At 41.8% G+C, this 248639-nt stretch overlaps 1 protein-coding gene and 1 pseudogene across 5 annotated transcripts; both read right to left on the reverse strand.

Annotated features, from left to right (window-relative positions):
- Positions 1 to 73580: 73580 nt before the first annotated feature.
- LOC138853134 (tigger transposable element-derived protein 1-like) lies at positions 73581 to 75729 on the reverse strand (annotated as a pseudogene).
- Positions 75730 to 83785: 8056 nt separating this feature from the next.
- AspRS-m (aspartyl-tRNA synthetase, mitochondrial) lies at positions 83786 to 204485 on the reverse strand. 5 transcript variants are annotated; one of them, XM_070088094.1, is made up of 14 exons: positions 204259 to 204485; positions 185556 to 185725; positions 178246 to 178344; positions 176765 to 176863; positions 171616 to 171690; positions 171354 to 171437; positions 169743 to 169829; positions 126244 to 126420; positions 122934 to 123113; positions 99227 to 99334; positions 98301 to 98519; positions 96027 to 96239; positions 95616 to 95802; positions 83786 to 84031 (listed from the first exon to the last, which is right to left on the reverse strand). In XM_070088094.1, exons 1-14 carry the CDS (start codon positions 204413 to 204415, stop codon positions 83844 to 83846), a joined length of 2043 nt encoding a protein of 680 aa, XP_069944195.1. In that variant the 5' UTR covers positions 204416 to 204485; the 3' UTR covers positions 83786 to 83843. The 5 variants fall into 5 exon arrangements, with proteins under 5 accessions (XP_069944195.1, XP_069944199.1, XP_069944197.1 ...); XM_070088098.1 differs by lacking the exon at positions 185556 to 185725; XM_070088096.1 differs by lacking the exon at positions 169743 to 169829.
- Positions 204486 to 248639: the final 44154 nt, after the last annotated feature.

The raw sequence follows: 248639 nt of genomic DNA on the forward strand, positions 1-248639 counted from the left end.
TTACTGTCTCCCAGGACATCACCTCCAGCCTTACAGTTTGTGACTACATGGCCAGTATCAAGGGCAGTACCATTCAGCCCAGACTTTTTATGTTCCCATCTGTTGTAGAAAGCTTCCAGGTTTTCTATGAAAGCAGCTTTGATGTTGTCCTCTTTTAATACCCTTGTGATTTTAGTCCACAGATTTTCCTCATTTGGGCATACCCAGAAACACTTCTCTGTTTTAATACTGCTTGTAGCTAGTTCTGGGATATCTGCACAAGGGGCGTGACACCAATTTCCACAAAAATGACAATTTATCCATGTGGAGGCCCGTTTGTTTGACTGACCACAGACTACACACAGCTTCATAATGATTTGAATGGTTGATTTACTGCAATTCTACTAGCAACCTCTTGAATATTATATTAATAACCTTAAATGAAGCTCTAGCTATTTGTATTTCTGTTTCTAACTCTTTTTGTATATTGGACAGCTTACCGTCACGTTCCTGATTTTTAATGTTTGTGTTTATAAGGGCGCCTACAACCCCATCCGTTTACAGTCTGCTTTATTGTCCAACGAAACTGTTTGAAACCAGTCCCGGGTTCGGACCAGTCAAGGGTTCGGACCAGTCAAGGGTTCGGACCAGTCAAGGGTTTGGACCAGTCGATCTGCTCTGATCAGTGGGTCACTTATTTAAAACATACTGGTCGGTGATTTGAGCTAACACATGAAGGATCTACTGGAAATTATCTACCCGAGTAATATGTGATTTGACTGATACAAAAGTATAACTTGCGTGTTGAAGAGCCGGTGATATCTGGCAGCTCCTACAATGACGAACGGTCACCTCCTTGTTTATCAATCGCTGTATCTGGCTTTTCTATTTTTTTTTTTTTTTCCGTCTCCACCGCAATAAATGCTATATTATCACTATAGTTGACTGGTGCAAATTTTGGAGGAAGGACGCTTTTTCTGTAGTAATAATTGCTTCTCGTTGTGTATAATGCGACCGCTGGTAACTACAGGTTATATGAAATTCACAGTAACGTCTCGTATTTCAAGAAAAGAAACTAATGAAAGTCACTCCACTCCACTAAGTACCATTATAATACTGGTTAGTTGCTACTACAACACTGTATTCTGCTATTCACTGGTATCACTAGATTATATGCGAGTACACTAGCAGGCCAGGAAGATTATTAAAAACAGCTGACCTGTGGTAAGTTTCTGGCGACTTCTGGCACCTTCCTCTATAGGCTTATCCCTTCATTTACAAATTCACCTGTTTTCAAATGACACTTACAGAGGTACATAATGGGTCCATGGACCTGGCCGCAAAGTGTTGATAGCTGAACAAGTTACAAAGGTAATGAACCATTCACATATCTATATCTGGTCACAATCATGAACAAGTTACAAGTAATAATAATAATAATAATAATAATAATAATAATAATAATAATAATAATAATAATAATAATAATAATAACAATAATATCTTTATTTACTACAAGAACGTGTACAAGGCATATAGGCCTAGCTGACATCAATGACATACTACTATATAGAAAGCCGCTGCACCCAACATCTTGCTCCTGGGGGATTTCAACTTAAGGCACCTAAAATGGAGGAATATAGCAAATAATATTGTTGCAGTAATAACACCAGGAGGCAGCTCTGATGAAAACTCACACTCACGCGAGCTTTTAAATCTCTGCACAAAATTCAATTTAAACCAGCAAATAATAGAGCCTACTAGACTGGAGAATACACTAGACCTCATCTTCACTAACAATGATGATCTGATAAGAAATATCACCATATCAAAAACAATATACTCAGATCACAACATAATTGAGGTTCAGTCATGTATGCGCGGAGCCCCAGACCGACATAATGAGATTAGTCACGAGGGAGCATTCACCAAATTCAACTTCAATAACAAAAACATAAAGTGGGACCAAGTAAACCAAGTCCTAACCGATATAAGCTGGGAAGATATACTAAGCAACACAGACCCAAACTTATGCCTAGAACAGATTAACTCGGTAGCACTCGATGTATGCACAAGGCTTATTCCTCTAAGAAAAAGGAGGAGTAGATGTAAAACAGAAAGAGACAGGCGCTCCCTTTACAGGCGACGGAAAAGAATAACAGAGCGGCTAAAAGAGGTCAATATATCTGAAATGCGTAGGGAGACACTGGTCAGAGAAATAGCAAGCATCGAACTTAAGCTAAAAGAATCCTTTAGGAGTCAGGAATCGCGGGAAGAACTAAAAGCCATAAATGAAATCGAAAGAAACCCAAAGTATTTCTTCTCCTATGCCAAATCAAAATCGAGAACAACGTCCAGTATTGGGCCCCTACTTAAACAAGATGGGTCCTACACAGATGACAACAAGGAAATGAGTGAGCTACTCAAGTCCCAATATGACTCAGTTTTTAGCAAGCCGCTAACCAGACTGAGAGTCGAAGATCAAAATGAATTTTTTATGAGAGAGCCACAAAATTTGATTAACACAAGCCTATCCGATGTTATCCTGACGCCAAATGACTTCGAACAGGCGATAAATGACATGCCCATGCACTCTGCCCCAGGGCCAGACTCATGGAACTCTGTGTTCATCAAGAACTGCAAGAAGCCCCTATCACGAGCCTTTTCCATCCTATGGAGAGGGAGCATGGACACGGGGGTCGTCCCACAGTTACTAAAAACAACAGACATAGCCCCACTCCACAAAGGGGGCAGTAAAGCAACAGCAAAGAACTACAGACCAATAGCACTAACATCCCATATCATAAAAATCTTTGAAAGGGTCCTAAGAAGCAAGATCACCACGCATCTAGAAACCCATCAGTTACACAACCCAGGGCAACATGGGTTTAGAACAGGTCGCTCCTGTCTGTCTCAACTATTGGACCACTACGACAAGGGCCTAAATGCACTAGAAGACAAAAAGAATGCAGATGTAATATATACAGACTTTGCAAAAGCCTTCGACAAGTGTGACCATGGCGTAATAGCGCACAAAATGCGTGCTAAAGGAATAACAGGAAAAGTCGGTCGATGGATCTATAATTTCCTCACTAACAGAACACAGAGAGTAGTCGTCAACAGAGTAAAGTCCGAGGCAGCTACGGTGAAAAGCTCTGTTCCACAAGGCACAGTACTCGCTCCCATCTTGTTCCTCATCCTTATATCCGACATAGACAAGGATGTCAGCCACAGCACCGTGTCTTCCTTTGCAGATGACACCCGAATCTGCATGACAGTGTCTTCCATTGCAGACACTGCAAAGCTCCAGGCAGACATCAACCAAATCTTTCAGTGGGCTGCAGAAAACAATATGAAGTTCAACGATGAGAAATTTCAATTACTCAGATATGGTAAACATGAGGAAATTAAATCTTCATCAGAGTACAAAACAAATTCTGGCCACAAAATAGAGCGAAACACCAACGTCAAAGACCTGGGAGTGATCATGTCGGAGGATCTCACCTTCAAGGACCATAACACTGTATCAATCGCATCTGCTAGAAAAATGACAGGATGGATAATGAGAACCTTCAAAACTAGGGAGGCCAAGCCCATGATGACACTCTTCAGGTCACTTGTTCTATCTAGGCTGGAATATTGCTGCACACTAACAGCACCTTTCAAGGCAGGTGAAATTGCCGACCTAGAAAATGTACAGAGAACTTTCACGGCGCGCATAACGGAGATAAAACACCTCAATTATTGGGAGCGCTTGAGGTTCCTAAACCTGTATTCCCTGGAACGCAGGAGGGAGAGATACATGATTATATACACCTGGAAAATCCTAGAGGGACTAGTACCGAACTTGCACACGAAAATCACCCACTACGAAAGCAAAAGACTTGGCAGACGATGCACCATCCCCCCAATGAAAAGCAGGGGTGTCACTAGCACGTTAAGAGACCATACAATAAGTGTCAGGGGCCCGAGACTGTTCAACTGCCTCCCAGCACACATAAGGGGGATTACCAACAGACCCCTGGCAGTCTTCAAGCTGGCACTGGACAAGCACCTAAAGTCAGTTCCGGATCAGCCGGGCTGTGGCTCGTATGTTGGTTTGCGTGCAGCCAGCAGCAACAGCCTGGTTGATCAGGCTCTGATCCACCAGGAGGCCTGGTCTCAGACCGGGCCGCGGGGGCGTTGACCCCCGGAACTCTCTCCAGGTAAACTCCAGGTTATGCTCCGCATGTCGGGCAAATTAGGTCAGTTTTGTTCCAGGATGCGACCCACACCAGTCGACTAACTCCCAGGTACCCATTTTACTGATGGATGAACAGGGACAACAGGTGGCTGATGGAAACACGTCCCTAATGTTTTCCAGCCGTACCGGAGGAGATTCTAACTCCGGACCTCAGTGCGTGAGCTGAGTGCACAAGTGATCAAGCTACGGGCCACCGTCAAAGGCAATGAACTATCCACACTTTCACATCTGGTCACAACTGTAATGAGTTATTAATGCAAATATTAAGTAGGTCACTTACACACACACACAAAAGGATCTTAGGGTGAGTATGATAACTGCTGCAGCATATGGGCGCCTGGCAAACTGAAGAATAGCATTCTGATACCTCAGTAAGGAATCGCTCAAGACCGTGTACGTCAGGCCCATACTGGAGCATGCAGCACCAGTTTGGAACCCACACCTGGTCAAACATGTCAAGAAATTAGAGAAAGTGCAAAGGTTTGCAACAAGATTAGTCTCAGAGTTTAGGGGAATGTCCTATGAAGAGAGGTTAAGGGAAATCGGCCTGATGACACTGGAGGATAGGAGGGTTAGGGGAGACATGATAACGACATATAAAGTACTATGAGGAATTGACAAGGTGGACAAAGACAGGTTGTACCAGAGATGGAACACAGAAACAAGGGGTGACAATTGGAAGCTGAAGACTCAGATGAGTCAAAGGGATGTTAGGAAGTATTTCTTTAGTCATAGAGTTGTCAGGAAGTGGAATAGTCTGGAAAGCGATGTAGTGGAGGCAGGAACCATCTATAGTTTTAAGACAAAGTTTGATGAAGCTCATGGAGCAGGGAGAGAGAGAACCTAGTAGCGACCAGTGAAGAGGCGAGGCCAGGAGCTGTGAATCGACCCCTGCAACCACAATTAGTTCAGTACAGACACACACACACACACAGTGGGTGCAGACGTGGGTGACAAGGCTTCGGGAACCTTAGTGTTTTTAAGGAGTGCAGTAACTGCTAGCAGTAATCAGTGATAGTAACAACGTCAGTGGACAATCCTACAAGTGATAACTAAAGTTATTAGTTAAAAAAAAGTCAAGAGGAAGCCTGAAATCATTAATATTTCAAAGTGCCAAACTGTTGTGGGTCTACTAGGCACTGTTGCCACACAGATTCAAACATACAAAGATCAAAGTGAGTGTGGAAGTGGGTGTTCAAGAATTGTCAGCGTTTGGTTAACAAGTGAAATGTGGGGCACCATATAGTGAGAGTGAAAAAGTTAATAAGCAAAAGGAGAAAGGTAAAATAAAATATACAACAAGGCAAGGTGGCAGTAGTAGGCCTGCTGAGGCAGTGACGTCACAACAAGTTGTGTGCCATTATACATATAAAGTGAAGTGTATATAATGTGAAGTGTATACTATCATAAGTGAAAAGTGAAATCGCGTGAGGAATGCGGGATGTATGAGCATATATGGTTATAAACATCACGGGTGAAGGATCTCCAAAATAGTGATTTAAGGCCTATGTACGATGACTACGTCATCAGCATCTGGCAACTTGTCACCGCACCGCTGCCAGTGCAAGTATTACTCATCTATTGTGGTTGCATGTTGCAGGCTCTGGATTCTGGTCTAGCATCACTGTTAGATGCTGGTCACTCACTCCTGCAAGCTATTACCAGAATTAGAGTAGAAATAGCATAGATAAAGTGAAGATAGTGTTGACGAGAGTGTGAGGTCAGCAGACTAGCAAGGGGTAGTGTAGTATTACTAGTGGTAATTATTAGCAGTATGAATACTTAGGAAGCTAGGAAGTCCTCTCTCAATGTGAACAAGGAATAGGATAATAACCAGCAGTAATTGATACTTAAATCCAGAAAGGGCAATAAGTGGAGAGAGTAGCATTACTAGGAAAGACAGCTGGGACTAAATTTGAGCCTACACGACAGAGAGGTATAACGGATCTTTCAACCACAACAACCCTACCCCCCCTAACCATCTCTCCCTCACACACACACACACACACACACACACACAAGGGTAGACACTCATAGAAGCTTTAGACCCTAGTAGCAATTTCCACTTTTTATAACTCAGAATTAATGGTATGTATTAGTAGTATCTCCCCCTCACACCTCCCCCATACACACAAACACACACATATACACACACACCTGCACTAGGCGAATACACACACACACACACACACACACACACACACACACACACACACACACCCGTAAGGACCCCGTTATCAAGCGGCCACTCTACCCTCAGCCGTCTTTCCCCTCCCTCCCCGTCTAATCCCATCACACACACCCACACCTCCCCGGCGTCTAAGGGTCACGCCTCCTTCTCTCCCCCTCCCCACCTCCCCCCTTTAATCTCATCCCTCTCTCTCCCACACATGCACACACACATACACAAGCACACATACACAAGCACATATACACTTGACACAAACATGTACTCCCCCTTCCCCTAACCACCTCTCCCTCTCCCCCTAGCCACCTACCCCTCCCCCAAACCATCTAACCCCTCCCCCAAACCATCTAACCCCATCCCCCAACTACCCCTCCCCCTCCAATAACCATCCATCCCCACTCCCCCTAACCATCTATTTCCCCTCCCCCTAACCATCTCTCCCCCTTCCTTCTGTGGAGCAATGGGCAACCTAGAACCAGGATGAGAACAAGGGGCCCGAAGGATGAATCTGGGAGGGAGGACTGGGAAGCAGAGCTCAAAAAAAGGGAAGAAGACTGGGGAAGAAGGCTAGATGAGCTTGCAAGGAAGATGGAGGAGAGGTTAGCAGCAGAATGCAGAAGGTGGAAGCAACATGCCACAGTAGCAGAAACCAAGATACAGAGATTAGAAGAGGAGCTGAGACATCTGAAACAGCATAGAGACAAAGATATTACAGAAGTAGCATCAGCAATGGCTACATCAGACACAGACAAAGGGTCTGAAGGAAGCATGGAAGCTAAACTGTATGCAGAGGTCCTGTTAAACCCATATGGGGCCAAAACACAGACAGGGAGCACACTAGGACAGAATGAGAGGTTGGAAGACAATGAAGGAACTAGGACATGTGCAGGGACCTTACCAGACACTTGTGGGGGCCAGGAACAGGTGAGCAGGAAGGACAAACCAATGAGCATAGGGGCCATAGCTAGGGAAGGGACTGAAGGAAGGAACACTCCACGGGAAGGAACTAAAACACCTCAGAGGATGCAATGGGAGTCACAGTGGGAGGTGGAAAGGGAGAGATCAGTTTTTGTCTATGGGCTAGACAAAGCTAAAGGGGAAACTTATGATGAAAGAAAGCAGGAGGAGAAAAAAGCGATTGAAGGTCTCATGAAGGTTATAGGCGAGGGAGACATGACCCAGGTGGCAAATTTTCGGAGAATCGGGTGGTTCACAAAGAAAAGGAATTGGCCTCTCAAAGTAATTTTCAAGGCAGAATCAACCCAAACAATGATCCTGCAGGAGAAAGCACGGCTGAGAGGCAAACAGGAGTTCATGAGTGTGTACCTCGATCGAGACAGAACACAGGAGGAAAGGATGATATTGAAAGAGAGAGTGCAAAAACGAAAGGAGGAAAGGGAGGAAATGAAAAAGGAGAGCAGAATAACCCAGGAACAAGTGGAAGGACGAACACACCCCTCAGAAACACCTGCAGAAGGACTCCAGCCACGACACCCCCAAGGCAACTGAACAATCAAAGCCAACCATCACACACCGATCCCTCTGTTCCCACCCCCTGCACCACGAACCCTACCCCTACAGCAACCCCCTATGGGAGCTCTTCCCCACCTCCACTGCAACCCCCACCAGGGCTCCTGCTCTCCCAACCCCAGTATTCCCCAGGACCACAGTTACAGTATTAGAACAGAAGTTGAAGGTTTGGTACACAAATGCGGATGGATTAACAAATAAACATGAGGAATGGCAAGAAAGAATCAATGAGAAGTCCCCAGACATCATAGCAGTTACAGAAACAAAACTCATGGAGACAACAGATGCAATCTTCCCACCAGGATACCAGATCATGAGGAAAGATAGAAGGGGCAGAGGAGGAGGAGGGATTGCTCTGCTCATAAAAAACGATGGAAATTCGAGAAAATGGGAGGCATAGATGAGACGGGAGAAAGAGACTACATAGTAGGTACACTTCAGTCTGGGGAGCACAAGGTGGTCATTGCAGTGATGTATAATCCACCACAGAACTGCAGGAGGCCAAGAGAGGAATATGAAGAGAGCAACAGAGCAATTGTGGACACACTTGCTGAGGTGGCAAGAAGAGCTCACTCCAGCAGAGCAAAGTTGCTGGTTGTGGGTGATTTCAACCACAGGGAGATTGACTGGGAAAACCTGGAGCCACATGGGGGTCCCTAAACATGAAGAGCCAAGATGTTGGATATGGTGCTGGAAAACCTCATGCACCAACATGTTAAGGACACTACCAGAGTGAGAGGGGAGGATGAACCAGCAAGATTGAACCTTGTGTTCACCCTGGGCAGTTCAGACATTGAGGACATCACATATGAGAGTCCCCTAGGACCTAGTGACCACGTGGTTCTGTGCTTTGAATACATAGTAGAGTTGCAAGTGGAGAGAGTAACAGGAGTTGAATGGGAAAAGCCTGACTATAAAAGAGGGGACTACATAGGGTTGAGGAACTTCCTGCAGGAGGCTCCATGGGACAGAGAACTGGCAGTAAAGCCAGTAAATGAAATGATGGAATATGTAACAAGAAAATGCAAGGAGGCAGTGGAAAGGTTTATTCCCAAGGGCAACAGAAACAATGGGAAGACCAGAACGAGCCCCTGGTTTACCCGATGGTGTAAGGAGGCAAAAACAAAGTGCAATAGAGAATGGAAAAGTACAGAAGGCAGAGAACACATGAAAATAGGGAGATCAGTTGCAGAGCCAGGAACGAGTATGCACAGGTAAGGAGGGAGGCCCAACAACAGTATGAAAATAACATAGCATCGAAAATCAAGACTGACCCGAAACTGTTGTATAGCCACATCAGGAGGAAGACAACAGTCAAAGACCAGGTGATCAGATTGAGGACAAGGTGGAGAACTCACAAGAAATGATCAGGAGGTATGTGAGAAGCTAAACAGGAGATTAAAGGAAGTTTTTACAGTAGAGACAGGAAGGGCTTTGGGAAGACAGCACAGAAGGGAACATCAAGAGGGACTATACCAACAAGTGTTGGATGACATAAGAACAACCGAGGAGGAGGTGCAGAAGCTGCTAAGTGACCTTGATACCTCAAAGGCGATGGGACCGGACAACATCTCCCCATGGGTCCTTAGAGAAGGAGCAGAGATGCTGTGTGTGCCCTTAACCACAATCTTCAACACATCCCTTGAAACTGGGCAACTACCTGAGAAATGGAAGACAGCAAATGTAGTCCCCATATTTAAGAAAGGAAACAGAAATGAGGCACTAAACTACAGACCTGTGTCTCTGACGTGTATTGTGTGCAAAGTCATGGAGAAGATTATCAGGAGGAGAGTGGTGGAACACCTGGAACAGAACAAGATTGTAAATGAAAACCACCATGGGTTCATGGAAGGCAAATCCTGTGCCACAAACCTTCTGGAGTTTTATGACAAGGTAACAGAAGTAAGACACGAGAGAGAAAGGTGGGTTGATTGCGTTTTCCTAGACTGCAGGAAGGCCTTTGACACAGTACCCCACAAGAGATTAGTGCAGAAGCTTGAGGATCAGGCGCATATAACAGGGAGGGCACTGCAATGGATCAGGGAATACCTGACAGGGAGGCAACAACGAGTCATGGTACGTGAAGAGGTATCACAGTGGGTGTCTGTGACGAGCGGGGTCCCACAGGGGTCAGTGCTAGGACCAGTGCTATTTTTGATATATGCGAACGACATGATGGAAGGAATAGACTCTGAAGTGTCCCTATTCGCAGATGATGTGAAGTTGATGAGAAGAATTAAATCGGATGAGGATGAGGAAGGACTGCAAAGAGACCTGGATAGGCTGGACATGTGGTCCAGTGTGGTATAGTGTGAGAAGGGCATTTTGCGGTACGTAGTATCGTATCTTGGAGAGGATCCCCACCGTTTTGGATACTTTTTTTTGTTATGTGTTGGATATGGGTGCTGAAATTTAGGCTGTTGTCGAGGTATAGGCCAAGGAATTTGCCCTCATTATGTCTGGCAATTAGAGTGTTGTCTATCTTAATGTTAAGTTGCGCAACACCTGCTCTGCTACCAGACATAATATAGTAGGTTTTGCCAGTGTTAAGTGTAAGTTTATTGGCTGTCATCCAAGTCGATATTTTGAGCAGCTCCTCGTTAACAATGGTGTTGAGGGTGGCAAGATTAGGGTGGGAGATGACATAAGTCGTGTCGTCAGCAAAGAGAATGGGTTTCAGGTGTTGGGATATGTTTGGAAGATCATTGATGTAAATTAGGAAGAGCAGGGGTCCAAGGACACTTCCATGGGGAACTCCAGTATCAAGTGGCCGTATTGATGAGGCTGTGTCTTTAATGGTGACATACTGATACCTATTAGAAAGGTAGGATTTAAAATATGCAACCGCATGGCTTCCTATATCATAGTGGTCAAGTTTGTAGAGTAGGATGCCATGGTCTACTGTGTCAAACGCTTTTCTTAGGTCAATAAAATTCCTAGCGGATATTCCTTATTTTCCAATGCTGTGTAAAGAAGGTCTAGCATTTTTATAATTGCATCATTAGTGCTTTTATTTTTCCTGAATCCAAATTGGCAGGGGTTGAGTATGTTTTGTGACATTATAAATGAATATAGTCTCCTGTGCACGAGTATCTCGAAGATTTTGGATAGCAATGGTAAGTTTGATATTGGCCTATAGTTGTTTACGTCTGTAGGGTCACCACCTTTACGTATTGGTGTAACCCTTGCTGTCTTGAGTAGTGTCGGGAAAGTGCTAGTTCCTAGTGACTTGTTAAAAAGTAATGTAATAGCATGCGAAAGGACATGGGCCGCTCGCTTGTACAGTAATGGTGGGACGCGAGACAGATTCCCTAAGTTATTTTTAAGTGACTTTATGATCGCGGTGACTTCTGTGGGCTCAGTTGGTGCAAGATAGAAGGAATTTGGGAAATTCCCATCTAGGTAGTCCCCGGCACGGGCATTGGTACATGGGATTTTAATGGCGAGATTAGATCCTATGTTTGAAAAGAAGTCATTTATCTTGTTAGCTGTATCAGTGGGATGCAGTGGTGTTTCATGAGGTTTAGCTAGAACAATATTCTTGGTTTTTTTTCAGTTTGTGGGTCCCCAGAATCTGGGAAAGTGTTTTCCAGGTCTTTTTTTTATATCTCCTCTTTTGTTATTGCTTTTCATATTGGTTTTTCTTATCAATGGATTTCAGAATGCTGCTGGTTAGCCATGGGCAACCAAACCGTTTATTCGTGATCTGTTTCGTTTTTATAGGACAATGTTTGTTGTATAGTCTAAGTATTTTGTTAAGAAAAATGTCTGTCCAATCGTCAATACCATTGGCACTGGAGAATTCTGTAGGCCAGTCAACAGTCTCTAGGTCTGCTGTGAAATTCCTTATTGAGGCCTCGTCATGGAGCCTAAATGAAACTTTGTTGTATTCGAGTGGTGGCTTACTAATGTTTGTTAAGAGGAAGGTTGGGTAGTGGTCAGTAGTGCTGTCTGTGATTATCCCTGATTTAAAGGGGGCTAGTATATTGGTCCATATGTGGTCTATTATGGTTGCACTTGTCTCAGTCAGCCTAGTTGGTTTAGTTATTGTTGGTATGAGAAGTGTGTTGTTCATATTGTTGATGAAATCAGTTACAGTCTGATCATCTGGTAGGCCAAGGTTGATATTGAAGTCTCCAGCTAAGAGAAGGTGGTGTTTGTTCATTTGTCTGTTTGTTATTAGTGACTTTAAATTCTCTCTGAAGTTTGGGATGTTTGTGTGAGGTATCCGGTATATGGCACCGATTGTTATAGGCGTCTTGAGATTTTTACAGTAAAATTAGCAAAAATGTATTCCCCATATTCATCACTAAAGCAATTAGTGCTAATACAAGATAGTTGGTTAGAGTAATAGACTGCAGTACCACCCCCAACTTGGTATGGTCTGCAGTTGTAGATTGCTGTGTATCCTGGTAGTTTACCTGGAGTTTACCTGGAGAGAGTTTCGGGGGTCAACGCCCCCGCGGCCCGGTCTGTGACCAGGCCTCCTGGTGGATCAGCGCCTGATCAAGCAGGCTGTTGCTGCTGGCTGCACGCAAACCAACGTATGAGCCACAGCCCGGCTGATCAGGAACTGACTTTAGGTGCTTGTCCAGTGCTAGCTTGAAGACTGCCAGAGGTCTGTTGGTAATCCCCCTTATGTGTGCTGGGAGGCAGTTGAACAGTCTCGGGCCCCTGACACTTATTGTATGGTCTCTTAACGTGCTAGTGACACCCCTGCTTTTCATTGGGGGGATGGTGCATCGTCTGCCAAGTCTTTTGCTTTCGTAGTGGGTGATTTTCGTGTGCAAGTTCGGTACTAGTCCCTCTAGGATTTTCCAGGTGTATATAATCATGTATCTCTCCCTCCTGCGTTCCAGGGAATACAGGTTTAGAAACCTCAAGCGCTCCCAGTAATTGAGGTGTTTTATCTCCATTATGCGCGCCGTGAAAGTTCTCTGTACATTTTCTAGGTCGGCAATTTCACCTGCCTTGAAAGGTGCTGTTAGAGTGCAGCAATATTCCAGCCTAGACAGAACAAGTGACCTGAAGAGTGTCATCATGGGCTTGGCCTCCCTAGTTTTGAAGGTTCTCATTATCCATCCTGTCATTTTTCTAGCAGATGCGACTGATACAATGTTATGGTCCTTGAAGGTGAGATCCTCCGACATAATCACTCCCAGGTCTTTGACGTTGGTGTTTCGCTCTATTTCGTGGCCAGAATTTGTTTTGTACTCTGATGAAGATTTAATTTCCTCATGTTTACCATATCTGAGTAATTGAAATTTCTCATCGTTGAACTTCATATTGTTTTCTGCAGCCCACTGAAAGATTTGGTTGATGTCCGCCTGGAGCCTTGCAGTGTCTGCAATGGAAGACACTGTCATGCAGATTCGGGTGTCATCTGCAAAGGAAGACACGGTGCTGTGGCTGACATCCTTGTCTATGTCGGATATGAGGATGAGGAACAAGATGGGAGCTAGTACTGTGCCTTGTGGAACAGAGCTTTTCACCGTAGCTGCCTCGGACTTTACTCTGTTGACGACTACTCTCTGTGTTCTGTTAGTGAGGAAATTATAGATCCATCGACCAACTTTTCCTGTTATTCCTTTAGCGCGCATTTTGTGCGCTATTACGCCATGGTCACACTTGTCGAAGGCTTTTGCAAAGTCTGTATATATTACATCTGCATTCTTTTTGTCTTCTAGTGCATTTAGGACCTTGTCGTAGTGATCCAGTAGCTGAGACAGACAGGAGCGACCTGTTCTAAACCCATGTTGCCCTGGGTTGTGTAACTGATGGGTTTCTAGATGGGTGGTGATCTTGCTTCTTAGGACCCTTTCAAAGATTTTTATGATATGGGATGTTAGTGCTATTGGTCTGTAGTTCTTTGCTGTTGCTTTACTGCCCCCTTTGTGGAGTGGGGCTATGTCTGTTGTTTTTAGTAACTGAGGGACGACCCCCGTGTCCATGCTCCCTCTCCATAGGATGGAAAAGGCTCGTGATAGGGGCTTCTTGCAGTTCTTGATGAACACAGAGTTCCATGAGTCTGGCCCTGGGGCAGAGTGCATGGGCATGTCATTTATCGCCTGTTCGAAGTCATTTGGCGTCAGGATAACATCGGATAGGCTTGTGTTAATCAAATTTTGTGGCTCTCTCATAAAAAATTCATTTTGATCTTCGACTCTCAGTCTGGTTAGCGGCTTGCTAAAAACTGAGTCATATTGGGACTTGAGTAGCTCACTCATTTCCTTGCTGTCATCTGTGTAGGACCCATCTTGTTTAAGTAGGGGCCCAATACTGCGCGTTGTTCTCGATTTTGATTTGGCATAGGAGAAGAAATACTTTGGGTTTCTTTCGATTTCATTTATAGCATTTAGTTCTTCCCGCGATTCCTGACTCCTAAAGGATTCTTTTAGCTTAAGTTCGATGCTTGCTATTTCTCTGACCAGTGTCTCCCTGCGCATTTCAGATATATTGACCTCTTTTAGCCGCTCTGTTATTCTTTTCCGTCGCCTGTAAAGGGAGCGCCTGTCTCTTTCTATTTTACATCTACTCCTCCTTTTTCTTAGAGGAATAAGCCTTGTGCATACATCGACTGCCACCGAGTTAATCTGTTCTAGGCATAAGTTTGGGTCTGTGTTGCTTAGTATATCTTCCCAGCTTATATCGGTTAGGACTTGGTTTACTTGGTCCCACTTTATGTTTTTGTTATTGAAGTTGAATTTGGTGAATGCTCCCTCGTGACTAGTCTCATTTTGTCGGTCTGGGGCTCCTCGCATACATGTCTGAACCTCAATTATGTTGTGATCTGAGTATATTGTTTTTGATATGGTGACATTTCTTATCAGATCATCATTGTTAGTGAATATGAGGTCTAGTGTATTCTCCAGTCTAGTAGGCTCTATTATTTGCTGGTTTAAATTGAATTTTGTGCAGAGATTTAAAAGCTCGTGTGAGTGTGAGTTTTCATCAGAGCTGCCTCCTGGTGTTATTACTGCAACAATATTATTTGCTATATTCCTCCATTTTAGGTGCCTTAAGTTGAAATCCCCCAGGAGCAAGATGTTGGGTGCAGGAGCTGGAAGATTTTCCAGACACTGGTCAATTTTTAACAGCTGTTCCTGGAATTGCTGGGATGTTGCATCCGGAGGCTTGTAGACTACCACAATGACTAGGTTTTGGTTCTCGACCTTTACTGCTAAAACTTCCACTACGTCATTTGAGGCATTAAGCAGTTCTGTGCAAACAAGTGACTCTGCAATGTACAGGCCAACCCCCCCCCCTTTTGCCTGTTCACTCTGTCACATCTGTATAGGTTGTAACCTGGGATCCATATTTCATTGTCCAAGTGATCCTTTATGTGGGTCTCAGTGAAAGCCGCGAACATTGCCTTTGCCTCTGCAAGCAGTCCACGGATGAAAGGTATTTTGTTGTTTGTTGCTGGCTTTAGACCCTGTATATTTGCAAAGAAGAATGTTATCGGACTGGTGGTATTGTTGGTACTGGGGGGGGATTTTTTTTCCGGCATTAGTATCTGTATCTGTTGGTTTGGAGTGGAGGCCATCGACTGTGGTTCCACTCCAGGAATGACTGGATTTGGTGTACGATTTCTGCCATTTCCTGCCAGTTTTTTTTCCTTCCTGGCACTAAAAAACCTCTCCCTCTTGAGTGGCTGTGGCTACCCAGGTTTTCCCATGGCCTGGATGTTTTGTATCTTTTTGTCCCCTTTAGATGGTATGCCTGGCAATTTAAGTTATAGCACAGTCTTTCCTGTACTGAAGACGTACACATTTCAGGGTGAAAAAGCTTACAGGAAGGGAGTTTGCATTTTCCTGTTGTCATATGGGCATGGCATTTTCTAGGGTGGTCATAGTTGCACGTCCCATCTGTTTTTCCAGATTTCCCATGCCAGCAGATACCAAGTGCATAGTATGTGCACAGACTTGGTTTCCGCTTGCCTTGGGTTTCTGTGACTGTATTCCCTGTTGGTGCATGTTTCCCTGTCTTACTTCTATCCTCCCTAGCACCAACAATGGAGCTCCCACCAGTTGTATTTGGTAATTTATCCTCACTATTGCTATTGGAGTCCTCTTGTTTGCTATTTCCTGTGGTATTTCTAGTTTGCAATATTGGTTTTATCTTATCTTTGACTACACTTGTTTCCCTACTATGGCTCCTGTCCCCTATGAGGTCATTTATATGTATTCCTTCCTGCGTATAATTCCCGACTACCTGGACAAAATCTCCAGCTTCACCATTACTGTCTCCCAGGACAGTATCTCCAGCTTCACCATTTCTGTCTCCCAGGACAGCACCTCCAGCTTCACCATTACTGTCTCCCAGGACAGCACCTCCAGCTTCACCATTACTGTCTCCCAGGACAGCACCTCCAGCTTTACTATTACTGTCTCCCAGGACATCACCTCCAGCCTTACAGTTTGTGACTACATGGCCAGTATCAAGGGCAGTACCATTCAGCCCAGACTTTTTATGTTCCCATCTGTTGTAGAAAGCTTCCAGGTTTTCTATGAAAGCAGCTTTGATGTTGTCCTCTTTTAATACCCTTGTGATTTTAGTCCACAGATTTTCCTCATTTGGGCATACCCAGAAACACTTCTCTGTTTTAATACTGCTTGTAGCTAGTTCTGGGATATCTGCACAAGGGGCGTGACACCAATTTCCACAAAAATGACAATTTATCCATGTGGAGGCCCGTTTGTTTGACTGACCACAGACTACACACAGCTTCATAATGATTTGAATGGTTGATTTACTGCAATTCTACTAGCAACCTCTTGAATATTATATTAATAACCTTAAATGAAGCTCTAGCTATTTGTATTTCTGTTTCTAACTCTTTTTGTATATTGGACAGCTTACCGTCACGTTCCTGATTTTTAATGTTTGTGTTTATAAGGGCGCCTACAACCCCATCCGTTTACAGTCTGCTTTATTGTCCAACGAAACTGTTTGAAACCAGTCCCGGGTTCGGACCAGTCAAGGGTTCGGACCAGTCAAGGGTTCGGACCAGTCAAGGGTTTGGACCAGTCGATCTGCTCTGATCAGTGGGTCACTTATTTAAAACATACTGGTCGGTGATTTGAGCTAACACATGAAGGATCTACTGGAAATTATCTACCCGAGTAATATGTGATTTGACTGATACAAAAGTATAACTTGCGTGTTGAAGAGCCGGTGATATCTGGCAGCTCCTACAATGACGAACGGTCACCTCCTTGTTTATCAATCGCTGTATCTGGCTTTTCTATTTTTTTTTTTCCGTCTCCACCGCAATAAATGCTATATTATCACTATAGTTGACTGGTGCAAATTTTGGAGGAAGGACGCTTTTTCTGTAGTAATAATTGCTTCTCGTTGTGTATAATGCGACCGCTGGTAACTACAGGTTATATGAAATTCACAGTAACGTCTCGTATTTCAAGAAAAGAGACTAATGAAAGTCACTCCACTCCACTAAGTACCATTATAATACTGGTTAGTTGCTACTACAACACTGTATTCTGCTATTCACTGGTATCACTAGATTATATGCGAGTACACTAGCAGGCCAGGAAGATTATTAAAAACAGCTGACCTGTGGTAAGTTTCTGGCGACTTCTGGCACCTTCCTCTATAGGCTTATCCCTTCATTTACAAATTCACCTGTTTTCAAATGACACTTTAGCCTTTATCATCAATATACTAGGGAGCCACTGTAGTATACACTATACACTATGTATACTCAATGATATCAGGGAGACTTTCTTTCCTCTGACATGAAAAGTTCAATTATTATTATTTTTTTCCACACGGGACATAGGCCTATGATTCCCCTCTGGCAGTAAACTCTGCTACGCAGTGCACACTAATTCTCCTTTTTTGACTCAGTATATAATCTTTTCCGCCCAAGATTGGTTCCAGGCGCTAGAGGGATGTGGGTAGATATCAATTGTGTCCTGCTTAAGCCAGGTCTCAGTAAGAATAATGCAGGAGAAGGGTGTCTTTAGTGACTCAAGGAGTGCCAGGAGGTCATCATAGTGTTTGCTTAAGGACCTGATGTTGTCGTTAAGAACTGATAGACTTTGAGCAGTGTTCAGGATAGTGCTGGCTTGTGATGCTGTGTAATAAAGGCAGTTACTTTCCAATAAGTTTTGATTGTGTGTTAGATTATGAAGGTTTAGATCAGGGTCAACGTGATCATTCATCGTTTAGGTTTAAATAGTGGTTGTTTATATCCTGTATTATGTGGTGAGTTCTAATACTGATTTCTGTAGTGGTGGGAGGTTTGGATAAGTATATCACTAAAGCACTTTGGTCATATAGAGTATAGTCGCTAATAAACATAATGAAATTGATATTGTCTATGTGTTGTGCTAGAATGAGCTAAAGTACAACTAGGTATAAACTAATACTATAAACAAAAAATTACAAGTGGCACCAGACTCACTCTTGTAATTGCACTAAGGTCTAACATAATGAATTTAGTGTTGTCTATGTATTGAGCTAGAATGAGCTAAAGTTAGTTTAGGTGTTGTCTATGTATTGAGTTAGAATGAGCTAAAGTTAGTTTAGGTGTTGTCTATGTATTGAGCTAGAATGAGCTAAAGTACAACTAGGTATAAACTTATAATATAAAAATACAAATTAAAATGGTACTTGCAATTGCACTAGTGTCTGGTATAGGTTGTTGACAAGATCAAGAGTATAACTAGATTTAAATTGACAAAATAAAATTCACAAATTAAAGTACCAAAAGAATAATAAGTAAAAAATAACAATGGCAATGACTTGGTTATAATATGATAGTAAGATGGTAGACAGGTAGACAGGTACACAGGTACACAGGTACACGGGTACACAGGTACACAGGTACACAGGTACAAAGGATAATATAAAGGTTGGAGTTGAATATACAAACTTGAAAATTTGGCAACAAAATGTTATGAAAAGTATAAAATAATGATTAATGTACAAAAGTAAAATTGACTGGTAGTAAATATGGTGTTTAATAAAATTTTAGTAAGTAATAATGATTACAAAAAAAGATTAATGAGCAAAAAAAATGAAAAAGTAATGTTTATTTCAAGTATTAAATTTTAAGAACAGTTATTTGGATTCAATATTGCACTGGTAGTTATACTAGAGGTTATTTGGCAGTACAAGGTAATTAAGAGTACTCTAAGATAGTAAATGTGGTATTAAAACAGGTTATGGTAATTAGACAAGTAATGGTTATTAAATGATGTCAAAAATGTTAAGAGTAAATTGTACTGATAGCAAAAATAGTAATTAATTATTAATTTTAGTAACTAATATCAATTAATAGTATTTAAAAAAAATATGAGGTAGTAATATGGACAGAGAAAGTATCAATTCAGCTAATATTTAAGCAAACAATAGTAAATAAAATTACGTAAGGTGACTTATGCTTACTAGTAAAATCACATAATGAGGTAGTTGATTATTTAATTACTAAGAGATTGTACTATGAAATTTGAACAATAATGGAGCAAAACATACACCACACTAACAGCAGTTTAACTTACCACAGAGTTGTACATGCAGTGTTCGTGGTGGTGAGCAACGACCACAGATGGTGCAAGACACACCTCAACGAGAAAGATGTTGTGCTGGCTGGTGAGTAATTGAAACATATGTGAATGTTTGAATATGATGGTATTCAATACCGACAAGTTGGTAGGTAAGACACATGTGCAACAATTAGGTACCTCAAGAGGCACGTAAGTTCCTCCGTCTTTTAATAACATGTTCATTTTTCCACTATAATCTACCTTGTCCATAATTACTATCACATTTACTTTGCTTTCGTAAGGTGAAGTCCAGAGGCAACAGAAGCAGTAAAGATGTAAGGACGATGTTAGCAGTCCATCACCCTAGAAGATGTAGTTTTGAGGTGGTTAGTCCCTCAGCCTTGCGAAGAGTTCTGCATCATAGTCTAGTGAAGCTGAAGCAACAGAACGGAGGTTGTATAGTCATGGTGAGGCGGAGAAAATCTTGAGAAAAGCGGCGGGGCCCACTAGTAGAAAGTAATCACTGAGAGTGCATCAAACCTACGAGTAGGTCTCTTTTAAATGAAACCTTCTCACTCGTAACTAGTGTCAGGCAGTGAAGTTGTCGAAAATGTCCTGTGTACCAATAAACCGTTGTGTTTTTAGCTGCAGTTCAATATTCAAAGTTTATTCTCTGTAAGGATTAAAATGCTGAGTTTACAGAATTTGGTTATTGTGTGGTTTACATGTAGTAAAATAATAATTACAGAGTGTACCACTAGAACACCTAGCATGGCTAGGCATTTCGGGCAGACTTAAATTAAATCTTAAGTTTAAAATATTACAAAATTATGAGGTAAGTTGGTATTATGGCTAAGTGACTAAATACTAGTTTGTGAGTTTAGCAATGTGAATGCTTTTGTTTTGGCACTATACATAGTTTCAGTATTGGAGTATCACAGGCCAACTACCTGAGAGTTGATACCTGGAGAGAGTTTCGGGGACAAGGTCAAGATAAGCCCCCCAGCGGAATTTTTGTAAAGGTTTAGTCCACGGGGAATCTGTGACCAGGCCTCCCCCGCGGCCCGGTGGTGGATCAGCGCCTGATCAACCAGGCTGTTGCTGCTGGCTGCACGCAAACCAACGTACGAGCCACAGCCCGGCTGATCAGGAACTGACTTTAGGTGCTTGTCCAGTGCCAGCTTGAAGACTGCCAGGGGTCTGTTGGTAATCCCCCTTATGTGTGCTGGGAGGCAGTTGAACAGTCTCGGGCCCCTGACACTTATTGTATGGTCTCTTAACGTGCTAGTGACACCCCTGCTTTTCATTGGGGGGATGGTGCATCGTCTGCCAAGTCTTTTGCTTTCGTAGTGAGTGATTTCCGTGTGCAAGTTCGGTACTAGTCCCTCTAGGATTTTCCAGGTGTATATAATCATGTATCTCTCCCTCCTGCGTTCCAGGGAATACAGGTTTAGAAACCTCAAGCGCTCCCAGTAATTGAGGTGTTTTATCTCCGTTATGCGCGCCGTGAAAGTTCTCTGTACATTTTCTAGGTCGGCAATTTCACCTGCCTTGAAAGGTGCTGTTAGAGTGCAGCAATATTCCAGCCTAGATAGAACAAGTGACCTGAAGAGTGTCATCATGGGCTTGGCCTCCCTAGTTTTGAAGGTTCTCATTATCCATCCTGTCATTTTTCTAGCAGATGCGATTGATACAATGTTATGGTCCTTGAAGGTGAGATCCTCCGACATAATCACTCCCAGGTCTTTGACGTTGGTGTTTCGCTCTATTTTGTGGCCAGAATTTGTTTTGTACTCTGATGAAGATTTAATTTCCTCATGTTTACCATATCTGAGTAATTGAAATTTCTCATCGTTGAACTTCATATTGTTTTCTGCAGCCCACTGAAAGATTTGGTTGATGTCCGCCTGGAGCCTTGCAGTGTCTGCAATGGAAGACACTGTCATGCAGATTCGGGTGTCATCTGCAAAGGAAGACACGGTGCTGTGGCTGACATCCTTGTCTATGTCGGATATGAGGATGAGGAACAAGATGGGAGCTAGTACTGTGCCTTGTGGAACAGAGCTTTTCACCGTAGCTGCCTCGGACTTTACTCTGTTGACGACTACTCTCTGTGTTCTGTTTGAGGAAATTATAGATCCATCGACCGACTTTTCCTGTTATTCCTTTAGCGCGCATTTTGTGCGCTATTACGCCATGGTCACACTTGTCGAAGGCTTTTGCAAAGTCTGTATATATTACATCTGCATTCTTTTTGTCTTCTAGTGCATTTAGGACCTTGTCGTAGTGATCCAGTAGTTGAGACAGACAGGAGCGACCTGTTCTAAACCCATGTTGCCCTGGGTTGTGTAACTGATGGGTTTCTAGATGGGTGGTGATCTTGCTTCTTAGGACCCTTTCAAAGATTTTTATGATATGGGATGTTAGTGCTATTGGTCTGTAGTTCTTTGCTGTTGCTTTACTGCCCCCTTTGTGGAGTGGGGCTATGTCTGTTGTTTTTAGTAACTGAGGGACGACCCCCGTGTCCATGCTCCCTCTCCATAGGATGGAAAAGGCTCGTGATAGGGGCTTCTTGCAGTTCTTGATGAACACAGAGTTCCATGAGTCTGGCCCTGGGGCAGAGTGCATGGGCATGTCATTTATCGCCTGTTCGAAGTCATTTGGCGTCAGGATAACATCGGATAGGCTTGTGTTAATCAAATTTTGTGGCTCTCTCATAAAAAATTCATTTTGATCTTCGACTCTCAGTCTGGTTAGCGGCTTGCTAAAAACTGAGTCATATTGGGACTTGAGTAGCTCACTCATTTCCTTGCTGTCATCTGTGTAGGACCCATCTTGTTTAAGTAGGGGCCCAATACAGGGCGTTGTTCTCGATTTTGATTTGGCATAGGAGAAGAAATACTTTGGGTTTCTTTCGATTTCATTTATAGCTTTTAGTTCTTCCCGCGATTCCTGACTCCTAAAGGATTCTTTTAGCTTAAGTTCGATGCTTGCTATTTCTCTGACCAGTGTCTCCCTGCGCATTTCAGATATATTGACCTCTTTTAGCCGCTCTGTTATTCTTTTCCGTCGCCTGTAAAGGGAGCGCCTGTCTCTTTCTATTTTACATCTACTCCTCCTTTTTCTTAGAGGAATAAGCCTTGTGCATACATCGAGTGCCACCGAGTTAATCTGTTCTAGGCATAAGTTTGGGTCTGTGTTGCTTAGTATATCTTCTCAGCTTATATCGGTTAGGACTTGGTTTACTTGGTCCCACTTTATGTTTTTGTTATTGAAGTTGAATTTGGTGAATGCTCCCTCGTGACTAGTCTCATTTTGTCGGTCTGGGGCTCCTCGCATACATGTCTGAACCTCAATTATGTTGTGATCTGAGTATATTGTTTTTGATATGGTGACATTTCTTATCAGATCATCATTGTTAGTGAATATGAGGTCTAGTGTATTCTCCAGTCTAGTAGGCTCTATTATTTGCTGGTTTAAATTGAATTTTGTGCAGAGATTTAAAAGCTCGTGTGAGTGTGAGTTTTCATCAGCGCTGCCTCCTGGTGTTATTACTGCAACAATATTATTTGCTATATTCCTCCATTTTAGGTGCCTTAAGTTGAAATCCCCCAGGAGCAAGATGTTGGGTGCAGGAGCTGGAAGATTTTCCAGACAGTGGTCAATTTTTAACAGCTGTTCCTGGAATTGCTGGGATGTTGCATCCGGAGGCTTGTAGACTACCACAATGACTAGGTTTTGGTTCTCGACCTTTACTGCTAAAACTTCCACTACGTCATTTGAGGCATTAAGCAGTTCTGTGCAAACAAGTGACTCTGCAATGTACAGGCCAACCCCCCCCTTTTGCCTGTTCACTCTGTCACATCTGTATAGGTTGTAACCTGGGATCCATATTTCATTGTCCAAGTGATCCTTTATGTGGGTCTCAGTGAAAGCCGCGAACATTGCCTTTGCCTCTGCAAGCAGTCCACGGATGAAAGGTATTTTGTTGTTTGTTGCTGGCTTTAGACCCTGTATATTTGCAAAGAAGAATGTTATCGGACTGGTGGTATTGTTGGTACTGGGGGGGGATTTTTTTTCCGGCATTAGTATCTGTATCTGTTGGTTTGGAGTGGAGGCCATCGACTGTGGTTCCACTCCAGGAATGACTGGATTTGGTGTACGATTTCTGCCATTTCCTGCCAGTTTTTTTTCCTTCCTGGCACTAAAAAACCTCTCCCTCTTGAGTGGCTGTGGCTACCCAGGTTTTCCCATGGCCTGGATGTTTTGTATCTTTTTGTCCCCTTTAGATGGTATGCCTGGCAATTTAAGTTATAGCACAGTCTTTCCTGTACTGAAGAGGTACACATTTCAGGGTGAAAAAGCTTACAGGAAGGGAGTTTGCATTTTCCTGTTGTCATATGGGCATGGCATTTTCTAGGGTGGTCATAGTTGCACGTCCCATCTGTTTTTCCAGATTTCCCATGCCAGCAGATACCAAGTGCATAGTATGTGCACAGGCTTGGTTTCCGTTTGCCTTGGGTTTCTGTGACTGTATTCCCTGTTGGTGCATGTTTCCCTGTCTTACTTCTATCCTCCCTAGCACCAACAATGGAGCTCCCACCAGTTGTTTTTGGTAATTTATCCTCACTATTGCTATTGGAGTCCTCTTGTTTGCTATTTCCTGCGGAATTTCTAGTTTGCAATATTGGTTTTATCTTATCTTTGACTACACTTGTTTCCCTACTATGGCTCCTGTCCCCTATGAGGTCATTTATATGTATTCCTTCCTGCGTATAATTCCCGACTACCTGGACAAAATCTCCAGCTTCACCATTACTGTCTCCCAGGACAGTATCTCCAGCTTCACCATTTCTGTCTCCCAGGACAGCACCTCCAGCTTCACCATTACTGTCTCCCAGGACAGCACCTCCAGCTTTACTATTACTGTCTCCCAGGACATCACCTCCAGCCTTACAGTTTGTGACTACATGGCCAGTATCAAGGGCAGTACCATTCAGCCCAGACTTTTTATGTTCCCATCTGTTGTAGAAAGCTTCCAGGTTTTCTATGAAAGCAGCTTTGATGTTGTCCTCTTTTAATACCCTTGTGATTTTAGTCCACAGATTTTCCTCATTTGGGCATACCCAGAAACACTTCTCTGTTTTAATACTGCTTGTAGCTAGTTCTGGGATATCTGCACAAGGGGCGTGACACCAATTTCCACAAAAATGACAATTTATGCATGTGGAAGCCCGTTTGTTTGACTGACCACAGACTACACACAGCTTCATAATGATTTGAATGGTTGATTTACTGCAATTCTACTGGCAACCTCTTGAATATTATATTAATAACCTTAAATGAAGCTCTAGCTATTTGTATTTCTGTTTTTAACTCTTTTTGTATATTGGACAGCTTACCGTCACGTTCCTGATTTTTAATGTTTGTGTTTATAAGGGCGCCTACAACCCCATCCGTTTACAGTCTGCTTTATTGTCCAACGAAACTGTTTGAAACCAGTCCCGGGTTTGGACCAGTCAAGGGTTCGGACCAGTCAAGGGTCCGGACCAGTCGATCTGCTCTGATCAGTGGGTCACTTATTTAAAACATACTGGTCGGTGATTTGAGCTAACACATGAAGGATCTACTGGAAATTATCTACCCGAGTAATATGTGATTTGACTGATACAAAAGTATAACTTGCGTGTTGAAGAGCCGGTGATATCTGGCAGCTCCTACAATGACGAACGGTCACCTCCTTGTTTATCAATCGCTGTATCTGGCTTTTCTATTTTTTTTTTTTTTTCCGTCTCCACCGCAATAAATGCTATATTTTTTTGACTGGTGCAAATTTTGTTTTTCTGTAGTAATAATTGCTTCTCGTTGTGTATATTGCGACACACAGGTTATATGAAATGCGTATTTCATAATATCACTATACCTGGAGTTTACCTGGAGAGAGTTTCGGGGGTCAACGCCCCCGCGGCCCGGTCTGTGACCAGTCCTCCTGGTGGATCAGCGCCTGATCAACCAGGCTGTTGCTGCTGGCTGCACGCAAACCAACGTACGAGCCACAGCCCGGCTGATCAGGAACTGACTTTAGGTGCTTGTCCAGTGCCAGCTTGAAGACTGCCAGGGGTCTGTTGGTAATCCCCCTTATGTGTGCTGGGAGGCAGTTGAACAGTCTCGGGCCCCTGACACTTATTGTATGGTCTCTTAACGTGCTAGTGACACCCCTGCTTTTCATTGGGGGGATGGTGCATCGTCTGCCAAGTCTTTTGCTTTCGTAGTGAGTGATTTTCGTGTGCAAGTTCGGTACTAGTCCCTCTAGGATTTTCCAGGTGTATATAATCATGTATCTCTCCCTCCTGCGTTCCAGGGAATACAGGTTTAGAAACCTCAAGCGCTCCCAGTAATTGAGGTGTTTTATCTCCGTTATGCGCGCCGTGAAGTTCTCTGTACATTTTCTAGGTCGGCAATTTCACCTGCCTTGAAAGGTGCTGTTAGAGTGCAGCAATATTCCAGCCTAGATAGAACAAGTGACCTGAAGAGTGTCATCATGGGCTTGGCCTCCCTAGTTTTGAAGGTTCTCATTATCCATCCTGTCATTTTTCTAGCAGATGCGATTGATACAATGTTATGGTCCTTGAAGGTGAGATCCTCCGACATAATCACTCCCAGGTCTTTGACGTTGGTGTTTCGCTCTATTTTGTGGCCAGAATTTGTTTTGTACTCTGATGAAGATTTAATTTCCTCATGTTTACCATATCTGAGTAATTGAAATTTCTCATCGTTGAACTTCATATTGTTTTCTGCAGCCCACTGAAAGATTTGGTTGATGTCCGCCTGGAGCCTTGCAGTGTCTGCAATGGAAGACACTGTCATGCAGATTCGGGTGTCATCTGCAAAGGAAGACACGGTGCTGTGGCTGACATCCTTGTCTATGTCGGATATGAGGATGAGGAACAAGATGGGAGCTAGTACTGTGCCTTGTGGAACAGAGCTTTTCACCGTAGCTGCCTCGGACTTTACTCTGTTGACGACTACTCTCTGTGTTCTGTTAGTGAGGAAATTATAGATCCATCGACCGACTTTTCCTGTTATTCCTTTAGCGCGCATTTTGTGCGCTATTACGCCATGGTCACACTTGTCGAAGGCTTTTGCAAAGTCTGTATATATTACATCTGCATTCTTTTTGTCTTCTAGTGCATTTAGGACCTTGTCGTAGTGATCCAGTAGTTGAGACAGACAGGAGCGACCTGTTCTAAACCCATGTTGCCCTGGGTTGTGTAACTGATGGGTTTCTAGATGGGTGGTGATCTTGCTTCTTAGGACCCTTTCAAAGATTTTTATGATATGGGATGTTAGTGCTATTGGTCTGTAGTTCTTTGCTGTTGCTTTACTGCCCCCTTTGTGGAGTGGGGCTATGTCTGTTGTTTTTAGTAACTGAGGGACGACCCCCGTGTCCATGCTCCCTCTCCATAGGATGGAAAAGGCTCGTGATAGGGGCTTCTTGCAGTTCTTGATGAACACAGAGTTCCATGAGTCTGGCCCTGGGGCAGAGTGCATGGGCATGTCATTTATCGCCTGTTCGAAGTCATTTGGCGTCAGGATAACATCGGATAGGCTTGTGTTAATCAAATTTTGTGGCTCTCTCATAAAAAATTCATTTTGATCTTCGACTCTCAGTCTGGTTAGCGGCTTGCTAAAAACTGAGTCATATTGGGACTTGAGTAGCTCACTCATTTCCTTGTTGTCATCTGTGTAGGACCCATCTTGTTTAAGTAGGGGCCCAATACTGGACGTTGTTCTCGATTTTGATTTGGCATAGGAGAAGAAATACTTTGGGTTTCTTTCGATTTCATTTATGGCTTTTAGTTCTTCCCGCGATTCCTGACTCCTAAAGGATTCTTTTAGCTTAAGTTCGATGCTTGCTATTTCTCTGACCAGTGTCTCCCTGCGCATTTCAGATATATTGACCTCTTTTAGCCGCTCTGTTATTCTTTTCCGTCGCCTGTAAAGGGAGTGCCTGTCTCTTTCTATTTTACATCTACTCCTCCTTTTTCTTAGAGGAATAAGCCTTGTGCATACATCGAGTGCCACCGAGTTAATCTGTTCTAGGCATAAGTTTGGGTCTGTGTTGCTTAGTATATCTTCCCAGCTTATATCGGTTAGGACTTGGTTTACTTGGTCCCACTTTATGTTTTTGTTATTGAAGTTGAATTTGGTGAATGCTCCCTCGTGACTAGTCTCATTTTGTCGGTCTGGGGCTCCACGCATACATGTCTGAACCTCAATTATGTTGTGATCTGAGTATATTGTTTTTGATATGGTGACATTTCTTATCAGATCATCATTGTTAGTGAAGATGAGGTCTAGTGTATTCTCCAGTCTAGTAGGCTCTATTATTTGCTGGTTTAAATTGAATTTTGTGCAGAGATTTAAAAGCTCATGTGAGTGTGAGTTTTCATCAGAGCTGCCTCCTGGTGTTATTACTGCAACAATATTATTTGCTATATTCCTCCATTTTAGGTGCCTTAAGTTGAAATCCCCCAGGAGCAAGATGTTGGGTGCAGGAGCTGGAAGATTTTCCAGACAGTGGTCAATTTTTAACAGCTGTTCCTGGAATTGCTGGGATGTTGCATCCGGAGGCTTGTAGACTACCACAATGACTAGGTTTTGGTTCTCGACCTTTACTGCTAAAACTTCCACTACGTCATTTGAGGCATTAAGCAGTTCTGTGCAAACAAGTGACTCTGCAATGTACAGGCCAACCCCCCCCTTTTGCCTGTTCACTCTGTCACATCTGTATAGGTTGTAACCTGGGATCCATATTTCGTTGTCCAAGTGATCCTTTATGTGGGTCTCAGTGAAAGCCGCGAACATTGCCTTTGCCTCTGCAAGCAGTCCACGGATGAAAGGTATTTTGTTGTTTGTTGCTGGCTTTAGACCCTGTATATTTGCAAAGAAGAATGTTATCGGACTGGTGGTATTGTTGGTACTGGGGGGGGATTTTTTTTCCGGCATTAGTATCTGTATCTGTTGGTTTGGAGTGGAGGCCATCGACTGTGGTTCCACTCCAGGAATGACTGGATTTGGTGTACGATTTCTGCCATTTCCTGCCAGTTTTTTTTCCTTCCTGGCACTAAAAAACCTCTCCCTCTTGAGTGGCTGTGGCTACCCAGGTTTTCCCATGGCCTGGATGTTTTGTATCTTTTTGTCCCCTTTAGATGGTATGCCTGGCAATTTAAGTTATAGCACAGTCTTTCCTGTACTGAAGAGGTACACATTTCAGGGTGATAAAGCTTACAGGAAGGGAGTTTGCATTTTCCTGTTGTCATATGGGCATGACATTTTCTAGGGTGGTCATAGTTGCATGTCCCATCTGTTTTTCCAGATTTCCCATGCCAGCAGATACCAAGTGCATAGTATGTGCACAGGCTTGGTTTCCGTTTGCCTTGGGTTTCTGTGACTGTATTCCCTGTTGGTGCATGTTTCCCTGTCTTACTCCTATCCTCCCTAGCACCAACAATGGAGCTCCCACCAGTTGTTTTTGGTAATTTATCCTCACTATTGCTATTGGAGTCCTCTTGTTTGCTATTTCCTGCGGTATTTCTAGTTTGCAATATTGGTTTTATCTTATCTTTGACTACACTTGTTTCCCTACTATGGCTCCTGTCCTCTATGAGGTCATTTATATGTATTCCTTCCTGCGTATAATTCCCGACTACCTGGACAAAATCTCCAGCTTCACCATTACTGTCTCCCAGGACAGTATCTCCAGCTTCACCATTTCTGTCTCCCAGGACAGCACCTCCAGCTTCACCATTACTGTCTCCCAGGACAGCCCTATCAGCCCCACATTTACTGACTACCAGGACATCACCTCCAGCCTTACAGTTTGTGACTACATGGCCAGTATCAAGGGCAGTACCATTCAGCCCAGACTTTTTATGTTCCCATCTGTTGTAGAAAGCTTCCAGGTTTTCTATGAAAGCAGCTTTGATGTTATCCTCTTTTAATACCCTTGTGATTTTAGTCCACAGATTTTCCTCATTTGGGCATACCCAAAAACACTTCTCTGTTTTAATACTGCTTGTAGCTAGTTCTGGGATATCTGCACAAGGAGCGTGACACCAATTTCCACAAAAATGACAATTTATCCATGTGGAAGCCCGTTTGTTTGACTGACCACAGACTACACACAGCTTCATAATGATTTGAATGGTTGATTTACTGCAATTCTACTAGCAACCTCTTGAATATTATATTAATAACCTTAAATGAAGCTCTAGCTATTTGTATTTCTGTTTCTAACTCTATTTGTATATTGGACAGCTTACCGTCACGTTCCTGATTTTTAATGTTTGTGTTTATAAGGGCGCCTACAAACCCATCCGTTTACAGTCTGCTTTATTGTCCAACGAAACTGTTTGAAACCAGTCCCGGGTTCGGACCAGTCAAGGGTTCGGACCAGTCAAGGGTTCGGACCAGTCGATCTGCTCTGATCAGTGGGTCACTTATTTAAAACATACTGGTCGGTGATTTGAGCTAACACATGAAGGATCTACTGGAAATTATCTACCCGAGTAATATGTGATTTGACTGATACAAAAGTATAACTTGCGTGTTGAAGAGCCGGTGATATCTGGCAGCTCCTACAATGACGTACAGTCGACCTCTTTGTTTATCAATCGCTGTATCTGGCTTTTCTATTTGTGTTTTTTTCCGTCTCCACCACAATAATTGCTATATTATCACTATAGTTGACTGGTGCAAATTTTGGAGGAAGGACGCTTTTTCTGTAGTAATAATTGCTTCTCGTTGTGTATATTGCGACCGCTGGTAACTACAGGTTATATGAAATTCACAGTAACGTCTCGTATTTCAAGAAAAGAAACTAATGAAAGTCACTCCACTCCACTAAGTACCATTATAATACTGGTTAGTTGCTACTACAACACTGTATTCTGCTATTCACTGGTATCACTAGATTATATGCGAGTACACTAGCAGGCCAGTAAGATTATTAAAAACAGCTGACCTGTGGTAAGTTTCTGGCGACTTCTGGCACCTTCCTCTATAGGCTTATCACTTCATTTACAATTTCACCTGTTTTCGCAACTATCAAGAAAGCGTTTTAGGTCAAGGTTAATATTGGAATTTAAGGTCCTGTAGATGTAGATTGCACAGTAGTAAGTGTGGATGTACTGAACAGGGAGTAAGTTTAGATCTATGAAGAGTGGGGGGGGGGCGTTGCCAGGGATGGGATTTAGTGATTATTCTTACTGTGGCTTTTTGTTGGGTTATTAATGGCTTTAGGTGTGTTGCTGCAGTTGAACCCCAAGCACAGATAGCATAGGTGAGGTATGGATTTATAAGTGAATGGTATAATGTGAGAAGGGCAGTTTGCGGCACGTAGTATCGTATCTTAGAGAGGATCCCAACCGTTTTGGATACTTTTTTGGTTATGTGTTGGATATGGGTGCTGAAGTTCAGGTTGTTGTCGAGGTACAGGCCTAGGAATTTGCCCTCATTATGCCTGGCAATTAGAGTGTTGTCGATCTTAATGTTAATTTGCGCATCTCCTGCTCTGCTACCAAACATAATGTAGTAGGTTTTGTCAGTGTTAAGCGTAAAGGACCCCAATGGAAATAAGTCACTCTGTCTGACTTTTTTGGGTTATCCTAGGTTCTCTACACATATGCTGCTATATATGATAATTCTATGTAACTGTATTTGTGTATACCTGAATAAACTTACTTACTTACTTACTTACTTACTTAAGTTTATTGGCTGTCATCCAAGTCGATATTTTGATCAGCTCCTCATTAACAATGGTGTTGAGGGTGGCAAGATTAGGGTGAGAGATGACATAAGTCGTGTCGTCAGCAAAGAGAATGGGGTTCAGGTGTTGAGATACGTTTGGAAGATCATTGATGTACATGAGGAAGAGCAGGGAACCAAGGACACTTCCCTGTGGAACTCCAGTATCAAGTGGCTGTGTTGTTGATGCTGTGTCTTTAATGGTGACATACCGATACCTATTAGTAAGGTAAGATTTGAAATATGCAAGCGCATGGCCTCTTATACCATAATGGTCAAGTTTGTGGAGTAGGATGCCGTGGTCTACTGTGTCAAAAGCTTTTCTTAGGTCAATAAAAATTCCTAGTGGATATTCTTTATTTTCCAATGCTGTGTAAAGCAGATCTAGCATTTTTATGATTGCATCGTTAGTGCTTTTATTTTTCCTGAATCCAAATTGGCAGGGGTTGAGTATGTTTTGTGCCGTTATAAATGAATATAGTCTCCTGTGCACGAGTTTCTCAAAGATTTTGGATAGCAATGGTAAGTTTGATATTGGCCTATAGTTGTTTAAATCTGTAGGGTCACCACCTTTATGTATTGGTGTAACCCTTGCCGTCTTGAGTAGTTTCGGGAAGGTGCTAGTTTCTAGTGACTTGTTAAAAAGTAATGAGATAGCATGCGAGAGGACATGGGCCGCTCGCTTGTACAATAATGGTGGGACATGAGACAGATTCCCCGAGTTATTTTTAAGTGACTTTATAATCTCGGTGACTTCCATGGGCTCAGTTGGAGCAAGATGGAAGGAATTTGAGAAATTCCCATCTAGGTAGTCCCCAGCATGGGCATTGGTACGTGGGATTTTATTGGCGAGATTAGAACCTATGGTTGAGAAGAAGTCGTTTATCTTGTTAGCTGTGTCAGTGGGATGCAGTGGTGTTTCAATAGGTTTAGTTAGGGCAATATTCTTGTTTTTTTCAGTTTGTGGGTCCCTAGAATCTGAGAGTGTTTTCCAGGTCTTTTTTATATCTCCTCTTGTGTCAGTGAATCTACTGGAGTAGTATAGTTGTTTGGCTTTCTTTATTACTTTGGTGAGAACTGATGAATAGTGTTTAAGAATATCTTTGTGTATTAAGCCCTGTCTATATTGCTTTTCATATTGGTGTTTCTTATCAATGGATTTCAGAATGGTGCTGGTTAGCCATGGGCAACCAAGCCGTTTGTTTGTGATCTGTTTCGTTTTTATAGGACAATGTTTGTTGTATAGTCTAAGTAATTTGTTAAGAAAAATGTCTGTCCAGTCATCAATACCATTGGCCTTGGAGAATTCTGTAGGCCAGTCAACAGTCTCTAGGTCAGCTGTGAACTTCCTTATTGAGGCCTCATCATGGAGTCTAAATGAAACTTTGTTGTATTCAAGTGGTGGTTTACTAATGTTTGTCAAGAGGAAGGTAGGGTAGTGGTCTGTAGTGCTATCTGTGATTATCCCTGATTTAAGGTGGGCTAGTATATTGGTCCATATGTGGTCTATTATGGTTGCACTTGTTTCAGTGAGCCTGGTTGGTTTAGTTATTGTTGGTATGAGAAGTGTGTTATTCATATTGTTGATGAAATCAGTTACAGGCTGATCATCTAGTAGGCCAAGGTTGACGTTGAAGTCTCCAGCTAAGAGAAGGTGGTGCTTATTCATTTGTCTGTTTGTTATTAGTGCCTTTAATTTCTCTCTGAAATTTGGGATGTTTGTGTGGGGTATCCGGTAAATGGCACCGATTGTTATAGGCGTCTTAAGGTTTTTTACAGTAAAATTAGCAAAAATGTATTCTCCATATTCATCACTAAAGCAAGTGATGCTAATACAAGATAATTGGTTAGAGTAATAGATTGCAATACCACCCCCAACTTGGTATGGTCTGCAGTTGTGGATTGCTGTGTTTCCTGGTAGAGGGTAGATATCTATTGTGTCCTGCTTAAGCCAGGTCTCAGTAAGAATAATGCAGGAGAAGGGTGTCTTTAGTGATTCAAGGATTGCCAGGAGGTCATCATAGTGTTTGCTTAAGGACCTAATGTTGTAGTTAAGTACTGATAGACTTTTAGCATTGTTTAAGATAGTACTGGCTTGTGATGCTGTGTAGTAAAGGCAGTTACTTTCCAATAGGTTTTGATTGTGTGTCAGATTATGGAGGTTTAGATCAGGGTCAACGTGATCAATCATCTTCTAGGTTTAAATTATGGTTATTTATATCTTGAGTTGTGTGTTGAGTTTTAGTACTGATATCTGTAGTGGTGGGAAGTTTGGACAAGTGTATAGCTATAGCATTTTGGTCATGTAGAGTATAGTCACTAATACACATAATGGAGTTGGTGTTGTCTATGTGTTGTGCTGGAATGAGCCAAAGTACAACTAGGTATAAACTAATAATATAAAAATACAAATTAAAAATAGCACCAGACTCTCACTAGTAATTACACTATGGTCTAATATAATGAATTTGGTATTGACTATGTATTGAGCTAGAATGAGCTTAATCTAATGATATAAAAAAGGCACAAGACTCTCAATTGTAATTGCACTAATGTGTTATATAAGTTGTTTACAAGAATTAGAGTATAACTAGATTTAAATTGACAAGATAAAATATGCAAGTTAAGGTAGCAAAATAATAAAAAAAAAGTAGAAAAAAAAATATATGAGGTAGTTGGTACTAGTTAGCAAAAGATAGTTAAGGGCCTTGAACAATAATATAATTGAAATAGATATGAAAACAATGTTAGAATAGGACTTATAATATAAACTTATAATATAAAAATACAAATTGAAATGGTACTTGCAATTGCACTAGGGTCTGGTATAGGTTGTTGACAAGATCAAAAGTATAACTAGATTTAAATTGACAAAATAAAATTCACAAATTAAAGTACCAAAAGAATAATAAGTAAAAAATAACAATGGCAATGTCTTGGTTATAATATGATAGTAAGTTGGTAGACAGGTACACAGGTACAAAGGATAATATAAAGGTTGGAGTTGAATATACAAACTTGAAAATTTGGCAACAAAATGTTATGGGAAGTATAAAATAATGTTTAATGTACACAAGTAAAATTGACTGGTAGTAAATATGGTGTTTAATAAAATTTTAGTAAGTAATAATGATTACAAAATAAATGAAAAGTAATGTTTATTTCTTTCAATATTGCTGGTAGTTATACTAGAGGTTATATGGCAGTACAAGGTAATTAAGAGTACTCTAAGATAGTAAATGTGGTATAAAACAGGTAAAGGTAATTAGACAAGTAATGGTTATTAAATGATGTCAAAAATGTTAAGAGTAAATTGTACTGATAGTAAAAATGGTAATTATTAATTTTAGTAAGTAATATCAATTGATAGTATTTAAAAAAATAGGTTGTAATATGGACAGAGAAAGTATCGATTCAGCTAATGTTTAAGCAAACAATAGTAAATAAGAAAATTAGATAAGGTGACTTATGCTTACTAGTAAAATCACAAAATGAGGTAGTTATTATTTAATAACTAGTGTCAGGCAGTGAAGTTGTCGAAAATGTCCTGTGTACCAATAAACCGTTGTGTTTTAGCTGCAGTGTTACGCATGGGTCTTACTTATCATATATAAATGTTTTAGCAAGTCATTTCCCGCATGATTATCTTCACGGTTATATTATATTCATTCATATTATATTCACAGTTATATTATATTCACAGTATATTATATTCACGGTATATTATATTTCACGGTTATTCCAGGCACCGTAACCTATAAAGGTTACTGTGAGAAATTACTTGAATGAGGTTTACAGGGTATTACCTGAATTTTTACATTTAAGTAATTTGGGTGAGGTAAGTGGGACTTAGTCACGGTAGTCACAGGACTGTCACTTCTTCGATGCCCACTCCTTCACCACTCTCAAAAAAAGCTTAGCCTGACATTAAATTAATAATTACAATATTAAGCATTAATACCAATAATGGTAAATTATAAAATAATGTGGACTGTATGAAAATTAAAGGAAACGATCTCCAGAAAGATTAATGGGAACACTAATAAACAGAGAGACAGGGTAATAATTTTCTAATTGACTCCAGGTAAACTCCAGGCACATACGTTCCAAAAGTTAGATAATTATGAAATTTTTATTACCACTTACCATTTATATTGTAGTTGGATCGCCCCACAACGCCTAATAGAATCCTACTGGCCAGTGAGAAATCTAAATGAAAGGACTAATGGTGTACATATTGGATGTGTTGCGTGATGTTGCCTCATTATTTCCACTATCACCACTTAATTCTGGAGGCCCCGCAAATTCACTGTTACTATTCTTCAGCAGGGGACATTCCAGTACTTATTATAGTTTGAGGCCAATCCACTCAATTATGGCCTCGATGATGTAGGATTTTAGACGATTTCACCACAACCAGTGCTCACACATTAATTCACTATGGCGTCCCCCTCCCCCTGTATCGCTCTGCGGCTGCTGAACACTCTCCTTCACAAAATTTTTTGAAGGGTCAAATGAGCGTCACATTTTAATACACAATTATTATATTATTCATATTTACTCATGCTGAATATAGGAAAATTAAAAATTTTCCACAGTTACAGTGCCTGGGGGATGGAAGACATTCAAGTTTGATCTGAGAAGATTAGATTCTGCCACCGAAGTGGCTAATTTATTGTGCACCCCATATCTATCCTGTGGACGGTAGCGCAAGAGCATATGGATACACAAAAGGCCTAGGAACTAGGCCCCAAAAGGGTTAACGGATGTACATGTGGATTTATATCTAGTTCACTTATCTGTTACAAGCAAATTTAAGAAATTTGCATAGTATATCTGGTATGGAAAATTTTCTAGGGTGCTTACCTGTATGTACCTCAACATTATATACATACCAGTAAACTCATTGGGAGACAATCATATTGTTTACCGTAGTCACCCCGTGTAGACATGTGAGAAAACTTAACCACCCCTGGTCGCGGCAAGTAGTCCCTTCGACCTCACAATCTTATCCATATCTATCTGAGACCAGTATGGATTGGATAACACCCACAAGTACGGTGCTACTAATTAATTGTGGACTGTATAGATTATATTAGTTTAGCTGAATGAAGGGGGGGGGGGTAGGATACACCTGGATACATCCATCAAGGAAAACATTTGTACATAATCCCACCACTTACCAGATGTTCTCTGGTGGTCACTTGATGTAGCTGGATCACTCATAACCTATCTAATTACAACATAACACAACTGGCCAGAATAAGTCTGTTATAACTAGAAGGGTTACTTAACTGTGGGTGATTCATACTCCTTATTTCCTCCATTCACCATCTCATTTCGATGTCCTGCTACACCGACACGGTTCTCATTCCAGCAGGACGAGGTATCCGTTGGTTTGTCCCGCTTTAAAGGTCGTGACTCAAGGAGCTTCACTTTCCTCGTCTCGGGAACAGCGAGGTCTAACGTGTTCACTCGGAGCAAAACGACTTATTTCACTTCATGCATTCTCTTAACTTAGCGTTATTATCATTAATTACATTACAATTCACAAGACGATTTAATGGCTCATAATTATTATACACATCAGAGATCACTCCATTAAGATCTGAGACCGATGAGTGATGATTAAACCAAGGGTAATTTTCCCCGGGACACAGTCCATGACGACGCGCTAGTCACCATCGGTCCTACCCTTATTCACTCATTTTACCACTCTATTACCGAGGTCCCGTAAATCACGTTCCCTCACTCTCCACTAGGAACAGTTACGACACTTCCTATTACGAATTGAGGCCTATATTAATCCTTAGGCCGCCGTGAATGCCAATTTCGTGGTTCCATGCTTTCCCCGCTTCCTCTCCACCTTCAAAACAAACCCGCCACTTCCCCCCGCACATCCGCGCATGCGTAAAGGGAAATCTTGGTTCTACTCTATTTTCAAATACATTTTTGACTCATATCAGCACATAAAACACCTATTAGGCGCTATAGTTTCGGAAAATTAAAAATTTTCCACACTGCGGCCGGGCGGAAGTCGTTGTTAGACGACTTAAATTGCGTCTTCCTCCAGGAGACGATTCCAGCCCTCTCTAGATTGCGCTGCTGTTTTCCTAGTGGGTCTTACAGTTTCTTCTTGCATTACCCGGTCAGTGTCTTCAATATCACTCGTGTCACTTTCCCTTAGGTTTCCATCTGCACTGGATAGAACACCATTTAATTCTAAGGGAATTAATTTATTAATGGTACGCAAACTTTCCTGACCACGACACAACACTTTGACGTTTCTGACAACACCTTGTGCATCTGGGTATAATGTAACTACCTTGCCCAGAGGCCACAATGTTTGATGTTGTTCAGTATCAATTAACACAATGTCACCTGGTTGAATGTTCTGTCGGTTTACTGCCTCTGGCGCACCATAAAAGTGTTCACGTAGTGTAAGAAGATATTCTTTACGCCACACATCAGACCAATGAATAATTACCTTATTTAACATCTTGAACTTGTCACTCAACACAGTCACGTTATTGTAATCCTCATCACTTCCCTCGGGATTATCTTTATAGATAGGTGCAGCTTCTAACCTTTGTCCACATATTAGGTGAGAGGGAGTCAGTATCTCCGCGTCAGGAGTGTCGCTCATGTATGACAGAGGGCGATTGTTCACTCGATTCTCTGCCTCCACCAACACTGCCCGGAATTCCTCCAAATCAATTCTCTTCCTGTGTAGCACCTTACGAAGACATCTTTTCACTGTACCTATCATTCTTTCGTACAGTCCTCCCTGCCAAGGGGCTCTGGGAGTAATAAATTTCCAGACACACCCTCGCTGGGTCAACAAAGACTGTACATCATCACTCTTATTTAATTTCATCAAGTGTTGAGCACCCGCTACAAAATTGGTGGCATTATCTGAGATCATCAATCTTGGACAGGATCGTCTAGCTGCAAATTTCCAGAACAGCCGTATGAACTGTTCTGCAGACAAGTCCTGAGCCACTTCTAGATGAACAGCCCTAGTAGCTGTACAAGTAAATAGACATACATACACCTTCAAGGGGACACCATCTGAAGTACCTGTTAAAATGATTGGCCCACTATAGTCCACTCCGGTCACATCAAATGGTTTTACCAACTGCACGCGTTCCTTGGGCAATGGTGGAGGACCTGGGTACATGTAGGTTCTGGCATCCACCCGGCGACATATTACACACGACTTGATAACCCTTTTTACACTTTGCCGTCCTTGTGGAATCCAGAAGGTTTCCCGAATACAGTTTAAGGTATCCTGTACCCCACCGTGCATCACGTTATTATGGGCATTAACGACGATCAAGGTTGTCAGGTGATGAGTTTTGGGCAGCAAGATAGGGTGCTTAGCATATTCCCCCAATTCAGCATTTTGTAACCTGCCTCTGCACCTAATTACATCATCCTCTAAATACAGCCCCAGCTTTTCTATTATTGAGCCTTTCACAATTTTTCCGTCCATCATGAATTTAATCTCATCCCTGTAGGTTTCTTCTTGTACCCTCTGTAGCCAGTATTTCAGGGGATGGGGAAAATTATGTGAGATATTCATCTTACTTATAAATTTAAACACTAACCTGGTCACACTAATCAGGTTAGGTAAGGAAGAATACCTGTTCATATCAATGGCTAAGGAGGGACTACTGACCGGAGCGGTGCTCACCGTAATTTCGACAGGAGCAATATGTGCCTTTTGCACCGGCCAGTTAATTTTGTCCACCAGCCAACTTGGCCCTTTAAACCACGACAAAGCACTCACAAATTTTTCATAAGTCAAGCCTCGAGACAAGAAGTCAGCTGGGTTCTCGTCACCAGGAATGTGATTAAAGGTTAACATATGCTGACCCAAACTGTTATATTTCTCCTGCATTTGATTGATTTCAGCGACTCTGTTTTGTACATACACAATCTTACTGTTACCATTACGAATCCATTGTAAGGATACCTCGTTATCAGACCAAATTACGGTGTCGCTGATATTTATCTCTCGCAATTTATTTCTTATATAATTGGCTAATTTGACACCTACATAAATGGCCGTTAATTCCAACTGAGGTAAGGTGCGTGATTTGATTGGAGCCACCTTAGCCTTAGACATAACAAGAGAAATGGCACTATTACATTGAAGGTAAGCGACTGCTCCATATGCTAATTTCGAAGCATCGCAAAAAATGTGGAGTACATTTTCTCCATCTTGACTGGCCACATTACGGGGGAACTTCAACATTGGTAATTTTACATATTCCCCTATTAGTTCTTCCCACCTTTCAACAAATTCCTCAGGTAGGGTTTCATCCCAAGCACACTTAAGCTTCCATGCTTCTTGTATCAACAATTTTCCTCTTATGGTAAGTGGGGACACTAAGCCTAGTGGATCGAAGCATTTTGAAACTTCTGCAAGCAAGTCTCTCTTGGTTAATTTATTGGGCATGCTGTAGTCATTAGACTTTAACGATAACAAGTCTCCCTCTGTGTCCCAAGTCAGTCCCAGCACATTACTATATTTGGACACTTCAACTCCAGGGTTGTCTTTATTTATTTGAACTCTTAAACTGGACGAATTACTGTTCCATTCCCTCAGGGGCATATTTGCACCTTGCATTATTTCATTAGCCCCTGCGTATATGCTCATTAGTTCCTCTTCAGTAGACGTCACCCCCAGGAAATTGTCCACATAAAATTGTTTACCCATTACTCCACTCAGGCCAAGCCCATGATGACACTCTTCAGGTCACTTGTTCTATCTAGGCTGGAATATTGCTGCACTCTAACAGCACCTTTCAAGGCAGGTGAAATTGCCGACCTAGAAAATGTACAGAGAACTTTCACGGCACGCATAACGGAGATAAAACACCTCAATTACTGGGAGCGCTTGAGGTTTCTAAACCTGTATTCCCTGGAACGCAGGAGGGAGAGATACATGATTATATACACCTGGAAAATCCTAGAGGGACTAGTACCGAACTTGCACAGGAAAATCACTCACTACGAAAGCAAAAGACTTGGCAGACGATGCACCATCCCCCCAATGAAAAGCAGGGGTGTCACTAGCACGTTAAGAGACCATACAATAAGTGTCAGGGGCCCGAGACTGTTCAACTGCCTCCCAGCACACATAAGGGGGATTACCAACAGACCCCTGGCAGTCTTCAAGCTGGCACTGGACAAGCACCTAAAGTCAGTTCCTGATCAGCCGGGCTGTGGCTCGTACGTTGGTTTGCGTGCAGCCAGCAGCAACAGCCTGGTTGATCAGGCGCTGATCCACCAGGAGGCCTGGTCACAGACCGGGCCGCGGGGGCGTTGACCCCCGAAACTCTCTCCAGGTAAACTCCAGGTAAACTCAGTGGACCACCTGTACGCTTAAGGTGTGCATTTATCGTTGCCTGGAGTAGGAACGGACTGGAGGTAGCACCAAACAATACACTCCTGAAGCGAAAAGTCTTCAGGGGACTAAGTGGGTCACTAGGATTCTCGGGCCATAAGAACCTAGTGCAATCCCGGTCAGCCTCCTGCAGACCCACTCTCAGGAAAGCTTTACTTATGTCTGCCGTAAAGGCATAATTCTTAACCCTGAAGTTTAATAGTATGTCTCCCAGTTTTTCCGTCAATGAAGGACCTGTCATCAAACAGTCATTCAAACTAGGTACACTTTTATTACTCCTGGCACTACAATTAAACACAATCCTCAGAGGAGTGGTCTTAGAATCCTTCTTCACTCCGTGGTGTGGCAAATACTGACCATAAATTTGGGTTTGCTCGGGAGGTACCTCCTCTATGAATTTATTATTTAACTGCTCATTAATTATATCATCGTAAGCAGTCAACAGTTCTGGTGTCTTGCTCAATTCGTGGAGCTGAGCCTTTAATTGTCCATACGCCATCCGGTAATTAGTTGGTAGGTCTGGATGGTTCAGCTTCCACGGAAGTCTCACCCAGTATTGTCCAGATTCAAATTTAACATCCTTCTGGTATTGTTCTTGAGTAAAGGAATCATCTGGACTTTCTTCATTTACATTGATCCCTATGCTGTCCAATTCCCATAATTTGTACACAGGTTCAACTTCATCCTCTATTGAAGTATATTTATACTGGGGTGATACTTCATGAGTAAGACACACCGTAACTGTATTTATGGCTTCCTCCAGTCATTCATCATCAGTACGAGGAAGCCTGCCATACATCATGTGACCTCCTGCGGTCCTTAGAAGGGTGACTCCGCATTTCTTTGTCATACCCTTTACAAAGGTGGCATAATGGTCACTACCTATCAAAATATCTATTGGCCCCACAGAATCATTATTTATACCAGAAGGTGCCAAATTTACCTTACTCGAAAGCCTTTCAGTAGCGTCACCAAGCCCTATTGTAGATATTTTCTCTGGGAGCCTATCCACAATTACGGCATTAATACGTTTTCTCTCATTGCCCAGCCGGACAGTTACATAAACAGTGTTGTTTGACTGGGCCTTCTTATTCGAGAGAAAGCCAGATAGCTTGAGTATAGCAGGATCTCCCATTTGTACCTTCATCCCATTAAGGCAGTTACGTTTTATGAAGGTACGTTGTGATCCCTGATCCAGTAATGCTGTTACAGTTTTGGATTTACGCCGTTTATCATTAATCACCACATCCAACACAGGCAAAGCTACCTCAGCTAGGCCATCATTACCGACGTTACTGTTGTGTCCGGGTTATTATCACTATCAGTACTATTGTTACCATCATTACGATTAGATCTGCCCTTACACATAGCTATGTGGTGTCTTCCCTTGTTACACTGATAACAATAGTGCAAGTTAGCACGGCAATCCCTTACATTATGATTTCCTAGACACCTGATACATCTAGCAAGCTCTTCCAATCTTTCCACTTTAACATCCCATGAATTATAGGCATTACAGTTCTTAGAGAAATGAGTACCGTTGCAGAAGATACAATCTCTCCTTTCTTTGCCTGACCTCTTATCAAATGGGCTACCCTTATTGTGGTACTTCCTCCTCTTGCTTGGAGGTGGAGAACCACTATAACTGGCACCTGTCACTTGATACGTGCCTACGTAACCCCGTGTAGTAGGTGGCTTAGGATTATTGATATTAGGATAAGGTTTCCCTTTGTGGAACTTGGCAGGTGCACTGGGGTCTGTAGACGTGGTATTCCTAGAGGTAATGGGTTGGCTGGTCTGCAGTTGGACAATTAGCTCTTGCAGTCCCACTCTTATTTCTTCCAACCTGAAGTAACCCTTGTGATATCTGTTAGATAACCACTCTATGGTCTTGTGGTTCAATTTATTCTGAATCAAGGCACTCAACAACCACTCTGCTCCCTCCAGATCATATTTATTACTCAAGGTCTTAAGAGTGCTTTCTAGTTTGATCCTAAATTGCTGTAAGCTGTTGCGGTTGTGATCTGGAGTCTTCAAACTAGCCAAATTAGCTACTAGGTCCAGCCTACTTTGCTCCAAGTTACCGTAAGTGACCTCCAACAAGTCAACTGCCTCACTATAGGAGTCATCTACATTTGGGAATGCTTATATGAGAACACGCGCATCTCCCCTTACTTGTCCCTTTAAATAGCATAATTTGGTAACACTTGCAAGATCACTCCTATCATGTACGACTGCTTTAAAGATAGACCAAAACTCCTCCCAGTGTTCTCCCGGATTAAACACAGGCATACATAATTCTGGGAGTTTTGGTAGACGCCTCTGACTTTCCTTACTAGGTTGACCAACAACATTGTTTACACCCTTTACCTTCTCCAAAGCCTTAGTTTTGCAGGACACAATGTTGTCCTCCACTTCATAATGTTGATCCAGCAGCCGCTCCCTTTCAGCATCATCTGCACAATTCTCTAGCAGCTCTTTTTCATAGTCTTTAAACCACAATCTATATGACTCATGTCTATTTCCTAAGGCATCTAGGTGTAGCTTTAATTCATCAGGGTTTACCGTGTCTTGTCTCATTAACTCCATACACTTCTTGTATGATTTAGTAACATGACCCTTCCAAGCTTGTAGTGACGCTTTCTTTGCTTTGGCATCCATGGACTTGCCAGCCGCACTAACTTCCTCAGACCCAGCCATGGTTAGGGAATTAATAATCACCCATTATACTACTTAAGTAGACGCCTTATAAGAGTAATTCTTGCACTTTACTCTTGTATAAATCCTAGCCACCCATGTGCTAGCAATTTATTGGGCTAATTATCATCCATCACACGATCGATTAAACTCGTGCACCCTACACCCACTTCCTTCAATCAGTCACTTAATTATTAAGTAATTAATTCAATTAATTTTTTCACTGATTGCATCCGGTTCACGAAGGACCAACGGGCAGATATGGAAAATTTTCTAGGGTGCTTACCTGTATGTACCTCAACATTATATACATACCAGTAAACTCATTGGGAGACAATCATATTGTTTACCGTAGTCACCCCGTGTAGACATGTGAGAAAACTTAACCACCCCTGGTCGCGGCAAGTAGTCCCTTCGACCTCACAATCTTATCCATATCTATCCGAGACCAGTATGGATTGGATAACACCCACAAGTACGGTGCTACTAATTAATTGTGGACTGTATAGATTATATTAGTTTAGCTGAATGAAGGGGGGGGGGTAGGATACACCTGGATACATCCATCAAGGAAAACATTTGTACATAATCCCACCACTTACCAGATGTTCTCTGGTGGTCACTTGATGTAGCTGGATCACTCATAACCTATCTAATTACAACATAACACAACTGGCCAGCATAAGTCTGTTATAACTAGAAGGGTTACTTAACTGTGGGTGATTGATACTCCTTATTTCCTCCATTCACCATCTCATTTCGATGTCCTGCTACACCGACACGGTTCTCATTCCAGCAGGACGAGGTATCCGTTGGTTTGTCCCGCTTTAAAGGTCGTGACTCAAGGAGCTTCACTTTCCTCGTCTCGGGAACAGCGAGGTCTAACGTGTTCACTCGGAGCAAAACGACTTATTTCACTTCACGCATTCTCTTAACTTAGCGTTATTATCATTAATTACATTACAATTCACAAGACGATTTAATGGCTCATAATTATTATACACATCAGAGATCACTCCATTAAGATCTGAGACCGATGAGTGATGATTAAACCAAGGGTAATTTTCCCCGGGACACAGTCCATGACGACGCGCTAGTCACCATCGGTCCTACCCTTATTCACTCATTTTACCACTCTATTACCGAGGTCCCGTAAATCACGTTCCCTCACTCTCCACTAGGAACAGTTACGACACTTCCTATTACGAATTGAGGCCTATATTAATCCTTAGGCCGCTGTGAATGCCAATTTCGTGGTTCCATGCTTTCCCCGCTTCCTCTCCACCTTCAAAACAAACCCGCCACTTCCCCCCGCACATCCGCGCATGCATAAAGGGAAATCTTGGTTCTACTCTATTTTCAAATACATTTTTGACTCATATCGGCACATAAAACACCTATTAGGCGCTATAGTTTCGGAAAATTAAAAATTTTCCACATCTGGTATCTTATTTTCATTAATAAGATATCTTGACATGTCACATAGGTTATTATACTGTCTGTCTCTGTATTCCTCAATAAGAGGACAATTAAGCACATAGTGTTCAAGACAGTGACCATATGCTTGACCACATAATTTGCATTTAGTTTGATCATCATCTGTGTGTCTCCCAAACTGCCAGAAGTACTTGTAACCAAGCCTAAACCTGGCCACTACAACATCAGTCAGGAAGGGTGGGGTAGCTGCATTTCTTGGGATCTTGCTACATACTTCTTCGCCCTCACTTTTTCAGGTAACAGGAAAGACCCAGTGCTCGACATGGCAATACTGGCTCAGGGTGACCATACTGTCACCAGCTATGGTACCTTCAGCTTCTTGGGGGCTGTATTAGCTCGAGGCAACCTGACACACCCGTTCACAAGGAATGAGAAGTATTATGCCTACCACTGTGCTCACTCTCCTTATATTCACTATATACCCAGAAACCATCACTATTATATTCATCGCAACATCAGCAACCACCTGACAACGTAAAGAGGATAAAAGAAGTGAGTAAGAGAGTGTGAGTGAGTCGAGTGTGCTCACCTAGCTCTGGTTGCAGGGGTCGATACACAGCTCTTGGACTTACCTCTTCACTGGTAGCTACTAGGTCACTCTCCGTGCTCCATGAGCTTATCATACCTCTACTTAAAGCTACATATGGATCTTGCCCTCACTACATCACTTCCCAGAGTATTCTATTTCCTGACAACTCTGTGACTGAAGAAATACTTCCTAACATCCCTGTGATTCATCTGAATCTTCAACTTCCAACAGTGACCCCTTGTTTCTGTATCCCATCTTTGTAACATCCTATCTCGGTCCACCTTGTCGATTCCTCTCAGAATTTTATACATCGTTATCATATCTCTCATCTCTCCTGTCTTCCAGTCATCAGGTCGATTTCCCTTAACCTCTCCTCGCAGGACATGCCTGTTGGAACTTATTCAGTCCGAGAAATCCCAACGGGGAAAAACACACCGTTTGAGGGCCCTTACACCCACCCAAAACACAAACACACTCACCCGGGTTGGTGAAGGTGGTTGGAGGGTACTTCTTAATTGATAGATTTACCCTTCAGGGAAGAAGTAGGTAGTTTATACTGTTAGTACGCTAATATTAGGATTATTAAGGCAACTGTATATAATAATAATGTAGACCTAAGACCTTAACATAGGTAGTAATAGGCCGAATGTAGGCAAACACTAGGTTATGTTAGCTAGGGAGAACTGGCAGCCCCAGTTTGAACGACGAGGCACGGGTCTCAAAGACGCCAGAGCTTCCTTCTAAGACTAGACACCATCTGAACAACACGTGCAGTGATCAGCAGGCGGTGCCCCCCAAGTGTCTTCACATATTAGACCTGGGGAAATCTGGTGGAGGCACCTCGATGTACCGTAGATGACCTCCTCCATCAGGCCCATACAGTAAGACAAGACCTCCACTTTTTCTTAGGATTCTGGCCAGTGTCTGGGGAAAGTTGCGAGTGAGTTGAGCTGTAGGCCTTTGTGCAGCTGGCAGTGCATGCCCAGTACGTACCAGTGTCTCTAGTCAGCCTAGAAGCTAGTGTCACTTTCTGCATAGTATTCTAGGGGTTTCACCACCCTTGGAAATAGGAATTTCTGAGGTGCAGGCAGGTCACTAATAACGATTGAATACTGCAGGAACTAAGGCTCCCGGTTGCACGTGGTTTCTGAGGGGAAGTCCAAAGTGGCTAAGCTTAGGGAGGTTGAAGGCCAAATAGAATCTACATCGCCAAGTAAGTTAGTCCTTTAAACGTGCATGCAGGTGAGATTTCTTCCAACATCAGTCATTTATGAAAATCTGTCCTATAAGCCACTTGTGATAGCTAGGCCACAGTTAGGAACCAGTTTAACAGGTTAAGTTAGTACACCTAGGCCCAGAGTTACACAGAGGCTAGGCCAAGCTGACTATACACAGAAGTTGTTATTTGCAGTAATTTACAGGCAGGCCAGGTAGGCTAGAGAAGCTTGTGAATTTAATTATTTACAGTGATTACAAGTAATCCAGAGTAGGAGACCTGTGCGTTAATTACTTACAGTGGATTTGCAAGGTAGCCATAGTTAGGCTAGGCTTTTGCAATATTTACAACAGTTATAGTAGCTAGGACAGATTTAACCTAGTTATTATTTACAGGGAGTTCTAAAGCCAGGTTTAAGCTATGACACACTAATTAGGTTAGGATTTATCTTATCCAACCATCCACGCTAGACTGAGTAAGCTGGGCACAGGCCAAGCTGTTTACAAACATTATTCATTTACTGTTTCACAAGTTGAATTGTTGAATTTATTTGTGCTAACCAAGTGATTTTTAATTTGTGTACTGCATTTTTATTGTGTGATTTTCATTGTCTTTGATTCATTTTTAATGTGGGATTTGTGACTTGTACCACAGACTAGGTTAAGTCCTGTAATTATTTGCTGACATTGTACAGGAAATTGCTAGGTTAAGCTTTCACATCGATACACATTTTGAAGGAGGGGTGTTAATGTTGCAGTTTAAAAACTGTAGTGTAAAGCACCCTTCTGGCAAGACAGTGATGGAGTGAATGATGGTGAAAGTTTTTCTTTTTCGGGCCACCCTGCCTTGGTGGGAATCGGCCGGTGTGATAATAAAAAAAAAAATAACACATTTTGATTGGGATTTGAGAGCTAACAGTGTACATTTTAAGTCAGAGTAGAGTCAATATAACAAAGGGAATCGTTAACTTGTTGAGGAGCCTTGAGACTCGTTCATTCTTGCCTAACACCGTGACGTGCTGTGGGGTGGACTGGGTAAAGTACAATTAGTGTCACACTCCTAATTAAACCTCGACAATGGCAGATGGGAGTTCAAAAGAGTATGATTCAGTGTTAGCAAAATTAAAACGATCAGTGGCGGTATACAAAGGGCATCTGAACAGAACGCACATCAGGTGCAAGGCTACTTGCCAACGCCTGTATAGTCCTTGTGGCTTAGCGCTTCTTTTTGATTATAATAATAATACTTGCCAAAGCAGTAAAGTAGACTGCGATGATTTGCAAGACTGCTTGAAGCGTTTGGGGGAAAAATGGGAAGCCTACGAACAAGCATTCTCAGCATATGAGCTACAGGCTATTGAGGATGGTGAATCCTAGGATAGTCTTCGGCAGGCTCAGGACGAATTCACTAAGGATGATGTAGATTGTCAACAGGAGATGAATACGTACAAAGATAAGTTAAGTACATTAAAGGCTAGTATTCTAAGCGTGGTGTCGAACACCGCAGGTACCACAAACAGCCACACACCTGTCAATATGTTGCCCAGGTTGCCCCAGTTGAATTTACCGACATTTGACGGAACCCTGAGTACATTGCTTTCTGGGATCAGTTTAAAGCCCAGATAGATGACAGGAACGATTTGTCAGATGCCGTCAAATTGCAGTATTTGCAGTCACAGCTCAATAAAGCCTTAGACTTGGTCCGGCACTACCAGATTGTTGTGATAGAAACACAGGCCTTATCTCTAGGCTTTATTGAACATAGAATCTTCATAGTACTTCTGCAACAACAAAATATAATGACTAGTACATCTAATAATGGCTTCTACAGGGATGGTGATGTCTTGCATATGTCAAGAGAAAAGTTATAACTACAGGCCACATATTTAAACTCACCATGTAATCTGCATCACTAATATAGGGATAGTAGAAGAGAAGAGAATCACACACCAAGTGTTGGCGCCCATGACACAAACCAAACTGTTGTTGTTGTTAAGGGCCCCGAGAGGTGGTGCAGTATTATCCTGCTGCTGCTCCCCACAGGAGCAGTTTCACTACAATCTCCCCCTTCTAAAATATCAGAGACAGTAATCTCCCAAACTGTTAGGTGGGCGACGTACACGTCCCGACCTTCGTAGCCCTTGAGCCTCTTCACCAGGTTCAATATTTTCCAGCGGGGTTTGACTAACTGCTGGAGCAGAATCCTCTATTTCCGTAGGGGTAGTCTCAAGGGGCTTTCCAGGAGAAAACGAAGCATCTTTCACATCTATTGGTGTATCTTGAGATTCCACACTAATGGGGATTTCAACTGGGGCTAAATGTCTTGTAGATACTGTAGTCTCTTCACCATTTTGGTAGCGAATGTGGGCATAATGTGGATTAGCTTGCAGGAGCTCTACCTCTTCCACTAAAGGATCCGTCTTGTTCATCCTACGGTGACTCTTCAGGAGAACGGGTCCAGGATGACATAACCAAGTGGGCACGGAGGCTCCCGTAGAAGAACAACGTGAATAGTTGAGGAGTCTTTCATGAGGGGTTGCATTAGTAGCTGTGCACAGCAATGATCTAATAGAGTGAAGAGCATCAGGTAGGACAGTTTGCCAGTGTTGAACAGGTAGATTGCGCGACTTCAATGTCATTGTAACTGCCTTCCATATAGTACCATTGAACCGCTCCACTTGACCATTGCCTTGAGGGTTGTAGCTTGTTGTTCTGCTGCAGGCAATACCTTTGCTAGACAAAAACTCCTGAACTTCGTTACTCATGAACGAGGATCCCCTGTCTGAATGGATATAAGCTGGCATACCAAAAATAGAGAACAACTGTGAAAGACAACTAATAACAGTTGAAGCAGTCATATTTGCACAGGGGAATACAAAGGGAAACCTTGAATATTCATCTACTATGTTAAGGAAATACCTATTCTGATTTGTGCTTGGTAGAGGTCCTTTGAAATCTATATTCAGTCTCTCGAAAGGCTGGGTGGATTTTATGAGATGAGTCTTCTCTGGCTGATGAAAGTTTGGCTTGCACTCTGCACATACTCTGCATGCTCTGATCACTTGTCGCACATCTTCCACTGAGTAGGGCATGTTCTTTGATTTGACAAAATGGTACAGGCGTGTAACTCCTGGGTGACACAAAGCCTTGTGGAGAGCTGAGAGTGATTGTAAATCATGACATGCTGCTCCACAGTGGGACCTAGAGAATGCATCAGGTGAGATGTTCTCTTGACCCGGTCGGTACAGAATATCAAAGTCATAACACGATAGTTCCATCCTCCAGCGTAATATTTTGTCATTCTTTATCCTACTTTTGTGCTTCTTGTCGAACATGTACATCACGGACCGTTGGTCAGTCCTTATGGTGAAATGTCTACCAGTTAAATAATGCCTCCAGTGGCGAACTGCTTCTATGATGGCCTGTATCATCAATTCGAGGTAGAGGGTACCCATCAAGAAGTGTAAATTTGTTGATTGTCTCAGAGTAATCGATAGCCAGTCTCCGTTTCCTATAATCATCTTTAACAACAACAACCTGTGCACGCCAAGGGGAATTACTCGGTTCTATAATACCCTCCTTCAGCAGCCTCTGAGTTTCTTTCTCAATGAACATCCGATCCTCATAAGAATAGCGGCGTGACTTAGCTGATATAGGATGGCAATCCGCGGTAAGATTTGCAAACAGCTTTGGTGGGTCTACCCTTAAAGTGCTAAGTCCACAGACAACAAGAGGAGGCAGTTCACCTCCATATGTTAAGGTGACACTACCATGCAGCTTCTGAAAGTCCTGACCAAGGATAACATCAGAGCACAGTTGTGGCAGAATAGCTAAATGTACATCTTGATAATCCTTTCCATTAACTCTGAGATTTACCTTACAAAACCCTAAGGTCTGAATAGAGAGAGATGTTGATGCCATGGAAACGGTACCTGATGAGTGATGTACAGTCAAGGAGTGGCGTTTAACTAAGTCAAGATTGATGAAACTCTCTGAGCTGCCACTATCAATAAGACCATCTACTTCTGTTCCTTTGATGAATACTTTCACAACTGCCTTTGACAGTGAATTTGGAGTAGCCGCAGAAGTCACTGTTGCTAGTGTCGCATGATCACTGGAATGTGTGGAGGCACTAGCTCTTGTTGATGCATTAGCACGACATACTTTAGCAAAGTGACCTTTCTTGTGGCATTTACGGCACATTGCTTCACGAGCAGGACACTTTGGACGTGGATGTCTTGAAAAACCACAAAAGAAACACACCGTACCTGCTGCTGCTGTCACTGAGGCAGGTTCCACAGTAACTTCATTGTAAGAGTCTTGGTCAGGAATTGCAGCACTTACCACTCGAGAAGGCTGAGTGGTACTGTATACTTCAGAATTCTTCTGGGCTGAATCTAGAGCTCTTGCCTGGTCAAAGGCAGCGGCTAAGTCGAGAGTTTTATTCTCCAATAAACGCTGCCTTATTATTGGTGATTGCAGGCCACTGATAAAAGCATCCCTGATGGACTCTTCACAATACTGAGCAGCTGTCACTGCTTGGAAGTGACAGTCCTTACCTAAAATTTTCAGTGCTTGAAAGTATTCCTCTAAGGATTCATCAATCTGCTGGCGGCGAGTTGCAAGGCGATAGCGTGCAAAGATTTCATTTGTAGGTTTAATATACTGAGACTTGAGGGTTTTGATAGCATCTTCGTAGGTATTACACTCAGAAATAGCCTCATATATCTTAGGTGACACAAAATTGATGAGCAGACTTAGTTTATCTAGATCTGTTTTAGGAAGGGCTCCCAAGAAGTTTTCGAAAGTCTTAAACCAGTGTTTCCATTCCTGAGCAGCCGTTGATAAGCTGGGGTCACAGTCTAGCCTCTCAGGTTTCAGTAAACGCTCCATGTTGTGATGTAGTCTAGCGCAGGATCACCACCAGGTAGCCCAGGATTCTATGTTCAATAAATTGTTGTGATAGAAACACAGGCCTTATCTCTAGGCTTTATTGAACATAGAATCTTCATAGTACTTCTGCAACAACAAAATATAATGACTAGTACATCTAATAATGGCTTCTACAGGGATGGTGATGTCTTGCATATGTCAAGAGAAAAGTTATAACTACAGGCCACATATTTAAACTCACCATGTAATCTGCATCACTAATATAGGGATAGTAGAAGAGAAGAGAATCACACACCAAGTGTTGGCGCCCATGACACAAACCAAACTGTTGTTGTTGTTAAGGGCCCCGAGAGGTGGTGCAGTATTATCCTGCTGCTGCTCCCCACAGGAGCAGTATCACTACACAGATTACTGACACTAATTACCAACATGCCAAAGACCAATTAGAAGACATGTTTGGCAACACTGAAGAGATAAAAGTGGCCATACTTTATCGGTTGTTGGATCTAGAGGCTTGCCGACATGACCGTCAAAGCCTAGAGAAGTTCCGTATTGAAATTATGAGCTTGACAAATAGTTTCAGAGATTTGCATGATGAGGATGATTCAGAATGGGTCCTTAGCCAGGTGATTCAGAGGAAACTGGCTAGCACTACAGTGCATGAGTTACACTTAAAATATCGGACGAATAGGTTCACGATACAACAAATTGTTGAAGGGTTGGGGGATCTCATATCTCACCTGAGCGTAGGTCATGGGGAGAAATTACCTACCAAGGAGAAGTCGGCCAACTTCCCCAGACATTTGAGAGATAGACCTAAACCACCTCTTACTAGGGTCGACACGTATTATGCCCAGGGCGAGTCCTCCACCCACAGGGCCAAGGGAGAAGCCACTAAAACAGCCAGAATGAAACAGTGCTTGTTTTGTGAAGAACACGCTAGTTCAGGGTGCTCGAGCTTCACCACCTATAACAAAAGGGTTCAACGACTAAGGGGAGTTGAGACTTTGTTTCAAGTGTTGTGGAGAACATTTTGCCAGGGACTGTAGCGCCCAACTCAATGAGTGTCGGGGCTGCCAGAAAGGTAAGCACCACAGTGCACTGTGTCCTAATGACACCAGATCAGCACAAGCTAAGGAGAGCAAACCGCAAGAAAGGGCGGAGAGCAAGGACAAGTCTGAAGTAGTGATGAGTGTGGTGAGTGCGGCACCGGGAATTTGTTCTGGCGAGCAGTTTCAAGGTTCGGTGGCCTTGCCCACAATAATGGCGGTGGTTACGAATGGGAAGAAGTATGAAATGACCCGTTTGTTCTTCGACAGTGGGGCACAGAGATCCTTCTGTAGTGATACTGGTCCTGTGGGGAGCAGCAGCAGGATAATACTGCACCACCTCTAGGGGCCCTTAACAACAACAACAGTTTGGTGTGTGTCATGGGCACCAACACATGGTGTGTGATTCTCTCCTACTTTATCCATTTATCAGCGATGCAGATTACATGGTGAGTTTAAATATGTGGCCTGTAGTTATAACTTTTCTCTTGACATATGCAAGACATCACCATCCCTGTAGAAGCTATTATTAGATGTACTAGTCATTATATTTTGTTGTTGCAGAAGTACTATGAAGATTCTATGTTCAATAAAGCCTAGAGATAAGGCCTGTGTTTCTATCACAACACCTTCATAACAGAGAGTCTAGCAACTCGGTTGAAGCTGAAGACAGGTGGTAAAGTTGACATGAAGGTGGAAGGGTTTGGTGGGCAAATCCCACGCAGGTCTTATCCAGTAGTCAATGTGACGGTCAGGTTAGACGGGCATCGATGGGAAATTTCAGCCTTGATAGTGAAGAGGCTGCCCAATATCATTACCACTAAGGGACTGGCCGCAGTAGTCAAACGTTTGAGGGAGTTGGGTGTGAAGCTAGCGGAACCAGACATTACTACAACGTTATTAATGTAGGAATCTTGGTAGGAGGAAATTACATAGGCGAGTTCGTGTCCACGAGAAGGGTTATCAAGGAGGGTGTTGGCCTGTACAGGACTCCAGCGGGGTACATCGTAGGAGGCAGGGTACCAGCTCATTTCCCTGCGACCCCAGGAAAGGAGGGCTCTGGTATTACAGCGACTGAGGCTGTACTGGTGATGCGGATTGGTGTGCACGAAGATCTGTCAGAGACGCAAGTTGGCATATCCGACAGTGAGCTGGTCCATAAACTATGGGACCTGGATGTAGCAGGGATTAAGGGTGACCAGCCGCCCCCTGAACACGAAGAGACATATCGAGATTACTTGAACCATGTGCAGTTCAAGGACGGACAGTACTCATTCATTCAAAGTTTATTTTCTATAAGGATTACAATGCTGAGTGTTGTGATAGAAACACAGGCCTTATCTCTAGGCTTTATTGAACATAGAATCTTCATAGTACTTCTGCAACAACAAAATATAATGACTAGTACATCTAATAATGGCTTCTACAGGGATGGTGATGTCTTGCATATGTCAAGAGAAAAGTTATAACTACAGGCCACATATTTAAACTCACCATGTAATCTGCATCACTGATAAATGGATATAGTAGGAAAGAATCACACACCATGTGTTGGCGCCCATGACATACACCAAACTGTTGTTGTTGTTAAGGGCCCCAAGAGGTGGTGCAGTATTATCCTGCTGCTGCTCCCCACAGGACCAGTATCACTACAATCTCCCCCTTCTAAAATATCAGAGACAGTAATCTCCCAAACTGTTAGGTGGGCGACGTACACGTCCCGACCTTCGTAGCCCTTGAGCCTCTTCACCAGGTTCGATATTTTCCAGCGGGGTTTGATTAACTGCTGGAGCAGAATCCTCTATTTCCATAGGGGTAGTCTCAAGGGGCTTTCCAGGAGAAAACGAAGCATCTTTCACATCTATTGGTGTATCTTGAGATTCCACACTAATAGGGATTTCAACTGGGGCTAAATGTCTTGTAGATACTGTAGTCTCTTCACCATTTTGGTAGCGGATGTGGGCGTAATGTGGATTAGCTTGCAGGAGCTCTACCTCTTCCACTAAAGGATCCGTCTTGTTCATCCTACGGTGACTCTTCAGGAGAACGGGTCCAGGATGACATAACCAAGTGGGCACGGAGGCTCCCGTAGAGGAACGACGTGAATAGTTGAGGAGTCTTTCATGAGGGGTTGCATTAGTAGCTGTGCACAGCAGTGATCTAATAGAGTGAAGAGCATCAGGAAGGACAGTTTGCCAGTGTTGAACAGGTAGATTGCGCGACTTCAATGTCATTGTAACTGCCTTCCATATAGTACCATTGAACCGCTCCACTTGACCATTGCCTTGAGGGTTGTAGCTTGTTGTTCTGCTGCAGGCAATACCTTTGCTAGCCAAAAACTCCTGAAGTTCGTTACTCATGAACGAGGATCCCCTGTCTGAATGGATATAAGCTGGCATACCAAAAATAGAGAACAACTGTGAAAGACAACTAATAACAGTTGAAGCAGCCATATTTGCACAGGGGAATACAAAGGGAAACCTTGAATATTCATCTACTATGTTAAGGAAATACCTATTCTGATTTGTGCTTGGTAGAGGTCCTTTGAAATCTATATTCAATCTTTCGAAAGGCTGGGTGGATTTTATGAGATGAGTCTTCTCTGGCTGATGAAAGTTTGGCTTGCACTCTGCACATACTCTGCATGCTCTGATCACTTGTCGCACATCTTCCACTGAGTAGGGCATGTTCTTTGATTTGACAAAATGGTACAGGCGTGTAACTCCTGGGTGACACAAAGCCTTGTGGAGAGCTGAGAGTGATTGCAAATCATGACATGCTGCTCCACAGTGGGACCTAGAGAATGCATCAGGTGAGATGTTCTCTTGACCCGGTCGGTACAGAATATCAAAGTCATAACACGATAGTTCCATCCTCCAGCGTAATATCTTGTCATTCTTTATCCTACTTTTGTGCTTCTTGTCGAACATATACATCACGGACCGTTGGTCAGTCCTTATGGTGAAATGTCTACCAGTTAAATAATGCCTCCAGTGGCGAACTGCTTCTATGATGGCCTGGGCTTCCTTTTCTACAGCAGCATAACATTTCTCTGATCCTTGAAAAGTTCTCGAAAAGAAGGCTACTGGTCGTCCTGCCTGAGATAAGACTGCAGCAATGGCAATGTCAGATGCATCCGTTTCCACTTCGAATGGTAGGGACTCATCAATGGCTTGAACTACTGAGTTTTCAATGTCCTGTTTGAGAGTATGGAAAGCGGCTTCTGCTTCCTTTGTCACAGGAAATGTGGTAGCACTCAATGGGCGGACTTTACTTGAATAGTTGTAGATCCATTGTGAGTAATAAGCAAAGAGACCAAGAGTTCTTCGGAGTGACTTTTTGTCTTGAGGCATTGGAAGTTCCCGTAGAGGTCGTAGTCGTTCAGGGTCTGGGAATATTGAACCTCCTTCCACTACATAACCAAGGATGCTAAGCCTTTTAGTTGAAAAAGTGCACTTTTCCTCATTGTAACTGATATTTTTCTTCTTGGCGGCTTCCAAAAACTTATCAAGGTTTGCATCATGTTCCTCCTGGGTCTTGCCACAAATGGTAACATTATCTAAATACGCGTAAGTTCCCATGAGTTGCTCTTCCTGAATGAGTGAATCCATAATTCGTTGGAAGCAGGCTACCCCATTGGTGACTCCAAAAGGGACTCTGGTAAACTGATACAGGCCATCACTAGCCTGAAACGCTGTGTATGGTTTATCTTCATTCCTTATAGGGACTTGATGATAGGCACTCTGTAGATCAATTGTGCTAAACACATAGTACTGAGCAATTTTGTTCACTGTATCATCAATTCGAGGTAGAGGGTACCCATCAAGAAGTGTAAATTTGTTGATTGTCTCAGAGTAATCGATAGCCAGTCTCCGTTTCCTATAACCATCTTTAACAACAACAACCTGTGCACGCCAAGGGGAATCACTCGGTTCTATAATACCCTCCTTCAGCAGCCTCTGAGTTTCTTTCTCAATGAACATCCGATCCTCATAAGAATAGCGGCGTGACTTAGCTGATATAGGATGGCAATCCGCGGTAAGATTTGCAAACAGCTTTGGTGGGTCTACCCTTAAAGTGCTAAGTCCACAGACAACAAGAGGAGGCAGTTCACCTCCATATGTTAAGGTGACACTACCATGCAGCTTCTGAAAGTCCTGACCAAGGATAACATCAGAGCACAGTTGTGGCAGAATAGCTAAATGTACATCTTGATAATCCTTTCCATTAACTCTGAGATTTACCTTACAAAACCCTAAGGTCTGAATAGAGAGAGATGTTGATGCCATGGAAACGGTACCTGATGAGTGATGTAGAGTCAAGGAGAGCCGTTTAACTAAGTCAAGGTTGATGAGACTCTCTGAGCTGCCACTATCAATAAGACCATCTACTTCTGTTCCTTTGATGAATACTTTCACAACTGCCTTTGACAGTGAATTTGGAGTAGCCGCAGAAGTCACTGTTGCTAGAGTCGCATGATCACTGGAATGTGTGGAGGCACTAGCTCTTGTTGATGCATTAGCACGACATACTTTAGCAAAGTGACCTTTCTTGTGGCATTTATGGCACATTGCTTCACGAGCAGGACACTTTGGACGTGGATGTCTTGAAAAACCACAAAAGAAACACACCGTACCTGCTGCTGCTGTCACTGAGGCAGGTTCCACAGTAACTTCATTGCAAGAGTCTTCGTGAGGAATTGCAGCACTTACCACTCGAGAAGGCTGAGTGGTACTGTATACTTCAGAATTCTTCTGGGCTGAATCTAGAGCTCTTGCCTGGTCAAAGGCAGCGGCTAAGTCGAGAGTTTTATTCTCCAATAAACGCTGCCTTATTATTGGTGATTGCAGGCCACTGATAAAAGCATCCCTGATGGACTCTTCACAATACTGAGCAGCTGTCACTGCTTGGAAGTGACAGTCCTTACCTAAAATTTTCAGTGCTTGAAAGTATTCCTCTAAGGATTCATCAATCTGCTGGCGGCGAGTTGCAAGGCGATAGCGTGCAAAGATTTCATTTGTAGGTTTAATATACTGAGACTTGAGGGTTTTGATAGCATCTTCGTAGGTATTACACTCAGAAATAGCCTCGTATATCTTAGGTGACACAAAATTGATGAGCAGACTTAGTTTATCTAGATCTTCTTTAGGAAGGGCTCCCAAGAAGTTTTCGAAAGTCTTAAACCAGTGCTTCCATTCCTGAGCAGCCGTTGATAAGCTGGGGTCACAGTCTAGCCTCTCAGGTTTCAGTAAACGCTCCATGTTGTGATGTAATCTAGCGCAGGATCACCACCAGGTAGCCCAGGATTCTATGTTCAATAAATTGTTGTGATAGAAACACAGGCCTTATCTCTAGGCTTTATTGAACATAGAATCTTCATAGTACTTCTGCAACAACAAAATATAATGACTAGTACATCTAATAATGGCTTCTACAGGGATGGTGATGTCTTGCATATGTCAAGAGAAAAGTTATAACTACAGGCCACATATTTAAACTCACCATGTAATCTGCATCACTGATAAATGGATATAGTAGGAAAGAATCACACACCATGTGTTGGCGCCCATGACATACACCAAACTGTTGTTGTTGTTAAGGGCCCCAAGAGGTGGTGCAGTATTATCCTGCTGCTGCTCCCCACAGGACCAGTATCACTACACTGAGTTTACAGAATTTGGTTATTGTGTGGTTTACATGTAGTAAAATAATAATTACAGAGTGTACCACTAGAACACCCAGCATGGCTAGGCATTTCGGGCAGACTTAAATTAAATCTTAAGTTTAAAATATTACAAAATTATGAGGTAAGTTGGTATTATGGCTAAGTGACTAAATACTAGTTTGTGAGTTTAGCAATGTGAATGCTTTTGTTTTGACACTATACATAGTTTCAGTATTGGAGTATCACAGGCCAACTTATGACTAGTTAAGATTCATTAGTTTGAGATTGAGATTGATATTTCTGTTTATGGTCAAATGGGTGAGTGTAAATGTTAACCACCAGGTGGTATTCGTGTAATTAGTTGACAGGGTGTATCAGGGAGATAAGATGTTTTCTAATGGTAGTTTTGAAGGTGATGAATGTGTCTGCAGTTTTAGAATTTTCAGGTAGGGTGTTCCAGATTTTAGGGCCTTTGACATACATTGAATTTTTGTAAAGGTTTAGTCGGACACGGGGAATGTCATAGAGATGTTTGTGTCTGGTGTTGTGCCTGTGGGTTCTGTCACAACTATCAAGAAAGCATTTTAGGTCAAGGTTAATATTGGAATTTAAGGTCCTGTAGATGTAGATTGCACAGTAGTAACTGTGGGTGTACTGAACAGGGAGTAAGTTTAGATCTATGAAGAGTGGGGGGGTGTGTTGCCAGGGATGAAATTTAGTGATTCTTACTGTGGCTTTTTGTTGGGTTATTATTGGCTTTAGGTGTGTTGTTGCAGTTGAACCCCAAGCACAGATAGCATAGGTGAGGTATGGATATATAAGTGAATGGTATAGTGTGAGAAGGGCAGTTTGCGGCACGTGGTATCATATCTTGGAGAGGATCCCAACCGTTTTGGATACTTTTTTGGTTATGTGTTGGATATGGGTGCTGAAGTTCAGGTTGTTGTCGAGGTATAGCCCTAGGAATTTGCCCTCATTATGCCTGGCAATGAGAGCGTTGTCGATCTTAATGTTAATTTGCACATCTCCTGCTCTGCTACCTGTTGTGATAGAAACACAGGCCTTATCTCTAGGCTTTATTGAACATAGAATCTTCATAGTACTTCTGCAACAAAATATAATGACTAGTACATCTAATAACGGCTTCTACAGGGATGGTGATGTCTTGCATATGTCAAGAGAAAAGTTATAACTACAGGCCACATATTTAAACTCACCATGTAATCTGCATCACTAATATATAGATAGAAGAGAATCACACACCATGTGTTGGCACCCATGACACACACCAAACTACTGTTGTTGTTGTTAAGGGCCCCGAGAGGTGGTGCAGTATTATCCTGCTGCTGCTCCCCACAGGAGCAGTTTCACTACAATCTCCCCCTTCTAAAATATCAGAGACAGTAATCTCCCAAACTGTTAGGTGGGCGACGTACATGTCCCGACCTTCATAGCCCTTGAGCCTCTTCACCAGGTTCAATATTTTCCAGTGGGGTTTGACTAACTGCTGGAGCAGAATCCTCTATTTCCATAGAGGTAGTCTCAAGGGGCTTTCCAGGAGTAAACGAAGCATCTTTCACATCTATTGGTGTATCTTGAGATTCCACACTAATGGGGATTTCAACTGGGGCTAAATGTCTTGTAGATACTGTAGTCTCTTCACCATTTTGGTAGCGAATGTGGGCGTAATGTGGATTAGCTTGCAGGAGCTCTACCTCTTCCACTAAAGGATCAGTCTTGTTCATCCAACGGTGACTCTTCAGGAGAACGGGTCCAGGATGACATAACCAAGTGGGCACGGAGGCTCCCGTAGAGGAACGACGTAAATAGTTAAGGAGTCTTTCATGAGGGGTTGCATTAGTAGCTGTGCACAGCAATGATCTAATAGAGTGAAAAGCATCAGGTAGGACAGTTTGCCAGTGTTGAACAGGTAGATTGCATGACTTCAATGTCATTGTAACTGCCTTCCATATAGTACCATTGAACTGCTCCACTTGACCATTGCCTTGAGGGTTGTAGCTTGTTGTTCTGCTGCAGGCAATACCTTTGCTAGCCAAAAACTCCTGAAGTTCGTTACTCATGAATGAGGATCCCCTGTCTGAATGGATATAAGCTGGCATACCAAAAATAGAGAACAACTGTGAAAGACAACTAATAACAGTTGAAGCAGTCATATTTGCACAGGGGAATACAAAGGGAAACCTTGAATATTCATCTACTATGTTAAGGAAATACCTATTCTGATTTGTGCTTGGTAGAGGTCCTTTGAAATTTATATTCAGTCTCTCGAAAGGCTGGGTGGATTTTATGAGATGAGTCTTCTCTGGCTGATGAAAGTTTGGCTTGCACTCTGCACATACTCTGCATGCTCTGATCACTTGTCACACATCTTCCACTGAGTAGGGCATGTTCTTTGATTTGACAAAATGGTACAGGCGTGTAACTCCTGGGTGACACAAAGCCTTGTGGAGCGCTGAGAGTGATTGCAAATCATGGTATGTTGCTCCACAGTAGGACCTAGAGAATGAATCAGGTGAGATGTCCTCTTGACCCGGTCGGTACAGAATATCAAAGTCATAACACGATAGTTCCATCCTCCAGCGTAATATCTTGTCATTCTTTATCCTACTTTTGTGCTTCTTATCGAACATATACATCACGGACCGTTGGTCAGTCCTTATGGTGAAATGTCTACCAGTTAAATAATGCCTCCAGTGGCGAACTGCTTCTATGATGGCCTGGGCTTCCTTTTCTACAGCAGCGTAACATTTCTCTGATCCTCGAAAAGTTCTCGAAAAGAAGGCTACTGGTCGTCCTGCCTGAGATAAGACTGCAGCAATGGCAATGTCAGATGCATCAGTTTCCACTTCGAATGGTAGGGACTCATCAGTGGCTTGAACTACTGAGTTTTCAATGTCCTGTTTGAGAGTATGGAAAGCGGCTTCTGCTTCCTTTGTCACAGGAAATGTGGTAGCACTCAATGGGCGGACTTTACTTGAATAGTTGTAGATCCATTGTGAGTAATAAGCAAAGAGACCAAGAGTTCTTCGGAGTGACTTTTTGTCTTGACCATTGGAAGTTCCCATAGAAGTCGTAGTCGTTCAGGGACTGGGAATATTGAACCTCCTTCCACCACATAACCAAGGATGCTAAGCCTTTTAGTTGAAAAAGTGCACTTTTCCTCATTGTAACTGATATTTTTCTTCTTGGCGGCTTCCAAAAACTTATCAAGGTTTGCATCATGTTCCTCCTGGGTCTTGCCACAAATGGTAACATTATCTAAATACTTGCGTAAGTTCCCATGAGTTGCTCTTCCTGAATGAGTGAATCCATAATTCGTTGGAAGCAGGCTACCCCATTTGTGACTCCAAAAGGGACTCTGGTAAACTGATACAGGCCATCACTAGCCTGAAATGCTGTGTATGGTTTATCTTCATTCCTTATAGGGACTTGATGATAGGCACTCTGTAGATCAATTGTGCTAAACACATAGTACTGAGCAATTTTGTTCACTGTATCATCAATTCAAGGTAGAGGGTACCCATCAAGAAGTGTAAATTTGTTGATTGTCTCAGAGTAATCGATAGCCAGTCTCCGTTTCCTATAATCATCTTTAACAACAACAACCTGTGCACGCCAAGGGGAATTACTCGGTTCTATAATACCCTCCTTCAGCAGCCTCTGAGTTTCTTTCTCAATTAACATCCGATCCTCATAAGAATAGTGGCGTGACTTAGCTGATATAGGATGGCAATCTGCGGCAAGATTTGCAAACAGCTTTGGTGGGTCTACCCTTAAAGTGCTAAGTCCACAGACAACAAGAGGAGGCAGTTCACCTCCATATGTTAAGGTGACACTACCATGCAGCTTCTGAAAGTCCTGACCAAGGATAACATCAGAGCACAGTTGTGGCAGAATAGCTAAATGTACATCTTGATAATCCTTTCCATTAACTCTGAGATTTACCTTACAAAACCCTAAGGTCTGAATAGAGAGAGATGTTGATGCCATGGAAACGGTACCTGATGAGTGATGTACAGTCAAGGAGTGGCGTTTAACTAAGTCAAGGTTGATGAAACTCTCTGAGCTGCCACTATCAATAGGACCATCTACTTCTGTTCCTTTGATGAATACTTTCACAACTGCCTTTGACAGTGAATTTGGAGTAGCTGCAGAAGTCACTGTTGCTAGAATCGCATGATCACTGGAATGTGTGGAGGAAATAGCTCTTGTTGATGCATTAGCACGACATACTTTATCAAAGTGACCTTTCTTGTGGCATTTATGGCACATTGCTTCACGAGCAGGACACTTTGGACGTGGAAGTCTTGAAAAACCACAAAAGAAACACACCGTATGTTGTGATAGAAACACAGGCCTTATCTCTAGGCTTTATTGAACATAGAATCTTCATAGTACTTCTGCAACAACAAAATATAATGACTAGTACATCTAATAATGGCTTCTACAGGGATGGTGATGTCTTGCATATGTCAAGAGAAAAGTTATAACTACAGGCCACATATTTAAACTCACCATGTAATCTGCATCGCTGATAAATGGATAAAGTAGGAGAGAATCACACACCATGTGTTGGTGCCCATGACACACACCAAACTGTTGTTGTTGTTAAGGGCCCCTAGAGGTGGTGCAGTATTATCCTGCTGCTGCTCCCCACAGGACCAGTATCACTACACCGTACCTGCTGCTGCTGTCACTGAGGCAGGTTCCACAGTAACTTCATTGCAAGAGTCTTGGTCAGGAATTGCAGCACTTACCACTCGAGAAGGCTGAGTGGTACTGTATACTTCAGAATTCTTCTGGGCTGAATCTAGAGCTCTTGCCTGGTCAAAGGCAGCGGCTAAGTCGAGAGTTTTATTCTCCAATAAACGCTGCCTATTATTGGTGATTGCAGGCCACTGATAAAAGCATCCCTGATGGACTCTTCACAATACTGAGCAGCTGTCACTGCTTGGAAGTGACAGTCCTTACCTAAAATTTTCAGTGCTTGAAGGTATTCCTCTAAGGATTCATCAATCTGCTGGCGGCGAGTTGCAAGGCGATAGCGTGCAAAGATTTCATTTGTAGGTTTAATATACTGAGACTTGAGGGTTTTGATAGCATCTTCGTATTACACTCAGAAATAGCCTCATATATCTTAGGTGACACAAAATTGATGAGCAGACTTAGTTTATCTAGATCTTCTTTAGGAAGGGCTCCCAAGAAGTTTTCGAAAGTCTTAAACCAGTGCTTCCATTCCTGAGCAGCCGTTGATAAGCTGGGGTCACAGTCTAGCCTCTCAGGTTTCAGTAAACGCTCCATGTTGTGATGTAGTCTAGCGCAGGATCACCACCAGGTAGCCCAGGATTCTATGTTCAATAAATTGTTGTGATAGAAACACAGGCCTTATCTCTAGGCTTTATTGAACATAGAATCTTCATAGTACTTCTGCAACAAAATATAATGACTAATACATCTAATAACGGCTTCTACAGGGATGGTGATGTCTTGCATATGTCAAGAGAAAAGTTATAACTACAGGCCACATATTTAAACTCACCATGTAATCTGCATCACTAATATATAGATAGAAGAGAAGAGAATCACACACCATGTGTTGGCGCCCATGACACACACCAAACTGTTGTTGTTGTTAAGGGCCCCGAGAGGTGGTGCAGTATTATCCTGCTGCTGCTCCCCACAGGAGCAGTATCACTACACTACCAAACATAATGTAGTAGGTTTTGTCAGTGTTAAGGCTAAGTTTATTGGCTGTCATCCAAGTCGATATTTTGATCAGCTCCTCATTAACAATGGTGTTGAGGGTGGCAAGATTAGGGTGAGAGATGACCTAAGTCGTGTCGTCAGCAAAGAGAATAGGGCTCAGGTGTTGAGATACGTTTGGAAGATCATTGATGTATATGAGGAAGAGCAGGGGACCAAGGACACTTCCCTGCAGAACTCCAGTATCAAGTGGCTGTGTTGTTGATGCTGTGTCTTTAATGGTGACATACTGATACCTATTAGTAAGGTAAGATTTGAAATATGCAAGCGCATGGCCTCTTATACCATAATGGTCAAGTTTGTGGAGTAGGATGCCGTGGTCTACTGTGTCAAAAGCTTTTCTTAGGTCAATAAAAATTCCTAGGTGCAACTCCCATGGAAACCGGTACACCCAACGCTGCCCACTAATTTCAGGAAGGCACGGGGTCAGTTGAATTCATTGGTGAACAGCCTGACCAAGAAGGGTCTGGTGGGGAAATATGATGATATTATTAAGGAACAGTTGGCCCTTGGGTTCATTGAGAAAGTGCCCAATGCCAGCCCTGGGGAAAACACCCATTATCTTCCACACATGGCAGTCACCAAGGAGTCAGTAACCACTCCCATCAGAGTGGTCTTCAACTGCAGCTCGCAGGCGAGTCCCCGAGAGCCATCGTTGAATGACTGCCTGCTCACAGTGCCCTCCCTGATGCAAAAATTAGCAGATGTGTTGTTGAGATTCAGGACAGAACAGTATGCCTATGCGGCAATCAGCAAAGCCTTCCTACGTATCGGGTTGCAGCCACAAGACAGGGACTACACAAGGTTCTTGTGGCTGGATAACAGGGAGGTCCCCGAGCAAGGGTATGATACCTACAGATTCAGGGCGGTGTTGTTTGGTGCCACTAGTTCACCATTCCTATTACAGGCCACAATAGACTACCACCTTGCGAACTGTAACAGCCCGCTTAAAGAATTACTGAAGACCCTATTTTACGTAGACAACGTGCAAGGTACCACCTCAGATGAAAGGCTGTTGGTGGATATTTACCGAGAATCTAATCAGGAGATGCTCTCAGCTAACATGCCATTGAGAGAATGGGTGACAAACAATCCAACGTTGCCAGGCACGGTGGAACGTGACTATGCTGGCTACTCAGTACCTGAGGTAACGTCAGTGTTGGGACTGGAGTGGGAAATCAAGGAAGACAGACTTAGGCTAAAGAGGAAATGTGATGGGGAAGGGAAGCTGACCAGGAGGTCCTTGCTGAGTAAAGTGCAGACTGCCTTCGATCCTTTGGGTTTGTTGACACCCATCACCATTCGAGGGAGGATGCTAGTGAAACAGACCTGGGAGCTGAACCTAGGTTGGGATGACCCACTGCCAGAAACAGTCTGCCAGGAGTGGAATCTGGTTAGCAGAGATCTAGCAGAATTGCATGAGTTCACATTCCCCAGGTCCATCAGGTGCACCGGGCGGGACTATGACTTGCATGTCTTCTGTGATGCCTCCTCCAGGGCCTATGGGGAAGTAGCGTATTTGGTGGCCGGGGACCAGGTCAATCTGGCCACCAGTCGTGCGCGGGTGACACCCCTGAAGGATTGCTCGATCCCAAAGCTAGAGCTCACGGCGATGTTGCTGGGAGCAAGACTGGGGAAGTATGTAGAGGAGGTGTTGAGTAACCTGAGGGTGACACACACCTATGTACGGACAGACTCGGAGGTGGCCTTACAGTGGGTCCAGAACGACAGGTCTAAGCTCCCCTATGTCAGGAATCGGGTAAAGGAGATACGGGAGCTACAGTCAACGTCAACAATTCTGTATGTGCCTACAGATCAAAACCCAGCCGACCTGATTAGCCGAGGGGTGACACACAAAAAGCTGAGTAAAAGCGAGATTTGGTTCAAAGGCCCAGACTGGTTACCGGCAAAGGATTGCTGGCCGGAGCAGAAATTCGGGGAGATAACCAGCAGCATAGTACACTTTGTGGGGGAACCCGACACTGAATTATTTGACCCCAGACGCTACTCCTCTTGGAGGAAACTTATAGGAGTCACAGAAATGGTATTTTGATTTGTGAGGAAGCTGCATGACAAGGTAAGCCAAGGTCGACAGTTGTCTCTCATGGGTCCCAGAGAATATTGGATAAGGCAGTACCAAAGGGAGAGGTTTCCAGGAGTGCTAGAAGTACTGGCGACAGGGCAGCAGGTTATGACGTCAGGACGTGTGTCCAATGACGACTCAGGGAACAGTAAATTGGTCCACTCATTGGGATTGTTCCTAGATCATGCTGGGCTAATAAGATGCAGGGAAAGAATACAAAACTCTGAGCTCAGCTATGGGGCCAAACATCCCGTGTTACTGGGAAAGGAGGGATGGGCGTCAGAGCTATTGATACAAGATGCCCATCAGAGGACCTTACATGGGGGGTTTGGAGATACCCTTACCTGCCTATGTCAGAATTACTGGGTACTGAAGGGCCGAGCTGCTGTCAAAAGGGTGCTAAAGAGTTGCACGGTCTGCCGGCGGTACGATGGGAGGACCCTACCGTACCCAGGTCCACCACCGCTGCCTCAGGAGTGGGTACATAGTGACAGGCCCTTTGAGACTGTGGGAATAGACTATACTGGGGCTGTCATGTTGAAGAACCCAGGAGACGATAGGGTGGGCCCTCAGAAAGTATGTCTGCCTGTTTACTTGTGCCACTATTCGAGCTGTGTATTTGGAGTTGGTGGAAGATATGTCGACAGAGACTTTCATGAAGTTGTTCAGGAGGTTTACAGCCAAATTCTCGTGCCCGCGATTGATTATCTCGGACAATGGCACGAGCTTCAGAGTGGCCGATAAAGTTTTCAGGAATCTTAGGGACAACGGAGAAGTATGAGAGTATCTGAAGAGAATAGAGTGTGAGTGGAGGTTCATAGTTCCCAGAGCGCCTTGGCAAGGGGGATTCTATGAACGCATGGTGGGCACAGTCAAAAGGTGCATTCGGAAGGTCTTGCATGGCAGGAGAGTGAGCTTTGATGAACTGAGGACAGTGTTAGCTGAGATAGAGGCAAGAGTCAATAACAGGCCTCTGACCTACGTGCAAAATGGGATTGACGAGCAGGAAGCTCTCACCCCCAATCACATGATGTTTGGAAGGAGGATTGAGCCCTTCCCCGCAATTTTGAGCCAGTCTTCCAAGGAGCTGGATTATTATGGGCCACATGGTCCCCACATCAATGAAGAACTGCACAGGAGTCACAACAGACTGGTGAACATCCTGGACAAATGGAACCAGGTGTGGCACAGGGATTACTTGACAGCCCTGCGGGAATATTTTTATGGTGCAGACCCTGAGGCAAATAAGATGATGCTAAGTGAAGGGGACCTGGTGCTAGTAGAACCCAAGGCACCCAGGGCATACTGGCCTCTTGGCCTGGTGGTGTCGACCCACCCAGATAAGGCTGGGCGGTTGAGAATGGTGAAGGTGAGAATGAATGGTGTCAAGACTGTAAGACCCATCAACATGCTTTTGCCTCTCGAGGTCCACACGGTGGGACCAGGGCATGAGAAGTTAGACCAGAGGCTGACCGAACTGAGCGGCCAGACGACCCATCGAATGGCACTCAAGTCCAGGGCCCACTGGGAGGGCCTGCGGGAGGCAGACCTGATCTAGACTTAGTACCTACCTTCGCCGGTGGGAGGATGTTGGAACTTATTCGGTCCGAGAAGTCCCAATGGGGAAAAACACACCCTTCGAGGGCCCTTACACCCACCCAAAACACAAACACACTCACCCGGGTTGGCGAAGGTGGTTGGAGGGTACTTCTTAATTGATAGATTTACCCTTCAGGGAAGAAATAGGTAGTTTATACTGTTAGTACACTAATATTAGGATTATTAAGGCAACTGTAGATAATAATAATGTAGACCTAAGACCTTAGCATAGGTAGTAATAGGCCGAATGTAGGCAAACACTAGGTTATGTTAGCTAGGGAGAACTGGCAGCCCCAGTTTGAACGACGAGGCACGGGTCTCAAAGACTCCAGAGCTTCCTTCTAAGACTAGACACCATCTGAACAACACGTGCCGTGATCAGCAGGCGGCGCCCCCCAAGTGTCTTTACATATTAGACCTGGGGAAATCTGGTGGAGGCACCTCGATGTACCATAGATGACCTCCTCCATCAGGCCCATACAGTAAGACAAGACCTCCACTTTTTCTTAGGATTCTGGCCAGTGTCTGGGGAAAGTTGCGAGTGAGTTGAGCTGTAGGCCTTTGTGCAGCTGGCAGTGCATGCCCAGTACATACCAGCATCTCTAGTCAGCCTAGAAGTAGTGTCACTTTCTGCATAGTATTCTAGGGGTTTCACCCCCCATTGGAAATAGGAATTTCTGAGGTGCAGGCAGGTCACTAATAATGATTGAATATTGCAGGAACTAAGGCTCCCGGTTGCATGTGGTTTCTGAGGGTAAGTCCAAAGGGGCTAAGCTTAGGGAGGTTGAAGACCAGAATAGAATCTACATCACCAAGTAAGTTAGTCCTTTAAATGTGCATGCAGGCAAGATTTCTTGCAACATCAGTCATTTATGAAAATCTGTCCTATAAGCCACTTGTGAGGCTGAGGTACAGACCTCAGAGCTCGATGTCAACAGAGCTTGCCAGGGTAGGCAACTCACTTGGAGGCAGTCCAGACAAATTTTCACAATGCCCCTTAGCTCCAGGACTAATCTTGTTGCAAACCTTTGCACTTACTCTAATTTCCTTACGTACTTGGCTAGGTGTGGGTGCCAATTATTTGTATAATCATGGGGAAGTGCTAAACCCGTAGGATTATACAGCGCCTGTGGGGAGGAACCGGAAAGTATTCAGGTTTAATTCAGGGAACTGAAGCACAGATGCAATTCCCTAGATCAAGAGCCCCTCACCAGCATCAAGGACCCTCCCTTGGGGGGTGTGGGCTCCAAATGGATGCTGCATGCTCCAATATAGGCCTGACGTACACAGTGTACAGGGTCCTACACAGTCCCTTATCGACATGTTGGAATGCTGTTCTTAGGTTTGCTAGGCGCCCATATGATGCAGCAGTTATTTGGCTAATGTGTATCTCAGATGTGTCCGGTGTTATACTTGCCCCAAGATCCTTTTCCTTGAGTGAGGTTTGTAGTCTCTGGCCCCTTAGACTGTACTCCATCAGTGGTCTTCTTTGCCCTTCCCTGATCTTAATGACCTTGCACTTGGTGCGGATGAACTCCTTGAGCCAGTTTCTGGACCAGCTCATTGTAGTCCTGCCTGGTCCTCCCCAACTGAATTATTCTCATTAACTTCACATCATCCGCCAACAAGGACACTTCTGAGTCTATTCCTTCTGTCATATCGTTAACATATACCAGAAACAGCACCGGTCCTAGGACTGATCCCTGATCACAGGTACCCACTCTGACACCTCATCACATACCATGACTCTCTGATGTCTTCCTGACAGGTATTCCGATGCATTCCCTGTTATACCTGCCTGGTCCTCCAGCTTTTGCACTAATCTCTTTTGTGGAACTGTTTCAAAAGCCTTCTTACAGTCCACGAAAATGCAATCCACCCACTCCTCTCTGTCTTGTCTTGCTGCTGTTACCCTGTCATAGAACTCCAGTAGGTTTGTGAAAGTGTGCTTGTTGTCGTTGATAAGCATTCCTTTCTAGGTGCTCCACCACACTTCTGACAATCGTCTCCATGACTTTGCATACTATACATGTTAGTGACATTGATCTGTAGTATAATGTTTCATGTCTCTCTCTTTTTTTAAAAAACTGGGCCTATACTTGCTGTCTTCCATACCTCAGGTAGTCGTCCTGTTTTGATAGATGTTTTGAAGATTGGTGTCAATGCTACACACAGCACCTCTGCTCCCTCTCTCAGGACCCATGGAGAGATGTTATCCAGCCCCATTGCCTTTGAGGTATCTAGCTCGCTTAGCAGCCTCTTCACTTCCTCCTCGTTTGTATGTATTGTGTCCAACACTTGATGGTGTATACCACCTCCATCTTTCTGGAGACCCTTTTGTCTCCTCTGTGACTACTTCTTTGAATCTTATGTTGAGCTCCTCACATACTTTTCGGTCGTTTCTTGTGATCTCTCCTCCTTCCTTCCTCAGCCTGATTACCTGGTCCTTGACTATTGTTTTCCTCATGTGGTTGTACAACAGCTTTGGGTCAGATTTGGCTTTTGCTGCTATGTCATTTTCGTATTGTGGTTGGGCCTCTCTTCTAACTTGAGCATATTCATTTCTGGCTCTGTGACTGCTCTCCTTATTTTACTCTGTCGTTTGCTTTCTATACTTCTTCCATTCTTTAGCACATTGGTTTTGGCCTCTCTACACCTTTGGGTGAACCAAGGGCTCATCCTGACCTTCTCATTATTTCTGTTGCCCATGGATACAAACCTCCCCTCTGCTTCATTACATATGTTGTCACATATTCCATCTCATTTACTGATTTCTCTGCCAGTTCTGTCCCACTGAACTTCGTGCAGAAAATCCCTCATGCCTGTGTAGTCCCCTCTCTTGTAGTTTGGCTTCATTTGTCCTGCCCTTCCTGTTTCCCTCTCCACTTATAACTCTGTGTATTTAAAGCTCAGAACCACGTGATCACTAGCCCCGAGGGGCCTTTCATATGTGATATCCTCAGTATCTGCACTACTCAAAGTGAATACCAGGTCCAGTCTTGCTGATTCATCTTTTCTTCTTCTCTCTCTCTCTCTCTCTCTCTCTCTCTCTGGTAGTACCCCTAATGTATTGATGCATGAGGTTTTCCAGTACAACCTCCATCATCTTAGCCCTCTAAGTTTCTGGGCACTCATGTGGCTCCAGGTTTTCCTGGTCAATTTATTTGTGATTCCCAGTCAGTTTCTTTGTGTGTGGATGGGAGTGGGGAGGGACATGGTGAGATGCCCACTCTAGCAGTCACTACTAATATAGATAACACAGGACTACTTGAGTCCTGTTCTCACAAGCATGCCTAGGCCACACTTCTTTTGAGAGTTACCTATCCTGCCAGAAATTCTTGTCTCCATGCACAAACTAGAACAAGACTTACTTATATTGTACAGTCTATACAAGCTAGAGACCCCCTGATTCTTCTCTAAATGTCCTAACTTCCCCAACAACCCCTCCTCAGTTATCTGAATAATACTTTTAGTTACCCCACACCACTTAATTGCAAAATTCCAAATTCTCTGCATAATGGTCACACCACAGATTACACTCTACCAAAGACATTTCCACTGCCTCCAGCTTCCTCAAGGCTTCAACATTTAAAAACCCATACTATATACAGTGGACCCCCGCCTTACGAACGCATCGCTTTAAGTTAAATCTGCCATACGAAGCATTTGAACGCAAAAATTTTGCACCTCACGATAAAAACTCCCCTTACGTGATTCGTCTGGAACGCGCCCCACGTGTGGCCTCAGCGCCAGTGTTTACAAGCCAGTCAGTGCGGCCACATCTATGCATACGTTCGGTACCTTTCACATTATCCCAGTGTTTTTAGTGCTTGTAACTGCAAAATAAGTCACCATGGGCCCCAAGAAAGCTTCTAGTGCCATCCCTGTGGTAAAAAGGATGAGAATTAGTATGGAATTGAAAAGAGAGATTAAGGAAATGTGTGCAAAGTGGGTTGAACTGCAAACCTTTACGGATGAAAATCACCCTGACACAGCTACTGCAAGCCATGTTGGCAACCTGTACAGTGACAATGTTATGGCCCATTTTAGGAAAGTCTTAAAGGAATGGGAGGTCCAGTGACTCTCAAGCTGGTCCTAGTGGCATTAAAAGAAGAAGGGAAGTAACCCCAGAAAAGGACTTGCTACCTCAAGTCCTAATGGAAGGGGATTCCCCTTCTAAACAATAACAACTTCCACACTTTCCCCTCCTCCCATCCCATCAATCATCACCAGATCTTAATAAAGGTAAGTGTCATGTATTCTATTCTTAGTAGAGTAGTAATTGTGCATGTCTTCTTCAGTTTGTGTGTATTAAAATTAATATTTCATTTGGTAAAAATTTTTTTTTCATACTTTGGGGTGTCAGGAACAGAATAATTTGATTTCCATTATTTCTTATGGGGAAAATTAATTCGCCTTACGATAATTTTGGCTTATGATGAGCTCTCAGGAATGGATTAATATCGTAAGGTGGGGGTCCACTGTACTCCTATAATATTGGTGGTGCCACTATACTCTGGTACATTCCCCTTTTTGCCTCCATGATAAAGTTTTTTTTCTCCACAGACCCCTCACTGCACTGTCCGCTTTTTGTCCTTCGTTGGTTCTATGGTTCACTCACAAATATAGTGTTTATCATTAAATTATGCTGGCCCTCTCTTAAACCACGATCATGAACTTTAGAAAAATTAAATAGTGTGGTGATTTTACCAATGATTTATTATTTTGTAAGTCGTCCTTTGTTCATTTGGACATCCTTCGATCATCTGAGAAGTGATTCACATAAATTCTTGAGGGTTTTTTGGGGTAAATTCTTCCCATGACTCATAGATGACAACCTCCAGCTGTGGGAGTAAGCTGATGTCCTTACCCCTGTAGATCTCTCATTATCACAGTCCAGAGGTTCTCAATAGGGTTTAAGACTGGGGAATTTCCTGATCAGTCATCAGAGAAGGGAACCTTACAGTCACAAAGCCATTAAACATCTGAATTAATTATAATTTAGAACTAAATAAAATTATAATTAATACAGAGTATTCATCAAAAACACTAAACCTGTACTGCAATGACTACCGTATGTTAACTTCCAACACAAAATATTTTCAGGTTTATTAAGCCTAGCCTTGCATGGCAATGCTATATTTGTATTATTTCCCAGAAGTACATACAGTAGGGCCCCACTTATACGGCTGGTTAGGTTCCAGGCTACCGCCGTAAAGTGGAAACCGCCGTAAAGTGGAACACCCTTTTATTTTCCTTGTAAATGCATATAAATGCTAGATAACGTATTTACACTGACATATATTAAATTAGCAATAGAACTAAGCATTAAAAAACACAATGAAAAGTAAAATTACACACACAGTACATTTATTACATACCTTTAATTACTTAATATGAATGTGTAAGAGGTGAGTGGCAATGTAGTTATTGAATCAAATCATGAGATGGAAGACCATCATCCTCTAATTCTTCAACTAATTTGATTCGTTTTGGAGACTTGTGTGAAGCTTTTGAAGGGGTGTATGTTGATGTTGAAGGCTAGCTGTTGATGTTGAAGGCTGTTGAAGGCTGGCTGTTGATGTTGAAGGCTGTTGAAGGCTGGCTGTTGATGTTGAAGGCTGTTGAAGGCTGGCTGTTGATGTTGAAGGCTGTTGAAGGCTAGCTGTTGATGTTGAAGGCTGTTGAAGGCTGGCTGTTGATGTTGAAGGTTGCCATGATATTTTCTTAAAGTAGGAAAGCATTGAACTTTGCCTCATGGATTTTTTTTTCCTTTCCCTTAAAATTTCTTTATAGCATGTAACATCATGGGAAAGGGTTGTATTCACTGTTGAACTTCGTTCAAAATTTGGATCAATCTTCTCAAAAATTGCCATTGCTATTTCTATATGGTTGATAGCTTCTTCCAGTTTCAGTTTAATATGTTTATTATGCAACCCGTACCCATCCTGTGGGCGGTAGTCAAAAGATTACAGAGGTACATAATTGGTCCAGGGACTGCACTCCAAAGTTTTGATAGCTGAGCAAGTTACAAAGGTAATGAACTACATCTGGTCATAATCATGACCAAGTTACAAAGGTAATGAGCTCCAGGTAGAGCTGGTCACACTCATGAATAATTGCAAAGGTAATGAATCATAAACACATTAATCATGAGAATTTACAAAGGTAATGAGCTCCAGGTAGAGCTGGTCAAGATCATGACAAGTTTCAAAGGTAATGAATGATAAACACGTTATCACATGATTACAATCATAGACAAATTACAGAGTAATGAGCAGTTAACAAACATAGCAGGGAATTCATCCATTGCCCCAACAACAGATGTTGCTAGGTGCCTGTCTCTCCTCGGCAGACAGCCATTACAAACAGCAGCAAGTTGCCCCGGGATCTGCTGCTTGCACGAGCACCATCGACCCTCCCCAAGAGGTCAGCCTTCTTCCAAATCCTGGGTTTTCATTTCTTTAATGGTAACAGGACAATCATCAGGATGGATCTCCTCTTCATGAAATTTCTTTCTTTGCTCTTCAATCAGAAGGTCTTGGTCTGTCAGAGCCTTATCATGAGAGAGAAGCAGTTCTTCCACATCCTCGGGCTCCACTTCCAGTTCTAATTCCCTTGCCATATCCACAACATTTACACACACTTTCCCCACTGGATTCTCAAAACCTTCAAAATCATCCATAAGTTCAGGAATCAGATTCTTCCAAACACCTTTGAGTGTAGTTTCTTTAACTTCATTCCATGCATCTCTAATATTTTTAATGCCATCCAAAATTGTGAAACCTTTCCAAAAGGTTTTTAATTTATTTTGTTTAGGCCCAGGCATTTTATCACTGTCTAGGAAATTTACAGCCTTAATGAAAGTTCTTCTTAGGTAATAAGATTTAAAGGCTGCAATTACACCTTGGTCCATCGGCTGCAGTAATGAAGTTGTGTTTGCAGGTATAAAAGCAACATTTATCTCCGTACATACCATGTAGAGCTGTAGGGTGGGCAAAAACAAGTAAAAACAAGTAAAACATTAAAAGGAATTTTCTTTTCCTTGCAGTAAGCCTCAACTGTAGGCTTAAAATAGTCCGTGAACCAACTTATGAAAAGACTGGCAGTCATCCAAGCTTTCGAATTAGATTTATAATAAACTGGGAGGCTGCCTTTTGCATAGTTCTTTAGGGCCCTAGGATTCTCTGTGTGATAAATCATCATAGGTTTTAACTTGCAGTCACCAGCTGCATTAGCTCCTAGCAAGAGTGTTAGCCTGTCTTTTGCAGCTTTGAAGCCAGGCATTGACTTCTCTTCCTTAGCAATAATTGTCCTAGATGGCATCTTCTTCCAAAATAATGCAGTCTCATCCACATTAAAAATCTGTTACTTGGTATATCCACCACATTCTATTATCTCGGCTAGTTCACGTGGATAATTTTCTGCAGCTAAATTGTCAGCGCTTGCAGCTTCACCCTGCACTCTGATGTTGTGAAGTTGACTTCTTTCCTTAAACCTATTAAACCAGCCTCTGCTAGCTGAGAATTTATCTTCAGCAGCTTCCTCCCCTCTCTCAGCCTTCATAGAATTGAAGAGACTTAGGGCTTTGGACTGGATAATGGCTCTGCTTAAAGGCACATTGTGACTAGTCTGATCATCAATCCACACCATTAAAAGTTTTTCCATGTCAGCAATAAGGTTATCACGTTTTCTTATAACTTTAGTGGTCACTGGTGTAGCACTTTTAACTTCCTGCAACACTTTCTCCTTATTGTTCACAACTGTACTAACTGTTTGACAAGCCAAACCAAGCTTACGTGCTATCTCAGCCATTGACATACCTTGTTCACTAAGTTTAATCATTTCTAACTTGGCACTTAAAGTAAGAGGCTTACGACTCTTCTTTTTATCACAACTAAGCTTAGATGCCATCGTCAACGAGAGCCAATTAGTTAACGAAGAGCAAACGAGAGAGAACGAGATACACCGAGCTCAGACAGCATAAAAAAACAAACTGAACAGGTTGTGGACGATCACTCGGTCAGGCAAAATAGACGGTATTAATACGTGTCCAGTTTTAGTTCATTCATGTACATATGTAAGAGTTTGTGAAACTTTTACCTTATAATATTATTATTATTATTATAATACAGTGGACCCCCGGTTAACGATATTTTTTCACTCCAGAAGTATGTTCAGGTGCCAGTACTGACCGAATTTGTTCCCATAAGAAATATTGTGAAGTAGATTAGTCCATTTCAGACCCCCAAACATACACACACAAACTCACTCACATAAATACACTTACATAATTGGTCGCATTCGGAGGTAATCGTTATGCGGGGGTCCACTGTAATTAAATCACGAAGCAAATACTCTTACAGTGTACAAGTTAGTACAGAATAATAAACAGCAACACTCCTATTCTCATGGAACACACCATTTTTAGAGTGAATGATGATATTATTATTATTATTATAATCATAATAAAAAAGAAGTGCTAGACCCACAAGGGTCATGAATAGCTATAAAGTGAAGGCATACAAAAGGAATATTTTTCTACAGTTATCCCTAGTAACAGGTGACGGGCTAGAGAAAACCTAATTCTTCCGACACTTCTACAAACCGTTTGGTAAACATCTCATATTTGTATAAATTTTTATACTGTGGGTGCATGTATCATGTTTGTGTGTTACATAATGTGTTTCTTATAAAATTTTGAAAAAAATATCATAGATAGATTAAGGGAAATGTCTATATTAATGTAATATGCGACATTAATGCGCCCAAGAGATTATTATTATTATTATTATTATTATTATTATTATTATTATTATTATTATTATTATTATTGCATCAAGAGTAGAGAGACTCTTAGTGATTTTAATGTGTACCTACATGCCAGCACAGTGTGTAAGTTTATTTAGGTACAGGTGTACACAAGTTTAATTATCAAGTACAATACATATAAAATATACAATAACTTTAAAACACTTGAAATTTTGGAAAGTTTCCAGACATAATGAGATGTGCTCAGGGAGAATGTAAACAAACTCGGTGGGCCGCTGTGACCGTATTAGAAAGACAGGTGGGGGGAGCCGTATAGCGAGTTTTGGTCATAATTTGAAATGTCCGTATTAGCGGAATGCCGTAAAACGAAACGCCATAAAGCGGGGCCCTACTGTAATTATAATCCTGAGTTGAGCTTTACACTGTGGTAAGCGAGACGTTTCAACCAACCAAACAAACTATGTAAGTCAACTATATATAGTAAATTGTGATATTTTAAACTTGGAATTCTGTTTAGAACCTAAATTAGTGTCAGTGTTTTATAGACATTATCCATATAAAAATAATAATAATTTCTAATTTAAAACCCTTACTCATGTTCAAATACACTAGTTTCCAACCCCAACCTGACAGACCCATTGTAAAGTAACTTTTGCACCACCTTTAGTTATATTGTACTTAAGCAAACGTTTACCAAGTAGCAGCATGTGTGTCTCACACTTAAGAGATGGATGATTGAACCTCCAATGCTAATGAATGACCTATGTTAGTTGAGCCTTTTACTTAAACTACATTAACCTTGCATTAGTATGTTATGTTTGCCCAAGATGCTATACATAGTATGAGCATCATTGTAGATACAGTACTTTAACCTAATTGTAAACTGCTTTATTTCATACAAATTTAATGACTTTTTTGAGAATAAATTAATATTATTATTAACAGAAAAGGATGGTGTGAAGCTTGAGATGTGAATGTTGCAGTGGAGAGGAGGCTGGAGACAGTGATTCACGTCTCAGGGCAATGTGTGGTGTAAATATGTGAATTTGTAGATTGTGGGGTTACTAAATGTAACAAGATTTTTAACCTCAGAGGGTTAGCCACCCAGGATAACCCAAGAGAGGCAGTGCTTCATTGAGGGACTGTCTTATGTTACAAAACTCGTCTTCTTAACCTTCTCCAATGGTATGGTAGAGTGTTAAGGTGGCATTCTTATTGAACATATGGCCTGTTTACGGTTTTGCAACAATAACTTAAGAATTCAGGATTACAAAACAAATAACTAAAACTTACAATCTTTACTAGTAGAGTTTTAGCTTAATGTATGTTATGTTATGATTAACATAAAATAAGGAGTTTGATATGTTATGATTAACATAAAATACGGAGTTTAACTCTCACATTTCTCTTGGTACGTACCAGTATACTGATATGAATAAATGAACCTCTCGAGGTTGAGCTTTGTACTAAAATCACCAATAATATGCACCTATAAGGGTTATTAAGACCTAGCCACAAAGTAACTTACAATGCTTATAAAGACTTATCTGAACTATCAATTCAGAGTATACAAGAACTCGTAAGTGACGGACTTACATCCAACATGACTAAGAATAGCTTAGACCACAAATTAACATAAAGGCCGACAAGGCTTATTCAGTCACCTGAAAGATTAATTTACCAGAGTATAAATAACTCGAAAGTGACAAGCTTAAGAAAGGAAGTCAGTCATGAAAGAAAAACGACCACAAGAGAGAACTTGACATGTCTCTTATGAGAGGTCAATGAGTGAGGTATGCTCCCTTGGCTATGCAAGCCCAGACTAGAAGTGGGAAGGCTAGTCAGAGTGAGTGTGAAGGACATACTATCAGCGAGTGCTGTAAAACTACTCAGAGCAAGGGTTGTGAACCTTCTCTGAGCAGGTGCTGTAAACCTACTCAGTAAGAGTAGTGAACCTACTCAGAGCAAGGGCTGAGAACCTACTCAGTAAGAGTAGTGAACCTGCTCTGAGCGAGGGCGGTGAACCTACTCTCAGCGAGTGCTGTGAACCTACTGACGGTACCACTGAGTGGTAAGCCAATGTCAGGTTGGTCACGTGACTGAGGGAGACCTCAGTACCTGAACTGCTAACCGGCACTTAAATCTAGTGGTTTCCCACTACATGGAAATAATATTAAAGCGTAACAAAACATAATATAATACATACAATATTAGCATTAATATTTGCCTTAACATATATACATGTATTATAAAATAAAGGGGATTATCCAATTATAAAATAAAACGGGTATGGTCATACTCGTAACACTTAATACACAAAGATATTCTTAAACACTATTCATCAGTTCTCACCAAAGTAATAAAGAAAGCCAAACAACTATACTACTCCAGTAGATTCACAGACACTAGAGGAGATATAAAAAAGACCTGGAAAACACTCTCTCAGATTCTAGGGATCCACAAACTGAAAAAAACCAAGAATATTGTCCTAACTAAACCTAATGAAACACCACTACATCCCACTGACACAGCTAACAAGATAAACGACTTCTTCTCAACCATAGGATCTAATCTCGCCAATAAAATCCCACATACCAATGTCCATGCCGGGGACTACCTAGATGGGAATTTCCCAAATTCCTTCTATCTTGCACCAACTGAGCCCACGGAAGTCACCGAGATTATAAAGTCACTTAAAAATAACTCAGGGAATCTGTCTCATGTCCCACCATTACTGTACCAGCGAGCGGCCCATGTCCTCTCGCATGCTATTTCATTACTTTTTAACAAGTCACTAGAAACTAGCACCTTCCCGAAACTACTCAAGATGGCAAGGGTTACACCAATACACAAAGGTGGTGACCCTACAAACTTAAACAACTATAGGCCAATATCAAACTTACCATTGCTATCCAAAATCTTTGAGAAACTCGTGCACAGGAGACTATATTCATTTATAACGGCACAAAACATACTCAACCCCTGCCAATTTGGATTCAGGAAAAATGAAAGCACTAATGATGCAATCATAAAAATGCTAGATCTGCTTTACACAGCATTGGAAAATAAGGAATATCCACTAGGAATTTTTATAGACCCAAGAAAAGCTTTTGACACAGTAGACCATGACATCCTACTCCACAAACTTGACCATTACGGTATAAGAGGCCATGCGCTTGCTTATTTCAAATCTTACCTTACTAATAGGTATCAGTATGTCACCATTAAAGACACAGCATCAACAACACGGCCACTTGATACTGGAGTTCCGCAGGGAAGTGTCCTTGGTCCCCTGCTCTTCCTCATATACATCAATGATCTTCCAAACGTATCCCAACACCTGAAACCCATTCTCTTTGCTGACGACACGATTTATGTCATCTCTCACCCTAATCTTGCCACCCTCAACACCATTGTTAACGAGGAGCTGATCAAAATATCGACTTGGATGACAGCCAATAAACTTACGCTTAACACTGACAAAACCTACTACATTATGTTTGGTAGCAGAGCAGGAGATGCACAAATTAACATTAAGATCGACAACACTCTAATTACCAGACATAATGAGGGCAAATTCCTAGGCCTATACCTTGACAACAACCTGAATTTCAGCACCCATATCCAATACATAACCAAAAAAGTATCCAAAACGGTTGGGATCCTCTCCAAGATACGATACTACGTGCCGCAAAATGCCCTTCTCACACTATACCACTCACTTATTTATCCATACCTCACCTATGCTATTTGTGCTTGGGGATCAACTGCAGCAACACACCTAAAGCCAATAATAACCCAACAAAAAGCTGCAGTAAGAATAATCACTAAATCCCATCCCTGGCAACACACCCCCCCACTCTTCATAGATCTAAACTTACTCCCTGTTCAGTACATCCACACTTACTACTGTGCAATCTACATCTACAGGACCTTAAACTCCAATATCAACCTTGACCTAAAACGCTTTCTTGATAGTTGTGACAGAACCCACAGGCATAACACCAGACAAACATCTCTACGACATTCCCCGTGTCCGACTAAACCTTTACAAAAATTCAATGCATGTCAAAGGCCCTAAAATCTGGAACACCCTACCTGAGAACTCTAGAACTGCAGACACATTCATCACCTTCAAAACTACCATTAGAAAACATCTTATCTCCCTGATACACCCCATCAGCTAACTAAACGAATACCACCTGGTGGTTCACACTTACACTCACTCACCCATTTGACCATAAACAGAAATATTAATCTCAATCTTAAAATAATGAACCCCGTGATACTCCAATACTGAAACTATGTACTGTGCCAAAACAAAAGCATTCGCATTGCTAAACTCACAAACTAGTAGTCACTTGGCTATAATACCAACTTACCTCATAATTTGTAATATTTTAAAATTAAGAATTAAACTAAGTCTGCCCGAAATGCCTAGCCATGCTAGGTGTTCTAGTGGTACACTCTGTAATCACTATTTTACAACATGTAAACCACACAATAACCAAATTTCTGTAAAATCAACATTGTAATCCTTTTTTTTTTATTATCACACTGGCCGATTCCCACCAAGGAGGGGTGACCCGAAAAAGAAAAACTTTCACCATCATTCACTCCATCACTGTCTTGCCAGAAGGGTGCTTACACTACAGTTTTTAAACTGCAACATTAACACCCCTCCTTCAGAGTGCAGGCACTGTACTACCCATCTCCAGGACTCAAGTACGGCCTGCCGGTTTCCCTGAATCCCTTCATAAATGTTACTTTGCTCACACTCCAACAGCACGTCAAGTATTAAAAACCATTTGTCTCCATTCACTCCTATCAAACACGCTCACGCATGCCTGCTGGAAGTCCAAGCCCCTCGCACACAAAACCTCCTTTACCCCCTCCCTCCAACCCTTCCTAGGCCGACCCCTACCCCGCCTTCCTTCCACTACAGACTGATACACTCTTGAAGTCATTCTGTTTCGCTCCATTCTCTCTACATGTCCGAACCACCTCAACAACCCTTCCTCAGCCCTCTGGACAACAGTTTTGGTAATCCCGCACCTCCTCCTAACTTCCAAACTACGAATTCTCTGCATTATATTCACACCACACATTGCCCTCAGACATGACATCTCCACTGCCTCCAGCCTTCTCCTCGCTGCAACATTCATCACCCATGCTTCACACCCATATAAGAGCGTTGGTAAAACTATACTCTCATACATTCCCCTCTTTGCCTCCAAGGACAAAGTTCTTTGTCTCCACAGACTCCTAAGTGCACCACTCACTCTTTTTCCCTCATCAATTCTATGATTCACCTCATCTTTCATAGACCCATCCGCTGACACGTCCACTCCCAAATATCTGAATACGTTCACCTCCTCCATACTCTCTCCCTCCAATCTGATATTCAATCTTTCATCACCTAATCTTTTTGTTATCCTCATAACCTTACTCTTTCCTGTATTCACCTTTAATTTTCTTCTTTTGCACACCCTACCAAATTCGTCCACCAATCTCTGCAGCTTCTCTTCAGAATCTCCCAAGAGCACAGTGTCATCAGCAAAGAGCAGCTGTGACAACTCCCACTTTGTGTGTGATTCTTTATCTTTTAACTCCACGCCTCTTGCCAAGACCCTCGCATTTACTTCTCTTACAACCCCATCTATAAATATATTAAACAACCAAGGTGACATCACACATCCTTGTCTAAGGCCTACTTTTACTGGGAAAAAATTTCCCTCTTTCCTACATACTCTAACTTGAGCCTCACTATCCTCGTAAAAACTCTTCACTGCTTTCAGTAACCTACCTCCTACACCATATACTTGCAACATCTGCCACATTGCCCCCCTATCCACCCTGTCATACGCCTTTTCCAAATCCATAAATGCCACAAAGACCTCTTTAGCCTTATCTAAATACTGTTCACTTATATGTTTCACTGTAAACACCTGGTCCACACACCCCCTACCTTTCCTAAAGCCTCCTTGTTCATCTGCTATCCTATTCTCCGTCTTACTCTTAATTCTTTCAATTATAACTCTACCATACACTTTACCAGGTACACTCAACAGACTTATCCCCCTATAATTTTTGCACTCTCTTTTATCCCCTTTGCCTTTATACAAAGGAACTATGCATGCTCTCTGCCAATCCCTAGGTACCTTACCCTCTTCCATACATTTATTAAATAATTGCACCAACCACTCCAAAACTATATCCCCACCTGCTTTTAACATTTCTATCTTTATCCCATCAGAATAAACTTTGAATTGAATTGAATTGAATTGGGGTCCTCAGTCTTGTCCCCCAGGATGCAACTCACACCAGTTCACTAACACCCAGGTACCTACTTGCTAGGTGAACAAGACAACAGGTGTAAGGAAACACGACCAGTGTTTCCACCCCCGCTGGTAATTGAACCCGGACCCCTCAGAATGTGAAGGAAGAGCTCTGCTAGCCAAAGTAGAATGACTTGGAGGGAGTACATATATAAATCTGAAGTAGAAGGCAGGGTAGGGGTTGTCCTAGGAATGGTTTTGAGGGTGGGGGATAAAGGAGGTTTTGTGTGTAAAGGGCTTAGACTTCCAGTAAGCATGCATGAACATGTTAGACAGGAGCAAGTGGTTTTAATGACTTTATGTACTGTTGGAGTGTGAGCAAAGTAATGACATTTATGAAAGGATTCAGGGAAACTGGTTAGCCAGAGATGAGTCCTGGAGGTGGGAAGTACACTGCCTATGCTCTGAAGAAGGGGTAGAGATATGTTGCAGTTTTTAAATTGTAATATCAGCATGCCTTTAGCAAGACTGATGAGGTGAGTGATGATGAAAGTGTTTCTTTTTTTCGAGCCATACTGCCTAGGTGGACAAGGGCTGATGTGTTAATAAAAAATAATGAAAAAAAAATATTAATCAATAGATGCTGAAAAACCATGATTAGCAATGAAGCAGCTAAAAAAGGAGGGAATAAAATATAAGTATGAAAATTAGGTAAGATTCAAGAATGTGAATTCAGTAATTAGGAAATACCTTGGCACATTAGCACTGATGAATAGTTATAATATTGAAGCAGTGTCTAGCCAAAGACCTAAAAATATCCATTTATACTTAATGTGAAAAGTAAATGAGGAACTGGATAAGAAGTACTGTTACTGAAGGAAATAACTAAATTGTCTTTTCTGTTGTTTATGTAGTTGTATAGTATTAATAACTGATAACTTCTTAATTAAACTTAATGAAACAATAACAGACATACAGTAACTAATGTGGCTTGAAAATCAACAAAATAAAATTAAAAGAAACTCAAATAGAGGTTATTTATGTAAACTTCTCAATTTCTGTTGCATTTTATTAAATAAATCTACTGTATTACACTAGCAAAGACATCAGCAATTCTTAGGTGAGTCATCAGTGTCTCTCTGGGTAACAGATATATGGTATAGTTGCTCTTCTTCCTGTGTAATGTCACCTGGAGCACCTGACATCAAGCATCGACCCTCCATTGTCTTAGGAAATGCAATAACATCACGTATGCTATTTGCTCTACACAATTCAGCAATGAGTCGGTCAAAGCCTGAAAAAAAAAAAACAGAAGTTGATTAAAATAAAAAGACTTCATCATCTTTCAACAAACCAGTCGCATCCCACCGAGGCGAAGTGACCCAAAAGGAAAAACGAAAGTTTCTCCTTTTAAATTTAGAGCGAAAAGCACCAAGGCATAAACGTAATCCTTGGTGATGAATGGGGTTAAGGCTAGAGAGAGTAGCAGGAGATGCCGCTGAATAGATCTGGTCACCATAATCAAGTTTCGATAAAATAAGGGTGGAATGTAGGCGAAGGAGGGTTCGACGATCAGCTCCCCATGAAAGATGAGCAAGGGTTTTAAGAAGGTTCAGCCGGCTGTGACAAGTTGCCTTCAGAGAGGTAATGTGAGGTTTCCAGGATAACCTACGATCAAAGAGGAGGCCCAGAAACTTGACTGTATCACGTTCAGGGATACAGGAGCCATAGAGGTACAGAGGATGATCGGAGATGACAGAGCGTCTAGTGAAAGTAATTTGGTGGGTTTTAGTGCTGAAAAATTTAAACCCACGTGTGGTGGCCCAATTGGAAACACAACAGTCAGCGCCTGCACAGGCAATAGCGAAGTCATCAACATAGAGTGATGACCAAATATTTGATGGAAGACTAGAGGCCAAATCATTAATAGCAAGGAGAAAAAGTGTTGTGCTCAGAACACATCCCTGGGGGGCACCTTCAACTTGGATAAAGTCCGGGGAGAGCACATTATTAACCCAAACACGGAAATGCCTGTCAGTTAAAAAGTTCTTAAGGAAGGATGGTAGATTGCCTCAAAGGCCTAAGGAGTGGGCTTGGGCTAAAATATTATACCTCCAAGTTGTGTCATATGCCTTCTCAAGGTCAAAAAATATGGCAATAACTGAGTGGTTATTCGCAAAGGCATTACGAACATACGTATCCAAGCGTAGTAAGGGGTCTATGGTAGAACGTCCCTTGCGAAAGCCATATTGATGAGTGGAGAGACTGTTGTGTGTCTCTAAATACCACACTAAACATCTATTTACTAGGCGTTCCATCACTTTGCAAATTGCACTGGTAAGAGCAATGGGACGATAGTGGGAGGTTTCATGTCCCATAGTGCCTGGTTTGCGGAAAGGGAGAACAATGGCGGATTTCCACAGCTGTGGAAGAACTCCTTGTGACCAAATAAGATTGTAAAGGCGTAATAGGACTGCAAGGGCTGACTGATGTAAATATTGTAGCATACGAATATGAATGTCGTCGGGCCCAGCTGCCGATGATCGGCAAGCTGAGAGTGTTGCCTCCAGTTCTTGAAGTGTAAAAGGCACATTATACTGTTCTTCTCTGAAAGAAGAAAAGTCCAAGGGTGCTAACTCTCTGGCAGACTTTGAGGAAAGAAATAAGGGGCATAGATGGAGTCCCTGAGAAATATGGACCAGATGATTGCCAATTTCATTGGCAACATCTAGTGGGTTTGCTATATCAACACCGGCAACCCGCAGAACAGGAGCCGGGTCAGGAGAATATTTACCACTCAGTTTTCATACTTTTTTCCAGACTGCACTCATAGAGGAAGCAGAGGTGATGGTGGAGACATAATCTCGCCAGCAAATGCGTTTAGCGTCACGGATGACATGGCGAGCGATCGCACGCTTCTGCTTAAAATCAAGAAGTCTCTCTGTGGTTCTATTGTACCGGTACCTGCCCCATGCAGCGCGTTTCAAACGTACTGCACGAGCACAAGCAGGAGACCACCAAGGCACGCATTTCTGAGAATGCCTGCCCGAAGTTTAGGGTATAGAATGAGAAGCTGCAGTTAAAACGGAGGACGAGAAGAGGTGTAAAAGCTCATCGATGGAGGACGAAGAAGGAACCTCTCTAAAAACAGGTAGGTGTGAGTAAAGGTTCCAATTTGCCTGATCAAATTGCCAGCGTGGGATGCAAAGAGGTGGTGAATATGAAGGGGAAGTAAGAATGATTGGGAAATGATCGCTGTCATGTAAGTCCGGAAGAACAGACCAAGTGAAGTCTAATGCGGCAGAGGAAGAGCAGACTGAGAGATCGATGCAAGAGAGAGTGTGAGTCCGAGGATGAAAATGGGTGTGAGTACCTGTATTTAAAACATGGAGGGGGTGGGTGGCAAGAAAAGCCTCTAACTGAATGCCACAGGAATCACAGTGAGACCCCCCCCCCAGAGGAAATGGTGGGCATTAAAATCACCAAGTAACAGAATCGGTGGTGGTAATGACGAAACAAGAAAGGCAATATCCGGAATAGATAATGCCCGAGAAGGAGAGAGATATAAAGAACAGAGCGTATACCACCTATGCAAGTGGATACGGGCTGCTGTGTAATGCAGCGAAGTACGAACAAATAGCTGATGGTACGGAATATCAGTGCGTAGAAGAATGACACTTTCATTAAAGGTCCCATCAGGAAAAGGATCTGAAGAATACAAAAATTATAGCCTGAGATGGGAGAGATAACAGCAGAGTGTAATTTTGGTTCGTGTAAGCAAACACCAACAGGGGAAAACTGGGAGAGTAACATCTGAAGCTCACCCCGATTACCCCTGAGGCCGCGTATATTCCACTGTAAATAGGCCATGATTGGCAATGATAAAGATACCTGAAATCCGCAGGTAAGGGTCCCTACGGACTAGAGGGGTTAGAAAAGTCCACATGCGGAGGCAGTGGAAAACGTTCAAGCAGCGAAGGAACGGTGCGCTGTGAAGAAAGGAGTTGCGCAGATGGAGTAGAGGAGAGAGAAGGAGCGGAGGGTGGATCAGTGTCCATTGATGGTTTGGTCTCTGCAATATATTCAGAGATTGCTTCAAGTGTTTCAGAATTCAGAGACGTCATATGGGAGACAATATTGGAAATGGTAGGGGGAGGATGAGTAAAGATTGGAACTGTAATAGACTGTACCAAGGTAGGGGGGGGGGCGAAAGGGTGGAGGGAACTGGAGAAGCGTGGAAGGGGACAGAAGAGGCAGAAACCTGGGAGGTGGCAGAAGAGGAAGAAACTTGGGAGGGAACAGGGGAGGAAGGTACAGTATGAGGAGGAGGGTGAACCTCTACACTTGTAACAGAGCCAGTGAGAGGGGGAGAACCAGGTACAGAGACAGGGAAGGGAAAATGAGGAGGTGGAAGATGGGCAGGAAGTGTTAACGGACCTTTTTTTGACTTTTGAGAAGTAGAGGGACGATTGGGAGGAGGTGTCATACGAGATCTTGCCGCTACTGAGGCTTGTGAGAGAGAACACGAAGAAGCGAGATCAGACTGAGACGTTGAAGTAGGGATGTCTGAGCCGAGGACAGCAAAAGAATTAGCTACAGGAGTGACTATGGGAGAGGTAACCACAGAGGTGGGTGCAGAAGATGGGATACCAGAAGTGGGGGGACGTTTTGAAACACGGGAATAAGAAACACGAGGTAGTCTCCCTTGGAGGCAGAGATGAGAAACTGCCATGGCATAAGGGAGACCTTTGAGGTAACGGATTTCCCGCTCGTTTAAGTAGACTTGACAACGGCGAGAGTATGAAGGGTGAGCCTCATGACAATTAAGGCAAGAGGGAGGTCGATTGCAAGACATATTAGAATGGTCATCGGCACCACAGACTGGGCATTCGGCGATAGATCTGCAATATTTCGCTGGATGGCCAAATCGCCAGCAATTTCTACACTGTTGCGGTTTAGGGATCACCTTTCGAACTTGTAACCGATGTCCTGCTATATAAACTGAGGATGGGAGTTCACGGCTGTCAAAAGTTAAACGAGCCACATTGCTAGGGTATCGTCTCCGCCCGCGGGCAGAAAGAACATAAGTGTCTACCTTGAGGATTGGGAGATCTTGGAGTTCCAGCTGTTCTAGAATGTCAGTGCCACATGTCTGGAAATTTTGTTGAGCTATGGTATGGGGCAGAATGACGGTACCACTACAAGAATTGAGGGAATGATGCTTTTCAATAGTTACAGGAACAGTATCGATATGGGAAAGACGAGAAAGCTCATGAGCCTGGGTAGCATTCTGTACGGTGACGATGCGCGTACCGCTCTTGAGAGCATGAAAAGAAATATCTTTACCAACATGGCGTAGGAGTGCCTTGCCAATACTGTGGTCAGAAAGATAGGCAGTAGAGGAAGTCGGTCATAAAGTGAAGAATTTATTCCATTGTGCAGTCTGAAACTGAGCGTGGAAAGGTAGTGAAGGACGTGTCGATCTTTTCTGAGAAGCACGAGAAGGTGGAGAAGTATCATCAGCAGGTAATTGTCGTTGGCGTTTAGGCGTGGGACCAGAGTTGGTCCGACGTGGAACAGGCCGGCGATTCGAAAATTGCCGCACCGGAGAGGGAGAGGCCGGAAGCATAGTCAGAGGAGAGCGAAGGTCAGATAAATCGAAGGAGTCAGTCGAGGCCTCAGTACCTGAAGCGGGTGAGGAAACAGCACTGGCGAGAGGTACAGAGGCATGAGGAGTGTCCGAACAGTGGTCCAAAGACGAGGCGGGGTCAGAACGGGGTGCGGTATCAAGAAGGGGCCCGGGAGTAGCAGGTTCATGGACTAGGGCTGCCATGGTTAGGTTACTTCTTTCTTTTTGTTTTTAAGAAAAAAAAGAAAGAAGAAAAGAAAAGAAAAATAAAAAAAAGAATAAAAAAAGGGGGGACCGGGGAGGGATAGTTCCTAGGAGGAATGAAAGGGCCAGAAATCTCCCTCCACGCCCAAGAGGACCTCAGCACCGCAAGTAGCGCAGATGCAGCATGGAACCCGTGCCATACCCTACCCGTCATGCCAGTAAACCAGCAATCCGGGATAGCAACCTCACATCTGCCGAGCTACCTCGGTGGACAAAAGAGAGGGCGGCCGGAAATCCGCCACAAAGCATACCTCCTTCGGCCACCACCCTCAGAATCCAAAAGGTGGCTTCCAGAGATACACCCGTCGCCCGAGAGACACCAAAAGCCACCCTCCGGGATACCGGAGAGGGATCAGGACATCCCCAGGCAATCCAGATTCCACGGCAAACTACGCCACCGCCAAAACCTCAACAGAATGGGATGGACCCCGGTACCCTTTTCCCTACCTAGGAACTAGCGTGCCTGTGGAAAAAAAAAAAAAAAAACCAAAGGCCAAAAAGGAAGGGCAAAAGGGAGGGGTGGGGAGGAGGAGGAGGAAAGGAAAAAGGGGAGGATGGGGAGGATGGGATAGGGAACGGGGGATTGGGGGGTAATTAGGTTCGGTCTGAGGAAGTAGACCGACAGGTCTAATTCCTCAGACCAAGAGCCTCTTCACCACGCCAAGGAGCCCCCCTTGAAGAGGATGTGGATTGTAGAATGCGAAAAATGCTTTAAATAGTTGAACTTGCTTTGTTATTATGTTTACATAATATGAGAGTGAATTGGTCACAACAGTCATAGTAGTACTGTAAGATGATGATGATAGTGTTTAAACTGCTAAATAAGTAGAGTGTACTAATACTTTGTAAATAAAACAAACCTGCCAGTCATATCTTTCTTTCTTTCAACAGACTGGCCGTATCCCATTGAGGCAGGGTGGCCCAAAAGGAAAAACAAAAGTTTCTCATTTTACATTTAGTAATATATACAAGAGAAGGGTGTATTGGACGTGTGGTGTGATTTGCTTACTCCTGAACATTGGTAAAAATCGAACATTTCCGCTACTTCATCGCGAAAGTAATGAAAACCATCTCCGTTTCTGTAATATGTTTTCCATTTTATCACCTAAGACTATGAAAACGAGAATACAGTACAACGATAAATACTATACGAAAATACACCTCAAAGTCGGCGTTTTAATCCAAAAAAACGGTCAGTTTTTTTTTTCTCATTACACACTGTGTCCTGGAGGATTTTTTTTATGTGGTGCACACTGACCACACCGACCCATTCTCTCACATGTGGGCCTACCAGGTTTCTCCTCCTTGATTTGAAGCCACTAGAATTTATGAGTATATATACGTCAGAAACAGTAGCGCGTAAGACGTATTTATACGGCGTAAGCAGTCAAAGGGTTAAAAACCATTTGTCTCCATTCACTCCTATCAAACACGTTCATGCATGTCTGCTGGAAGTCCAAGCCCCTCGCACACAAAACCTCCTTTACCCCCTCCCTCCAACCTTTCCTAGGCTGACCCCTACCCCGCCTTCCTTCCACTACAGACTGATACACTCTTGAAGTCATTCTGTTTCGCTCCATTCTCTCTACATGTCCGAACCACCTCAACAACCCTTCCTCAGCCCTCTGGACAACAGTTTTGGTAATCCCGCACCTCCTCTTAACTTCCAAACTACGAATTCTCTGCATTATATTCACACCACACATTACCCTCAGACATGACATCTCTACTGCCTCCAGCCTTCTCCTCGCTGCAACATTCATCACCCATGCTTCACACCCATATAAGAGCATTGGTAAAACTATACTCTCATACATTCCCCTCTTTGCCTCCAAGAACAAAGTTCTTTGTCTCCACAGACTCCTAAGTGCACCGCTCACCCTTTTCCCCTCATCAGTTCTATGATTCACCTCATCTTTCATAGACCCATCCGCTGACATGTCCACTCCCAAATATCTGAATACATTCACCTCCTCCATACTCTCTCCCTCCAATCTGATATCCAATCTTTAATCACCTAATCTTTTGGTTATCCTCATAACCTTACTCTTTCCTGTATTCACTTTTAATTTTCTTCTTTTGCATACCCTACCAAATTCATCCACCAACCTCTGCAACTTCTCTTTAGAATCTTCCAAGAGCACAGTGTCATCAGCAAAGAGCAACTGTGACAACTCCCACTTTATGTGTGATTCTTTATCTTTTAACTCCACGCCTCTTGCCAAGACCCTCGCATTTACTTCTCTTACAACCCCATCTATAAATATATTAAACAACCATGGTGACATCACACATCTTTGTCTAAGGCCTACTTTTACTGGGAAATAATCTCCCTCTTTCCTACATAATCTAACTTGAGCCTCACTATCCTCGTAAAAACTCTTCACTGCTTTCAGTAACCTACCTCCTACACCATACACCTGCAACATCTGCAGGTGTATAATTTCTACAATCTCTTTTGTTCCCCTTCCCTTTATATAAAGGGACCATACATGCTCTCCGCCAATCCCTAGGTACCTTCCCCTCTTTCAAACGTTTATTAAACAAAAGTACCAACCACTCCAACACTACATCCCCCCCTGCTTTTAACATTTCTGTCATGATCCTATCAGTTCCAGCTGCTTTAACCCCTTTCATTCTCCGTAATGTCTCACGTACCTCCCCCACACTTACATTCTGCTCTTCTTCACTCCTAAAAGATGGTATACCTCCCTGGCCAGTGCATGAAATTACCACCTCCCTTTCTTCCTCAACATTTAAAAGTTCCTCAAAATATTCTCGCCATCTACCTAATACCTCCCTCTCCCCATCTACTAACTCCCCTACTCTGTTTTTAACTGACAAATCCATACGTTCCCTAGGCTTTCTTAACTTGTTTAACTCACTCCAAAATTTTTTCTTATTTTCATTAAAATTTCTTGACAGTGCCTCTCCCACTCTATCATTTGCTCTCTTTTTACACTCTCTCACCACTCTCTTCACCTTTCTTTTACTCTCCATATACTCTGCTGTTCTTATAGCACTTGTGCTTTGTAAAAACCTCTCATAAGCTAACTTTTTCTCTTTTATCACACCCTTTACTTCATCATTCCACCAATCACTCCTCTTTCCTCCTGCACCCACCCTCCTATAACCACAAACTTCTGCCCCACATTCTAATACTGCATTTTTAAAACTCATCCAACCGTCTTCAATCCCCCCACTACTCATCTTTGCACTAGCCCACCTTTCCGCCAATAGTCGCTTATATCTCACCCGAACTTCCTCCTCCCTTAGTTTATACACTTTCACTTCCCTCCTACTTGTTGTTGCCACCTTCCTCTTGTCCCATCTACCTCTTACTCTAACTGTAGCTACAACTAAATAATGATCCGATATATCAGTTGCCCCTCTATAAACATGTACATCCTGGAGCCTACCAATTAACCTTTTATCCACCAATACATAATCTAACAAACTACTTTCATTACGTGCTACATCATACCTTGTATATTTATTTATCCTCTTTTTCATAAAATATGTATTACTTGTTACCAATCTCTTTCTACACATAGCTCAATTAAAGGTTCCCCATTTACATTTACCCCTGGCACCCCAAATTTACCTACTACTCCCTCCACAACATTTTTACCCACTTTAGCATTGAAATCCCCAACCACAAGTACTCTCACACTTGGTTCACAACTCCCCACGCTTTCACTCAACATTTCCCAAAATCTCTCTCCTCTACACTTCTCTCTTCTCCAGGTGCATATACACTTACTATAACCCACTTTTCACATCCAACCTTTATTTTACTCCACATAATCCTTGAATTAATACATTTATAGTCCCTCTTTTCCTGCCATATCTTATCCTTCAACATTATTACTACTCATTCTTTGAAACCCCTGACCTAATCCCATTTATTCTTCTCCATTGAAACTCTCCCACCCCCTTCAGCTTTGTTTCACTTAAAGTCAGGACATCCAGCTTCTCATTCATAACATCCACAATCATCTCTTTATCATTTGCACAACATCCACGCACATTCAGACTTCCCACTTTGACAATTTTCTTCTTCTTATTCTTTTTAGTAATCTTTACAGGAAAAGGGGTTACTAGCACATTGTTCCCGGCATTTTAGTTGACTTTCACAACATGCATGGCTTACGGAGGAAAGATTCTTATTCCACTTCCCCATGGATATAAAAGGAAAAGTAATAAGACCAAGAACTATTAAGATAAAATCAAAGAAAACTCAGATGAGTGTGTATAAATAAATGTGTACATGTATGTGTAGTGTTACCTAAGTGTAAGTAGAAGTAGCAAGACATACCTGTAATCTTGCATATTTATGAGACAGACAAAAAAACACCAGCAATCCTACCATCATGTAAAACAATTACAGGCTTTTGTTTTACATTCACTTGGCAGGACGCTAGTACCTCCCTGGGTGGTTGCTGTCTACCAACCTACTACCATCAATATATATGATGCCACACATGGTTTGGTAGTGTGCCCACTGCTATCCCCAGGGAAAAGAGTACATCCCAGGACCCAACGCCAGCAACACAAGTGATAGTGAGAAAGATGGTGCATTGCTTGGGAAAGGTCATAGGCTCTGGGCAAAACTGGTACCACATGCACCAGCAAGTGGTGGCACAAAGAGGCATTGAGCACCAGTATCAGCCCAGGTTGGGAGGCATGGCCCATACCCAACACTGCAATGACCCATGGCTGCCTCCACTACCCACACACAACCACCACACCACCATGTGTGTATGCTGTTGTGTATACATTTTTGTAAATAATGTACTGCTGACATTATCAGTGCAGGTATTGTGTTACATACAATGGGTGGCCATATGTACATCGTGTATGATATGAGTCTTAACCCTTTGACTGTTTCAGGCCCCTTTCTGAAACTGTCATTCTATGTCGCCAAATATTCAAAAAAAAATTATTTTTTCTTATGAAATGATAGAGAATCTTTTCCCGATGGTAATGACACCAAGAGTTCGAAATTTGGCCGAAAACTCACGGAATTACGCTCCCGCGAAGTTAGCGGAATCGGCGACATATGTGTATCGGCGATTTCGCCAACTTTGAGCCCTGTTTTCAGCCAATTTCGTTGTTCCAGTTGACCAAACTCATAGCTATTTCTTTAGAACTCCATTTTATCTATCAGCTGAGTACAAGAAACTGCCCATTTACCAATTTGAACTACCCAATATAGTGGTCAGAAATTGGCAATTTGGCCAATTTCACGCAAATTAAAAAAGATGCCAATTTCAAAATAGGGTCCAGAATAAACAAGGTAGACATTCTTGGCACTAAAATAGCATATCCTCTGTTCATTAGTCACATCTCTAGGCCCCTCTTATATTATTATTGCTTTCTATTTTGATTTTTTATTCATACAAAAAAATACAAAATTTACTGTTATGCAGACTACTGCATTATTGTAAAAATGGTATAAATAATATCAGTGCACTAGTGAAAGAATATTAGACTCCCCAGTTGACGTGTATTGGATGTGTGGTGTGATTTGTTTACTCCTGAACATTGGTAAAAATCGAACATTTCCGCTAATTTGAGCTCAGTTTCAAGGTCGTTTTCATCGTCTAAGTAATGAAAATCATCTCTATTTCTGTAATATGTTTTCCATTTTATCACCTAAGATCATGAAAAAGCGAATACAACGATAAATACTATACGAAAATACACCTCAAAGTCGGCGTTTTATTCCAAAAAACCGATCAGTTTTTTTTTCTCATTACGCAATGTGTGCTGCAGGATTTTTTTTATGTGGTGCACACTGACCACACAGACCCATTCTCTCACATGTGGGCCTACCAGCTTTCTCCTGCTTGATTTGAAGCCGGTAGAATTATTGAGTATATATACGTCAGAAACACTGGCTCGTAAGACGTATTTATACGTCGAAAACAGTCAAAGGGTTAAAGGCCACAAAAGTTACTGAAAAATGTAAAAAATTTGAAAAACCCAAAAGTACAAAAAACAAAATACTAATATAATGCAGAGTGTTCAGCTAATGCCAATGTTGCCATCAGTGGGTCATCGACCTTCAACTTTACACCTTCTGACAGTGAAGAGATGAAAGGATATGATATAGCACATTCTCACGTTTATGCTCAACATTTTTGTTGACCTCCATGTAAGCTTTTTTTTTTTTTTTTTATTTTCGAGGTTACTATCAACCCACCAACTGGATAAGTACTGTATTGTACTGTAAACTCATAGCTATGCATATCACAAATTTTGTTAACCTCACCATCCAGAATCTAAAGAGCTGCACACAAGAAAAGCTCTAAAATGTTGAAAATGCTCTCTCTGGCACAATTCTAATAATTAAATTACTGTATTTTAGTTTATATAGGTACACATAGTAATAGGCTTTCTCCATGTGTTAAACCTAGAAACCCTGTCCAGTCTATGCCTACATGTATTAAAAAATGGGAGGGCTCCATCTTCTCACTTTCAGCATTTAATTTAATGGAGGTAACATATCTATTTAATATGGTTAGAAAGTCATCAAGGATTTCATTAACAGACCAGATAAAGCATATCATAGATATATCCACGTTCATTTAGTCAGCAGGCCAACTTTCAAAATTCTGAAAGAGTACGATACAAGGAAACCCGATTAACACATTACACTCTGCCAGGATTGCCAGTTTTGACTTTCTGTCTCACAAACATAAATATATCAAGCTAATATTAATCAATTTCACTTCTATTCACTACACTATCACCTGCATATTTCTAGTGAGTGTGTGTTCCTTGAATTAGCTCCTAAAACCTGTACCACTATATTTTTTATTTACTTGCATTCCCACCTTATGCAAAGTGAGATGAAATCCCTCCTGGTCAACAAATGCAAGTCACTGAAGACAACTAAAATGCCAAGAGGTAGAAGGCAGATTATTCATTTGTTTAACTAGAATTATAAAGCCAGAAAACTGTAAGAAGCAACATTTACCAAGGGCAATCCCACCATGAGGTGGAGCCCCAGACTCCAGTGCTTCAATAAGGAAACCAAGAGTTGATGGTTCAACACCCATAATATCCTGCAGGACAAACCGCTGCATCTCTGGGTCATGGATTCGTATAGATCCACCGCCAACTTCACATCCATTCAACACCAGGTCATAATGCTGTGATTTTGCCTAGAACAGAAACTCAGAAAATATGTAATTAACAGATAAAGGTATCAATAATGTAAGTCATACTTCATATTGTATGTTGGCATAAATTGAAGCTTAGCTTCAACATTCACTTAACATATTATAAATATATTTTAATAATGAATATAAACAAATATATGATGTATCTGTGTTCATTTTTGCAGATTTCATGAAATATTAATATCGAACAACATAAAACAACACACCTTAAAAGGATCAGTGTAAAGATAATGAGTATCATCTTCCCTGGGCAGTGTGAAGGGATGATGGGCAGGTAAAACATTTCCTTTATCGTCTTTGGTAAAGAGAGGAAAGTCTACCACCCACAGGAAGTTGAAGTGTTCTGGGTGCCTCACAATAATTCCACTTTCCTCCATGGTTTTAGCTGCTAGCAATCGTAATTTACCAAGCAAACCCAACTGTAAAGTCAATCAAATAATATAAAAATTATCAAGTACAGTGGACTCCCGAGTTTCGTGATTAATCCGTTCCAGAGAGTCTGCCGACTGGCGAAATTCACTATTGGCGAATCTATTTTCCCCATAAGAAATAATGGAAATCCAATTAATCCGTTTCAGACAGCCAAAAGTATTAACAAAAAATTATTTTTTTAAAGATTAAATATAGATTTACATACAGAAAACAATGACAAATAAATATAAAGCACTAATAAAATGGATAAATGAACATTTAACATCACACTTAACCTTTATTGGTTCTTGTTGGTGTAGGAGGTAGGTAGGAGGCAAGAGGAAGGCGAGTTTATTATGCTTCAATATGATGCTAATATCATCTCTACAGCTTATTTATCTATCATAATTCATCTAATATGACATTATAAACAATATTAATAACAAAGAAACATGATATATACTCTAGAATACATAAAATATGTCATACTGTATGAGAGGAGTAAATGGTTTAAGTGTTGTTGTTGGGTTTAAGGGCTGCCACTGAGAGAAGCCGTGTTGGTGGCGGTGGAGGCTTTGGCCACCACCACCATAATAATATAATAATATCTTTATTTACTACAAGTACATGTACATGGTATGCAGTCCTAGCTAACAACAATGACATACTACTATATAGAAAGCCCCTTGTTATGCTCCGCATGTCGGGCAAATTAGGTCATTGTCCCAGGATGCGACCCACACCAGTCGACTGACACCCAGGTACCCATTTTACTGATGGGGAACATAGACAACAGGTGGAAAGAAACACGCCCAATGTTTCTACTCTGACTGGGAATCGAACCCAGGCCCTCACTGTGTGAAGCGAGAGCGTTAACCACCAGACCACCAGAGCCCCATCACACTTAAACAATGTATGTACTGTAATTTATAAATAAGAAATATTTACATTTTAATTTATAAATAAGAAATATTTACATTTTAATTTATAAATAAGTAAGTTTATTCAGGTATACACAAATACAGTTACATACATAGATTATCATACATAGCAGCATATGTGTAAAGGACCCAGGATAACCCAAAAAATTCATGAGTGACATATTTCCATTGGTGTCCTTTTATATTTACACTTATATTTACTTCTATACTTACATTTTTATATTTACACTTACCTTGGAGGAGATGTTAGTTTAATTAGTTTGATGAAGGAGATGTTGGCAGAGGTTTAGGGTGGTGGAAGATAGCAGGGCGGTGTATGTTCAGCGGTCCTATACACATCCAACAACATTGGAGAGTTACTCTCATGTTTTTCTATCGCTTACTCGCTTAACTTACTTGCTACACTGTTAATTCTACACTTTATCGCTGGCTGGAGCTATAGCCTTTATTGATACCTGCTGCTTTAGTATCATACTTATCGTAGAATCACTGAATCACTGCAGAAGGCACATTCTCCTCTCTTTCTCCCTCCTCTACTTTAGTACTTTGCTATGAGTTTTTTCTTGAATTCTATCGTGTTTCTCACCTTCTTTACCAAAGGGCTGGCACTAGGAGCATTCTTTGGGCCCATGGTGGCTTATTTAGCAGTTGCAAGCACAAAATCAATGAATTATTATGAAATGAGTTGTATGAACCTGTGGGGTGATGGTCACATGCTGGTATACAATGGCACACTGAGTGTGAATAGTGGGGGAGACTGGCTTTGTGTGCGTGCTGACAGGCAGATGCGTACAAGAAAGTCGCCGAATCACGAGTCCAATCACGAACCACGAAGCTAAATTTTGCCAAAAAAACTTACCAAAAGTCGGATTTCACGTAAGTCGCAGCCGCCGAACGGCCGGGGTCCACTGTAGTTACTTGCTAAATTATATCTCCTATACTTCAAGCTTTTCAAAACAAGTTGATAGTTTTAAGCAGTCTTCAAACTGAGCTACAGTATTAACATACACTTTAACAAAGCTGGAATTTAAAGTGCAGTATATAAAAGTTAAAATTATAAAAAATGCATATACACAGGTACTATATCACAATATATGTATACTATATAAAATAACTTAATCAACTGACCACATCATTAGTTGGGCCCACTGCCATGACTAGTATGTCTCCCATTACAGCCCCGAGTGTTTGAATTAATTCCCTTTGGCTTATAGCACTCATTTTCTTGGACACCGCTCCCTTTAATGTGAGGTCCTCACAGATGTAAAACACTGATACTCCAAGCAGGTTATGTTGTGTTCTGGCTAAATTTTCCCAGGATGCTACAACCTTCTTAGTGACTTGCAGCTATGGAAGAAAAAATCATCACTGCACTTTAATCATAAAACAAAAATTGTTATCAATACATTTCATTTTAATTTACAGTTTTCTTTCTTTTCGGGTCACACTGCCTTGGTGAACAAAAATCATTTTATAATCAGAGCATACAAAGCCAATTATATATATATATATATATATATATATATATATATATATATATATATATATATATATATATATATATATATATGAGAGAGAGAGAGAGAGAGAGAAAGAGAGAGAGAGAGATAGGGAGAGAGAGGGAGACAGAGGGAGAGAGAGAGAAAAAGAGAGAGAGTCAGAGAGAGAGAGACAGAGAGAGCGAGAGAGAGAGAGATAGAGAAAGAGAGAGAGAGAGAGAGAGAGAGAGAGAGAGAGAGAGAGAGAGAGAGAGAGAGAGAGAGAGAGAGAGAGAGAGAGAGAGAGAGAGAGAGAGAGAGAGAGAGAGAGAGAGAGAGAGAGAGAGAGAGAGAGAGAGAGAGAGAGAGAGAGAGAGAGAGAGAGAGAGAGAGAGAGAGAGAGAGAGAGAGAGAGAGAGAGAGAGAGAGAGAGAGAGAGAGAGAGAGAGAGAGAGAGAGAGAGAGAGACAGAGCGAGAGAGAGCGAGAGAGAGAGAGAGAGAGAGAGAGAGAGAGAGAGAGAGAGAGAGAGAGAGAGAGAGAGAGAGAGAGAGAACTATAGACTTCTTCCACTTACCTGCCCACCAGGAATAACAAAGGCATGAGCAGAGTTCCCTGGTAATGTGAGAATATTTTCCAGCACAGTGGCTCCACATTTATGAAGATGATGCGTAACGTCTTGCAACTAATAACAATCAATATTAGTAATCTATATGGAATAGGTTACAACAGAGGCAATGTTGCATACTCATTAATGCTTAGTTAATTGACATTCTTTAATATCAGCAATGTCCAGAAGATAACTTCACAGATACTTTCTTAAAGAAATACAGGTAAAAAGTACATTTAGGGAAAATAGACTGGCGCAGTAGTTGGTTCCACAGGATGGTAGGCTGAATAACCCATATGGGTTTAGCTCCCTTTTTAATATAATAAAAATTCCTAATAGTTGTGAAATGGAAAAGTGAGACAGTACAGTACCTACTGTTGAGAGAGAAACATTTGTGAGAGGAGAATGTGGTGAGAGTATTTTATAATCAGTATGAAAGATTATACAGCTCAAGATCTTGAAAGTAAATGCCTTAGAATTAATAACAAAAAAGAAATATGAAACTGAAACTGAAGATTAATAATTCAAGATCAGATGAGCTGATGAGATGTAAAGCCTTTCCCCAGAATTATATATAGAACCCTTGTAGAGGAAATTTTTTTAAGTGTAAACACAATACAGTCAACACTACAGACAAAGGTGAACAAGACAAAATCATCTATCCCCTTCTATTCTTCAAAGATGCCATCCTGTTGTACTGCTCCTTAGATACAATATTCTTAATATGAATATCAGTTTTGACTGTTTCTTCAGCTGCTTTCATCTCTCAGTATATCATCAAATGCTTTAATATCCAGAACAGATATTAGATGATCTGACCTTGCCAATGTACAGGTTGGCCATCACTAATCCGGCATCAATGGGACCTGTAGTGTGCCGGATTATAGAGTTTACTGGACTACAGAGTGGTTAGGTTAGAATACACTTAATTAACCTATCAATAGAGACTCTTTCTGCTACATCTTCCTCATTTTCATCACAGTTTTCTCCTTCACTGGCTTGTTACTGTGGATTTACAACCATCTGCACACTTTCTGAATCAGTATAATGATGAAATTTGAAATTATGCTAGCAAAAATTAGTGCCAGATTACTGATAGAACCAGATAACTGATTGCCGGATTAGTGATGGCCGACCTGTAGTAGTAGTAGTAACCTCTCTTCACCTAACTTAACCTTTGGCTTTCTCTCAATATTTTTCACAAATGATAATGATACAGACAAACAGAAACCTCATCAAGTTTCATCTCTGAAGTTCAGAACTTGAAGTAAAGGCCCAAAGTTTTGGAGATACTTGTCAAATGCTGCAATGTGATTACCCAGAACAACTCACAAGTGGCTAATTTCTAAATTCTTAGCAGAATGTTGAGGGTCAAGATAAAAAATTAAGAAAGCATGTAAATTTTCAGGAATTTGCTTCAAAGTATTAGCAAAACACTCTTGTTTACTGGACTTACTAAGTTCCAGGTGCCCCACATGGATATCTGGAATTAAAATCCAACATAACAGAATTGAACTGCAAAGTACAAAATTCAGAGAGCTGCAGAAGGTCCATGAGTGAAGTACACAGAATTACAAACACAAAGTGGGTTAACCAACATTTGACAGAATTAGATTTTACAAGGAACCATGAGCATTTTTAACCCTTTGGGGGTTTCGGATATACTAGTACGGCTTACGACCAAGGGTTTTTGACGCACTAGTACGCCTAAATTCTAGCGCCCTCAAATCTAGTGAGAGAAAGCTGGTAGGCCTACATATGATAGAATGGGTCTATGTGGTCAGTGTGTGCAGTATAAAAAAATTCTGCAGCACACAGTGCGTAATGAGAAAAAAAAAACTTTCACTGTGTTTTTGGATTAAAACAACGAATTTGCGCTGTATTTTCATATGGTATTTATTGTTGTATTCTAGTTTTCTTGGTCTCATTTTATAAAATGGAAGACATATTACAGAAATTGAGATGATTTTGACTGGTTTTACAATGAAAAACACCTTGAAATTGATCTCAAAGTAGCAGAAATGTTCGATTTTTACCAAAGTTCAAAAGTAAACAAATCATGCCAAGCATCCAATACACATCAACTGGTGAGTCTAATATTCTTTGAAACGTGCACTGATATTATTTATACCGTTTCTACACTAATGCAGTAGTCTGCATAACAGTAAATTTTATTTTTTTTTTTTTGCAAGAATAAAAATTCAAAGTGGAAAGCCAAAGAAATATAAGAAGGGCCTGGGGATGTGACAAACGAACAGGGAACTTGTTATTTTAGTGCCAAGAATGTCTTACTTGTTTATTCTGGACCCTATTCAGAAATTGGCATCTTTTGAAATTTGTGTGAAATTGGCAAAATTGCTAAATTCTGACCACTTTATTGGATAGTTGAAATCGGTAAATGGGTGGTTTCTTGTACTCATTCGATAGAAAAAATGGAGTGCTAGCGAAATAGTTATGATTTCTGTCGACTAGTACATTGGAATTGGCCGAAAATAGGGCTCAAAGTGGGCAAAATCGCCGACGCGTAAACATCGTCGAGACCACTAACTTCGCAAGAGCATAATTCCATAAGTTTTCCATCAAACATCATACGTTTGGTGTCATTATGATCGGGAAAATATTCTCTATCCTTTCATAAGAAAAAATAATTTTTTTTTTTTTTAAATTTGGCCAACCCTGAGAACAAGTCTCTGAGAGGACCTGCCAACCCCCAAAGGGTTAAAGGAGTCTATTTTTTTTTTTAAGTACAGTAGGGCCCCACTTTACGGCATTCCACTACTACAGACATTTCAAATTATGACCAAGCTCTCTACACGGCTCCACCCACCTGACTTTCTAATAAGGTCACCGTGCCCCACCCAGTTTGTTCACATTCTCCGTGAGCACCACGTCTCTCGAGCATGTCTGGAAACTTTCCAAAATTTCAAGTGTTTTAAAGTTATTTCATGTTTTATTTTTTTTTTTCCAACAAGTCGGCCATCTCCCATCGAGGCAGGGTGACCCAAAAAGAAAGAAAATACTTTCACCATCATTCAACACTTTCACCTTACTCATACATAATCACTGTTTTTGCAGAGGTGCCCAGAAATACAACAGTTTAGAAGCATATACGTACATATAAAGATATACAACATATCCCTCCAAACTGCCAATATCCCAAACCCCTTCTTTAAAGTGCAAGCATTGTACTTCCTATTTCCAGTACTCAAGTCCGGCTATATAAAAATAACTGGTTTCCCTGAATCCCTTCACTAAATATTACCATGCTCACACTCCAACAGCTCGTCAGGTCCCAAATACCATCCATCTCCATTCACTCCTATCTAACACACTCACGTATGCTTGCTGGAAGTCCAAGCCCCTTGCCCACAAAACCTCCTCTACCCCCTCCCTCCAACCTTTTCAAGGACAACCCCTACCCCGCCTTCCTTCCCCTACAGATTTATACACTCTCCATATCATTCTACTTTGATCCATTCTCTTTAAATGATCAAACCACCTCAACAACCCCTCTTTAGCCCTCTGACTAATACTTTCATTAACTCCACACCTTCTCCTAATTTCCACACTCCGAATTCTCTGCATAATATTTACACCACACATTGCCCTTAGACAGGACATCTCCACCACCTCCAACCGCCTCCTCACTGCAGCATTTACAACCCAAGCATCACACTCATATAAGTGTGTTGGTACCACTATACTTTCATACATTCCCTTCTTTGCCTCCATGGATAACATTTTTTGTCTCCACATATACCTCAACGTACCACTCACTTTTTTTCCTTCATCAATTCTGTGGTTAACTTCATCCTTCATAAATCCATCCGCTGAAACGTCAACTCCCAAATATCTGAAAATATTCACTTGTTCCATACTCCTTTTATCCAATTTGATATCCAATTTTTCTTTATCTAAATCATTTGATACCCTCATCACCTTACTCTTTTCTATGTTCACTTTCAACTTTCTACCTTTACACACACTCCCAAACTCATCCACTAACCTTTGCAACTTTTCTTTAGAATCTCCCATAAGCACAATATCATCAGCAAAAAGTAACTGTCAACTTCCATTTTATATTTGATCCCCCATATTTTAATCCCACCTCTCTCCCAAACACTCTAGCATTTACTTCTTTTACAACCCCATCTACCCCCATCTATAAATATATTAAACAACCATGGTGACATTACACATCCCTGTCTAAGACCTACTTTTACTGGGAAGTAGTTTCCCTCTCTTCTACACACCCTAACCTGGGCCTCACTATCCTCATAAAAACTCTACAGCATTTAGTAACTTACCACCTATTCCATATACTTGTAACATCTGCCACATTGCTCCCCTATCCACTATCATATGCCTTTTCTAATTGCATAAATGCAATGAAAACTTCCCTAGCTTTATCTAAATACTGTTCACCTATATTTTTTTTATTTTTTTTTATTATCACACTGGCCGATTCCCACCAAGGCAGGGTGGCCCGAAAAAGAAAAACTTTCACCATCATTCACTCCATCACTGTCTTGCCAGAAGGGTGCTTTACACTACAGTTTTTAAACTGCAACATTAACACCCCTACTTCAGAGTGCAGGCACTGTACTTCCCATCTCCAGGACTCAAGTCCGGCCTGCCGGTTTCCCTGAACCCCTTCATAAATGTTACTTTGCTCACACTCCAACAGCACGTCAAGTATTAAAAACCATTTGTCTCCATTTACTCTATCAAACACGCTCACGCATGCCTGCTGGAAGTCCAAGCCCCTCGCACTCAAAACCTCCTTTACCCCCTCTCTCCAACCTTTCCTAGGCCGACCCCTACCCCGCCTTCCTCCCGCTACAGACTGATACATTCTTGAAGTCACTCTGTTTCGCTCCATTCTCTCTACATGTCCGAACCACCTCAACAACCCTTCCTCAGCCCTCTGGACAACAGTTTTGGTAATCCCGCACCTCTTCCTAACTTCCAAACTACGAATTCTCTGCATTATATTCACACCACACATTGCCCTTAGACATGACATCTCCACTGCCTCCAGCCTTCTCCTTGCTGCAACATTCATCACCCATGCTTCACACCCATATAAGAGCATTAGTAAAACTATACTCTCATACATTCCCCTCTTTGCCTCCAAGGACAAAGTTCTTAGTCTCCACAGACTCCTAAGTGCACCACTCACCCTTTTCCCCTCATCAATTCTATGATTCACCTCATCTTTCATAGACCCATCCGCTGACACATCCACTCCCAAATATCTGAATACATTCACCTCCTCCATACTCTCTCCCTCCAATCTGATATCCAATCTTTCATCACCTAATCTTTTTGTTATCCTCATAACCTTACTCTTTCCTGTATTCAGTTTTAATTTTCTTCTTTTGCACACCCTACCAAATTCATCCACCAATCTCTGCAACTTCTCTTCAGAATCTCCCAAGAGCACAGTGTCATCAGCAAAGAGCAACTGTGACAACTCCCACTTTATATGTGATTCTTTATCTTTTAACTCCATGCCTCTTGCCAAGACCCTCGCATTTACTTCTCTTACAACCCCATCTATAAATATATTAAACAACCACGGTGACATCACACATCGTTGTCTAAGGCCTACTTTTACTGGGAAATAATTTCCCTCTTTCCTACATACTCTAACTTGAGCCTCACTATCCTCGTAAAAACTCTTCACTGCTTTCAGTAACCTACCTCCTACACCATACACCTGCAACATCTGCCACACTGCCCCCCTATCCACCCTGTCATACGCCTTTTCCAAATCCATAAATGCCACAAAGACCTCTTTAGCCTTATCTAAATACTGTTCACTTATATGTTTCACTGTAAACACCTGGTCCACACACCCCCTACCTTTCCTAAAGCCTCCTTGCTCATCTGCTATCCTATATGCTTCAATGTAAACATTTGATCTACACATCCTCTACCCACTCTAAAACCTCCTTGCTCATCCGCAACCCTACATTCTGTCTTACCACTAATTCTTTCAATAATAACCCTACCGTACACTTTTCCTGGTATACTCAATAAAATTATTCCTCTATAATTTTTACAATCTCTTTTGTCCCCCTTCCCATTATATAAAGGAACTATACAAAAATTAAACAATTACTATACAAAATTATACAAAAATTTAACAATTAAACAAAAATATCAACAATTAAACAATTAAGCAAAAATATCAACCACTCCATCACTATATTTCCCCCTGCTTTTAACATTTCTGTTATGATCCCATCCATTCCAGCTGCTTTACCCCCTTTCATTCTACATAATGCCTCACACACCTCCCCCACACTCACATCCTGCTCTTCTTCACTCCTAAAAGATGGTATACCTCCCTGGCCAGTGCACGAAATTACCGCCTCCCTTTCTTCATTGACATTTAAAAGTTCCTCAAAATATTCCCGCCATCTACCCAATACCCCTATCTCCCCATCTACTAACTCCCCTACTCTGTTTTTAACTAACAAATCCATTTGTTTCCTACGCTTTCTTAACTTGTTTATCTCACTCCAAATTTTTTTCATATTTTCATTAAAATTTCTTGACAGTGCCTCTCCCACTCTATCATCTGCCCTCCTTTTGCACTCTCTCACCACTCTCTTCACCTTTATTTTACTCTCCATATACTCTGCTCTTCTTATAACACTTCTGCTTTGTAAAAATCTCTCATAAGCTACCTTTTTCTCATTTATCACACCCTTTACTTCATCATTCCACCAATCACTCCTCTTTCCTTTGCAACCACAAACTTCTGCCCCACATTCTAATACTGCATTTTTAAAAATATTCCAACCCTCTTCAACCCCCCCACTACTCATACTTGCACCAGCCCATCTTTCTGCCAATAGTCGCTTATATCTCACCCTAACTTCCTCCTCCCTTAGTTTATACACTTTCACCTCTCTCTTACTTGTTGTTGCCATTTTCCTTTTGTCCCATCTACCTATTACTCTAACTGTAGCTATAATTAAATAATGATCCGATATATCAGTTGCCCCCTCTATAAATGTGTACATCCTGAAGCCTATCCATCATCCTTTGATCCACCAATACATAATCTAACAAACTTTCATTATGTGCTATATCATACCTTGTATATTTATTTATCCTCTTTTTCATAAAATATTTATTACTTATTACCAAATCTCTTTCTACATATTGCTCAATTAAAAGCTCTCCATTTTCATTTACCCCTGGCACCCCAAATTTACCTACTACTCCCTCCACAACATTTTTGCCCACTTTAGCACTGAAATCCCCAACCACAAGTACTCTCACACTTGGTTCAAAATTCCCCATGCACTCACTCAACATTTCCCCAAATCTCCCTCTCTCCTCTACACTTCCCTCTTCTCTAGGTGCATATACACTTATTATAACCCACTTTTCATATCCAACCTTTATTTCAATCTACATAATCCTTAAATTAATACATTTATACTCCTTCTCTTCCTGCCATAACTTATCCTTCAACATTATTGCTATTCATTCTTTAGCTCTAACTCTATTTGAAACCCCTGACCTAATCACATTTACTTCTCTCCAGTGAAACTCTCCCACCCCCTTCAGCTTTGTTTCACTTAAAGCCAGGACATCTCATTCATAACATGCACAATCATCTCTTTCTTGTCATTCGCACAACATCCACGCACATTCAAACATCCCACTTTGACAATTTTCTTCTTTTTCTTTTTAGTAGGCTATACAGGAAAAGGGGTTACTAGCCCATTGTTCCCGGCATTTTAGTTGACTTTTACAACATGCATGGCTTACGGAGGAAAGATTCTTACTCCACTTCCCCATGGATATAAAAGGAAAAGTAATTAGAATAAGAACTATTAAGATAAAATCAAAGAAAACTTAGACAAGTGTGTATAAATAAATGTGTAAATGTATGTGTAGTGTGACATAAGTGTAAGTAGAAGTAGCAAGATGTACCTGCAATCTTGCATGTTTATGAGACAGACAAAAGACACTACCAATCCTACCATCATGTAAAACAATTACAGGCTCTCGTTTTACACTCAATTGGTAGGACGGTAGTACCTCCCTGGGTGGTTGCTGTCTACCAACCTATTACCTACAATATATATACAATATACAGTGGACCCTCAACCAACAGCATTAATCCGTTCCAGAGAGCTTGCCATTAGTCGAATTTGCAGTTGGTTGAATTAATTTTCCCCATAAGAAATAATGGAAATAGAATTAATCCGTTCCTGACACTCCGAAGTCTGAATTTTTTTTTTTTCACATGAAATATACATTTCCTTACTCCAAAAGGAATGAGACATGCAAAATAAACAATAATTAAAGGCCACTTACCTTTATTGTGGCGTTGTTGATGAGTGATGTGCAGCAGGGGAGATTCAGGATTGTCTATTGCTTGGAAGGAGAATCCCCTTCCATAAAGACTTCAGGTACCAAGTCCTTTGGTGGGATTACCTCACTTCTTGGTTTTTTAATGCCACTAGGACCAGCTTGAGAGTCACTGGACCCCTGTTGCACAAAATATCTGTCCAGAGAGTTCTGTTTCTCACGTGCCCTTACGATTTCCCTAAAATGGGACACAAGAGTGCCATTGTACATGTTGCCAATGCGGCTTGCAACTTCTGTGACAGGATAAAATTCATTGATAAATGCTTGCACTTTTGTAAACATTGAATACATTTCCCTAATCCTTGACAAAGTCATCTTCCTCTCTCTTCATCCTGCTCTGAAGAACAATCCTGAGATGTGATCTGTTGCTGTTGCACCTGAAACTCTTGCAGGTCTGCAGTGGTTAGTTCTTCCTCGTCGTTCTGCACCAACTCTTCCACATCCTCGTCACAAACCTCCAACCCCAAGGACTTCCCCAATGATACATTAGCTTCCACTACTGGCATAGCCTCATGAGGGTTAGCCCCAAACCCTTTAAAATCTCTCTGTTCTACACATTCTGGCCAGTTTCCTCCAAGCAGAGTTCAAGGTCCTCTTAGTCACTCCCTCCCAAGCCTTACCTCTAAGGTTTACACAACTGAGGATATTGAAGTGACCTTTCCAAAACTCTCTTAGGGTCAAGTGAGTGTCTGAGGTCACTTCAAAGCACTTTTGAAACACTGCTTTTGTGGAGAGTTTTTTGAGGTCTGAAATGACTTGCTGGTCCATGGGCTGGAGGAGAGGAGTTGTATTAGGAGGCAAAAACTTCACCTTAACAAAACCAAACTTCCCTGCAATTTCCTCTTGCAAGTCGTGAGGATGACCAGGAGCATTGTCCATTACCAGGAGACACTTGAGTGACAATTTCTTTTCCTGGAGGTAATTTTTCACAGTGGGGCCAAAGACACCATAAAACCAATCCAAGAAAAATTCCCTAGTGACCCATGCCTTACTATTACTATTACACTCTGGGAGTTTCAGTGATACACCAATAAAGGCTTCACTTTGCAATCACCACTAGCATTACTACACAACATTAATGTCAGCCTGTTTCGTCACAATTAAACACTTATTCAGTTTTTAAGTTTTGAGTCCCTATGTATTCCTTAAAGTCCTTCACATATTTTTCAGCTGCATTTTTGTCTGAACTGGCTGCCTCACCATGCCTTACCACACTGTGTATGCCACTATGAATCTTAAATCTCTCAAAGCAGCCTTTGCTGGCCTTAAATTCATCAGCAGCAGCACTATTTTGAGGCATTTTCTTAACGAGATCATCATGCAACTTCCTTGCCTTTTCACAAATTATAGACTGAGAAACACTATCACCTGATAATTGTTTTTGTTTATCCATACCAATAACAGTCTCTCTACCTCTTCATTTATTTGCTGTCTCCATTTTGAAAACATACTTGAACCTTTTGCAACAACAGCTTCCTTGATTGCCTGTCTGTTCGCCAAGATAGTACTGATGGTTGAGTGTGATTTGTTGTACGTGTTGCCTTTCCAACTCACCCATACGGACTCCACTCTCATATTTTTCAATGATCTTCATTTCCATCATAATTCTCACCCTCTTTAACACAGGCTTGGCACTAGAAGCTTTCTTGGGGCCCATGATGGCTTATTTAGCAGTTACAATCACTAAAAACAGTGGAATAATCCAAAATATGTGGATGGCACATGTGGAAACTGACTGCAACAGCTTGTAAACAATGGCACACTGAGTCTTGGAGTGGCTGGGCCCGCTCAGGCCGCACTCCCAGCACATGGACATGTTCTGGACGAACGTCGTTGGTAGAGTTTTTTGCCATTGTTAGAAACATTTTTACGGCAAAAAGCGCCGTTAGACGAAATTGCCGTTACTTAACCCTTTGGGGGTTTCGGACGTACTAGTATGTCTTACGACCCAGGGTTTTTGACGTACTAGTACGCCTAAATTCTAGTGCCCTCAAATCTAGTGAGAGAAAGCTGGTAGGCCTACATATGTAAAAATGGGTCTATGTGGTCAGTGTACGCAGTATAAAAAAAATTCCTGCAGCACACAGTGCGTAATGAGAAAAAAAAAACTTTGACCGTGTTTTTGGATTAAAACAGCAACTTTGCACTGTATTTTCGAATGGTATTTATTTTCTTGGTCTCATTTTATAGAATGGAAGACATATTACAGAAATTGAGATGATTTTGACTGATTTTACAATGAAAAGTACCTTGAAATTGAGCTCAAAGTAGCAGAAATGTTTGATTTTTACCAAAGTTCAAAAGTAAACAAATCATGCCAAGCGTCCAATACACGTCAACTGGTGAGTCTAATATTCTTTCACAAGTGCGCTGATATTATTTATACCATTTCTACACTAATGCAGCAGTCTGTATAACAGTAAATCTTATTTTTTTTGTAAGAATAAAAATTCAAAGTGGAAAGCCAAAGAAATATAAGAGGGGCCTGGGGATGTGACTAACGAACAGAGAACTTGTTATTTTAGTGCCAGGAATGTCTTTCTTGTTTATTCTGGACCCTATTCAGAAATTGGCATCTTTTGAAATTTGTGTGAAATTGGCAAAATTGCTAAATTCTGACCACTTTACTGGATAGTTGCAATCGGTAAATGGGTGGTTTCTTGTACTCATTCGATAGAAAAAATGGAGTTCTAGCAAAATAGTTATGATTTTTGTCGACTAGAACACTGGAATTGACCGAAAAAAGGGCTCAACGTGGACAAAATCGCCGATGCGTAAACATCGTCGAGACCGCTAACTTTGCAATACCATAATTCCTAAGTTTACCATCAAATTTCATATTTTTGGTGTCATTATGATCGGGAAAAGATTCTCTATCTTTTCATAAGAAAAAATAATTTTTTTTCTTGAAATTTGGCCGACCCTGAGAACAAGTCTCTGAGAGGACCTGTCGACCCCCAAAGGGTTAATGCCGCCGTTAGTTGAGGGTCCACTGTATATACTCTAATAATTATACTTTTGTGTACCTGTGCCTAAATAAACTTTCTGTGCTGGTGTGCAGGTACACATTAAAATCACCACGTGTCTTATTAGTCTTGAGGACACCATATTGATAATGATAATAATAATACACAATAATGATCACTCTGAGGTGCATTAAATGTCGTATATTATGTTAATATAAATATTTTCATTAATCCATCTATGATATTTTTTCACAATTATATAATATATATGCTACGTAACATATAAACATGATAAATACACCCCACAGTAAAATAAATTAACATAAATATGAGATGTTACATGTATGAACCAAAACCAGATGCATTTGTCTGCTTGTTTACACAACTCAGCGTCTCTCTCCTCTCTCATTTACTCGTTTTCTCTCTCATTTATTCATTTTTACCTTGTTTAGTCACCTCTCACCCTACATTAAGACTACAAATATTTTAAAGCAAGTAATGAGTGTACTGTACAGTGGACCCTCGGTTTTCGTGTTTAATCCGTTCCAGAGCGATCGGCCAAAACTGAAACCAGCCAAAACCGAAACCATTTTCCCAAAAATAAATAATGTAAATCGAATTAATTCGTTCCAGACACCCAGAAGTATCAACAAGAAATTTTTTTTTTACTTTAAAGATAGATTTACATGCACAAAAGAATGAACATTCAACATGACAGTTACCTTTATTGAAGGCTGTTGTTGATGAATGAAAGACAGGGAGGAGGAGAGAGGGAAGAGAGGTTATTGTTTGGAAGGGGAATCCCCCCTCCATAAGGACTCTAGGTCACTTCAGGGGTCACTTCCCTAGCCACTTCCCTAGCTTAAATATAGATTTACATGCAGAAAAGAATGACAAATAACTGTAAAGCACTAATAAAATGTATAAATGAACATTTAACATCACACCTACCTTTATTGAAGACTCTTGTTGGTGTATGGCAGACGGGGCAGAGGGAGGAGGAGGCGAGTTTATTGTTGGAGAATGTGACACTAATATCAACTCTACAGCTTATTTATCTATCACAATTCAACTAATATGACATATTAAACAATATTAATAGCATAGAAACATGACACACACAGTGGACCCTCAGCTAACGATATTAATCCGTTCCTGAAAGCTCATCGTATGCTGAAATTATCGTTAACTGAATTCCCCTTAAGAAATAATGGAAATCAAATTAATCTGTGCAAGACACCACAAAGTATGAACAAATTTTTTTTTTACCACATGAAATATTAATTTTAATACACACAAACTGACACTTACCTTTACTGAAGATCTGGTGATGATTGATGAGCTGGGAGGAGGGGAGAGTGTGGAAGTTGTTAATGTTTAGAAGGGGAATCCCCTTCCATTAGGACTTTAGGTAGCACGTCCTTTTCCAGGATTACTTCCCTTCTTCTTTTAATGCCACTAGGACCAGCTGACCGAGGTACAGCAACAGCTGACTTTGGTGCAGCAGCAGCTGACCGTGGTGCAAGAACAGATGACGGTGGTGTAGCAGAAGCTGACTGTGGTGCAGCAGCAGCTGACTGTGGTGCAGCAGCAGCTGACTATGGTGCAACAGCAGCTCACCGTGGTTCAGCAACAGCTGACTGGTGCAGCAACAGCTGACCGTAGTGCAGCAACAGCTAACAGTGGTGTAGCAGCAACTGACTGTGGTGCAGCAGCAGTTGACCGTGGTGCAGCAGCAGCTGACCGTGGTGCAGCAGCAGCTGACCGTGGTTCTGCAACAGCTGACTGGTGCAGCAACAGCTGACCGTGGTGCAGCAACAGCTGACCATGGTGCAGCAACAGCCGACTGTGGTGCAGCAACAGCTGACGGTGGTGCAGCAGCAGCTGACCGTGGTACAATAGTACATATTTCTCACCCTTTTTACCACAGGGTTGGCACTAGAAGCTTTCTTTGGGCCCATGGTGGCTTATTTAGCAGTTACAAGCACTATAAACAATGGAATAATACAAAATGTATCAAATGTATGCATGCAACCGGCCACCCTGGCTTGTAAACAATGACGGCAGGGGTGGTTGGACAGGTTCGGGATGAGTCATGTTGGTCAGAAACAGCTGATGGTGGTGCAGCAGCAGCTGACTGTGGTGCAGCAGCAGCTGACCGTGGTGCAGCAGCAGCTCACTGTGGTGCAGCAGCAGCTCACCGTGGTTCAACAACAGATGACTGGTGCAACAACAGCTGACCATGGTGCAGCAACAGCTGACGGTGGTGTAGCAGCAGCTGACTGTGGTGCAGCAGCAGCTGACCATGGTGCAACAGCAGCTCACCGTGGTTCAGCAACAGCTGACTGGTGCAGCAACAGCTGACTGTGGTTCAGCAACAGCTGACTGTGGTAAGTAAGTAAGTAAGTAAGTTTATTCATGTATACACAAATACAGTTACATAGAATTATAATACATAGCAGCATATGTGTAGAGAACCTAGGATAACCCAAAAAAGTCAGACAGAGTGACTTATTTCCATTGGGGTCCTTTTACCTTATTATTATAATATAAAGGTTATAATATTTTCTTATTATTCTACAATGAAGATAACATCTTATTATCATACTAAAAAGACTATTTACTACACCAAGGTCATTAAGACTATCTACAATACGAGGGTCATTACTAGGAATAAGGTAAAATTTACACGTATGTTAGCTAAAAAATAGAAAATCATTCCCCTCCCTTTCTGTAACTACATTCATCAGACACCTTTTGGCACTCTTCTTGAACTGGTTCATGCTATGACTGGCTTTGACATGTGCGGGCAGTCTGTTCCATTCCTTTATTGTTGTACAATAAAAGGTGTTTGAAGCCTGGCCACTGACTGTGGGTACTACAAAGTTGTGCTCTCTCCCCCTAGTACTATGATTGCTTTGGTTCCCAACCTTGACAAAATTGACAGCAAGATATTCTGGACATTGTTTGTGAGCAATTTTATAAACATGATTTAGCTTCAGTTGTTTTACTCTGTCTTCAACATTCAGCATATCCAACTGCTGTAATTCATCCTGGCCTACATGTTCTCTTGGTCCCAGCCCCAGGATGAATCTTACGATTTTGTTCTGGGTGATTTGCAGTCTATCTTTCAGTTTTTTTGTCAAGGCAGAGTACCAAGAAGAGCAAGCGTAATCCATATGGCATTGTATAAGGGCTAGACATAGGGTCCTGCAAGCCTCAGTAGGTAGACACTGTGCTTGTCTATACAGGAACTTCACTCTGGCATTCGCTTTCTTTACTACACTGTTCCCTATCAATTCTCCTGACATGCATGGGTCAAAGGGGATTCCCAAATATTTTACTGATGAAACCAAAGTGATGGGCTCCCCATTACATTGAACATTAAAATTATTTACCCTTCTCAGTTTATGTTTCATGCCAAAGAGAATGGCTTCAGTTTTCCCTAGGTGTAATGATAGTTTGTTGTCTACTAACCATTTGCTGCAGGACTCCAGTTCCAGTGTTAAAACATTAGCAATATCTTGTGGGTCTTTACCTGACACTAACAGAGCACTGTCATCTGCATACAGTAGGAGTTTGCACTTGACACTGATAGGCATATCATTGACATAACATAAGAATAATAAGGGACCCAGAATACTACCTTGGGGAACTCCACATGTTATCGGCAGGGGTTCTGATTCTGTTTTGTTGATTTTGACTATTTGTCTCCTGTTGCTAAGGTAGGACTTAAACCAGTCTACAGAACCTATACCGATAGCTTGAAGTTTATTACATAATATATTGTGGTTGACAGTATCGAAGGCCTTTTGCAGGTCTAAGGTTACCATACCTATGAGGTTCCCCTTTGACATTTCAGTTCTCAGGTAATCCATCAGATTAATAAGGGAGGTGTCGGTTGAGTAGGATCTTCTAAAGCCCGATTGATAGCTATGGAGAATGTTGTTGTCATTAAGATACTTAACTACTTGAGAATACACTGCCCTCTCTAGAATTTTAGATATTATACTGAGTATACTAACAGGCCTATAGTTGCTTACATCAGACCTACTATTTTTCTCGAAGATAGGAGTAACTCTGGCCTCCTTGAACCCCTCCGGTACGGTATTAGTGGTGATTGATAGATTTATTATGTAAGCAATAGGGATTGACAGTTCAGAAGCACCATCTTTTAGGAACTTAGATGGGATGCTATCAGGGCCTGTACTCTTAGTTGGGTTTAACCTGCTTAGTTCTTTTTGAATAAAGTCATAAGATACACTTAATAGTTGACAACTGTTTGGGGTTACCCCTTTATTGGTATAGTATGTTTGAAACTTATCAGAGTCTGTGTTAAAGGTATTTGATGCAGCTGGTAGTTTACTTACTAGTGTTGATGCAACAGATGTGTAGTATGAATTAAAGCAATTTGCCACCTTAGATGTTTCATGGCATACTTCATTATCGATAGTGAGTACTATGTTAGACCTATCTACTGGCTTATGGCTATACCCCAACTGTTTTAGTTGTTGCCAGAGCTTTCTGGGGTTATGCTTATACTCTTCAATTTTTGAGCAGTAGTGCTTTGCCTTTGCTCCTTTTATAAGTCTCTGTACTCTGTTCCTCACCCTTTGGAATTCATTTAGTGCTGCAATATCCTGTCTGTTTGCTTTAAATCTTTTTAGCAGCTGGTCTCTGAATTTCATATTATCTAATATCTCAGTATTCATCCAGGGTTCAGTTCTTTGTTTAATCCTAACCTCTTTAACTGGTGCAATATTATCAAGGATGGTAGTGAACATTATTTTGAATTTTTCCCAGACATCGTTTACGTCCGTGCAACTTGTTATCTCTGTCCAGTCACAATTGTGTAGCCTATTTACCAGTGTTTCTTTACTGTAGTTTCTAGTTGACCTCATTTTTATTGTCCTGTGTAGGCCTATCCTATCCCTAGTGATTTTCCTGGTGCAGTAAATGATGAAATGATCACTAAGACCTGTGGTAATGACGCCTGACTGACTAATGTTCTCAGAGCGGTTACAAAGTATGTGGTCAATTAGGGTGGCTGAGAACTGTGTGATCCGGGTTGGAGTATTAATTAGTTGAGTGTAACTATTTAATCCTAGAATTTTGGTGCAGCAGCAACTGACTATGGTGCAGCAGCAGCTGACTGTGGTGCAGCAGCAGCTGACTGTGGTGCAGCAGCACCTGACATGGTGCAGCAGCAGCTGACTGTGGTGCAGCAACAGCTGACAGTGGTGCAGCAACAGCTGACCGTGGTACGATAGTATGTATTTCCCACCCTTTTTACATATGATCGCTTGAGAGATGGTATTTCCTGCTATCTGTTTTACGTTTATCCACACCAATAACAGTCTCTCAACATCTTCGAGTACTTGCAATCATCACTAGTTGCAGGCTAGTGATCAAGTGATCAAGGTCCCAGGACCGAAACGTTTTCTAATAAATATGTCGTAGTGTTTGCTTACGTGTCTTTCTAAACCAACTTGTCGGTATTTATTACCAAGGTTTATACCATGACAGGCATAAACAAGGGAGATATTAATAAAGTACTGAGGGTGTCGAACCAGGTAAGAACCAGAAATAATGGATATAAGTTGGATAAATTTAGATTCAGAAAGGACATAGGTAAGTACTGGTTTTCTAACAGAGTTGTAGATGCGTGGAACAGTCTTCCCAGTGGGGTGATAGAGGCTAGGACCTTGGGTAGCTTTAAGAAGAGACTGGACAAATATATGAGTGGGAGGGGCTGGGTTTGATTGGTGTCATGGGGTACGGGAGTTATTTCTTGGGTAGCTTTAGGTAGAGGTCGTTTTGATAAGGACCTGCCTCGCATGGGCCAGTAGGCCTTCTGCAGTGTTCCTACATTCTTATGTTCTTATGTTCTTAATTAAATCCTGATGCAACTTCCTAGCCTTTTCACTTATGATCGCTTGAGAGATGCTATCTCCTGCTATCTGTTTTTCGTTTATCCACACCAATAACAGTCTCTCAACATCTATCACTTGCGATCTCTGTTTCAAAAACAAAGTTGCACCTTTGGCAAGAACAGCTTCCTTGATTGCCGTTTTCTTGGACACAATAGTAGCGATGGTTGATTGGGGTTTACTATACAACCTGGCCAGCTCAGAGACACATACTCCACTTTCATACTTAGCAATGATCTCTTTCTTCATCTCCATAGTAATTCTCACCCTTATTCCTATAGGGTTGGCACTAGAAGCTTTCTTGGGGCCCATGGTCACTTATTTTGCAGGTAAAATCACTAAAAATGCTGTAATAATACGAAATGTTCCGATTGTATGCTTGGATGTTACCGCGGAGGCTGGCTTGTAAACAATGCCACTGGCGGAACATGTGAGGCTGGCTCAGGCTGCACATAGACGCATCCCGGACGAATCACGTTGAGGGAGTTTTTTAGCGCTATGCGAGGCAAAATTTTAGCAATAAAATGTAACGCTAGGCGGATTTAACGTCATGTGATGCCAACTTTAGGCGGGGGCCCACTGTATTATGAAATGTTTCATATGACCTGGTAGGACATGTTCACTCACCGAGAAACAACGCTACACTGGCTGAGAATGCGTGTGGGAGGCAGCTTTGCCTGCACGCTGGGCACTGAACAGGTTCTGTACAATCGACAAAAACGGAAGCCAAAAATCCATGAAAAAAGTCGGCCAAAACCAAAATTGGCGATAACGGAGATCGACGAAAACAGAGGGTCCACTGTATATGCAATTTATCGCTCTAGGGGGCATTAAATGTCGTAGTACATTATGTGTGAGTGGGCTGGCTAGGAGGGCTACTATAATTACCATACCTGACTTCCTACAAATAAATACTACTCACCTCTCACCCTACATTAAGACCACAAATATTTTAAGGTAAGTAATGAATGTACTGTATATGCATTTTATCACTCTAGGGCGCTTTAAATGTCACAGTATACGCATGGAGGGGGGTTAGCCTGGCTGGCTACCATACCTCCCATACTTGAGTTCTTACAATAAATTCTACTCACCTCTCACCTTACATTAAAACTACAAATATTTTAAGGTAAGTAATGAGTGTACTGTGTGTGTATTTAATATTTTATTGTTTTTCAATGCCTAGTTCTATTGCTAACTTAATACAGTGGAACCTCTACTTGCGAGTTTAATCCGTTCCATGACCTTGCTCGCAACTGGATTTGCTCGTTTACAGAGTCAATTTTCCTCATTTAAATTAACTGAAATGCAATTAATCCGTTCCAGTGGAATTCTCTACTTCAATAATTTCGCTAATATCAACTCTATGGCTTATTTATCTATCTCACTTCATCTAATATGACATAATAAATAATATAAATAACATAGAAACCTGATATATACTCTAAAATGAATAAAATATGTCATTCATGTAGTGGTATAGGTGGTGTCGGCGGTGGACGAGAGTTTGTCTGGACACCGGGCAAAATACTTCATGAATAATTTCGCTATTATCATCTATATGGCTTATTTATCTATCACAGTTCATCTAGTATGACATAACAAATAATATGAATAACATAGAAACATGATATATACTCTAGAATGAATAAAATATGTCATTCGTGTAGTGGTATGGGTGGCTAAGGGGTGGCTAGTTGCTGAGAAGTTAACTCCATTATTTATGCTTAGATTTCTTTCATTATTATTATTATTATTATTATTATTATTATTATTATTATTAATTATTATTATTATTATTATATAAATAATTTGTAATTTTTATTCACACAAAAAATATAAGATTTACTGTGATGTCATTTGTTTACACTGAAACAGCCAAGCAATGGACCATTTCTCCTAGTTTGAGCTCTATTTCAAGGTACTTTTCGTCGTGAAAGCAATCAAAATCATATCTATTTCTGTAATATATCTACCATTCTATCAAATGAGACCAAAAAAACAAAAATACAACCATAAAAACTATTCGAAATTACCACTAAGGAGTGGCTAATTGCTGAGAAGTGAACTCCATTATTTATGCTTAGATTTCTTTCATTTTTGGTGTATGTTAAGAAGCATCTTTCCATCATATATTGCCCAAGTTTCAATAAGATAGTCCAACAAACAAACGAGATACAATTCCCGAGATCAAGAGCAAGAGCCCTTCACCAGTGTCAAGGAACCTGCCTTGAGGTCTGCTCGCTTGTGGAAATTTTGCTCGCGTATGGAAGCAAAAAATCGACCCATCGACTGCTCGTATTTGGAAAAACTCGCACATGGACACGCTCGCAAGTAGAGGTTCCACTGTATATGTTAGTATAAACTTGTTATCTGGCATTTATATGCATTTATAAGAGGAAAAAATAGCATTCTGCTTTCTGGCAATGTCCGCTTTCCGGCAGTAGCCTGGAACCTAACCTACCATATAAGTGGGAGCCCTACTGCAGTCTTTTTTTGAAATCGACCCATAACAGAGGTGTGCCCAAACAGTAATCCTTTTTTCCTCGCCTAACAATGAAGAAACATTCCACTGAAATATTGCTAAGCATAATTAAATGCTGTATGATAGTCTTGTTCTTAAGTTTGCCCTGGTTGTGATTTAATTTACCTTTTCTACCCATCATTCCAATTCTACACTCTACTTAGATTGAACATTAAAATGGTATAAAATACCGACAGGTTGTTAGGTAAGACACATATGCAACAGTTAGGTATCTTTATTTCGAAACGTTTCACCTACACAGTAGGCTTCTTCAGTCGAGTACAGAAAAGTTGATAGAAGCAGAAGAGACTTGAAGACGATGTAATCAGTCCATCACCCTTAAAGTTTAGAGGTGGTCAGTCCCTCAGTCTGGAGAAGAGCATTGTTCAGTAGTCTGAAACAATATGGAGTTGAAGTGACAGGATGGAGCCTTATATAGCGCCAGAAGGTGAGACGTAGGTCACTTTGGGAGGTCAGGTCCCTCTCAAATCCAGCCGTTTTCACTAGTAGAGGTTGTCGAAGTTGATTTCAGGTCTGTACCAAGATACCCTTGTGTTGCAGTGTCTGACAGATTGAACATTAAAATGTTGCATATGTGTCTTACCTAACAACCTGTCGGTATTTTATACCATTTTAATGTTCAATCTGTCAGACACTGCAACACAAGGGAATCTTGGTACAGACCTGAAATCAACTTCGACAACCTCTACTAGTGAGAACGGCTGGATTTGAGAGGGACCTGACCTCCCAAAGTGACCTACATCTCACCTTCTGGCGCTATATAAGGCTCCATCCTGTCACTTCAACTCCATATTGTTTCAGACTACTGAACAATGCTCTTCTCCAGACTGAGGGACTGACCACCTCAAAACTTTAAGGGTGATGGACTGATTACATCGTCTTCAAGTCTCTTCTGCTTCTATCAACTTTTCTGTACTCGACTGAAGAAGCCTACTGTGCAGGCGAAACGTTTCAAAATAAAGATACCTAACTGTTGCATATGTGTCTTACCTAACACTCTACTTAGATGTGACTACAAGCATTTTTTCATAGATTTTTATGCTGTTAGATATCACCTTCATTTGGTTTATTTCTACCACCTCTTGCTTTATTATGCTGCATTCTTATCTATTATCCATTGCTCGTTTTTAATTCCTAGTTCTGCATTTACAGTGGAACCTCAAAAATCGAACTTAATCCGTTCCAGTTCTAAATTCGAAAAGTCTGAAATTCGAAGCAATATTTCCCATAAGAAATAATGGAAATACAATTTATCCGTTCCAGAAACCCAAAAATATTCACACAAAAAATACATTTTATAGAGATTAATTACAGTTTTACATGCAACAAATACTATAGTTTTTAATTATGTATAGTAATACATATAAAATAACATTTTTAGTTACCTTTATTGAAGATTGGTGATGGCATCTGGAAGATAGGGAGGAGGAGAGAGGGAGTTGGGGTTAGTGTTTGGAAGGAGAATCCCCCTCCATGAGGACTTCAGGTAAAGCCCTCTCTGGGGTTACTTCCCTTCTCTGTCTTTTAATGCCACTAGGACCAGCTTGAGAGTCACTGGACCCCTGTCTCACAAAATAACTGTCCACAGTCCTCTGTTTCTGGCACCTCTTTAACATTTCCCTAAAATGGGACATGGTTCTGTCACTGAACTTGTTGCAAAGATGGCTTGTTTCAGTTTGCTCAGGGTGATACTTCTGCACAAACATTTGGACATCATTCCACTTGGCACAAATCTCCTTAATCTTTGAAGAAGGCACCTCATCCACTCCCTATATTAACACCTTTTGCAACATCAGCTTCCTTGATTTGTTCTTTCTTTGACAGGATAGAACCGATGGTCAACTTGTTTTTCCCATACATCCTGGCAAGCTCAACAAGTCTCATGCCACTCTCATACTTCTGTATTATTTCCTTCTTCACATCTATGGTGTTTCTCACTTTCTTTACCACAGGGGTACCACTAGCAAGTTTCTTTGGGCCCATGGCAGCTTATTTTACAGTCCCACAAGTACTAAACGCAACGAAATAATCGTAAAATGCGTGAATGAGAGCGCTGGTTAGTGTTCACTCAAGCATAAACAAAGCTAGGACTGCTCACGGCGCCTGCGCGGGGACATGGACAGAGCGGGCGGCAGACAGGTCCCGTACCCGGTGGTCCAAAAATAGGGGCGCGTTCAATAATAGGGACACAGTTTGTCCGAAAAAATGGTCCTATTTTCGAAACGTTTGATATGTGATACGTTCGATTTTTGAGGTTCCACTGTATTTTAATTAGTTCATCTAATACACCTGCATTACCTTATTCAATTATTTTTTCCTTTATGTACTTTGTTGTTGTCCCTTTCATAAAACTGACTTTGTCATCAGATCTGTTTACTTCAGCAAGCACTCTAGGTTAGACAGAATGAAATTAATTCTTCATCAATGGAAATATTTTTCTCGTTCCCTTAAAAAGAAATTCTTTAAAATTTATTTACTGTGTTTGGCTAAATTAATTTATGCAAATTTTAATTATTTAAACAGATAACTTCAATTTACCTTCAGTTATTGAAACACCATCTCACAGATAGTAAATGTACCACCTTGAACCTATGGACACTGCTTACACCAAACCTGCAACCATTTCAACAAGCAATAATTTTCATGGTTGTTGACAGGGTGATGTCAGCTCCTGTCATCATTGTAAACAGCGCTTAGCCAATGTGAAAAAATAAGGACTGTTTCATTTTTTCTGTGCAGGATAGTATTTTCCAGGTAACCTTGCCCTTAGGTTTTGTCTGGACTAGAATAAATTAGGTTTCATTTTTGTTATAACACATTCTACATTTATTGCTTGCTTGCTTGCTTGCTCTCTCTCTTGCTCCCTTTCTCTCTCCCTTTCTCTTTTTCTTTCTCACTGTCTTTCTCTCTCTTTCTTTCTCTCTTTCTCTCTCTTTAAGCTTACGACAGATCGTGACATCAACAAATTTTTACTTGCACTTGCCTAACAATTAAAGACCTCACTATTTATATTTAAGAGAGACTTAAAATGGTTAGAGGAATGGATTTAGCTAGATCAGAGATAATAAGAAAAGGAATGGGTAAATTTATCTGTGAGATGGCAGACACGAAGTGCTGTACCTTGAAGATTAATATTATAAATACAGTGGTACCTAGGGATATGAACAGCTCAAAACTCGAACAATTCTGTAAGTGTATTTATGTATGTGCTTTTGTAAATGTATTTTTGGGGATCTGAAATGAATTAATCTAATTTACATTATTCCTCATGGGAACAAATTCGTTCAGTATCAGTACTTGAGCAGCCTTCTGGAACGAAATAAGTTTGTATCCCAAGGTACCACTGTACTACTAATTATGCAATTAATTAAAATCACTTGACTTTGACTTTTAGAACTGCAATAATGGATCATCTGCAACAACCACTTGTATAAAAACAAAGACACAAATTGAAGAATAAGCTATACAAATAACCAGCACACAGGAGAAAAAACTTTTGACGATGTTTCGGTCCGAAGTGGACCATTAACTACTGTGACTAGTTAACTGTCCATGTCGAACCAAAATGTCATCATAAGTTTCTTTCTCCTGACTGGAACAATTTCCTGATTGTTCCAATTAGAGAATTGTGCCTTTTTATTCTTTGAAGAATAAGATATTATTAGAGCAACATTTTCACTCTCTGCAGAGCTAATAAATAAATGTTTTTTTTTTGCAACTCAAGTCTTTGTTCTAATGCCTTTTAGTAATATGCCATTATATCCCAATTTATTGCCAGATTTTCACCTAAAAGAAGATAAAACTAAACACTGTATATGGCATAAAATATTAACCTTCCAATCAAACCTGGTGTCTGGCTTATCAACTCCATAGGAGCTCATAGCCTCATTATAAGTTAAAACAGGAAATGGAGAGCAAATAGCAGCCAGATGAGTAGGCCATGAAAAGACTAGAAGGTTTTCTGTCAGGTGCTGTACTTCTCTCATGGTTACATCCGTCATCTCCAGGTCCACCTGCACAACAAGAAATTAACAAATAATGAAGAAATAAATGATAAAACATTCAAATAAAAATTATTCTAGGATTATCATATATTACTCTTTGCTGAGTCTACCTCAACAGTAAAGTGAAGAGCATACCTTGCTCCCCAACTTAACATTCAACCACAGAACAATGCTCAGTTTAATATAGTACTTCACTGAAACATAAACCTTGAAGAGCTAATGAAAAAAATAAAATAAAACAGCAACTGTAAGTTATGGGGTACAATCTGGGGCACAGATTTTGGTTAAAAGAAAACCCAACTCATGGCTAATAACACAGGGTACGTCTAAACTGTTGTATGTGCATGCCTCTGCAAAGACAGTGATAGCGTGAATGATGGTGAAAGTGCTTCTTTTTTTGGGTTACCCTGTCTTGGTGGGAGATGGCCAGTGAGTTTAAAAAAGAAATTACAGCAGGCATGTGTTAGCATGAAAAATTAGACATATGTGCAACATCTGGGTATCTGTATTGTAGACGTTTTGCCATCCAGTGGCTTTAGCAATACAAATTGAAGGACATAATTGGAAGACAAAAGATGAGGTAATCAGTCCCTCAGCCTTAGAGTTGGTGTGAAGAGCACTGTAGTTGTGAAAATTCTGGAGCACAGGCAAGAAGGCTGGCACTTATTATACTGGTGACAGGTGGAAAGGGGGTGGGTAGCAGACGAGGGCATGGTCACTGGTAGGCAGGATTCCCCAGTGGAAGTAGGTCATACCCAAGGCATGGGTTATTGGTGGTAGTACAGTAGTAGTAGCCGTGAAGAAGGTTATGTAAATGTCCTCTGAACCAAGATTCCATGATGTTGTAGTGTCTGACAAGTTGTACATGAATGATATAAAATACCGACAAGATGAAAAATTAGACGCACGTGCAACATCTGGGTATCTTCACTGTAGATGTTTTGTCATGCAGTGGCTTTATCAATACAAATTCAAGGACATAATTGGAAGACAAGCATAGTAAGCGTCACTCTCCTTCCCTGTGCTCCAGAATCTTCACAACTATGGTGCTCTTCAAACCAACTCCAAGGCTGAGGGACTGATTACCTCATCTTTTGTATATACAGTGGACCCCCGCCTTACGATATTAATCTGTTCCTGAGAGCTCATTTTTTTTTTTTTTATTATCACACTGGCCGATTCCCACCAAGGCAGGGTGGCCCGAAAAAGAAAAACCTTCACCATCATTCACTCCATCACTGTCTTGCCAGAAGGGTGCTTTACACTACAGTTTTTAAACTGCAACATTAACACCCTCATTGTAAGCCAAAATTATCGTTAACCGAATTAATTTTCCCCATAAGAAATAATGGAAATCAAATTAATCTGTTCCTGACACCCCAAAGTATGAAACAAAAATTTTTTTTACCACATGAAATATTAATTTTAATACACACAAACTGAAGAAGACATGCACAATTACTACTCTACTAAGAAAAGAATACATGACACTTACCTTTAATGAAGATTTGGTGATGATTGATGGGATGGGAGGAGGGGAGAGTGTGGAAGTTACTGTTTAGAAGGGAAATCCCCTTCCATTAGGACTTGAGGCAGCAAGTCCTTTTTTGAGGTTACTTCCCTTCTTCTTTTAATGCCACTAGAACCAGCTTGAGAGTCACTGGACCTCTGTCACACAACAAATCTGTCCATAGAGCTCTGTACCTCCTGTTCCTTTAAGACTTTCCTAAAATGGGCCATAACATTGTCATTGTACAGGTTGCCAACACGGCTTGCAGTAGCTGTGTCAGGGTGATTTTCATCCGTAAAGGTTTGCAGTTCAACCCACTTTGCACACATTTCCTTAATCTCTTTTTTCAATTCCATACTAATTCTCGCCCTTTTTACCACAGGGATGGCACTAGAAGCTTTCTTGGGGTCCATGGTGACTTATTTTGCAGTTGCAAGCACTAAAAACACTGGAATAATGTGAAATGTACTGAATGTATGCATAGATTCGACTGCACTGGCTGGCTTGTAAACACTGGCGCTGAGGCCACGCGTGGGAAACGTCCCAGATGAATCACGTAAGGCGAGTTTTTTATCGTGAGGCGAGGCAAAATTTTTGCGCTCAAACGCTTCATATGGCTGATTTAACGTAACATGATGTGTTCATAAGGCGGGGGTCCACTGTACAGTGGAACCTCAAATATCGAACTTTCTTCGTTCCAGACGGCTGTTCGAGTGCCATTACCGAACAAATTTATTCCCATCAGGAATAATGTAAATTAGATTAGTTCATTTGAGACCCTCAAAAATACACTTATTGTAAAAGGACTTACAAAAACACACTTACATAATTGGTTGAGTTGGGAGCAGTTCAATATTTGAGTTTCCACTGTAGTTCTTGTCTTCCAATTATGCCCTTGAATTTGTATTGATAAAGCCACTGGATGGCGAAACATCTACAATAAAGATACCCAGATGTTGCACACGCATCTAATTTTTTATCTTGTTGGTACTGTCTACCATTCATGTACAACATGTGTGAGCATGTTAGACAGGAGTCGAGATAAATGGTTTTTGGGACTTGACAAGCTGTTGGAGTATGAGCAAGATAATAATCTGCGAAGGTATTCAGGGAAACTGGTTAACCGGACTTGAGCGCTGGAGGTGGGAAGTACAATGCCTGCACACTAAAGGAGGGTGTTTGGGATATTTGCTATTTAGAGGGAAATCTAAACTGTCGTACCAGTCCAATCCCTTCATCCGAAATTCTGAAATTCGAAAAGTTCTGAAAACCGAAGTTTTTTCGTGGAGTGTGGAGCATCAGTCATCTCCGTGCTGGGTCACGCAGCCATGTGGCGGCATTTAGAATCATTCTGAAATTCAAAAAAGTCTGAAATTCGAAACAATACAGGTCCCAAGGGTTTCGGATAAAGGGATGTGCACCTGTATCTGCTCACCTGTGGCAAGACAGTGATAGTGTAAATGATGGTGAAAGTGTTTCTTTTCAGGTCACCCTACCTCGGTGGAAGACAGGCAGTGCGTTAAAACAGAATTTACAGATAACATCTAAAGTCAAATGTATTGTACTCTAGATATTAAACAGCTACAAATATGATAAATATATAAAATATAAACCCTGTGCATTACTCACCTGCATAAATTCTGGCTGTCTATCATGTTTAGCTCCTTCATCTCTGTAACAAACAGCAAACTGGAAATATTTGTCAAATCCTCCAATCATAGCTAACTGTTTGTACGTCTGTGGACTTTGGACCAGAGAATAAAATTTTCCAGGATGTCTACTAGGTACCACAAACTCTTGAGCACCCTGAAATACAACAAACCAATATATTTGTCAAGCATGCTGGTATTATTTATAACATCCAAGCATTTATTCTCTCAGCTAAACAAGACAAGTCCAAACATGTACATACATAATTTCTAAAATGTTTGACTATAACTGATCTCCTGTAATGAAAAGAGATTCTATATAAAGTATATTTTTTTTTACCTCATCACCATCTTTCATCATGATAGAGCGACAAAAAAAAAAAAAAGGAAACACATTCACCATCATTCACTCAATCACTGTCTTCCTCAATTCAGATGAAGCTCCACTTGCAGCATCCTCACAAGTTCTTCAGAATGCAGGCACTGTATTTCCCACTTCCAGGACTCGCAAGTCTTGGATCCCCTCAAAAATGTTAACTTGATGACACACCAACAGTATATCAAACATTAAAACACTCTTGTCTCCACTCACTCTGATCTAACACGCACACACAAGCCTGCAGGATGCTCATGCCCCTAACAATCAAAACCTCCCTTATCTCGTTTCTAACCAGTACTGGGATGACCCTACATCAACTTCCATCCACCCCAATTTATAGACTCTTGGTCATCTTATTCTGCTCCATCCTCTCTAAATACCCAGACCAATTCAACAGCTTCATTACCTAAACCCTTGGTAACCCCACATCTTCTAATTCAAATTCTCTAAATGATATTCACACCACACATTGCTCTCAAACATAACTTCTCCGATGCCTCAAGACACCTCCTTGCTCCGGTCGAAGTCCACGCCTCACACTTACATACAAGTTTTGATGCCACTGTACTATACTCTGGTACATTCCTCTTTTTGCCTTCATAAATAAACTTTTCTTCTTGGATATATCAGTACATCATCTACCATTTTTTCTCCTAGTTTATTCCATGGTTCACCTCGTGTTTCACTGACCCCTATGTCTACATGTCCACTCCCAAATATCTATGTTCATTTCCTCCATATTCCCTCCAGTCATTGCCTAGGCCTTTATAATAATAATAATAATAATAATAATAATAATAATAATAATAATAATAATAATAATAATAATAATAATAATAATAATTTTTATTTTGACATGATACATAGTTGTACAAAGAATATAATGGTTGTTACTCTCATCACCTTGCTTTTTTCCATGCTTACTTTAAATTCCTTGTTTTACATTTTCTTGCAACTAAATACATTATATGCAACTATAACATGCTTCTCCAGGGGGAAATGGAAAAGAATCCTTCCTCTGTAAGCCATGCATGTCGTAAACGGTGACTAAAATGTCAGGAACAAGGGGCTAGTAGCCCCTTCTCCTGTACAAATTACTAAATGGAAAAAGAAAAACTTTTGTTTATTCTTTTTTAGGTCACCCTGCCTCAGTGGGAGATAGCCAGGGTGTTAAAAATAAAAATATTACATGCTTCCAATAAGTTTTAACATTCAATGTAAAAATCACATTTGAATTCTGATGCCCAAACCTCACTATCATATACAGTGTTATCATAAAGATATTTTATTTTACACTTGTTATTAAATTTTCTGTACAATAATGCTTACTCTCTTGTTTACACAATATTCTCAATGAAAAACTGCAGATTTAACCCTGGCCAAAACACTATGCATAATATGGACATCATATGTATGTGACGAATTAATTACTGAAAATGAGATACCATGAACATAGCTTGGTTTCTGTAGCTACAAATGGATAGCTAACAATAGGTAATTACACCTGTATTTCAATGTACACTGAGAAACTATAGTAAATTCTTTCACCTGAATGAATTAGCAATGTACAGAATTGCACTTTATTATTTAACTAGTTTGTTGCAAAATACTTATGACCACTTTAAATTAAATGTACTCTTAATACAATAAAAAAGTGATAATTAAAAGGTCTGAGGAGTTGTTGAGGTGGTTAGTTTAGATTAGGGCTGAGCAGGATAGGACAATAAGGAGAGTACAGTATATAAATTTGGGAGGGAAGGAAGGGTTGAAGGGAACAGGGGGAGGGCTAAAGGAGGTTTTGTCTGCTAGAGGCTTGAACATCCAACAGGCTTAAATAAGCTTGCTAGATAAGAGTAAGAGGAGAGAAGTGGTTTATATGACTTGTGCTGTTGAAATGGACTGAAGGGAAACCAGTTAGCTATATACGAGATCTGGAGGAAGGATGTACAGTGCCTGCATTCTGAAGGAGGCATGAGGATGTTGCAACTGGGAGAGTCATATGAACCTTGATGGCAGCACATTTCTGAAAAGACAGTGATTGACAGAATGATGGTAAATGCGTATCCTCTTTTTTCTGGGTCATGCTACCTCAGCGGGAGATGGCAAGTGTTAGAAAATAAAGTGTGATAATAGCAAACCGACAATAAAATGCTACGAGCACACAATAGAATGTATGAGGATTTACAAAAGCAAAATTACCCCCCTAACTGTCCAAACGTAAGTCAACGTTTCATTTTTCCTGCCTCCAAATTTGGCAAGACTGGCCTGAGATGTCTGGTCAGCATAGAATAGGTCTTAATACTTGGTGTGCACAGTATTAAAAAAATCTGGGACCACTTAGTACCTAGTGGGAGTGCCAGTTCAATTGAGTGCCAGCTAGAGCAAACAGCATGGCAAACACCAGGGATTCACTGATGTCATGTCATATTAACACTCCCCTTTTAAGAGAAAAGTGATGCTGACCCTGAGCTTAGTGGCTTTGAGGTGGATGTTTACCTGGAGTTTACCTGGAGAGGGTTTAGGGGGTCAATGCCCCTGTGGCTCGACCTGAGACCAGGCCTCACGGTGGATCAGGGTCTGATCAACCAGGCTGTTACTGCTGGCTGCAAGCAAACTGACATACGAACCACAATCCAGTTGGTCAGGTACTGACTTAGGTGCCTGTCCAATGCCCTCTTGAAGGCAGCCAGGGTAATCCCCCTTATGTATCCTGAGATGCAGCTGAACAGTCTTGGGACCCAAACACTTACTGTGTTGTCTCTCAATGTACTCATAGCGCCCCTGCTTTTCATCGGGGGAATGTTACATCTCCTGCTGAGTCTTCTGCTGTCATAGGGAGTGATTTTCGTGTGCAGGTTTGGTACCAATCCCTCCAGAACCTTCCAGGTGTATATTATCATGTATCTCTTTTGCCTGCATTCCAAGAATACAGATCAAGGACCTTCAACCGTTCCCAGTAATTTAGGTGCCTTATACTTATGTGTGCTGTGAAAGTTCTTTGTATGCCCTCCAGGACTGCAATATCTCCAGCCTTGAAGGGGGCCATTAGTGTACAGCAGTATTCCAGCCTAGAGAGAACAAGTGATTTGAAGAGGATCATCATGGGCTTGGCATCCCAAGTTCTGAAGGTTCTCATTATCCATCCTATCATTTTCCTAACAGATGAGGTAGATACATTATTGTGGTCTTTGAAGGCCAGATCCTCTGACATTATCACTCCCAGGTCCTTCACTTTCTTTTTTGCTCTATTGCATGGTTAGAATTTGTTGTATACCCTGATACATTTTTAATTTCCTCAAGTTTTCCATATCTGAGTACAGTGGAACCTCAAATTTCAAACTCAATCCATTCCAGGAGCTAGTTCAAAATTCGAAAAGTTTGAAAGGCAAAGCAATATTTCCCATAAGAAATAAATGATAATGAGCCCATTGATTGAGCTTTGTATAGAAAGGGGTTTAGTTATAGGTAATACATATTTTAAGAAAAAGAGGATAAATAAGTATACAAGATATGATGTAGGGCAAAATGACAGTAGTTTCTTGGATTATGTATTGGTAGATAAAAGACTGTTGAGTAGACTTCAGGATGTACATGTTTATAGAGGGGCCACAGATATATCAGATCACTTTTTAGCTGTAGCTACACTGAGAGTAAAAGGTAGATGGGATACAAGGAGAATAGAAGCATCAGGGAAGAGAGAGGTGAAGGTTTATAAACTAAAAGAGGAGGCAGTTAGGGTAACATATAAACAGCTATTGGAGGACAGATGGGCAAATGAGAGCATAGGCAATGGGGTCGAAGAGGCATGGGATAGGTTTATAAATGTAGTGTTAGAGTGTTCAGCAGAAGTTTGTGGTTACAGGAAAGTGGGTGCGGGAGGGAAGAGGAGCGATTGGTGGAATGATCATGTAAAGAGAGTAGTAAGGGAGAAAAAGTTAGCATATGAGAAGTTTTTACAAAGTAGAAGTGATGCAAGGAGGGAAGAGTATATGGAGAAAATGAGAGAGGTTAAGAGAGTGGTGAAGCAATGTAAAAAGAGAGCAAATGAGAGAGTGGGTGAGATGTTATCAACAAATTTTGTTAAAATAAGAAAAAGTTTTGGGGTGAGATTAACAAGTTAAGGAAGCCTAGAGAACAAATGGATTTGTCAGTTAAAAATAGGAGAGGAGAGTTATTAAATGGAGAGTTAGAGGTATTGGGAAGATGGAGGGAATATTTTGAGGAATTGTTAAATGTTGATGAAGATAGGGAAGCTGTGATTTCGTGTAAAGGGCAAAGAGGAATAACATCTTGTAGGAGTGAGGAAGAGCCAGTTGTGAGTGTGGGGGAAGTTCGTGAGGCAGTAGGTAAAATGAAAGGGGGTAAGGCAGCCGGGATTGATGGGATAAAGATAGAAATGTTAAAAGCAGGTGGGGATATAGTTTTGGAGTGGTTGGTGCAATAATTTAATAAATGTATGGATGAGGGTAAGGTACCTAGGGATTGGCAGAGAGCATACATAATTCCTTTGTATAAAGGCAAAGGGGACAAAAGAGAGTGCAAAAATTATAGGGGGATAAGTCTGTTGAGTATACCTGGTAAAGTGTATGGAAGAGTTATTATTGAAAGAATTAAGAGTAAAACGGAGAATAGGATAGCAGATGAACAAGGAGGCTTTAGGAAAGGTAGGGGGTGTGTGGACCAGGTGTTTACAGTGAAACATATAAGTGAACAGTATTTAGATAAGGCTAAAGAGGTCTTTGTGGCATTTATGGATTTGGAAAAGGCGTATGACAGGGAGGATAGGGGGGCAATGTGGCAGATGTTGCAGGTGTATGGTGTAGGAGGTAGGTTACTGAAAGCAGTGAAGAGTTTTTACGAGGATAGTGAGGCTCAAGTTAGAGTATGTAGGAAAGAGGGAGATTATTTCCCAGTAAAAGTAGGCCTTAGACAAGGATGTGTGATGTCACCGTGGTTGTTTAATATATTTATAGATGGGGTTGTAAGAGAAGTAAATGCGAGGGTCTTGGCAAGAGGCGTGGAGTTAAAAGATAAAGAATCACACATAAAGTGGGAGTTGTCACAGTTGCTCTTTGCTGATGACACTGTGCTCTTGGGAGATTCTGAAGAGAAGTTGCAGAGATTGGTGGATGAATTTGGTAGGGTATGCAAAAGAAGAAAATTAAAAGTGAATACAAGAAAGAGTAAGGTTATGAGGATAACAGAAAGATTAGGTGATGAAAGATTGGATATCAGATTGGAGGGAGAGAGTATGGAGGAGGTGAATGTATTCAGATATTTGGGAGTGGACGTGTCACCGGATGGGTCTATGAAAGATGAGGTGAATCATAGAATTGATGAGGGGAAAAAGGTGAGCGGTGCACTTAGGAGTCTGTGGAGACGAAGAACTTTGTCCTTGGAGGCAAAGAGGGGAATGTATGAGAGTATAGTTTTACCAACGCTCTTATATGGGTGTGAAGCATGGGTGATGAATGTTGCAGCGAGGAGAAGGCTGGAGGCAGTGGAGATGTCATGTCTGAGGGCAATGTGTGGTGTGAATATAATGCAGAGAATTCGTAGTTTGGAAGTTAGGAGGAGGTGCGGGATTACCAAAACTGTTGTCCAGAGGGCTGAGGAAGGGTTGTTGAGGTGGTTCGGATATGTAGAGAGAATGGAGCGAAATAGTATGACTTCAAGAGTGTATCAGTCTGTAGTGGAAGGAAGGCGGGGTAGGGGTCGGCCTAGAAAAGGTTGGAGGGAGGGGGTAAAGGAGGTTTAGTGTGCAAGGGGCTTGAACTTCCAGCAGGCATGCGTGAGCGTGTTTGATAGGAGTGAATGGAGACAAATGGTTTTTAATACTTGACGTGCTGTTGAAGTGTGAGCAAAGTAACATTTATGAATGGATTCAGGGAAACCGGCAGACCGGACTGGAGATGGAAGTACAGTGCCTGCACTCTAAAGGAGGGGTGTTAATGTTGCAGTTTAAAAACTGTAGTGTAAAGCACCCTTCTGGCAAGACAGTGATGGAGTGAATGATGGTGAAAGTTTTTCTTTTTTCGGGCCACCCTGCCTTGGTGGGAATCGGCTAGTGTGTTAATAATAATAAAAACAATTAATCCGTTCCAGAAACCCAAAAATATTCACAAAAATATGCATTTTATAGGTAGTATTACAATATAGTTTTACATACAACAAATATAGTGTACAATTATTAATAAATTTAAATAAACATATAAAATAACATTTTTACTTACCTTTATTGAAGATTGGTGATGGCATCTGGAAGATAGGGAGGAGAGAGGGAGTTGGGGTTAGTGTTTGGAAGGGGAATCCCCCTCCATAAGGACTTTAGTTATCAAAGCCCTCTCTGGGGTTACTTCCCATCTCTGTCTTGTAATGCCACTAGGACCAGCTTGAGAGCCACTGGACCCCTGTCTCACAAAATAACTGTCCACATACATCCTAGCAAGCTCAACAAGTCTCACACCACTCTCATACTTCTGTATTATTTCCTTCTACATATCTATGGTGTTTCTCACTTTCTTTACCACAGGGGTACCACTAGCAAGTTTCTTTGGGCCCATGGTAGCTTATTTCACAGTCCCACAAGCACTAAACACAATGAATTAATCATAAAATGTTCACTCAAGCATCAACAAAGCCAGACTGGCTCATGACACCTACGCGGGGACATGGACAGAGTAGGCTGGTGGACAGGTCCAGTACCCAGCAGTTCGTAAATAGGGGCGAGTTTGATAATAGGGACAAAGTTGGTTCGAAGAAAGTGGTCGATTTTCGAAGAGTTTGATAAGCAATACATTTGAAATCTGAGGTTCCACTGTAGTTGAAATTTCTCCTCGTTGAAATTCATATTATTTTGAGTGGCCCACTCGAAGATTTGGTTGATTTCCACTTGTAGTCTTGCTGTGTCTTTGACGGAGGTCACTGCCATGGCAATCCGGGTGTCATCCACAAAGGAAGACACAGAGCTATGGCTTACATCTGTCTATGTCCAAAATGAGGATGAAGAATAGAATGGGAGCGAGTACATGCCTTGTGGAACAGAGTTTTTCACTGTAACTGCCTGGGACTTTACTCTGTTTACTATTATTCCTTGTGTTCTGTTTGTCAGGAAGTTATAGCTCTATCTACCAACTTTTCCTGTTTTTCCCTTATCACGCATTTTGTGTGCTATTACACCATGGTCACACCTGCTGAAAGCTTTTGCAAAATCTGTGTATACTACATCTGTATTTTGTTTATTGTCAACAGCATCCAGGACCTTGTCACAGTGGTCCAGTAGCTGCAACGGGCAGGAGCAACCTGCTCTAAACCTGTGTTGCTCTGGGTTGTGTAGCTGATAGGTATCTAGATGGTTGGTGATCTTGCTTCTTGCTATGCATACAAGTGGCTTTGGCATGCTGCTCTTACCTGTATTTTTTTGTACCTCTGTATGTATGCTCAAATTACTAAATAAACAAATAAATAAATAAATAAAAGATTTTTATGATATGGGATGTTAGTGCTATCGGTCTGTAGTTCTTTGCACCTCTTTTACTGCCACCTTTGTGAAGTGGGGCTATGTCTATTGCTGTTAGTGTGTGTGGGATGACCCCTGTGTCCATGCTCCCTCTCCATAGAATGCTGAAGGCACGTGATAGGGGCTTCTTGCAATTCTCGATGAACATGGAGTTCCATGAATCTGGGCCTGGGGCAGAGTGCATGGGCATGTCATTTATTGCCTTTGCAAAGTCTTGTGGAGTTAAAATAATGTCCGATATTTTTGAGATGACCAAATTTTGGGTTTCATTCATAAAGATTTCATTTGGCTTGTCGACACTTAGTCTGGGCGGCAGCGGCTCGCTGAACAATGAGTCGTATTGGGACTTTAATATCTCACTCATTTCTTGGCTGTCATCTGTGTATGTCTCCTGTAAGATTCCTTCAGCTTAAGTTCGATATTTGCAATTACCCTTAGTATTTCAGATATATTGGCCCCTCTCAGCATCTCCATGACTCTTCGCCTTCGTCTGTATAGAGAGCATCTCTCTCTTTCTAGTTTACATCTTCTCTTTCTTTTTCTTAACCCCTTGAGGGTCCGTGCCGTAGATCTACAGCTTTACATTGAGGGTCCAAACCATAGATCTAGGTTGTGAGCTCAGTTCACTCTGATAAGCTGTGAGCGGTAAATTTGGACCTAGATATGAGAGAATACATCTATGTGGTATGTGTGCACCACACAAAACAAATCCTGCAGCACACAGTGCATGAGAGAAAAAAACTGTGGCTGTAATTTTTTATTAAAACAGCACTTTGCAGTGTTTTTCCGTATGTTTTTATAGTTGTATTTGCGATTTCTTGGTCTCATTTGATAGAATGAAGATATATTACAGAAATAGAGATGATTTTGATTGGTTTTAGTACTGAAAATGGCTTGAAACTGAGCTCAAAGTAACGGAAATGTTAAATTTTTGCCGATGTTCAAGAGTAAACAAATGACCTCACACGTCTAATACACGCCAGCTGGTGGGTCTAATATACATTCACAAATGTGCTGATATTATTTATACAATTATTACGATATTGCATAACAGTAAATCTTCCATTTTTTGGTTTGAATAAAAATTCATTATGTGAATTAAAAATGAAAATGGAATTCATTTGTAAAACCTGAAAATGTAACTAATGAACAAAGGAAATGTTAGTTTAGTGCCAGGAATGCCTGCATTGTTTATTCTGGACCCTATTTTGAAATTGGAATATTTTGAACTTTGCACTAAATTGGACAAATTACCAATTTCCAATCACTTTATTTTGTAGTTGAAACAGTTGACTTGGCAATTTCTTGTGCTCAATCAATAGAATAGAAGTAATACTAGTGAAATAGCTAAGAATTTGGTCAACTGGAATAAAATAAATGGCCTAAAATGGGAGTCAAAGTCAGCAAAATTGCCGATGCATAAATATCGCTGACACATCAAAATTCGTGAGCATAATTTCGTCAATTTTCCATCAAATTTCGTACTTTTTGTTTTATTACCATCAGAAAAAGATTCTCTACCATTTCATAAGAAAAAATAACAAAATTATTTTTTGAAAATTCTGGACACTTGTGCGCACTTTGAAATTTGGCCTTTGGACCCTGAAAGGGTTAAGGGAATGTGTCTTGAGCAGATCTCAAGAACCACAGAGTTCATTTTTTCTAGGCAAATGCTTAGATCCATGTTGTTTAGGATATCTTCCCAGTTTGTTTCATTTAGGACATGGTTGACTTGATCCCCCTGTATGTTTTTATTAAAATTGAGTTTTGTGAAGAGACCTTCATGACTGATCACATTTTGCTGGTCCGGAGCCCTGTGCATACATGTCTGTACCTCTATTATGTAGTGATCTGAGTGTATTGTCTTAGATACGGTTATATTATGTATCAGATCGTCATTGTTAGTGAAGATGAAGTCCAGAATATTTTCTATTCTTGTAGGCTCTAATATTTGATGGTTCAAGGTGAAACTGATGCAGAGATTCAATAGTTCGTGTGTGTGTGAGTTTTCATCTGAGCTGCCTCCTGGGGTGATCTCTGCTAAAGCATTGTTTGCTATACTCCTCCATTTTAGGTATCTCAAGTTGAAATCTCCTAGTAGTAAGATGTTTGGGGCAGGAGTTGGGAGATTTTCCAGACAGTGATCAATTTTCACAAGCTGCTCCTGGAACTGCTGGGAAGTTGCATCTGGAGGCTTGTATACTACCACAATGACAAGGTTTTGGTTTTCAATCTTTACCGCCAAAACTTCAACTAGATCATTTGAGGTGTTTAGTAGTTCTGAGCAAATGAGCAACTCTGTGACGTATAGGCCAACCCCCCCCCCCCTCATTGCCTGTTTAGTCTGTCGCATCTGAATAGGTTATAACCTGGGATCCATATTCTGTTGTCATAATGATCCTTATGTGGGTCTCGGTGAATGCTGCAAATGTTGCATTTGACTCCATGAGCAGTCCCTTGATGTAAGGAATTCTGTTGTTTTTTGATGGCTTTAGACCCTGTATATCTGCAAAGACAAATGTTGTATTGGTGGAATTTAGGGGGGTTTTACTTGCTGGCTCTAATCTCTCTTGTTCTAGAGTGGAGGCCAATGTCTGTGCCTCTGCTCCAGAAGTGTATTCAGTTGGTGTAGGATTATTGTCATTTCTTGCCAGTCTTTTTTCCCCCCTGGCCCTAAAAAACTCTGTCCCTGGAGGGGTTGTGGCTCCCCTCTTTTGGGTCCCATAGTCCCATAGTCTGGCTGGTCTGTGCCGTCTTGACCCCTTTAGATGATGTGCCTGGCAGTATGCACTGTAGCATTTTCTTTCATGGACTAATGAGTGACACATTTTTGGGTGAAATAAGTTACAGGAGGGGAAGTTGCACTCTCCTGTTGTCATGTGGGTGCAGCATTTTTGGGGATGGTCAAAGGTGCATGTCCCACCTGTTTTACCAGATATACTGTGCCTACAGATACCCAAGGCATAGTATTTGCATAGATTGGACTACTGTTTGCTAGGATTCATCTTGTATGGAAATCAGTGCTTCTACCAGGTTTTGCTAGTAATGTGCTGACACTATTTCCCGAGGCATCATCCCCTTTTGTTCCATCTCCAGCAGTATCGCTATTTTGTCCCTCTGTGAATTGAATAGCGTTGTCTTTACTTGCTTCATCACCGGGGCCAATGTCTCCTTTTGGTTCACTGTCCTCCAGGACAACACTAACACCCTCCAGGACAACACTAGCACCCTCAGGGGCACTGTCCTCCAGGACAACACTACCCTTAGGAACACTGCCATCCAAGACAGCCCCATCCAAGCCACCCATCTTATTTTCCCAGCCGTCATACCATGATGACATGTCTTTCAAGAAATATCTTTTACTGGTGTTCTTGTCTTTTAACCCGTAAACGGTCCAAACGTATATATACGTTCACTACCTGTGAGGGAAAAGTTCAACAGCTAGGAGTAGCAAGCGAGTATATGGTAATGATAGTTTGATTGCTGGCTGCTTGTTAAGGTAGGGTCGGTCTAGCTCCTGCTATCCCATCCCCCCCCCTTTTTCCCCACCCCGAAAAGTGACGTGTGGTGCTCCGGCCAAACAGTAATCACTCGACTCACAGCTCCCAGCACAACTGTAAGTAAAAGCCTCTGCTCCTATTCTAGTTGATATTGGTTGAAAGCTTCACTTTTGACCAATAATAAACTTAGTCCTTTTAGTTTTAAGCTCCACATGAGACTTTTCGATAATCACCACCTTTTTTGAGTATCTTACACTTATCATGGAGAGTGATTTCCTAAGCAGTGGGTAACCTGTCTCTCTTTCCAGCTTGGAATGACAGATCGGGTCACCTGCCAACCAACGAGAAGTGTTGAAGGAGATGGACTGAAACCGGTCTTGGGACGTCACCTTATAATCTACCTACCTGATTAATTGTACAGGACACTACCCCTCATCTTTGTAGTGGTAAAGAACCTGCATTCCTGTCATCTGGACTGACTATTCAAGGCTATAGACTCTGTGAAGAACTAGTCGTTGGGTTGTCACTCAACACCTGTGACCCCCCCCCCCCACATCATCAGCAACGGCTACAATTTCTACAAGACGGTGTCAACCTCAACCAGACACCCCAGTATAACTGTACATATTAGCGTTGAATTCAAATGTCATTTTTCCATTTCACTTTTCATTTTTCTTTAAAGTAGGATACACCTTCATGTTTCTATGTTTTATCTTTGCATTACTAAATAATAAAGTGCTTACTTTGTGAATTATTTCTTTTTCTATTCGTTAATTTTCCTGAGGAGGAGCCAGCCTTGGTAATACTGTCTGAAGTTGTTACAGGGCTGAGTAAGCCTTCACAAGTAGCGACCTTGCCAGGATCAACTCTACTGAATCAAGATTCAACTCCATCTCGAATCTATCATTGAAACTTCAACGCCGCATACCACAGACGGCTACCACCAGCCATGAGTAGTCATTCTCTATGGTAGGACCACAGTACAGGTATTTAAAAGATTTGGTGATTGTTATAGTCTCAATTTATTGTAAGTCAAGTCAAGGCAGGATATACTAGTTAATTCTGTCACCTGTATTTTTGAGCTTGAAACGATTTGGAGGAATAGACTCTAGGGACCCGAGATTTTCCAGTGACAAGTTGTTTCATTGAGCTCTTTATTATATCAAGGGAACTGTTGTAGGACACTCTTGATTTTTTGTTGGTGAGAAGATTGGATGGTCAAGGGACCCCATTCTACTTACTGTTTGCTCGGAGCCGGCATAGAACCCTCCGTTTTCATTCACACATGCTGTTTAATCGAAGCAGGGATCGAACCCTCCAATTTATTTACAGTTTGAGTGGAGCAGGAATTGAACCCTCCGTTTTCTTTGATATATCCATTTCATTTTCTCCTGGTAGTTTAAGTTATTCTTGCAAGTATGGAGGAATGCCAGTTTTGGATGAACGCTGGAAGTTAGGAATAAAGGGAAAAAATTTAGAAGCTTTCATTAGTGCTAAGATCCAGGAGCGAATAGAGAAAGGAAAGAATTGAGAGAGAAGAAAGATAGTTAGAAAGATAAAGAGAGGAGAAAAAGGAGAGAGAGAGAATCGAAAGAGAGGAGAAAAAGGAGAGAGATCGAATTGAAAGAGAAAGTCAAGAAAGACAGTTAGAAAGAGAAAGAGAGGAGAAAAAGGAGATTGAATTGAAAGAGAAAACCAAGATAGACAGAAAGAGAGAAGACGAAAAGGAGTGTGATAGACTTGATCGTGAGGAGAGAGCTAGAGTACGTGAGGAACAAGCTAAAATACGTGAGGAACAAGTTAGGTTAAGAGAACTTGAGGAAAGAGCAAAGGATAGAGAAGTTGAGGAAAGAGCTAGAGAACATGAGTTAAGAGAGAGAGAGAAAAAGATCGCGAGCTCGAAAAATCTCGCCCTGAATTAGAGAATAAAAAGTTAACTTTTACACAACAACAATTAGAGGAAGGAGTAATTGAACATCATGCAGCTAGTGTGCATATTCCAACACCTAATTTACCTCCCTTCACAGAGGGTGAAGACATTACTTCATACATTATCAGGTTTGAAAATACCGCTACCCTCTGTGAATGGCCTGCTGACACCTGGGCTACCAGGTTAGGAATGTTATTTTCTGGCATAGCTTTGAATATCTATGCAACTTCATTGCAGGATATCATATGTAATTATAACCTACTGAAGAAGGCAATCCTTAAAGCATATCGAAAAACCACAAATTCTTATAGGAAAGATTTCAGGTATGCCACCTTACAGCATGGCCAAAAGTTTCAGCAGTTACAGGCAACACTCTTTCGTTTGTTCGACTTTTGGATAGAGAGTTCAGGAATTGATCACAGTTATGAATCTCATAGAGACTTCATGGTTGCTGACCAGTTCCTGACAGCTCTTTCCCACCAGATACGAACATTCATTAGAGAACGTAACCTGATTAAAGCTGAGGAAGTTGCTGAGGCCGCTGACTTGTATGCTGAGGCTCACAATTCCTATAAAGACCTAAAGGGATCGAACCCTGAGGGCAATGGTTCACCTGAACCAAAGATTAAGAAGCTTACAGTAGAAACAAAGTCACCAGCTATTATACCAACATGTCATCAGCGTGGTGGTATCGGACATAAACGTCCAGATTGTCCTTCCAAGAAAATAGAGAAAGTTGGTAGATGTTTTGTTGACAGTAATGACAAAGCACCCTTCTGTTCAGGAGCAGTTAATGGTATAAAAGTCTCAGACATATTACGTGACACTGGATGTACGTGCAGCGTAATTTCGGACAAACTGTTCCCTTTAAAACCTCTCGTGTGTCCTCTATTCTTTCAGATTACTTGGGTCGTGAAAATACTTTCCGTACAATACGTTGTTACTTAAAAACTAAATGGTTCACCAGTTGGACTAATGCGGTACTAGCCCCAATTACTTGTTCTATAATAGTGGGTAACATTAAAGGTGCCGTTCTTCCTTCAGAGGCGGATCTTTCATCACCACCCGTGGATCCAAGTTTTCCAGCTCCTCTTCCTTGTAAGTTAACCCTTTGACTGTCGCAACCCCCAATCCTGAGGTGTCTCCTGGTGTCGCAAAATTTAAAAAAAAAAAAAATTATTTTTTCTTATGAAATGATAGAGAATCTTTTCCCGATTGTAATGACACCAAAAAAAACGAAATTTGATGGAAAACTGACAGAATTATGCTCTTGCGAAGTTAGCGACCTCGGCGCTGTTTACAAATCGGCGATTTCGCCCACTTTGAGCCCTATTTTCGGGTAATTTCATTGTTCCAGTCGCCCAAACTCATAGCTATTTCTTTAGAACTTCATTTTTTCTATCGACTGAGTACAAGAAACTGCCCATTTACTGATTTCAACTACCTAATAATGTGGTCAGAAATTTGCAATTTGGCCAATTTCACGAAAACTAAAAAATATGACAATTTCAAAATAAGGTCCAGAATGAACAATGCAGACATTCCTGGCTCTAAAATAACGTTTTCTTTGTTCATCAGTCACGTCTCCAGGCCCCTCTGATATTACTCTTGCTTTCTATTTTGAATTTTTATTCAAACAAAAAATATTAGACTTACTATTATGCAGACTACTGCAATGCTGTAATAACTGTATAAATAACATCAACCCATTCATGACTGCATATTAGAATGGCTAGTTGGACATTTATTGGACAATGGCATCATTTGTTTACTTTTGAACATTGGTAAAAATCAAACATTTCCCCTACTTTGAGCTCCATTTCTAGGTTCTTTTTATAGCAAAATCTATCAAAAACACCTCTATTTCTGTAATATGTTTTCCATTCTATCAAATGAGACCAAGAAAACGAGAATACAACCATAAATACTATACGAAAATAGACCACAAAGTCGGCATTTTAATTAAAAAAAACGGTCGGAGTTTTTTTTTTCTCATTATGTACTGCGTGCTCCAGGATTTTTTTTATATGGTGCACACTGACCACACAGACCCATTCTCTCACATGTGGGCCTACCAGCTTTCTCCTGCTTGATTTGAAGCCGCTAGAATTTATGAGTATATATACGTCAAACACGGCACCTCGTAAAACGTATATATACGGCCACGACAGTCAAAGGGTTAAATAAGCCCCTTAACAATTCCGCACCGGAAGCTGCATTGTCTCGTGCTGTTCATATGGGGGTAGAAACAGATGATACTGCTCTCGATAGTGAGGTAGCAGGATCACCAGTCCACTCGTCAGGTGAAAGTAAGGGTATTGCCTACGGCACTCTCAATGTCTTGACTAGGGCTCAGACCATAACTCTGGCTTCTCCTACCTTCTCTTCTCCCACCATAAGTCCTTTTATTTTCCCAGATTTTATGTCCAAGGATGACTTTGTCAATATACAGCGCGATTGCCCTTCAATTCGGGATTGTCATAATCAAGCTTTTAACAACAAAGTTATCCACGGGAGATACATATCTCATAAGTTTGAATATATTAATGGTATCTTTATGTAAATCTGTATTTAAATCTCATTCTTCAGAGATAGATTATTCCCTCCTTGTTGTTCCTAAACCATGTCGAGAGACTGTTCTTCAAATGGTTCATGATTTGCCATTGACCAAACACTTGGCCCATCGTAAGACGTGGCATAAACTCAAGCACACTTATTTTTGGCCAAGCATGTACTTAAAGGTTACAAAGAAGTATAGTTCTTGCAATAGGTGTCAGGTGCTTACTGCACAAAATACACACACTCCTAGTTCCTGTATATTTATTAAATCTAAAACTTCCCTCCTGCAGAAACGAGATACTCCACCATAGAAAAGTAATGTTTGGCCCTTGTGTGGGGTATCTCCAAACTTAAATTTTATTTACTGGGAAAAGAATTTATTTTAGAAATGGATCACAAACCTTTGATATACCTAGAAACTTTTAAGGGAACCAACAGTCACCTCTTAAGGTGGACATTGGCACTCCAAGCTTTTAAGTTTCATATTGTGTATATCAATGGTTCATCCAATTATATCTCTGACTGGTTAAGTCGTGACAGTAGATTTGTTGCCTTACGCGACTTCATATGAGAACTTTTTCCTCGCCTATTTTTCTTATACTCCTTGACTATAAGTCTTGGTAAGGGGGAGTGTGAGGGAAAAGTTCAACAGATAGGAGTAGCGAGCGAGTATGTGGTATGTGCTGGCTGCTTGTTAAGGTAGGGTCAGTCTAGCTCCCGCTATCCCCTCCCCCCCTTTTTCCCCACCCAGAAAGGTGAGGTGTGGGGCTCCGGCCAAACAGTAATCACTCGACTCACAGCTCCCAGCACAACTGTAAGTAAAACCCTCTGCTCCTATTCTAGTTGATATTGGTTGAAAGCTTCACTTTTGACCAATAATAAACTTAGTCCTTTTAGTTTTAAGCTCCACATGAGACTTTTCGATAATCACCACCTTTTTTGAGTATCTTACACTTATCATGGAGAGTGATTTCTTAAGCAGTGGGTAACCTGTCTCTCTTTCCAGCTTGGAATGACAGATCGGGCCACCTGCCAACCAACGAGAAGTGTTGAAGGAGATGGACTGAAACCGGTCTTGGTACGTCACCTTATAATCTACCTACCTGATTAATTGTACAGGACACTACCCCTCATCTTTGTAGTGGTAAAGAACCTGCATTCCTGTCATCTGGACTGACTATTCAAGGCTATAGACTCTCTGAAGAACTAGTCGTTGGGTTGTCACTCAACACCTGTGACCCCCCCCCCCCCCCACATCATCAGTAATGGCTATAATTTGTACAAGACGGTGTCAACCTCAACCAGACACCCCAGTATAACTGTACATATTAGCGATGAATTCAAATGCCATTTTTCCATTTCATTTTTCATTTTTCTTTCAAGTAGGATACGCCTTCATATTTCAATGTTTTATCTATGCATTAATAAATAATAAAGTGTTTATCTTTGTGAATTATTATTTCTTTTTCTATTCATTTATTTTCCTGAGGAGGAGCCAGCCTTGGTAATACTGAATGAAGTTGTTACAGGGCTGAGTAAGCCTTCACACTACCCCAGTGCCCCGAATATTTTGAAAAATAATTTTTTTTATATAGAAATAGAGGGCACATTTTTCTAAGTGTTATAGGATAAAAAAAAAAAATTAGGGTCAGTACTTACCAAGATATGAGAGTGCGAAGTTGGCACTTGGCGATCACCTGATGGCAACATGAAGCGCTACCACTTACAGAAATTCTACATTTTTTTTTTTTACGTGTTTTATCACACTGGCCGATTCCCACCAAGGCAGGGTGGCCCGAAAAAGAAAAACTTTCACCATCATTCACTCCATCACTGTCTTGCCAGAAGGGTGCTTTACATTACAGTTTTTAAACTGCAACATTAACCCTTTGACTGTCGCGGCCGTATATATATGTCTTACGAGGTACCGTGTTTGACGTATATATACTCATAAATTCTAGCGGCTTCAAATCAAGCAGGAGAAAGCTGGTAGGCCCACATGTGAGAGAATGGGTCTGTGTGGTCAGTGTGCACCATATAAAAAAAATCCTGGAGCACGCAGTGCATAATGAGAAAAAAAAACTCCGACCGTTTTTTTTCAAATAAAATGCCGACTTTGTGGTCTATTTTCGTATAGTATTTATGGTTGTATTCTCGTTTTCTTGGTCTCATTTGATAGAATGGAAGTCATATTATAGAAATAGAGGTGATTTTGATTGATTTTACTATAAAAGGAACCTAGAAATGGAGCTCAAAGTAAGGGAAATGTTTGATTTTTGCCAATGTTCAAAAGTAAACAAATGATGCCATTGTCCAATAAATGTCCAACTAGCCATTCTAATATGCAGTCATGAATGGGTTGATGTTATTTATACAATTATTACAGTATTGCAGTAGTCTGCATAATAGAAAGTCTTCTATTTTTTGTTTGAATAAAAATTCAAAATAGAAAGCAAATGTAATATCAGAGGGGCCTGGAGACATGACTGATGAGCAAAGAAAATGTTATTTTAGAGCCAAGAATGTCTGCATTGTTCATTCTGGACCTTATTTTGAAATTGTCATATTTTTTAATTTTCGTGAAATTGGCCAAATTGCAAATTTCTGACCACATTATTAGATAGTTGAAATCGGTAAATGGGCAGTTTCGTGTACTCAATCGATAGAAAAAATGGAGTTCTAAAGAAATAGCTATGAGTTTGGGCGACTGGAACAATGGAATTAGCCGTAAATAGGGCTCAAAGTGGGCGAAATCGCCGATTTGTAAACAGCGCTGAGGTCGCTAACTTCGCGAGAGCATAATTCCGTCAGTTTTCCATCAAATTTCATTTTTTTGGTGTCATTACAATCGGGAAAGGATTCTCTATCATTTCATGAGAAAAAATAATTTTTTTTTTTTAAATTTTGCGACACCAGGAGACACCTCAGGATTAGGGGTTGCGACAGTCAAAGGGTTAACACCCCTCCTTCAGAATGCAGGCACTGTACTTCCCATCTCCAGGACTCAAGTCCAGTCTGCCGGTTTCCCTGAACCCCTTCATAAATGTTACTTTGCTCACACTCCAACAGCACGTCAAGTATTAAAAACCATTTGTCTCCATTCACTCCTATCAAACATGCTCACGCATGCCTGCTGGAAGTCCAAGCCCCTCGCACACAAAACCTCCTTTACCCCCTCCCTCCAACCTTTCCTAGGCCGACCCCTACCCCGCCTTCCTTCCACTACAGACTGATACACTCTTGAAGTCATTCTGTTTCGCTCCATTCTCTCTACATGTCCGAACCACCTCAACAACCCTTCCTCAGCCCTCTGGACAACAGTTTTGGTAATCCCGCACCTCCTCCTAACTTCCAAACTACGAATTCTCTGCATTATATTCACACCACACATTGCCCTCAGACATGACATCTCCACTGCCTCCAGCCTTCTCCTCGCTGCAACATTCATCACCCATGCTTCACACCCATATAAGAGCATTGGTAAAACTATACTCTCATACATTCCCCTCTTTGCCTCCAAGGACAAAGTTCTTTGTCTCCACAGACTCCTAAGTGCACCGCTCACCTTTTCCCCTCATCAATTCTATGATTCACCTCATCTTTCATAGACCCATCCGCTGACACGTCCACTCCCAAATATCTGAATACGTTCACCTCCTCCATACTCTCTCCCTCCAATCTGATATCCAATCTTTCATCACCTAATCTTTTTGTTATCCTCATAACCTTACTCTTTCCTGTATTCACCTTTAATTTTCTACATATTTACCATTTTTTTTTTTCTTTTTTTCTTTTTTTTTTTTACTTTTCTTGGTTTTCATGATATGATAATTATGTTTTATGGGTAATCTTTTGATTTCAATGTCAATTGTTGCTTATACACCAATATTATATACAAAATTATTATCATATTCAAATTCAAAGTTTATTCTCTATAAGGATTACAATGCTGAGTTTACAGAATTTGGTTATTGTGTGGTTTACATGTAGTAAAATAATAATTACAGAGTGTACCACTAGAACACCTAGCATGGCTAGGCATTTCGGGCAGACTTAAATTAAATCTTAAGTTTAAAATATTACAAAATTATGAGGTAAGTTGGTATTATGGCAAAGTGACTAAATACTAGTTTGTGAGTTTAGCAATGTGAATGCTTTTGTTTTGGCACTATACATAGTTTCAGTATTGGAGTATCACAGGCCAACTTATGACTGGTTAAGATTCATTATTTTGAGATTGAGATTGATATTTCTGTTTATGGTCAAATGGATGAGTGAGTGTAAGTGTTAACCACCAGGTGTCACAAACACACATGTATACACTGATAGACGATTTTGCACACCTGGCTGAATCACACACTATTATCTACAACTATATACAAGTATTTACATGTCCCACTTATGTTTCTAGAACTCCATGATTGTATGATACTCCATGAAGCATGGATTCATACAGAGTGCCACCCCACACTGGTGACATATGTATCATGCATCCTTCTGCTGTTGGGGTCTTTTTGTGGTGGTCACACACACAACACACTTTTTATGGGAATGCTTCTTTGGGGTAGGTGGTATTGGTACCAGGTAGTGACAATTAGGGATGATTCGGTCTGGCACTTCTTCCATTGGCTGTGGTTGTGGTTAGGGAACAGGTTGTGGTGTGGCAGGTCACTGTTGAGGGTCAGGTACAGGTTTGGTACCATACTTTTTTTGCTATCTGTTTTATGACATTCAGGGAGAATTCTGCAAAATGTTGTCATTTTCCAGTCTTTATTTCGTACATATTGAATGCATTGAACACTGCAATGTCTACAAGGTGGAAAAACAGTTTTATATACCAATTGCGACTCCTACACACACAATCAACGAACCCTATCATCATGTCACACTTGTCAACTAGTCGCATATTGTTTGTACGTATAGTCGACAACAGCAGATGGCTTGACAATACGTTCACTGGTGTCCCGGTTCACTTTGTCTGTTTGTATCATCTCATTTCTGTGGATGGTTGACATCAATGTCACGTCCCGTTTGTCATGCGATGTCAGTGCCATGATGTCATTGGCATGAAACACTTGCACTGCACCTTCAACACTGCCTCCACTGAACCTTGGCATATGATTCCTATTCCTTCTCACTGTTCCAAATATATCAGTATTGTTCACACACAGGAAATCAGTGAGCACAGGGCTTGTATACCAGTTGTCTGTGTACAATGTATGGCTCTTGCCAAGGTATGGTTCCATCATTTTTCAAACATCACCAGAAATGCTCAACGTGCGCCTGGTATCCTCGAGTGTGTTTTTCCCGATGTGTACAATGACATCCAACACAAGACCACTCTCACAGTCACTCATAACAAAAAGTTTTATACCAAAGCGATGACGTTTGCTCGGTATATATTGCTTGAATGACAGGCGTCCCTTGGACAGAATCAAGGACTCGTCAACAACAATGTTCTTGAAGGGATAAAAGTAGGCACTGAATTTCTGCTTCATGTAGATAAACACTTCCCATATTCTGTATAGAATGTCATTTCTGTTGGGCCTATTCCTGTCTGAGAAGTGCAACATTCGTAGGAACAGAGTGAATCTGTTGCAGGGAAGGAGGTCACAGAAGACAGGAGTACTGATAAAGTAGTCTGTGGCCCAGTAGTTATGTATATTGTTCTTATAGGTATGTGGCATAAGCATAACAGTGGGAAGGAAAAAATACATTGCAGCCACTGTTGTATCTTTCCATATGTGCAGCCGTGACAATTCCCCAACCTCTGCTGTATTATCCATGATATAGAGGTAATAATTGTTCGCCTAGGTCACTATCAAGTTCACTATAAGCTCGTCAAAGTACCGTATAACTGGAAAAAGACTCATTCATTATGGGACATTTTGGCAAGATGCCACTTCCACTCGCATCAAAATCAAAAGACTGTGGCACGAATATACTTTGTGTCCGGTTCCACTCTTGGCCACATGGTGCAAGGTTGACCTCTGGTATGGGGCGTGGGGGAGCAGGAGGGGGGATAGGAGTGGAGGCAGGACATGGCTGAGGGGATGCTGGGCAGTCCTTTGTCTGTCCACTCACCGTGCCATGTGGTCCAGGCACTGTGCCACCCACCACTACTTCCTCCATCCCTGCATATTCACCTTAATGATCACTTTCACTATCAGTGGCCGGGGTTTTGGATCGTGACCTGCCACGACCCTTGCCACCAACTGCAAATGGCACACTGCCCGAACATAGGCGACGACACCTTAAAGTACACTTCACTGGTGAATAATGATCACTATCACTAGACGAATCCTCCAATGGCATAAAATCAATCTCATCGTCACTTACATCACTTTCACTATCACTAAAACACCGGGAAAATGATAGTTTCCTCTTGCGTAGTTGCCTATGGGTAACACTCGCCACTCCAGAGGTGCTTGGCCCAGGGTCTTGTGTGGCCACACTGGCCCACCAGAAGTGCTTGGCCTAGGTTCTGGTGTGGCCTTACTGGCCACCCCAGAAGTGCTTGGCCTAGGGTCTGGTGTGGCCATACTGGCCACCCCAGAGGTGATGGGCTGAGGGTCATCTGGGCTATCGTTGATATTTTCACTAATTCCTTGAGTATTAGTAGCCACATCTGTGTCAAATCTACTAAACTGATGTTCTATATCACTTTCCTCGAATAATAGTGCTAATACGACGAGGCGTGAGTGACTCACGAGGATGTGCCATGATGTTGACCCAAGATGAAGCTGAATGTAACTGGTGCTACCATGCGGTACCCAGGTGTCCCCGATTTTTTTCATACAGCACACACTGAGTGAGCAGACCCATTCTCTCGTGTCTAGGCGACTCAGGCCTATCGCACAAATTTTGAAGGAATGAAAAATGAAACGTAAATACAGTAGGGCCCCACTTATATGGCGGGCTAGGTTCCAGGCTGTCGTCGGAAAGCAGACATCGCCGGAAGGCAGAACGCCATTTTTTTCCATTTATAAATGCATATAAATGCCAGACAACAAGTTTACGATAAATTATATTAAGTTAGTAATAGAACCAGGCATTAAAAACACACAAAGTAAAATACATTCACAGTAAATTCATTACTTATCTTAAAGTATTTGTAATCTTAATGTAGGGAGAGAGGTGAGTAGTACTTATTTGTAGGAAGTCAGGTGCAGGGAGCCCAGGTGTAGGTAGCCCTGGCTCCCCGTCTCATACTTAATATACGATATTTAAAACATCCCAGAGAGGTAAAAATACACATACAGTACACTCATTATTTACCTTAAAATATGTGTAGTCTTAATATAGGAAGAGAGGTGAGTAGTATTTATTTGTAGGAAGTCAGTGTAGGTAGCCGGTAGGTGTAGCCTGCCTGGGCTACACCTACCGGCTACCTACACTGTGGCCCAGAGCCATATTATTAACATCAACATGCCTTGTTCACTGAATGTATTCAGATATTTGGGAGTGGACGTGTCAGCGGATGGGTCTATGAAAGATGAGGTGAATCATAGAATTGATGAGGGGAAAAGAGTGAGTGGTGCACTTAGGAGTCTGTGGAGACAAAGAACTTTGTCCTTGGAGGCAAAGAGGGGAATGTATGAGAGTATAGTTTTACCAACGCTCTTATATGGGTGTGAAGCATGGGTGATGAATGTTGCAGCGAGGAGAAGGCTGGAGGCAGTGGAGATGTCATGTCTGAGAGCAATGTGTGGTGTGAATATAATGCAGAGAATTCGTAGTTTGGAAGTTAGGAGGAGGTGCGGGATTACCAAAACTGTTGTCCAGAGGGCTGAGGAAGGGTTGTTGAGGTGGTTCGGACATGTAGAGAGAATGGAGCGAAACAGAATGACTTCAAGAGTGTATCAGTCTGTAGTGGAAGGAAGGCGGGGTAGGGGTCGGCCTAGGAAAGGTTGGAGAGAGGGGGTAAAGGAGGTTTTGTGTGCGAGGGGCTTGGACTTCCAGCAGGCATGCATGAGCGTGTTTGATAGGACTGAATGGAGACAAATGGTTTTTAATACTTGACGTGCTGTTGGAGTGTGAGCAAAGTAACATTTATGAAGGGGTTCAGGGAAACCGGCAGGCCAGACTTGAGTTCTGGAGATGGGAAGTACAGTGCCTGCACTCTGAAGGAGGGGTGTTAATGTTGCAGTTTAAAAACTGTAGTGTAAAGCACCCTTCTGGCAAGACAGTGATGGAGTGAATGATGGTGAAAGTCTTTTTTTTTCGGGCCACCCTGCCTTGGTGGGAATCGGCCAGTGTGATAATAAAAAAAAAAAATAACTACCTATAGGTAGTAGGTTGGTAGACAGCAACCACCCAGGGAAGTACTACCGTCCTGCCAGATGACTGTGAAACAGAAACCTGTAACTGTTTTGCATGATGGTAGGATTGCTGGTTTCTTTTTCTGTCTCATAAACACGCTAGATAACAGGGATATCTTGCTACTCCTACTTACACTTTGGTCACACTTCACAGACATGCACATGCATATATATATATATACATATATCTAGGTTTTTCCCCTTTTTCTAAATAGCTCTTGTTCTTCTTTATTTCTTCTATTGTCCATGGGGTAGTGGAAAAGAATCTTTCCTCCGTAAGCCATGCGTGTTGTATGAGGCGACTAAAATGCCGGGAGCAATGGGCTAGTAACCCCTTCTCCTGTAGACATTTACTAAAAAAGAGAAGAAGAAAAACTTTATAAAACTGGGATGCTTAAATGTGCGTGGATGTAGTGCGGATGACAAGAAACAGATGATTGCTGATGTTATGAATGAAAAGAAGTTGGATGTCCTGGCCCTAAGCGAAACAAAGCTGAAGGGGGTAGGGGAGTTTCAGTGGGGGGAAATAAATGGGATTAAATCTGGAGTATCTGAGAGAGTTAGAGCAAAGGAAGGGGTAGCAGTAATGTTAAATGATCAGTTATGGAAGGAGAAAAGAGAATATGAATGTGTAAATTCAAGAATTATGTGGATTAAAGTAAAGGTTGGATGCGAGAAGTGGATCATAATAAGCGTGTATGCACCTGGAGAAGAGAGGAATGCAGAGGAGAGAGAGAGATTTTGGGAGATGTTAAGTGAATGTATAGGAGCCTTTGAACCAAGTGAGAGAGTAATTGTGGTAGGGGACCTGAATGCTAAAGTAGGAGAAACTTTTAGAGAGGGTGTGATAGGTAAGTTTGGGGTGCCAGGCATAAATAATAATGGGAGCCCTTTGATTGAACTTTGTATAGAAAGGGGTTTAGTTATAGGTAATACATATTTTAAGAAAAAGAGGATAAATAAGTATACAAGATATGATGCAGGGCGAAATGACAGTAGTTTGTTGGATTATGTATTAGTAGATAAAAGACTGTTGAGTAGACGTCAGGATGTACATGTTTATAGAGGGGCCACAGATATATCAGATCACTTTCTAGTTGTAGCTACACTGAGAGTAAAAGGTAGATGGGATACAAGGAGAATAGAAGCATCAGGGAAGAGAGAGGTGAAGGTTTATAAAATAAAAGAGGAGGCAGTTAGGGTAAGATATAAACAGCTATTGGAGGATAGATGGGCTAATGAGATCATAGGCAATGGGGTCGAAGAGGTATGGGGTAGGTTTAAAAATGTAGTGTTAGAGTGTTCAGCAGAAGTTTCTGGTTACAGGAAAGTGGGTGCAGGAGGGAAGAGGAGCAATTGGTGGAATGATGATGTAAAGAGAGTAGTAAGGGAGAAAAAGTTAGCATATGAGAAGTTTTTACAAAGTAGAAGTGATGCAAGGAGGGAAGAGTATATGGAGAAAAAGAGAGAGGTTAAGAGAGTGGTGAAGCAATGTAAAAAGAGAGCAAACGAGAGAGTGGGTGAGATGTTATCAACAAATTTTGTTGAAAATAAGAAAAAGTTTTGGAGTAAGATTAAGAAGTTAAGAAAGCCTAGAGAACAAATGGATTTGTCAGTTAAAAATAGGAGAGGAGAGTTATTAAATGGAGAGTTAGAGGTATTGGGAAGATGGAGGGAATATTTTGAGGAATTGTTAAATGTTGATGAAGATAGGGAAGCTGTGATTTCGTGTATAGGGCAAGGAGGAATAACATCTTGTAGGAGTGAGGAAGAGCCAGTTGTGAGTGTGGGGGAAGTTCGTGAGGCAGTAGGTAAAATGAAAGGGGGTAAGGCAGCCGGGATTGATGGGATAAAGATAGAAATGTTAAAAGCAGGTGGGGATATAGTTTTGGAGTGGTTGGTGCAATTATTTAATAAATGTATGGAAGAAGGTAAGGTACCTAGGGATTGGCAGAGAGCATGCATAGTTCCTTTGTATAAAGGCAAAGGGGATAAAAGAGAGTGCAAAAATTATAGGGGGATAAGTCTGTTGAGTATACCTGGTAAAGTGTATGGTAGAGTTATAATTGAAAGAATTAAGAGTAAGATGGAGAATAGGATAGCAGATGAACAAGGAGGCTTTAGGAAAGGTAGGGGGTGTGTGGACCAGGTGTTTACAGTGAAACACATAAGTGAACAGTATTTAGATAAGGCTAAAGAGGTCTTTGTGGCATTTATGGATTTGGAAAAGGCGTATGACAGGGTGGATAGGGGGGCAATGTGGCAGATGTTGCAAGTGTATGGTGTAGGAGGTAGGTTACTGAAAGCAGTGAAGAGTTTTTACGAGGACAGTGAGGCTCAAGTTAGAGTATGTAGGAAAGAGGGAAATTTTTTCCCAGTAAAACTAGGCCTTAGACAATTTTGTGTGATGTCACCGTGGTTGTTTAATATATTTATAGATGGGGTTGTAAGAGAAGTAAATGCGAGGGTCTTGGCAAGAGGCGTGGAGTTAAAAGATAAAGAATCACACACAAAGTGGGAGTTGTCACAGCTGCTCTTTGCTGATGACACTGTGCTCTTGGGAGATTCTGAAGAGAAGTTGCAGAGATTGGTGGATGAATTTGGTAGGGTGTGCAAAAGAAGAAAATTAAAGGTGAATACAGGAAAGAGTAAGGTTATGAGGATAACAAAAAAATTAGGTGATGAAAGATTGGATATCAGATTGGAGGGAGAGAGTATGGAGGAGGTGAACGTATTCAGATATTTGGGAGTGGACGTGTCAGCGGATGGGTCTATGAAAGATGAGGTGAATCATAGAATTGATGAGGGAAAAAGAGTGAGTGGTGCACTTAGGAGTCTGTGGAGACAAAGAACTTTGTCCTTGGAGGCAAAGAGGGGAATGTATGAGAGTATAGTTTTACCAACGCTCTTATATGGGTGTGAAGCATGGGTGATGAATGTTGCAGCGAGGAGAAGGCTGGAGGCAGTGGAGATGTCATGTCTGAGGCCAATGTGTGGTGTGAATATAATGCAGAGAATTCGTAGTTTGGAAGTTAGGAGGAGGTGCGGGATTACCAAAACTGTTGTCCAGAGGGCTGAGGAAGGGTTGTTGAGGTGGTTCGGACATGTAGAGAGAATGGAGCGAAACAGAATGACTTCAAGAATGTATCAGTCTGTAGTGGAAGGAAGGCGGGGTAGGGGTCGGCCTAGGAAAGGTTGGAGGGAGGGGGTAAAGGAGGTTTTGTGTGCGAGGGGCTTGGACTTCCAGCAGGCATGCATGAGCGTGTTTGATAGGAGTGAATGGAGACAAATGGTTTTTAATACTTGACGTGCTGTTGGAGTGTGAGCAAAGTAACATTTATGAAGGGATTCAGGGAAACCGGCAGGCCGGACTTGAGTCCTGGAGATGGGAAGTACAGTGCCTACACTCTGAAGGAGGGGTGTTGGTGTTGCAGTTTAAAAACTGTAGTGTAAAGCACCCTTCTGGCAAGACAGTGATGGAGTGAATGATGGTGAAAGTTTTTCTTTTTCGGGCCACCCTGCCTTGGTGGGAATCGGCCAGTGTGATAATAAAAAATAAAATAAAATGAGAAAAAAAAGGTATATCAGCAACACTTCTGCAAGCGGCAGCGCTTCATGTTGCCGTCAGGTGAGTGACAAGCACCGACTTTGCGGTCTTATATCTCCGTAAGTACTGACTCTAAAGTTTTTTTTTTTACATTATGTAAAAAAAATGTCCTATTTAAAAATTTTTTTTTTTTCAACATATTCGGAGCACTGGGTGAGAGAACGTAGAGCTACGTTTGGACAGTTAAGGGGTTAAAAGCACAAATTAAAATGAAATATGAAAGAGATAAGGCAGTGTGGCATGCAAAGAGTACGTAACCTTTATTCGGCGCATGGACACACCCTCATTTACAGGCTATCTCCCCCAACCAGCGAACCAGGTTGCTAAGAGTTGGTGATGGGGCCCCATCGTTCAACTAGTGACCAGGTTCTAGCCAATAAGAAGGTGGGATTGACAATCGCAGAGGTTATGTGGATACCGCTCTCCTGTCTGCCCTTGTCATTCCCATTCTAGAGCTGGTTGAGCACGGTCTGCTATCTTGTGGCTTCTATTTCTGCCTTGCTTACCGTGACGTGCACTATACTTATTACTGTACATAGTGTACATATTGCTGTTCTAAATTGGTGAAGGATAATATAAGTCTAAACTTTTTCTGCTGTGTTTCTTTTGCTCCCATTACACCTGGGATAACAGGCCTTTGAAATCCTAGGTTGTAATATGGGTAGCCTGTCCGAGAGCTGGACTTAGAGAAACGGTTGAGCTTAGGGTGAAGCTTGTAGCAGGAACACTGTGTAGCTTGCTGTCTCGCTTCGCTTTACAAATTTTGCGTGTCAGTTGCTTATTATCAGCCTTGCTATTGTGTGATCGTTCAGCAGCTCGCTACTAGCTTGTTCAGTGTGCTCGCTTCGCTACGGTCAATCTTGTGTGCAGTCGGCTTTGCTTGTATGCGTATTCTGTAATCGTACTGTGCATAGCTAAGCGTGTTCTGCAAATTAACGTGTTACGTTGGGGTATTCGTACTGTGCATAGCGAATAACTTATGCCACCTAGACGAGTCAGACGCCTGGTGTCGGCATATACTTTGCATAACCTACCTAAATTGTCTCTACAGCGTTGTTGGCAAATTGCTCGTTCCATTGGCAATCCCTATAAACGCACTCTTACAGCTGCGCAACTGCATTCACTTATTGCTGACATACTTATTGAAGAAGAGATGGCACATCAAACTCCTCCCTCTACGGGAGCTAGGGAAAAAACTCTCATGTTCTCGCATGAGGAAGATGATACACCTACGGAGCAAGATGATCAGTATAGTGCAGCTGGGTTGTCTCGAGGTGAATCAGCGTCCTTGGCACTTGAGCTGGCAAAAATCACGCTGGAGCAAACTAGGGAACAGAGAGCATTCGCAAGGGAAGAATTTGATAGGGAAAGAGAAAGGAGGCAGTTTTCGCATTCTGTAAACGATTTCAGTTTACAAAAAGCAGTACAGCTTGTTCCCCGCTTCAATGAGGCCGAACCAGAGCAATTTTTCGAAAGCTTCGAAAATCAGGCTCGAGCCTTGAGGTGGCCGGAACAGCACTGGGCAGCGTTGGTTCATACAGCATTATTGGGTAAGGCACAGGAATTTACGTCGGTATTAACTGACGCTGAATTCTCTGATTATCAAATAGTGAAGACCACAGTGTTGGGAGCATATACATGTATCCCAGCTAAATATCGTAAGACCTTCAAATTGAACAGGCGGCAGCTTGGTCAATCCCTGGTGGACTTTGTGAGACAGCAAACCAAAGCTTTTACCAGCTGGTATAAAGCGAGTGGTGTCTCTAACTTTGAGGAGCTGGTGCAGCTTATTCTGATTGATAACCTGCTGGAGTCTGTGGGACCCGAGGTTCGTGTCTTTCTGCAGGATCGTGACTTAACCACTGCATTGGAGGCAGCCAGGTGGGCTGATACCTTCGAAACGAACCGCTCCTTGTCCGAGCGGTCCCGTCTCTCTTTTCAACAGTCTGGCGTGAGCAGAGATCGACAACATTGGAGAATGAAGTGCCAGCCGGAGGGAGAGCGTCTACGACATCCAACTAAGTCACCTGGTGAGCCACGCTTCTCAACATATGGTCCCCCTGCGGAGAGGCAAACTACTTATGGAGCATCTCGACAACAATATCCAGAGAGGCACCAGCCAGAACGACACCACTTGCAACGTCATCAGGGAGTAAAGGGCAAGCCTGTCGTCTGCTTCAGGTGTAATAAAGTAGGTCACATCAGTTCCAACTGCCCCCAAAAACCTCAACCCATCGGGAAAATCTCTAATATCCCTAGTAACATGTCCCCTAGAGAAGTAGAAAAAGGTATGGCCCCTTATTATTGCGAAAGTCTTATTTCCCTTCAGGAAAACTCAGAACCAACTAAAGTAAATACCTTTAGAGATACTGGAGCATATTGCTCACTTGTCAGAGAAGGAATATTACCCCTTTCAGAGAATACTTCCTTGAATTCCTCAGTTTTATTGGAAGCCTATGGAGGAGCTATATATTCTGTTCCTTTGCATAAAATTTATGTACAGTGCAAATATTACACTGGGTACTTGACTGTAGGTATCTCAAAAGGATTTCCCATGAAAAATGCCATGTTATTACTGGGTAATAACATTACTACTGTTACTTCGTGTCCTGAACCTATAATGATTAATGCTTCTCCAGTGTTGGCCATAACTCGGGCAACATCCCAAGGGTTGTCTGGGGAGAATGTTGACCTATCCTTGGACGACTCCGATCTCGGAATAGCCACGTTGTTTTATGAGACACACCGGCCGGAGTCTCGTAAATCAAGTGAACAGACCCCGATCAAGCCTTCCTATTCCCAGGTTGCAGGATTGCCAGATGTCTCTGTTTCCATGCCCGAGGGACTGTCCTTCCGGGAGGAACAACGAAAGGACCCTTCTTTAAAATTCGCTTTTCAGGCAGCCATGGGTAAATCCTCTTTGGGTCATCCAGTCAAGTATGAAGTTAAAAATGATTATTTGGTCTGCACTGAGACTGGTAAGGAGATAGAGGGCCGGCAATTATACGACAGGTTAGTGGTTCCAACCAAGTATAGACCTCAGATATTAAATATAGCTCATAATACGTCATTAGGAGGTCACTTAGGAATTACAAAAACCTTGTATAGAATCACAAAAGAATTTTATTGGCCAAAATTAAAGAAAGATGTGAAGAATCATATTAGGTGTTGCCGAGAATGTCAGCAAGTTGGAAAACCTGGACATTCCATTAAACCTGCACCTCTCCAACCCATACCTGCTGATGGAGAACCTTTTGCAGATTTAATTATAGATTGTGTAGGTCCACTACCTAAGTCAAAGTCTGGAAACCAGTATTTATTTACAATTATGGATAAAGTAACCAGATATCCTGAAGCAATCCCTATGCGTAGTATCAATACTAAAGCTATTCTCAAAGCTTTAACAAAATTCATTTCTTGTTTTGGCATTCCTAAAACTATACAAAGTGATCAAGGTACTAACTTCACTGCCAAAGCATTTAGGGAAGTATTAACTAGGTTAGGGATAATTCACAACTTATCCACTGCCTATCACCCTCAGTCCCAAGGCGCCTTGGAAAGATTCCACCAAACATTAAAAACAATGATGAGAAGTTTTTGCATGCACTTTCCGACAGATTGGGATGAATCTCTACCGTTGTTGCTGTTCTCAGTACGAGAGACGGTGCAAGAGTCTACTGGGTATAGTCCGTTTGAGCTGATCTTTGGGCACAATGTACGAGGTCCTCTTCGGGTGCTCAAAGAAGGATGGATGGGAGAAGACGTAAGCTCAGCACTCTACAACCCGTCTTCAAGGTTGCAGGTGGCACGTGAGTTAGCCACGGCTAACCTAAAGACAGCTCAAAGTAAGATGAAACAGAGGTATGACAGAAGTGCACAATTCTGCTCCTTCCATCCAGGAGACAAGGTGTTGGTGCAGGAACCTATACCTGGCCACACCTTGAAAGCTAGATTTACGGGACCTATGCAGATTGTAAGTAGATTATCTGATTTAAATTATGTGGTAGCTCCCATTGATAAGACCTCAAAAACAAAAACTTACCACATTAATCAAATCAAGGCCTTTCATACACCAGATAAAGTCCCAGTAATGACTCTGTCCTCTACCTCTGAGGACGACTCTGACTCTTTGCACTCTATCTCTGAAATTAATACTAAACTTTCAAATTCTGTCCTCCTCAAGGATCCTAGCCCGTTAATGGATGGATTATCTGAAATACAAGCAACCAATTTAACTGAGCTTCTACAGTCATATCCTAATATTTTTTCGGATGTGCCGAAAAAATGTACGTTAGGTTACCATGATGTAGATGTGGGAAAATCTAAACCAATTAAACTCTCCCCCTACAGAGCTAATCCTGAAAAGCAAAGGCTACTTCAGCAGGAAGTAGACTTCTTGTTAGAACATGGTTTAGTGGAGGAGTCATCTAGTCCATGGGCTTCACCGTGCATCCTAGTAAAAAAGGCTGATGGAGGGTTTCGTATGTGCACAGACTACCGTAAAGTGAACGAGGTCACAATCACAGATGCTTACCCTCTTCCTCGTCTGGATGACATAATTGACTTTGTGGGTAAGGCTACTTTTGTGTCCAAATTAGATCTCCTTAAAGGTTACTATCAGGTACCTTTGACAGATAAGGCGAAGGAAATCTCTGCCTTCGTAATTCCAGGAGGTCATTATCAGTATACAGTTACCCCCTTCGGAATGAAAAATTCCCCCTCTTCATTCCAGAAACTCATCCATCAGGCTATTAAAGGACTTGAAGGCACGGCAGCATACCTAGATGATATTGTTGTGGTGTCTGATACTTGGGATCAACACCTACTTAGACTTAAAGCTCTGTTTGAGACCTTTAAGAATTCCCAATTAACAGTTAATTTATCTAAATCTTCCTTTGGCCAGGCCACTGTCACTTTTCTAGGCCATGAAGTAGGTAGTGGTAATGTTGCACCTAAACTTGCTAAAGTTCTTTCGATTAAAGAATATCCAGTTCCTCATGATAGGAAATCTCTTCAACGTTTCCTAGGCATGATCGGATTTTACAGAAGATTCTGTAAGAATTTCTCAGATATTGTAGCCCCTCTTACCTCTCTTACCAGTCATAAAGTTCCCTTTAATTGGACGTCAGATTGTAACACTGCTTTTAATAAAGCAAAAAGATTATTGTGCTCTGCACCCATTCTCCTGTCTCCAGACTTCTCCAAACCTTTTTCATTACAGGTTGATGCTTGTGAGTCTGGGGTTGGGGCGGTACTATTACAAATCGGGAACAAGGAGCTGCAGCCAATCGCATATTTTTCAGCCAAGTTCCAGCCACATCAGAGAGCTTACTCTACCATTGAAAAAGAAGCCCTCGCGCTGGTACTGGCTTTGGAGCATTTCGATGTTTATGTGGGCCAGACATCGCAGGTGGTCACAGTCTACAGTGATCACAACCCGTTAGTCTATCTCCAAGCCATGAAGAATCACAACACAAGGCTTATGCGTTGGACGCTCAGGCTGCAGCCCTATAACATAAAAATTAAATATATTGCCGGCAAAGAAAATGTGTTGGCAGACTCTTTGTCAAGAGTCTAGTTTAATATTTTATTTAGGTTAGGATGTATTTGTGGTAACCCCCTTTCAAGCTCTTTTTTTTATCCCCTGATGTGGGGGTTTTTTTTAGTGAGGGGATACGGGCTACCGTCCGCTTGTATCTTGGACCTATGTTGGCCTATCTGACTGCTGTCTCACTCTGAGTTTAGGGTTTGGCTTTTGGTCACTAGGAAAGCTGAGCTCTATCTAAGAGTTGGATGGTGGAGAGGATAGGCGGTCCCATTATTTTGTGCCATGGCGGCACGGTTACCACTGGGAGGTGGCAGCCTAATCCTGAGCCTTCTCGGGGGTGGGGGTGTGGCATGCAAAGAGTACGTAACCTTTATTCGGCGCATGGACACACCCTCATTTACAGGCTATCTCCCCCAACCAGCGAACCAGGTTGCTAAGAGTTGGTGATGGGGCCCCATCGTTCAACTAGTGACCAGGTTCTAGCCAATAAGAAGGTGGGAGTGACAATCGCAGAGGTTATGTGGATACCGCTCTCCTGTCTGCCCTTGTCATTCCCATTCTAGAGCTGGTTGAGCACGGTCTGCTATCTTGTGGCTTCTATTTCTGCCTTGCTTACCGTGACGTGCACTATACTTATTACTGTACATAGTGTACATATTGCTGTTCTAAATTGGTGAAGGATAATATAAGTCTAAACTTTTTCTGCTGTGTTTCTTTTGCTCCCATTACACCTGGGATAACAGGCCTTTGAAATCCTAGGTTGTAATAGGCAGTAATGATTTGCTAGAGACACGGAATGAATTTTTAATCAAATTATCATTATTACAATCATGCAAAATGCTGAACTTGTAAGGGTTAGTCAGCACTCTATGGCAGAGGTGAAAGAGGAGGCCCAGAGAGAGAAATAGGTATTAAGGGAAGTGCATCAGCAGAAAGAAAAAGGAAAGGGTAGTCACGGTTGATATACCACAGCAAATAGGAGTCATAGAATTATATAAAAAAAAGTCATAGAAATATTAAAGGCTTTTAACCCTTTCAGGGTCGACAGGCCCTCTCAGAGACTTGTTCTCAGGGTCGCCCAAATTTAAAAAAAAAAAAAAAAAAAAATTATTTTTTCTTATGAAAAGATAGAGAATCTTTTCCTGATCATGATGACACCAAAAGTATGAAATTTTATGGAAAACTTATGGAATTATGCTCTCGCGAAGTTAGTGGTCTCGACGATGTTTATGCATCGGCGATATTGCCCACTTTGAGCCCTATTTTTGCCCAATTCCACTGTATTAATCGACAAAAATCATGAATATTTCGCTAGAATTCCATTTTTTCTATCGAATGAGTGCAAGAAACCACCCATTTACCGATTTCAACTATCCAATACAGTGGTCAGAATTTAGCAATTTTGCCGATTTCACACAAATTTCAAAAGATGCCAATTTCCGAATAGGGTCCAGAACAAACAAGAAAGACATTCCTGGCACTAAAATGACATTTCCTCTGTTCATTAGTCACGTCCCAAATGTCCCTGTTACATTCTTTTGCTTTCCACTTTGAATTTTTATTCTCACAAAAAATAGAAGATTTACTGTTATGCAGACTACTGCATTAGTGTAAAAAATGGTATAAATAATATCGGCGCATTTGTGAAAAAATATTAGACTCACCAGTTGACGTGTATTGGACGTGTAGCATGATTTGTTTACTTTTGCACTTTGGTAAAAATTGAACATTTCTGCTAATTTGAGCTCAATTTCAAGGTACTTTTCATTGTAAAATCAGTCAAAATCATCTCAATTTCTGAAATATGTCTACCATTCTATAGAATGAGACCAGGAAAACTAGAATACAACAATAAATACCATACGAAAATACAGTGCAAAATCGCTGTTTTAATCCAAAAACACGGTCAGTTTTTTTTTTTTTCATTACGCACTGTGTGCTGCAGGATTTTTTTATACTGCGCACACTGACCACATAGACCCATTCTTTCATATGTAGGCCTACCAGCTTTCTCTCACTAGATTTGAGGGCGCTAGAATTTAGGCATACTAGTACGTCAAAAACCCTGGTGCGTAAGCCGTACTAGTACAGCTGAAACCCTGAAAGGGTTAATTACCCAATATAAAATTTTTATATGAAGATAGACTAAAAATGAAATTAGGCAAAGGAACAGAAATGAGAATCTAACTGGGAGTCTGTTTTGTGAAATGTTAATTGATAAGCTAGATTTCCAAACACATTACATCTGGGCCCAATGATCTATTGCCATATGATTTTCTAGTTTTCATACAAATGTTCCCCATTACACAGAAAATGGATCATACTTTATACAGGTCGGCCATCACTAACCAGGCATCACTGGGACCTGTAGTGTGCTGGGTAAGTGAGTTTGCTGGATTACAGAGTGCTTAGGTTAAAATACACTTAACCCTTTCAGGGTCCAGAGGCCAAATTTCAAAGTGCGCACCAGTGTCCAAGAATTTTCAAAAAATAATTTTGTTATTTTTTCTTATGAAATGGTAGAGAATCTTTTTCTGAAGGTAATAAAACAAAAAGTACGAAATTTGATGGAAAATTGACGAAATTATGCTCTCGCGAATTTTGATGTGTCAGCAATATTTACGCATCGGCGATTTTGCCGACTTTGACTCCCATTTTATGCCAATTACATTATTCCAGTCGACCAAATTCTTAGCTATTTCACTAGTATTACTTCTATTCTATCGATTGAGCACAAGAAATCGCCAAGTCAACTGTTTCAACTACAAAATAAAGTGATTGGAAATTGGTAATTTAGTCAATTTAATGCAAAGTTCAAAATATTCCAATTTCAAAATAGGGTTCAGAATAAACAATGCAGGCATTCCTGGTACTAAACTAACATTTCCTTTGTTCATTAGTTACATTTTCAGGTTTTACAAATGCATTCCATTTTGATTTTTTATTCACATAACGAATTTTTATTCAAACCAAAAAATAGAAAATTTACTGTTATGCAATATTGTAATAATTGCATAAATAATATCACAACATTTGTGAACATATATTAGACCCACCAGCTGGCATGTATTAGACGTGTGAGGTCATTTGTTTACTCTTGAACATCGGCAAAAATTTAACATTTCCACTACTTTGAGCTCAGTTTCAAGCCATTGCCCATATTAAAACCAATCAAAATCATCTCTATTTCTGTAATATATCTTCCATTCTATCAAATGAGACCAAGAAAATGAGAATACAACCATAAATACTATACGAAAATAGACCACAAAGTCGGCATTTTAATTAAAAAAAAATGGTCGGAGTTTTTTTTTTTCTCATTATGCACTGCGTGCTCCAGGATTTTTTTTATATGGTGCACACTGACCACACAGACCCATTCTCTCACATGTGGGCCTACCAGCTTTCTCCTGCTTGATTTGAAGCCGCTAGAATTTATGAGTATATAAACGTCAAACACGGTACCTCATAAGACGTATATATACGGCCGCGACAGTCAAAGGGTTAATCGAAAATTACGGTCTCAGTTTTCTTCTCTCATTATGCACTGTGAGCTGCAGGAGTTGTTTTATGTTGTGCACACATACCACATAGATGTATTCTCTCATATCTAGGCCCAAATTTACCGCTCACAGCTTATCAGAGTGAGCTGAGCTCATGGCGTAGATCTACGGTTTGGATCCTCAATGTAAAACTGTAGATCTATGGCACGGACCCTGAAAGGATTAACCCTTTCACTGTCGCAAGCCTTATTCTGAAACTGTCTTCCTATGTCACAAAATATTCGAAAAAAAAAAAAAAAGTTTTCCTTCCAAAATGCTAGGATTAATTTGCCGAGTGTTTTAAGCCTAAAAATTTTATTATGTGATCAGTACTCACCGAGATATAGAGGCGTAAAGTTGGCAGAAAATGAGCCGTGTATGGCAACTGTGGCGAATGCCGCTCACCTGGTACACTTATATTTAGTCCCATTCGAAGGTTTCTTTTATTTTTCAATATTTTTTTTCCAAGTAACTTATGTGGCCTGTGAGACCAAAGTAAAGTGCTATGTTCATATACACACTTGTTGTATGCAACACAATAAGTGCACAAACATTATCATCAATATTTTTTTTATTATTATCACACTGGCCGATTCCCACCAAGGCAGGGTGGCCCGAAAAAGAAAAACTTTCACCATCATTCACTCCATCACTGTCTTGCCAGAAGGGTGCTTTACACTTCAGTTTTTAAACTGCAACATTAACACCCCTCCTATATTGTTTACAAAACTTGTTTACACAATACAAAAAATTGCTTATTACTATTATTTTTTATTATTATCACACTGGCCGATTCCCACCAAGGCAGGGTGGCCCGAAAAAGAAAAACTTTCACCATCATTCACTCCATCACTGTCTTGCCAGAGTGCAGGCACTGTACTTCCCATCTCCAGGACTCAAGTCCGGCCTGCTGGTTTCCCTGAACCCCTTCATAAATGTTACTTTGCTCACACTCCAACAGCACGTCAAGTATTAACCCTTTGAGGGTCGACAGGCCCTCTCCGAAACTCGTTCTCAGGGTCGGCCAAATTTAAAAAAAAAAAAAAAATTATTTTCTCTTATGAAAAGATAGAGAATCTTTTCCCGATCATAACGACACCAAAAGTTTGAAATTTGATAGAAAACTTACGGAATTATGCTCTCGCAAAGTTAGCGGTCTCGGCGATGTTTACGGATCGGCGATTTTGCCCACTTTGAGCCCCATTTTCGGCCAATTTCACTGTACTAGTCGACAAAAAACATGAATATTTCGCTAGAACTCCATTTTTTCTATCGAATGGGTGCAAGAAACCACCCATTTATAAATTCAACTATCCAGTACAGTGGTCAGAATTTAGCAATTTTGCCAATTTCACACAAATTTCAAAAGATGCCAATTTCGGAATAGGGTCCAGAATAAACAAGAAAGACATTCCTGGCACTAAAATGACATTTCCTCTAGTCATTAGTCACGTCTCAAGGCCCCTCTTATATTCTTTTGCTTTCCACTTTGAATTTTTATTCTCACAAAAAATATAAGATTTACTGTTATGCAGACTACTGCATTAGTGTAAAAAATGGTATAAATATTATTGGTGCACTTGTGAAAGAATATTAGACTCACCAGTTGACGTGTATTGCACGCTTGGCACGATTTGTTTACTTTTGAAGTTTGGTAAAAATCGAACATTTCTGCTACTTTGAGCTCAATTTCAAGGCACCTTTCATTGTAAAACCAGTCAAAATCATCTCAATTTCAGTAATATGTCTTCCATTCTATAAAATGAGACCAAGAAAACTAGAATACAACAATAAATACTATACGAAAATACACTGCAAAGTCGCTGATTTATTAAAAAAAAATGGAAAAAGTTTTTTTTTTCTCATTATGCACCGTGTGCTGCAGGATTTTTTTTAGACTGTGCACACTGACCACATAGACCCATTCTTTCATATGAAGGCCTACCAGCTTTCTCCCACTAGATTTGAGGTCGCTAGAATTTATGAGTACTAGTACGTCAAAAACCCCTACGCGTAAGACGTACTAGTACGACGAAAACCCTCAAAGGGTTAAAAACCATTTGTCTCCATTCACTCCTATCAAACACGCTCACGCATGCCTGCTGGAAGTCCAAGCCCCTAGCACACAAAACCTCCTTTACCCCCTCCCTCCAACCTTTCCTAGGCCGACCCCTACCCCGCCTTCCTTCCACTACAGACTGATACACTCTTGAAGTCACTCTGTTTCACTCCATTCTCTCTACATGTCCGAACCACTATTGTTCTATAATATACTGTATATACGAATGTACAGTCACTGGACACTTTCCTAGAACTGCTGCAGCTTATGGAGCTCTTTGAAACATGGGTGGATGCAGAGTGGTACTTCACACTCCTCACACATAAAACGAGTGTTTCTGCATTTTTGTGGGCGCTTTTTGGTATGTGCACAGACAAAACACCTCTTCTGAGCACTTTTCTTGAAAGTAGTAGGAGGCAGTTGTATGGGGTTGTGATCACCAGGCCTCAGTCGAGAGGGTATGTGTTGATAATTTCGTGGGTGTTGGTCTATTGCAGGTGCTGTTCTTTGGTACTTGAATATTATTTGTCTGATGGCTCACAAGCAAAGTTTACCATATGGTGGTTTCTTGTTGGTCTTCAACTTGTACATGTTATAAGCATTCAGCGTGGAAATGACAAGAAGATGGAAAATAAGTTTTATGTACCACTTATAACTCTTGCAAACACAATCAGCAAACCCAATCTGCATATCACATTTGTCCACTAAGCGCATATTGAGGTCGTAGTCCATCACAGCTGCAGGTTTTAGAATGGGTTCATTGGTCTTCCTATTCTGCCTACCACTGTCTGCCATTTCGTTTCGGTGAACTGATGTCAACAATCTGACATCACGTTTGTCATGCCACCGAAATGCCATGAAGTCATTGGCAGCAAACACCTGCACCTCACCTCTACGAGTGCCTGAGTTGGACCTGGGCATATGCTTACAATTTCCATGCACTGTGCCACACACATCAGTCATGTTCACTTGCAAGAAATCACTGAGTAAGGGGCTTGTGTACCAGTTATTAGTATGTATATAATATATATGCCCCTTATCAAGATATGGTTCCATCATTGTTCTAACCACATCACCAGAATTACCCAATAACTTCCTGGTATCTCTCAATGTATTACAGCCAGTGTTCACAATTAATATATCCAAAACCAGACCACTTTTGCAATCACACAGTACAAATAACTTTATACCAAAGCATTTTCTCTTGCTTGGTATATACTGCCTGAAAGACAGTTTGCCTTTGAACAAAATCAAAGATTCATCAATAACAAGCTTCCTGAAGGAATAAAAAGTCATACAGCACTTTTGTTTCAGGTACATAAACACATTCCTGATCTTATATAACCTGTCGTTTCTGTGAGACGTTGTTTTGTCTGAGAAGTGTAGCATACATAACAGTAGCAGAAATCTATTCACTGGTATAACATCACTAAAACCTGGGGTTGAAATCAGGCGTTCCGTTGACCAGTATGATGTGACAGCGTGCTTATACATATGTGGCATAAGCATTATTGTGGCAAAGAACAGATACATCTCTGCCACAGTTGTGCCCTTCCACTTGTGTAGCCGTGATCTTGGTGAAACAATTATGTTTGCCGTGGTGTATTCAAAGTACATGTTACTTTGCCTGACAATGTCCATCAGGGGTTCATCAAAGAATAACTGAAAGCATTCCAGTTCAGTGGCATTGTCCCCAAGTGCACACGATGGCCGTATTCTACTTTGTGTTTCATCAAAGTCATGGGGATTGGGAACAAAACTGGCACCTTCCTGCCAATTCCAGATGAGATCTGCTGGTGGGTACTGGATATTGACAGGTGGTTGTGGTTGTGAAGATTGTGGCTGTGCAGGTTGTAGGAGTGTGGGGCTGGTTGAGGGTGGTTGTGCCTGTGCTGAGTCAGCAGCGTGGGTAGTAGCGTGGCCCACTCCTGGTGCCGCATGACTCATGCCACCACCAACACTATCACCAACACCACCTCCTGCCCCATGCACATTATCCATCCCCACTGTAACAATATCGTCATCTTCACTATCAGTCCATGGAGTAGGGTCACAGGATGTCCTCCAAGATTTACTACTTCCCCTTGGAATGGAATATGGCACACTACTAGAATGCATGCTACGTCGTACATACTGCCACTTCACTGGAAAATATTCCCCCTCACTGTCACAACTCGAACTGCTTTCAATAGCTTGGAAATCACTATCACTATCACTTTTACTGCTCACATCCGAGTCCTGTACATGGGGAAATAGTTTCCTCTTTCGCCCTGGTACAGGTGAATGTGAATGAGACGGCCCAGCACTAGAGGTAGAAGGTTGTAGATCATCTATGTTTTCATTGCTAATTACATTATCCTGGGCACTGCTTTCAGTCACACCCTCCACAAAAACCATGAAATTTGCTTTCACTGGCACTTCCATCGGTGTTAAAGCTATCACTTGGGAACAAAAGATCTCCAATTTTCCGGGGAGTAAGGTACTTCTTACCGCGAGGCATGGTGAACAAGGACTACTAAAATGACATTGCCACAATGCACCACTGAGCCCCTGATTTTTTTCATTCTGCACACACCCATCACACAGACCCATTCTCTCACATGTAGGCCTACCAGCTTTCTCCTGCTTGATTTGAAGCCACAAGAATTTACGCGTATTAATACACTGAAAACATTGGCTCCCAAGACGTATATACTATACGGCCGAAACAGTGAAAGGTTTAATTAACCCTTTCAGGATTTCGGCCGTACTAGTACGGCTTACGCCCCAGGGTTTTTGACGTACTAGTACGCCTAAATTCTAGCGCCCTCAAATCTAGTGAGAGAAAGCTGGTAGGCCTACATATGAAAGAATGGGTCTATGTGGTCAGTGTGCACAGTATAAAAAAATCCTGCAGCACACAGTGCGTAATGAAAAAAAAAACTTTGACCGTGTTTTTGGATTAAAACAGCGACTTTGCACTGTATTTCTGTATGGTATTTATGGTTGTATTTTAGTTTTCCTGGTCTCATTTTATAGAAGGGAAGACATATTACAGAAATTGAGATGATTTTGACTGGTTTTACAATGAAAAGTACCTTGAAATTGAAATCAAAGTAGCAGAAATGTTCGATTTTTACCAAAGTTCAAAAGTAAACAAATCATGCCAAGCGTCCAATACACATCAACTGGTGAGTCTAAAATTCTTTCACGAGTGCGCTGATATTATTTATACCATTTCTACACTAATGCAGTAGTCTGCATAACAGTAATCTTCTATTTTTTGTAAGAATAAAAATTCGCCAAAGAAATATAAGAGGGGCCTGGGGATGTGACTAACGAACAGAGAACTTGTTATTTTAGTGCCAGGAATGTCTTTCTTGTTTGTTCTGGACCCTATTCGGAAACTGGCATCTTTTGAAGTTTGTGTGAAATTGGCAAAATTGCTAAATTCTGACCATTTTATTGGATAGTTGAAATCGGTAAATAGGTGGTTTCTTGTACTCATTCGATAGAAAAAATGGAGTTCTAGCAAAATAGTTATGATTTTTGTCGACTAGTACACTGGAATTGGCCGAAAATAGAGCTCAAAGTGGGCAAAATCGCTGATGCGTAAACATCGTCGAGACCGCTAACTTCGCGAGAGCACAATTCCATAAGTTTTCCATCAAATTTCATACTTTTGGTGTCATTATGATCAGGAAAAGATTCTCTATCTTTTCATAAGAAATTTTTTTTTTTTTTTTGAAATTTGGGCGACCCTGAGAACAAGTCTCGGAGAGGGCCTGGCAACCCTGAAAGGGTTAATCTATCAACAGAGACTCTTTCTGCTACATCTTCCTCATTTTCATCACTGCTTTCTCCCCCATTGGCTTGCTGCTGTGGATTTACAACCATCTGCACAATTTCTGAGTCAGTATAATGATGAAATTTGAGTCAGTATAATGATGAAATTTTAAATTATGCTTGCTAAAATTAGTGCTGGACTACTGATGGAACCAGATAACTGATTGCTGGATTAGTGATGGCTGATCTGTACATTTATAAGTTTCAGTACAGTGGACCCCCACATAACGATCACCTCCGAATGCGGCCAATTATGTAAGTGTATTTATGTAAGTGCGTTTGTGCGTGTATGTTTGGGGGTCTGAAATGGACTAATCTACTTCACAATATTCCTTATGGGAACAAATTCGGTCAGTACTGGCACCTGAACATACTTCTGGAGTGAAAAAATATCGTTAACCGGGGGTCCACTGTACTTTCAATACAAATGTTCCTCATTACACAGAAAATGGATTATGCTTTATACATTGACAAGTTTCAGTACTTTCAATTAATAAATTTAAAATAATAGGATGATATAAAAGGCAGAACTAATTTTCCCATTGAAAATGAAAGTCCCAAAATGCCTTTCACAATAAGGGACTTCCTATAAAGTAGATTGTGTGTGTAAATTGCCCAAAATGTATAATATACTGTACTGCATTTTATAAAAATATTGTTCATTTATTTGTTTAATAAAGGTCTACTTACACCAGGTGTGTTGACAGAAAGAGTTGGTGTGGTAATTTCAACAAATCCCTCTTTGTCCTGTAAATAATCTCTCATCTTCTTTGCTACCTGTAAATTAATGACAATGGCTAAAACAACTGTGTTAAAAAAGGATTAATGTATTGACTTTTGATCATTTTAGATCTATACATTTAATACTTTTATTATTAACCCTTTCACTGTCAAGACCCCTGCACACAAACTTGCTCTCAGTGTCAAAGAATTTTCAAGAAAAAAAAAAGATAATTTCTTCTATTGAAATGATAGAGAATCCTTTCCTGCTGGTAATGACACCAAAAGTACAAAATTTGATGGAAAACTTACGGAATTACACTCTCGCAAAGTTAAAAGTCTCAGTGATATTTACGCAGTGGCAATTTTGCCCACTTTGAGCCCTATTTTCGGCCAATTCCACTGTTCCAGTCAACCAAACTCATAGCTACTTCACTAGAAATCCTTGTGTTTTATCGACTGAGTACAGTGGACCCCCGCTTAACGATCACCTCCCAATGCGACCAATTATGTAAGTGTATTTATGTAAGTGCGTTTGTACGTGTATGTTTGGGGATCTGAAATGGACTAATCTACTTCACAATATTCCTTATGGGAATAAATTCGGTCAGTACTGGCACCTGAACATACTTCTGGAATGAAAAAATATCGTTAACCGGGGGTCCACTGTACAAGAAACCACCCATTTACCAATTTCAACTACCCAACAAAGTAATCAGAAATTGGTAATTTGGCCAATTTCATGCATAATTCAAGGAAGGGCAATTTCAAAATAGGGTCAGAATTAACAGTGCAAACATTCCTAGCACTAAAATAACATTTTCTTTGTTGATTAGTCACGTCTTGAGGCCCCTCTTACATTACATTTGCTTTTCACTTTGAATTTTTATTCACACAAAAAATTGAAGATTTACTGTTATGCAGACTACTGCATTATTGTAAAAATGGTATAAATAATATCAGTGAATTTGCGAGAGCATATCAGACCCACCAGTTGACGTGTATTGAATGCATGACGTGTTTTGTTTACTCTTGAACACCCACAAAAATCAAACATTTCTGCTACTTTGAGCTCAAGTTCAAGGTACTTTTGGTCTTTAAACCATTCAAAACCATCTCTATTTATGTAAAATTTCTTCAAGTCTATCAAATGAGACCAGAAAAACAAGAATACAACTGAAATACTATACGAAAATACACAGCAAAGTTGCTGTTTTAAACCAAAAACACAGATGGAGTTTTTTTCTCATTATGAACCACATCCGGCAGGATTTTTTTATACTGTGCACAATGACCACTCAGACCGATTCTTTCATATGTAAGCCTACCAGCTTTCTCCCGCAAGATTGGAAGCTGCTAGAATTTTGGCATAGTAATACGGGACCAACACTGGCTGGCAAGCTGTAATATTACAGGACTGACAGTGAAAGGGTTAAAATCAAAACAGGGATTGCAACGATATTACTCAACAGAAAACAGACATAAAACTTACTGCAATATTTCAACAGATTTGAAGCCTTAGTACAAAAACATAATCTTTCAATTTTTTTCTTTCTTACTACACACTGTATGCTCACATACCTGGGATTTTAATCTTAAATTATTCTGCAGTTCAGAATGACGAAGATCTAGATAGCGGTACTTCAGTCGCAACTGCTCATTAGGCTGTAATATAAAAAGTACAGCAACTTGTTACTAAAGTTATAAAGTACAGTACAACATGTCATATCTGGTATAACACTAATCAATAATGTTGGATATCTTGTTTCATTTATGGCAGGCAATGATAGTTCGCTATCAAACTAGGATTTTTAAAAAATCTAAATAAAATGCTTTTTCTTACAGGATTGTACAGATTTTTAAACAGAATGTATTGTTTTTTTAACACATCAGCCATCTCCCACCGAGGTAGGGTGTCCTGAAAAAAAAAAAAATCACTTTCACCATGACTCACTCTTTCACTGTCTTGCCAGAAGCAAGCTGATACCACAGTCCAGATGCCCCTTCAAACTGCAAATATCCCCACCTCCCTTCAAAAACCTAATGGTTATAATCATAATTTTTAAAGGAAGGGGACCAGTAAGCAAGTGGAAGGCCTCTGTCTGATGACCAAAATCTCCACCTGCGGGTCATCATGTGACTAAGACCCGTGCCAGGAAACACTTGTCCTGTTGCCTGATAAAACTTAACTCATCTAACCTAACCCTGCTTCAGAGTGCAGGCACTTTACCTTTCACCTCAAGGACTCAACTCCAGTTAACTGGTTTCCCTGAATCCCTTCATAAATGTTACCTTGCTCGCACTCCAATAGCTATAAGTTATAAAAACCACTTGACTCCTCTCACTTCTATCTAAACATGCTCACACATGCCTGCTGGATCTCCAAGCCCCTCACATACAAATGCCTCCTTTACCCCCTCCCTCCAACCTTTCCTAGGGCGACCCCTACCTTGCCTTCCCTCCACTACAGATTTATACATCCTCCAAGTCATCCTATTTTGCTCCCTCCTCTCTAAATGTCCAAACCACCTCAACGACCCCTCCTCAATCCACTGGAAAAAATAAAAATCCACAGATTTAATGCAGCAGTTTCAATATTTTTACCTTTGCTGAATAAGCCTTCATAATTTTGCTTAACAGCATAATAATGAGTTTCGGCACAATGGAGTATCAGAGACAATAGAACGTCTGATGAAATTAATTTGGCATGTTTTAGCACCAGAAAATTTAAACCCATGAGTATTGGCCCAAAGAAAATACAGTTAACAGCATTCTGGAGTGAGGCTGCAGTCAGCACCTGCACAAGCTATAGCAAAGTCATCAACATAAAGTGACTAATTATTAATGTAATGTGCTGTGAGTGTGGCCAGTTTACCATTATGAATTGCTGCCACCTAATGCCCTGATTCTAATGTGATCCCTTGAGTTACTATATTAATCAGTTCCAGAAGACTTATCACACCCCAAAACTATCAATTCAAATCCCAAAATGCATTGTTTTATAGCAATACATTCCAAGACACAAGTACACACCCAACCTGCACTTGGACAATTTTTGCATAAACACTGGGGTTTTCAGAGTAGTAAACAAATATAGGGTGCAACTTGAAACCTCAGAGGCATTGACACCTAACAGTAGAGAAAACCTATCATTCATAGGCTTATGTTCTGGCAAAGTGGCAGGATAGGGTAGAGTAGGACAGGCAGGGCTAGGGTAGGTCAGGCAGGGCAAGGTAAGACAAGGCAGGCAAGGGCAGGTAGACTAGTAAAGAAATGTAGACACTACGGTCTTTTTGTAAGTGTCCCACCACTGGTGTCTGGCACATGTCCAGTCTCTCTTCCTCCACTGCCTGCCTTCCTCCCTGCCACCCTCCCTCACTCCCACTCATTACCTCACCCACCCTCACTCCCACCCACTACTTCACCCTCCCTCCCTCACTTCCACCCACCCACTGCCTCACCCACCCTCACACCTACCCACCCACTGCCTCACCCTCCTTCACTCCCACTCACCCACTGCCTCACCCTCCCTCACTCCTACCCACCCACTGCCTCACCCTTCTTCACTCCTGCCCACCCACTGCCTCACCCTCCCTCACTCCCACCCACCAACTGCCTCACCCTCCCTCACTCCCACCCACCCACTGCCTCACCCTCCCTCACTCCCACCCACCCACTGCCTCACCCTCCCTCACTCCAACCCACCCACTGCCTCACCCTACCTCACTCCCACCCACCCACTGCATCACCCTCCCTCACTCCCACCCACCCACTGCCTCACCCTCCCTCACTCCCACCCACCCACTGCCTCACCCTCCCTCACTCCCACCCACCCACTGCCTCACCCTCCCTCACTCCCACCCACCCACTGCCTCACCCACCCTCACACCTACTCACCCACTGCCTCACCCTCCTTCACTCCCACCCACCCACTGCCTCACCCTACATCAGTCCTACCCACCCACTGCCTCACCCTTTTTCACTCCTGCCCACCCACTGCCTCACCCTCCCGCAATCCAACCCACCAACTGCCTCACCCTCCCTCACTCCCACCCACCCACTGCCTCACCTGCCCTCACTCCCACCCACCCACTGCCTCACCCTACCTCACTCCCACCCACCCACTGCATCACCCTCCCTCACTCCCACCCACCCACTGCCTCACCCTCCCTCACTCCCACCCACCCACTACCTCACTCCCACCCACCCACTGCCTCACCCTCCCTCACTCCCACCCACCCACTGCCTCACCCACTCTCACACCTACTCACCCACTGCCTCACCCTCCTTCACTCCCACCCACCCACTGCCACACCCACCCACACACCAACCCACACACTGCCTCACCCTTCTTCACTCCCACCCACCCACTGCCTCACCCTCCCTCACTCCCACCCACCAACTGCCACACCCTCCCTCACTCCCACCCACCCACTGCCTCACCCACCCTCACACCTACCCACCCACTGCCTCACCCTCCCTCACTCCCACCCACCCACTGCCTCACCCTCCCTCACTCCCACCCACCCACTGCCTCACCCTCTCTCACTCCCACCCACCCACTGCCTCACCCTCCCTCACTCCCACCCACCCACTGCCTCACCCTCCCTCACTCCCACCCACCCACTGCATCACCCTCCCTCACTCCCACCCACCCACTGCCTCACTCCCACCCACCCACTGTCTCACCCTCCCTCACTCCCACCCACCCACTGCCTCACCCTCCCTCACTCCCACCCACCCACTGCCTCACCCTCCCTCACTCCCACCCACCCACTGCCTCACCCGCCCTCACTCCCATCCACCCACTGCCTCACCCTCCCTCACTCCCACCCACCCACTGCCTCACCCTCCCTCACTCCCACCCACCCACTGCCTCACCCTCCCTCACTCCCACCCACCCACTGCCTCACCCTCTCTCACTCTCACCCACCCACTGCCTCACCTTCCCTCACTCCCACCCACCCACTGCTTCACCCTCCCTCACTCCCACCCACCCACTGCCTCACCCTCCCTCACTCCCACCCACCCACTGCCTCACCCTCCCTCACTCCCACCCACCCACTGCCTCACCCTCCCTCACTCCCACTCACCCACTGCCTCACCCTCCCTCACTCCCACCCACCCACTGCCTCACCCTCCCTCACTCCCACCCACCCACTGCCTCACCCTCCCTCACTCCCACCCACCCACTGCCTCACCTTCCCTCACTCCCTCCCACCCACTGCCTCACCCTCCCTCACTCCCACCCACCCACCACTTCAGCCTCTCGCACTCCCACCCACCACTTCACCCTCCCTCGCACTCCCCTCGAACACACCCTCCACTATCACTCCATTTAAGACCTTTTCACTCACCCAGGTGTGCCATCCATTGTGTGCATATCACATACTGTATCTTAAATTTTTCATCACAACTCAAAGCTAAACCCCCTTATGAGGGTACATCGCAACTCAGTGCTGTCGCAACTCAAGGGATCAATGAACGTGTGCTGCTTCCACAAGCAGCACAAGTAACTGAATGAACACAGTACCGAGCACAAAATATAGATTAATAAACCTTCTTTCTTTCTTTCAACACACCGACCGTATCCCACCGAGGCGGGGTGGCCCAAAAGGAAAAACGAAAGTTTCTCCTTTTACATTTAGTAATATATACTGGAGAAGGGGTTACTAGCCCTTTGCTCCCGGCATTTTAGTTGCCTCTTACAACACGCATGGCTTACGGAGGAAGAATTCTGTTCCACTTCCCCATGGAGATAAGAGGAAATAAACAAGAACTAGAAAGAAAATAGAAGAAAACCCAGAGGGGTGTGTATATATATGCTTGTACATGTATGTGTAGTGTGACCTAAATGTAAGTAGAAGTAGCAAGACATACCTGAAATCTTGCATGTTTATGAGACAGACAAAAGACACCAGCAATCCTACCATCATGTAAAACAATTACAGGCTTTCGTTTTACACTCACCTGGCAGGACAGTAGTACCTCCCTGGACGGTTGCTGTCTACCAACCTACTACCTAGGATTATTAAACCTGTATGAATAAATAAGAAGAATGTCTTGAAATAAGAAATCTTGCATCACTTGCTTTGTTTAGTTATTCTTGGTTAGAACTCTATGTACAAGCTCTCCTCACTTAGTGACATACTCATTTACCGACCGTTCAGACTTACGACCAGCTCTCCAACCAGTATGCAAACCTAGGTAATGTATATTAGAGCTAATTTCCTCTATTCTGTTTATTATGGTACACAGTGGAACCTTGAGTCTCGTCCGCCCTGAGTATCGTATCCGATACCTAAGCAAGGAATCTTTCAAGACACTGTACACAGTGTATGTCAGGCCCATACTGGAGTATGCAGCACCAGTTTAGAAACCACACCAGGTCAAGCATGTCGAGAAAATAGAGAAGGTGCAAAGGTTTGCGACAAGGTTAGTTCCAGAGCTAAGGAGAATGTCTTATGAAGAAAAGTTAAGGAAAATAGGCTTGACAACACTGGAGGATACAAGGGTTAGGGGAGACATGATAACGACATACAAAATACAGCATGGAATAGACAAGGTGGACAGAGACAGGATGTTCCAGAGAGGGGACACAGAAAGAAGGGGTCACACTTTGAAGTTGAAGACTCAGACGAGTCTTCAGCCATAGAGTAGTCAGGAAGTGGAACAGTCTGGCGAGTGATGTAGTGGAGGCAGGAACCATACACAGCTTTAAGACGAGGTATGATAAAGCTCATGGAGCAGGGAGAGAGAGAACCTAGTAGCATTCGGTGAAGAGGCAGGGCCAAGAGCCGAGTCTCAACCCCTGCAACAACAATTAGGTGAGTACAATTAGATGAGTACACACACATACTCACCCACACACATGCTTGAGGCCTGGAGCTATGAGTCAACCCCTGCAACCACAATTAAGCAAGTACACACACACAATATATTGTAATAAGTTTAAAGAATCCATGAAACTACTTGAAAATAAGCTTATATACCTTGTTAAAGTCCCGTATAAGAAATGGAAGGTCTTGGCGAGCCTTACTAAGGACTTGGTAGTTGGATGCGAGTACTTCAATCTCTCCTGTGGGCATCATCTAACAAAAAACAGAAATTATAAAACTAATTAATGCATATATAATTGGTGGAGAGCAGCCATGTGATAATTTTTTCAAATGACTACCAAACAGTGAAAAGGAAAACAAATAACAAAATAATGAAAATTAATATTCTTCAGGAGAGAAAACTCTTCTTTTTTCAACAAACCGGCCATATCCCACTGAGACAAAGTGACTCAAAAAAAAAAAAAGTTTCTCTTTTTAACTTTAGTAATGTATACAGGACAAGGGATTACTAGCCTCTTGCTCCCAGCATTTTAGTCGCCTCTTACGACATGCATGGCTTACGGAGGAAGAATTCTGTTCCACTTCCCCTAGGAGATAAGAGGAAATAAACAGGAACAAGAACTAGCAAGAAAATATAAGAAAACCCAGAAGGGTGTGTATATATATGCTTGTACATGTATGTGTAGTGTGACCTAAGTGTAAGTAGAAGTAGCAAGACATACCTGAAATCTTGCATGTTTATGAGACAGAAAAAAGACACCAGCAATCCTACCATCATGTAAAACAATTACAGGTTTCTGTTGTACACTCAAGGAGAGAAAGATATAAGCCTTAAATTTCAACCTATTCCAGAATTAACTGTTATTTGTGAAAAATGTTTTAGAGATAACTGATAAAACCAAGGAGCAAACAGCTCTATGTGTTGAGAATGTAGTACGATGCATAACACAGATGCAGGCTATGTTTGAAATAACTGTTTAATATAGATGATGGAACAGAGGGAAATTTCATGCCCAGGATGGCAAATGAGATCTACAGGAGGGCCCTGCTTATAAAGCAGGTTATGTTCTGTGCTACTGCTGTAAAGTGAATATCGCTGTAAAATGAAACAGCCTTTTTTCACTTTCAAATGCATGTAAAAGCCTGATATGTTTACACTATCATATATTAAGAAAGCAACAGAGCTAGGCCTAAAAAATGCACATACAGTAAAATCATTCCTTACCTTAAAATATTTATTGTGCTAAGTCTGAATAAATGAAGAGTGGGTATAATTGAAAATTGCTCTATTGGCAAAAATGTCATAAAGCAAAGCACTGTAAAGCAGGACCTGCCTGTATTAGAAAAACTGAAGAACCTGAAAAATGTATGAACAGTGCACTCCAAGGGAAAGTGGAACAAAATTCTTCCTCTGTAAGCCATGTGTGTTGTAAGAGGCAACTAAAATGCCTGGAGCAAGGGACTAGTAACCCCTTATCCTCTATATAGTACTAAATGTAAAAAGAGAAGCGTTCGTTTTTCTTTTTACATCACCCTGTCTCGGTGGGATATGGCTGTTTGCTGAAAGAAGAAAGAAAAAGTGGTAATATTACTGCATGTGTATAGCTGTCACTGTATTGTAATGAAAAACTTACTCTGTTTAACTGACTATCAGGTCTGTGACAAACAATCCCCATCACCTCCACATATGACTCGAACGTAGTGCTGCTGAGTAGTTTGACGAGACTGGTGTCCTAGAAGATAACATGTTTCATCAGTACTGCACACTGCATCATTTCTCATGTTTGATAATGAAAGCACCCTGCAGCATAAATTTTCTTGTTTATCAAAGGTTATATGCAGTAAAACAGCATCATTCTGTACAGGTTAGGTAAATGTCAATTAAACTTTTTTTTTTTTCAACAAACTGGCCATCTCCCACAGAGGTAGGGCGGCTCAAAAAAAAAAAAATATATATATATATACCACTTTCACTGTCATTCACTATCACTGTCTTGTCAGAGGGGTGCCAATACTACATTTCAAAACTGCAAATATCCCCACCCGTCCTTCAGAGTGCGGCACTATATTTCTCACCTCCAGGACTAAAGTCTGGCTAACAGGGTTCCTTGAATCCTTTCATAAATGTTGCCTTCCTTACACTCCAAAAGCATGTCAATTTGCCTCTATTCACTCTTATATAATAAACTCAAACATGCTTGTGGGATGTCCAAGCCCCTTGCACACAAAACCCCCTTTACCACTTCCCTCTAACCTTTCCTAGGACGACCCTTACCCAGTCTTCCCTTCACTCCAGATTTATACACCCTTTAAGTCACCCTATTTTGTTCCATCTTCTCTAAATGTCCAAACCACCTTAACAACCCCTCCTCAGCCATACGGATAATACTTTTAGTAACCCCACACCTCCTCCTAATCTCCAAGCTATGAATTCTCTGCATAATATTTATGCCACACATTGCCCTCAGATACATCATCTCCACTGTCTCCAGCCTCCTCCTTGCTGCAACATTCATAACCCATGCTTCACATAGATATAAGAGCATTGGTATCACTATACTCTCATACATTCCCCTTTTTGCTTCCAATGATAAAGTTCTTTGTGTCTACAGATTCCTCAATACACCACTTATCTTGTTCCCTGCATCAATTCTATGGTTCACTTTGTCTCACAGACCCATCTGCTGACAAATCCACTCCCAAATATCTGAACACATTCACTTCCTCCATTTTTTTTTTTATTAACACACTGGCCTATTCCCACCAAGGCAGGGTGGCCCGAAAGAAAAACTTTCACCATCATTCACTCCATCACTGTCTTGCCAGAAGGGTGCTTTACACTACAGTTTTTAAACTGCAACATTAACACCCCTCCTTCAGAGTGCAGGCACTGTACTTCCCATCTCCAGGACTCAAGTCCGGCCTGCCGGTTTCCCTGAATCCCTTCATAAATGTTACTTTGCTCACACTCCAACAGCACATCAAGTATTAAAAACCATTTGTCTCCATTCACTCCTATCAAACACGCTCACGCATGCCTGCTGGAAGTCCAAGCCCCTCGCACACAAAACCTCCTTTACCCCCTCCCTCCAACCTTTCCAAGGCCGACCCCTACCCGCCTTCCTTCCACTACAGACTGATACACTCTTGAAGTCATTCTGTTTCGCTCCATTCTCTCTACATGTCTGAACCAACTCAACAACCCTTCCTCAGCCCTCTGGACAACAGTTTTGGTAATCCCGCACCTCCTCCTAACTTCCAAACTACGAATTCTCTGCATTATATTCACACCACACATTACCCTCAGACATGACATCTCTACTGCCTCCAGCCTTCTCCTCGCTGCAACATTCATCACCCATGCTTCACACCCATATAAGAGCGTTGGTAAAACTATACTCTCATACATTCCCCTCTTTGCCTCCAAGGACAAAGTTCTTTGTCTCCACAGACTCACCCTTTTCCCCTCATCAGTACTATGATTCACCTCATCTTTCATAGACCCATCCGCTAACACGTCCACTCCCAAATATCTGAATACATTCACCTCCTCCATACTCTCTCCCTCCAATCTGATATCCAATCTTTAATCACCTAATCTTTTTGTTATCCTCATAACCTTACTCTTTCCTGTATTCACTTTTAATTTTCTTCTTTTGCATACCCTACCAAATTCATCCACCAACCTCTGCAACTTCTCTTCAGAATCTCCCAAGAGCACAGTGTCATCAGCAAAGAGCAACTGTGACAACTCCCACTTTATGTATGATTCTTTATCTTTTAACTCCATGCCTCTTGCCAAGACCCTCGCATTTACTTCTCTTACAACCCCATCTATAAATATATTAAACAATCACAGTGACATCACACATCCTTGTCTAAGGCCTACTTTTACTGGGAAATAATCTCCCTCTTTCCTACATACTCTAACTTGAGCCTCACTATCCTCGTAAAAACTCTTCACTGCTTTCAGTAACCTATCTCCTACACCATACACCTGCAACATCTGCCATATTGCCCCCCTATCCACCCTGTCATACGCCTTTTCCAAATCCATAAATGCCACAAAAACCTCTTTAGCCTTATCTAAATACTGTTCACTTATATGTTTCACTGTAAACACCTGGTCCACACACCCCTACCTTTCCTAAAGCCTCCTTGTTCATCTGCTATCCTGCTCTCTGTCTTACTCTTAATTCTTTCAATAATAACTCTACTATACACTTTACCAGGTATACTCAACAGACTTTTTTTTTTTTTATTATCACACTGGCCGATTCCCACCAAGGCAGGGTGGCCCGAAAAAGAAAAACTTTCACCATCATTCACTCCATCACTGTCTTGCCAGAAGGGTGCTTTACACTACAGTTTTTAAACTGCAACATTAACACCCCTCCTTCAGAGTGCAGGCACTGTACTTCCCATCTCCAGGACTCAAGTCCGGCCTGCCGGTTTCCCTGAATCCCTTCATAAATGTTACTTTGCTCACACTCCAACAGCACGTCAAGTATTAAAAACCATTTGTCTCCATTCACTCCTATCAAACACGCTCACGCATGCCTGCTGGAAGTCCAAGCCCCTCGCACACAAAACCTCCTTTACCCCCTCCCTCCAACCCTTCCTAGGCCGACCCCTACCCCGCCTTCCTTCCACTACAGACTGATACACTCTTGAAGTCATTCTGTTTCGCTCCATTCTCTCTACATGTCCGAACCACCTCAACAACCCTTCCTCAGCCCTCTGGACAACAGTTTTGGTAATCCCGCACCTCCTCCTAACTTCCAAACTACGAATTCTCTGCATTATATTCACACCACACATTGCCCTCAGACATGACATCTCCACTGCCTCCAGCCTTCTCCTCGCTGCAACATTCATCACCCACGCTTCACACCCATATAAGAGCGTTGGTAAAACTATACACTCATACATTCCCCTCTTTGCCTCCAAGGACAAAGTTCTTTGTCTCCACAGACTCCTAAGTGCACCACTCACTCTTTTTCCCTCATCAATTCTATGATTCACCTCATCTTTCATAGACCCATCCGCTGACACGTCCACTCCCAAATATCTGAATACGTTCACCTCCTCCATACTCTCTCCCTCCAATCTGATATTCAATCTTTCATCACCTAATCTTTTTGTTATCCTCATAACCTTACTCTTTCCTGTATTCACCTTTAATTTTCTTCTTTTGCACACCCTACCAAATTCATCCACCAATCTCTGCAGCTTCTCTTCAGAATCTCCCAAGAGCACAGTGTCATCAGCAAAGAGCAGCTGTGACAACTCCCACTTTGTGTGTGATTCTTTATCTTTTAACTCCACGCCTCTTGCCAAGACCCTCGCATTTACTTCTCTTACAACCCCATCTATAAATATATTAAACAACCACGGTGACATCACACATCCTTGTCTAAGGCCTACTTTTACTGGGAAAAAATTTCCCTCTTTCCTACATACTCTAACTTGAGCCTCACTATCCTCGTAAAAACTCTTCACTGCTTTCAGTAACCTACCTCCTACACCATACACTTGCAACATCTGCCACATTGCCCCCCTATCCACCCTGTCATACGCCTTTTCCAAATCCATAAATGCCACAAAGACCTCTTTAGCCTTATCTAAATACTGTTCACTTATATGTTTCACTGTAAACACCTGGTCCACACACCCCCTACCTTTCCTAAAGCCTCCTTGTTCATCTGCTATCCTATTCTCCGTCTTACTCTTAATTCTTTCAATTATAACTCTACCATACACTTTACCAGGTACACTCAACAGACTTATCCCCCTATAATTTTTGCACTCTCTTTTATCCCCTTTGCCTTTATACAAAGGAACTATGCATGCTCTCTGCCAATCCCTAGGTACCTTACCCTCTTCCATACATTTATTAAATAATTGCACCAACCACTCCAAAACTATATCCCCACCTGCTTTTAACATTTCTATCTTTATCCCATCAATCCCGGCTGCCTTACCCCCTTTCATTTTACCTACTGCCTCACGAACTTCCCCCACACTCACAACTGGCTCTTCCTCACTCCTACAAGATGTTATTCCTCCTTGCCCTATACACGAAATCACAGCTTCCCTATCTTCATCAACATTTAACAATTCCTCAAAATATTCCTTCCATCTTCCCAATACCTCTAACTCTCCATTTAATAACTCTCCTCTCCTATTTTTAACTGACAAATCCATTTGTTCTCTAGGCTTTCTTAACTTGTTAATCTCACTCCAAAACTTTTTCTTATTTTCAACAAAATTTGTTGATAACATCTCACCCACTCTCTCATTTGCTCTCTTTTTACATTGCTTCACCACTCTCTTAACCTCTCTCTTTTTCTCCATATACTCTTCCCTCCTTGCATCACTTCTACTTTGTAAAAACTTCTCATATGCTAACTTTTTCTCCCTTACTACTCTCTTTACATCATCATTCCACCAATCGCTCCTCTTCCCTCCTGCACCCACTTTCCTGTAACCACAAACTTCTGCTGAACACTCTAACACTACATTTTTAAACCAACCCCATACCTCTTCGACCCCATTGCCTATGCTCTCATTAGCCCATCTATCCTCCAATAGCTGTTTATATCTTACCCTAACTGCCTCCTCTTTTAGTTTATAAACCTTCACCTCTCTCTTCCCTGATGCTTCTATTCTCCTTGTATCCCATCTACCTTTTACTCTCAGTGTAGCTACAACTAGAAAGTGATCTGATATATCTGTGGCCCCTCTATAAACATGTACATCCTGAAGTCTACTCAACAGTCTTTTATCTACCAATACATAATCCAACAAACTACTGTCATTTCGCCCTACATCATATCGTGTATACTTATTTATCCTCTTTTTCTTAAAATATGTATTACCTATAACTAAACCCCTTTCTATACAAAGTTCAATCAAAGGGCTCCCATTATCATTTACACCTGGCACCCCAAACTTACCTACCACACCCTCTCTAAAAGTTTCTCCTACTTTAGCATTCAGGTCCCCTACCACAATTACTCTCTCACTTGGTTCAAAGGCTCCTATACATTCACTTAACATCTCCCAAAATCTCTCTCTCTCCTCTGCATTCCTCTCTTCTCCAGGTGCATACACGCTTATTATGACCCACTTCTCGCATCCAACCTTTACTTTAATCCACATAATTCTTGAATTTACACATTCATATTCTCTTTTCTCCTTCCATAACTGATCATTTAACATTACTGCTACCCCTTCCTTTGCTCTAACTCTCTCAGATACTCCAGATTTAATCCCATTTATTTCCCCCCACTGAAACTCTCCTACCCCCTTCAGCTTTGTTACGCTTAGAGCCAGGACATCCAACTTCTTTTCATTCATAACATCAGCAATCATCTGTTTCTTGTCATCCGCACTACATCCACGCACATTTAAGCATCCCAGTTTTATAAAGTTTTTCTTCTTCTCTTTTTTAGTAAATGTATACAGGAGAAGGGGTTACTAGCCCATTGCTCCCGGCATTTTAGTCGCCTCATACGACACGCATGGCTTACGGAGGAAAGATTCTTTTCCACTTCCCCATGGACAATAGAAGAAATAAAAAAGAACAAGAGCTATTTAGAAAAAGGAGAAAAACCTAGATGTATGTATATATATATATATGCCTTTATACAGAGGAACTATGCATGCCAATCTCTAGGTACCTTACCCTCTTCCATACATTTATTAAATAATTGCACCAACCACTCCAAAACTATATCCCCACCTGCTTTTAACATTTCTATCTTTATCCCATCAATCCCAGCTGCCTTACACCCTTTCATTTTACCTACTGCCTCACGAACTTCCCCCACACTCATAACTGGCTCTTCATCACTCCTACAAGATGTTATTCCTCCTTGCCCTATACACGAAATCACAGCTTCCCTATCTTCATCAACATTTAACAATTCCTCAAAATATTCCCTCCATCTTCCCAATACCTCTAACTCTCCATTTAATAACTCTCCTCTCCTATTTTTAACTGACAAATCCATTTGTTCTCTAGGCTTCCTTAACTTGATAATCTCACTCCAAAACTTTTTCTTATTTTCAACAAAATTTGTTGATAACATCTCACCCACTCTCTCATTTGCTCTCTTTTTACCTTGCTTCAACACTCTCTTAACCTCTCTCATTTTCTCCATATACTCTTCCCTCCTTGCATCACTTCTACTTTGTAACAACTTCTTATATGCTAACTTTTTCTCCCTTACTACTCTCTTTACATCATCATTCCACCAATCGCTCCTCTTCCCTCCCACACCCACTTTCCTGTAACCACAAACTTCTGCTGAACACTCTAACACTACATTTTTAAACCTACCCCATACCTCTTCGACCCCATTGCCTATGCTCTCATTAGCCCATCTATACTCCAATAGCTGTTTATATCTTACCCTAACTGCCTCCTCTTTTAGTTTATAAACCTTCACCTCTCTCCATAATCCTTCACCTTCCTCCATACTCCCTCAAATCTGATGTCCAGTCTTTCATTACCTAATTTTTTTTTTGTTACCTTCATCACCTTGCTCTTTTCAATGTTCATTTTTAATGTCCTTCCTTTACATACCCTCCCGAATTCGTCCAACAACCTTAGCAACTTTTCTTCAGAATCTCCCTAAAGCACTGTGTCATCAGCAAAAAGCAACTGTGATGACTCCCACTTTGTGTTAGATTCTTTATCTTGAAATCCCACACAATTCCCTAAAACCCCTGCATTCACTTCTCTTACAACCCCATCTAAAAATATATTAAACAACCAAGGTGACATCACACATCCCTGTCTAAGGCCTACTTTTACGGGAAAATAATCTCCCTCTCTCTGACATACCTTACCCTGAACCTATCTAAAAACTCTTAATTACTTTCAATAACCTACCACCTATTCTACACACCTGCAACATCTGCCAAAAGGACAAACCTCATCATTAATAAGCACTTGTGTTTTCCCAAAAGCATCACGAAGAACAGCAAACTTTCCCATCCGCTGATACTGCAGGAAGCCACGGAGCTTAACTTTCTGTCCAACATGGTGTGCTCGAAGTTCACCACAGGTGTGGCTTTTTAAGGATGACCCAACAGTATGACACACTACAAAGGCAATAAATTTCCATTAATAATATACAGAAGTAGTCTCTGATTTTTATTTGACCATTTTTCCAAACCATATATTAAAATGAAAGCTGATTAAAACATACATAAGAAATCAGTGTTCAAACCTTAAAATCTTGACATTTTGACCTGAACCATAACTTCTAGAAAATCAATGGTAAATTAGAAGAATGATCCAATTAAAGTATGTTTTAAGGTCAAAGGTAGCACCATGATAACAAAAAGTAACAGATTAAATTAACCTAACTCCACCTAACCAAACTGCAATGAAGCCTCAAACAGAACTAGAATACACCCATAGCCACCTGCTAAAACTTTATGGTATGATATCACATGTGAGCAACTATGAACCTTCTACTGTTCTCCACCCACAGCTGGGCTAATAACACCAGCTATTAGATAAGTGTTACACTGTAAATATCTTTTGAGTAACTGATGTCTATTCAGTTTAATTTTGTTCTATAAGAATTTTTACGTATTAAATCCTACAAAAATTAAATAAATGTGTATGAGCCATGAACTTTTCTAATAAGCTACAGGAAATTTGATAAAACTGAAAATCATTCTAAATGTGAGCCACTGTTTATGTACTCAAGAGCTGGATTAAGATTTTGTAGGCCCCTGGGCTACAGGTACTGTGAGGCACACCAATTCAAGGCTCTGCTTATAAATCACCTCATCTCCCAAAATTAACCACACAAACAGTATACAGTGGAACCCCTACTTACGAGTTTAATCTGTTCCATGACCTTGTTTGTATCCCAATTTGCTCGAACGATGAATCAATTTTCCTCATTTAAATTAACTGAAATACAATCCATTCGAGCTCTCAGGAGGCATGACAAAATACTTCAATATTTTGCTAATATCAACTCTATGGCTTATTTATCTATCACAATTCATCTAATATGACATAATAAACAATATAAATAACACAGAAACCTGATATATACAGTGGACCCTCTACTTGCGAGCACATTCACGTGCGAGTTTTTCCAAATATGAGCAGTCGATGGGTTGATTTTTTGCTTCCATATGCGAGCAAAATTTCCATAAGTGAGCAGACCTCAAGGGAGGTTCCTTGACGCTGGTGAAGGGCTCTTGCTCTTAATCCAGGGAATTTTATCTCATTTGTTTGTTGGACTATCTTATTGAAACTTGGGCAATGTATGATAGAAAGATGCTTCTTAACGTACACCAAAAATGAAAGAAATCGGAGCATAAATAATGGAGTTCACTTCTCAGCAATTAGCCACCCCTTAGCGGTATTATCGTGTGGTTTTTACGGTTGCATTCTTGTTTTTTTTGGTCTCATTTGATAGAATGGAAGATATATTACAGAAATAGATATGATTTTGATTGCTTTCACAACAAAAAGTACAGTGTACCTTGAAATTGAGCTCAACAAGAGAGAAATGCTTGTTTGCTTGACTATGTTCAAGAGTAAACAAATGACGCCACTGTCCATTCCAATATGCAGTCGTGAATGGGTTGACATTATTTATACAATTATTGCAATAAGGCATAACAGTAAAGCTTATTTTTTTGTGTGAATAAAAATTACAAATTATTTATACTGTAATAATAATAGCAATAATAATAATAATAATAATAATAATAATAATAATAATAATAATAATAATAATAATAATAACAATAATAATAATGTATAATAATAATACGTATAATAATAATAGTATAATACAATAATAATAATAATAATATGTATAATAATAATACATATATATAATAATAATGTACTACATAATAATTATAATGAAAGACGGCTTCAAAAGGCCATCACTAGATGGTAGTGTTTACCACAACAAAGAGGGAGCAGTTGTGGCCGCCTCCATTTTGTCCTGTCTCTAGACAAACTCTCGTTGGCTGCCACTGCCACAGCCATATGGTTTTTATGGTTGTATTCTCGTTTTTTTGGTCTGATTTGATAGAATGGAAGATATATTACAGAAATAGATATGATTTTGATTGCTTTCACGATGAAAAGTACCTTGAAATTGAGCTCAACAAGAGAGAAATGCTCGTTTGCTTGACTAAGTTCAAGAATAAACAAATGACGTCACTGTCCATTCCAATATGCAGTCGTGAATGGGTTGACATTATTTATACAATTACGTATTGGAATAAGGCATAACAGTAAATCTTATACTTTTTGTGTGAATAAAAATTACAAATTATTTATATTGTAATAATACAGTGGACCCCCGCATAACGATATTAATCCATTCATGATAGCTTATTGTTATGCGAAATTATCGTTATGCGACTGAATTTTCCCCATAAGAAATAATGGAAATCAAATTAATCCGTGCAAGACACCCAAAAGTATGAAAAAAAAAATTTTACCACATGAAACATACATTTTCCTACACACAAAGAGAAGGATACTTGCACAATAGTAGAGTAGTACATGCACAGTATATATTGTGCATGTACTACTCTACTAAATGAAGAATAAATGACACTTACCTTTATTGAAGATGCAGCAATGACTGATGAGACACTGTGTCCTGGGAGTGTCTTTTCCTCCTGAGTACTGTAGGTCCTGTTTGGCATTTTCTTCCAGAACAGGCCTTATCACACTGTGTATGCCACTACGATTCTTAAATCTCTCAAACCAACCTTTGCTAGTTCCAGGCATTTTTCCCTGTTCACCTGGGTGTTAGTCAACTGTTGTGGGTCGCATCCTGGGAGACAAGATTAACCCTTTGAGGGTTTTCGTCGTACTAGTACGTCTTACGCGTAGGGGTTTTTGACGTACTAGTACTCATAAATTCTAGCGGCCTCAAATCTAGTGGGAGAAAGCTGGTAGGCCTTCATATGAAAGAATGGGTCTATGTGGTCAGTGTGCACTGTCTAAAAAAAATCCTGCAGCACACAGTGCATAATGAGAAAAAAAAAACTTTGACCATTTTTTTTTAATAAATCAGCGACTTTGCAGTGTATTTTCGTATGGTATTTATTGTTGTATTCTAGTTTTCTTGGTCTCATTTTATAGAATGGAAGACATATTACAGAAATTGAGATGATTTTGACTGGTTTTACAAAGAAAGGTGCCTTGAAATTGAGCTCAAAGTAGCAGAAATGTTCGATTTTTACCAAACTTCAAAAGTAAACAAATCGTGCCAAGCGTGCAATACACGTCAACTGGTGAGTCTAATATTCTTTCACAAGTGCACCAATAATATTTATACCATTTTTTACACTAATGCAGTAGTCTGCATAACAGTAAATCTTATATTTTTTGTGAAAATAAAAATTCAAAGTGGAAAGCAAAAGAATATAAGAGGGGCCTTGAGACGTGAATAATGACTAGAGGAAATGTCATTTTAGTGCCAGGAATGTCTTTCTTGTTTATTCTGGACCCTATTCGGAAATTGACATCTTTTGAAATTTGTGTGAAATTGGCAAAATTGCTAAATTCTGACCACTGTACTGGATAGTTGAATTTCATAAATGAGTGGTTTCTTGCACCCATTCGATAGAAAAAATGGAGTTCTAGCGAAATATTCATGTTTTTTGTCGACTAGTACAGTGAAATTGGCCGAAAATGGGGCTCAAAGTGGGCAAAATCGCCGATGCGTAAACATCGCCGAGACCGCTAACTTTGCGAGAGCATAATTCCGTAAGTTTTCTATCAAATTTCAAACTTTTGGTGTCTTTATGATCGGGAAAAGATTCTCTATCTTTTCATAAGAAAAAATAATTTTTTTTTTTTTTTTTAATTTGGCCGACCCTGAGAACGAGTTTCGGGGAGGGCCTGTCGACCCTCAAAGGGTTAAGGACCCCAATGGAAATAAGTTAGACAGTCTTCGATGACACTGATTTTTTGGGGTTATCCTGGGGAGCTAACCGTCTGGGGTTAATTGTTTCTTGGTATTCTCAATAAGCCACACCAACAACGGTGCTACAACAGCAGCAGCAGCTGACAGTGCTACAGCAGCAGCAGCAGCAGCTGGCAGTGCTACAGCAGCAGCAGACGATGCTACAGCAGCAGCAGACGGTACTACAGCAGCAGCAGCAGCAGACGGTACTACAGCAGCAGCAGCAGCTGACAGTGCAGCAGCAGCAGCTGACAGTGCAGCAGCAGCAGCTGACAGTGCTACAGCAGCAGCAGACGATGCTACAGCAGCAACAGACGATGCTACAGCAGCAACAGACGATGCTACAGCAGCAGCAGACGGTACTACAGCAGCAGCAGCAGCTGACGGTGGTACAGCAGCAGCAGCAGCAGCAGCTGGCAGTGCAGCAGCAGCAGCAGCTGATGGTGGTACAGCAGCAGCAGCAGCAGCTGATGGTGCTACAGCAGCAGCAGCAGCTGACAGTGCTACAGCAGCAGCAGCAGCTGACAGTGCTACAGCAGCAGCAGCATCAGCAGTTGACCATGGTACCACAGTATTTCGATAATATTTCTCACCCTTTTTACCACAGGGTTGGCACTAGAAGCTTTCTTGGGGCCCATGGTCACTTATTTTGCAGATAAAATCACCAAAAACACTGTAATAATATGAAATGTTATGATTGTATGCTTGGATGTTACCGCGGAGGCTGGCTTGTAAACAATGCTACCGGCGGAACATGTGAGGCTGGCTCAGGCCGCACATTAGACACGTCTCGGACGAGTAGTGTTGAGCGGGTTTTTTAGCGGTATGCGAGGCAAAATCTTAGCGATAAAATGTATCGGTATGCGGATTTAACGTTATGTGATGCCAACGGTATGCGGGGGTCCACTGTAATAATAATAATAATAATAATATGTATAATAATAATACGTATAATAATAATAATATAATACAATAACAATAATAGTAATAATATAATACGTATGATAATAATACATATATAATAATAATAATGTACTACATAATAATAATTAATAATAATAGACAGCTTCAAAAGGCCGTCACTAGATGGCAGTGTTTACCACAACAGAGGGAGCGGTTGTGGCCGCCTCCACCTGTTACATAATGATATATTTTATTCATTCTAGAGTATATATCAGGTTTCAATGTTATTTATATTGTTTGTTATGTCATATTAGATGAACTGTGATAGATAAATAAGCCATAGAGTTGATGATAGCAAAATATTCAAGGAGTATTTTGTCCTGTCTCCAGACAAACTCTCATCAGCCGACCGCCGCCACCACACATATAATGACATATTTTATTCATTCTAGAGTATACTATATCAGGTTTCTATGTTATTTATATTGTTTGTTATGTCATATTTGATGAACTGTGATAGATAAATAAGCCGTATAGGTGATAGCAAAATTATTCAAGAAATATTTTGTCCGGTCTCCAGACAAACTCTCATCCACCACCGACACCGCCCATACCACTACATGAATTACATATTTTATTCATTTTAGAGTATACATCAGGTTTCTATGTTATTTATATTGCTTATCATGTCATATTATATCAAAAGCGATAGATAAAAAAGCCGTAAAGTTGATATTAGTGAAATTATTGAAGTACAGAATTCCACTGGAACGGATTAATTGCATTTCATTAATTTAAATGAGAAAAATTGATTCTGCAAACGAGCAAATCCAGTTGCGAGCAAGGTTATGGAACGGATTAAACTCGCTAGTAGAGGTTCCACTGTAATCTAGAATGAATAAAACACTATGCCATTATGTGACAAATGGAGTCGGCCATTCCCTACCTCAAGCCGCCTAGTTGTGGGTGAGTGAGGGAGACCTCCCACCATCCCAGCTTTCATGAATAATACATGTTCAGTTCCACTTCTCTCTTGTTGAATTGTGAATTGTGTTTTGATCTTTTAATTACCATATCTGACTTACTGACTTGACTGACTGACTTAATGACTTGACTGACTGACTGACTGTTATGCCGACTACTGCATTATTGTAATAATTGTATAAATAATGCCCAGGTGAACACGTATTGGATGGTGACATCATTTGATCATTTGTTTACTCCTGAACATCACCAAAGAATCGAACATTTCCTCTACTTTGAGCTCAATTTCAAGGTACTTTTCATTGTGGAAGCAATCAAAATCATATCTATTCCTCTGATATACAGTGGACCCTCGATTATCGTCGCTCTCTGTTATCGCTGATTTCAGTTTTGGCCGACTTTTTTTGTCGATTTTTGGCTTCCATTTTTGTCGATTGCCTCCATTTTCGTCAATCGTACGGAACCTTTCCAGTACCCAGCGCGCAGACAAAGCCGCCTCCTACACTTTCTCAGCCAGTGTAGCATTTTTTCTCAGTGAGTGAACATATCCTGCCAGGTCATACGAAACATTTTGTAATAATCCATTGTTTTTGCCACTTGTTTATTGTGTGTGACTGCTAAATGAGCAACCATGGCCCCAAAGAAAGCTCCTAGTGCCAGTGCTTTGGTAAAGAAAGTGAGGAACACTGTAGAACTGAAAAAAGAAATCCTAAGAAAATATGATAGTGGAATACGCATTGCTGAATTCAGCAGGATGTACAGGAAGTTGCCATCAACAATCAGCTCCATTGTGGCAAAGAGAAAAGAAATCATGGAAGCTGATGTTGCAAAAGGGGTGAATGCAATAACCAAACAGAGATCCCAAACAACTGAAGAAGTGGAGAAATTGTTGTTGGTGTGGATCAGAGAGAAAGAGTTAGCAATCCATTACGTATTTGTGAAAAGGCAAGGCAGTTGTATGAGGATCTCATAAAGAAGCTGTCTGAAACAAGTGGTGAAGAAGGTGAATTCAAGGCCAGCAAAGGCTGTTTCAAAAACTTCAAAAAGAGAAGTGGCATATACAGTGTTGTAAGGCATGGTGAGGGTGCCAGTTCAGACATACAAGCGGCTGAAAAATTCATTAGGGAATTCAGATGTTATGCAGAGTCTGAAAAATTCCAACCCCAACAAGTATTCAATTGTGACGAAACAGGCCTCTTTTGGAAGAAAATGGCAAAGAGGACCTACATCACGCAAGAGGAAAAGGCACTCCCAGGACACAAGCCTATGAAAGACAGGCTAACTCTCTTGCTGTGTGGTAATGCTAGTGGGGATTTCAAAGTGAAGCCTTTACTGGTGTATCACTCTGAAAATCCCAGAGTGTTCAAGAAAAACACTGTTGTCGAGAGTAAATTGTGTGTGATGTGGAAGGTTAACAGTACGGCATGGATCACCAGGGAAATTTTTTTTTCCTGGAATGGGGTTCCATGAAGTGTTTGGCCCGAGTGTGAAGAAATGCCTCCTGGATAATAAATTGCCACTCCAGTGCCTCCTGTTAATGGACAATGCTCCTGTTCATCCTCCAGACTTGGAAGACCAATTTTCTAAGGAATTCAGTTTTGTAACAGTGAAGTTCTTGCCTCCTAACACCACTCCTCTCCTCCAGCCCACAGACTAGCAGATCATTGCAAACTTCAAAAAACTGTACACTAAAGCAATGTTTCAAAGGTGCTTTGACATAACCTCAGACTCTGAATTGACCCTTAGAGAGTTCTGGAAGAATCACTTCAATATCTTCCACTGCATAGGCCTTATAGATAAGGCTTGGCAGGGAGTGGCTTTCAGGGCAATGAACTCTGCTTGGGGAAAACTGTGGCTAGAATGTGTCCAAAAGAAGGATTTTGAAGGGTTTGAGGCTGACCCCTGTCGACCCTACACCTGTTGTACAATTAACTGTGGCATTGGGGAATTCCATGGGTTTGGATGTGAGTGGCCAGGATGTGGAAGAGTTGGTGGAGGACTACAATGAAGAGCTAACCACTGATGAGCTGTAAGAGCTTCATCTGCAACAGCAACAGACCACAGCTGAGGAAATTGCTTCAGAGATGAAGAGAGATGGAAGAAGGTGCCTTCTTCAAAGATTAAGGAGATTTGTGCAATGTGGAGGAACATCACCCTGAGAGAGCTGTTGTAATCCGTGCTGGTGACTTTTACAATGACAATGCCACGTCCCGTTTTAGGCAAATCTTAAAGAGACGCCAGAAATAGACCTATCTGGACAGATATTTTGTGCAACAGGGGTCCAGTGACTCTCAAGCTGGTCCTACTGACAGTAAAAACACAAAGGAGGGAAGTGACCCCAGATAAGGACTTAGTACCTAGTCCTTATGGAGGGGGATTCCCCTTCCAAACAATAACCTATCTTCCCTTTCCCCTCTTCCCTGCCTTCCTTCCAGCAACAACAGTCTTCAATAAAGGTAAATGTCATGTTTAATGTTCATTCTTTTGTGCATTGTAACTCTTTAAGGTAAAAAAAAATTTTTTGTTGATACTTCTGGGTGTCTGGAATGGATTAATTCCATTTACATTATTTCTCATGGGGAAAACAGTTTTGATTTTGGCTGATTTCTGTTTTGGCCGATGGCTCTGGAACGGATTAAACACGAAAACCGAGGGTCCACTGTATCTTCCATTCCATCAAATAAGACCAAAAAAATGAGAATACAACCATAAAAACCACACGAAAATACACTGCTAAGGGGCGGCTAATGGCTGAGAAGTGAACTCCGTTATTTATGGTCCGATTTCTTTCTTTGGTGTACATTAAGAAGCATCTTTCCATCATACATTGCCCAAGTTTCAATAAGATAGTCCAACAAACAACTGAGATCTAATTCCCTATATCAAGAGCAAGAGCTCCTCACCAGCGTCAGGGAATCTCCCTTGAGACCCGCTCACATCTTGAAATTTCACTCACATCTGGAAGCAAAAAATCGACCGAGCAACTGCTTGTATCTTGAAAAACTCGCATGTTGGGGCACTCGTAAGTAGAGGTTCTACTGTATATTATTACCATCAACAACTTAAAAATTTCCAAATATTCTAAGATTATTTCAATATTAAAATGGTCTCAATCTCATTATGCAAAATGTGCCAAAATATAATACTGTAACTTGTTAATCAATTACTGGTTAATTCAATTACTGCTAAACCACTAACTAACTCTGTTGAAATATAAAAAACAATGTTCAATTTGAACCAACTATGATGTATATTCTGTAACTTGTTAATTAATTCACCTCAATCATAAATTTAATTACTGCTAAATCACTAACTACCTCTGTTAAAATATAAAAAATGATGTTCAATTCAAACCATTAGGTTCAGTCTGCCCGAAATGCCCTGACATGATAGTGACTTTCTTTGTACTTAGCAAATCAAAATTGTAATTACACATTGTAAACTATGCAAAGAAATAAAATCCTTAATCCTTAAAAGGAAAACAAAATACAGCCTCTCTTCACTTAGCGACACACTCGTTTGACAACTTGGACTTACGACAGGCTCTGACCTGTATGCATACCTAAATAATGTATACAGGTCCTCCATCACAAATCCGGCATCATTGGGACCTGTAGTGTGCCGGATTACTGAGTTTGCCGGAATACAGAGTGGTTAGGTTAGAATACACTTAATAAAATTAACCAACTTGACTTACACAGTTCACTGAACATCGGCAAAAATCGAACATTTCCGCTACTTTGACCTCAATTTCAAGGTACTTTTCATCATGAAAGCAATCAAAATCATGTCTATTTCTGTAATATATCTTCCATTCTATCAAATGAGTCCAAAAAATGAGAATACAACCATAAAAACCATACGAAAATATACTGCAAAGAGACAGCTAATGGCTGAGAAGTTAACTCCCTTATTTATCGTCCGTCTTTTTTATTTTTGTTGTACATTAAGAAGCATCTTTCCATCATACATTGCCCAAGTTTCAATGAGATAGCCCAACAAACAACCGAGAAAAAAAAAATATTTACCAAAAATCATATTTGGCAAGCCCAAGCCAGGTACTGGAAATAAGTCACATTGCCTGACTTTTCTGGGTTATCCCAGGTTCTCTATACATACACTGCTATGTATGATAATCTATGTAACTGTATTTGTGTATACCTGAATAAACTTATTTACTTCTAGTCTGTCAACTGAGTACAAGAAACCGCCTATTCACCTATTTCAACTACCCAATAAAGTGGTCAGAAATTGACAATTTGGCCAATTTCACACAAATTTCAACAGATGCCAATTTCAAAATAGGGTCCAGAATAAACAATGCAGACATTCCTGGCACTAAAACAACATTTTCTCTGTTCATTAGTCACAGCTCCAGGCCCCTCTTGTATTACTCTTGCTTTTCATTTGGAATTTTTATTCACAAAAAAAAAAATTAGAAGATTTACTGTTATGCAGACTGCTGCATTATTGTAATGTAATTGTATAAATAATGTCAAGCCATTCTTGACTCTGTACTGGAATTTAGACTGGCAGGCGGACAGGTATTGGACTGTGACATCATTTGTTTACTCTTGAGCTTCGCCAAAGAGTAGAACATTTTCGTTACTGTGAGCGCAATTTCAAGGTACTTTTCATCAAGAAAGCAATCAAAATCATATCTATATCTGTTATATATCTTTCATTCTATCAAATGAGACCAAAAAAATAAGAATATAACCATAACAACCATACAAAAATATACCGCTAAGCGGCTGCTAATGGCTGAGAAGTGAACTCCGCTATTTATGGTCTGATTTCTTTCATTTTTGGTGTACGTGAAGAAGTATCTTTCCATCATACATTGCCCAAGTTTGAATAAGATAACCCAACAAACAACTGAGAAAATAATATAATAATAATAATAATAATATCTTTGATAAATTTATCAACATGTCGGTTCTCTGAACCACTCATCTACAAATAATATCTTTATTTACTACACATACATGTACAAGGTATACAGGCCTAGCTGACATCAGTGACATACTACTGTAGAGAAAGCCGCTTGTTATGCTGAGTATTTCAAGAAAATTAGGTCAGTGTCCCAGGATAACACCCACACCAGTCCACTAACACCCAGGTACCCATTTACTGATGGGTAAACATAGACAACAGGTGTAAAGAAACACACCTAATGTTTCTACTCTGGCTGGGAATCGAATATTTACCAAAAATCATATATGGCTAACCCAAGCCAGGTACTAAAAATAAGCCACGTTGACTTTTTTGGGGTTATCCTAGGTTGTCTACACATATACAGTGGACCCCCGCATAACGATTACCTCCAAATGTGACCAATTATGTAAGTGTATTTATGTAAGTGCATTTGTACGTGTATGTTTGGGGGTCTGAAATGGACTAATCTACTTCACAATATTTCTTATGGGAACAAATTCGGTCAGTACTGGCACCTGAACATACTTCTGGAGTGAAAAAATATCGTTAACCGGGGGTCCACTGTACTGCTATGTGTGATAATCTATACAGAGAAAATAACTTTTGTTTCAGGTTTATGGTGCAGTACGAGTGTATATCACAGTTAGCCCTGTGCTATACTCCGTTTTCTCTAATATAAGCCCCAAGACTGCTCGGTGTTATGCCAAATATTATTCATTCTGGAGTATTTAACATGTTTTATGTTATTTATATTGTTTCTTATGTCATATTAGATCAACTGTGATAGGCAAATAAGCTGCAGTGTTAACATTAGCGTAATAATAAAGCATATTCTCCTGCTTCATGAGACTGAGCTCATGGCAACCGACAGTGGCTTCAAAGTCACCTTATCTTTAATGGATAATGTACTGTGTAGGTGCTTTACATAATGAGAAGCATTTCTTTTATTCATTGGAACCATGGCTAGGGCTAAAAGTAAGCAGGTTAAAACAATAAATGGAGAAAAAGAAATTGGAATGACTTATGCAGCAAGTAGCGCCACCAAACAGTACCAGCAGGTTGGTGTGGCGACCCTGGAAATTTGAAATTATGCTAGCCAAAATTAGTGCCGAATAACTGAAGGAACCGAATAACTAATTGCTGGATTTGTAATGGCGGACCTGTATTAGATCTGATTTTCTCTATTCCGTTTATTTCAATATACAGTGGACCCTCAGCATACGATGGCATCGCCTTACGTTAAATCCAGCATACGATACATTTTAACGTAAAAATTTTGCCTCAGCTAACGCTAAAAAACTCACCCAACATGATTCGTTCGAGACGCATCCACATGTGGCCTGAGCGCGCCTCAGTTGTCCCGTGGGTGCCAGTGTTTACAAGCCAGCTAGTGCGGTCGCATACAATCGGAACATTTCATATTATCACAGCATTTTTAGTGATTGTACCTGCAAAATAAGTCACCATGGGCCCCAAGAAAGCTTCTAGTGCCAACCCTGTGATAAAAAGGGTGAGAATTAGTATAGAAATTAAGAAAGATTCTGAAGGGTTTGGGGCTAACCCTGAGATGCCTATGCCAGTTGTGGAATCCATTGTGCCTACTTCAAAGATTAAGGAAATGTGTGCAAAGTGGGTTGAACTGCAAACCTTTATGGATGAAAATCACCCTAACACAGCTATTGCAAGCCAAGCTGGTGACTATTACAATGACAATGTTGTGGCCCATTTTAGGCAAATCTTAAAGGAACGGGAGGTACAGACCTCTATAGACAGATTTGTTGTGCGACAGAGGTCCAGTGACTCTCAAGCTGGTCCTAGTGGCATTAAAAGAAGGGACGTAACACCGGAAAAGGACTTGATACCTCAAGTCCTAATGGAAGGGGATTCCCCTTCTAAACATTAACAACTTCCACATTCTCTCCTCCTCCCATCCCATCAATCATCACCAGATCTTCAATAAGGGTAAGTATCAGTTTGTGTGTATTAAAATTAATATTTCATGTGGTAAAAAAATTTTTTTTTTTCATACTTTGGGGTGTCTTGCATGGATTAATTTGATTTCCATTATTTCTTATGAGGAAAATTAATTCAGCTAACGATAATTTCAGCATACGATGAGCTTTCAGGAACGGATTAATATCGTTAGCTGAGGGTCCACTGTACAGTACACTACTGTATAAACATTGAAAAATATACCAGAAATGTTATAAATGGTTCAAAGATGACATTTAAAACAATATCAAAGATGGTTGACACAGACCCACTACCATTATAGTATGCTCCTCACTTAGCGACAAATTTGTTTACTGACGTGGTCCTAGGAACGGAACTCTGTCATTAAGTGAGGAGAGGCTGAAATCACAACAGTCAACAATTCATTATATAAGTGATATAATAACATATTACAATTATAAACTTACAGCAGTAACTGTGAACACTTCACTAATCTCTGGAGGCCCTCCAGTTGGGAGAAGCCCCTGGGCTGCAGCCCTGTGTGTACTGTACTACATCTAAGTTACCTAACCTAAATACATAAACTAACACCTAGTAAACTAATCCTGGAGTTTACCCGGAGAGGGTTCTGGGGGTCAATGCCCCCGTGGCCCGGTCTGTGACCAGGCCTCACTGTGGATCAGGGCTTGATCAACCAAGCTGTTACTGTTGGCCAGACACAAACCGGTGTGCGAACCGTAGCCCGGCTGGTCAGATACTGACTTAACATACAATCTTTTCAGCAAATTTGTCACTGATGTTTCACCTGATCTGAATGTTAGAGTACAGTATATGCAATGTATTTTCTACTCAACTGAGCACTACTCGTTAAGTAAATGATAGTGGGTTTGAGTTGGCTGATTTTTATTTTGGTTAATTAGGTTTTAATCATCATACAAATGTTGGACATTTTTATAGAGTGAATGCTAGGGTGCCGAGGAAGGGATGTGGGATTAACCCTTTGAATGTTTCAGTCATATGTATATACGTCTTATGAGCCACCATTTTTGACGTATATATACTCATAAATTCTAGCGGCTTCAAATCAAGCAGGAGAAAGCTGGTAGGCCCACATATAAAAGAATGGGTCTGTGTGGTCAGTGTGCACCATAAAAAAAAATCCTGCAGCACGCAGTGCATAATGAGAAAAAAAAAACTTTGACCGCTTTTTTTTAATTAAAATGCCGACTTTGTGGTCTATTTTTGTATAGTATTTATGGTTGTATTCTCGTTTTCTTGATCTCATTTGATAGAATGGAAAACATATTATAGAAATAAAGGTGATTTTGATAGGTTTTACTATGAAAAGAATCTTGAAATGGAGCTCAAAGTAGGGGAAATGTTTGAATTTTGCCGATGTTCAAAAGTAAACAAATGATGTCATTTTCCAATATATGTCCAAGCAGCCATTCTAATATGCAGTCATGAATGGGTTGACATTATTTATACAATTATTACAATATTGCAGTAGTCTGCATAACAGTAAATCTTCTATTTTTTATCTGAATAAAAATTCAAAATAGAAAGCAAGAGTAATATCAGAGGGGCCTGGAGATGTGACTGATGAACAAAGAAAATGTTATTTTTGAGCCAGGAATGTCTGCATTGTTCATTCTGGACTCTATTTTGAAACTGTCACATTTTTTAATTTTCGTAAAATTGGCCAAATTGCAAATTTCCGACCACGTTATTGGGTAGTTGAAATTGGTAAATGAGCAGTTTCTTGTACTCAATCGATAGAAAAAATGGAGTTCTAAAGAAATAGCTATGAGTTTTGTCGACTGGCACAGTGGAATTAGCCGAAAATAGTGCTCAAAGTGGACGAAAACGCCGATTCATAAATATCGCCAAGGTTGCTAACCTCGCGAGAGCATAATTTCGTCAGTTTTCCAACAAATTCTGTTCTTTTGGTGTCATAACAATCGGGAAAAAATTCATAAGAAAAAATAATTTTGGGGGGGAAATTTTGCGACACCAGGAGACACCTCAGGATTTGGGGGTTGCGACAGTCAAGGGGTTAAAATATCTAATGACTTTGATACAAAGTGCAAGTAGCTATCGTTGGTTCTTGCCGATGATATACATAATAGCTTTCCTGAGATTCTGAAGAGAAGTTGCAAAAGTTGGTGGGTGAATTGAGGAATTGAACATAGCCTTGACAGAAGGTATTTGGTCTCTCTGCCTTGACAGAAGGCACTCAATCTCTCAGCCTTGACAGGAGGCACTCAATCTCTCAGCCTTGACAGGTTTACCTGGAGAGGGTTTTGGAGGTCATTGCCCCCATAGCTCAGTCTGAGACTAAGCCTCATGGTGGATCAGGGTCTGATCAACCAGGCTGTTACTGCTGGTCACACGCAAGCTGATGTATGAACCAGTCAGGTTGGTCAGGTACTGACTTTAGGTGCCTGTCCAGTGCCTTCTTAAAGACAGCCAGGAGTCTATTGGTAATCCCCCTTATGTATGTTGGGAGGCAGTTGAAGTCTTGGGCCCTGGACACTTACTGTGTTGTCCCCGCTTTTCATTAGGGGAATGTTGCATCTCCTGCTGAGTCTTTTGCTTTCATAGGGAGTGATTTTTGCGTGCAGGTTTGGTACCAGTCCCTACAGGACCTTCCAAGTGTATATTATCACATATTTCTCTTGCCTGTGTTCCAGGGACTACAGATCAAGGACCTTCAACCGTTCCCAGTAACTTAGGTGCCTTATCGCACTTAGGTGTGCTGTGAAAGTTCCTTGTACACTCTCCAGGTTTGCAATGTTGCCAGCCTTGAAGGGGGCCATTAGTGTACAGCAGTATTCCAGCCTAGAGAGCACAAGTGATTTGAAGAGAATCATCATGGGCTTGGTATCCCTGGTTTTGAAGGTTCTCATTATCCATCCAACCATTTTTCTAGCAGATGAGGTAGATACATTGTTGTGGTCTTTGAAGGCAAGATCCTCTAACATTAACACTCCCAGGTCCTTCACATTACTTTTCCACTCCATTGTATGGTTAGAATTTGTCGTATACCCTGATACATTTTTAATTTCCTCAAGTTTCCCATATCTGAGTAGTTGAAATTTCTCTTCATTGAGCTTCATATTGTTTTGAGTGGCCCATTCGAAGATTTGGTTGATGTCCGCTTGGAGTCTCACAGTGTCTTTGATGGAGGTCACTGCCATGGTAATCCAGGTGTCATCTGCAAAGGAAGACATGGAGCTATGGCTTACATCTCTGTCTATATCAGAAATGAGGATGAGGAATAGAATGGGAGTGAGTACTGTGCCTTGTGGAACAAAGCTTTTTACCATGGCTGCCTGGGACTTTACTCTGTTTACTATTACTCAGGAAGTTGTAGATCCATCTACCAACTTTTCCTGTTATTCCTTTATCACGCATTTTGTGTGTTATTACACTATGGTAACACTTGTCGAAAGTTTTTGCAAAGTCTATGTATAATACATCTGTATTTTGTTTAGCCTCTACAGCATCCAGGACATTGTCACAGTGGTCCAGTAGCTGGGACAGGCAAGAGCAACCTGCTCTTAACCCGTGTTGTCCTGGGTTGTGTAACTGATGGGTATCTAGGTGGTTGGCGATCTTGCTTCTTAGAACCCTCTCAAAGATTTTTATGATATGGGATGTTAGTGCCATCAGTCTGTAGTTCTTTGCAATTGCTTTACTGCCACCTTTGTGGAGTGGGGCTATATCTGTTGTTTTTAGGGTGTGTGGGATGACCTGTGTCCATGCTCCCTCTCCATAAAATGCTGAAGGCATGCGACAGGGGCTTCTTGCAATTCTTGATGAACATGGAGTTCCACGAGTCTGGGCCTGGGGCAGAGTGCATGGGCATGTCATTTATTGCCTCTTCAAAGTCTTGTGGAGTTAGGATAATATCCGAGATTTTTGACGGAAGGTACTCAGTCTCTTAGCCTTGACAGATGTTCAGTCCCTTATCTTCTGCCCTCAAACCCCTGCCTGGTTATTGGTGTTAGTTCTCTTAGGAACACCACCTTAAGAATCTTACGCAATGTGCAACATTGACTTTCTGGGATATTCCAGTTAAGATAAGATTTCATTTGGATTTTTAAGCCTGGAGGGTTAGCCACCCAGGATAACCCAAGAAAGGCAGTGCATCATCCAGGGACTGTCTGCCCTATTTCTCCCCTTGTCCCCCAGGATACGACCCACACCAGTCGACTAACACCCAGGTACCTACTTGCTTACTAGGTGAACTTGACAGCAGGTTCACCAGCAGGTGTTACTGACTCTGGTGAGCGCTAAACCCATAGGGATTATATAGCTCCTGTAGGGGGGAAATGGAAGGCCACGGTGCCCTGTGGCCTGGTTGCTAAAGCTCTCGCTTCACATGGCGAGGGTCTGTGTTTGATTCCCAGGGAAGATAGAAACATTGGACGTGTTTCTTTACACCAGTTGTCTATGTTCAGCCATCAGTAAAGTGGGTACCTGGATGTTAGTTGACTGGTGTGGGTCGCATCCTGGGACAAAACTGACTTAATATGCTCAAAATGCTCAGCATAACAAGGGGCTTTCTATATAGTAGTATGTCATTACTGTCAGCTAGGACTGTATACCTTGTACATGTACTTGTAGTAAATAAAGATAATATAATAAATAATATAATATTCAGAGAAGTGGAGCACAGATCCAATTCCCTAATCAATGGCCCCTCACCAGCATCAAGGAACCTAATCGATGGCCCCTCACCAGCATCAAGGAACCTAATCAATGGCCCCTCACCAGCATCAAGGAACCTAATCAATGGCCCCTCACCAGCATCAAGGAACCTAATCAATGGCCCCTCACCAGCATCAAGGAACCTAATCAATGGCCCCTCACCAGCATCAAGGAACCTAATCAATCGCCCCTCACCAGCATCAAGGAACCTAATCAATGGCCCCTCACCAGCATCAAGGAACCTAATGGCCCCTCACCAGCATCAAGGAACCTAATCAATGGCCCCTCACCAGCATCAAGGAACCTAATCAATGGCCCCTCACCAGCATCAAGGAACCTAATCAATGGCCCCTCACCAGCATCAAGGAACCTAATCAATGGCCCCTCACCAGCATCAAGGAACCTAATCAATGGCCCCTCACCAGCATCAAGGAACCTAATCAATGGCCCCTCACCAGCATCAAGGAACCTAATCAATGGCCCCTCACCAGCATCAAGGAACCTAATCAATGGCCCCTCACCAGCATCAAGGAACCTAATCAATGGCCCCTCACCAGCATCAAGGAACCTAATCAATGGCCCCTCACCAGCATCAAGGAACCTAATCAATGGCCCCTCACCAGCATCAAGGAACCTAATCAATGGCCCCTCACCAGCATCAAGGAACCTAATCAATGGCCCCTCACCAGCATCAAGGAACCTAACCAATGGCCCCTCACCAGCATCAAGGAACTTCCCTTGAGGGGTGACCCTGGCCTGGTGGTTAACGCTCTCGCTTCACACGGTGAGGGCCTGGGTTCGATTCCCAGCCAGAGTAGAAACATTGGACGTGTTTCTTTCCACCTGTTGTCTATGTTCCCCATCAGTAAAATTGGTACCTGGGTGTTAGTGGACTGGTGTGGGTCGCATCCTGGGACACTGACCTAATTTGCACGAAATGCGGAGCATAACAAGTGACTTTCTATATAGTATTTCTATATAGTATTTCTATATAGTATTTTTAAATTATGTCATTGTTGTCAGCTAGGACTGTATACCTTGTACATGTACTTGTAGTAAATAGACATTATTATTATTATTATTATTATTATTATTATTATTATTATTATTATTATTATTATTAATGATCTTTTTTTTTTTTACCCTTGACACTCACTGTATGAGACTACTTACTACAGAATGGAGACTTCTGCCGGTATAACTGAGTGAGTGCAGGAAGCTGAGTACAGCTGCCTGACTGCCTCTTCATATACTCAGCTGTCTTACTTATAATTCTTGTCGCTTTCATAATATTCCTCCTTCCTGATAATAATTGAAGCAGAGTAGTCATGGTGTTGTTGTTGTTGGGTGTAAGGGTTGGTAAGTCACACCAGATGTTGTTGTTGTTGGGTGTAAGGGTTGGTAAGTCACACCAGATGTTCACCAACATTGTAATGTTAACTTTACCCAGTTGAAGTAAGTCACTTTGAGGTTGTTTTTGGGTTATCCTTGGTAATTTACACTATTTATTATAACTGTAATTATGCGTACGTGTGCTTATATAAATTTACTTATTTACTTACTTATGTACAATTGTCGTACCTTATACAAATACTAATAATTTATTTCCTTTCTGTAGTCTACAAATAATGCAATTTACATGTAATAAAAGAAATCGGCTAGCATAAGTTGTAATAAAATCACTGAGTTGAGAGACAATTGACCATACAAATACACTGGTCAACAATATTAGTTAATTCTTATGTATTATCATTCTTATGTATTATCATTCTCTAAGTTCAAATATCACCTCCAAAACTGCTTATTGGCTATAGGTTTAAAAATATGATACGTGTGATATTTGATTATTTTATTATCCGTGGACTGTTTGCAGAGGCAAAGGCAATGTTCGCGGCTTTCACTGAGACCCACATAAAGGATCACTTGGACAACGAAATATGGATCCCAGGTTACAACCTATACAGATGTGACAGAGTGAACAGGCAAAAGGGGGGGGGGTTGGCCTGTACATTGCAGAGTCACTTGTTTGCACAGAACTGCTTAATGCCTCAAATGATGTAGTGGAAGTTTTAGCAGTAAAGGTCGAGAACCAAAACCTAGTCATTGTGATAGTCTACAAGCCTCCGGATGCAACATCCCAGCAATTCCAGGAACAGCTGTTAAAAATTGACCACTGTCTGGAAAATCTTCCAGCTCCTGCACCCAACATCTTGCTCCTGGGGGACTTCAACTTAAGGCACCTAAAATGGAGGAATATAGCAAATAATATTGTTGCAGTAATAACACCAGGAGGCAGCTCTGATGAAAACTCACTCACACGAGCTTTTAAATCTCTGCACAAAATTCAATTTAAACCAGCAAATAATAGAGCCTACTAGACTGGAGAATACACTAGACCTCATCTTCACTAACAATGATGATCTGATAAGAAATGTCACCATATCAAAAACAATATACTCAGATCACAACATAATTGAGGTTCAGACATGTATGCGTGGAGCCCCAGACCGACAAAATGAGACTAGTCACGAGGGAGCATTCACCAAATTCAACTTCAATAACAAAAACATAAAGTGGGACCAAGTAAACCAAGTCCTAACCGATATAAGCTGGGAAGATACACTAAGCAACACAGACCCCAACTTATGCCTAGAACAGATTAACTCGGTGGCTCTCGATGTATGCACAAGGCTTATTCCTCTAAGAAAAAGGAGGAGTAGATGTAAAATAGAAAGAGACAGGCGCTCCCTTTACAGGCGACGGAAAAGAATAACAGAGCGGCTAAAAGAGGTCAATATATCTGAAATGCGTAGGGAGACACTGGTCAGAGAAATAGCAAGCATCGAACTTAAGCTAAAAGAATCCTTTAGGAGTCAGGAATCGCGGGAAGAACTAAAAGCCATAAATGAAATCGAAAGAAACCCAAAGTATTTCTTCTCCTATGCCAAATCAAAATCGAGAACAACGTCCAGTATTGGGCCCCTACTTAAACAAGATGGGTCCTACACAGATGACAGCAAGGAAATGAGTGAGCTACTCAAGTCCCAATATGACTCGGTTTTTAGCAAGCCGCTAACCAGACTGAGAGTCGAAGATCAAAATGAATTTTTTATGAGAGAGCCACAAAATTTGATTAACACAAGCCTATCCGATGTTATCCTGACGCCAAATGACTTCGAACAGGCGATAAATGACATGCCCATGCACTCTGCCCCAGGGCCAGACTCATGGAACTCTGTGTTCATCAAGAACTGCAAGAAGCCCCTATCACGAGCCTTTTCCATCCTATGGAGAGGGAGCATGGACACGGGGGTCGTCCCTCAGTTACTAAAAACAACAGACATAGCCCCACTCCACAAAGGGGGCAGTAAAGCAACAGCAAAGAACTACAGACCAATAGCACTAACATCCCATATCATAAAAATCTTTGAAAGGGTCCTAAGAAGCAAGATCACCACCCATCTAGAAACCCATCAGTTACACAACCCAGGGCAACATGGGTTTAGAACAGGTCGCTCCTGTCTGTCTCAACTATTGGATCACTACGACAAGGTCCTAAATGCACTAGAAGACAAAAAGAATGCAGATGTAATATATACAGACTTTGCAAAAGCCTTCGACAAGTGTGACCATGGCGTAATAGCGCACAAAATGCGTGCTAAAGGAATAACAGGAAAAGTCGGTCGATGGATCTATAATTTCCTCACTAACAGAACACAGAGAGTAGTCGTCAACAGAGTAAAGTCCGAGGCAGCTACGGTGAAAAGCTCTGTTCCACAAGGCACAGTACTAGCTCCCATCTTGTTCCTCATCCTCATATCCGACATAGACAAGGATGTCAGCCACAGCACCGTGTCTTCCTTTGCAGATGACACCCGAATCTGCATGACAGTGTCTTCCATTGCAGACACTGCAAGGCTCCAGGCGGATATCAACCAAATCTTTCAGTGGGCTGCGGAAAACAATATGAAGTTCAACGATGAGAAATTTCAATTACTCAGATATGGTAAACATGAGGAAATTAAATCTTCATCAGAGTACAAAACAAATTCTGGCCACAAAATAGAGCGAAACACCAACGTCAAAGACCTGGGAGTGATTATGTCGGAGGATCTCACCTTCAAGGACCATAACATTGTATCAATCGCATCTGCTAGAAAAATGACAGGATGGATAATGAGAACCTTCAAAACTAGGGAGGCCAAGCCCATGATGACACTCTTCAGGTCACTTGTTCTATCTAGGCTGGAATATTGCTGCACTCTAACAGCACCTTTCAAGGCAGGTGAAATTGCCGACCTAGAAAATGTACAGAGAACTTTCACGGCGCGCATAACGGAGATAAAACACCTCAATTACTGGGAGCGCTTGAGGTTTCTAAACCTGTATTCCCTGGAACGCAGGAGGGAGAGATACATGATTATATACACCTGGAAAATCCTAGAGGGACTAGTACCGAACTTGCACACGAAAATCACTCACTACGAAAGCAAAAGACTTGGCAGACGATGCACCATCCCCCCAATGAAAAGCAGGGGTGTCACTAGCACGTTAAGAGACCATACAATAAGTGTCAGGGGCCCGAGACTGTTCAACTGCCTCCCAGCACACATAAGGGGGATTACCAACAGACCCCTGGCAGTCTTCAAGCTGGCACTGGACAAGCACCTAAAGTCAGTTCCTGATCAGCCGGGCTGTGGCTCGTACGTTGGTTTGCGTGCAGCCAGCAGCAACAGCCTGGTTGATCAGGGGCTGATCCACCAGGAGGCCTGGTCACAGACCGGGCCGCGGGGGCGTTGACCCCCGAAACTCTCTCCAGGTAAACTCCAGGTACAATATATGTCAGATGACAGCAAGGTTTAGTTTAGTTCAATATATTTATTATGCACCCCAGAGTGCCCGTGTCAGTGCTCCTGCCAGCACTCCACGGCTTCTTCCTCACCCTTCTTAACAATGTGTCTCCTCTGGGCCTCATAGAAACTTATACTGTTGCATCGCAGCTGCAGTGTTGTGAGAACTCTTATGTGTGAGTTGTGGCTCGTGATATACTTAGTGTAACACTGGAAACTGCGTTCCGTTTGATGCCTCTGCTGCCCCTCATCAGCTACCCGTCTTCCTTGCATTTCAACTCAGCCTTTCGCCTCTATCAACGTGCAGTGTAGGGGCGTATTTTGCTGCTCCCCTGGTAGTCGAATGTCTGAGTTCTGCACAGCTAGTCACCTAACAATACTCTCCCCAGCCCCATCACCATCCCCAACCCCATCACCATCCCCAAACCAATCACCATCCCCAACCCCATCACCATCCCCAACCCCATCACCATCCCCAAACCAATCGCCATCCCCAACCCCATCACCATCCCCATCACCAACCCCAACCCCATCACCATCCCCATCACCATCCCCAAACCAATCATCCCCAACCCCATCACCATCCCCAACCCCATCACCATCCCCAAACCCATCACCATCCCCAAACCCATCACCATCCCCAACCCCAACACCATCCCCAACCCCATCACCATCCCCAACCCTATCACCATCCCCAAACCCATCACCATCCCCAAACTCATCACCTTCACCAAACCCATCACCATCCCCAACCCCATCACCATTCACAAACCCATCACAATCCCCCAACCCATCACCATCCCCAAACCCATCACCATCCCCAACTCCACCATCCCCAATCCCAATACCCTCCCCAACCCCATCACCATCCCCAAACCCATCACCATCCCCAAACTCATCATCATCCCCAAACCCATCACAATCCCCAACCCCATCACCATCCCCAACCCCAATACCCTCCCCAACCTCAATACCCTCCCCAACCCCAATGCCCTCCCCAACACCATCACCATCCCCAAACTTATCATCCCCATCCCCAAACCCATCACCATCCCCAACCCTACAGGGTATGGAGTTTTTGTAGCCAATGTACCCAGTTTGTGCAGGTACAGGACTGTAAAACATCTGAAAAAATCCGGCGGTTTAATCAAATTCATGATGCCACGAAGAGTCAGAGGTCATCGTGGGTATGGTTTTGCAATTTTTAAAAATAAAGCTTACGAAAAACGAGCATAACATTGTATCAATCGCATCTGCTAGAAAAATGACAGGATGGATAATGAGAACCTTCAAAACTAGGGAGGCCAAGCCCATGATGACACTCTTCAGGTCACTTGTTCTATCTAGGCTGGAATATTGCTGCACACTAACAGCACCTTTCAAGGCAGGTGAAATTGCTGACCTAGAAAATGTACAGAGAACTTTCACGGCGCGCATAACGGAGATAAAACACATCAATTACTGGGAGCGCTTGAGGTTCCTGAACCTGTATTCCCTGGAACGCAGGCGGGAGATACATGATTATATACACCTGGAAAATCCTAGAGGGACTAGTACCGAACTTGCACACGAAAATCACTCACTACGAAAGCAAAAGACTTGGCAGACGATGCAACATCCCCCCAATGAAAAGCAGGGGTGTCACTAGCACGTTAAGAGACCATACAATAAGTGTCAGGGGCCCGAGACTGTTCAACTGCCTCCCAGCATACATAAGGGGGATTACCAACAGACCCCTGGCAGTCTTCAAGCTGGCACTGGACAAGCACCTAAAGTCGGTTCCTGACCAGCCGGGCTGTGGCTCGTACGTTGGTTTGCGTGCAGCCAGCAGCAACAGCCTGGTTGATCAGGCTCTGATCCACCAGGAGGCCTGGTCACAGACCGGGCCGCGGGGGCGTTGATCCCCGGAACTCTCTCCAGGTAAACTCCAGGCCGGCCATGTGTTGACTGGTCCAAAAGGCGAGACCCCACAGAAAATAGAAGTAAAGCCAGCATATAAGCAAATATTAGATAATGATGCAAAACCCCAAGTAAACCACCAGTCCAGAACGTACAACACCATGGAAAACCACAAATTCGCCGTAATAAGAAAAATGTTTTAAAACATTATAATAGTAAAGGGTTTTGGGTAGTGTGAACACCCTTGCTGCTTCCTCCAAGACCAGGCCTCCCGGCTACCAAGTTCCTGCTTCCTCCAAGACCAAGCCTCCCGGCTACCAAGTTCCTGCTTCCTCCAAGACCAAGCCTCCCGGCTACCAAGTTCCTGCTTCCTCCAAGACCAAGCCTCCCGGCTACCAAGTTCCTGCTTCCTCCAAGATCAAGCCTCCCGGCTACCAAGTTCCTGCTTCCTCCAAGACCAAGCCTCCCGGCTACCAAGTTCCTGCTTCCTCCAAGACCAAGCCTCCCGGCTACCAAGTTCCTGCTTCCTCCAAGACCAAGCCTCCCGGCTACCAAGTTCCTGCTTCCTCCAAGACCAGGCCTCCCGGCTACCAAGTTCCTGCTTCCTCCAAGACCAGGCCTCCCGGCTACCAAGTTCCTGCTTCCTCCAAGACCAAGCCTCCCGGCTACCAAGTTCCTGCTTCCTCCAAGACCAAGCCTCCCGGCTACCAAGTTCCTGCTTCCTCCAAGACCAAGCCTCCCGGCTACCAAGTTCCTGCTCCCTCCAAGACCAGGCCTCCCGGCTACCAAGTTCCTGCTTCCTCCAAGACCAAGCCTCCCGGCTACCAAGTTCCTGCTCCCTCCAAGACCAAGCCTCCCGGCTACCAAGTTCCTGCTTCCTCCAAGACCAAGCCTCCCGGCTACCAAGTTCCTGCTCCCTCCAAGACCAAGCCTCCCGGCTACCAAGTTCCTGCTTCCTCCAAGACCAAGCCTCCCGGCTACCAAGTTCCTGCTTCCTCCAAGACCAAGCCTCCCGGCTACCAAGTTCCTGCTTCCTCCAAGACCAGGCCTCCCGGCTACCAAGTTCCTGCTTCCTCCAAGACCAGGCCTCCCGGCTACCAAGTTCCTGCTTCCTCCAAGACCAAGCCTCCCGGCTACCAAGTTCCTGCTTCCTCCAAGACCAAGCCTCCCGGCTACCAAGTTCCTGCTTCCTCCAAGACCAAGCCTCCCGGCTACCAAGTTCCTGCTTCCTCCAAGACCAAGCCTCCCGGCTACCAAGTTCCTGCTTCCTCCAAGACCAAGCCTCCCGGCTACCAAGTTCCTGCTTCCTCCAAGACCAGGCCTCCCGGCTACCAAGTTCCTGCTTCCTCCAAGACCAAGCCTCCCGGCTACCAAGTTCCTGCTTCCTCCAAGACCAAGCCTCCCGGCTACCAAGTTCCTGCTTCCTCCAAGACCAGGCCTCCCGGCTACCAAGTTCCTGCTTCCTCCAAGACCAGGCCTCCCGGCTACCAAGTTCCTGCTTCCTCCAAGACCAAGCCTCCCGGCTACCAAGTTCCTGCTCCCTCCAAGACCAAGCCTCCCGGCTACCAAGTTCCTGCTCCCTCCAAGACCAAGCCTCCCGGCTACCAAGTTCCTGCTTCCTCCAAGACCAAGCCTCCCGGCTACCAAGTTCCTGCTTCCTCCAAGACCAAGCCTCCCGGCTACCAAGTTCCTGCTTCCTCCAAGACCAAGCCTCCCGGCTACCAAGTTCCTGCTTCCTCCAAGACCAGGCCTCCCGGCTACCAAGTTCCTGCTTCCTCCAAGACCAAGCCTCCCGGCTACCAAGTTCCTGCTTCCTCCAAGACCAAGCCTCCCGGCTACCAAGTTCCTGCTTCCTCCAAGACCAAGCCTCCCGGCTACCAAGTTCCTGCTCCCTCCAAGACCAAGCCTCCCGGCTACCAAGTTCCTGCTTCCTCCAAGACCAAGCCTCCCGGCTACCAAGTTCCTGCTTCCTCCAAGACCAAGCCTCCCGGCTACCAAGTTCCTGCTTCCTCCAAGACCAAGCCTCCCGGCTACCAAGTTCCTGCTTCCTCCAAGACCAAGCCTCCCGGCTACCAAGTTCCTGCTTCCTCCAAGACCAAGCCTCCCGGCTACCAAGTTCCTGCTTCCTCCAAGACCAGGCCTCCCGGCTACCAAGTTCCTGCTTCCTCCAAGACCAAGCCTCCCGGCTACCAAGTTCCTGCTTCCTCCAAGACCAAGTCTCCCGGCTACCAAGTTCCTGCTTCCTCCAAGACCAAGCCTCCCGGCTACCAAGTTCCTGCTTCCTCCAAGACCAAGCCTCCCGGCTACCAAGTTCCTGCTTCCTCCAAGACCAAGCCTCCCGGCTACCAAGTTCCTGCTTCCTCCAAGACCAAGCCTCCCGGCTACCAAGTTCCTGCTTCCTCCAAGACCAAGCCTCCCGGCTACCAAGTTCCTGCTTCCTCCAAGACCAAGTCTCCCGGCTACCAAGTTCCTGCTTCCTCCAAGACCAAGCCTCCCGGCTACCAAGTTCCTGCTTCCTCCAAGACCAAGCCTCCCGGCTACCAAGTTCCTGCTTCCTCCAAGACCAAGCCTCCTGGCTACCAAGTTCCTGCTTCCTCCAAGACCAAGCCTCCCGGCTACCAAGTTCCTGCTTCCTCCAAGACCAAGCCTCCCGGCTACCAAGTTCCTGCTTCCTCCAAGACCAAGCCTCCCGGCTACCAAGTTCCTGCTTCCTCCAAGACCAAGCCTCCCGGCTACCAAGTTCCTGCTTCCTCCAAGACCAAGCCTCCCGGCTACCAAGTTCCTGCTTCCTCCAAGACCAAGCCTCCCGGCTACCAAGTTCCTGCTTCCTCCAAGACCAGGCCTCCCGGCTACCAAGTTCCTGCTTCCTCCAAGACCAAGCCTCCCGGCTACCAAGTTCCTGCTTCCTCCAAGACCAAGCCTCCCGGCTACCAAGTTCCTGCTTCCTCCAAGACCAAGCCTCCCGGCTACCAAGTTCCTGCTTCCTCCAAGACCAAGCCTCCCGGCTACCAAGTTCCTGCTTCCTCCAAGGCCAAGCCTCCCGGCTACCAAGTTCCTGCTTCCTCCAAGACCAAGCCTCCCGGCTACCAAGTTCCTGCTTCCTCCAAGACCAGGCCTCCCGGCTACCAAGTTCCTGCTTCCTCCAAGACCAGGCCTCCCGGCTACCAAGTTCCTGCTTCCTCCAAGACCAAGCCTCCCGGCTACCAAGTTCCTGCTTCCTCCAAGACCAAGCCTCCCGGCTACCAAGTTCCTGCTTCCTCCAAGACCAAGCCTCCCGGCTACCAAGTTCCTGCTTCCTCCAAGACCAGGCCTCCCGGCTACCAAGTTCCTGCTTCCTCCAAGACCAGGCCTCCCGGCTACCAAGTTCCTGCTTCCTCCAAGACCAAGCCTCCCGGCTACCAAGTTCCTGCTTCCTCCAAGACCAAGCCTCCCGGCTACCAAGTTCCTGCTTCCTCCAAGACCAAGCCTCCCGGCTACCAAGTTCCTGCTTCCTCCAAGACCAAGCCTCCCGGCTACCAAGTTCCTTCTCCCTCCAAGACCAGGCCTCCCGGCTACCAAGTTCCTGCTTCCTCCAAGACCAGGCCTCCCGGCTACCAAGTTCCTGCTCCCTCCAAGACTAGGCCTCCCGGCTCCCAAGATCAAAGTCAACATCAAAGGCACAAGCCCCATAGAACTTTAGTTGATTCCTAGGACTTTATACCCTTTCAATCAAGTGTTTTTTGTTGGTCAAAAATGAGTTTTATTTTTCGAATAAGACCATTGAACTCGTAAGAGTTATAAGAGGACAATTAGTGATTATTTTATTTTATTGTTATTATTACTATTATAATAATTAATATTATTAAATATTATTATTATTACTATTATTATTGTTTGTACGTGTAATTATATAAACAGTAAGACTTGTGCATCACCCAGTGTCACCACATATATCACCATCACTACATCTTTCACTATCACTATTCATCATATATATCACCACCACTATTTATCTATTTATTTATTTTATGCCTTTGCAAACAGTACATTGAGATATTATGTTTACAATAGTGGGTTACAATGCAAAGAGAGCCTCTATTATGCCTAGGCATTATGGGCCAACTTAAACATACGGGAAGTCCATTGAGTAAAGTAATGAGCAAACAATTTTATGTGGACAATTTCCTTTGTGTGACGTCAACTGAAGCGAAACTGTTAATGACTTATGGAGAGGCTAATAAAATAATGCAAAGTGCAAATATGCCTCTGAGAGAATGGAATAGTAATTCGTCCAAACTGAAGGACAAAATAAGTAAAGATTACCCTGGAGATGAAGTGCCAAAATGTAGTAATGTATTGGGTTTAACTTGGGATACTGAGAGAGATTTGTTAATGTTAAAACCTAATAATTACAGTATGCCCAATAAATTAACTAAGAGAGTTTTGCTTGCTGAAGTTTCCAAATGTTTTGATCCACTAGGTTTAGTGTCACTCCTTACTATAAGAGGGAAACTATTAATTCAGGAAGCATGGAAACTTAAATGTGCTTGGGATGAAATTCAACCTGAGGAATTCATTAACAGGTGGGATGAATTAATTGGTGATTATGAGAAAATTCCAATGTTGGAGTTCCCACACCAGGTGGCGAATCCAAATGGGAAAAATGTACTCCACATTTTTTGTGATGCTTCAAAATTGGCATATGGAGATTAGATTTAGATTTTGCCACCGAAGTGGCTAGTTTATTGTGCACCCCATATCCATCCTGTGGACGGTAGCGTGAGAGCATATGGATACACAAAAGGCCTAGGAACTAGGCCCCAAAGGGTTAACAGGAATACATATGGATTTATATCTACATATCTATAGTTCACTTATCTGTTACAAGCAAATTTAGGAAATTTGCTTAGTATATCTGGTATCTTATTTTCATTAATAAGATATCTTGACATGTCACATAGGTTATTATACTGTCTGTCTCTGTATTCCTCAATAAGTGGACAATTAAGCACATAGTGTTCAAGAGAGTGACCATATGCCTGATCACATAATTTACATTTAGTTTGATCATCATCTGTGTGTCTCCCAAACTGCCAGAAGTACTTGTAACCAAGCCTAAGCCTGGCCACTACAACATCAGTCAGTCTGTTCACATTGCAAGTTGCTCCATAAACATACTTATCTACGTTCATGTTATCATAGTGGGTTATAGATCTACTCAGGCTTCTAACTGCATTCCTATAACAATCATTTTCATTATTTACTTCTCTCCTAATATTATTCCTAATGCTAGACACAGTTATACCAAAGTTATATTCTACATTCTCCTTCTCGATACTCTTCTTGGCTAACATATCAACTTTATCATGAAGGAGTAATCCAATGTGTGATGGGATCCATAGCAATTGTACATTAATTCCTTTGTCCCTAATTTTTGAGTATCTATACTTGGCTTCCCCAATGAGCATGTTGTTGGAGTCATTATATGAGCCAAGAGCCTTCAATGATGACATAGAATCAGTAATGATGATAGAGTCAAGCTCAGTGTCATAGGTTAGCTTTAGCGCCATTAGGATTGCAAACAATTCAGTTTGCAGTGTAGACGCCCAGTTGTTAATTCTTATGCCTAACTCAACAAATTTATTATCGTTCTTAACTAGGGAGGTGGCAACAAGAGCAGATGCAGCCCTGCCAGAAGACTCCTGTTTAGATCCATCAGTGTATATAACTTGTGATAACTTGTTACTACCAGCTAGGTGAGAAATTTCTTCTTGAGCAGTTGCTCTATATGGAGCAGTTGCTTATCTTCAATGTAATAGTGTTATTTCTCTTATGTCTAAGGGTAAAGTGTCTCCAATTAAATCACGTACCTTACCTCAGTTGGAATTAACAGCCATTTATGTAGGTGTCAAATTAGCTAATTATATAAGAAATAAGTTGCAGGAGATAAATATTAGCGACACTGTAATTTGGTCTGATAATGAGGTATCTTTACAAAGGATTCGTAATGGAAACAGTAAAATTGTGTACGTACAAATCAGAGTCGCTGAAATTTACCAGATGCAAGAGAAGTGTAACAGTTTGGGTCAGCATATGTTAACATTTAATAATATACCAGGTGAGGAGAATCCAGCTGATTTCTTGTCTCGAGGTTTACCTTATGCTAAATTTATAAATGCTGTATCATGGTTTAAAGGACCGAGCTGGTTGGTAAATAAAGCTAATTGGCCTGTACAAAAGGCGTATATTGCTCCTGTTGAAAATACTGTGACCACCACTCCAATAGTTTGTCCTTCCTTAGCCATTGATATAAATAGGTATTCTTCTTTACCCAAACTAATAAATGTAACTAAATTGGTGTTTAAATTTCTAAACAAGATGAATATTTCATATAAGTTTTCACATCCTCTTGAATATGGGATAAAGAGGGTACAAGAGGAAATCTATGGAAATGAGATTAAAATGATGATGGAAAGTAAAATTGTGAAAAGTTCCATAATAGAGAAATTGGGACTGTATTTAGAGAACAATGTAATTAGGTGCAGAGGTAGGTTACAAAATGCTGAATTGGGTGATTATGCTAAACACCCTATCTTACTGCCCACAACTCATCATCTAACAAATTTAATTATACTGAATGCCCATAAAAATGTAATGCATGGTGGGGTACAAAATACCTTAAATTGTATTAGGGAAACTTTCTGGATTCCACAAGGACGGCAAAGTGTAAAAAGGGTGATTAAATCTTGTGTAATATGTCGCTGTGTGGATTGCAGATCCTATATGTACCCAGGTCCTCCACCATTGTCAAATGAGCAATTTGAGTCGTTTAGCAACGAACTCCGGCCGGCCGCAGTGTGGAAAATACTGTATACATTTTCCAGAAATTCAGTATTTATATATAAATAGATGGCCATACTGTATTTAATAATATTTATGTCATAGAAAACGTAAAGCCTGCGTCTGCGCAGACGAGACTCGCCATCTTGGTTTTGAATTGGATACAACGTTAATATAATGGGAAGAATTTTTTATGCTCTAGAGGTTAAAATTAGGCTGACACCTCTCAGATAGGAGGCAAAATTGTTGGTTGTGCATTCCTGCATAACTTGAGATATCAGACGACTGGACAAGACAACTCCAGGAACCTCAGATAAGCTCTCTAGATTTGTGTATAATTCTGGCCAGTGTTTTCATAAATTTAGTTAGTGAGGTTTTTCTGAGTATGATACAACTTAATATCCAGTCAAATTGGTGAGTGATATTAAGATATATTTTCCTTCTGTTATGTATATGTGAATTTATATATAATCATTTTAATATACATGTCCACAAATTTATATATTTACCAGCATTCCTGGTGTATGTATATTTCATTTAATTAATAGGTCCTGTGAAGGCTTACTCAGCCCTGTAACAACTTCAGACAGTATTACCAAGGCTGGCTCCTCCTCAGGAAAATTAGTGAAAAGAAAAAGAAATAATAACAGACAAACATAAACACTTTATTATATAGAAGATATAAAATGTAAAAGACAAATATGAAATATTAATCCTACATTAAAGAAAATGAAAAATGAAAAATATAAATGATAACTGAATTCAACACTAATGTAGATAGGGGTGTCTGGTGTTGGTGACACTGTTGTTGAAATCGTAGCCGTTGCTGATGATGGGGGGGGTCGCAGGTGTTGGTGACACTGTTGTTGAAATCGTAGCCGTTGCTGATGATGGGGGGGGGGGTCGCAGGTGTTGGTTACAACCCACTGGCTAGTTCTTCACAGTAGATAGAGCCTCGAGTAGTATCTCGATGACAGGAAAGCAGGTTCTTTACCGCTGCAATGAGGTGGGGTTACGTCCTGCAATTTCATACAGGTACACAGGTAATTCAATCCAAAATGGGATATCTCCAGGACGTTAGTCCATCTCCTGTTCTTCTCGTTGATTGACAGGTGACCCTCACTGTCATCCAAGCTGAAAAGATAGACAGGTTACCCACTGCTTAAATAATCACTCTCCATGGCAAGTACAATACTCAAAAGACGTGGTGATTATTACAACAGTCAACCTAGAGCAAGACTGAAAGGACTAAGTTTATTATTGGTCAAAAGTGAAGCTTTTAACCAATAAATCCACTAGAATACAAGGCAGGCATGTACTTATAGTAGTGTTGGGAGCTGTGAGTCGAGTGATTTACTGTTTGACCAGAGCCCCACACGTCACCTTTCGGGGGGGGGGGAAGAGGGAGGGGAAGGGATAGCGGGAGCTAGACTGACCCTACCTTAACAAGCAGCCGGCAGTCAAACTATCACTTTCAGGGAGGGGGAAAAAAAGGCGGAAAAAACGGGAGCTTGACTTACCCTACCTTACCTAGTAGCCGGCAATGAAACTATTGTTATTATATCGCTACTCCTATCTATTGAACTTTTCCCTCACAGGTCCAGAGCAACTTGTGGATATGACAGTGGTAGGTATCGAAGGGGGACATTTTTTGCGACCTAAGTGTCCCAAATTCCTACTTGTCTAACTGATAAATAATAGTTATCATTGTTCATTTACTGTTATGTAAATAATTATACATTCAGCTAAATGCAATTTTCCACAGGTGGTGTTGGTTGCCATTATGACGTGTTTCAGAGCATAGTTCTAGCTGCCCAGACAACTTTTGTTCCGAATAGGGAAATTAGATCTAATATAAATGGATGAACAATAGATTAAAACATCTCATTGGTCAAAAGAGAGGCATATAAAGGCGTATCAAAAGAAGGGATGGGCAGTTAAGAAATCAATATATTCACTTTAAGAGAGAAATAAAAAAAAAAGGAATAAGAAAAGCAAAAAGGGATTATGAGGCTAAGGTCGCAAGGGATTCGAAGACTATCCCAGAAAGGTTCTTTCAGGTATACAGAAGTAAGATTAGGGACAAGATAGGCCCACTTAAGAGTAACTCATGTCAGATCACTGACAGTGTTAATGATATGTGTGAAATTTTCAGTACTTACTTCCTCTCAGATTTTACCCAGGAAGATGCTAGCGAAATTCCAGAAGCAATAAATTATGTAGAACAAGACGATAATAAACTATGCACGATTGGGGTAACTAGTGACATGGCTCTGAGACAAATAGAGAAATTAAAACCTAACAAATCCCCAGGCCCTGATGAATTGTTTGCAAGAGTTTTAAAAGAATGTAAAGAGGAATTTAGCATACCTTTAGCTAATCTTTTCAACATATCACTACAAACTGGCATAGTGCCTGATAAGTGGAAAATGGCAGATGTAATACTTATTTACAAGGCAGGTGGCAGGTCCTTAGCCTTACCTCCATAGTGGGAAAATTTATGGAATCAATAATTGCAGAAACAATTCGTAGCCATCTTGAAAAGCATAAATTGATTAATGAATCTCAACGCGGTTTTACAAAGGGGCGTTCCTGTCTTACAAATTTTCTACCTTTTTTCACTAAGGTGTTTGAGGAGGTAGATCATGGTATTGAATATGATATTGTGTATATGGACTTTAGTAAGGCTTTCGATAGAGTTCCACATCAGAAGCTATTGAGGAAACTTAAAGCACGGAAGCGGAGGAGAATTTTTTTCCTGTGTAGAGGCATGGTTGACAAATAGGCAGCAGAGAGTTTCCATAAATGGGGAGAAATCAGAATGAGGGCACGTCACAAACGGTGTTCCACAGGGGTCAGTGTTGGGCCCCTTGTTGTTCACAATTTACATAAACGATATAGATGAGGGAAGAAATAGTGACATAAGCAAATTTACTGATGACACCAAAATAAGCCGTCTAATTCAGTCTAATGAGGACATCAGGATGTTTCGAATAGACTGATGCAATGGTCGAAGTGGCAGATGCAGTTTAATATAGACAAACGCAGTTCTAAATGTTGGACAGGAAAATAACCATGCCGCATATAAACTAAATAATGTAGATCTTAATGTTACTGATTGTTAGTTAGTTAGTTTAATATGTTTATTATGCACCCCATACCCATCCTGTGGGCGGTAGTCAAAAGATTACAGAGGTACATAATTAGTCCAGGGACTGGACTCCAATGTTTTGATAGCTGAGCAAGTTACAGAGGTAATGAACTCACAATTTACAAAGGTAATGAACTCACAAGTTACAAAGCTTCATAGCAAGAAGTATAAATAATAGAAGTCCTCAGGTTGTTCTTCAACTCTATATATCTTTGGTTAGGCCTCATTTAGATTATGCTGCACAGTTCTGGTCACCGTATTACAGAATGGATATAAATGCTCTGGAAAACGTACAAAGGAGGATGACAAAGTTGATCCCATGTATCAGAAATCTTCCCTGTGAGGGAGGGCCCTGAATCTGCACTCTTTAGAAAGGCGTAGAATTAGGGAGGATATGACTGAGGTGTATAAATGGAAAACGGGAATAAATAAAGGGGGTGTAAATAGCGTGCTGAAAATTTCCAACCAAGACAGGACTCGCAGCAATGGTTTCAAGTTGAAAAAATTCAGATTCAGGAAGAATATAGGAAAACACTGTTTGGTAATAGAGTTGTGGATGAGTGGAACAAACTCCCAAGTACAGTTATAGTTTAAGTTTAATATCTTTATTATGCACCCCATACCCATCCTGTGGGCAGTAGCCACACTATACCCATCCTGTGGGCAGTAGCCACACTATACCCATCCTGTGGGCAGTAGCCACACTATACCCATCCTGTGATCAGTAGCCACACTATACTCATCCTGTGGGCCGTAGCCACACCATACCCATCCTGTGGGCAGTAGCCACACTACCCATCCTGTGGGCAGTAGCCACACTACCCATCCTGTGGGCAGTAGCCACACCATACCCATCCTGTGGGCGGTAGCCACACTATGCCCATCCTGTGGGCAGTAGCCACACCATACCCATCCTGTGGGCGGTAGCCACACCTACACATCCTGTGGGCAGTTTACCTGGAGTTTACCTGGAGTGAGTTCCGGGGGTCAACGCCCCCGCGGCCCGGTCTATGACCAGGCCTCCTGGTGGATCAGAGGCCTGATCAACCAGGCTGTTACTACTGGTTGCACGCAATCCAACGTACGAGCCACAGCCCGGCTGGTCAGGTACCGACTTTAGGTGCTTCTCCAGTGCCTGCTTGAAGACTGCTGGGAGGCAGTTGAACAGTCTCGGGCCCCTGACACTTATTGTATTGTCTCTTAACGTGCTAGTGACACCCCTGCTTTTCATTGGGGGGATGTTGTATCGTCTGCCAAGTCTTTTGCTTTCGTTGTGAGTGATTTTCGTGTGCAAGTTCGGTACTAGTCGCTCTAAGATTTTCCAGGTGTATATAATCATGTTCGAAAGGATGATTCTTAATCGTCTTATGCACAGAATTAAGCAATTCTTGTCTCCCCGGTTGCATGGCTTCATGCATGGAAGGAGTGTGCATCATTGCATTACCACCTTTCTCACTCTGCACACTGACAGCTCATACACTACCTTCCTTGACCTTAAATCCGCTTTTGATGTAACCAACCGACATGTAATCATTAGTGAACTTGCCAGAATGGATGTTGGAGGATGGCTTCTCCGCTGGATTAAAGGTTACCTGTCCAAAAGAAAGTCGTCTGTGTTGTTCCAGGGACATAGAAGTGTTACTAAAGATTTTGAATTAGGAACCCCACAGGGAGGTGTGCTTAGTCCCACCCTTTTCAACATTTTGATTAATGCCTTACTTAATGCCATGCCTAGCCAGCCCCATCATTATATGGTTAGTTTTGCTGATGACATAATGATTCACACCACCGGATTCTCCAACATCCAAAACATTCTTAATCATGTACTAGCCTCGTGTCAGGACCTGGGGTTGATAATCTCTACTGATAAAACAAAGATACTCAATAGGCGTCCTCCTCGACAGAGAGGCACAGTTCGTCAGATCCAGTTGCATGATGGGTCTCTTCTAGAATATGTAAGCAGATACAGGTATCTAGGCTTTGAGGTTCCACTACTTGGACCTGTTGTAACGAGACTTTGTCGCCAATACAAAGAAAGGCTGAGAGCACTTAGAGTTGTGGCAGGGCTTCACCCCAGGTATGGAGCTAATGTTAAAATTGTGAAAATGATGTATCTTGCTTATATTAGATCATTGGTTGATTATGCGGCTCCACTACTTGCACTCGTGTCTGACTGGAGGCTTGAAGGACTGGAAAAACTGCAAAACGAAGCAATGAAGATCATCCTAGGATGCCCTCGTACTGCCAAAATTTTAAATATTCGGAAAGAACTTAATATTCCAAGCATTAGAGATAAGTTACTGAAAGAAATACCCTTATTGGGGTCAATATGCTTAGGTCAGCCCATTCAAACCCCTGCACAGAAGCCCTCCAAACTTTCCTCAGCACTGGTGAACATCCTTCCAGATGGATCGAAAAAACTGGAACCGACCTCCGCATGAACCAGCTACATGACAACACTCTAATTACCAGAAATAATGGGGGCAACAACCTGAATTTCAGCACCCATATCCAGCATATAACCAAAAAAGTATCCAAAACGGTTGGGATCCTCTCCAAGATACGATACTACGTGCCGCAAAATGCCCTTCTCACACTATACCACTCACTTATTTATCCATACCTCACCTATGCTATTTGTGCTTGGGGATCAACTGCAGCAACACACCTAAAGCCAATAATAACCCAACAAAAAGCTGCAGTAAGAATAATCACTAAATCCCATCCCTGGCAACACACCCCCCCACTCTTCATAGACCTAAACTTACTCCCAGTTCAGTACATCCACACTTACTACTGTGCAATCTACATCTACAGGGCCTTAAACTCTAATATCAACCTTGACCTAAAACGCTTTCTTGATAGTTGTGACAGAACCCACAGGCATAACACCAGACACAAACATCTCTACGACATTCCCCGTGTCCGACTAAACCTTTACAAAAATTCAATGTATGTCAAAGGCCCTAAAATCTGGAATACCCTACCTGAGAACTCTAGAACTGCAGACACATTCATCACCTTCAAAACTACCATTAGAAAACATCTTATCTCCCTGATACACCCCGTCAACTAACTACACGAATACCACCTGGTGGTTCACACTTACACTCACTCACTCATTTGACCATAAACAGAAATATTAATCTCAATCTTAAAATAATGAATCCTGTGATACTCCAATACTGAAACTATGTACTGTGCCAAAACAAAAGCATTCACATTGCTAAACTCACAAACTAGTATTTAGTCACTTAGCCATAATACCAACTTACCTCATAATTTGTAATATTTTACAATTAAGAATAAAACTAAGTCTACCAGAAATGCCTAGCCATGTTAAGCGTTCTAGTGGTACACTCTGTAATCACAATTTTACTACATGTAAACCACACAATAACCAAATTTCTGTAAACTCAGCATTGTAATCCTTATAGAGAATAAACTTTGAATTTGAATTTGAATTTGAATTTGAATGATCTATATCAAGTTGGACAACAGAGACATTTCCCTGCTCCATGGGATATTACCCCATTCCAAACTACCATTCCTCCATTTCCCCCCAAAACTCTTCTTAAATCACAACCAAAGCATCGTCTTGAAGCCAAACATGATGCATTAAGCTGTATTGATAACTTAGTCACACAGAACACTCTTTCACAAATTATTTACGTTGATGGTTCTGTTCACCAGTCCACTGGTGCAGCTGGTAGTGCTGCTGTTGTCACACAGAGTGATGGCTCTCATAAAGAAACTGGAGCACGCATCAGTAACTGGGCCTCTACCCTTCGAACAGAACTGTTTGCCATACTCCTTGCACTCAAATGCGTCCATGCATCTAAGGTTGACACTTTAATTGTAACTGATTCTCTGTCTTCCATAAGTGCTCTCAACTCATTAAGTATAAATTGTGGCATGCTTGTGTCAGAAGCCAGACATAGGTATGGTAAGATTGTGGACAGTGGAGTCAGAGTGCACATGCTGTGGATTCCATCTCACATTGGTCTTCAGATGCATGATAGAACTGATAAATTGGCTAAGCTGTATGCTTTCAAAGAGGGCGTAGATTACAATCTTGGGTTGTCAGTTAGCAGTTTGAGAACACTAATACGAAAATAACTTCAACTGAACTTTATTGACTTAAGACTTAGGGAGATTGACACAAGTCAGTCCATCTATCATCATTCCATCATGCAGGAGGAGCCACATGTCTATGGTACATCCAACAAGATAAGCAGACTCTTGCATGTCACTACTGCCCGGCTCCGGCTGTGTTACAAGTATCTATGGCAGGTTAAATCACCACCACCAGATGTAGACCAAGCGAAATGTAAACTTTGCCAGATGGACTATTGTCACACCCTGCGTCATTATGTACTGGAGTGTGATCAAGTTAATGAATTTAGAAACAACTCACTCAGAAATGTTCAAGAAATGGCAAAGTATTTTATCCACAGTGGTATATTACAGACCATTCTGGAGAAATACCCTGACTTTGCTAGCTGTAAATAATACATTACCATGTGTGTGTGTATGTGTGTGTGTACTCACCTATTTGTACTCACCTATTTGTGGTTGCAGGGGTCGAGTCCTAGCTCCTGGCCCCGCCTCTTCACCGGTTGCTACTAGGCCCTCTCTCTCCCCGCTCCATGAGCTTTATCAAACCTCGTCTTAAAACTGTGTATGGTTCCTGCCTCCACTACGTCATTTTCTAGGCTATTCCACTGCCTTACAACTCTATGACTGAAGAAATACTTCCTACTATCTCTCTGACTCATTTGTGTGTGTGTGTGTGTGTGTGTGTGTGTGTGTGTGTGTGTGTGTGTGTGTGTGTGTGTGTGTGTGTGTGTGTGTGTGTGTGTGGGGTGTGTGTGTACTCACCTATTTGTACTCACCTATTTGTGGTTGCAGGGGTCGATTCACAGCTCCTGGCCCCGCCTCTTCGCTGATTGCTACTAGGTCCTCTCTCTCCCTGCCCCATGAGCTCTATCATACCTCGCCTTAAAACTATGTATGGTTCCCGCCTCCACTACGTCACTTTCTAGGCTATTCCACGGCCTGACTACTCTATGACTGAAGAATACCTCCTAACATCCCTTTGATTCATCTGAGTCTTCAACTTCCAATTGTGACCTCTTGTGTCTGTGTCCCATCTCTGGAACATCCCGTATTTGTCCACCTCGTCTATTCCGCGCAGTATTTTATGTCGTTATCATGTCTCCCCTGACCCTCCTGGCCTCCAGTGTCGTCAGGCCGATTTCCCTCAACCTTTCTTCGTAGGACAATCCCCGTAGCTCTGGGACTAGTCTTGTTGCAAACCTTTGCACTTTCTCTAATTTCTTGACGTGCTTGACTAGGTGTGGATTCCAAACTGGTGCTGCATACTCCAGTATGGGCCTGACGTAAATGGTATACAGAGTCTTGAACGACTCCTTACTGAGGTATCGGAACGCTATCCGTAGGTTTGCCAGGCGCCCGTATGCTGCAGCAGTTATCTGATTGATGTGCGCCTCAGGAGATATGCTCGGTGTTATGCTCACCCCCAGATCTTTTTCCTTGAGTGAGGTTTGCAGACTTTGGCCATCTAAACTATATTGTGTCTGCGGTCTTCTTTGCCCTTCCCCAATCTTCATGACTTTGCATTTGGCGGGGTTAAACTCAAGGAGCCAGTTGCTGGACCAGGCTTGTAGCCTGTCCAGGTCTCTTTGTAGTCCTGCCTGATCCTCATCCGATTTGATTCTTCTCATTAACTTCACATCGTCCGCAAACAAGGACACTTCTGAGTCTATCCCTTCCGTTATGTCATTCACATATACCAAGAACAGCACAGGTCCTAGGACTGACCCCTGTGGAACCCTGCTTGTCACAGGCACCCACTTTGACACCTCATCACGTACCATAACTCGTTGTTGCCTCCCTGTAAGGTATTCTCTTATCCATTGCAGTGCCTTTCCTGTTATGTGTGCCTGATCCTCTAGCTTTTGCAGTAACCTCTTGTGAGGAATTGTGTCGAGGGCCTTCTTGCAGTCCAAAAACATGCAGTCGATCCACCCCTCTCTCTCTTGTCTTACTTCTGTCACCTTGTCATAAAACTCTAATAGGTTTGTGACAGGATTTGCCTTCCATGAATCCGTGCTGGTTGGCATTTATACTCTTGTTCCGTTCCAGGTGCTCCACCACTCTCCTCCTGATGATCTTCTCCATAACTTTGCATACTATACACGTCAATGACACAGGTCTATAGTTTAGTGCCTCTTTTCTGTCTCCTTTTTTAAAAATGGGAACTACATTTGCCGTCTTCCATACCTCAGGTAGTTGCCCAGTTTCCAGGGACGTGTTGAAGATTGTGGTAAGTGGCACGCACAACATATCTGCTCCCTCTCTAAGGATCCACGGGGAGATGTTGTCCGGTCCCATTGCCTTTGAGGTATCGATGTCCCTTAGCAGTTTCTTCACCTCCTCCTCATCTGTATGTATGTATGTCGTCCAACACTTGTTGGTGTATTCCTTGCTGGTGTCCCCATCTGGTCTGTCCCCCCAGAGTCCTTCCTGTCTCTACTGTAAATACTTCCTTAAATCTCGTGTTGAGCTCCTCACATACCTCTTGATCGTTTCTTGTGAGTTCTCCACCTTCTTTCCTCAGCCTTATCACCTGGTCCTTGACTGTTGTCTTCCTCCTAATGTGGCTATACAGCAGTTTCGGGTCAGATTTGACTTTCGATGCTATGTCGTTTTCATACTGTCGCTGGGCCTCCCTCCTTATCTGTGCATACTCGTTTCTGGCTCTTCTACTAATCTCCTTGTTTTCCTGGGTCCTATGCCTCCTGTACCTTTTACATTCTCTGTTGCACTTAGTTTTTGCCTCCCTACACCTTCGGATAAACCAAGGACTCGTTTTGATCTTCTTATTATTTCTGTTTCCCTTGGGAACAAACCTTTCCTCTGCCTCCTTGCACTTTGTTGCCACATATTCCATCATCTCGTTTACTGATTTTCCTACCATTTCTCTGTCCCACTGAACCTCCTGCAGGAAGTTTCTCATACCTGTGTAGTCCCCCCTTTTATAGTTTGGCCTGTCCCCTTCAGTTCCTGTTACCTTCTCCACTTGTAACTCTACTATATAATCAAAACTCAGAACCACGTGATCGCTAGCTCTAAGGGGCCTCTCGTAAGTGATGTCCTCAATGTCTGAACTGCTCAGGGTGAACACAAGATCCAGTCTTGCTGGCTCATCCTCCCCTCTCTCTCTGGTTGTGTCCCTGACATGTTGATGCATGACGTTTTCAAGTACCACATCCATCATCTTGGCTCTCCATGTTTCGGGATCCCCATGTGGCTCCAGGTTTTCCCAGTCGATCTCCCTGTGGTTGAAATCGCCCATTACCAGTAACTTTGCTCTGCTCGAGTGAGCTCTTCTTGCCACCTCAGCCAGTGTGTCCACCATCACCCTGTTGTTTTCTTCGTACTCCTCTCTTGGCCTCCTGCAGTTCTGTGGTGGGTTATACATCACTCCAATGACTACTTTATGTTCTCCGGACTGAATTGTACCTACAATGTAGTCTCTTTCTCCAATCATGTCCATGCCTTCCATTTCCTCAAATATCCATTGGTGTTTTATGAGCAGTGCAACCCCTCCTCCCCTTCTACTCCTTCTATCTTTCCTCAGGATCTGATATCCCATTGGGAAGATTGTGTCTGTTATTGTCTCAGTAAGTTTTGTTTCTGTGACTGCTATGATGTCTGGGGATTTTTCACTGATTCTTTCGTTCCACTCCTCATGTTTATTCATTATTCCCTCCGTGTTTGTGTACCAAACTTTCAGTTTCTTTTCTATCATTGTCGTCATGCAAGAATATTGGGGTTGGGGGAGCGAGAGCCTTGGTGGGGGCCTATATGGGGCTGTGGTGTAGGTGGGGTTTGTGATGATGGGGGTGGGGTCAGAATGCCCATAAGGGACAGCTGTAGGGGTGAGGTTTGTGATATGGGGGTTGGTGGCAGAGGGAACAGTGATATGGTAAACATGAGGAAATTAAATCTTCATCAGAGTACAAAACAAATTCTGGCCACGAAATAGAGCGAAACACCAATGTCAAAGACCTGGGAGTGATTATGTCGGAGGATCTCACCTTCAAGGACCATAACATTGTATCAATCGCATCTGCTAGAAAAATGACAGGATGGATAATGAGAACCTTCAAAACTAGGGAGGCCAAGCCCATGATGACACTCTTCAGGTCACTTGTTCTATCTAGGCTGGAATATTGCTGCACTCTAACAGCACCTTTCAAGGCAGGTGAAATTGCCGACCTAGAAAATGTACAGAGAACTTTCACGGCGCGCATAACGGAGATAAAACACCTCAATTACTGGGAGCGCTTGAGGTTTCTAAACCTGTATTCCCTGGAACGCAGGAGGGAGAGATACATGATTATATACACCTGGAAAATCCTAGAGGGACTAGTACCGAACTTGCACACGAAAATCACTCACTACGAAAGCAAAAGACTTGGCAGACGATGCACCATCCCCCCAATGAAAAGCAGGGGTGTCACTAGCACGTTAAGAGATCATACAATAAGTGTCAGGGGCCCGAGACTGTTCAACTGCCTCCCAGCACACATAAGGGGGATTACCAACAGACCCCTGGCAGTCTTCAAGCTGGCACTGGACAAGCACCTAAAGTCAGTTCCTGATCAGCCGGGCTGTGGCTCGTACGTTGGTTTGCGTGCAGCCAGCAGCAACAGCCTGGTTGATCAGGCACTGATCCACCAGGAGGCCTGGTCACAGACCGGGCCGCGGGGGCGTTGACCCCCGAAACTCTCTCCAGGTAAACTCCAGGTAATAGGTTGCTCAGTTGTGTTGGGAATGTCATGGTTGGAGTCTTTTGGTGGGAGATTCTGTGGGGTGTGTTTGCCCTTCCTCCTGTGTCTGGGTCCTGCTCATCTTCATCATTGCCTCTCATTCCTCCTTGCGTCTCTGTACCCTCTCTTTCAGTGTAGTCCTTTCTTCTTGTGTTCTGTCGTGGCCGAGGTATACTCTCTGGTACCCCTGTTTGTCCCTCAGTCTTGCTTTCTCTTGCAGAATCCTGGTTCGAACTGATTCTTCCTTGAAAATTACTTTGACAGGCCGTATCCTTCCACTCGCAAACCACCCAATTCTCTGAAAATTTGTCACCTGGGTCATATCGCCCTCACCTATTGTTTTCATGATGCCTTCAATCATTTTTTTCTCCTCCTGTTTTATTTCTTCGAAGTTGTCCCCCTTGGCTTCTTGGAGCCCGTACACAAAAATGACCTCGCCCTTTCCTCCTACTGAGTCTCCATCTGCTTCCTCTGAGGCATTTTATTTCTTTCCATTGATATGTTCTTGCTTTCAGTCCCTGTCATATCTGAAACTTCTATTCTCAGTGAACTGTCTTTCATGACCAGCTGTCCCTTGCTACTGCAGTTGGCTGTTAGAATCTCTGCATATAGCATACCTTCATTGTCTTCGGACCTGTCATTTGATCTTAGTGTGCTCCTCGTCTTTTCCCTGACCCCACGTGGGTCTGATAGGGCCTTCGTGTATGGCATGTCTCCTTTGTTGCTTACCGTCCCCTTGTCTGCGCCTGACATTGAATTTCCTGATGTCACATCTGAATTGTCATTTGTCTCTCTAATCTGTTTCAGGCTTTGCAGTTTCTCTTCTAAGCATTGTATCCTAGCTTCTGCTGCTAAGACCTGTACTTCCCACTTCCTGCACTCTTCAGTTATCTGCTCCTCCATTTTCTTACCAAGCTCTACTACCTTCCTTCCCCACTCTTCCTCCCTTTTTTGGAGCTCTAACTCCCAGTCTTTCCTCCCTGGTTCGTCCACCAGATCTCTGGTTTTCCGTCCTCTAGGGCCACCCAATTTTTTTTTTTTACTACCACAGACAGAAGGCTAGAGGAGGGAGAGGGTGAGAGGGGGAGAGAGAAAGGGTAGAAAGAGGGAGAGAGAGGAGAGAGTATGGGGTGAGGGATAAGACCAAGGGGGGGAGAGAGAGAAATGTGAGGGGGGAGAGAAAGGGTAGAGAGAGGGAGAAAGAGAGGGAGAAAGAGAAGGAGAGAGAGAGAGAGAGGGAGAAAGGAGGGTGAGGGAAAAGGCTATGAGAGAGAGAAATGCGAGGGAGGGGTAGAAATATAGAAAAAAGGAGATGGAGAGAGAAGCCTATAGAGAGAGAGGAGGGTGAGGGATAGGGTTATGGGAGTGAGAGAGAGAGAGAGTAGGGGGATGGGGAGGGAAAAAGGCTATGAGAAATAGGAGGGAGGAGGGAGTGAAGGCAAGAGCGGGGGAGGGGAAAGGTCTGTGGGGGAGGGAAAGGTGTGTGGGGAATTGAGGGGATGCGGTCAAATTCCAAGGATCAGCTGTGTGAATGAGTGGGTGTGTGTGTGCTCACCTAGTTGTGGTTTCAGGGGTCGAGACTCAGCTCCTGGCCCCGAGTGTGTATATGTGTGCACGCGTGTGTGTGTGAGCACGTCAGTTGTTTATATGTCCCAGAAATACATTTCACCTCTGTGTATCCATAATACTAATAAGATACCATTAACACTGAGAGTAATTCTAATAATTATAATACTAGCGTGTGTTAACGAGTCTTTCTTTCACCCAGTTATGTACTACCTTTTATTACATGTGTACCCAATACTTGCTTCTCAGATTGTACTGTCTTTGTGTCCTAAAACGTTATCTCTCGAAACTGTTGTCAGGGCTGTAGTCCCATTAGCCCCGACTTAATCCTCCTGCCTATTCCTTGCTCCTACAAATTTTATCTTCCTACTACTGCTAGGTGTTGTGTGTATGATAATCGCTCTGGAGCAGGGTTTGTGATAGCCAGCCACCAGTGATCGTAGGGCCGGCTCTACCACTCAAAACTTCCCGCCAACCACAAACAGGTGATTTGTACATTACAACTCAGAGGGGACGTCCATCCAGATGCCTGATGTACGATGCTCACTGTACGATGCTCGCTGTACGATGACTCGTGCACCTCGCCCTTCCGCCTCTGACTTCTTCAATTATTCTTTTCTCGTTGCCCTTTTGAGTCCTCATTTACCACACTTATCACTTGTATACTGCTACTTTTATAATTTACACTTCACTTTTAGTAAGTACACCTCTTATTTGTGATGACACCCAACCTGTTATGGCGGCGCTACTTCCTCAGGCCTACTGCTGCCACCTTCTCTGCTTATATATATTTATGTATATGTATATATATATATATATATATATATATATATATATATATATATATATATATATATATATATGTATATATATATTTATATATATATATATATATATATATATATATATATATATATATATATATATATATATATATATATATATATATATATATATATATATATATATATATATCCCCTTTCTGACTAGCTTGTTCACGAAGCTGTGTGCTACATCACAGTTTCTCGTTAGCCAACCTTTCTTAATTCTATTTGATCTTTTGTCTTTAGCCACTCGCTTTGTACTTTGTATATTTGTAACAGTGTGGCAACAAGTGCTAACTAGGCCTCAACGAACTGGCACTTTGAAATTTTGTTGTATAATTTCAGGCTTTCTCTCGCCTTTACTTTAGTTTTTTTTTTGCTAATACTTTGGTTATCGCTTGTAGGGTTGTTCACTGACGTTGTCACTAACACTGGTTGCTTCTAGCTGCTCAAGCACGCCCTAAAAACACTAAGATTCTCGGAGCCTGGCACTTGTGACCCATGACACTATGTTGTGTGTGTGTGTGTGTGTGTGACTCAACAATCAATATTTGCACCAATAACACATTACAGTTGTGACCGGGTGTGGAAGTGTGAATTGCTCATTACACTATAATTTGTTCATGATTATTGCCATGTATAAACGTAAGTAAAAATTCTTACAGAGCTCATTACCTTTGTACCTAGTTCAGCTATCAAAACTTTGAGGGCCCAGTCCCTGGACTCATTACGTACCTCTGTAATCTGTAAATACCTTTGTAACTCGTCATGATTGTGACCAGACCTACCTGGAGTTCATTACCTTTGTAAATTGTGAGTTCATTACCTTTGTAAATTGTGAGTTCATTACCTCTGTAACTTGCTCAACTATCAAAACTTTGGAGTCCAGTCCCTGGACCAATTATGTACCTCTGTAATCTTTTGACTACCACCCACAGGATGGGTATGGGGTGCATAATAAACATATTAAACTCTCTCCCGCCCAGGGCCGGATTACCGCATAGGCAAACTAGGCATTTGCCTAGGGCCCCACGCATTTGGGGGCCCCGCGGTCCAAGGGGTTCAGGGGCTCATCCAAGACTGCACACATGGTGCAAGTGCAAAGGGGTCCCTACCTAAAAAGTTCAAGTGTTCGGAGAATAAAATTGATTTTTTAAAATTAATCAAAACAAAAATAAATAATGAAATAAAATAAAATAAAAATAAATAAACCTAACCATAGATGGCAACACACAACACGCCTTTGTTTACATCAGAACAGCTGTGTTTTCCCGCTAATGGGTGAGTATGGGAGATTCCTCTCCAATTTTCTGTAGTTTATATGATTTGATAGTCTTATGCATGATGCAATGATAACAATAATGGTCAGTGATTTATAAAGGGAATAATAGTGCTGTAGTGGTTATGCTGAATATAATAGGTACATGATGTCACTACTTTAATAGCCTAATCTAGTAATACTTTGCTGTCTTGAGTTCATTCTCTTTAAAATGCATGATTTAACAAGATAGTTATAATGACTGTTGGTAAATGGTTTTGGTTGTCTTGATGTACTTTCCCTATTAAATTTAATCTAAATAGCCAGAATGTATTTAATTAGACCTTGAACAGGCTCACACCGACCCCCACCCCCCATCCCCAAGCTGGAAGGGGTTGCTTCACTTACCCGTAACTCAAAGGGGCCCCGCCAATCTGAATAGCCTAGGGCCCGGAGACTTCTTAATCTGGCCCTGCTCCCACCTGCGTTCCAGGGAGTACAGGTTCAGGAACTTCAAGTGCTCCCAGTAATTGAGGTGTTTTATCTCCGTTATGCGTGCCGTGAAGGTTCTCTGTACATTTTCTAGGTCAGCAATTTCACCTGCCTTGATTATTATTATTATAATCAAGGGGGAAGCGCTAAACCCGGAGGATTATACAGCGCCTGGGGGGGGGATGTGGAAGGCATTCAGGCTTAATTTGGGGAACTGGAGCACAGATCCAATTCCCTTAATCAAGAGCCCCTCACCAACATCAAGGAGCCTTCCTTGAGGGGTCACCTGCCTTGAAAGGTGCTGTTAGTGTGCAGCAATATTCCAGCCTAGATAGAACAAGTGACCTGAAGAGTGTCATCATGGGCTTGGCCTCCCTAGTTTTGAAGGTTCTCATTATCCATCCTGTCATTTTTCTAGTTTTAGTTAGTTAGTTTAATATGTTTATTATGCACCCCATACCCATCCTGTGGGCGGTAGTCAAAAGATTACAGAGGTACATAATTGGTCCAGGGACTGGACTCCAAAGTTTTGATAGCTGAGCAAGTTACAGAGGTAATGAACTCACAATTTACAAAGGTAATGAACTCACAATTTACAAAGGTAATGAACTCACAATTTACAAAGGTAATGAACTCCAGGTAGGTCTGGTCACAATCATGACAAGTTACAAAGGTATTTACAGATTACAGAGGTACGTAATGGGTCCAGGGACTGGGCCCCCAAAGTTTTGATAGCTGAACTAGGTACAAAGGTAATGAGCTCACAAGTTACAAAGGTAATGAATTCTGTAGAATGGTTACTTACGTTTATACATGGCTACAATCATGAACAAATTATAGAGTAATGAACAATTCACACTTCCACACCCGGTCACAACTGATTTTTTAGATTTTGCCACCGAAGTGGCTAGTTTATTGTGCACCCCATATCCATCCTGTGGACGGTAGCGCGAGAGCATATGGATACACAAAAGGCCTAGGAACTAGGCCCCAAAGGGTTAACAGGAATACATATGGATTTATATCTACATATCTATAGTTCACTTATCTGTTACAAGCAAATTTAGGAAATTTGCTTAGTATATCTGGTATCTTATTTTCATTAATAAGATATCTTGACATGTCACATAGGTTATTATACTGTCTGTCTCTGTATTCCTCAATAAGTGGACAATTAAGCACATAGTGTTCAAGAGAGTGACCATATGCCTGATCACATAATTTACATTTAGTTTGATCATCATCTGTGTGTCTCCCAAACTGCCAGAAGTACTTGTAACCAAGCCTAAGCCTGGCCACTACAACATCAGTCAGTCTGTTCACATTGCAAGTTGCTCCATAAACATACTTATCTACGTTCATGTTATCATAGTGGGTTATAGATCTACTCAGGCTTCTAACTGCATTCCTATAACAATCATCTTCATTATTTACTTCTCTCCTAATATTATTCCTAATGCTAGACACAGTTATACCAAAGTTATATTCTACGTTCTCCTTCTGGATACTCTTCTTGGCTAACATATCAACTTTATCATGAAGGAGTAATCCAATGTGTGATGGGATCCATAGCAATTGTACATTAATTCCTTTGTCCCTAATTTTTGAGTATCTATACCTGGCTTCCCCAATGAGCATGTTGTTGGAGTCATTATATGAGCCAAGAGCCTTCAATGATGACATAGAATCAGTAATGATGATAGAGTCAAGCTCAGTGTCATAGGTTAGCTTTAGCGCCATTAGGATTGCAAACAATTCAGTTTGCAGTGTAGACGCCCAGTTGTTAATTCTTATGCCTAACTCAACAAATTTATTATCGTTCTTAACTAGGGAGGTGGCAACAAGAGCAGATGCAGCCCTGCCAGAAGACTCCTGTTTAGATCCATCAGTGTATATAACTTGTGATAACTTATTACTACCAGCTAGGCGAAAAATTTCTTCTTGAGCAGTTGCTCTAACAAGAGATTTAAGGAAGGGATTACTAGCAATGAGCTTCTTGGGAGGGACTTGTAGGTATGTGATATTAAATGAACACATCTTCCATGGAGGGGTGAAATGCTCTTGTTGCCTACAGTGATACAGTTCATGCAGGTTATAAAACTTAATGCAATTGCACGTTTTCACAATCCATTTAGATCTGTGTGTATTTACCTCTAGACACTTGGTAAGATTCACTGTGACAGTGTCTGGTTCGTTTCTCAACATTCTAATACCGAGTACAGTGTTAATTTCAACAATCCTATCACTGATTCTAGAAATACCAAGCTCCTTCCTCATGTTAAGAACTTTTGTAGATCTGGGACAGCCAAGAATAGTCCTGAGAGCTTCATTTTGCATTAACTCCAAGGGTCGGAGGGAACTTTCTCTAGCTAATATCAACATGGGAGCAGCATAATCAATTAAGGACCTAACATAGGCTATGTACATCATTCTCACGATTCTCACATTAGCACCATAGTTGGGATTGTAGCCAGCAACAGCTTTGAGAGCATTTAGCCTAGCTTTGCATTTCTTGTTTAGTTGTGGTATAGTGGATTTGTTAAAGGGTACATCTACACCAAGATATCTGTAAGTTTTAACGTAGCTAATGATTTCACCCTGCAAATAGATGGGTGGGGGATGTCGTTTGCTTGTTAATATCTTTGTTTTAGAGGAAGATATTATGAGGCCTAGTCGATTACAAATTGCTTGAACTTCATTAAGAATGGTATTCATCTTCTTATGCCCTGTTGTATGGATCATGATATCATCAGCATAGTTTATAGCTATATGTTTAGGTGAGGCAGGTAGAGCATTTAGGAGAGCATTAATCAGAATATTAAATAGCATGGGACTAAGAACTCCTCCCTGCGGTGTACCTAAAGACATTTCTTTAGAATCACTTCTGAAGCCTTGGTAAAGGACAGAGGATACTCTATTTGACAGGTATCCTATTATCCAGCAGAGTAAGCTACCACCAATATTCATTTTGGCTAGTTCATGTAGTATAACTGTTCTGTTTGCAATATCAAATGCAGATTTTAGATCAAGAAAAGTGGTAAAACTAGTAGAGGTGTGTGCAATGAGAAAGGTGGAAATACAGTTCTGCACACTTTTACCTTTCATGAACCCATAGAGGTAGGGGGAAAGTTGATGTCTGATTCTGTAGTACAGTCTGTTAAGCATCATTCTTTCAAAAGTTTTGCAAAGACAACTAGTTAAGGAGATCGGCCTAAATGTATCAGGCTGTTGGGGCTTAGGGATAGGCACAATGAGACTATTGGTCCAGGAAGTAGGAAGAACGCCCTCAATGTAACTGAGATTATACAGTGCCAACAAAGGGTTATCAGGCACGTGCCTTAGAGTTCTGAGAATATCATAGGTTATACCATCCTCTCCAGGAGCAGTTGATCGACCTTTGGTTAATGCATTATCTAATTCATACTCGGTAAAGAGGCAATCACTCTCATCAATATTTTGGCTCATAAAATTAATCAGTTTCAACATTTCTTCAGAAGTACTCTCTAAATTTTTTCTAATATGAGATGGAAGGCTTTCATGCCTGGATGTTTTGGCCCAGTCATTTATGAGGTCATTTGCTTTTTCAAGAGGAAAGGGATGAGCAACATTGCCAGTCTTTTTCCTGGTTATTTTATTTATACCTTTCCAAGCCAAACTCAAAGGGGTGGACCTATTTAATCCACTAACAAACTGTTCCCATTCCTGTTGCCTAAGTTCTTCCTTTCTATTCCTTGCATTTGTTAGTGCAGCTTGGAACGTTCTGAGCAGGTCTGGGGTTCTACATTCACGGTATGCTTTACCAATCCTCCTAGCTGCATGTGTTAGATTGCGCAGCTGTGGATCATTATAGTATTTACATTGGTTTTTATTGTTATTTATAGTGGAGGGTCTTTGTTTCCTATTCCTGCCCACTTGATCTGTGAGAACACTCTCAATAGTGGTAATTAAATCATCATTAAATTTTTGTGTGCCAGTGGGCTCGTAATTCTTATACCATTGATCCAAGTGGTTAATAAAGTTGTCTCTGTGTTCTGGTTTGAGAATAAGTTTCCTCCTTCTGTATTTAGCTCCTTGATTGCTGGAGATGTGATCAAGATTGACAGTTGTTAGTCTTGGGAAGTGATCAGATAGAAGATCATCAACTATGACAGAGTCATGCATCGTATATGATGTATTAAATCCAAGACACAGATCTAGTATGCCACCATATATGTGAGTAGGCTCAGTAGTGCCCACAATTCGAACATTATCATGCTCATTCAGCAATCTCACTAGTTTAGTTCCATTGGTGTTTGTAATAGACCCACCAATATTCTTATGTCTGGCATTAAAATCTCCAAGAATGATGGTAGGTTCACTATTGATGCGATCTGGTAAAGCATCAGGTCGAAGCTGGTTCGCTGGGGCATAGAGATTAAAAATGTTTATGGAAAAATCGCCTGCAAATACTTTGACACCATGATACTGCATGTTAACTCGACTCTGCAAGGAAAGGAGTGAATGTGGCAAGCTCTTTCTGACATACATCACACAACAGTTGGTTGACCTTAGGTTATAAGCTGCATATCCAGGCAAGTTTGGTGGAGGTGCTCCATCTTTCAATCTACATTCCTGCAAACAGATGACATCAATATTCTTGGTTGCACTAATATGATGTAAGTCAGGCAACCGCTTCCTGGTGGAAGCAATGTTCCATGAAAAGATTTGTAATGTATCCATTGTAGTGAGTTATTACAATCTCTTGCTCATAAGATGGTAAAACTATTATGCTTTGACTGCAGTGTGCAGACACTTAAGAGCAAATAGCATAGTTTGTACGTCTTTATCTTCAGAACCTTTATTTTTAAGCATTTTTCGGCATTTTGGCAGCCAGTTATAAGGCAATTTTTGAAGGCAAGAGTTATGGGCTTCTTTCTCACAAATTGCTGGAAGCTGAACGGAGATTGCTGCACTTTTGACATCATCACCATGCTCAAGAGCATCATCCTGATTACATATATTTATTAAACTTGTCAGGATCTGTTCAAGATGCTCAATTTTTTTCTGGAAATTTGTTATAATATGAGGAAGGTCAGGCGAATCCAATGCCTCTCCGGAGGATGGCACTTCTGGGTTAGTGCTTCCTTTAACACCTATCACCTTAACAGGTACCATGGTTACATTAGTGTTCTCTGTTTCATCATTCATTGCAGGTAGGTCCTGTGCATCTGACTCATCTCCAATTTCCAGGGAGGTTACCTGTGTGGTGTCCGTCTGACTGTTGTAGTTGTGTGTATTGGGAGAAATGACAAACTCATCCCCATATTCAGGTGTAGCCATAGGTATCTGTAGTGGCAGACCAGTAGTTCCATATGTGCTAGCAGGGATGGCTAGCTCCTCCACAGCTGGTGTGTGTGATGGCATTCTGGTATCACCAGAATTGTTTGCAGTGAGGTGGGGTTCTTGCACACTTTGCAGAGGTTCAGTCTCAGATCTGGCTGTGGTAGACTGGATGGCCCCATCCTCAGTTACCATTAAAGGACTGTTATCAGGTTTACCTCGAAGGTTGTTTGGGTTCTGACTGCAGTCCTTGTGGGAAACTGTAACCCCAACTTCTTTACAGTTAATACATTTAAATTTTTGGCTGTCAGGGCCTACTGTGCATTCTCTAGTGGAATGTTTCCCAGCACACTTACCACACCAAGAATGTAGTATTCCACAGTCTACTGCAACATGGCCATAGTGCTGGCATTTGTAACACCTACGTTTAGGGGGTAGGTACACTTCGATGTTTAGGAAACGTAAACCATGCACCCAGATATTCCGGGGGAGGGGCACAGGACCCACCCAACTGGCAATAATTTGGGATTTTCCTTTAAGTCTTTTAGGCTTGATGATATGCTCACTTAGAGTCAGATGGGATGGGTCCATGCAGAGAGGGTATCCAAAGATTATGATACTGACCCATTTTTTAAAGTGGTGAGTGTCTGATTGAGGTCGGAGCAACTTAATATCCCCATAAGGTGTACTAAGTAGATCATTGATCAGCTCTTCATTCTGTTCCACAAACACAAAGTTGTGTGTGCTTTTCCTAAATTGGATCCTTGAGTTAGGATGCTTGTTTACAGCTTCCATTAGCCATGCACACTTAGCAGGCAGCGGGGTGTTGTCAGGGAAGTTCAGCTTAACACATTCTTCCTTTGAAGAAAGACTTCTTGCAGCCTCTGTGCACCAAGGACGTTTAGTATCACATTGTGTACGAGTCAAGTGAGTCTGACTACGTCGACGCTCTAGCCCTTTCTCACTTTTTCTCTTTTGTTTACTTTTAAAGGTCTGGAAGCTAACTGTAATGAGTTATTGGTGCAAATATTGATTGTTGAGTCACATACATACACACACACACACACACACAAACACACACACACACACACACACACACACACACACACACACACACACACACACACACTCGGGGCCAGGAGCTAAGACTCGACCCCTGCAACCACAAATAGGTGAGTACATACACACACTTTAGTTTAATATCTTTATTATGCACCCCATACCCATCCTGTGGGCGGTAGTCAAAAGATTACAAAGGTATTTAATGGGTCCAGTGACTGGACCCCAAAGTTATGATAGCTGAACTAGTTACAAAGGTAATGAACTCCAGGTAGATCTGGTCACAATCATGGCAAGTTACAGAGGTAATGAATCAGCTTCACTCCTATACATGGTTACAGTCATGAGCAAATTACAAAGTAATGAACCACTGATACGTCCACACCTGGTCACAATTGTAATGAGTTATAAATACAAATATTAAGTGGATCATACACCCACACTAGCGCGCGCGCGCACATACACACACGAGGGCGCACGCACGGACATGTGCACACGAGCGTACAAATATATGCATACACACAAGGACGCACACCCTCACACACACACCCACACACACACACACCAACACCCACACACACACCCTCACACACACCCACACACACACCCTCACACACACCCTCACACACACACCCTCACACACACCCACACACACACACCCACACACGCACACACACACACACCCACACACACACGCGCACACACACACACACACACACATACAACAGGCCTAGTGTCTAATCGACATGTGCCTAGACCAAAATGGTAACTAACACACCGGTCCCTGGACCCATTGTGTACCTCTGTAATCTGTAAATACCTTTGTAACTTGTCATGATTGTGACTAGACCTACCTGGAGTTCATTACCTTTGTAAATTGTGAGTTCATTACCTTTGTAAATTGTGAATTCATTACCTCTGTAACTTGCTCAGCTATCAAAACTTTGAGGCCCAGTCCCTGGACCAATTATGTACCTCTGTAATCTTTTGACTACCGCCCACAGGATGGGTATGGGGTGCATAATAAACATATTAAACTAAAAACACACACACACACACACACACACACACACACACACACACACACACACACACACACACACACACACACACACACACACACATGCACACATGTGGTAATGCTTTATTTACAGCTAGCAAAGTCAGGGTATTTCTCCAGAATGGTCTGCAATATACCACTGTGGATAAAATACTTTGCCATTTCTTGAACATTTCTGAGTGAGTTGTTTCTAAATTCATTAATTTGATCACACTCCAGTACATAATGACGCAAGGTGTGACAATAGTCCATCTGGCAAAGTTTACATTTCGTTTGGTCTACATCTGGTGGTGGTGATTTAACCTGCCAAAGATACTTGTAACCCAGCCGGAGCCGGGCAGTAGTGACATCCAAGAGTCTGCTTATCTTGTTGGATGCACCATAGACATGTGGCTCCTCCTGCATGATGGAATGATGATAGATGGACTTACTTGTGTCAGTCTCCCTAAGTCTTAAGTCAATAAAGTTCAGTTGAAGTTATTTTCGTATTAGTGTTCTCAAACTGCTAACTGACAACCCAAGATTGTAATCTACCCCCTCTTTGAAAGCATACAGCTTAGCCAATTTATCAGTTCTATCATGCATCTGAAGACCAATGTGAGATGGAATCCACAGCATGTGCACTCTGACTCCACTGTCCACAATCTTACCATATCTATGTCTGGCTTCTGACACAAGCATGCCACAATTTATACTTAATGAGTTGAGAGCATTTATGGATGACAGAGAATCAGTTACAATTAAAGTGTCAACCTTAGATACATGGACGCATTTGAGTGCAAGTAGTATGGCAAACAGTTCTGTTTGAAGGGTAGAGGCCCAGTTATTGATGCGTGCTCCAATTTCTTTATGAGAGCCATCACTCTGTGTGACAACAGCAGCACTACCAGCTGCACCAGTGGACTGGTGAACAGAACCATCGACGTAAATAATTTGTGAAAGAGTGTTCTGTGTGACTAAGTTATCAATACAGCTTAAGGCATCATGTTTGGCTTCAAGACGAAACTTTGGTTGTGATTTAAGAAGAGTTTTGGGGGGGAATGGAGGAATGGTAGTTTGGAATGGGGTAATATCCCATGGAGCAGGGAAATGTCTCTGTTGTCTAACTTGATATAGATCATGTAGCTGGTTCATGCGGAGGTCGGTTCCAGTTTTTTCGATCCATCTGGAAGGATGTTCACCAGTGCTGAGGAAAGTTTGGAGGGCTTCTGTGCAGGGGTTTGAATGGGCTAGCCTAAGCATATTGACCCCAATAAGGATATTTCTTTCAGTAATTTATCTCTAATGCTTGGAATATTAAGTTCTTTCCGCATATTTAAAATTTTGGCAGTACGAGGGCATCCTAGGATGATCCTCATTGCTTCATTTTGCAGTTTTTCCAGTCCTTCAAGCTTCCAGTCAGACACGAGTGCAAGTAGTGGCGCCGCATAATCAACCAATGATCTAATATAAGCAAGATACATCATTTTCACAATTTTATCATTAGCACCATACCTGGGATGAAAACCTGCCACAACTCTAAGTGCTCTCAGCCTTTCTTTGTATTGGCGACAAAGTCTCGTTACAACAGGTCCAAGTAGTGGAACCTCAAAGCCTAAATACCTGTATCTGCTTACATATTCTAGAAGAGATCCATCATGCAACTGGATCTGACGAACTGTGCCTCTCTGCCGAGGAGGACGCCTGTTGAGTATCTTTGTTTTATCCCCTGAGATTATTAACCCCAGGTCCTGACACGAGGCTAGTACATGATTAAGAATGTTTTGGGTGTTGGAGAATCCGGTGGTGTGAATCATTATGTCATCAGCAAAACTAACCATATAATGATAGGGCTGGCTAGGCATGGCATTAAGTAAGGCATTAATCAAAATGTTGAAAAGGGTGGGACTAAGCACACCTCCCTGTGGGGTTCCTAATTCAAAATCTTTAGTTACACTTCTATGTCCCTGGAACAACACGGACGACTTTCTGTTGGACAGGTAACCTTTAATCCAGCGGAGAAGCCATCCTCCAACATCCATTCTGGCAAGTTCACTAATGATTACATGTCGGTTGGCTACATCAAAAGCGGATTTAAGGTAAAGGAACGTAGTGTATGAGCTGTCAGTGTGCAGAGTGAGAAAGGTGGTAATGCAATGATGCACACTCCTTCCATGCATGAAGCCATGCAACCGGGGTGACAAGAATTCCTTAATTCTGTGCATAAGACGATTAAGAATCATCCTTTCGAATGTTTTACACAAGCAGCTAGTAAGGGATATTGGGCGAAATGAGTTTTGTTGATTGGGCTTCGGAATGGGAATAATGAGGCTATTGGTCCATGATTTAGGGAGCTCCCCAGTGACATAACTCATGTTATATAATTCAAGTAAAGGATTACCTGGTACTCGACACAGCAATCTGAGTATGTTGTAAGTAATACCATCCTCACCAGGCGACGTGGAGTTGCCCTTAGTTAGTGCTGCATCAAGTTCATAATTAGTGAAAGGAATGTTGCAGTCATCTGCCTTGCTGAACATAAAGCAAACAAGTCTCTCCCTTGTATCATATTTGTCCATTAATTTCGCCTGTGTGGTACTGGAAAGACTGTCATAGCTAGATGTAGCAGCCCAAGCACTGACTAACTCATTCGCCCTATGCAAGGGATGAGGGTGCGCGATCTGCCCAGTTCTGTTACCCTTAATTCTATTTATGTCCCTCCATGCTCGGCTAAGTGGGGTGTGAGCATTGAGACCATTGACAAATTGTTCCCAGTCTGCCGCAGCTCTGTCATACGCTCTTTGGCAGCAGCAAGGGCAGTTTGGAAGAGGCTCAGCATTTCAGGGGTACGATGGTTTCTATAGGCTAGGCCTAGTCTGCGAGCAGTACGTTTCAATGTTCGAAGTTTAGAATCATTGTAATAGGTATGATTTTTATAAGACTTATGATTATTATGGAAGTCATTTGGATTTAGAGTAGTAGGAGGTTTCAGAGGCGGCTCTAAGAAGTTCTGAATACTGCTCACAAGGTCATTGTTAAAAGTCTCGACAGAGGTACACTCATAGGAATTATACCAGTCAGTCACATGTGCAACAAAGTCATCATGTTGATCAGGGGAAACATTAAGACGTTTCCGTTTGAATATCCCACCAGGGAGAATAGTATTACCAATATCTAGAGAGGTTAGCCTTGGGAAATGATCAGACGCTATATCTGTTACAATGGAAGACTCACAGCTGGCAGAAGTAATGTTGAAGCCCAGGCACAGATCAAGGACGCCTCCATAGATATGTGTGGGTTCAAGGTCACCTACAATTTGCACATTATCATGACTGTTTAAGAGTGACAACAGTTGATTGCCATTACGATTACCAAACTGAGAGTTTCCAATGCTTTTGTGTCTTGCATTATAATCACCAATAATGAGAGTAGGTTCAGACTGAGCACAAGTTGAGAGCTCCAAGTAATTAAACTTATCAGCAGGAGCGTACAAGTTAAATATGTTGAGAGCAGAGTTCCCAATATAAATCCTAACACCGTGATACTGTAGCCCCTCTGTTTTCTTATGTGCAAGAAGTTGATGGGGAAGTGATTTTTTAATATATAGAACACAAGAATTAGTAGATTTGAGGTTGTATGCAACAAACGATGGCAATTTAGGGGGTTGGGATTTTTCAGGGACTCTGCACTCTTGTAGACACACAATATCAATGGATTCAGTGGTTACTTTATGATGCAGGTCAGAAAATCTTTTTCTAAGTGACGCAATATTCCAACTTAAAATGGATAGTTTATACGAGTTTGGTTCCATTATAAAAGTCCAGGGATAGTATTCAATTTTTCAGCAAAATGAAAAAACTTACTAAATAACAAACAGACATAATCAATATCAATATCATCAGTATTATCCTTATCCATGAGTCTCCTAAGTGCGCTTCCATTAGTGAGACCTCTTGGGAGTCTTTGTTTACAGAGGTCACGGCGCTCTTTGTGAATGTATGGAAGGTGACACTATCCCTCGCACTCACCTCTCCGCTTTTATTACACTCATCACTATCATCACATGTATCACTTCCCTCATCATTATGACCAGTGATACATACACCATTATCAACAACCGGGTCATCTCCACACTCAGTATCTATCAATACATTACACTCATCAGGTTGACTATCATGATGGTCTTCACTGCCCTTATCATCTTCACTGTGATTGTAAACACCACTAGCATATTCATCGTTTTTGTAATTATAAACACCACTGCAATCATCAGTTTGTTCATCATCACCACACTCATTTTCATAATGGCTGACAATCTGTGGGTTGATGTACTCATTTGCAACCTCTGTAAGTTTTTCCTCGTGGTGCTCAAGTTGTTGTTTCAAACACCATAGCAGATGGGATTGATACAATGTTATGGTCCTTGAAGGTGAGATTCTCTGACATGATCACTCCCAGGTCTTTGACGTTGGTTTTTCGCTCTATTTTGTGGTCAGAATTTGTTTTGTACTCTGATGAAGTTTTAATTTCCTCATGTTTACCATATCGGAGTAATTGAAATTTCTCATCGTTGAACTTCATATTGTTTTCTGCAGCCCACTGAAAGATTTGGTTGATGTCCGCCTGGAGCCTTGCAGTGTCTGCAATGGAAGACACTGTCATGCAGATTCGGGTGTCATCTGCAAAGGAAGACACGGTGCTGTGGCTGACATCCTTGTCTATGTCAGATATGAGGATGGGAAACAAGATGAGAGCGAGTACTGTGCCTTGTGGAACAGAGCTTTTCACCGTAGCCGCCTCAGACTTTACTCTGTTGACTACTACTCTTTGTGTTCTGTTTGTGAGGAAATTATAGATCCATCTACCAACTTTTCCTGTTATTCCTTTAGAACGCATTTTGTGTGCTATTACGCCATGGTCACACTTGTCGAAGGTTTTTGCAAAATCTGTATATATTACATCTGCATTCTTTTTGTCTTCCAGTGCATCAAGGACCTTGTCGTAGTGATCCAGTAGCTGAGACAGACAGGAGCGACCTGCTTTAAACCCATGCTGCCCTGGGCTGTGTAATTGATGGGTATCTAGATGGGTGGTGATCTTGCTTCTTAGGACCCTTTCAAAGATTTTTATGATATGGGATGTTAGTGCTGTCGGTCTGTAGTTCTTTGCTATTGCTTTACTGCCCCCTTTGTGGAGTGGGGCTGTCTGTTGTTTTTGGTAACTGTGGGACGACCACCGTATCCATGCTCCCTCTCCATAGGATGGTAAAAGCTCGTGATAGGGGCTTCCTGCAGTTCTTTTTTATTTATTTATTTATTTATTAATTCCATGAGTCTGGCCCTGGGGCAGAGTGCATGGGCATGTCATTTATCGCCTGTTCGAAGTCATTTGGCGTCAGGATAATATCAGATAGGCTTGTGTTAACCAAATTCTGTGGCTCTCTCATAAAAAATTCATTTTAATCTTCGACTCTCAGTCTGGTTAGCGGCTTGCTAAAAACTGAGTCATATTGTAGCTCACTCATTTCCTTGCTGTCATCTGTGTAGGACCCATCTTGTTTAAGTAGGGACCCAATACTTGATGTTGTTCTCGACTTTGATTTGGCATATAAAAAGAAATACTTTGGGTTTCTTTCGATTTCATTTATGGCTTTTAGTTTTTCCCGTGATTCCTGACTCCTCTAAGATTCCTTTAGCTTAAGTTCGATGTTTGCTATTTCTCTGACCAGTGATTCCCTACGCATTTCGGATATATTGGCCTCTTTCAGCCGCTCTGTTATTCTTTTCCATCGCCTGTAAAGGGAGCGCCTGTCTCTTTCTATTTTACATCTACTCCCCCTTTTTCTTAAAGGAATAAGCCTTGAGCATACATCGGGTGCCACCGAGTTAATCTGTTCTAGGCATAAGTTGGGGTCTGTGTTGCTTAGTCCATCTTCCCAGCTTATATCGTTTAGGACTTGATTTACTTGGTCCCACTTTATGTTCTTGTTATTAAAGTTGAATTTGGTGAAGGCTCCCTCGTGACTAATCTCATTTTGTCGGTCTGGGGCTCCGCGCATACATGTCTGAACGTCGATTATGTTGTGATCTGAGTATATTGTTTTTGATATGGTGACATTTCGTATCAGATCATCATTGTTAGTGAAAATGAGGTCTAGTGTATTCTCCAGTCTAGTAGGCTCTATTATTTGCTGGTTTAAGTTGAATTTTGTGCAGAGATTTAAAAGCTCTTGCGTGTGTGTGAGTTCTCGTCACTGCTGCCTCCTGGTGTTATCACTGCAACAACATTATTTGCTATATTCCTCCATTTTAAGTGCATCAAGTTGAAATCCCCAAGATGTTCGGGACAGGAGCTGGCAGATTTTCCAGTCAGTGGTCAATTTTTGACAGCTTTTCCTGGAATTGCTGGGACGTTTCATCCGGAGGCTTGTAGACTACCACAATGACTAGGTTTTGGTTCTCGATCTTTACTGCTAAAACTTCCACTACATCATTTGAGGCATTAAGCAGTTCTGTGCAAACAAGTGACTCTGCGATATACAGGCCAACCCCCCCGCCCTTTTGCCTGTTCACATTGTCGCGTCTGTATAGGTTGTAACCTGGGATCCATATTTCGCTGTGAAAGCCGCGAACATTGCACATGCCTCTGCAAGCAGTCCACAGATGAAAGGTATTTTGTTGTTCGTTGCTGGCTTTAGACCCTGTATATTTGCAAAGAAGAATGTCATCGGACTGGTGGTATTGTTGGTACTGGGGGGGACATTTTTTTCCGGCACTAGTATCTGTATCTGTTTGTTTGGAGTGGAGGCCATCGACTGTGATTCCACTCCAGAAATGACTGGATTTGGCGTACGATTTCCGCCATTTCTTGCCAGGTTTTTTTCCTTCCTGGCACTAAAAAACCCCTCCCTCTTGAGTGGCTGTGGCTAGCCACACCATACCCATCCTGTGGGCGGTAGCCACACCATATCCATCCTGTGGGTGGTAGCCACACTATACCCATCCTGTGGGCAGTAGCCACACCATACCCATCCTGTTGGCGGTAGCCACACCATACCCATCCTGTGGGCGGTACCCACACCATATCCATCCTGTGGGTGGTAGCCACACTATACCCATCCTGTGGGCAGTAGCCACACCATACCCATCCTGTGGGTGGTAGCCTCACTATACCTATCCTGTGGGCAGTAGCCACACCATACTCATCCTGTGGGCGGTAGCCACACCATACCCATCCTGTGGGCGGTAGCCACACCATACCCATCCTGTGGGCGGTAGCCACACCATACCCATCCTGTGGGTGGTAGCCACACTATACCCATCCTGTGGGCAGTAGCCACACCATACCCATCCTGTGGGTGGTAGCCACACTATACCCATCCTGTGGGCAGTAGCCACACCATACCCATCCTGTGGGCGGTAGTCACACCATACCCACCCTGTGGGCGGTAGTCAAAAAATTACAGAGGTACGTAATGGGTCCAAGAACTGGACCCCAAAGTTATAATAGCTGAACTAGTTACAAAGATAATGAACTCCAAGTAGATCTGGTCACAATCATGGCAAGTTACAAAGGTAATGAATCAGTCTCACTCCTATACATTGTTAACGTCCCCACCCTGCCACAAAGCTAAGGCATTGTGTAGTTTTAAAAATAGGTTACATAAATACATGAGTGGGTGTGGGTGGGTGTGAGCTGGACCTGACTAGCTTGTGCTACTAGGTCTGATGCCGTGCTCCTTCCTTAAGTGGAAATGACCTGACTAGTTGGGTCATTGGTCTAAGCCTGGGGGTGACATGGACCTGCTTCTCATGAGTCATTAGGCCTGCTGCAGTGTTATTTCTTTCTTATGTTCTTATGTTCTTAAATTCCTCCTTATATTTCTTAAGAATTCTTGAAAACAGTTCATCAGGGCCTGATGACCTATTCGGCTTCATTATATCTACATGTATGAGGACCATGTCACTGGAGTATACCTGGAGTATACCTGGAGTATACCTGGAGAGTAATTCGGGGGTCAACGCCCCCGTGGCCCGGTCTGAGACCAGGCCTCGTGGTGTATGAGGGTACTTAATGATATTGCGTAATTTATTTTCGTCTTGACCATTATAATTATATTGATTTCTGGGATTTTATTTGTGTCCTCTTGTGTACAGAGAAAAGATAAGTGATGAAAATGATACACATTTCTTTGTTACAATGAGTTCTGTTATAACACTCCTTTAAATAGTGGGATTTTTTAATAAATGCGACTGGAAAAGTGGATTGAAAATTGAAAGTATATAGTAATAATATAATAGTTTTTTCTACAAGTACATGTACAAGGTATACAGTCCTAGCTGACATCAGTGACATACTACTACATAGAAAGCACCTTGTTATGCAGACCATTTCAGGCAATTTAGGTCAATTTTGTT

This window comes from Cherax quadricarinatus, chromosome 23 (assembly GCF_038502225.1).
Source record: "Cherax quadricarinatus isolate ZL_2023a chromosome 23, ASM3850222v1, whole genome shotgun sequence".
Taxonomy (NCBI): Eukaryota; Metazoa; Arthropoda; class Malacostraca; order Decapoda; family Parastacidae; genus Cherax; species Cherax quadricarinatus.

Bases quoted from the DNA above. Each gene is read 5' to 3' on its own strand.
- AspRS-m (XM_070088094.1), bottom strand. From the start codon at position 204,415: ATGACTACTCTGCTTCAATTATTATCAGGAAGGAGGAATATTATGAAA. The intron at 126,421-169,742 runs GTAAGTAGACCT...GTTGTATTTCAG, and splicing joins TTTCTGTCAACACACCTGGT to GGTGCTCAAGAGTTTGTGGT. The intron at 95,803-96,026 runs GTGTGTTGTTTT...TTTCTGTTCTAG, and splicing joins TTTACACTGATCCTTTTAAG to GCAAAATCACAGCATTATGA.